The 288,238-nt window shown below is 37.1% G+C and overlaps 6 protein-coding genes across 15 annotated transcripts; 3 read left to right on the forward strand and 3 right to left on the reverse strand.

Annotated features, from left to right (window-relative positions):
- Positions 1 to 15,830: 15,830 nt before the first annotated feature.
- On the forward strand, positions 15,831 to 17,914 carry LOC134755426 (uncharacterized). 2 transcript variants are annotated; one of them, XM_063691979.1, is made up of 3 exons: positions 15,831 to 16,027; positions 16,361 to 16,635; positions 17,192 to 17,376. In XM_063691979.1, the coding sequence occupies exons 1-3, from the start codon at positions 16,006 to 16,008 to the stop codon at positions 17,195 to 17,197; spliced, it is 303 nt and encodes a 100-aa protein (XP_063548049.1). In that variant the 5' UTR covers positions 15,831 to 16,005; the 3' UTR covers positions 17,198 to 17,376. The 2 variants fall into 2 exon arrangements, with proteins under 2 accessions (XP_063548049.1, XP_063548048.1); XM_063691978.1 differs by having other exon boundaries at positions 15,841 to 16,027; positions 16,361 to 17,914.
- Positions 17,915 to 50,875: 32,961 nt separating this feature from the next.
- Positions 50,876 to 159,042, forward strand: LOC134751016 (sex determination protein fruitless-like). 9 transcript variants are annotated; one of them, XM_063686340.1, is made up of 10 exons: positions 50,876 to 50,994; positions 119,215 to 119,243; positions 119,822 to 119,922; positions 136,322 to 136,470; positions 145,205 to 145,342; positions 145,702 to 145,803; positions 146,075 to 146,284; positions 147,205 to 147,402; positions 149,212 to 149,332; positions 152,199 to 155,721. In XM_063686340.1, exons 3-10 carry the CDS (start codon positions 119,904 to 119,906, stop codon positions 152,516 to 152,518), a joined length of 1,257 nt encoding a protein of 418 aa, XP_063542410.1. In that variant the 5' UTR covers positions 50,876 to 50,994; positions 119,215 to 119,243; positions 119,822 to 119,903; the 3' UTR covers positions 152,519 to 155,721. The 9 variants fall into 9 exon arrangements, with proteins under 9 accessions (XP_063542410.1, XP_063542436.1, XP_063542474.1 ...); XM_063686366.1 differs by having other exon boundaries at positions 147,217 to 147,402; XM_063686404.1 differs by lacking the exon at positions 152,199 to 155,721 and adding an exon at positions 156,622 to 159,042 and having other exon boundaries at positions 50,877 to 50,994.
- On the forward strand, positions 147,853 to 149,195 carry LOC134751305 (uncharacterized). Its single transcript, XM_063686694.1, has one exon. It carries the CDS (start codon positions 147,959 to 147,961, stop codon positions 148,556 to 148,558), a length of 600 nt encoding a protein of 199 aa, XP_063542764.1. The 5' UTR covers positions 147,853 to 147,958; the 3' UTR covers positions 148,559 to 149,195.
- A 3,768-nt stretch (positions 159,043 to 162,810) lies between the features above and the next one.
- On the reverse strand, positions 162,811 to 205,004 carry LOC134750784 (uncharacterized). The gene is made up of 5 exons (XM_063686031.1): positions 204,837 to 205,004; positions 170,309 to 171,805; positions 167,028 to 167,212; positions 164,246 to 164,460; positions 162,811 to 163,597 (listed from the first exon to the last, which is right to left on the reverse strand). The coding sequence occupies exons 1-5, from the start codon at positions 204,862 to 204,864 to the stop codon at positions 163,363 to 163,365; spliced, it is 2,160 nt and encodes a 719-aa protein (XP_063542101.1). The 5' UTR covers positions 204,865 to 205,004; the 3' UTR covers positions 162,811 to 163,362.
- Positions 205,005 to 214,968: 9,964 nt separating this feature from the next.
- Positions 214,969 to 237,650, reverse strand: LOC134751315 (uncharacterized). Its single transcript, XM_063686705.1, has 4 exons — positions 237,189 to 237,650; positions 233,895 to 234,068; positions 216,949 to 217,059; positions 214,969 to 215,218 (listed from the first exon to the last, which is right to left on the reverse strand). Exons 1-4 carry the CDS (start codon positions 237,250 to 237,252, stop codon positions 214,986 to 214,988), a joined length of 582 nt encoding a protein of 193 aa, XP_063542775.1. The 5' UTR covers positions 237,253 to 237,650; the 3' UTR covers positions 214,969 to 214,985.
- Positions 237,651 to 238,247: 597 nt separating this feature from the next.
- On the reverse strand, positions 238,248 to 269,224 carry LOC134750639 (RING finger protein 17-like). Its single transcript, XM_063685862.1, has 22 exons — positions 268,987 to 269,224; positions 267,684 to 267,925; positions 267,496 to 267,577; positions 267,277 to 267,408; positions 266,582 to 266,736; positions 266,037 to 266,117; positions 263,514 to 263,786; positions 263,177 to 263,268; positions 262,900 to 263,063; positions 262,298 to 262,477; positions 261,524 to 261,601; positions 261,161 to 261,313; positions 260,364 to 260,508; positions 259,018 to 259,152; positions 258,217 to 258,370; positions 246,698 to 246,826; positions 246,511 to 246,607; positions 243,139 to 243,353; positions 242,712 to 242,932; positions 241,060 to 241,834; positions 240,482 to 240,753; positions 238,248 to 239,973 (listed from the first exon to the last, which is right to left on the reverse strand). The coding sequence occupies exons 1-22, from the start codon at positions 269,042 to 269,044 to the stop codon at positions 238,617 to 238,619; spliced, it is 5,190 nt and encodes a 1,729-aa protein (XP_063541932.1). The 5' UTR covers positions 269,045 to 269,224; the 3' UTR covers positions 238,248 to 238,616.
- Between the last annotated feature and the right edge of the window lie 19,014 nt (positions 269,225 to 288,238).

The following is a 288,238-nucleotide window of genomic DNA, read 5'->3' on the forward strand; positions in this document are numbered from 1 at the left end:
TACGTTTATATATATAGAAGATTCAAACATCAAACATCAAACATTTATTCAGCAAATAGGCCACAGGGGCACTTTTACATGTCAATTTTTACAAACAATAAAATTAACCCAAAAATACAAAAAGAAAAAAAAAACCAATTACATAAATATATAAAAGTCAAATTACACAAAAAAAGCTAATAAAAAATATACAAACAACAGAAGTACTAAAATTGTTTAGAGATGTAAAAGTCTCTAGGTGTCAGAGATAAAATGTATATAATAATAAAAAAGATCATCAAATTATCCAGAGATGTAAAGGGTCTCCAAGACTTGAATTGTTATATAATTAATAAAAACAAACAATTACAAACATAAAGATTAAAACGAGGTAATAATAATAACCCTCTCGCACATGAGAGGAGGCGTGTGCCCACCAGTGGGACGTACCTATTCTATATAGGCTGAGTATTTATCATAACTGGAGATCTTAGTAGCTTAGTACAGTCGATAAGATAAATATAGTTATTCTAGGATTTGTCTGTATAAATACCGGTGAGCTAGAAGCTTTTAAAAATATATTTTCTATTAATATTTAACGCTACTACCATAGTAACATTGTAACGGTTTTTAAACGCTTTATTTCAAATTCTCAGGTCCGAATGTAAATTTACTACTTATTTTATGAGTCCAGAAACCTTTTAATATAAAATCGTAAACATTCAATTGAAATGAACGGCTTCATCGTAATTAATTTAATTAAGTGGCCATGTTATTTTCATATATCCGACAAATTTCGAAAGTGTTGTGGGCTTTGAGGTTACGAGAAAGTCTGCATCAATTGCACTGTCATTAGCCGGTATTTAGCCTTTTCCCGATTCTGACTGCGGTTTTCAGTCAATTTGCCGAGTGCATTTCCATCGGCTCACTCAACATCGGAATATGGCCCATCAATTATTTATGAAATTAATTCCATTGGTAGAACAGCATGCGGCAGAGGTACGGGATGATAGCGGACGGCGGTCGCCCCCTAGGTGGCTCAAACCTGAAAAAAGTATAAACGGTCTACCTTTTAATTACAAGTTTTATGATTCCACCATTATAAATATCATAATACAGACAAATAGGTTTAGGTACATACAATCATTCACTAGAATATAACTTATTTATTAAAAAGAGGATAAAAATATACATTTATAATAATATACGTGGCGTATTGTAATAAAAACTTAAAGATACAGGTCTCTTATCGGGATTTAATTGAAATTAAAATAAATACCTATCCCACTTTAATCAAGTTTCACCAAGCCAAGCATTCGTCATAAGGTGTAATAAAGAAACGCATGCGAGAAAAATTCTTCATATTTTACGTGCGGAGCTATTAAACTAGATTTCATTGAAGCGGAGCTCTTCGGACCAACCTATTCTCCAGGTTTAGGCTAGGTATCTATTTGAGCAGCCTCGATATAGGCGACCAAGCACAAGCAATTGAAAAAAAATAGTATCATAGAGCCGTTGCTAGTAATGACAATTTAAAACTAAGCAAGTAAGTTATACTTGGTTACAAAATACAATACAAAATCGAAAACTATAAGAGATACGAAAATTTGTTTTTGAGCGCCACGAGACCGATTTTAGAAAAATAGAAACTGCATTAAGGGGATCCCATGCCCCAATGACCTTCGATTTGAATCCCTTAGTTTTCTAATGTTTTTTGTAGCTTATCATATTAACAGCAACGGATTTTAGCTATATAGTAAATATATAGTATATAGTATATAAATAAGTATTAATTTTTTTCACAATCCGGTAGACAAAAATGGAGATAAAAGATTGAAGAACCGATAGCCGCTTGTCTTATAATTCTATATGTCAAAAGTAGGAGATACGATTCAAAACTTGTCAAAAATCGATGAAAACCTCAGGTAGCCCCTTAAAAGATTTTTGATAAAGCCTTGGACACGGCCGGGCATCGAGATCTGAATTGGTTTTATTTTATCGCTATTATCGCTATTATATATCATTTTTATTTCTTATTAAAATTGGCCTCATTACAACGATAAACGTTACAGAAATTTGTTCCTGGGAAGGAACAAATTTCTGTAACGTTTTTCGTTTTAGATTTTCCCCGACAGTCCTTTTTGGAATAAACTGTACCGAATTTGATAGATGTTTGAAAACCATACTAGCGAGTCATTTTATTAAGTTTGCTGGCAATGCAAGTATTAGAAGAGGTCCAAGAAAGAAAATGATCAAACTAGGATTGTTCCAATTAGGACACACCTTTAGTGTCAGCACCATGTCAGTCACATTCGAATATTACAATCAGTATCCTTAAGCCTTATCATTTCAAAACCTTATAATATGATACTAACTATTACATTTATATTATAAATGGCCTCAGCCTAGTCGGTAGTGACCCTACCAACTAAGCAGGAAGTCCCGGGTTCAAATCCCGGTATTTATTTGTGTGTTTATTACAGATATTTGTTCCTGAGTTATGGACGTTTCCTATCACCGTCTAGTAACCACAACATAAGACCTTATTGAGCTTACTGTGGGACTAGGTCGATTTGTGTAAGATTGTCCCATATATTATATTCCATAATATATCAATACCCACACGTCGCCAAATCACTTTAATACCCCAGCCAGCAACCCTGCGTGTGCTACGCCGTAGCGCCGTAGCCCTTAGTAGAAAATGACTTTATTTTACTACAAAGGTTAAAGTAAAGATGAGTCAGAGAAACCTTGAATTCCATTTGAACTTTATAATCTTGTTGTAAAACGGTTACGGTTATCTGACAAATTCCGTAATATTATTATTAATTAAGTCACACGTTTGCTTTAGTAAAGAAATAATTTATTTTGGTAACAGTTCAATTGCCTTTCGGCGCGATTCGGGAAATGAATTAGAGATTCACTAGATATGAAATAGTAAAGATATATGACGCTTACGGTTGGCGCTTACGCTATTTTTAACGCCGCTCCAATTAATATTGGATGGCGCTTACGTCGCATAGCACCGCAATAATTTGTGACGCTATGCGACGTAAGCGCCAGCCGCCATAAGGTACCTTTTGCCGTGGAATGTCACATATCTTTACTATTTCATATCTAGTGAATCTCTAATTCATTTCCCGAATCGCGCCGTATTTCTGTTTATACATAATTACATATTATGAAAGCGACTGTCTTTTGACCTTCTAACACAGACCAGAACCCTCCCCCTTCCCTAACAATGCTTAATTTTGCAAAATGTTACATCCTACCATTCCGAGCAGCGCAGCATTGGTACTATCGGGGTCCAGACTCACGAAAGTCGTTTTGGAAGTCGCTCACCTCACTTTTTCCTTATAGGTACACATAAACCCGTTGTAACCCGATTGTTGCCTTAATTTTTTTTTATTTCGCTCCTTGTTTAATAACCCATAGGTAATTAGGATTTTCAAGTTTGACAAATCACGAAGATGTGTCACGATTCAGTACAATTGGGTTATTAATGAACTGAATAATGGTATTTTATTTGATAAATAGTTTAATTTAATTTTGGCTGATTTGATTTAATATAATTTGAATGTCATTAAATGTATGTAATTTGATTTGATATAATTTAATTTATTTTTATTAAATTTAGTCTAGCTAAATACAATCAAACTTAATTGAATTTAATCTATCTAATTTAATTTGATTTAATTTAATTTGATTTAATTTAATTTGTGATTATTTACTTTAACTTTTTTTTAGGGTTCCGCACCCAAAGGGTAAAAACGGGACCCTATTACTAAGACCGCTGTCTGTCTGTCTGTCTATTCGTCTGTCACCAGGCTGTATCTCATGAACCGTGATAGGTAGACAGTTGTAATTATAACAACAAATACTAAAAACAGAATAAAATAAATATTTAAGTCGGGCTCCCGTACAACAAACGTGACTTTTTTTGCTGTTTTTTGCGTAATGGTGCGGAACCCTTCGTGCGCGAGTCCGACTCGCACTTGGCCGGCTTTATTTAATTTGCACGTTTCCTGTTATTAGTAACAAAGTGTTAATTAGAGGAGCGGGATTTCCTGACACTAGTATTTCATGTACTTACTAGGAAATGCCAACCTTGATCCTTATTTTGTAAACTATAAGAACGAAATAAATAATTTTTATTTTCATTTTCATTATGTCTTACTCCTATGTACACAATTTGAGCCATGCACCAGTTATGATTATGATTAGTCAGTGGTTACTGATAGTCTGTAAGTACTGTGGGCAGGTTCGTCACATATGCATATCATGAGATATCCTGACGGGTTTTATTACGCCGCAGACGGACGCGGCCAAGTTAGGGAACGTTTCGCACGACTCCAACTACTTTTAATACCCGGCTACCTTTATAGCGTGGTGTGAGCAGTTAATTTCGCATTTACTGAGGAAATTAAAATACGTATACTAACCGTTCTCATTTTATAAAACTTTTGTAGACGGGAATGACGTTTTTAGAGTTCCGGTGGGGCGTAATAAAATCTTACACCAATGAGCACCTAAGACTATAAATAACCGCCAAGATATTATATACGCAGCGTCTTATGTAAGCGAACAACTCGCGAACGCGAACCTAAGCGGCGCGCCGCGGCGCGGAAACCCACGGCGTTCGCGTTCGCAACGAGATCGCCTACGTAGGGCACTTCTATAGGCAGGCAGGCATCTCTGAGAACATTCACTACAATTTTTATCTCTTCTTTTAATTATACGAGTATGATATGCTAAGTTCACACGTGCTATGCTGATGTCATTTAACAACGCACAGACATATATTTGGTTCTAAACGAAAGCTCTTGCTCTATTGTATACAGAACTTAGGAGTTCTCGGTTCTAAAAAGCGAGGAAGCCACAAAAAACGTCTCATAAACTTCAAATTAAAAAAAATACACGTGCAATATACAAAAATATTTTTAAAAGTTGTAGGCGTGATTTTCATTTCATAAAATTGATCAAATAGTTAGGTACGTTGTTTTTGTAATTTTAGATAAAAAAATCCGTTCTTTCCATTAATTCCTTTATCACATAACTTAGTGAAATAAAAAACAGAACATCTCTATTTTGACCAGTGTGAGGCATAGTACTTGTATACGGGTATTGTCGAGTATAAATTATGCACCGAGCGCAAGCGAGTCTAACTGCTGTCAAACATAATAAATGCCTCTTCAATTACACATAATGGTTGGTTACACCTACGTTGGATACCCAGCGTCCGTGCCTGTCCTCGGCGGGCAACGAGAATATATGGCTACAAGGGATAACATAACTGGTCGCGATTCACTCCACAATATAGATTATTCATTAGTTCTTGATGCGACGAGTCACACGATGGAGTGAAGCTCTACTGGTCGACCAAGATTGTTTTGTTCGACGTCGCATTTTAGTTCATAATTTTGTCTTATTAATTTATACGAGTATGTAGCTTACTGAGAACATGTCACACAATATGTTTAGTAGCCAAAAAATGAAAAATGCGTTGACAATTTTTTTTAACAGGCGTGTGTTTCCGTTTGTGATGTGTGTGTGTGTTCCGTGTGTGTGTGTGTGTGTGTGAATGATTCCTGTTTTTTTTTGTCAACGTATTTTTCACCCAACCTATAATATACTATAGTCGACATTTTTAAACTTACAACAACGCTACGAGACATACAAATTATCAGTTGAAATTAAACCTGTTAATATTTAGTTCATTAGGTCAAGCCTTAGTTAAAAGGTCTCATCCGGATTGACTTCAAGTTTGGTAAGCTTGTTAAACTTAATTGCTGGCTACTGTAGGGTGCTTGTAATATCCGGATCCGACTGACAGGTTGTGTAATTAGGTAATCTGTAGTTTATATTCTCCCTAGCTTCAAGTTGTTAACGGAAAAACAAAAAAAATACTATTCTATCTGGAATTCAAACTTAAATCCATCTGTCAATTGGAACCTAAACGATTGCAAAATCAAATATTATATTTGATTTTAATATACAGTGGAACCTCGATAGCACGAATCTGAAGAGGAAAACCAAAAAATTCGTGTTCAGTAATGAGTTTTCGTCTTATACAGGGTATGGACTTAGAGAACTTCTTACAGGTTTTTATTCGTATACATATTACATAGTATGCAAAAATGCATTAGTTAATAGAATTAGAAATAAATACTTCATTTTAAAATTACTATAAATGTGACTTTAAAAATGATTATATTGCCATAAATGTTTTTTTTTACTTATACACATTTATTTCTACGACAGAACCCAAAAACTACCCTCAGCACTTGCAGTCGACTACCTAAATGCAATTTGTTGATATGTCGGCAGAAAAAAAGTGTGAATGCCCGCTGTTTTGCTCAGTGAAATTAGCTGCCAATAGCAAAGCCCGCACTATTATAAGTTAGTTCATTGTTACAGTGTTTTTAGAACTCGCGCAGAAAACATTAAAGCCTGTAGGTATTTATGATTAACTAGGCAAAAGTACGTGTTCGTATATTTTCTGAAAAGTGGCATAGATTGTTAGTGTACCTGCTTGCAATTGCTCGGTAATCGGTAACTATGGAAAGATCTTAATAAAAATATATTTTGAGACAGGGAATAACATTATACCAGTTTTTGAAAATGTAGTTTATTAAACGCATTAAATGTTATTTTTCTGGATTTTTTGTGAGCGGAGTTGTAGAGCATCTAAGTAGATGTGTTTGGTACGAATGAGCACCCTAGTAATCTACCATTGACCATAAGACCATATTAAGACATTAACACTGAAAAAATATATATTTGTTTATATTCTTAGTATATAAAGATGATTAGATTAGATTAGATGATTTATTTCATGAAAGACAATTTACATAATAAGTTTGCATTAATGTCAAAAATATAAGAATTTCTATCATGATCGTCAAAATAAAAATAAAAATGAAAATAATAACAATACTGATGAAAATAAAATTATAGCTCCAATAAGGATTGTCAACACAATTACAATAAGAGTAAGTAGGTAAATACTTACAAATCCAAAATATAAGTTGATTTACAATGTCAAAACTTACACTAAACAATAAAAACACAACACACAAGAACAATAAAAGTAGAAACAATAAATAAAAAGTCAATTTATCCCAAATGGGAACAGTGGTTCAGTGTCATATTAATGGAGTAGGTATAAAATAATACAAATAATATCTCCCAATAACAATCGTCAACATCTCCCAATAAGGATCGTCTTTATGATAAAGAATACAATGTCAATATAGAAAACAATAATAATTAAACAATTTCTGAATCAAAATGTCATTTCCATGAACTCATTTACTGAGTACAGAGGGTTTTCCAACAAAAGATTTCTCAATTTACGCCTGAATATTTCGTCGCATTGCTCGTTTCTTATCTCGGCAGGTAGGTGCTCGAAATAAGTAGGTCCGATGATTCGTGGGTTCCTTTTTGAAAGCACCAAGCGACGAGGAACTGTTCTAAGACGACCTGTCTTACGCAGTTGTTTTCCCGGACAATCTACACGAGAAAATTGAGCAATATTGTTTCTCACGTATATTATTAAGTCAAACAGCCTAAATAAAAACCTAATAATAACAAACTAGTCCCCGTCAAAAAATACCTTTTAAGTCCCGGACTGCTCCCTACCTTGCCCAAATGTTCCAAATATGCCAGCTGCGTTGCCACGCTGAATGGCTAAGCATATTTGTTGGACCAGGTAAGATCCAGGCCTATTTGAATAAAGAATATATTGACTTTGACTTTGACTAGCCTCCCCCCGCGGGTTGCTCACCTTGTCGTGATGGAGGCGCTTAGTAACTGTGGCTTGGTCACCCACGGTGAAGCGAAGAGGCAACCAGGGCCGGCCTGTTTGAGGCGCGGGCTGGCCCGAGGAGGACGGTCAAGTGGGCTTGCTTACTAAAGGTGGACCGTCGGGGAAGAGGAGTATCGGTATTGCGGTAAGCCGTTCTCCCTATCCTCGGCGGCCGAGGTGGGATCGCAGGGGAAGAGTGATGGTATTTCGATGCGCCACTCTCCCTATCCCCTGCGAACTTGGCGGGGCCGTTCCGCTGTAGCGGCGTTGGTGGGGCTGCAGAGGAAGAGGAGTGTCGGTGTTACGATGTGCCGTTCTCCCTGTCCTCTGTAGCCGAGTTGTGGTTTTGCGGCAGAACCACAGACCTGATCTGTCGCCGGGCGCCGGGGAAATTTCTGGCGCCCGTGGCTTGCTTGTGGCGGGCTCGGGGGGGTCCGCTACAATGCAGAACGGAAGCCGAGGAGGAAGGCGCGTCGTACCATCTGGCGCGCCTAGCGTGAAGGGCATTCGGGCATTCGCGAAGGAGCCGCTCATGGGCGGCTGCCGCCGGTGGGGTCGCGGATGAGTACGTAAGCGTTCCCGTAACCCCACCAATAGGGCGGCGAGGCGGCATATGGGTTTTTTTTAGTGGGTACACCGTGGGCCTCATTAGCCTAGACGGGAGTCCCACATAACCACTCGGGACACCCCCCGCACCCGGGTGGTATGCGTAATGCATTTTTCCCTCCTAACAAAAAAAAAAGGTAAGATCCGGCCTGGGGGTCACAGCCTCTGTCCCTCAACCGGCGCCCGATCTCCCTGACCAGCTTAAATGTTTAAGTAAAAATATATATATTCAAGAAAAAATATGACTTTATAATATAATACCTAACGATATGACTTTTAGGAGCTGAAAATTTAGTTAGTTGAAGTGATCATTTTTATATTGCGTGCACTGTTTGGATGGACGGAATACTAAAACATATCACCGATGACCTATTTCTCATGAAAACAGATAAAATCGTTATGTATTCTAGTGTTTAAACAGTGCAGCCGAAATGACAACAAACGCAGTGCGATCTGATCTCAGGGCAGCGTGCAGCGGCGCGGCGAGATCCCGTGCGCCCCGGCCCCGACACGCACGGCTCCGCGCGGTTTGCTCAGGGTTTACCCGCTATACTAATATGTTTGTCATGTCCCACCACCCCTGACAATACACGAAGGATGATGACGCTTGTTTATATAGTTCTGCGTGCATGCGAAGTGATTTCATTGTAAATTTTATTGTCTCTAGGGCACGTATAAGAATGTACCTATGGTGCAATCGTCACGTATTTTGGTATTGGGAAAATGAAATATTCCACGCACTACAAACGAAGGTAGACCTATGTGGCTATTCAGTACGAAGCTTGGCAAATTTGTTTCTTTGTTAAAGAATGACGTTTAGTTATTTTTTGTTAAATTCTTAAATTTTCAAATTTTATTGTTTATTATTTTATTACTTTTCAAATTTTGTTGCAGACGCATGATGTTGTATTGATGTACTCTTATTTTTCTTTTTTTCTTTTTCTCTGTTTCCTAGAACGATTGAAATGTTATGTTATAATGTATTTTTACTCTAGTTCCCTTTGAGCATTTATGTTTTATTCCATTAGTGGAAACTGTTTTGGCTCATGTATTAGTCATAATATCTATATCCTGTATTATTGTAAGCTGTTTGTTTCCCAATAAAAAAAAAACTGTTATTACAAACAATTATATTGTATTGTATCATGACCCGACAAAATACGTCCGCCGCTACATGTCGAAAGACCGCTAAAACCCATTAAAAATACCTATTGCTCCTTGAATAGAAATATGAATAAAATAAAAAAGTAGATTAGGAGAGAATTTTACTGCTTTTATGTAGCTAAATGATTTTGGATCATGGTTGTTCTTAAAAAGTGCAGGATTATGGAGTTATGCAGATAATACACAATTTTTAAACTTTTTATTTATTGGCGTCATTTATGGCTATAATACCAGCTAGTCCATACCTATCTATATGCGTACGCCACTCTTCCTTCCTTTTCAGCCAAGAAAATAAATATTCTAGCAATTACACTAAAGATTTAAAACGAACCAGATGCTTATTGCAATGCACATCGCGCGTCCTATAATCGTGGTAACTGCGCACGGGCATAAAAATGCACGTGTTTACGGATGCCGCAGGCCAATATCCACCAGACTGATTGCTTCTTTACTGTTACACGATAAAATTTTACTACACACCCATAAAATGTACCCGACGACCCGCGGGACCTAGTAGCTAATATATTTAAAACTGCACTGTAAACTGTAACTAACCTTTATAAAACATTGAACGTTAAACTAAATCGTATAAAATATGGCTGCATTTTGTAGAATCCACTTTTAAATTAGGAATTTGCTCTTTTTATTTATACCACATTGGCAAACAAGCATACGACGCGTCGACGTTTTGGACGCCTCGCCTGCAACTCTAGACGTTGACGGAATACACGTTGCCAACCGTGTAAAACCTGCACTGTATGTATCTTAGTTACAGGGTTCTTCAAAAAAGGAGTTATTTTAAGGATCCCATAATTAATTGTAGTTCCTCGAAAAGACCTCGGTAGGGACACATCTAGAAAAAAATACATTACTAAAGAATTTAAATCAATTTTTACTTAGGAAGTGGTATCGCATGTACCTACATACTCGTATGTGGGAAAGAAAATTTAATTTTTAATCATCACTCCAACTACCTAACATAGAGCATGGTAAAGTAATGTTAGTTATTGTATACTTTTTTATGATCTAGATGAAATTTAATACAATAAGTTAGTCAATTCCGTAAAATGGTGGTTCCACAAAGTGGTGTTTGATTGTACGAGAGCGAGCTGTAGGCTGTAGGTAGGTACTCGTAACTCCTAACACAATAGGATGTATGCATTTCGTCGTTGCGGCCAAACTATGAGATTCCACTTCATTCGTGCTTGGTTTAAGCTGTGACCTCTTAATCCGAGCACATGAGTTTATTAAAAAACTATGTTGAAATTCGCATGACGAACCAGATACGTAACGTAATGTAATATGTAACTTGTATTTTTGCCTAGTTCGTACTTACTTGTTAAAGCTCCACAGCAAAAAATATTAGTACATACATATACAATATAGGCCGATTCGGATCTAGTTTAGTAGTAGTTTTTCAAAGGTCTGCCTCAGTTCAAACATACTATCATACTATCTTTGTCTTACACTAGTACTAGGACCCAAAAGAAAAGATTGAGTATAGTTTTTTTGTTCTTATTTACAGACAATTTGGTGTGTCCAACTATATTTTACAATTCGTTAAAGTTTCGATCTTGTTATGATCAGAATCAGTAGGACTGAATGACCATTTGACCAAGTAAAAAAAGTGACTAGGCTTAACTTTTGTGCTGCTGATCTGACTGAGTAACAGACGTAGATATAATTTTTACTCAAAAGTACAGAGATTGAAAGTCTACGCTGTATTTTGTCCTAGAAGTTATGATAACTAACAGATTTTATAAAATTTATACAAACGGCACAAAAAGTCAGCGGCTGTTGCACAGCCCGGCGAACCGTTCAAATCGTTTAGTAAACCCCGAATAGGTTGTGTACAAGTGAGGTACAACCATTTTAATCAAATGGAAATGGAACAAAGTGAAAATGTACACCTCAATTATTCCAACGTGCGCGTAGACAAATAACCACGTGTCAACGTGACCCTCGCGAATATTCTGTGGACGGTTAACACTGTTAACAAACATTTTCCATTCAATGCGCTGGCGGATACTAACAAATAACTAGAACGAGTAATGAATAGGATGGTGAAGTATCTATACAAGACACCCTAAATATATTTCAAGCATTCGTAACCACACAATATATGGCAATCGATATACGTAAATTGTGCTTTATAGATTATATAAGTATCAAACAGAAAATGTAGACGGCAAAACGTGATGCAAAGCTAAACAGACTTGATAAAGAACGTAATTAGTTGGTCCTATAATTAGAGACGTCTAGTATGACTTACAACTTACAAGTTTCTCTCGTCATATCACCATTTCCATATCCATATCCATAGCCATATCGTCGTCGTCGTCTCGTCGTATTATATGATTAATACTTTCGACTCGCAAACCAATTTTGGCAGTACAAAAAGGCGGCAAATAAAAAAAAAAACCGTCAAGTGCGATTCGGACTCGCTTTTTAGGGTCCGACTCGCACTTGCACTCGCATTGCGGCTGTGTCCCTAAAACAGCCTAACATTTTTGTTCTTAAGTCCGACTCACGCTTGACTGTATCTTCTTAATAGGTATTCCTGACATCTTTAGGTAAGTAAAGAACTATTTTGTGTATTTTTTTTTTCAAAATTTTAGACCCAGTAGTTTCGGGGATAAACGGGGGGAATGGTCAATTTATGCATATTTTCTTAAATAACTTCTAAACTGTTTATCTGTTATGTAAATATTTGAGATTCTCACAATAAGCCCTTTCATTTGAGCTATGATACGATATAGTGATATAGTTTGCAAAATATTGTTTTTTAATTTTCTCATTAAAAGTGGTCCCTAGGTTTCAAATTTATTTGTAGACGTTACATGTCCGTCTTTGGGTCACAGACTCGTATGTGTGCCAAATTTTAATTTAATTGGTCCAGTAGTTTCGGAGCAAAGAGGCTGTGACAGACGGACTGTGTGTTCCGTTTTTTTTTCCTTTTGAGGTACGGAACCCTAAAAAATACGGTAAGTTTTAATTAAAAGTTTTATAAAGCTTTACTTTCATCAAAGATAGATATAACTCCGTAATAGATAAATACAGTCTGAGGAAAAAACGTGCCTCGAAAATCACGAAAATTTGATTCTCGATCAGATGGCGCCACTACCTTTGGCCTACTCTCATATAGAGGGCGTTGACGGTTTTGTTTGTTATTTAACAATTTTAACGCATATCAGTGAAAGAGCATGGATCAAAATCATAAAAATAATTAATGCAAATAAAACAAATCATTTATCCATATTTAAATACATTTTATCGTATTTTTATAAATCTTCATTTTTAGTTTTAAAGTGTGTCGATAGATGGCAGTGAATTTACTGTGGTTACAAAATTTACTATGACAGTACCGCTCTATCTTATTATATCCTCTTTGCTTTCATGATTTTTTCATATTTTTGTACTCATGGTTCAGAGGTAACACGGAAGGTGACACTATTTTCCTTGCATTGCTATTATTTCCGAAAATATTTACGAAATCAAAAATGGTTTTTGAAGTCGTCCATTCGTTTGGAACAGTTCCCCTACACCATAAATGTTAAAGCGACAGACAGACAGACATACGGATAAGGCGAAAATATAAGGGTTTCTATTTAATTTACTATAGAACCATAAAAACGTCTAAAATGTTCAAATTAAACACTATATTCTATTAATAGCTCACTCTATTGACGAGTCCATAAAGCGAGTCAATAAAACAAAGGTTTCGTCCGTGGTTCCGGCTGCGCTGCACGCTCCGACTATCTCCAATAAAACACAAATACCTCAGCGATTGAAATGCGGCAGGAGCGAGCTGTTTACTTGATGCCGCCGCCGCAGCAGCCAACTTAACGGCACCCAAGATTGCTTTTTTCAATGTCCACTCACTTGTAAATTGCTATTGCGTAAATTAAAAATGTTATTGGGTTTCAATGTTGAATGCAGCTGGTAAAACTTAAGGTTTATTATATCTTTTATCAGTCGTTACAAACCAAAGTATAGATTTACTGCTAAGATTTAAAGTCGCGGTATCGTTAACTAACAAACTTTAAATATCTATTCTGAACTTAGCGTTACCCTAATAATAATTGCTTGTGTAAATAATAAATATAGGTAGGTATGGGTATAATGAAACGTAATAAGGTATTTAAGGTAAAGTCACTGTCCCAGTAGATATCAAGTTTACTTTATCAATAGAGGTGATAGCAGGGAGTCATATATTGTTGATTGACGTTTACCTTAAGTAGGTAATTAAATTAGGTAATTAACTTAAAACCATTTTATTATGAGACATCGGATTATGAGGGGTGCCTTTTAAGTTGTGTCGTTTGTAAAATCTAATAGGACCTGGTTTTTTTTTTACTTCATGTAAGATTTTTAAATCGTTGTCCCTGAAATGCCTATAGAAGCTTCTACCTCACGGTATACCACATGGCGGTCTTCGACGATCAGCTGTACAGCCTCAATGTTTTCCTGGGTTTTCCTGGGTTCCTAGTCTGTCACTGAGACTAGAGCAATCGCGTTAAAATTCCAAATACCAGCGTTACAGTCAGAAGGCACGATGCTTTGTCAATGAAAGTAGTCAGCTCTTTAAAGCACTGAAGTCACGTTAAACCTCATTTAAAGTTATAGAAAATTATCGCACGAAAATTTTCCTCAGAAATTTCCATTTTCACAACTGACTTGTCAACTTTGAATCTACGCTGTAGGTCATTTCTCAGAGGTGGCATTTTTACGTGTACGGGGGCATAAACACGTGAATTTATTGCTTAAGAAATCTGAATTAAATCACACATATCCATCAGCATCTGATACACCTGGACAACTAGTAAAACATTCCATGTAGTACATATATATTGGAACATACTCGCGAACGTCTATATGGAGGCCTTCACCACCAATTTTTTTTTTAAATTTTAAGCCTAATTGTTAATTTTAACATCATATGTCTATGTATAATCTTATAAAGTTAAGAAAAAATTTAAATTTTAAGCCTAATTGTTAATTTTAACATCATATGTCTATGTATAATCTATGTATAATCTTATAAAGTTAAGAAAAAAAAATCGGCACCGAACGTCACCTCTGAGAAATGCCCTGTAGTAAAACAGTTCGGTCAATTATAATTCGTTTATTTGATTTTGAATTCTTAAACTTATAACCGCCATAGAATTTTTCGTCGAGCATGCTCGTGTCGCCGAAGTTAAACGAATTTTCGTCTTATTTATCAGACCGCGGCGAAATGAGCCCTATTTTGTTTGTCTTATATATCAGTCTACGGCTGTTAAAAGGTTTACTTGAAATAGTTTGATACGATGGTAGTTTTTTTTTAATAATTGTGAGAAATTTGCAAACGACAAGCCTTAAAAGGCGGCCCTCGTAGACTCTTATTTGGACCAGATTAACAAACACAAATAGTACCGGTATGTGTGAATTGGAGAAGGATTGGTATTCACCAATACGAATCATATGTATGACCGTGGATAGCTATAGGCTTGATTTTGACTTGTGATTACAAACAATTAGTAGGTACAGTTAAAATGTGCCTACTTTACTACTGGGTAATTGTGCTCCAAGTTTTTATGTATGAAAACTATATCACGACCTCATTTAAGTGTTACAACATGATAGTAGTGATGGTCTATAGCTACTTAAAATATCACCATACTACATAATATTAAAATAAAAATTAATACTATTAATTTATTAAATAATGTTATGTAAATACCTAGTCATGACGTCATAATATAAATTCATGTAGATTAGTCTAGCATAATTTATAATGTAATTTCATATTATGAGAATAAATATCTAATCTAATCTACTTCAAAATTAAATTAAATTTCGACTTTTGGAGCAAAGTACCTAGGTACATTTTACGGTACTTTTTTTAATGAATTTTTCTAGAGAAAACTCGTACCTATTTAATTTTAGACCTTAACCATCATACACAGTAAAAGGCAGGTATGTATTATGTGTAAGTAGGGAAAAGGCAGCAAAATGAAGATAATAATTGGGATACGTTGCTCCTATTAGGAGCGAATCGCTCAGGAAAACCTTTCTCTAATTGCTTAAAAAACATACATATATGTCTTATTATATTGTGACAGATAATTTTAAACGCGACCGTAAAGATATATCCCTATTTTGAAGAAGTATTCCAGGGTGACAGATATTCTTAGTGCATTGTTTCAGCGGCTACTATTGATACTGACTGTGCCTAGTTTATTTGTTTTAATATTTGTCACATTGCAATCGCACCATAATAGCTAATATAAAATACGTAATCACTCTGTAAACGGTAAAATAGCAATTAGTTCTGTCAGGCGCATTAGTAGTGTTTATAGCAAATGAAAGTTAATGAAGTTGGAATTAAAGCGATAACACAAATTAATCAGGAGCCGAGAATAATTGAGGCAATATAAAGTGCGATTCGCGCGAGCCACCCGAAATCGATGGCCATGGAGCCAACTGTGTGTAAGTAGCTTGAATCAGTATACTTTATTTTATTTGATAATCCGTACGTATACTATATACTGCATACTGTAGTTATTTGTTTTCTTTTATTGATTATTTTATAAGTACATTCCCACGCTATCCCTGTGTTAGTATAATATTTCCCACATAATAACCAAAAGCTTACCTTTATATTTCTAGGGCTAGGGATATAAATTAGGCGCTATACTCTCAGATAATACATTTAACAAATAAATAGGCTGACGTGCTCTAAGATTTCGTTGCCGAAATAGCAAAAATGGAACCCTTAATCGTCGGGTTATGAATAACTATATGTTTTACTGTAACTTTCAGTTGTCATCGCGCTGATCGTGATTGCAAACATAAAAAATTGCGTGTCTGTGGAGAATAACACCGTACGAGGGAAAAATCCTATAGAAAATATCAATGAAATGATAGAACAACTAATTGCAAGAACTGAGGGAAATGATTCACCAGCTCCAACCAGAGAAACAACCAAGAAACAAAATCAGAAACCAAAACATGAACAAGAACCATCAACTGATAAACAAATGTGGCAGGTATTAACCACAAGAGCAGTTCAAAATGCGGACAGTGCAGGTGCAAGTGTAAATTCACCTGAAAATTATTTAAATAATAAAAGTTCTAAAATCGTTTACGTAAGCAATTTTCCTTTGAATAAGTCTTTAGAACATGCCAAAGATGGCAATATAGATGGTGGAAATAAAACGCCACTTCCTTCTTTTGGCCATGACGACAATAATATACTTGAGTATTTACCTGATAGTAATTTAAAACCAAGTTTTAACAATAACGGAAATATGTATGAAAGAACTGAGCCACAATATAATTTGGCATCATTAGAAGATAGTAATAAACTACCATGGTTTAATTATAAAGAAAGATTTGAAGATCTACCACCTAAACGCAGTTTAAGTGAAAATGTACCAATACCTCCTACTATACATAACCCGACGGATCATAGTTTAGGAGTTGTTCTTAAGGAGGAAATAGTTTTTGAAATTGAAGACGAAAAACCACCTGAATCTCCAAATCCTCCAGTAACGATTCGTTTGCACACTACAACGCCAAAACCAAAGCCATCATATAAGCCCAAAATGAAAGGAAAAAATATGACTATTACATATCTTCCATTTTTTTCAGGTTTAAGAAATGTCTCGGGTAATATCACAGACATATCAAAAATTAACGGATTCACTCATATGAAAACACAGGCATCTAAAGGCAGGCCTCCAATTGCAGGTGCAATTCTAAACAAAAATCAATTTAATATTCCACCACAACTGCTAAGGCATGCCGAGGATAATTTAAAACTGCAGACAGAATTTGGCAAATTGTATGAAAAAATTAATAAATTTCAAGAGATACTGAATAAAACTCTCGATAAGAAGGATGAATCTCTTAATTTACGAGTATCAAATAAAGACCCCAAATTGCCTGAGCTGCATGACAAACCGCACATTGAGGCTGATGTGTTAAGAGCTGGTGGTTCTGATGTAGGCCAACCAAATTTTGAAAAAACCTTGACAAATCAAAGTGCCGTATCAGTAAGTCACAGTACTACACCACTTTTTTTAAATTCAAGACGAGGAAATGTGGAAAACGAAATATTGAGGAAAAACATCATACCGCCTTTACCACCGCTTTTACTGAATGAAGCTTCGTTAATAGAACCAAAGATGTTGCAAAGGCGTTTGCTGCTACTTAAATTGGCAAATATTGCAAAATTGAATCGAGATGTGCATTTGTTAAGCAGAATGAGAAAAAAATCCAAATATATCTTTCCTGTGCCTGTCTATCGTCGGCGAGTAATCCTAAAACCGCTTGCGAGAATTCTGTAAAAGACAGCCCTATGTCTTGGAATTCGTGAACACCCCATATATTTCATACCTACATTTTGGCCTCCTGGCACCCGATGATGTCATCTTTATCCTGGCTAATCACAAGGCTGCCGGGATGCCACGAGATTAAACCACTTGACCAAGAGTATCACCTCATTTTGTTGCCTTCTGCTCGTTAAATAAAAAGAAACAATAACCATAGAAAAAGCCCGGAGTTTTAATCTACCCCACATACTTAATTTCAATAAAAGTATTTACCTAAATACACCTAAACCTAATCATATTGAAGCTAACACCGTGGTACCAGAAAGTAGCCACGTGACAAACAATTTCTTGTATCTATCACCATCCTAACTCTTTTTATAATATGAGTGGCTCATGGCTATCAAAATTTCATTATTTACACAGGTACATGTCGCTCAGATGCATAGTTACCGAGATATAATCGAAAAACCGAAAAATTGAACCTTCAAACCCCTCTCTCCCCCCCAGCACCAGGGTTACGGTCGGGGACTTTTGATATGTTCATCTCCTACCTAGTCCAAACAAAGCTACGAAGTCAAAAATTGTGTTCCTCTTCCTAGCATTTCCCTCTATACCTTCTTATTGCTTGGCCTAAGGCTGTTTAATCAAAATTGAGTTAAGTAAATTTGAAAGGAAGATAAAAGTACACAAAGGGTGAAATTTACAATAACAAAACATTGATAGATAAAATAAATTGTTTACCTAAATACTTAATTATTTAAAATTTAAAGATTTTGCTGATTCTCTGATTGCTTACCAGAATTTGTTGGTTTTGCATATATTTATTTGGCATTTGTTGGGCTATAGCTATAAGAAAATGTGTCTTGATTGGTACAGTCAGCATCAAATAGCGGATCAGACTACAGATCTAGTTGTATTGAACCTTTAAGTCTAAGGAGAGACTTCGCCTCCTTATGCGTGTTCTACCGCTTGTACAATGGGCTGTGCTCGTTTGACATGATGCCAACGGCCGCTTTCTATCACCGCACCGCTCGCCATCGGCAGGGTGTTCATCCTCACACCCTAGCACCTAAATGGTCGCGTACTGTGCGGTTTAAGAGGAATTTCCTCCCGCGTACGCTTCGGCTGTGGAATGAGCTCCCTGCCGAGGTTTTCCCGAGGGGCTACAGTATGGGGTTCTTTAAAAAAGGAGTGTACAGGTTTTTAAAGGGTCGGCAACGCGCGTGTAATATATCTGGTGTTGCAGGCGTCCATAGGCTACGGTAACTGCTTACCATCAGGCGGGCCGTATGCTTGATTGCCACCGACGTGGTATAAAAAAAAAGACTATGAGTCAAATGTATCTACCATTCTCTTAAACCTAGGTACTAAGTAGAACAATTAGATTGTGACAGATATTTTTGACCGCAAACTGTAGGGATACATATAAGTATATCTATTTGGAAAGGTATTTTCGGGTGGTAAATACTTTTGGCGCGTTGTTTCATCCACTACTATCGATGCTGACTGTATTCCTGGAAGTTAATTATATATGTATCTAAGAGATATACTATCAAGCACTTTTACAACTACAGTCACTAAAATGAACCTATTAATAAAGTTAGTCATAATTAGAGCATGTTATTCGGAACCCTGAAGTTGTTAATCAGTCACCGGCAGCTAGTTAGTAAAGTTTCGAATTGAAATACAAAGAAGCTATCCGTTATTCGCAGTCTAACTAGTGAGCAGCGAGCAAACACGATCAAACCGAAGTCCTAAATGCGCTCAAAGATCTAGTTAACTGCGGATTCCGTAGCCTGCTGGTGGCGTTGTTTGTGCGGCGGCGCCCGTCAATAGCTCGTCCCGCAAGAAAACAATGCGTCCCGGTGTGTAATTCTCTAAACAGCTAACATTAACAGATAAATTAATTAAGCAAGCGCTTGGCTTGCTGGCGTAGACTACATGTCGAAACATCTAGGATGGGGTAAGTGTGCTAGTGAACGACCCGTATCTACTAGTGAATCACACCTTTTCTCTAACTAAAGGAAGGTTTTCAATGTTTTTGCCAGGGCTGTATTTTATTTATTTAGCAACATTTATGTTTAGGTAAAGTAAATAAGGTAGAGCAAATAAAGTGTAAAGTGGACTTGCTAAAGATGTGATATAATTGTATGGACCGGTAATAGCTAAGAAGACAAGCAAGCCACTCTGAGATTAATGTACCAATGTACTTACTTGTTTCGTACATCTTAAACCATGGTGTATAGTTTTTATAAGCCACAAGAAATGTATACATTTACTAATAGGTCATAATTAAATATCATTTGCTAATAAATAGTTATTTTAATATTAGTATAACTTAAATCCTCTGATGCAAGTGAATGAACCGTCGTAATTCACTAATTATATAATTAGACCTACAATATCACACGACACCTCTAGGTGTCCACACACCACCACATACATATTTTGTTATATCAAATTTCGTGATAGTCGTATTAAAGTATAACGTAGCATTTTTTTTTGTATAACTACATATGTATGTTTTGACTTGTAGGTATCCTCCCAAAATATGGATTCGAACATAATGTTGGTTTATTCAGTTATCAATTCGTCCGGTTCCAGTAAATTTTGCTGATATTCTTTGAAATTTGGTCTACCTAGTTACAAAGAAGGCATTGACAGTTTAAAAAAAATATAATTAGATTAGATTAGATTAGATATATTTATTTCACAACATATGATTACAGTACAAATTACATTAATGTCAATTTATAAGAATCTACACTGTGATCGTCAGAAATAAATTTAAATAATAGCAAAAACAATCCAATATTAATTTCATTAATTATACATTATATGAAAAATTTCCCCTGAGAAGGATCATCAAATAGTAATAATAATAAACAAGGAAAATGTCAAAAATGGTATGCGATTATAAATTATACAGTTATGTCAAAAAATTCACTTATTGAATATAATGGGTTGTCTAGTAGAAAGTTTCTCAATCGACGCTTGAATGTTGTATCGGATGCTTCCGTCCTTATTTCTGCAGGTAATCGCTCATAATAAGTCGGACCGATGACACGCGGGTTCTTTGCTGCAAGTGCCATGCGACTATATCTCTATATTGTATTGATTATATCTCTATATTGTTTTTTTTATAGAACAAAAATGAATTCTAAACAACTTTTGGAATTTAATTGTCTTTGCATGTATTTTTTGTTGAAATGTCCATATCATCAAGTATATATAAAAATTGAAGTGGGTGCAAATTTGTACGGGATCCTTGGTTCGCGAGTTAGACTCGCACTTGAACAGTAGTTTTTTTTATAAAAATATTTTTTAATGGTTTATTCACTAGTACACTTACTCTAGTATCAGGTTGCTGACTGTGAGTCTATTTTTACAGTAGATGAGATTTACCGACTGGTTTTGTTTTGATACAGCAGTAGAAATATAAGTAGATAGCCCATAAGTGCCATAAGGGAACGAGGAGTTAAAAAGGGTACGATCTTATTCGCTTAACATTCTGAACAAATTTTTATAAAATCATTATTTCTTAATAAAATGACGTTAGTGCCGGGATATTTAATTTTTTTAGTTTTATATAATTTACAAAGCCCTGAAGACATTATGCGTGGTCTGACACGCACTTCGCCGCTGGTTTTTTTTATTTGTTAAGCTAGTAAGTCATATTAAATACCTAGATGTACAACTAAATATGTATCGCGGAACAACAAGATAACTTTGTACTCTGCACCGGCACCCAATCCTTTAACGGGCATTAATACGCGGCTCTTATATTAGAGATGGGAGTATATGTAGGCGAGTTTGGTCTAACGTCTGAAACTTTTCCTCTGTTAATGCGTGCTGTTTATACAGCACCGTTTTAAGATAGATTAGCCCCTTTGATTGTTTATTTGTGTTTTAATATATTATTATTACAACTTTGTCAGTAAAAAATACCGAATTCTTGAAATATTTAAGACTACTTGTCTGCTGCAAAACAGTTCTAAAACTATTCACTTGTAACATTATGGCCGTGAATGTATGTAATAAGGCTGCATTTTCAAATTTCTATGAACCGAAGCAATACAAATAGTGAACGAAATATTTATGACAGTTCGCTGCTGATATTCTACAAAAGGTAGTTATAAAATCGAAAACTGTTCTTAAACCATTATATACTTGAATTGTTTGTTTGTCGCTTTACATCACTTTTAGAAAACGCGTTCGCGTGCAAAATTTTAGCTCGTTACATCCGTTACGAGACCGGCTGACCATCGCCGTATGTAAATAAAATAATATAGTAATAATAATAGTCAGCCTATATACGTCCCACTGCTGGGCACAGGCCTCCTCTCATGCGCGAGAGGGATTGGGCTAAGTAAATAAAAACATAAGTAAAAACTCCTTTTATCTGGGGTGACTTTAATGAGAGTGTCTTATAGAACCACTTCCACCAATGAAGTGTTGATTCCCTTCAATACCTTATTTAAAGTCGGACTTTTAAGATGAAAAGGTTCTCCATACAAACGTAGCGTAGTCCTTATTTTCCTCTCTGGATATGGACATTATGGAAAATATTTTTATAAAATTAGATCAATTTTTTAACATGCAGATACGTCTGCGAGCGATACTTCAAATATTATATTAAAGGAAAAAATGGAAAAAGTTACACTTCCGGCAGGATTTGAACCCGCAACCTCCGCAATCCGTTTCCGCAATCCTGCCGGAAGTGTAACTTTTTCCATTTTTTCCTTTAATATAAAAATAAAATTAGATGTTTATTAACTATAGCTTCGTAATTATTTTTTGGTGAAGAGCGAAAGACATACTACGTACATTTTTTTTTACTCCACTATAATGTCAACACCCAGGGAGGAAATTAGGGCCTACGTATGTATGGAGCAGCGGTCATCCACTACCTATCGTCTTAACGGTTGAAATGTATGAAGGAATGGGTTTAAGCGTAAGTAGTTAACAAAGCCATGAATTTGAAATAAAGCAAGTACCATTTAGATCCAGACAATTTAAAACAATAATGAAGTTCTTATAATCGCCGTGCAACTCAAAATAAATATTTCCTTATGTTGCTCTAAGAAAGTTATACAAATCCAATTTATTTCCCATTTCCTCACTTCATGAAAACTTAAATATGCTCGCTAGGTAAACCACTTTGAAAGCAATCCTTTGATCGCGGTTATCTCTTTATATGCAAAAATATATCAAATACTTTAGGGTACTTTAAACAAAACTCTGTTGGTTGGTATTACTGAATTAATTGTGCATAATATAAAAGATGCACTAGGCGAAATAGAAAGACGGCATTCTGATTGCAAAACTCCATTAATTATCATGAAATAATACTATGAAAAAGGAGTATGTCGCGTATATTGAATTTATAATACATCCCGACGTTTCGAACCCTTTACAGCGTTCGTGGTCAACGGGTGACTGAGGAAAAACTACAAAGTGCAAAAATACCCACATACAAAAAATAATGAACCATAAACTACAAACTTTAAGGCTGGTTGTACATGCAAAATCGGTTCATAAGGCTAGTGATGCAATACAACTATTTTCAAGTAAAGATATATATATATATATATATATATATATATATATATATATATACATATATATATTAAAGCTACGCCGGCTCCAACCTTACACCTCGGACCCGAGAAGATTTAATTCCCTCCTTAATTGTAGGAGGGTATCCCAATATGGGACCGGCAACAAACTCGGCGGGACACATATTTTCAAAACATATTATACTCAGAATGTCTAACATCATCCAACACAAAGGTCTCACAGTCTATGTCTCGCTTGCTCCTTTATCAGATGGACTACCGGATTCCAAGCTGGTGGTAGAGAAAAGCTATCTTCCCTATTAAAGTTTGGATATTTCTTAATCTCTGGCCTCGCGCAGCATTCTGGGTATGTATCGCTTCTTCTTGGCAAGAACCAGAGGCTTATCAAACTTTATTGAGTGATTGGCTTTATCCATGACATGCTCTTAGACTGCAGACCTAGGTCGACGGTGCCTGACATCAGCTATGTGTTCCTTCACCCGAGTGGAAATGCTCCGTTTCGTCTGCCCGACATATGATAGGCCACACTCACAGTCCAGCCTGTACACTCCTGCAATCTGCAAAGGGGTATTGCGTTTTACAGGCCTCAGGAATTGTGACATCTTCTTCATTGACTTGAAATAAGTTTTTATAGAAGCACTCTTCAAGATGTGGTGATCCTGTCCGCGTGACCCCCCTGACAAAAGGCAGAATGGCAGGCCTGTGCTCAACTGTGGGGATCTTAATGTGGGACCTCTGGTTGACCCGCGGTATCCTGAGCTCGTTCGCCTGGAGCGCGCGTCTGGCATGCTGGAGCTCCGCGGCCAGATGCTGGTCATCACATATCCTCTGGGCTCTCTGAAACAAAGATTTGCCTACTGTAGCAAGTTGACTGGGATGGTGATGCGATTTGCCGTTCAAGTACCTATCAGTATGAGTAGGTTTCCTATACACAGTGCGAACTAGGGTGTTATCAGATTTCTTTTTACCAATACGTCTAAGAAGGGGAGAGGACAGTCTTTTTCCAACTCCATGGTAAATTTTATTATGCTATGGATGGAATTTAGGTGATCTAAGAAAGTTGAAATACTACTTTTTGGAAGTATAGTAAAAGTGTCATCTACGTATTTTTTAAATATCTTCGGCTGCACAGGAGCCAATGAGAGTGCCCTCTCCTCGAAGTCCTCCATAAAGATGGAGATCCTACTGGAGACACCGGAGACCACATGGCCATGCCGTCAACTTTAAGGTAGAATTAACCATTCCATAGCAAGTAGCCAGATGTAAGGCGATGTATATACGCAATATAATCCCTTTTCATAGTTTTATTTCATGAGTAACTATCGCGGTAACCGAAGACAATATTATCCATTAATTATCATTTTTATACCTACCTATGCTGTATACCTATAGTATGCTGCAACGGAAAAACAAATAAGTTAATGAATTCCTGGTAAGTAGGTACCTAATGAAGTTTCCGTTACTTATAATGTTCTACAGATTAATTGTTATTTAAGGCAATAATTTTTTTTTTACTGTTTTCACAGTAACACACTGTCAAAATTCAACTATTTATTTATTTAAACTTTATTGCACATCAAATTAAAAGTACAAGTGGCGGACTTAATGCCATAAGGCATTCTCTACCAGTCAACCACAGGGCTAAAAAGAGATGGTTGTTAGGTGCAGGATTAATACTTGAAAAATTAAAACGATAATCACTACCTACTATTTACAAAATAAGTACTAATAAACACTATGAAATCATAAACTTATACATATACTTTATATGATATACTTATATTTATACATACATTATACATGTACATTATACATGTACCTACCTACTCTGAAACATTATTTATATTTCGCAGATAAACGCTTACGCAGCATGCGCTTAAAGGTAAATTTACTCTGAGCTTTCCGGATGTTCAGTGGAAGGTCGCCTATCGCCTGAACAGTGAAAGAGTTGGTCAGGAAACCGGAACGATGAGGGGGGAATAGAAAGCTTAAGGCTACGGGCGGTACGGAGAACACAACCAGGGCGAGCAGTAACAAATTTAAATTTGGATCTGAGATATTCAGGTGTAGGGTAGGGTGGTCTAAGACTGCGCACTTAAGGTTTGAGACGTGATAAAATAAAAACAAACGGTATAATTGAAGTCAACTTTTGTTATTTTCTTCCCGAATAACAAGACAACATAATTTTAAACTCTATTAGTAAATGAGATCAACCAATCTTGATATATTAGAGCATAATTGGAAAACGAAAAATGCGCATTCTTACACTACCCACGTTGTAAGAATGCGCAGCAGGATGTGTAAGATTGCGCGGGTGGTGTAAGAATGCGCGATACCTAAGGAAACGCGGTAGCATATCCAGCCAAGTTTAATTATTTACATAAGTCACAAGCAAAGGTGGCAGCACCCGTGTGCGCTGTGTATTGATCATGCCACCATTCATTACAAGCGATACACGTGATCCAGTCTTCAGTAATTGGATCTTTATAGATTTCGCCACATCACGGGCATGCCCAAGAGGGTCAACATCATTTACAACAACATAGCTTGTATAAATTGTAGATTGCTCTTTGGCTTCAGCAAAATTAGCCTCGTGTTTTCTCGTTCGGTTACAGAACTAGCCAAGAAATCAGCTTCAGTGAATACCTCAGGATTACAAGGTGATATTCCTAAAGGTTTAAAACTTTCAGCAGCGCATGCGGGGTTTGCAGCTTTGGGATAAGCTGGAGTGAAGATTTTAAACATTTGGAATATTTATAGTTTTTCCTGGGTTATTTCTGAGCCATTTTTCACATTCATGTGGAAATGGATGTGTAAGACTGCGCGCGCATTTTTACACATTCGTACCATGCGCATTCTTACACATTCCTCCATTTTCACTAAAACATACTGGTAACGCCACCTATGCAAAATGACGTGAACTAGCGACGGCCGTTCAAACGCGCCATCGCATACGCGATCCAAATTCAAGATCTCATATTTTAATTTACCTAGGTCTTATTAGTGACAATACATTTACGTTGAAGAAAAATACGATCAAAATGTGATAAAAACTTCAAACTTAACCTAGAGTATCTTATTTTCACAGTAAACTAAATTGATTCCGGGAGCAGTAACAGGTGCTATTACACTTCAAAACAGCACTGAAGTTAGCCACGAACTTCACTTTGTATTTAAGTTATGACGTATGCGCATTCTTATCGACCGCGCAGTCTTAGACCACCCTACCCTAGTAGGGTCAAAAAGAAGTTGCTTAGGATGAGCTGATATGTGATCGTACTTCCGAAGGCCAAATATGAACCAAATACCGTAGTTGAGCAGTCTAGCCAGTTTGTTAAGGGAGGCTTGAACGACATTGAAGTAGCACACATCAGCATAATCGATCACGGGAAGGACAAGAGCTTGAACGAGGAAGATCTTTATGCTTATTGGCAAGAAGTTTTTAAACCTGTAAAGCGCTCTCAGCGTGTTCGTCACTCTGCGACATACATCAGACACCTGGGGTTCCCACGTTCTATATTATAGACTCTATAACCAGACCTAGATTCTGCTACTACCTATCTAATGCTATCTGAACTATGTATCTAATGCTTCATGAGATACATCCCGCTGACAGACAGATGGTCAACCATCGGAGGCTAAATTATAGAGGGATCCATTTGTCATCCTTCGGATACAGAAAATGAAAAAATATAAATAACGATTTTACACCAATTAGCTACCTTTTACATATCTTTACAATATTTTCATAGGCCAATTTTACATTTCTTAAACTCAACGTCAACAATGAAAAAATTTAGTTCTAATAATAGGATCCTTCCTTATCAGTCATCCAATTTTCTAAACCCGTAAAGCGCTCTCGCTACATATTTTCAGAAAAAACTCCCGGTTTTAAATTTAAATTATTTTTATTGCAAAACCTGGTATTGATTAATATTCACCATTAGAAAAAAAATGTCAAATTGCTTTGAAGAAGTTCTAATCACAGACAAAATGTAACGTCGTTGTGTGATAAATTCAGTTTTTTAAAGACAAGATTGTGATGCCACGCAAAATTGCAAATACTTTGATATTCACAAAGCAGGTTGCATTACAGCAAATTTCAAAGTTTATTTTCTTTGCACAAACAAGGTCTTATCTTAAACATGGATCGAATTGTTTCTTATCAATTCCATAAGGAAATCAGGTTCGCTACGGAGACCAATGCGAACTTACAATTTGATGTCAAAATTATGTCATTTTGTTATCAATTTATCATTCTCCCGTACGTCTCGCTCGTGCCAATACATATACGAACAAGTACGAGCGAAAAGCACGTAAGAATTATATTAAAATGAAATCATTTAGATATCAAAATGTAAGTTCGAATTGGCCTCCCTGTTAATAAGAATTCAATCGTTACAGGCGTTCCTAATCCCGATAGCGACTGAGAAGGCTAGTCGTTGCCTGCACTATCGGATCGACGAGACAAAAAGCATCTATACTCTTGCTCTGGAACTACTTATCGACATATTGCTAAAATATTCAGTTTAAAAAACAAGAAGCTCTACATATCAATGCTTATATACTGGGTGGGCCCGAATAAACCGATAGAAACACCCAGCTGCAAAATTGCATGGCCACTATTAATGAATGAATTCTTTCCATGTTTGTCGTTTTGTGTTGATAAATGTTGTTTTTTAGAGAAAGAGCTCAGTCACCTAAGTAATAATTACCTTATCAATCACGAGACGCATTCAGAAACTTAAATGTGATATCAATTTAGCAAATCGCTTGGATTGGTATCTTATTTCACGTTTCTGAATACAACACCAGATGCTCAACCTGCATACGTGTTTCTGACGTTATTTGTGCACATCAAATATTACTTTAAAACCAAGAAAGTTTCCTGAAAAGTTAGAAACTCAGATAGTTAACAAATCTGAGCGAAGACAACGTTTTTTATTCACGACAAGCGTTATGCCTCGCGAGGCACCACTCGGAACTTTATGGATTGCGCGAGACAGAAATTAAGTTAGAAAGCAGTTCGACACTCCGTCATACACACGCGTAGCAAAATCACAAAGAGCTAAACATTAACACGAGCTAGTTACTTATCTGAAAAGCTATAGCGAAGTTTTGCGCAGTTTTGTATGCAAGCAATTTCTCAACTTCATTTTCAGAAGCTGACTCGGAATCAACAGCACTACTTATATTTTTTCGCTTTGTGAAACTGTAAATTGAATTTAACTCATTGTGTGCGTTGGATTAGTAATTACATTTTCGAATTAAAATATCTAGGCACCAACTACTGTAACCAAACAAATGTAAAACTTAAATATAGACTTGATTTTATTTTCAATACATTATAGAATAATTCCAGAAAAGTGTATTTTAACTTAAACACTGTATGTTTATTATTTATTAGTGAATAATTGTCGAAATTGTCGTTGTGTTGTTAAAAAAATGGCTCTACTTAATCTGAACGGCAATATAAATCTCAATCGCGGTAATAATTGATTTGAATAAAAAAAAAACCGCAACATTGCGGCCTAACTTAATTGCAATGTGAAGATCAAATGTATGTAAGTACCTACATAACATCATGTTTATAATGAAAAAAAGCTATAAAGCATTCTCACTTAATAGGCTTGATGACAAATTTTTATTAATGGTATAAATCGATCAGGTTTAATCTTGGCATCAAATGTCTATATGGGACCCATTGCATTAAAACAATACAAAGGTCAGAAATGATAGTCAAAGTCCGATCAGCAGCAGCAGCCAAACAGCCAGCAGCGAATTTTTTCGACCATTTACGGGGACATTCCCGGTCAAGGCACATCACTAATCCTGCCTCTATTTACAAATTATGCGATTGCGACTCATTAACTTCTACCTTTGCAGCATCTTTTCATAAACCAAGTTTTTCAAATTAGAGCAATCTGTTTACATACATACGGATGTTACAGAAGCGTTGAGGCGACGCATCTATCCGCTGTAAAGTTTTAATTGCTCGGGCGCGGGGCGGCGCGTCTGCAAGTGCTACGGAGGCGTAGGTAGCTACGCTGATGCATGCACTCGTAGAGGTTTACGCAGTCCTACGCACTCGTAGCTAAGTCCATTTATGAATCAAAGAATGTCAGTACCATTATATAAACGCCTCTTGATACAATTTTGAAGTAAATATAAATATGTTAACAAAAAAATAACAATGTTATTTTAACACATATTAAATCACATTTACAATCGGGTCTATCGCGAATTTATTTTGTTACCTTTATTTACCGACGTTTCGACACAGGTTTCACTGGTCGTGGTCGCGGCTAACTGACGTCCCAGCAAAATGTCAAAACAGAGATTTGTGTGACTACCCGACGAAAAGTGTATGAAAAAGTTTGGGGTAGACGTCACATTTTCAAACCACCCACTACACATAAATGTTAATTATTGTCAATAGCGATTGTGATGCGATTATGATGCGATTGTAAATGTGATTTAATATGTGTTCAAAACGCGAAATTTTTAAATGTTATAGTGTTATTTTAAGTCAGAACTAAAATTTAAAACATTTTCGTTACTGAAACTTTAATATTATTTGATATATTAGATGCATGAATATGTTCCATTTGCATGCAAAAACCGCGGATTGTTATGGATATACTTCCATTCCATAGTGCGTTTACTTTGAGTCTTCTACACAATCAGTGGTACCTATAGCTTGAAATTACGCCAGTTTGAATAAAATCGCATTTCCATGCAAGCTATTAAATAATAACAAGAGATAACCCTTATGTTCCGTACCATGAATAGTAAGCAATAAAAATTACCGGCTTGAGTTAAACCAGTGTTTAAAATGTCGGTCAAATCTAATCAAGTCAAATTAGAATCCGATGTAGCCCGCCTTTGTTCTGCGGCGCACTTCAGCCGAATTAGTCCGGGGCGTGTATAATTTGTCAGAATTCACCAAAACTTCATAAGTTTATTAGAAACGACAATGCTGACTATACTAGACAGCATGGTCAGCATTTCTAATCACCTTGTGAAGTGTAGTCTACGTAATTTTGATCATTTAATAGTGATATGTTTTTGTACTTAAGTGCATAACTTTTGTTGGTTGCCTTTTAAATAAGTACCCGTGATGTTGGTGGATTACACTAGATAAAAACATGCACGTGTAACCCTAAGCGTTATCAAAATATAGATTGCATATCCTTTCGAGAATACTATCTAAATTATATCTCTCAAATAAATTAGTGCGAGTACACGTAAGTACAAAAACACAACAATTTTGTATACCTTAGTAAATTTGTCATCTACTGTGTCAAAAAAATGTATTTTGAGTTCATTTGGGGGCCTAAAATCAATTTCAAAAAAAGGTGTACCAAGCTGCCCCGCTTCCCCCTTTACGTAAGTAAAATAATATAATGCAAAAAACTTTTAGTATAATTCTATAGCTACACTTATTCAATTGTGGTCTCTGTCGCTAGCATAAAATACATGACATATTTTGGCAAAACAACAAGGAGAGATTGAACAAGAGGGATAACAATGAGTGCTGCACTTTGTTATGTGCAGGTTTGAGTAAACGGTAACGTTCCGTGCGTTGTTTCTATTTTAAATACAAATTAATCGGCTTATTCATGCCAACACTCTGAGAGGGTTGTTTTCTAACTATGAAATGTTTTGCCAGGGGTAGTTTCAAATTCGAGTAAGTTCTCATGATGCACAGCTTTATTTCTAGAAACGTAAAAGCAAAGTTCTCTGTCCCAATATTAAAATGATGAGTTAGTTTTTCTTATATTAATTAAGGGATTCGAACGAAACTTTAATACGCGTGAACCGTTTTACAGTACTTTAGAAGAAGGAGTGAAAGCTAGAATAGTCTCTAAACTCTGCTGTAAAGAATGCATATGGTTTATGTGTTCAGGTCAAATTTTGCCCCGTCAGAAATAATTAAAAGTCTTTACGATGGAAGAAAACGACGCTGTAGTGGCGGGAAAATTAAAAAGAACGTAAGGTCAATACCTTATTTCAATGGAATAAGGTGGATGGTTGTTTATATATTTATGATTTTGATGGACGAGTCAGTCGATTACGTACGCGGAGCGCGCGTGCTCTACTCCTCGATTACGGGGATACAAGACGTATCTACTCTGGGCTTTTATCCTTGACTGAATTTAATATGATACCGAAAATGTAAAATTGTGTAACTACATTTCTTTACGTTAAGAGCATTCTTTACGCACGTGTGAGAGCACGACTCATGAATATATTACTTATTAAATTAAATCATAAAACGACAAAACGTTTTGTTTTTTTTGAAGAAAAAATAAATAAATTATAGAATTGTTTATTTTTATTTTTTTGTACAAGTGCGGTTGCTGATCCGAACCGTCAAGCGATAATCAGACCGCATGAGCTTTTTAACTATAATTTATTATCAATTTATTAATGAGCTAAGTAATAACACACGGCAATAATACCACTTTCCTATTCTTTTTAGAATTTAATTAAAGAAATGGTTAAAAAAAAAAACTATGTTACTTTAATACATTTTGCTAATGAATTATCAGGGGGCTACCACGATTTTATTATTTGCGTAACCAACCTAAGGCGCCTCATTTGGACTCGTACTTAGCTTATTTTTGTATATCTTGGTCACCTATTTACATCTGAACTTTATATTTACTAATAACATAACTCTATACAACTAATTGCACTAATTTACTATTTCGCGCTCGAACCCGAGAATCTACTTAATATTGGTGCATGTACTTGTTTATTTCCATTTATCGCTATAACCCTGTCTCTTCGCAAATTTAATGCGCTATTAGCGTCGTTTGAATGTTTAAGCGACACTGCCGATGCCGGCTTTTGCAAAAACTGACACGAAATTGATATCAACTCATGTCCGCACATGAAAAGCAAATTACTCTGCCTATTAATGACACTGATAGTGTGACAGCCAAGTTTAGAAATATAAGCAGGAAAGCCTAATTATTTTGAAGTTGTATCTTGTGGAATATTGTATTGGTGTGCAAGTAATATTTCGTAGAGTAACTGAATCAGAGCCCATTTTATTCACTATCGACAACGAATCAATTGAAAGCTAATACAATTTTTATGGCTTTATTAGAGCGAGATATTCTTTTGAGTTTATGATAGCGTTATCTTATATGTTTGTCCGTATTTAATGCGTCCGGATACTTGCCACTAATGCTTTATGATGGTATCGTATTGAAGTAACTCATAACGTTTTTACGCATTTGAAAGTCACAGGAAAACTCAATCTTGAAAGCGGCATCGACGCCTAAATCCCATTCTTAATTTTGCTTACGCATGTCGTCATGTGATCATTGACATTAAGTTCTAGTAAACTTGGCTTCGTTTTTGCCTTCATTTGCAGAAGTGCTTTACGCAACCTATGAAACATTCAGGGATTCATATTTGCATACAGGATTCTCTTGCATTTTTATGTCACAGCGCTATCAGAATTTTCATTAAATCGCGTCTGATAAAAGAAGTTTTTAAATCAGAATGGCTCAAAATTTAAAAAAAAACACCACGTGGACATAAAAATGATTAGTGTTTTAAAATTAATATTGGATAAACTCACCTACACACCGAATTGTAATCCTTCTGGCATCGCTGATGGAGCAACCAAATCGACAAGAAGAAAAACCCAGACAGGCACTATATTTCACAGATTTTATTTAGTGACAATAACAACAGAACTCTAAAGCTTGACCACGCTAAGTTTTCATGGCAAGTGCTACGTCAGTCGTCAAGTATGGAGTTTAAAGGGATATGTATGCGTTCTTACTTGTAAGTTTCTGCAAAGTTAGCGTGGTCAGAGTTTAATTTTGGTGTTCTATTTTATTGAGGGGTAAATATATTGTTTGTTTCTGTTTTTTTTTATAATTATAAAATGTAGGTATTTAAAAATATTGATACTTTTTATAATAGTTTTTTTTTTAATCAATAAACCGTTAATATAAGTTAGGTTTATTATATTTGACATGTACAATGGGATGTACAAATAACGACTGTTTAAAAAACATCGAATAAAAATTCAAAATGATATTTTCCATATTTTCTATATTCATTTTCAAAGGATGTGACGCCTCGTATTTACAGGGATCGTTTACACGCCTTACACGGCTTAACGAGTTCGTCGTTAAACTTTTAGTAATTATTTTCGGTAGAAAACTTCTGGACCGCAGACATAAACATGGAGGGCTGTTCGAACTTTACAAATCTCTACTTGACTCGTTATTGGTATGGATACGACCCAGACACTTCTCACAGTGCATCTCGCACGGACCCATAATAAATTTGTATTATATTAATAACAAATCAAGGACTAATTTTTTTTATATGAATGCTGCTCGTGCATGTTCTTTTTACCCTCTTGAAGGCGGTGCAAGACGTAAGTGCCTTATTTAAAAACGTTGTAAAGCGGGCTTAATGCGCGCTCCGTTACGCTGCCAAGCGTGTTTGTGCTGCTGAGAAAAACCATTTGTTTTCACACACCCTCATTTTATTTTTGTCTCGTTTTCTTTATTATAACAAAATAAAAAATAACCTGAATTTTTTTATCATTATTTTTTATAAGGTCCCAGTTCACAAAAGCCGTGAATAAATTTATTTCAGCGGTAAGGTCAGTCAGACCCTGAAGGGAAGCGATTAAAAGTGCGTTATATGTTTTCTTGGGAATAGAACACATTTACGTGCAATTATTCCCACGTTGCGGATTCCCAGACATAGATACTCCGCTGTCATGTCTACACACAATCAACTTTGAAATATTTTATTCATGACCGAGTAACGATTTTAATTCAGGTGCATGGATGGCATAACATTTACAATAAAATTACGGACAATAAATAAGCACCGCTACTTATTAATTTTTATGTCGAACAAGATGTTATCGTTAGTACACTAAGGAAATAATTTATAAAAACGCTCTAGTGCCTTTAGAAAAGAGGTCATATTACCTCCATGCCACAAGAAAACAAATCTAAAGGAATTTCTAATGTCACCTAGGTATTCAGTGCTTTAGTCCTTGTTCTGAGGTATTCAGTCACTTTTCAAGTTTGTAAGTTCATATCATAAGTATTATTTCTGCCAACCTTTTAAAATAACCGGCTCGTTTTAGATTTTGTCACTTAGCATACTTTCGCCACAACATACTCTGTAGAGTAGCATCTACTGGTTATCCCTAATAGTAAATACGATGGCTTAAAATTACAAAGCCAACGTTTAAAGTGAGCTCTGTACTTAGGTAAAAAGTAATGTCCGATAATGATGTATGCCTGCTAGAACAAGCACAGATTGGTAAGTGCACTCAATCGGTATCATTACAGATACATGCAGTTACGTGGTGATTTGGCGAACTCTTAAGCAGGTACTAGCAAAGATATATGTAACTCTGTATAAGATAAATCCCATCAAAAACATTACATATAAAAAGATGCAAGTCTCGCAACGTAGTTAGTTCTTCTAATAAAAAAAAGTTGTGAGATGTGATGTGAAACCAAGTCGGTTATTTTAGTCAGTGCCAGGGGGTGTTAAAACCGTAACAATATTATAAGATACCTTTATTTTTTTAATACATATAATGACTTGGTAATCGCACGGCTACATAGTGACATATAATTATAAGCCTAGTGATAAGGATAATTCGTCAACTACTTAAAATAATTCTAATTGAGCGCTAGCCCTTATGATAGGTATCACATTACATCTCAAAACTTTCTTTTAGTAGAAGAACTGCGTTGAGAGACTTGCATCTTTTTACATGTAATGTTTTTGATGGGATCTCATCTCTGTTTGTAGGCAGCCCTTCTTTTCGTGCACTTATACCCAAACCATACTCATACGATGTCTACAAATATCATAATTATACACATCTTCATTCATCCTCACATCGTACAATGTAGTGTACCTATACTTAACCTACTAATTGTACGAACTGCAAACGTAACTTTGTTATCACATATATTTATATAGGATTACAAACTTACTTGCAGTTAATAAATCTTTAAAACGTTATTGATATTGCAGTATTTTTAAGTTTTTATTGGCTTAATACGCTGAAAACTAATTACGTTTCAAATTTGTAGCTTGTAGGTTTGCTAGAAGTACCTTAGATTTTGACATGCAATAATTCCTAAACTACATGTTCAAATTACATGTTATTGAGAATGTATCTAAATCATGTTATGCTCTATACGTCACTGAAAATTCAGGGCTCTAGCTTTAGCTATCACAGTTACAGTACGTTGAAAATGGCCTGAGTGGCTTCGAGAAAAGGATGGTACGGCCATGCCTCTTTGTTTTGCTCGACTTGGCGGGGGCACTGCCGTGCCCCCAGATAAAGTAGGATAGAATATTAAAATTATCAAGAAAAAGTTAATAAGTTAGAAGAATAGCTGGCGTTGAAAGAAAAAGTCAGTGAAAGAACATGGGTGAAAGTCATATAGCGTTTTAAAAAAAAACATTTATCCATATATTATATATATATTTTGATATTTTTATACATTCTCATTTTTAGTTTTAATCGTGTGTCAATAGATGGCAGTAAATTTACTGTGACTACAAAATTTACTATGACTATAACCCTCTATACTATCTATTCTCTTTGGTACCAGGCTGGTTAAAAATAGTAATATTTTATATTGTTTTATTAACTAGACCCAAGCGATAGTCCATTTAATAGGTACCTAAGGCATCATAACAAATAAAAACAAAAATTTCGATAACATTTTATTTAAAAAAAAAAAATTACGTTAAAAGTAGGCAATATAAATTAACAACAAATTAATTATATAATAATCTGGATTATTGGTAAAATGCGTACAATCTAAGACAATTTTCTTAGTTTTATTCCCATTGTCGGCTCGACTAGTGTCTTAGCAATTCTCTTCAGTTTATGAAACATGTTAACCGGTTGCAGTTTTTTCACATTCAAATCTGGATCCAAACTCTTTGTTTGAATTAGAACACTTTCCTCAATGTATTTGTTCAAGGGTTTTTGTATATCTTCCCCTTGGTCTTCTACGTTGTCCAACAACCCGCGGCATGTCCTCAGGGTTCTCGACAGATCAGCTGATGAAGAGAAGTTACTGCAGTCACTGGTGTTCATTAAAGAAATAGATCCTCCTAAGTCAGTCATTGACGGTATTCTGTGTACGGAAATATTAGTTAATGAATCGTCACTATAACGGGGCCGCTTCTTCCAATAGGGCTTGGCTCGGTCTCTTCTCTGTCTCTTCATGGTCCGCAGATATTCCTCAGATGAAAATGTTGTAGTCGAGTGGTCAAGGAAAGCCGGAACACCAGTTGAGTAATCTTCTTCTATATCCAAGTCCACGGGCTTCCCCCACTTTTGATCCAGGGACCGGAACGCAAAACTTAAATGTAAGTGTAAGTCCATATTCGCTGGAGGTTCAGAATGAAATGAATAATTTAAATAAATTACTAGCTTTATATATGTTGTTCCTCCAGCTAAATTTGGGTTAAGTAATTAGATAGGTAGACAAATTGCATCCTTCAGCTGATTAATTAATGATTGCTAATAATGTATCAAATTGGTAATTACTTGCAATTACTAGAGCATCAATCGAATAAGAAAAGGATTAACTCATTAATTACTAAATGCTTAAGTGTTTTCAATTAACTTTCAATACAGGATATAATAAGGTAATTATGAAATTTAATACTTTAATGATAAATGATTACTACATAATATATTAAAGTTTACTCACTCGAACCTAATAGGTACGTAGGCATGCGAATACAGTTTCCACCCAATAAATGTACATGTATAATATTTTTTCATAGGTTAGGTTTCTTCGACCTAATTTAACAGAAATATTAATTTAACTCTGAAATTATAACGATCTGTCAATCGCAGATAGACAGACCAATAACTGAACTTTAATCTTATGAAACTGCACCCTGCAAGTTTTAGTAAATGCAAAATTCGAAACTTGTAAGCAAAATTCGACACTGATAAAAAATTGTTTAACTATCTAATATATGTTCTTGGATACGGCGTGTTTTATAAACCGCCACCTTCGAATATAAATAAGACTTAGAGGCCAATTAGAATTTAGAAAATAATGGCAATTTGATCTCATTTTGACATCACATTATGCCAAAAGGTTACTTATTTATTGTTGCTTGTAAGTAAGGCGCTATTTCCATATAGCTTGAATTAGAAATCAACCTTATCAACAAGCGATAATGTGGTACCTTTTGATTGAAAACGTCACATATCTGGATGGAGAAAAAACTAGCGAGATACGTTACGAGTGTATATCAATAACAAATAAACAAGTGATTTCTATAGTTCGAAAGCCGCTTCTAGTTATGTAGGTAAACTAGAGATACTATAAAATAAATTGTCTATGGTATACCAAGGAGTCCAAGGAATATACCTACTGTTTTTATATTTTAAAATACATTAACCTTGTAAATACTTTAGTTATATAGATTAAATTTCACAAGCCTTACGATGAGTAGCTAATGAAAGGTACTAAACACGCGGTATTTTTAACGTATTAAAGTTTTTTTCGTCTGAAAATTCTATTACTGGATTTTCATACGAACACCATTTCAATATTATTATAGTTTTTAATCCCGGAATCCAGGCGATCAGTCTCTTAATTGAGATAATTATGAATGTCTGAGTAGATATGCATTTTCGGGAATAACTTAATTAAAAATCTAGCAGTCTATTATTTTTTTTCATTAAGATTACATTTCGGTGCAAGTAAATGCAATAGTTAAAGGTATACTGGGTGTTTTTAAGCGGGTTGAGTGGAAATTCGTAACTTCAGAACATACAATAGACATTTATGTGCGAAGTAACCCGATTGGATTGCTTGAGTGTAGATAAATTGCAAAAATGGTTTAGCAGGACTTTTAGGTGTTTGTACAATATCGCCGTCTGTCCGCTGACAGCACGATTATGAAAATGCTGAATAATGAAAACTTAATTTAAATAAGGAGTCAGATTATGTGACTTTAACATGTAACTTTTTATACAATTTTGCGGACATGATAGTTTGTCTCCATACAGTCGTCTATACATTTTACCTTACACTGAAGTAATCCAACGCAATCACCGCGCCGGCCATGCATTTTACATGCCGCTGTGCAATCGATGGAATCGCCGACGGCTCCACGATTTGGGGATTTCAGGACAGTCACCATCGAGACAGGATTAATGCTTTTCAATTAGTGATCTGTTGTTCTCTCGATATCATAAAGCGGTAAATCGGCGCTCTAAAGATATGTGGCGCTCTAAAACAACTATATGAAATGTATAGGCACCATTAGCTAAAGGACTTTTCTTATACTCTTATAAACAAACCAAATTCACTGCTTATTATTTTATTGAAAATCTATATTAATCATACACATTTTATAGCAAACTCGTTCGCGTCTTTCCTGTAGACATCGCAAAGTTAAGGGAATCTAAAGCTAATTTTTACGCAGCACCTTTACAGGCAATATTAATTTTTTCAGTACTTGAAACTCGAATAAGAAAAACCGGCCAAGTGCGAGTTGGACTCGCGCACGAAGGGTTCCGTAACATTACGGAAAAAACAGCAAAAAAATCACGTTTGGGAGCCCCATTAAAATATTTATATTATTCTGTTTTTAGTATTTGTCGTTATAGCGGCAACAGAAATACATCATCTGTGAAAATTTCAACTGTCTAGCTATCACGGTTCATGAGATACAGCCTGGTGACAGACGGACAGACGGACAGCGGAGTCTTAGTAATAGGGTCCCGTTTTTACCCTAAAAACGGGACATCTATGTACCAGAGTCGTTCTTTTATTGTACTGTCCACAGAAGTGACCTTTTTCGACAAGGTGTTCGGACTTTTTCTACAAGGTGTTCGGACTTTTTCACGTCTTTCCTGTAGACTTCGCAAATTTAAGGGAATCTAAAGCTAATTTTTACGCGGCACCTTTACAGACGGAATACATTGTTTTTCAGTACTTGAGACTCAAATAAGAAAAACGAGATATTTATGTACCAGTCGTTATTTTTTATTGTATTGTCTACAGAAGTGACCTTTTTCTAAAATGTGTTTGACCCATCTAGTGTATGAAACTGAATGTAATGAGTATAGAGTTTACGAGTACACTTCAAAAATTGCACGTTGGACACGTAAATAGCAGTGAAACATATTCAAAAGCGTCAAAATGGTTTTTTTCTCTTCTATTTGTTGATTATTAGTAATGAAATAGCTGGTTAAGAACAAAAATGTGTTGTCTTTGACAATATCTAAGTACAAAATAACGAAATGGTAGTTCTACTACATTGTACGACTAGCCCCGTTGAATCAATTCAAGATTCCAAAAACCAATCAATTTCTCCTAAAATTGCCTATTCAAATTTGGAACAAGCCCTGTCGTCCATTTGACGGGCGACCGCCGCAGCACGAAATTAGCAATCGATCAGCGTGTTACCTCTAAGCCGCTTTGTCATAAGCAGCAATAATGAATGTTGATGTGGTCACTATTTACTCAAAACATCGCCTGCTCAGCGGCTGCGGCGCGTACACATTGGAGTTGCGAGTGTTGTGCATCAGCCTTAATTTACCTATAAACAAGGAGAAGTAAGTACTTAAGCTTAGAGTGCTAACTACATACGTGGATTTCGTTACTTAAGAAATAATAAGTTGAATGGGAGGATTGGGAGGTATGGTTAAATTTGCTTAATAAGCTTGAATCTTATTATAAATAAGTTCCCGCTAAACTTATATAAAACTTATTATAAAAGGGTTTTTATCTATGTATGAAGTGAACACTAAGCTTACTTATTTCTCTATGCTCTAAATAAGGCGTCTTCGTCTCGAACATAAGTACTTACATTTGATGTGTTACAATACTTGGTTCCGTGCGCTTGTACGCTTGTGACCCATTTGATGTGTTACAATACTTGGTTCCGTGCGCTTGTAAGTACGCTTGTGACCCATTTGATGTGTTACAATACTTAGTTCCGTGCGCTTGTACGCTTGTGACCCATTTGATGTGTTATAATACTTGGTTCCGTGCGCTTGTACGCTTGTGACCCATTTGATGTGTTACAATACTTGGTTCCGTGCGCTTGTACGCTTGTGACCCATTTGATGTGTTATAATACTTAGTTCCGTGCGCTTGTACGCTTGTGACCCATTTGATGTGTTACGATACTTGGTTCCTTGCGCTTGTACGCTTGTGACCCATTTGATGTGTTACAATACTTCGTTCCGTGCGCTTGTACGCTTGTGACCCATTTGATGTGTTACAATACTTGGTTCCGTGCCCTTGTACGCTTGTGACCCATTTGATGTGTTACAATACTTGGTTCCGTGCGCTTGTACGCTTGTGACCCATTTGATGTGTTATAATACTTGGTTCCGTGCGCTTGTACGCTTGTGACCCATTTGATGTGTTACGATACTTGGTTCCTTGCGCTTGTACGCTTGTGACCCATTTGATGTGTTACAATACTTCTTTCCGTGCGCTTGTACGCTTGTGACCCATTTGATGTGTTACAATACTTGGTTCCGTGCCCTTGTACGCTTGTGACCCATTTGATGTGTTACAATACTTGATTCCGTGCGCTTGTACGCTTGTGACTCATTTGATGTGTTACAATACTTGGTTCCGTGCGCTTGTACGCTTGTGACCCATTTGATGTGTTACAATACTTCGTTCCGTGCGCTTGTACGCTTGTGACCCATTTGATGTGTTACAATACTTGGTTCCGTGCCCTTGTACGCTTGTGACCCATTTGATGTGTTACAATACTTGGTTCCGTGCGCTTGTACGCTTGTGACCCATTTGATGTGTTATAATACTTGGTTCCGTGCGCTTGTACGCTTGTGACCCATTTGATGTGTTACGATACTTGGTTCCTTGCGCTTGTACGCTTGTGACCCATTTGATGTGTTACAATACTTCGTTCCGTGCGCTTGTACGCTTGTGACCCATTTGATGTGTTACAATACTTGGTTCCGTGCCCTTGTACGCTTGTGACCCATTTGATGTGTTACAATACTTGGTTCCGTGCGCTTGTACGCTTGTGACCCATTTGATGTGTTACGATACTTGGTTCCGTGCGCTTGTACGCTTGTGACCCATTTGATGTGTTACAATACTTGGTTCCGTGCGCTTGTACGCTTATGACCCATTAGATGTGTTACAATACTTGGTTCCGTGCGCTTATACGCTTGTGACCCATTTTATTGCCCTTGAACGTACAACATTACGAGCTTTGCTTTTGAAATAACGATAAATAAGATTAAAGGCATTAATTACGCAAATATTTCATACAATTCACTTAGTTTTTTTATACTACGTCGGTGGCTACGGGCCGCCTGATGTTAAGCAGTCTCCGTTGCCTAAATATGTACGCCTGCAACTCCAGAAGAGCTACATGCGCGTGATTACTTGTTTAAAATAGAATGTTATAAAAATATCAACCCAAACAATTCTTATCTGTCATATAAGTCATATTATACAATTACAATTCCACATATGAAGGTATTTTAGTTAAGAAAAAAGAATAACGCGAATAATGCTACAACGACTGACTACAATTACTCCGAAGGGACTTGGAGACGCAAGCTTTAATAACCAACAATATGCAATGCTCGTAATTGCCGTACAGTCGGTATTTATCTAATAGCAGCGTTTTAAAGTATTTTTTATTGTTTTGTAATTAAATAATTGTTAACATGTGCATTAGCTGTTTGTGTGTGTTAAAAATTGATTAAAAGGTAAAATGTCGAAGTGAACGCCGCTCTAGGCTGGAGACGCCCGCGGCCCGACGCCGCCTAATTTGGACGGGTAATAGCCGCGCGGCGCGGCATCGAATCTTTGTGGGAACGCGTGCGTTGCCGCGGAGGGGTGGCTTCGATGCAATGAAATATTTCAATCAATCTATTTTCGAACACTGTCAGTTCACCCGTCATGGTTCTTAAGGTGTGAATAATAACTGAACATCACTTACAATGAGATATTTGTCTAATAGTAAGTACCTACCTATTACTGATTTCTGAACGTTTGACCTACTGTCATAACTAGTTTATTTATACTGTATCGTTATATATCGCAAATTATTGCGGCGCTATGCGACGTAAGCGCCATCTAATAGTAATTAGAGCGGCGTTAATAATAGCGTAAGCGCCAACCGCCATAAGGTACCTTTAACCGTGGGACGTCACGTATCTTTACTATTTCATATCTAGTAAATATCTAATTCATTTCCCGAATCGCACCGTAGGTAAAGTACATTTCAGTAAGTATTTTAGTTATACCTATAGTTTTCTTGAAGATTAAACTAAAGTAAAGGATTAATTAAAGGGTTACAAAACGCAGGTTTTTATTAATTACCGTTCATTAATTAGCTTAATGAACTCTATAAATAAATGACGTAAATGAAAACAGATAAATAATACCTACACAATGAGACTTCTACTGAATTTAAGATTTTTTAATATCTAATATATCTATACTATACCACGTAAGTGGCAAACAAGCATACAGCCCGCCTGGTGGTAAGAGGTTAAGTACCTATGGACACTAGAAACTCCAACCTTTAAAAAACCTGCACACTTTTTTTTAAGGCACTAATGTCTTATACTATTATGTACTCTATTTCATAAATTGCGTTGATTCAAAGTAAAAGGCAAATTTCTTCAGGATGAACCACATTGTTCAAAATAACTGCACATGAAAAAGGAACCTGACCGGTCAAGTCAAACACGTGATAATTACTAGATACGAGAACAATACGAGATCTAATAGATACGTTGTAGTATAGTTCTCAACTAGTTATCTTTATACAGTGGTACTACGTAAACGAAATTAATAACTAGCTTAAATCTAAAATGGCCTATTTTAGATTTAAGCTAGGCATTGTACCAAGGATGCTGGCGGCATTTCCCCGCTGTATCGCAATGCTGATACGTTGTGCGAGAAAGCCGCCAGCTCTTCGGTCACCAGTTACGTCAACCAGACGCTTCGCGATTTCTGCAAACAACTTATGCGCGCTGGGACCCCATGGACCTAGAGTTTCAACTCCAAATGGAATGAAATGATACTCTCTACCGAGGCTCTTATATTTATTACGTTTTAAAATTTCGGCGCTTTCCGCCGCTCCGCCCGCTTTTACATTAGTCCGTTGGAGGTGGGACGGTGCCAGTGTGTCTACGCAGTAGCATCCCACACCAACATCCGTCCCAAGCTCCAAGGAACCAAGGACATCCCATCGGGCCTCTTGCCATCATCTCTGATAATGCCAGTCGGCTCAAGAAGAGCGGGTACTTACATTGATGGTGGCAAGAGACCGACGGATTATGTCATTAAGCAACGCATGTCTTGAAAAACGGCCGGCACTTTTTTGACAAGATAATCCATGGTGTCCCAGTCGGTCCACGTCCGTGCCACAAGAGCATATGTGTGGCGTACACACCGAAACCCCGAGTCGCAAACCAGTCGCCAGTCTAAGGGAGGCCGGATCCAAGAAAGTACAGTAATCTTTTGCAGTTCGATTCGAGAAACCAATTGTCATTTCACGCTACAATTATTGCGACGTTTTGGGATATCTATTAGATATCCATTGGATGTGTAAGCAAATCTTAAAGAGATCGTTCAACAGGACATTCGACAAATTTGACATGACTTTCTTAAATATCTCGTTATCGTTTCTGTTTCATATCTAGTGGATATCTAGTTGATATCTAGATCATTGTTCGAATTGGCCCGTAACACACATTCCAAAATTCAGGACTGTTCTTGAAATTTTCAACTACGTCCTACCTCGATTGTATTGAATGGAAAACTTACAAAATCACACTTGTCATATATAAACTTTCTTAAGCTAAAACTAGCCATAAAGAGATGGAATAAAGTTACTTTTTAACATGTGACATAAACAATCGTTGTGATAGCGAGGTAGAACTGAAAAGAAACTTTCCAAACACCGTTACGGGCAACCATACTCTAGCCGAAGGAATGAATAGTTATGGCATTAGAACTCTTATAGTTTTCTCAACCTTGAAAGTTGAAGTTTTTATTAGATTTTGCGCGTACTTGCTGTGGTATTGAAAGATATGCTGGAATGCGATCTTGGAGTTATTATGGACTCAAAACTAACGTTTATACCTCATTTAGAATCGGTTATAAAAAGGGCGTACAAACAACTAGGTTTCATTTTACGGGTGGGAAAGCCATTTAAAAATAGTGTCACTTACAAAATCCTTTTTAACAGTTTTGTTCGCAGCCACCTAGAATTTGCCTGCGCAGTATGGAAACCCTATCATAATGTTCATATTGAAAGAGTGGAGCGAATACAAAAAAAGTTTGTTAGAACCCTCGATTTTAGAACTGGTCATACTCACCTTAACTATAACGAGTCGCTGATACATCATAAGCTCCAAACTCTTGCTAGTCGACGAGACTGTGTAGATTCTGTCCTACTTTTCAAAATTATGAACAATGTATTAGATGTCCCCTCACTACTACATCAAATACGTTTGAGAGTTCCTCGTAGACGTCAGCGCCACTGTCAGAAGAGAAAAATGTTTTCCATTCCCTATAGTAGAACATGCTATGCACGAAATGTATTTATAAGACGTGTTTGTAAACTTTTTAACGAAAATGAAAAACTTAATAATTTGGATTTGTTTAACTGTTCCATTAATTCATTAAAATGTGTTTTTCGGTAGTTAATTAATTATGTAAATTTTTCTTATGTATACTTATGTCACTTTCCGGAAATCATGTCATTACTTATTAATTCCTACATTACTTATTAACTTTATTACCTGTACCTACTCATGGGTCGATTCACGAGAATCGGCGAGGATTTTCTTTTAGATATAATTTACAGTTTCAGTACAAATCTTCCGCCGGCTCTCGTGAGTTTTACCTATACCTACCTTCAAACTATTACTACCTAGTACCTACCTACTTTATGTTTTTGTTGTTTTATAGACTGCAATTTATATACAATAATGAAACTCCAGGTCTTAATTTAAGAAATATTTGTAAACTTGTTTGTAAACGACTGTTTGTTTCTTAAATAAAATAAATTAAATTAAAAAATAATTGTAAAGTGAGAACTGAGATTTTGTTGTATTGTTGCATATTTTTATGTATAGGTAATTTGTTTATTTTTTATTTTATTGCTATTCAGGATAATAACAGTCGTAAACATAACTAAGACATATTAATGCTTACATAAAATTGTGTAATAGTTAATTGCATGATGTTAGATATTTTAACTAGGGAACAAATCAAATTATTTTTATGAAATATTTAGATTTGTATTTTTTAAGCAATCACACTACTATATAAAAATAATAAACTGATATAAATATCATACACTAAAGAAAAAGTAACTAAGTCTACCGGTGGCCGAGGCGGGAATCGAAGCTTACGCAGCTAACGTCCTGACCACTAGACCACCCGGCCACGGCGGTATCCCGTCCCAAATGCCACCTCCCACCACATGCCATGCGGCCACCGGTGGACTTGGTCACTTTTTCTTTAGTGTATGATATCTATTTCAATTTAGATATTTTAATTAATATTTTTACTTAGCTAGGAACTGTAACAAATTATGAACTAATAGTATTCTATAATTATTACACATTACATTATGTCTATGTCATTAAATTACAGTTGTTAAGATGCACAAATAAAGATAAAAGAAATGAATTAACACAGTAGGCACATTATTACTAATTGTCACTGATGACTAGAGTCACAGCGCCATAAGACACGCGCGTTATCATCACGTATCTTAAGGTATGTTACGTACCTATTACAATATGTAAATAAACTAGATTTGATGTATCTAATGTCATGCTTTTAGTGCGTAGGTAGTTATCGCGATTTCACATTTGCTATATTATTATATAGCCTTTACGAAATAAAATATCGAAGAAGTGATTAGAAAATATAATACCTAGGAAAGTTAGGAAACGCTTGACAATGGCAACCTAAAACTCCGTCGTGACTCAAGTTTTACTATTATCTTTCATGAAGAGTCATAAGCATGCTAAATTAATCTTTGTTTTAATTTTAATTTAGTTTTCCTTTACAATAATTATGTACTTCATAGAGTTTCAACTTATAATACAATTTAAGGGGCCGTAAAATTGATAGATTTAGTCGTTGAAATTATACACGTTTTGTTACGTAATATCTAAATAACAAGTATTGGTTTCTATTAGCACGTCTTCTCATCTTGCCTTTTAATAATGAGGTCGCGAGCGTGCGTCACCGGTAATATATGAAAACATTAATATTTTTAAAATTCATCAAAAATGTATGGTGGTAAATTATACAAATTGATGTATAAGAATAGTTTCAGCAAATGTTGTAGATTGTTTAAGTATCAAAATTACGTTGAAATTAAGTCGATTTTCAGAGAAATTGTCGCTTGTTTTGAAGTAATTTCTGGAGAAAATTGATTTCGTCTAACTTTCATTTACACTACTTCAAAGTCATAATAATAAAAATGTAGTCTGATAAACGTCAGGTACAGGATATGTGTAATACAAAATTACCATGTTTAGCCGTCCAAACTTTACGAAATTTACAAATAAGAGCGACAAAATCAGTACTTTACGCGCGTTTACCTAAACGTCCACCAGAAAAGCAAACATTACTAATTCAGTGAGTCTGTTTTCAAAAAATTTATCTGATAAAAGGTAAGATAAGAAGACGTGCTAATAGAAACCAGTACTTGTTATTTCAATTAGGTAACAAAAGGTGTACAATTTCACCGACTAAATCTATTAATTTTACATTTTTGCGACTAAAATCGACACCGGCCTCTTAAGGGGAGTGGCACTGTTTATCCTAACCTCAGGTACGTCGGAAACAGAACTTCTTATAAATTTTAAAGGAACAATTTGTATAACTGTGTTCATGATATAAATCATTATCTTAATAGAAGATTTAATTGGAATCCCTTTATTAACGAAAAACAGGGTCTCTTTTCATACTGAATATGGGGGCAATTAGACCATGATAAGTCTGCAACGATTTTGATAGGTGCTGAAATTCTTTTCATCACACTTGCTCTATTTCATGCGGGTGTACTATAGGACTAAGGTCTATTGTTCACGCGGGGGTAATGGATTGTGAAAAAAAAGTTATCTCCCTAGGGAGTTTTAGCTTTTTTTTATATGTCACTTATTCATACGAACCACGTAGGTATAAATAAATGAGTTTTTCTTTTCAAATTCTGACTGTTAGAATTTAATATTCTTGTTTATTTTTAAAAATATTTAATTTGATTAATGTAATAGCCGTTTCAAATATTTTTACACAATTTTCAGTCGTGGCTAAATGCCGGATGGGTCTATGCCTTCGATGCCTAACATGTCAAAAAATGACTATATGGCGGACGAATGTTTGAAATGTCACCGTATTTAAAGAATAAGAATTATTTCGATTACCTAAATATTTAGTTTTTCTCGCAAGTGTGATGTTAAACATTGTGTGTAACTCCGGGGGTGAGACTATTGCAAACTCGGGTCTTTAGTTCACTCCAGCCTGCGGCTCTCGCCAATAGGGTATTTGATTGTATTTAAAATAAATAATTTTACACCATGCATCAAATAAAGCACCAGAAGAATAATAGAGAAATGTAGACAGCAGTTATTTTTAGACACAATTTCTATTTTAAAACCCGTATATAACTATTAAGAGTAGGTAATTTGATTGTGACGTCACATGCTAGTGTTTCATATAAATTTCAGAGTAACAAAATTGTTTTGACAGTTCGAAAAAAGAAACGGATTTGACTAGTAGTGAAATTCCCTATTATGTATTATTACAATAAGATGTATTATACTAGGTTAGGTTTCTTATTTCACACCTAATAAACAATATCTATCTATTTGAGTGACATCTGAACAAAAAGTTTTTGTTTTTTATTTTATGGCCATTAATTTAGATCACATCAATATGGAACCTTTGTAATTAAAATTCAAACACCGTATGTTTTAGTTAATGCAGCTGCCATATTCCGAAGCATGTCACCAGCTCACCGTGTCATCAGATTCAGCGAGTGATTTATTTTGGTCGCATATGAAACTAGGTTAAATGAATACCTATATTGACTATAAAGGGAACTTCTATGATGTTGTATTGGTAGCTTAAAATTATTCTTTTTTTTATTCACTTTTTTCGATTATTTAATTTTAACACTAGTATCTGCTTTTAAAAAGAAATTGTTTTTATTAGAATTACTTAATATTATATTTAATTTAATTGTGCGAATAATGTTGTAATTTTGGAAGTATTGTGTGAAGAAAACTATGTACATCATTTTCTGCAACAAAATGCTTTTTTGTCAGATTGTCCCGTATTTTTTTCCTAACATTCTTAATTTAATTTTTAAGTTAATAAATACTAGTCAATTAACTTTATATAATATTAGTTAGATACTACCCATTCTTTCTTTTTATTATTTAATTTAACCATGCACACATTCACTGCACTGCTAGCCACCTGCTGCACTAGACGGATGTCTGTTCGTAGGAGCTTTTCGCTGCAAGACGGAAAATACGTCTTATCGGCTACACTCGTAGCGCGTAGCTCTCGCTGGCAGTGAATGAGTTAAAAGCTTAAAAGTAATTCTTAAAATGTAATTTCGTTAAGTAAATGGTAAGTACCTACTCCGTTACCCTGTTGGTTACATAAGTCTAGAATGTTTTATAAAAACTTACAAACTTTCTCCGAAACATGTAAAGTTCTTGCCGTTTTATAGCAAGATTACATCAATGATGATTAGTGAGCGTCGCAGCGTCGCGTCCGACGGCCGGCGGTCACCCAGGAGACGTGCGTAGGCAGACCCGCCCCAGTCAGTGTAACTCACAAACTTCACCGGGCGTATAACTGCGACAGAACCAGTATAAGAAGAATTTTCGATTAATCAAAGCTGGTACGGATACCTAGGTCACGTTATACTCGTAGCTAGGGGAGAGCTGAAAGTCGGAATTATGTTTTGTTGATTTGGTAGCTGTAGGGCTTCCACTTTACGATACATTCTTATAAAATATGTCACTCTGCCGCAATTTTAAACTACACACATTGAAAAAAGAGAAAAACAGTAAAAGCGAAAAAGAAAAAAGAAGAAGAACTTTAAGCTCCTATATTTATATGTAGGTACTTAACAAAAACAATGTTTAAATATATATATAAGTAAATAAATCACTTTTAATACCTCAGATACAGAATTTGAAGATAATGGAGGCCTATTCAAACTTTATAAATTAATCTTATTTTAGCATGTCGTATGTGCTGGCACGCTGGCAGTACTTATACTTATTCTTATTACACTTACTGGCAGTAGCGTACTTTTCGTGCCAGTGACATGAAATTTATGTCATGCTATGTAGTGATACGAATTAGTCTTACATAAGTCAATCATTCAATTAATTATTTGATAATGTTGTTTTTCAGGTATGCGGCACGTTATTATTGGATGAAGAAAAGTCTTGAATGTCCAAATAGATTAAAGTCAAAGTTCCCAATAACTTTGTGTTATGATTTATAATTTTCTCTAGTCCTTTTTCTAATGCTCATTATAAGTCATATCCTGTCATAACTTTGTAACATTAGATACTGTAAGGCCCACTTGCACCATCCGACTAACCCGGGGTTAAGCGGTTAAACCATTAACCCAGTGTCAAATTCTACTGGTAACCATGGTACATAACTCCAGGTTTAACTGGTTAACCCCTGGTTAGTAGAATGGTGCAAGTGGGCCTAAGTAGTCTCTGTTATCTGGTACAAAAATACAATTCAAGTGCTCGCCAACTGTTTATGAAAATAACACTAACCTAACCTAAACCTAAAATCTTCCTTCTTCTGCAAATGTAAATAAACTAAAAAACTTAAGTACAGTATATTTAAAACAATATTAAAAAATACATAATGAAATAATTGACAGTTACAATTACATAGGTGTTACACTGTTTAGATATAGGATTATGTTTCATGAAAAATGTGACAACCCTTCTGTCGTTTTTGTCCCAACCTACACTAAATCATCATCATCATCTCTTAAGTAAAAGATTTTTCTCAGTCAAACTTTAACCTCCCAGACGCACTCACGTTTTAATTTGTTGCTGAATTCCAAAACTGTACATATTAAATTATACGAACGGGTCTACCGCGATTTAATTTCATTGTTTTTAAATTAAATATTATTTAAAAATATAAACTGTGTAAAGTAATCGAGATCAGGATAAGGTTATGCATCGACACCACCAGCCTCACGTTTGTTTTAATGAACTGTCGTGACATTTTTAATAAGAACACTAGGGCGGGAAAGTGAGGCACGAGGCGAATGGGCGGGCGTTGCAGTCTCGCTTGCACAAAATGCACCACCCCCTGTGAGCAAGATACGATTGCAGTTGCCGTCGCTGAACCGACGCGACCGCTCGCTCGCTGCGCCCTCGGCCCACCGCGACGTTACGCGACCTGTAACGAGCTACCAGGCGAGCAGCAAGAGCCAGGAGGTAAGCCCTTACAATATAACCTAGCTCGCTCCCGCCGACAGCGTTAGCCGCGCTCCGTCCTGCCCTCGAGCAGAAACCGTTTTCCCTTTTATTGCCGGAATGTGGGAAAGCGGGTATGTATCCCAACTCTCTCTTTCAATTTGTAACGACTTGCACTTGTGTTGTTTATTTAGTTTTTGGTATCAATACTTAGGCAAGCAAGTATCGGAAGTTTTCTGATAGAACTTCGCGTTTTTCACTAAAAAAAAGCTCATTAGATTAACTTAAAAGCTGTAAATCAATATCACTAAATCAAACTTTCTATCAAAGCCAAACCTTGAAGCAAGGGTTGGATTTTTCTTGTTTTCCATAGTTTTTTTTTATCGTGAAAGCTTTTATATCCAGGGTTTGTAGGTTCTTATTTGCTAATAGTTGTTTAAATCCCGGCATTTAGTGAAAAAATGTTTAATTATTTAGAAGTCGTAAGTCAAAGCAGTGCCATATTCAACTTTATTATATAATATCCTGATGAACGAATGCAGCTCTAACGTGTTAAGAGATAATTTACTGAAAAGTATACTTTACTGAAGGACACTTGGACAAAATATTATACATACTCGTACATGGCTTAAATAATCTGTCTTTCTGTGCTTAAAAAAAGTCTATCTGTCTGTATGTTACCTCTTCACGTTTAAACCCCTGAACCGATTTAGATGAAATTTGATATGGATATACATATGTAGTTAGTTTGAGTCCCGGGATAGGCTAGCTTTTATCTCGGAAATCATCCCTTGAGAGGCTAAAAAGGGAGAGGAATTTACTACGGAAGTGGGATATGGAAGTACTTATTCTACACATACGAAGTCGTAGGCCAGAAGCTAGTAGTTCAATATGGTTTTTAATTGAATTCAAGTCTCAAAAGAATTATCGATTATTGTATTATTGTATGTGGATATGAATATGGTGCGTCGTATTACTTAGTCATGGTTATTAACTTATGAAACTATTGTCAGTTAGTACCGATGGATGTGAGGGTACTTTAATTAAATCAATGGCAATTGGCAACTGTTACCGGCAAAGTACACCGAGAAAAATATATTTAGATATTGCAATTTTCCCCCAATTGCTCAATATATTAAAAAAACTAAGTTTTCCTTCGGATATTATATTAATCTAAAATATTATATTCATTAGAGCTTATACTCTAATGAATATAATATTTCAGATGCACTTTATTAAAATCTCTTCATTCAACCAACCCACTGAATATCTATTACAAGTACAAATAAAAGCCCCGGCAAAGAACTTGTTGCCAAACAATAGCCGACGGCAAGTTGGCCGATGTCTGCGATCCGGCAACTTGTCGTCGGATGCCTCCCTGAAGTCAATGCCAACTAGTACCAGGATCACAGGGGTTGCGAGAAGGGCCCTGTTACTTGCTCCCAGCCCATTCCACTCTCAATCCCAAACACCATTTTCTAAAAAGGGCTTAAACACCTCGCGTTGTTACTTGAAGTTTGTCTTTTGAACGCGACAGCTCTGTAACCACAAACACCGCTGACCTCCAATCAGGAAAAGAATTTCTCACGACAGTCAATAGTTTGAAATTAAATGTTTTCCGTTGCGGTTCGCACTTAATTTGTATGACGGACGATGCCAGCAGTTAAATCCATTATAGATCTGTTATTAGTTATTTATTCGGTGTCATAATTTTTAACGTGAGCTAATGAGTAAAATTGGCTTTAACAGAATGTTACAAATAACATAAAAAACTCTTAGTTTGTCGTAAGCAGCTATCACCAGAACCTCAAGCAAGCAAGCAAACTTAAAGTAGTCGGTAAAAAATCAGCAACAAAGTGCGAATAATGGACATTGGTCCATTATTCGCACTTTGTTGCTGATTTTACATTCTTTAGTACACACAATCTTTTCTTTAGTACATTCTGTGAAAACATCGCTTTTTAGGATGAGATGAGTAAAAGTTCGATTGAAAATAATGAGCTCTAGACTTAAATTGAAATAATTGACCACAATTATTATATTTTTATTGGATTTTCATGATTAATATACTATTACTAAAAAAATTGAGCGTTTACATTACAAAATGTTTGTAAATAGGTATTTGGTCTACGTAAATACATACGATCACATTTCTAACTTTCGCTCCCAGCTCGGGTGGTGGTTAGCGATCCGCCGACGCAGAGATGTACATGTCCAATCGTTACGTTTCAACATACTATTCAGCCGCTTTCTTTCTAGTCCTTCTTTCTTTGAAGTTTTACATGTATGTAAAATGTATAATTATTGGTGCAATAAAGAATATATATACCTGTAAGTGAACATTACATACTCTTCAACCCTTGTTCCCCATCTTACCTGACCGAGAGATTTAACTATCTGGCCGATGGCAGTGATCACCGCTTACGTTCAAGTTCTAATCTCTCGCTTAATTGCTTTTCCTCCAAATAAGACGCAAACGTATGCTACTTTTTTCACGTGTGCGCTGTGAACTTGTGGAAACAGTCCCAGTCTGTAGCGTCACTCAAGGCTAATAATCTGAAGAAGTTTTTGGCTCTCTCGGGTAGTAGGTACCTTCCTTTTTAGGGTTCCGTACCCAAAGGGTAAAAACGGGACCCTATTACTAAGACTCCGCTGTCCGTCTGTCTGTCTCTCACCAGGCTGTATCTCATGAACCGTGATAGCTAGACAGTTGAAATTTTCACAGATTATGTATTTCTGTTGCCGCTATAACAAGAAATACTAAAAAGTACGGAACCCTCGGTGCGCGAGTCTGATTCGCACTTAGCCGGTTTTTTGTAAGTTAAGATGTGATGTGATATTTTTTGATAATGCTAACTTTTTATTTTGTGCCCCATTCAATAGATTTGAGAAAAAGTGTTGAAATCAGGTCCTGTTGTTATCTTTCCGGGAAGAAACCTTAATAGTATTCCACTGTAGGTAATATTTCCTACATATTTTCAAATCTGCTCCTTCTAAACTTTGAAGTCTGTTCAAACTTTTTAAGTGAACTCACTACCACATTTACTATTCTAATTTTTTAAATCCTTCTCGAACCTGTGACAGAACTGAACTTTTGATATTACTATAGGTGTGTACATGACAGCAATGTAAGGTAAAAACATGCACTTCGTTTGATCAAAAAACGTGTTACATCTGTTCATCCGTTGTGGGGCAACGATGTTACCGACATAGGAGCTATTAAATTAATGACACCTCTGCTGCTTGAGTTACGTCAACTTAATCCATACATATTATTTACTGTAAACAAATACAATAATGGTACGCCCGTGTGTAGGCCTATTTAATGTAACATTAAACCATCTTAAACTTTCAAAAGTATTGTAAAACAAAGACTCATTTGTAGTTTGATTTACAAAAAATGTATTTAACTTTAACAATCTTGGAAGTAAAATTGGCTTTGTATCGGCTTTTAAGAGCGCAATATAAGAACTATTATTTACAGGAGTTTTACATTACACTAAAGTTTTGCGTCCGTTATTTCCACCAAAATATCTAACCATAAACACGAAGATGATTGTTTGTCAGACTTGTTTGTCCATACTCTTGTACGGTGCTGAGAATTGGACGTCGTATGCCAAACAGGAACGGAGGTTGAACAGCTTCCATATGCGCTGCCTTCGACGCATATTAAATATCTCGTGGAAAGATCGAGTCACAAACGAGAAGGTACTTAGCATCTCTTTACCCAGTATCACAGCAGTCTTAAAACAGAGACGTTTACGGTGGTTGGGGCACGTGCACAGGATGGAGCCCACTCGTTTGCCACGTAAGACTTTCCTGAGCGAAATAGCTCACGCGAAACGACCGGTTGGGCGACCAATGCTTCGTTTTAAGGATTGCGCAAAGCGAGATATGTTGTCCTTCCGGATCGATCCCACCGACTGGGAAAGTGAGGCTGATGACCGCGACCACTAGAGGAAAACCGTGGGCAAGGGAGCAGCTGCACACGATGAATGGCTTGACCTCCTTCACACTAGGCGAGAACTAAGACGCCAGCGCGCTAATTTACCACCTTCATCACCGGGCATAACATTCTCCTGCCCGCTATGCGGTCGCGGCTGCCGCTCTCGCATTGGACTTACTACCTATAGTTAGTCATTTACGTAAGTGCCGCAATGTTAGGGACGCTGTTTAAACCATCATTTAATAGATGTTGAAGGCCAATGATGATGATCTCAGCAAAATATTATATAATCTATTGCTTAGTGGTAGGGCATTACCTACATACTTTATTATTATAAATAAAAATTATAATAGTACTAGTAGTAGTAGGAGGGAGTGTAGTAGAATTGTAGTGGTAATTGTAGTAGTTGAAGATGTAGTGACAAAAATTGAGAAAGGTATGTTGAGATGGTTTGGACACGTGGAAAGAATGAGTGAAAGAAGGCTAACAAAGAGAGTGTATAAGGGAGAGGCAGAAACGGGAGTTGGAAGGGGCAGACCTCGGCGGACTTTCTCTGACCAGATCGGGGAAATCCTGAAGAAAGGCCAGGTCAAGAGCACCCTAAACCGGCGAGCGTGTATAAGGAATGTTATGAAAGTGAAGGAAGCGAAAGAGGTATGTCAGGATCGTAGCAAGTGGAAATCCGTGGTCTCTGCCTACCCCTCCGGGAAATAGGCGTGATTATATGTATGTATATGTATATGTATGTAAAATTATAGTCAAACAAATACAGTTCTGTGCAAAATAATAGCAGTCAATAGGAAAATTATATTGTATCTTTATTTGTAATTATTCTGCATTACTAGACATTGTTTCAAAATTAACTGTAACCTTTACTTAAATAATATTGGAAGTATTAAAAAAAGTTTAAAGTATTAAAAAATGAAAATCGTCTTTTTTACTACCTCGTGGAAATTCTTATAAAAACGTAATAACCTAGGAAAAAAATACAATCGTGTACTATGATTGTAATTTAGTATAGCTTTACATCTAATCCCATATCATCCAGAAAAAAGTATTTTTTTCTATAAGACGATCTTAGTCTCGTAGTGTACTAGTAGTCCATCATTCAGACTATTTTGTTGATTTTTGACCAAATACTACCTGTTGGATAGATGGCAGCACCATGCAGCACCATCTCTCTTGCTATACCGTAATCCAGTAAAAGATTCGTGTAGGAGGTGCAAGTACGTACAGCGGGGCTAAGATGTACGGCTGTCTATCATTTGTCACAATACCTGTCACGCTCTAACAATTAAGTACGAAAGTGCGAAAGTGACGCAAGATATGACAAGTGACAAAAACGCGACCATGATACTGTAAAGGGGTTACGCCTATTGGAAGGATGTGTAATGGAAAGACTGTATTATAGCACTGCTGTTATGGATATCTTCTTTTATTTTTCTTTAAAGATTCGCTAATTTACAACTCCGTATTACTAGCCGAGACGGCTGCCTCCCAAGGAATGTCGAACACGCGCCCTCGTTCCATTTGACAGGGCGATACGATTCTAAATTCAAAACGTGGCTGTTGCCAGTTACTAATAAAAAGGCTGTAAAGGTTACAAACCTTTACAATACCGATGCTGTTCGCCCTCAGAGTTGGTCAAAGGCGCCTAGCCTTTCAAAGATAGCATACAACAGAGAATTTGGGACGGGTACCGCCGTGGCTGGGTGGTCTAGTGGTCAGGACGTTAGCCGCGTAAGCTGAAGACGCAGGTTTGATTCCCGACTCGGCCACCGGTGGACTTGGTCACTTTTTCTTTAGTGTATGATATCTATTTCACTTTATATTTTTATATATGTATAGTAGTGTGACTACCTAAAAAAACACAAATCAAAATATTTCATAAAAATACTTTGATTTGTTCCCTAGTTGTACATACATAGGTATTATTAATATCGCACAAGAAAAATCCTCAAAAAACGCTAGAGTTGTATAATTGAGGTCATATCTGAGGACCTATATTACAACTCTAGCCTTTTATGACGACAGGCAACACGACGGCGTTTATATTACATTTTTCAGTTCCAAAATAGCATTTTATACAATCGTGATATAATAGAGAGCTTTTCAGTCGAGTACCGTGTTTAAGCAACGAAGCTTGCTGAGTTGCTTAAATAAGGTACGAGATTGAAAAAATTCTTATGCTTGAGTTGGAGGTGGCATAGACTATCCAACGTTGAAAAGAGTAAGGTTGTAGTGTTGCATATGAAGTTAGAATACACAGATTATAGTCGACGAGTAGAAAAAGTACTTAATAGTTTGAATAGCTCTTGAATGTAGGACACCTCACCGACAGAACCGATTTACTTTGCTTTACCTATTCCCTCTAATAAAGTCAAAGCCACATGAAGCGTGTAAAATATATGCTGTGCGATATTATGATGATCACGTCAAGCACGTTGCCAGTGTTGCCACGTGTGGCGGGCGACTTGTCTCATTGGAGCGTTTACCCGCCTGACTGAGCACTTACGGTTTTATTCATAAAAATCATATCAGAAGATATGGCGATTTATTTATGTATAAATATTGACTTAACTTTGCGCGTTAGATTAGAGCCTTGTAATCTTCGGTTATTTATGAGCTAGTTTGACAAATTCGATTTATTATGTTAGTTATGTTTTAATTCAAAACAAAACTTACATTTTAATGGCATTATTCATAAACATCTGTCAAATCTAAAATGCTGTGCATAATCGTGTGTCCGTATCTGTAAATTTGATATACAAGTATGTTTGTTTTGTCTCTCTTTTCTGCAATAGAGAGATAAAATTTAACAGGGATTTGCTAAAATCGGAATGATAAAATTCAACATTCTAAAATTCGGCATAAAATATTTCGGAATTATGTAGTGTACCCACCGTCGTCACTATAATTTTTTGTTAGTTAATTTTTTTTAAATTAGGTAACAATTTTACTTTATTGTTAAAATATCTGTATTGTTTCACTTTAAAGTTATTGGATAGATGCGCCTACGGATAGGAAAATAATAAACCAACTGACTTGGTTATATTCGTACCGTACCTACATGAGGTAACACAACACTGTGGGCCTACAAGACTTGCATTGTTTACGTGTAGCATTTTGTATGGGATTGTTATATTATAAATTGATAGATAAGGAATAGAAATCACGTAAACTTCTGACAAAACTCAAAACCTTGGTTCGCTAATTGGGTCATTTCTAATTTTGTTGTCATTGTTTCATTGTTCTCAGATTTTGATAGAGTTCCTTATTCTGTACAGCATAAGCGAAATATCACTGTATGTCCTACAAAATCTTCCAGTGAGTTACGAAAACGTATTGAATTTTCCGTAACTCAACGGGAATTTTCATACCTTTTTTGTCCCAAATTTGGATTTCATGTTTATTCCGACCAGAATAAGGAGCTTTTCAAACCTACACATTTTTATCAAAATCTGACAAAAAAAACCGGCCAAGTGCGAGTCGGACTCGCGTTCCAAGGGTACATTACACAGTTTAAACAATGTATTTTTTAAGTGAAAGTTCTTTAAAAAACCCGTAGGGGTCGGATCAAAAACTAAGTAATTAAGTCCGACTCACGCTTGACTGCACATTTCTAATAGGTTTTCCGGTGATTTATAGGTAAAGATCTATTTTGTGTATTTTTTTTTCAAAAATTTTGACCCAGTAGTTTCGGAGATAAAGGGGGGGGATAATAAATTTTTGCCTATTTTCTTGAATAACTTCTAAACTATTTACTTTAAAATTATAAAAAAAATATATTTGAAATTCTCACAATGAGCTCTTTCATTTGGTATGTAACACGATATAGTTTGACAAACATAATTTTTTAATTTTCTCATTTACCCCCCAAAAGTGGCCCCCGTGTTTAAAATTAATTTGTTTACGTTACATACCCATCTTTGGGTCACAAACTTACAAATGTGTACCAAATTTCAACTTAATTGGTCCAGTAGTTTCGGAGAAAATAGGCTGTGACAGACGGACAAACAGAAAGACAGACGGACAGACAGACAGACAGACAGACGCACAAGTGATCCTATAAGGGTTCCGTTTTTTCCTTTTGAGGTACGGAACCCTTAAAACGACAAAAAGAAATAAAAAATGGCCCAATTACCAATCTCCAAAATTTGGATTGGTCGCTTAGCGGCATATTTGTAGGACGTCATTTAGGCAAAAGGATCCATCCTCTAAAATTTGCCATTTAAATCAATGACTTAATTGAAATAAAAATATGGTAAATGCTATCATTTGGTAAATGTAGGCTTACTATAAAAAGCAATAACTTGTAAGTAAATGCCCATTTTTTATGCCAAAACACACAGGCATCATCCGTCATTCACGTAAAAGGCTTAAGAATATTGTGTGGTACAGTTTGTACCCTAACAATAGTGCGAAATACTCCACAACTGTAAGTCCGTGTGTAAGCCGCTTTATTCGCACTCGAGATGACTCAGTCAGGCTCGTTGTTTTTGTATTTAAGTGGAAATGTGAGCTGTCCTTTTGTACAAATAAAAAAAAAACTATTTTTAGTAATCCTAGTTCAATTATGTTTATAATAATAAATTCAGCACAGGTATGTGTCTTTAATATAGAACTAAGGTTATTTGGTTGTTAAATATAATTGTTAAAAAGAACACAGACATTACAGAAAATAATTATATTAAAAATATACTATATTGTATATAGTTATTAAACTAGATTACAATGTAGGCGTTGCATTGAAACTCGTATTATTCTTACAATTGGTCTAAAGCTATTAAAGTTAAATAATGTCGCTGTACCTGCTAGAACAATTATTTAAAACAAATAAGTTTCCCAAAGACATCACCTTAATATAAAAATACCTATGGTTGACATTTAGAACTAAATATCTGGGAGACCGAGCTTCGCTCGGAAAACATATAAAAACACAAAATGCGCGTTTTTCCAGAGATAAGACCTAGCTAGATAGATTTTTCGCTCCCGAAAACCCCCATATAGCAAATTTCATCGAAATCGTTAGAGCCTTTTCCGAAATCCCCGAAATATATAAATATATATGTGGTATTTTCTATAAAAAGCGACCTTATTGTCGATGGCGCTTACGCTATTATTAACGATACTCCGATATAAATACAATGCCGTGCGACGCTATACCGGCGTAAGCGCCATCGACAATAAGGTCCCTTTTCATAGAAAACGCCCCATATAAAAGAATTGCTCGTAAAGGTATAATTTCAACCTTATTAGGCGCTGTTCGATTTATGCTCTTGCACGTCCTACGGTCTTAGACATTTTCATCTAGAAGAACATTGCTACTCGCATCGTATTTCGGAAAATCAAGCCAGCATTTCTTTAGTTTTTCCTTTGTTCCTACCTGAAGCATGTAAGTAAGAAGTATAGCCAGACTTTCGTTAGTCACGAAACTTTTTTTTATATTTAAACTTTGAAACTCGATTTTCGCAAAACATGAGGTCCGTGCCAATGAAAGTGGCCGTGTTGTTGTTTATTTGTTATGTTTAAAATAAATATAAACATTAATTTGCCGAGAATCTTAGTTTCTAATGCGATCCATGCATTGTGTATTAAGGTTAGTAAAGCGGATATAAAATAAAAGTGTTTGGCTCAAGCTTTAATCACTGACTGTACTTTTTTTCCACAGGCAACTAATATTCATCGAGACAATTGTAACAACCCCAAACACAATTAGTTTGCGTTGTTTTATCACAGAGTTCCCATGGCCACCTTCTGTCTTTATCATCAGATCAGCTCCATGTCATCATAATATTGCATGTCATCCGATTAACATCGGAAGTGGGTCAATTTTAGCTTCCACGATTCGACCCACACTAACTAACACACTAACATATACGAGTAGGTATTATCAATATATAACTTACACGTGCTTTTAAGGTTCTCATAACTCGCTGACGTAAAAAATATAATAGAAAAAAATGTTGAGTCAACTAGGGTCAAGCTGGGTGTACCAGCTAGGTCCTAGTTGGCGTACCTCAAGATCTCTCGCAAGAATTTTGTTAATCAAATTGAGCTATCTGTCTCTCGCTAAGAAATTCTAGGTTAATAGTAGGTACCTAAGTATACATATGTAAATATGAAAAAGCATTTTCCAACTTTATTGAACGAGGCACGAGTGATATGGCGAGTGATATGGTTTTGACGCAATGGAGGACGCATTCTCTTCACTTGATAACATTCATGATATGTATTCACCCAATAATTCCTTCTGGTACAAACCCCAGCGGACCGATTGGTGGAATTATATCCCATTAGCAATTTTTAGGGTTCCGTACCCAAAGGGTAAAAACGGGACCCTATTACTAAGACTCCTCTGTCCGTCTGTCTGTCACCAGGCTGTATCTCATCAGCCGTGATAGCTAGACATTACTGTTGCTGTTCTAACAACAAATACTAAAAAGTACGGAACCCTCGGTGGACGAGTCCAACTCGCACTTGTCCGGTTTTTTGATTAAATAAAAAAAAATGATTAGTTCCCAATTCGCCGGATTCTTGTTTCGTCGGATTCTCGTATATTCGGATTGTGACGTACTAAAGTAAATCCGGCGAAACAAGAATCCGGCGAATCATCAGGAACCAAACCACTTTTTTACCCTTTAGATTTACATTTGTACCATCTATTAAAATAACATTCGGATGGCAATTGCAGCATTACAGCAGCCGCTGTACCTGTCAATTTCCTTCATAAAATGAGAGACATTCTGTCTCGATTCGAACTTTTAATCCGTCACTCATTGTATCGTGACAATTGAGAGTGACAGGGCCCGCGTCAAGGCAGCAGCAGTAATGTCGCAATATTAACGCAGCTGCAGTTGCGATCCTAACGTCACCCTTAAGCTAATCCATATAAAAAAACTGAATTAGACTGATCATAAAACTTGAAGAAGAGAAGGGGTGGAAGAGATTGGACGTAGGAAGGAGATAGGCAGGGCATTGCCGAGATAGACTTGGCTAATTTTTGTAAGCCCACTAATGCCCGCAAATTTATAAAATTCGAATGCTGGAGTATACCTAACAATATGCTTATTTCTAAATTGTAAATTTAACTAACAAGGAGCCACAGTACTTCGAAAGCGAACTATTTTGCATGATGGCCGTGATGACCGTGATTGTGTGACGTCATGAATTGTAACCTAATAATTAATTTTAATGTAAACAAATAGGTTCACTCTACTTACCAGCTTGACGAATAAACCAGTTCGTATTTGACCGCCCAAAAGCTCTCATATTTCGTTTATGTATAAATACCTAAGTGCCTTTATAGTTAAATATGTACTTAAATCATACAAATACAAAATAATATATTTATTAAAAAGAACATTTCATACAAATAATCTCTCCCCTTCTGTCATCATCATCCCTATATTATACCTATTAGAAAATCAGTTCTAACTTAGAATTCATTGCATGAGAATACGGTTGTTATGCATGGTGGAGCAGATTTGTTCACATAACGATCGAATGCCGCCCTTGCGGCTTATTAAAAATGAACCTCTATTAATTTGTTAATATGTAAGTAGTTATATCATGATTATATTTCAGATAAGCCCACCGTAGGCAATAGTTAATCATAAATGTCTTAGGATACATTTCAGAATCGCATCGTGTGTGTTTTACTGCATGTTTAATTAGATATCAAACGTGGGTATGGGTATATTATTATTTAAAAAAAACTTTAGGCGGAAACAGTTGTAAAGCAAGTTAGTGCTACGGCGTAGCTCGTAGCGCCGTAGCTGCGCCGTTTGTATGCATTCAAGTCTAAAAATATTAAATTGTTTGTTTCATTACTATTAGACACATCGTGCAAATATCGTGTTCGCACGCTTTAATATTTAAAGGTTTCTCTAATTCTGTGTAATTAAGTAGGTAATCTAAATCTAAAATAACGTAATGTCAGTATTTACTCTGTTTTTTGATAATTCAGAAAGAGCACCCGAAAAAATATGATCGTGGTCATAAAAAAAAATGGAAAATAATATAGTTCTCATTGCGTAGTTTTTAAGTGCATCTTTAATTTGAGTGGTTGGAAACAACATGCTGGGAAATCAAGTTTTTGAGATAGTTTATAAAAGCTGCCTCACTACCAAGCGAGCAGAAATGGCGCAGCGGTGAGTTAGGAGCGGGTGGCCCTGATTTTACACGTGCCGCCTATCCGATATACACGCTGCATAGTTACATTGCATTGCACCGACGAAGGCTGCGCGTTACACGGACGTACTTGCATGTGTGCGGCCTTTATGGTTTAGAATTCAGAAGCTCTAACTTTATTAGCAGCTCAATTGAATCGAGGACCTACAACTTCAGTTTCTGTAAGCGGGATATTTCGATTTGCCGATTTTTAATGCGGTAAAAAGGAGTGTTTGACGGTTGGATTATTTGTCGAATTTTAGTCAAACGAACGTCTAAAAATTAAAAACACGGGAACATGTTTTTTTGATAATTTAAAATTTATTTTAGGGTCATTACTGGAACGTTTTTATTCGATCAGACATTCAGACCCCACTTTAAGAGGTGATAGATCTCATTTAACACTTGTCAGTAATATCCTTAGCTTTAATTCCAAAATTTAATGGATTTTATTTATAACTAAAAATACTCCGTTTTCCGTTTATTGATTTTTGTTATACTGTTGCCTAGTTTACTATCTTAACGGTGAAAACATGCAAAACTATGTGTATTTGAGGCTGTTCAAGAATTTTTAAGCCTATCGACAATATAATATTGAATCTTCGCCACATTGACCTTAGCTACAAAGAACTGAAAAAAATCTTAGTTTAATCCAGGAAAGCCTAAAAATCCTAGCATTTGTCTATTTTAAGTTATATAGAGAAACGAGATTGTGTAAGAATGGTTGGAAAATTGTAATTATTGGTGGTTAGCGAGCGGCGCGCGGCGCCACGCCGGGAGAAACTCACTTTGCTGCATTTACTATAACTTTATAAACTCCAGGTAACTTTGCTCTCGTCTCCACTAACGTTTATATCAATTTTGCTCACTTAAATTCAATAAATGTTTCACGCTTGTTAACAGGCGATACAAATTAGTCTTCTTCTTTATTTAATTATGTAATGTATATTATACAATATTACATTCACATAATAAGGAATTTTTATATGCAGTCATGCTTAAAATTAAACATTTTATGCGTAGTGTTGAGGCGAGTGGATTAAAACAGAATACAATCTGTCGATGAAACCTATACAAAGTTACACTTTTTAGATTAAAATTATGATATATATATGTACATATAATATCATAGCAAAAAAAGGAAAAAACGTCACAAATATTCTTCTTATCCAAAAAAGGTAAAATCAGAATACTAATTTATTTTTGTTAAATCTAAATCGTCTTTTGTAATCATTGTTAATATAGGTTGAGATCACAATGGTCATATTAAACAAAAAATTTTTTTTTATTGTGTGTGTTATTAACGGAGCTAATTGTGTGGCACTGGATATTACTTTTCTCAAAAATGGACGGCAAAGTCGTCGTTGCCGGTTAAAAAGTAGTTCGCGAAGTGCGTAGTTTATGGTCAGTCAAAAAATTAAAAAGTTAAAAACATTGCAGTCTCAATTTCGGGACTGCAATGTTGCATACAAATTCCATTATTTGTCGAGTTCCAAACTTTTTGAAAGTTGAAGTGGCCATATCAAATGAAGGCATAGGTCCATTAAACAGCCAAACAGATGATCAGTACTTATTATTATAATGTTGGTACCGCGACTATTTAGGTGTCTCAAATAGGTTGGCGTATTTTCAACAGAAAAATACACTTCCATTTTTAATTAAAAAAATTAAACGGCGGCAAAGCAAATCTTTTTACTTTTTTCTGTGAAAATATATTCATAAGAACGTTGCTTCTGTAAAATATTTCTATTATATTTGCATTTATTGCCCAATTTTTGAGAAAAGCACTATATATGACTCGGCTGGAAGGCTACTTGCTGGCTTCGGATTCAATTAAACGGACTCCCAAGGTCGTCCGTTTAAAACGAATCCTCAGCCAGCAAGTAGCTACTTCCGAGCCTCGACAATAATGTACTATTGGGCGAGAAGACTTACTTCTTTAATCGTTTCTTTATCTGTCATTTTTACTTATGTATTTGTAAGAAAGGGATGAAACATAATTTAACTAAATTAGGCCCGTAAAGTTTTATGAATAAGAGGGTTAACCTGTACAGCTACCATACCAGTTTGGCACTGAGATAAACGCTACCGTGAACGTTCACGCTAAATAAGTACTCGTACCACAACACAAGTCACTGACAGTGTCAACATGTAGACATATTTAAAGTTTGAATCGCCCGTGCAGTAAACAGTTATATGCGCGTTACAGTCATTAAAGTTCAATGAAGTAAATAATCACAAGGCATTAGCTATCTACAGGGGAAAAATGGAAATGTCTATTCCAACAGCATAATTGAGGTCGAGTGGACTGATGTATATGGGCTAGATGATGACAGAATGTCGTTTTTCATATTAAGTCGTATTTATTTGAAGAAGCCTTATGACAGGGCTCTTGTTGGTTATTACGTATAGGAAATATGTCATTAGTTTTCTACCTATAAGACCCATTTGGTTTAGATACCTATGCTAGTTAATAGTATTCTAGATAAACAATCATTACATGATTAGGGCTCGTAGCATTTACTCAATTAACGTTTAGGCATGCTGATGTGAATGTTTTGACTGTTGATACAATTTAAGGGCCTCGATATCCTCTGTGTCTTGGAGCCTCCAGGGCTTTGCCGCGCCGATGGTAAAATGCCGGACGGCTTGACTTTGGTGCCGTGGCAGAGGGGAAAGTGCCTGCTATGGGACGCCACGTGCGTCAGTACTTTCGCAGCCTCGTACATCGGCCGAACTGTGCGGACGGCTGGTGTCGCTGAGAAATTTTGCCGCGGTCAAAAAGCGAGATAAATATGCGGGATAAATATTTTGTACCCCTTGCGTTTAAGACTACTGGGTGCTGGGGGTTGGAGGCTATTATTAGGGAAGTTGGCCGTAGGGAGAGGGGGTCTGACGCCCGCGCGGGTTCGTACCTGGTGCAAAGGTTGTCCATCGCCATTCAACGTGGTAACGCGGCCAGTGGCCAATGTGATACCTTTGCGACGGGGACACTCGAGGGGGACTTTTTGACTAGGCTTAAGATAATTGTATTGTTACTTTGTTGTATTAGGTACTTATTATTTTTTGTATTAACGTGATTAATAATAATAAATGATTGATGGTAAAAAAATAAGGGCTAGTTAATTAAATTACATAGGGTAAACAATACACTTTTATGAGTGCTTTAGATAATAGATTCAATGGTCAATGACATATGATTTAGGTGTCAAGCCACCACCCGCCGCGCCGTAACAAGTTATAATCTCATTCCAAATCTGCACAGACGGTATGGATCACGAAGTAAACACTTAAGGCGTATTACGCCTTATGCAGTAAGGAATTAGGAATTATTATAAATACCATCATGATGTAGGGATGTTTTACGCAAAGGAAGGTATATAATCTCAGTATGTCTCACTCGCACCAATACAATATATTAATGTATTTTTTTTACTATATATAAACCATTTATTTAAAAATCAAAATAATAATATTTAAAACTACAAATAAACTTAAAAGTAAGGCTTTATAAATAAAAAACGTCCCCCAAGTCACTGCCAATGGGCAGTGTGCCCAGAAGACTGGCCGCATTGCCACGTTGAATGGCAATGCTTATCCTTTGGGCAAAATACTGGCCAGCCCTCTGGTCACCTTTACTATTAATAAAAAAAAATCGTAAATATTGGATTATGCCTCGCCCGCACACTGCACGCAGTAATGCAGTACTTGCAAGCAGATAAAGATTCTACTAGTTAGTTAAAAACAATCTGTCTAAGTTTTAGTTTTTTGTAACCCTGTAAAGTATTGATTAAAATGAATTTCGAATACTATGGGCACCTCCTATACATACGTATTTTAAGTACATTGGGCAACTATCCAATAGAGGGTTGCCAGCGATTACACTTAGTTCGTGTTCAAAGTACGATTATATTAATTAATACTATACGAATTTTAAACGGTTCTTCTGACCTATCTTTTACTTCCGGAAATCGCATAAATGTGCTATTTAACCGTAAACTGAAATAGATATGATATTCTAAAGAAAAAGTTTCCAACCCCTGAAAGTGGCACCACTGGAGGGCGGGGATGGACGTCGGGAACACATTTTTTACACAATATATGATATTTAATCTGTCTAAATTAATAATTTAAATTAATTTTGTAAGCTCCACATATGAGCGACTCTAAAAATGTTATCCGTTACAAAAAGGCCTTAAATTACATCATGTTGCCAAGAAATTGTGGAAATCGTAAGAAATACTCGGCGCGATTCGGGAAATGAATTAGAGAATTACTAGATATGAATTAATAGTAAAAATATGTAACGTCCCACGGGTAAAGGTACCTTATGGCGGTTGGTGCTTACGCTATTATTAACGCCGCTCCAATTAATATTGGATGGCCAGCCCCCATAAGGTACCTTTTGCCGTAGAACGTCACATATCTTTACTATTTCATATCTAGTGAATCTCTAATTCATTTCCCGAATCGCGCCGTAAGTCTTAGTTTATAATTCGTGATGAAGCAAGTTTTTATAAAGTACTATATGATGATGATGATGGTATCCTGTTGTCCCTCATCAGGGACATAGGGCTCTCAGAAGGGATTTCCATTTTGCACGGTCCAGCGCGGCCTCCTCCAGCTCCGCCCAGTCGAGGGCACCGAGGCCAACTGATGCAGCCTCCTTTTCTACTGTGCGCCTGCAGGTGATACATGGGCGACCTTGCCCCCTTTTTCCGGGAATTTTCTAAGTCAGACTTGCTTGGACAGGTGGTTGTTTTTGGCTTTCGTAAAACATGTCCTATCCAGCGCCATTTCTGCGGAAGTATCTATAAGGTCCGGTCAATTCCAATAATTTGATATTGGAGATGGTCCATGGCCAGTAGGGACTCCTACGATTCGCCGCAAACACTTGTTTACAAACTCCTGGAGTCTACTGGTTGTCTTGTTTGACGGACCATGTTTTGCACGCATACAGGAGGACCGACTTGACGTTCGAGTTGAAAACCCATAGCTTGGTGCGGCGAGTGATGACTGTAGAAGTCCATACGGGTTTCAACTGCACATATGCGAGCTTCAAAATCCGCTTCTGCACCGCCCAGGGGTTCCATGACACTTCCCAGATATGTAAAGTTTGTTACTTGCTCAACCGGCTCCCCGTTTACTAAAATTGACGTTGCATTTTCAGGGCGTGCAGGCGCATAGCTTTTGTTTTAGCACAGTTGATATGCAATCCTTCTCTTGCTGCGGCAACGGCCAGGTCATCAGTCTTCGACTGCAGATGGTCCTGTGTCGTGGCGAGTAAGCACAGGTCATCAGCGAAGTCAATATCTTCAAGGGTTTTGCCATTGACTCAGGGCAGCCCCCTTTCTCCTTGACTGGTAACTCTACTCATCACATCGTCCAAGACAATCAGGAACAGCAATGGCGACAGCAAGCAGCCCTGTTTAAGAGCAGTGACGGGTATCGGATCTGAAAATTGGCCCCTGTGCATTATTCGGCAAGTGGATCCCTCATAAAAGCACTTATATTATATATTATTTATATGACCTTGACTGGTATTCCCCTTTGCTTCAGTATTCGCCATATGCTTCTCCACTTCACCCTATCAAAAGCTTTATTTTTCAAAGTCCACGAACAGGACACGGAGCTCGCTTTTCATCTTATGACATAGTACCATATACGAACCCAAATATTCCAGGCTAACATATCAGTTTTCGAGTGACTAAAATTACAAGTACGGTCATGTTTGAAAATATCGAAATAGACAAAGTGCCAAAAATATGTATACACTACTAATATGTATATATTGGCAAACATTTCTTATGTACCTACATATTTTTGGCACTTTGTCCATAAATATTGGTATTTTTAGACGTGACTGTTGAAATAGCTAATGTTTTGCTTTTTTACTGCGATTTAATCGCCGAAGCGTTTAAATGTTACTGGAGTACCTGCGATTTGTTATTTAGTTATTAACGTTCACTAAATATATGCCATATTAGGAACGATTAGTGTATTTCATATCATATTGCATGAGGTCATTAGTACCAACTTGGTAATTAAGCGGTCTGACTGACACCTCTCTCATAGGCATTTTTATCGCATCTACGCTAAGCAAACGCATCTCTCAGTAATGTGATGAATGAGAATCAAGCTTTACTAAAGCCCAGTTTGAATGTTTGGTGCTCGTTATGCACCTCATAGAAACAACTAATTCTATTAGATTGCATTTCGGTTCCAGAATTATAACTTTTTGCATAATAGGCGAGCGCTCTTTGGTGTATCAGTCTACGTAACGAGTACAATTGTGACAAACAACCGACCGCAATAAATTAACAAGTTAACTTACAGTTAACGAGGCAGCCGTCTGTGTAAACTCCTAACTAACCGGGCGATACGTCGCTCTGCTGCTGCGAGCAGAATTTACTTTACACACCATCGTTTTTAAACTTACATGTCTGACCTGAATATGAAATTTGGTTAGCTCTACCTGTATTCGCTTTATAAAATGCAGGAATTAACCTTTTTTAATTACGCTGTAGTACCCTCTTCAAATGCGGTAAGCTGCAATAGTTTTTCAAAGCTGCGAAATAGGTAAAACACATAACTGCTGCTTTTTAAGAGCCCGGTAACGATTTTAGAGCAAAAATGTAAAATTGATAGATTTAGTCGTTGAAATTGTATACCTTTTGTTACGTAATATCTAAATAACAAGTATTGGTTTCTATTAGCACGTCTTCTCATCTTGCCTTTTAATAATGAGGTCGCGAGCGTGCGTCACCGGTAATATATGACGAGAAGGCCAAGTTTTTAAAAATTCATCAAAAGATGATGGTCCTAAATTATACAAAATGATGATGATGTGAAGTGTGAAAAAGAACAATTTCAGCTAATGTTGTAGATTGTTTAAGTATCAAAATTACGTTGAATTTAAGTCGATTTTCAGAGAAATTGTCACTTGTTTTGAAGTAATTTCTGGAGAATATTGTTTTCGTCTAACTTTCATTTACACTACTTCAAAGTCATAATAACAAAAACGTAGTCTATTAAAGATGGAGTACAGGATATGTGTAATACAAAATTACCATTTTTTGCAGTCCAAACTTTACGAAATTTTCAAATAAGACCGACAAATTCAGTGCTTTACGCGCGTTCATCTAATCGTCCATCAGAAAAAAAAAACATTTCTAATTTAGTGAGCCTGTTTTCAAAAAAATGATCTATTAACTAAACGGCAAGATGAGAAGACGTGCTAATAGAAACCAGTACTTGTTTTTTCTATTACGTACAAAAGGTATACAATTTCACCGACTAAATCTATCAATTTTTCATTTTTGCGGCTAAAATCAATGATTTTAAATGTTTCGCGGGCCTCTGACTCATTTGCGATCATGGTTTATTTAAAAAAACGAAATGTTTCTGCCAAACGAGTTTTCAGCATATACACAGTTATTAAATATCCTTACGCAGCGAATGGCTTTGTACCTATTTAAAGAACCGCGTTGTATTTACAGAGGCTAGTTGGTGCGGACGTGATAATGTCGACCGACTCGCGCGCACACAATTAACCTCCCACTCTAACGAGCACGTACCGACGGGGAAAACAATTCTACAAACACGGAAGGTTTTTGAAGTCCACGAACAAAGGCAATATGTGTACAATACTATCGGGATTTCCACTGTTTCTGACTAGTAAGCATAAGGTCAATTAGACATTTTACAGTAGGTACGTATGTAAAAGATAACAACGTAGAGTAGGGCGGGGCTAGTTGAGCACAGGTGTTAGTTGGGCAATTAAAACATCTAGAAAAATAAGTATTATACAACAAAGGGGTTTCAGAGGAGAAGGCGTTGCCTGACTAATTATTACCAGACAGTTTGCGAATAAAATTGGCAGAAAAACTCTTGATATTCACTTGAATTTTTGTGAACTTTGGCTTTGAATAACATCCGACGCACACTGCATCCGCATCCGATTTTCTGTGACTTTTAAAACGCCATAATGAAGGTGTATACGGCTTTCCAGTTTATTATCTCTCATACCGAGGTTTTAGGATTAAGATGACTGAGCTAGTAAGTACATACTTTTACAATTATAAACCTTTTGAAACACGATTTTTTTCTAACATTTTTAAGTCCACAAAAAACCGTTTGTGAAGAACAGACAACTGAATGAACATAGTTACTACAGAGTTACACACGGCAAAAACAATGCAACAATGAAGTTTGTAAAATCAGGAAACGGTTCAGGAGTTCTCAATGAAAGTAGTTACAATCATTTATTTAGGACTTGGCCAGACTTCGCAACAATCGCAACCCGTTAGCACCTAAACACTCAAAGCAAGTATAAATACTACCTATATACAGTTGTCACATGCGTGCGCCCGTGATACATCCTGACAACATACAACTAAAAATGACAATCCATCGAAATAATTATGGAAGATTGTTAATAAATTAAGGAAATAGGCTAAAAATCGAACTCTCAAACAGTTTGTTTAAAAAACAACAAGATTAATGCATTGCGTATCTCATGAAACAGTCCAAAATGCATTTAATTCCTACTTTCCGAACATGGCACCAAAATTCACGTTTCCTGTGCTTATTCCGTGAGCTTTTAGATTAAACTATAAAGTCTATGTTAAGATCTGTACCACTGTAGATAATGATAAGGTTTGATAAGTGGAATCTTGAGCGTGGATAAAATGCATCTTTCTCATCAGTTTTAGAAGGATAAAGAGAGCCTTGAAAAAACTTGTACTCTGGTTTTTTTATTTTACCAATTTCAGGCTAATAATTATGATATCAGAATGACAACTAACTGATGTCATTCAGTTATCATGCATTTCACTCGTACTTGTCCGTACATGTATTGGCGCGAGCGAGACGCACGATAACTAAATAATAGGATTCAGTGTCATGTCAGTGTAAGTGTACGTTCGAATTGGCCTCTTTGTCGACGTGATTGATTTGTACCCATGATAAATTGCAGCTTTCTAGCACTAACGATCAATTAGCAAAGCCGCGTATGGACAGACGGACAGACAGAAAGACATACAGGCATGTTCGGCGAAATTATAAGGGCTCCTAGTTGACTGCGAAACTCTGAAAACATACATTCGTGACACACCTGTAAGCGTAAAAACTATGATTTAGTAAATTGAAATAATATTTGCATTAAATAGATTAAGTCTGTTAACTCTCAGAATGACATTCGTTTTTCGGGTAAAATTGGACGTAATCGCGTAATAGAAAATGACAGTGTCTTACTGATTTAGTTGCAATCGAACACCCAAAGAGTGCAGTCGTCTTTTCAGCCTTAAACTTTATAGAGTAGTTAATACCACCATAACTAGTAGGTAAATAGTAGGGTTCAATTGAAAGAAATGAAAGATAATTTGTTATTTCTAATCTTTTTTAAATAACTATCACGGTATTCAATGGGATCAACTTAAGGGGCCCACTGACTATCAGTCCGCCGGACGATATCGGCCTGTCGGTTAGAACAAACATTTGACAATTCCGAACAACTGACAGGCCGATATCGTCCGGCGGACTGATAGTCAGTGGGCCCCTTAAAGTTCGCAAATAATTTTTCACAATTTATCTGCGTCTGAAGATCTTGATCAAAGAAGGGATGCAAAAAAAATTGTATCTTCTTTGTTGTGATTACTGATCGGAACCCACCCGAAGTGACGTCACGGACGGCCCGACTGCGTCCGAAATTCAACGATCGGCAATCGTCGGAGGCCTATATAACCTCCGCCGACAGCAGCCAACGGCAATCTTCAAAACTACATTGAGCGATAAAGTAGTACTGTAATTCAATCCTAAGTTATAAAATAAATCTTTGTACATAATTTAAATTAACAAGTTTTCATTGAGGATCCACTAGGCAACCCTGCAGTACTTAGAAAGGAGCCTAGGCCTCAACAATTACCTTATACATATAGCTTAATCAAACGTGTTTTAATGCAACAACAAGATATGATGATAAGGAAATTTAGTAGAAATACATAATTGTGTTTCATAAAAAAGTCAAAAGCTTCAATTATAACAATAATAAAATCACCTCCCTTTTACACAATTCAAATATTATTAAGTCGTAAAGTCGGTTTACGGACGATAATTTGCGTGATAATGATAACATCATAAGAAAACATTGATGAAAAATTGCATACTTTTATTTATGAATTGAATTGAATTATCATTATTTTGTATAATACAAAGAAGTAGTTAATTGTCCACAACGTTACCATGGAGATCTGTCCACAACGTTAACATGGAGATCTGTCCACAACGTGACACCTTTTCGTGCATGCACTAAAACTTTTGCGTGATATACAGATACTTATCACCAATACTAACACAATACTAGTACTGCCAAATCCGTCCATTATGGTTCTTTATCTCATTTTTCTCATTTAGGTATTCACAGGACTCCGACAGGTATTTGGGCGCCATTCGAACTTAAAGAAATCTGTTATTGAGTTAACACGTTTTATTTTCGAATTTTGACGAATTTGGAATAATATAAACTGTTTTGTTAGGGTTCCGTACCTCAAAAGGAAAAAACGGAACCCTTATAGGATCACTCGTGCGTCTGTCTGTCTGTCCGTCTGTCACAGCCTATTTTCTCCGAAACTACTGGACCAATTAAGTTTAAATTTGGTACACGTATGTAAGTTTGTGGCCCAAAGACGGACATGTAACGTAAACAAATGAATTTTAAACATGGGGGCCACTTTTGGGGGGTAAATGAGAAAATTAAAAAATAAGATTTTTTTAAACTATATCGTGTTATATATCAAATGAAAGAGCTCATTGTGAGAATCTTAAATATATATTTTTATAATTTTAGGATAAACAATTTAAAAGTTATTCAAGAAAATAGGCAAAAAATTACCACCCCCCCCCCCCCCTTTATCTCCGAAACTACTGGGTCTAAAATTTTGAAAAAAGTACACAAAATAGATCTTTACCTATAGAATACAGGCAAACCTATTAGAAATTGCAGTCAAGCGTGAGTCGGACTTAATAACTTAGTTTTTGATCCGACCCCTACGGGTTTTTTAAACACATTTCACTCAGGTTTCACATAAAAAACACATTGTTTAAATTGTGTAATGTACGGAACCCTTGGAACGCGCGAGTCCGACTCGCACTTGGCTGTTTTTTTTTATGAAGTACATTAATTTATTAAAACATTATTTGTTGTATCTTTCCCCTCCCCTTTCAACTCTTGTGACTCCAGTTTGGACGGCTGGCAATGGCAAGGCAGAGGCAGGAGCTCTCTGGTACGTGGAGTCGCTAACCGACAGCTCGCCACTTAAACGCGTAAAGTTATCACGTCCCTAATGCTATCATTATTGATGTCTTTCCCATCACGGAACAATGGTGTTGCGGACCTTTGGGAGGCGTGCGCGGAGCCGAAGCCGACACGTAGAGTCCCTTTTGACACTTTAATGAAATGTAAGGGGTACACCGAGCGTATGCTGTCCTTGCCCGTGTCATGGGACGCGCGCAAAGGCAGCACACGTCTGGGTGTAAGGACTATTGAGAGTTGATGGAATCTAAAATTAACTAGGTTATTAGGTGAAAGCGATGGACTAAGTATAAGTACTGAGCTATGGGATACTTGTGTTAATAGAACACCGCTCTTCCACATGTTGTAACTTGAAGTAAACGTTATATAATACTAGCTTTTGCCCGCGACTTCGTCTGCGTGGATTTAGTAACAGCAGCTAAAGTAAGTATAGCGCCTGGAAAAAATCTCATAGCAATTCAATTTGAGCATATTATGCACACAAGTTAGCAGGCACTTCATTAATTATCTCAATTTCACCCCGCTTTTTACTTTCTTAAGGGATGATTTTCGGGATAAAAACTATCCTATGACCTTCTCAGGGATTCAACCTATCTCTATGTCAAATTTCATCTAAATCGATTCAGCGGTTTAAGCGTGAAGAGGGAACACACAGACAGACAGACAGACAGACAGAAAGACATACTTTCGCATTTATAATATTAATTAGTATGGATGATAATTATGAGTATGGAAATGAAATCAAATTGTTATGAATTCGTACCTAAGTTCGAATATACGTTCTGGATCTGAGTATTGTGTAAGAGATTATTTTTTTAGGGACTAGATTCGACATTTAGCAGGCTCTCGGATTACGTAGGTATTTTAACGTTTTTAGGGTTCCGTACCTCAAAAGGAAAAAACGGAACCCTTATAGGATCACTCGTGCGTCTGTCTGTCTGTCCGTCTGTCACAGCCAACTTTCTCCGAAACTACTGGACCAATTAACTTGAAATTTGGTATATATATGTATGTTTGTGACCCAAAGATGTACATGTAACGTAAACAAACGAATTCTAAACATGGGGGCCATTTTTGGGGGGTAAATGTGAAAATTAAAAAATAAAGTTTTTCAAACTATATCGTGAAACATATCAAATGAAAGAGCTCATTGTGAGAATCTCAAATATATTTTTTTTATAATTTTAGGATAAACAATTCAGAAATTATTCAAGAAAATAGGCAATAAATGACCATTCCCCCTTTATCTCCGAAACTACTGGTTCTAAAATTTTAAAAAAAATACACAAAATAGATCTTTACCTATAGATTACGGGAAAACCTATTAGAAATGTGCAGTCAAGCGTGAGTCGGGCTTAATTACTTAGTTTTTGATCCAACCCCTACGGGTTTTTAGAGACATTTCACTCACGTTTCACATAAAATACTTATTTGTTATACAAGGGTGAAAAGTTGTATTTTACCCGCGAGTGTGGAATTGAAACACGAGCCAGCGAAAGGATCCTATAGTTGAACCACGAGCGAAGCGAGTGGTTATAAAATAGAATCCTGAGCGTAGCGAGTGTTTCAACACACGAGGAGTAAAATACATTTGCACCCGTGTGTAACACAAAACTTTTCCCCTCACTATAGCGAGGAAAGTGCAACATCCACAGGCGTTAGATCATCTTCATCACTGGAATCACTTATTTTTTTACGATATTATAACAGAAAACACTAGAAATTCTGATTTTTACGTGAGTCGGTGAGAAGTGTTTTTAAGTAAAAAATTTGTTGACAATGTTGACATTTCTGTTCTGACGTATGAAATGTCAACGACGCGTTTTGATATTGCATCGACTCAAGTTGTGCGTTCAGAATTATATTTATATAAATAAAAAATATAACGTTTCTTATGGAAATTTAAGGTTTATGACTTAACATTATTAAATAAAGCTAAATTTGGTCTTTTTTATTAGATTCTCAAACCATTTATTTAATGATAATTAATATCGAACGAACCATTATTATGAGCGTTTTACGTTTTGTTATCTGTCAAGCCACTTAAACACGCTCCATCCAAGGTCAAATTACTTTTCCCACTAGTGGATAAAATGCGTTTTTCCACGCTTGTTTTAAAGGATAAAAGACGGCTTTCCGAGCTAGTGAGGGGAAATAGTTATTTGTTATACAAGGGTGCAAAGTTGTATTTTACCCGCGAGTGTGGAATTGAAACACGAGCAAGCGAAAGGATTCTATAGTGGAACCACGAGCGAAGCGAGTGGTTCTAAAATAGAATCCCGAGCGTAGCGAGTGTTTTAACACACGAGAAGTAAAATACATTTGCACCCGTGTGTAACACAAAACTTTTCCCCTCACTATAGCGAGGAAAGTGCAACATCCATAGGCGTTAGATCATCTTCATCACTGGAATCACTCATTTTTTTACGATATTATAACAAAAAACTCTGGAAATTCTGTACTTTTACGTGAGAAGTTTTTAAGTAAAATTTTTGTTGACAATGTTGACATTTCTGACGTATGAAATGTCAATGATGCGTTTTGAAATTGCATCGACTTAACTTGTGCGTTCAGAATTATATTTAACATAATTATTAAAAAACAAACGTTTATTAAGGAAATTTAAGGTTTATGACTTAAAATCATTAAATAAAGCTAAATCTGGTATTTTTTATTAGATTCTCAAACCATTTATTTAATGATAATTAATATCAAACGAACCATTATTATGAGCGTTTTACGTTTTGTTATCTGTCAAGCTACTTAAACACGCTCCATCCAAGGTCAAATTACTTTCCCCACTAGTGGATAAAATGCGTTTTTCCCCGCTTGTTTTAAAGGATAAAAGACGGCTTTCCGAGCTAGTGAGGGGAAAAATACATTGTTTAAATTGTGTAATGTACGGAACCCTTGGAACGCGAGTCCGACTCGCACTTGGCCGGTTTTTTGTTTACACTCTTCTGTTTTTCTGGCTTTTACGCTACGAGTATCAGGAAGGGAGTACTTTGAGTTGCTATGTTAGTAGCTGTCTTTTACCGTTTACGTCGTGAAATTGTGGAAAAAAATGTGTACCTACTTATTTGGGACCTTGTTCATTATGGAAGGTAAGCATTGTATTATTATAGGTATAGTATCGTGTAAATATGACACTTAACGCCTTAATGAGCGGCCAGAAAGTGTCGCAAAAAGCACAGCTAGACGTGCATAGAGGTGTCTTGGTGCCTACACTTATGTGTATCGTAGGTAGTGACAGTTTGGTATGGCAGAAGAGACATCAAACCCATATGAACGCAATATGAACGCTATGGAAATAAGCGCTCCCATTTAAATTATTGAGGTGTGAAAATGAGAATAGTGTAATAGTTAAGAGAAAGTGTCCAGTGGACGAAGACATATTTAGGGTCTAAATTTAAGAGAGGTATGTTAAGATGGTTTGGGCATGTTAAGAGGATAAACGAAAGTAAGAGTGTGAGGGTAAAATGGATGCGGCAGTTGGCAGGGGCAGTTCTTGACAAACTTTTCTCACATCAAATAGGGGAAGTCCTAAAGAAAGTGCACGAAGCAAAAAAAGCTACGCCAGGATAACAAGGAAATAGGAGCGATTTACATCCATGTAGGTATATCGAGCCCCGATGCAAATTAGTTCGTCTAGTTCCACACACCAATTTTGTTTATTCTAATAAATTTTACACATGAAGATAAAATGACCCAGTAATAGGAACCGTAATAGTAATATTTAAACTAGTTTATTTTGATCGTATAAGAAAATTGCATGAGAATCTTATTGTGAAAAAAAAATTACTTTTCAAAAACGTTCTCCAAATCATATTGTCCTCTCATAATTGACCGAAGCGTAGCGAAGGTCTACGGTTTGACTCGCGCATTTTGCTTTTGTATGTCCGGATGTTCTCCTCTACAGGTCGCAATTCTCAACCGATTCTCGTGAAATTTTGTGACCAAATTCTGTGACTAAATAGAATTTTTTTGTCGATCCGGTTTTTGGAAATTTTTCAAAATGGCGGAGTCGTGATAGGTCGCGCCTAAACAAATAGTCGTATCGATATCATAACAGTATTTTCTTTTTAAGATATGTTTACAGATTAAATGTCGTAAAATGCAGAAAGTTTGTATTGCTGGCTTTGGCGGTATTTAGATATTTAGTTTTTACTCGAGAATGAGTAGCTGAATTTCGTCAGCTTAGTTAAGCACTATCATGGCGTGTTTTGCAAACATTCACTTTTTTCGTTTGCACCGGGTGGTCCCTGGTTCGATCCCCAGTAGTTGTATGCTGCTACATAACTTTTTGTATTTTGTGTTTTACGCTTAAAGTTAAATTTCGTATTGTTTTTTTATTTGTTTTTTATTTTTCTATTTGATATTAATTAATCAAGCGCGGGCTTAGCGTATTCGTTTTATTTTTACAAGCTTTTATTTAACTAGCCCTAAAAAATATGTTTTATTTTTGTTATTTTACTATTTCTAAAGTGTTTTGAACGGCGGAGGCTTTTAGTTAGCTTTAAGTGGTCCTCTCCTTTTTCCGAATTACATACAATTTTAATTACAGTTTTTCTTTTAAAATACGTAGATTTCTTGCACCATAAACTGAGGTTTATGTAGTATAGATTCGTTTGTCTGAGCGGGTGTATGGAGCCAATTATTCAATAATATTATTGAAAAATTTAATAAAAAATTGAGAAAATATTACTCAACGCTTGTTTGTGTAAGTGACCAGTGAGTTTGTGTTTACACTATACATGTCAAACAAGTTGTTTAATAATAACTTACAAAGATGTCACTTTAACACAGGTGACCTAACTAAGTAGTACCTAATTTGTTCGACAGGTGGTGACATCGTCAGGTCGAAACGGGCCGATTTTTAGGGTTCCGTACCCAAGGGTAAAAACGAGACCCTATCACTAAGACTCCTCTGTCCGTCTGTCTGTCACCAGGCTGTATCTAATAAACCGAAATTTTCACAAATGATGTATTTCTGTCGTACGGAACCCTCGGTAGGCGAGTCCGACCCGCACTTGTGCGGTTTTTAAAGTTTCGTGCGCTTGATTTCGTGTGGCTCCCTTTGACATATCTCCACTACTAAGCATTTCAATACTTTTAGAAATTCAAAAATCACCCAGGTATACAGGTTGGTTTGGGACTGGGTCAGTGAGGGCAGATACCAGATCCCGTGCTGCTAAGCGAAAATGGTATTAGAAAACCTTCCCTCTCAAATTAATGCATTTTGGGGTTTACAGATTTTGGAAAAAAACATAGGTACCTACAGGATGCGAGAAAAAGGTCATTTTTAAGAAACTTTTTTTTGCGTGAAACGTAAGGTGCACGTCTTTAAAAACCCGTAGAGGGGCTCGGATGGAAAACCGATATTAACGAAAAAGTGTTATGGCGCGGTGGCGGTATATTATGAATGGTTTTGATATCAGTGTATCAACGAAAGTACTGTAGCCATTACTCGGAACTGCATGTGCTGCTGACATATATGGCGCTGATTCTGCGCTAGAATCGACGCATTCGGAGCTAAAATGACCCCTATTTGCAGTGATTATTTAATAATTACTCATCAGTCCGTTAACCGATTTCGATACAATTGAGTTCATTTGATAGATCTTTTTGAAATATTATAAAAATAAAATACGCGGTATTATAAAAAGCTGGAAAAGAGTTAAAATGTGGCATTTTTACAGGAATATCACGACTGCGTTTGTTTGAGGCCACCGTGTGCGAAAATTAAGGCATAAAAAGCTCAAATGCGCTCTTACCTACAGGCTTTTCAATATAGGGTCGGGTAAAGCCTGATATTCATGCGCGTGAAGCGCGCTTTTTATACATGGCTCCTGGGCGCCTTTTATATTGTAAAGATAACATACAGGGCGCCTGTGGCGCCCTTTACACTGTAAGGTCGGGATAACCCGACATTCAAGCGTGCGAAGCGCGCTCTTTCACACAGGCTTCACACTGTAGGGTGGGACGAAGTCCGACATTCAAGCGCGCGAAGCGTGCTTTTACACACAGGCTTTACACTGTAGGGTCGAGCGAAGCCCGACAATCAAAAGCGCGCCTTACGTAAAGGGCGCCTGCGGCGTCTTTTGTACTGTAAAGATTACGTACAGGGCGCCTGCGGCGCCTTTTTCCCTTACCTACAACTTTTTCACTGTAGGTTAGGTAAAACCCAAGACTGTTTAGATTAGCTACCCAAAATTTTTGTTCCCCAATAGCTTTTGTTCCATTCGCGTTTTTCTCCATTCTGCTTTTTAACCATTCGTTAATTTTTTCAGTAGTTAATTTAATCACACGCGTATGTCCCAGTCGCTTTTTTCCCTAAAGAGTAATGTTTTCACGATAGTCACATTACGTCGATAGATAGGTAGGTTAGGTTCGTTAGGTAGCTTCAGATGCCCGAAGGGCAAACCGCCCAGAAATAGGAGCCCCGCGTAGCGGGGCTCCGTCGGCTCAGGGTAAGAAGGGCTTGTTCTCGGAAATATTTCTCTTTGTGGAAAAAAGCGACTGGGACATACGCGTGTGATTAAATTAACTACTGAAAAAATTAACGCCTGGTTAAAAAACAGAATGGGGAAAAACGCGAATGGAACAAAAGCTATTGGGGAACAAAAATTTTTGGGTAATTAGTCTATACAGTTCTACACATCCATCTTATGCTCGCGAGGTCTACAGCTCACAGAGCCACTAGTATAGCACTGCTGCATGCATGGACTCGAAACAAAATTTTCAGTACATTGGTAGAGCCGTGTTGCTTTCCCTAGTAATAGCCCTTTTAACATCTGTTATATTCCTACCCGTCAAATAAAAAATCGTTTTTTTTTTTTTCTTTCAGTACAAACGGTGTTTCTTGTATTTGGATTTAGTTATTGGAGAATATTACCATATAAAATTAAACTACATTAACATTAGCATTAAATGTAAGTGATTTTTAAACTTAAACATTATTTTTGTACAAACGCGAGAACCTCAAAAAATGTTCTAAATAGACGAAAACATATGCATCGGGGCTCGTATGTAAATTAGGAGTATGTATTGATAGCGCTGAAATGAGTTTTGAATTATGAGTCCAAAAATATGCAAAAAATCGTGAAAGTAGAGCTTAGTAAAGACTTTCATGGAAAACTATGGCGAATCTGATTTTTGAGTTTTTGCAAAAAGTATATTTTGACGGATGGGTAACTACGGAACTCTACACTGAGCATGGCCCGACATGATCTTGGCCGGTTGTTTTTATAATTGATCAGCAGGTGACTAAGCTTGCTTATTCTAAACTAAAAATTTGAGTTATGATGAGCAACTACGAAAAAACGTCATTTTCTTAAATCGTCTTTTTTATCTGTTTGTTAATTTAAACATCCTGTAGCTCGTAAAGTATTGATCGTAGAGTAAAAATGAATGTGCCCTAATTTGTAAAAAAATTTACGTAGAATCTTTTGTCCGAAGTAATTATAATGCTATTCGTACAGATATTCGAGATATGAGCAAAAATCTCAAAACAGGTACCTTCAAACCCCCCCCCCCTTACACCCTCAGCACAACCCCCACCCCCGAGGACTCTTAGCATGTTCATCTGTACACCACAAGGTATAACTTTCAAACCTACACGAATTATTTCCGCAGATCGCCCATTTTCGGCTTAATTTGACGTAGCTACACGGCGGCATAAGCGAGAGTATGCAGAAGTTGACGTGTGCAAAGTATGAAGCCCGAATGGCAGGATCGACTACCCCAAGCGACGCCAGGCCCGCGCCGGCCGCAACTTTGGATATTTGTATCACTAGACGAGACGTGACAACACTTCGAATCCCAACAATTCTCACTTCTGGATTCCTCATGACGCGCGCTTATGGGCCATGTTTGTAAACTACCTTCCCGTCTTATAGCTTACTTGAACAACTCAATATTGTGTTTATTGAGCAAATTAAACATTATCAGTACATCTACGGCTGGTATTTCAGTAAAGTTATTTGGTTACTTTTGCTTTTAGGTGTAGGTAACGAAATTATTAATGTCGCTATTTTATATTATGAGTAGGTATGACGCAAGATACCATCCGACAAATACGTATTCAATTATAATATCTTAAATTGAAGGTCGCTCCAGATATTCGTGGTCTAATTGTACAATCGCATTAGTTTAGGTACAATTTGTACCTATAGAGTAAACTCGCATTATTTGGTGATACGCCTAATTCGGTGATACAAGTTTTGAAGCATGACACCCAGGAAAGCTAGTGAATTAGGGCCTTTTAAATGGGACCTCACGGCTTCACGCTTTCAGCGGCTTTGCCATGAGGTCCCATTTAAAAGGCCCTAATTCACTACTTTCCTGGGTGTCATGCTGTAAAACTTGTATCACCAAAATAATGCGACTTTACCCTACTGATGCGAATGCATTGTGCAAAATAACATATATAAGAATACATCAGTGCGATCTACATATACGTAGGGGGTTTCTATTTCAATAAGGATGCACTATTAGTATACAATTTTACTTAGAATAAAATTGCTCAATTGTAACGATTTTGTAATTAATCATTTAATATCGTTTTGGGGTTATTGAAATACTATTTAACTCGAACGTACTAAAAGTAATAAAAATTATATATTTGTATCATCTACAATGTTGACGATTCTCTCGGCGTTGTAGCCTCCATAAAACCGGCCAAGTGCGAGTCGGACTCGCGTTCCAAGGGTTCCGTATATTACACAATTTAAACAATGTATTTTTTATGTGAAACGTGAATGTGAAATGTCTTTAAAAAACCGGTCAAGTGCGAGTCGGACTCGCGCACGAAGGGTTCCGTGCCATTTCGGAAAAAAAACAGCAAAAAGATCACGTTTGTTGTATGGGAGCCCCATTTAAATATTTATATTATCCTGTTTTTAGTATTTGTTGTTATAGCGGCAACAGAAATACATCATCTGTGAAAATTTCAACTGTCTAGCTATCACGGTTCATGAGATACAGCCTGGTGACAGACAGACAGACAGACAGACAGACAGACAGACAGACAGACGAACAGACGGACAGCGGAGTCTTAGTAATAGGGTCCCGTTTTTACCCTTTGGGTACGGAACCCTAAAAACCCGTAGGGTATCAAAAACTAAGTAATTAAGTCTGACTCGCGCTTGACTGCAATTTCTAATAGGTTTTCCTGTAATTTATAGGTAAAGATCTATTTTGTTTATTTTTTCCAAATATTTATTTCAGTAGTTTCGTCATTTTTTGCCTATTTTCTTGAATAACTTCTACTGTTTATCCTAAAATCATAAAAAAAAAATTGAAATTCTCACAGTGAGCTCTTTCATTTGATATAGTTTGAAACACTTTATTTTTTAATTTTCTCATTTACCCCCCAAAAGTGGCCCCCATGTTTAAAATTCATTTGTTTGCGTTACATGTCCGTTTTTGGGTCACAAACGTACATATTTATACCAAATTTTAACTTAATTGGTCCAGTAGTTTCGGAGAAAATAGGCTGTGACAGACGGACAGACAGACAGACGCCCATCGATCCTATAAGGGTTCCGTTTTTTTCTTTTGAGGTACGGAACCCTAAAAATCCATTACTGTCTTTAGACTACAGGAGTGCATGAACGAAAATAAGCTAGTAAATATCCAACAATTTAGAGAATAATGAAATATTTTTTTGTTTCGGTTCCACTTTAGGTGCGATTTTTATGAAATTCTATGTTATATGTGAAATGTAAATAGATTACATTTGTTTAATCCTGTACATTATTTTTGTATTATTAAGTATTATTACCATAACTTCAAACTAGAACTAGCACAAACTTAAATTTAAAAGTGGAAAAAATTACTGTCTTGGGTGAAACTATTGGCTTCGTCTTGGTAGCTGAGCACTGGGCTAGTGATTCAGTGGTCGTGAGTTCAAGTCCCACCCAAGACAGGATGTTTTTCCGCTTTTATATTTATTCTAAGCTTAATAGCATCGTTCACAGACGTTTCTGCTTGATACAAAATTAATTTAGCACAAACTTTAAAGTGAAATGTCTTCAAAAAAAATCATTTTACATTTAAATTTTCAAAAAAAACTTTTACTACTTAACTTAGGTTTGATTATTTTTGCATCTAAAAGAAAATATTTTGTACCTACTATATGCCGATATCAATAACTCTATACAGGCAATAAGTTACCGTTAATTGAAAATGACACTTACACCACGATCAAAAACTGACAGATCTTGCAGCAAAGTTATTTATTATCCCTTAAATTTGAGCATATTAATTTTTACAAATATTTAAGTACTAAGAAAATTGTTTTAAATTTTTGCATAGTGAACATTATAAAAAATGCATCTTTTAATTTGTTTATCAATGATTTTATTAAAAAGTATTATTATCTTACAGCTTAAGTGAAGTTATTCCAACTACTCTTACAGCAGATACAGCAATATCCTCCCAGTCTCAATTAGACGTGAACAACTTCACTAATACCTACACAAATCATTTCCCTGACATCTTTTCAGTTCGGAGCTCGAAAGAAAATTAAAATTCATTACAGCAAAATGGAGTGGATCAAGGAGAAACGAGATCTTGAGGAGACGGGGTACAGATTAATCGTTCGCTCGTCGGCGTTCGTTCGCGTAATATTACGCGGGAGTTCTCACAAATAGGGTAAACTACTCAATGATTGGCCATATAAATTAGTCATTGGTCTCCATTTTTTATGAAAGTCCCTAAAGCTATCTTGAAATAAGGCCAATCGAAATTAGTAGGTATAGTTAAATATTTAAAGTTTTGTTTTTACAAGTAGTCACACTACTATTTTTATTATTTTACATTTGTGTTTGTTAGAAAAACAAAATTTTGCAGAATTTTATTGATGCGGTTTATTTATTACTTATGTCCGCTAAATGAGTTATAAATGTTCAATCTTTTCGATAGGTACCTTTATTTTCTCAGTAGGGTAAACTCGCATTATTTGGTGACACGCCTAATTCGGTGATACAAGTTTTGAAGCATGACACCCAGTAAAGCTACTGAATTAGGGCCTTTTAAATGGGCCTCACGGCAAAGCCGCCGAAGCCGTGAAGCCGTGAGGTCCCATTTAAAAGGTCTTAATTCACTAGCTTTCCTGGGTGGCATGCTTCAAAACTTGTATCACCGAATTAGGCGTGTCATCAAATAATGCGAGTTTACCCTATATTCCCCTATTTCCGTCAGCCAGGGTTTAAATGAATGACTTTAAAATGTCACAATCAGTTAATCGAACGAGCGAGCGAAACGAAGTGAAGTTCTTATATTCAACTTGGAACACACGGCCGGCTAGGGGCACGTCCCGGCGTCCATAAGCTGAACTATCAGAGAATAGTTTGATGGACTATAACTTCAGTAAATTTGTTCTAATTTATATGAAATTGGGTAAACGTGTAGATGAAGGCATTATATTTTAGTCATTAAATTATGAGCAGGCTCGATCAAGGGGTTATAGAGCTTGAAGAGCGTTTAAATTACGATATTAAAATAATTGGCAAGATTTATAAAACACTAAATAAAATAAACAAAATATAGGTACCTAGGGATTTGACATTTGACAAGAAAGATTACGGGTTACTTCAGATACAGTTTATTTTAATCTCTAGGGGTCTTAAATCTATCAGTTAAGGGCTCCACAGACCTTGCACAATAAATCGCACGCGGTTTTCGATCCTTTGCCGACTGGGTACTTAGGTGCATTCAATTGATCTAACTTTTTGGCGACCCGCGAGTTCTCAGTTCGGGGCGAACTACTAGTATAATTAAGGTAATGTATTTTTAAAACGTTCTCCATAATGTTCCATCCGTATTTCATACGTATATATGTACGAATAAGTAAGTATCTCAACAATAAAACCCTATTTTCGGTAAGTGCATCGCGCGTGGCACAGCACATGAGCCATATATATACCTAGTCTATGATTTTTTTTTATTTATTATGAAATAGGAGGCAAACGAGCAGACGGATGGTAAGCGATTACCGCCGCCCATGGACACCCGCAACACCAGAGGGGTTGTAAGTGTGTTGCCGGCCTTTAAGATGGGAATACGCTCTTTTCTTGAAGGTTTGAAGGTCATATCGGTCCGGAAATACCGCAGGCGACAGTTCATTCCACAGTTTAGCTGTGCGAGGCAGGAAGTTTCTAGAGAAACGCACAGTTGAGGACTGCCAACCATCTAAGTGGTGAGGATGGTAATGTTGTCGCGTAGGGCGATGGCGCAAAGAAGCTGCAGGGATTAATCCGAACAATTCCTCGGAGCACTCCCCGTTATACACGCGATAGAAAATGCAGAGCGAGGCCACATCTCTACGCAGCGCCAAGGAGTAGAATTCAGCACTTTCCAATTGAGGGCAATAAAAATTACACATTTCATGAGTGGTGACCTACTATGTAATAGGTATGTACGATACTTATTGATTTAATCACCCAGCCACGTTCCTCTAAAATCACTATAATTTAAAATATTAACAGTATCCTGAAACGTTCTGATTTTGATTTTCATTACTATTTGTTACCTTGTTATTCGTAAACATTATAGTATTTTTCATATAGCTTGGGTACAGTGGCAACTGTGATTTCTATACAATTTATAACCATAAAACGCAAAATATGTATTGAGATAACAGCTGTCACCGTACCCAAGATATTTAAAAAATACTATAAATTAAGTACCTTACTAAGAACAGCTAAGCTTCCTTTGATGATAGCGTCACTAGCGTCAGTTTAAAGCGTAAAGCTTACTTTAAATGATAACGTCAACGTTGGTATACTATTACATGTAATGGCGCAGAAGTTACAAGTGTGCCAAATAAGTGCAGCAGTGGCCCACTGCCAGTAGGGCGCGGGCGCGCGCCCCGCGGTATAGCGAAACAGCAAGGGCACAAATTATATAATAGGGGCCCTCACCCCTATTATATAATTTGTGCCCTTGCTGTTTCCCAATTAGAAGGATATACCTACAAGTGCTGGCTTACAATATCGAAAACAGGAATGAAAATCAATTTCGTCGCCTGCAAGCAGAGCAGCAACAGAACGAGAAAAAACAAGTTGGAGAGGGAACCAACCAAGATCAGTTTGGCTCAGAGCAAAAACGGCGGTTTGTTCCAACAAAGAAAGATTAGGAGTGAAATACCGAATACAGAACTTAATCGAAATTCGATTTGTAACTTTTACTTCCGTTTCGGCTCATTGTATTAAAAGGTTTTCAAAATTATAATAACCGATAAATAAATAATTAAAATAAAAAATTACTAAAATAATTAAAATTGTGTAAAGTGCTTAACTTATTTTTCATTTCGTTTAATACTAGCTGCATCAGCTTTTATAGAAAAATGCAGGCCTTCGATTTCGTCATATTTTTAAATGCTTATAAACCGGAAACGGAGACGAATAAAAAAAATTACAAAATTTCGGACATCGAGTAGTGTAACTTATCCAATACATATCAACATATTATATAACCTTAAATCAGTTTTGCTGCCCGCTTGTGAAAATGCCCCTACTGCCAACGAATATAGAGTAACAGACTTTCATGGCCAAGTTTCTCTCGGGCAAAAAACGTTTCAGAGCTCCATCATGAAGCCTTGTGGACGTCAGTGACAGCTTTGTGGAGGCCACCACTCCCCAAACCACGCACGGCACCAAATATGACGTTTTATTTATGACACAACTGTCCGGAGCAACCTACGACACGCTCGAGCAAGGACATAGCTCGTAGACCAATAGGATGTGTATCCTGAATTAAAAATATTAATTTTTAATCACAGAAGTGCTTTTTTATCACCTTACAATAAAGTTTTTCAAAACGTATCACTAACGTGTCATGCCAGCTATTATTTAAGTAATCTTCATGTATTGATCAGGTCTATCTTTTCCAACTAAATGCGTTTTCCAGTCTACCAAGTCTGTAATTGTGAAACGGTGGAACTAAGCCTGGGTAGATGTAGATATATCGCGAGTTCTGGAAAATAAAATGATTAAAGCCAGTATGCTGAAGTCGGGACTTAAGTTCTTTCGTGTGTCGGATGTCGCGGCGGCGCGCAAGTGTGGGTGTTCCACGTGTAACGCGGGCTTCTGTCACCCGCTGCACTCCTGGTACCTCGCGCCCGTCGCTGTAAACGATCTAGTGTGCGGGAACTTTGAAGCGGAACATTTATCTGGCACAGTCACTGAAGTTAACGCAAATACACACAATTATCTCGTAGAAAGTTATGCTTCAACAAAGATAAGTCAACGAGATGCTTACACAACATTATTTGTTCAAGTCGCAGAATATCAAAAATTCTCAAATACCTGGAAAGCTTAACTCAGTTTTATTAAAAAGTAGTTTTTGTATAGATAAAATAATACTGACATTATTTTGATACAAATTTGTGTAGCTGTTCATTCATTCATTCTTTTAAAATTATGGCTTCAGTCCAGTGTCCTATTTCGCCAGTATCAAGTCTTAGGAGCTGAGACGAGAACAGTAATTTATTAGCTCTTGTAAATCGATAGTTGGACTTTACAAGAAGCACGTGGACTACCGGCCGGTAACTCCAAAATGTTGGTTAAACGCGCTTCAAGATTAATTCTCCATTCACTGCACACTACCACATTAGTTTACTGTATAATAAGCTATCGATATTACACTAAACAATATTAATGCGCAAAAAAACAAAGTAATTAATCACGAGGCTAACTAACAAGATGGCGCTCGAACCGGAAGTCTGTGTAGGTGTTTTAAGATTATGTTCACACGGTACGAACTGACATTATTGATTGTCAAGAACTGTCAACTATAAATGTACAACTGTCAAACCGGTGGCCTTGAGTTCGAATTCTGACTGGCGTCATTTAGAAAATGGTACGGAACATATTAAGATACAAAAACACGCCTAACCCTTGAAAGTTTGAAACGCCTAGTTTCAAGGCCCACTAGAATAGTTTTCTTTAAAACTAGTGTTAGTTAGTACCAAATATTTGAATTCGGATTCCTTTATCTAGCGACCAAAACACACACTATACAATACAATATGCAGTGCACGTATCTGTGTTTAATAGATAGCTACATCATGGTGACCGCAAATTTCATATCAGTGCCATGCAAGTTCACGAACACCGCCATCTTCCTCGCCATGAATACGAGTACTAGTACTACCAGGACTGCACAATCAATCGGAGTAGGTCAAACTATCAGCCCGCGCAAAATTTCACGAAACCTCATTCAAGTGTAACTAACCAGTTTACATTGAATAACAAAATACAAACTATCATGGGTAAGGAAAATCCGATAGATAAGAAGTAACTGTCAAAAGAACTGAAAACTTTAACCTTGAAAACTTTTGACGCGCACACGAGATTTTCTAAGGCAATTATTAAACGACATAATGAAGGTGTATGGGATGTGTATCTAGACGTGGACGAAGAGGGGCCCTCAAAGCCAATCCATGGGTGATGGGAATACATATTAAAAGAAAGGGCCCGGAGATGCAACTTAGCCCACGGCTAGATTAGTTTACCTACGCTGCGCCACAGGCTGTATGTATGTCTGTATGTATACGAAATTCCAGCTTATTATATTTCATTCCGGGCTGACCCCATTTTTATTTAAGAGCTTATTACACTATCCTAATTTAGTGACTAACAAGAGGGACGCCGCTATACGTGAGAAACGATAGGATGTATCTCTTATCGCGTCTCACGTATAGCGGTGTCCCTCTTGTTAGTCACTAAATTAGGATAGTACTACAGTTTCGTAGTTTGGCGTCAAACGCAGTCCTATCATTCAGTATACATTTTATATTTCGACTGCTGGCTAGTTCCCAGTATAATTTGATCGCAATAAATCGTATTGGTCAGATATTGTGACTGTTTTGCCAGTAGCCTGTTTGGCCCCAGCACGCGTGACAACCCTAGGTTCCATTGGCAAACTGGTTCAATAATAAACCGTATTTTCTCGCAATAAAGTACACTTTATACTGGTATTTCGTTTATGCGTGGCGAGGCAGTGTTTTCTGTAAGCGCTGTGAATAGACACTGTGGTGCGGGAACGAGTATTGATGTCACATCGGACGCAACGTGCACTTACAGCGTCGCTCCGCGCCGCCAACTCTAATTTTAATCGCTTGCCTATTACTTCAATAGCGATCCAGCATAAGTGTGATCTCTGGTTAAGCGTATTTGCTAAAGCTCTATAGGTTGAGGTATATTAGTCCGCTTGAGTCTCGATGAGCGCTTATTATAACACCGCCAGTCAACAGTCTAGCCGCAGCCCCTGTATATTTTATCACTGACGACCCGCCGCTCGACGCGTGCCTCGATGTAATTAATGTCCACATTAAGCTTATGATATTTGCTTTTAAACGTATATTTTTAGAAAGATATTTTAATGATTTATAGAATATTTTCACTTTCAGATCAACTAGATTTACTTAAGCATAATACAATTATTATGAAAGGGGATTTACAATAGGCCGCGGGCCAGGCGACAATTTCGTCAGTCATCGCCTCCCGGTTGATACTTCGGCACGTATTTTTTAGATGTTTGTGCGACCAGCTGGCGGTCTTTCCACCGCCATACAACCGGCTGACGTTTTTTTTTATTCACAATAGCATAAATAAACTTTCATCTGACAAAGTATCAAACGGAAGGCGATGATAATTTTTTTTACGTGTTTCGGTGGCTGCGATTCCTTAACCCACCAACAAAGCGGCAGCTGACGTTTACAAGGGCCAGGCGACAATTTCGTCAGTCATCGCCTCCCGGTTGATACTTCGGCACGTATTTTTTAGATGTTTGTGCGACCAGCTGGCGGTCTTTCCACCGCCATACAACCGGCTGACGATTTTTTTTATTCACAATAGCATAAATAAACTTTCATCTGACAAAGTATCAAACGGAAGGCGATGATAATTTTTTTTACGTGTTTCGGTGGCTGCGATTCCTTAACCCACCAACAAAGCGGCAGCTGACGTTTACAAGGGCCAGGCGACAATTTCGTCAGTCATCGCCTCCCGGTTGATACTTCGGCACGTATTTTTTAGATGTTTGTGCGACCAGCTGGCGGTCTTTCCACCGCCATACAACCGGCTGACGTTTTTTTTTATTCACAATAGCATAAATAAACTTTCATCTGACAAAGTATCAAACGGAAGGCGATGATAATTTTTTTTACGTGTTTCGGTGGCTGCGATTCCTTAACCCACCAACAAAGCGGCAGCTGACGTTTACAAGGGCCAGGCGACAATTTCGTCAGTCATCGCCTCCCGGTTGATACTTCGGCACGTATTTTTTAGATGTTTGTGCGACCAGCTGGCGGTCTTTCCACCGCCATACAACCGGCTGACGATTTTTTTTATTCACAATAGCATAAATAAACTTTCATCTGACAAAGTATCAAACGGGAGGCGATGATAAATTTTTTTACGTGTTTCGGTTGCTGCCATTTCTTAACCCACCAACAAAGCGGCAGCTGACGTCTACGAGGGTTCATCATATATAGCCACTATACGAGTTATCGCCCGGGAGACGATTGGTCATGGAAATCTGTTCCTGTCTCGCGGTACAAATTCGGATCTAATAAGAATGATTAGGTACGCATGTGATAGACTGATTGTGTATCAGTACCTAATGTGGAACAGGTATCAAACTAGGTACCAGGTTCGTTTTTACAGTATAACTTGGAATCTATTACAAAGAGTGCATATTAATTTATGTTACACTTTAGAAAATCCACTAAGGAGCTAAATACATTTTTAAATAAAATTAGCACAAGGACATCATAGGCTCTTTGAGCGCGATTTGCTGTAGCTAACGCAGTTAAAGCAACTGCTCCATCGTAAGTCCGTAATTGCCCTCTCGCCCAGCAATGTCGCTAATTGCCTCCATATTAGAAACCGAGGGAGCGACAACAATGTTGTTGATTAATGATGTAACTTCTATCGAAGACGAGGCGATAAGCAGCAGATGTTATCCTAAAAATATTAAAGTTTTGAAAGTATGTATACATACCTATATAATTTGAATGTTTGTAATTTATTCACACGATAATAATATGCACTACATATAAGTCGGTTCTTAATCTGGATACATATAGAGGGGTTGCAAGTGCGTTGCCGGCCTTTAAGATGGGAGTACGCTTTACGCTTGGGGATGCTTTAAGTAGAATGGGATGGGGGGTGGGGTTATTCAGGGAATCATAAAATATATTGGCTGCTAACATAAATGCGTCACATTTAATTTTAGGAAAATTAAACAATATCCGTGAAGTCCGGTTTCAAGAATAGTAGCGGTATTGTGTTAAGGCCGTTTCATCGGTTTGCCGCTGTCACTATCACATTTCGCAAGAAAGAACGGGGAAGATCATGCGCGCCAAGTGTCAATTTTGATCGATTTTGTCGATTTTTATTTATTTTAAAAACCTTACCTCACAATATCGAAATTCGAAAGCTATGAAATTACTATTTTAGTGAAGATTGTTTTTTCTTCTTTTTTAGTGTTCCGTACAAAACTTTGTTTTGCCAAACGGAACACTTATGGGATCACTTCGGTCTTGCAAATCAGTTAAATGCGTTTTTCTCAGAGACCGTTTGACATAGATACCTAAAATTCGAAACAGTAATTGCAATTACCACCACTAATATTGTAAATAAGTCAAACCCGCTTATTTCTCATTTTAGAGGGTAATTTAGGGGGTTGAGAGGGGTAACCCGTTTTTTATTTTATTTGTAAGAATCGAGTGGGGTACCATTAGAAAGCTTGCAAAAAATTGAGTCGATGGACTGATTTTGACTTCATTTTAGACTGCAGTAGTTTCGATAAAAAATGCATTTAAAGTTGCAAGTATTCATACAAAAAGATTCTCCTCTGTAAAAAAACTAAAGCTATAGCTAATAAAATAATAAATAATAAAAATAATAAAAACTATAGCTAACAGGCAGCTAACCAGCCAGTAACCAACTAAATCGAAGATGGAGACGGCGGGAAAATTATCAGGTTAACCTTATCTTTATTAGTTTTCCAGCTTCTTAGACTGGTAATATCATATTAGGAAGTCGTTTTAGCGTTGGCATTGAAATTAATGACTTATGTGTGTGACACAAAGTTTAATTCAACTTGCTTATTTTTGTAGGTTATTTAATTTTTTTGTAATAGTCTACTAAACGCATGAGAGAGAAAAAGATCTACAAAATACAACCTTGTTACAATGCAAATAAGCTTAAATTGCGAACGGGCTTTCCAACCAATCTCTACTACTACGGACTATCTCAATGTGCTCAGTAAGAACAAAGAGGATATAATAAGATAGAGCGGTACTGTCATAGTAAATTTTGTAGCCACTGTAAATTCACTGCCATCTATCGACATAGTTTAAAACTAAAAATGAAGATTTATAAAAATACGTTCAAATGTATTTAAATACGTAAAATTTAAATATATGATTTTTTTATTTGCATTAAAAAAAAATATGGTTTTGACCCATGTTCTTCAACGGATATGCGTTAAAATTATATATAACAAACGAAACCGTCAACGCCCTCTATACGAGAGCAGACCAAAACTAGTGGCGCCATCTGATCGAGAATCAAATTTTCTTGATTTTTCGAGGCACGTTTTTTCCTTAGACTGTATCCATCTATTACGGAGTTATATCTATCTTTGGTAAGAATCATATTTATTGTTGGAGTAAACTTTAAATTTTTAAATAAAGAATTCGGTTCTTCTCTGTCGTTTTGTTTTTTTACACAATAAAGCACATAGAGTTAGTAAGACGTATAGAGATAACAAAGTCATTTAATATTTATTAAGAGTATCTAATTCGTTGAAACAATATACACAATATCCCTTTGCATTAAGTACGATGACAGTTCACTATCTGATTAGTCAAATTACTGTCAAGTAAACCTGGATAAGGGTTATGTGATGGACAGATAGGACTAGTACCTTATACATATTACAAATGAATGGTCATTTATAGGTACAATATGGTACAACACAGTTTCATGGCAATAATGTATGTGCTACTATAAAAGGCGTTTTACCTAGTTAAAACGAATTGTATGTAACACCCCAGGGAAAACCCATTTTCACGAGTAAAACTAGTTTTCCAAACCGCATTTTCACTAGTTGTAACTCGGATTTTTCAAAACTAGTTGTCGCAAAAGTACATGGTGAAACCTAGTTTAGACTTTTCGGAAAAACGCATTTTCACTAGGGGAAACTAGTTCTCACGGTAGGTATTCTGCCAGAGATCTGAACGTCACATTACGTTCGCGGCTACAGGTAAACTCAAATTATATACGCTCCTAAATGTCTCAAGTTTTACCTCCTAGATAATAGTTATTTGTTATACAAGGGTGCAAAGTTGTATTTTACCCGCGAGTGTAGAATTGAAACACAAGCAAGCGAAAGGATTCTATAGGTGAACCACGAGCGAAGCGAGTGGTTCTAAAATAGAATCCTGAGCGTAGCGAGTGTTTCAACACACGAGAAGTAAAATACATTTGCGCCCGTGTATAACACAAAACTTTTCACCTCACTATAGCGAGGAAAATGCAACATCCACAGGCGTGAGATCATCTTCATCACTGGAATCACTCATTTCTTTACGATATTATAACAGACAACTCTGGAAGTTGTGTATTTTTACGCGAGTCGGTGAGAAAAGTTTTTTAGTATAAAAATTGTTGACAATGTTGACATTTCTGACGTATGAAATGTCAACGATGCGTTTTGAAATTGCATCGACTCCACTTGTGCGTTCAGAATTATATTTATCATCATTATAAAAAAACAAACGTTTCTTATGGAATTTTAAGGTTTATGACTTAAAATCATTAAATAAAGCTAAATTTGGTATTTTTAATTAGATTCTCATACCATTTATTTAATGATAATTAATATAGAACGAATCATTATCATAAACGATTTACGTTTTGTTATCTGTCAAGCTACTTAAACACGCTCTATCCAAGGTCAAATTACTTTCCCCACTAGTGGATAAAAAGCGTTTTTCCCCGCTTGTATTGAAGGATAAAAGACAACTTTCCGAGCTAGTGAGGGGAAAATGTATTTTTTCTTATTGCTACTTTCATATACCTCTTATTAAAAAATTCGGTAAAGGGGTATTTGTAAGAAACGAACCAGTGACGAAAACTGACTTTCCATTTTGAGCCGCGTCCAGTCTACAAGTTTCAAATACTATGTTAATAATATATCATAACATGAGGTTTTATACCTACTTACTGTTTTTGACGTATTTAGTTTTTAGGGTTCCGTACCTCAAAAGGAAAAAACGGAACCCTTATAGGATCACTCGTGCGTCTGTCTGTCTGTCCGTCTGTCACAGCCTATTTTCTCCGAAACTACTAGACCAATTAAGTTGAAATTTGGTGTACATATGTAAGTTTGTGACCCAAAGACGGACATGTAACGTAAACAAATAAATTTTAAACATGGGGGCCACTTTTGGGGGGTAAATGAGAAACTTAAAAAACAAAGTTTTTCAAACTATATCGTGTTATTACATATCAAATGAAAGAGCTCATTGTTAGAATTTCAAATATATTTTTTTAATAATTTTAGAATAAAAAGTTTAGAAGTTATTTAAGAAAATAGGCAAAAAATGACCATTCCCCCCCCCCCCCCCCTTTATCTCCGAAACTACTGGGTCTAAAATTTTGATAAAAATACACAATATAGATCTTTACCTATATTACAGGAAAACCTAGTAGAAATGTGCGGTCAAGCGTGAGTCGGACTTAATTACTTACTTTCTGATCCGACCCCTACGGGTTTTTAAAGACATTTCACTCACGTTTCACATAAAAAATACATTGTGTAAATTGTGTAATGTACGGAACCCTTGGAACGCGAGTCCGACTCGCACTTGGCCGGTTTTTCACATACGAAGTTGTTATTTGTCATGTTTATTGTCAACCTTGACGTTTATTACATTGTTGTCATTTTGGTGTTTGGTAAATAAAGATGTAAAAAATGGACCGTTAATAACAAGATTTTTATAAATATGAGTTGGTGGTGTTAATGAGGGTTAAGAATCACAGGCAAGTGGCAACCAGTCTACAAAACCCAAAGCAAAGCAACACTGGATAACAATCCAAGGTAACTAAGGGGCTATAGCGACCCGCCCCGCCTTGCACGGGTTACACTAAAGCTTAACAAATTATGCACGTAAACCTTCCTCAAGAATCACTCTATTGATCGGTGAAAACCGCATGAAAATCCGTTCAGTAGTGTTTGAGTTTATCGCGAACATTCTTATATACACACAAACAGACAGACGCGGGGGGACTTTGTTTTATAAGGTGTAGTGATTATAAAAGTAGCAGCAGTGGCAGTGGGCAGTGGGAAGTCATAATCATAGGTGTCTAGAATAATGCGGTCACTGTACTGGTATCGCTTGATTAGAAGATTTTTTTGTACCTTAATAGCTCTATTAAACCCAATACGTCGTAATTACCCAGTCGTCCACTGTCGTCTTAAAACCTGTTCGAAATACCTTTCAGCAATGATTAAAGCTTCATAGCTAATAAGGCCCTGCATTTCATAGTGTTTGAGATATGCCTAAAATTTAATCCGTCATAACGATGCGTACGATATTAGATGGATAGCGCTATGCATCCAGCTTTATCATACGAACGGCTAAGGAGTGGAATTCACTTCCTGCAAATATATTCCCAGTCCACTATAACTTGGACCTTTTTAAATCAAGAGTGAATAGACATCTTTTAGGTAAGCATGATCCATCCTAGACTGCATCGGCACTTACCATCAGGTGAGATTGCGGTCAAGTGCTTGCCTTTTTGTAATAATAATAAAAAAAAAAAAAAAAAAAAATTACCTACGCACGGAACACTTGCTACCGCAGTTATGGCTGCGGGCTTGGGCAATTTATTTGTTTATAGTATCACATAATTAATAACCGAGTAAAATTTGATTAAAAGTCCGAGTTAGAGGTTACTTTGGGAATTAATTGTATCGAGCGAAGTGTCATAATTCGCGAATCGGAAGCTATGTTATTAAAGATAATATAGTCATGAACTACATATATTTTTTCCACGTCTACGAATATCATCGCCTCTTAAAAAACATGATAATATAAGGAGATTTTTCGCCTTATGGCTCAGGGAACCGCCTTAAGCAGTATCTATATAAAGTAAGTAAGTAGGTACCCATTAACAACATCCAATGGGTCCAAGCTGGACCCATTGGATGCTGGACCGTCCAGCAGCATTTAAGCGGCCCTAACATGACAATTTGAGAGGGCGCGAGACTTGTTTACATATAATATAGATACTATTTTTAGCTTTAGATTTCGAGTACATAAAGAATAAAAATAATAATAATTAGTCTACGCTACGCCTTCAAAAACCCCGGATCAAGGCCGATTAAGTTATAGGTATAAATGGTATAATCGGTTACTTAAACATAATATCACAACATAAGCACCAAAGCACCAATATTTAAGACAAGAATGAGAAACTATGCCATGGTATCAAAGTAAGTCTTCGACGTAATGTAATTTAATAAGATTCAATTATTTTACATTGGTAAACAGTCGGTATATTTATTTCCCTAAACAAAAAAGGCAGCGGACTCCGGCTGATTTCTTGACTCTGCGCCAACTGACTTGCAGCCAAACTGTGTTACTTTACAACATATATTTTGAATGAAACCATGGTTTTACATGGGAATGTTCCGAAATATAAGTTCGATCCAACAATGAAGAAAGTTGGATTCTATAAAGACCGCAAGGAGCCATTCTAAACGAAAAATATGAAAGAATTAATAACAAAAAGTTTATTCATCTCCCATCCACACAATATAAAGATAGAAACACATCAAAAGTAGATTTTCGTTGAACTAAACGATAAATACATAAATCGAAAACCTGATAACATAAACTATGGAATTATGGATATAACGACCCCATCCCGTACTGGTTTTCATCAGTACAATCAGTCAAAGCAGGACAGCTTGTGACGAGGCGATCGGCAGAAGCATCTCAACTTACCTGAGTGCTATTGGGAGAGACCTGTCGTCCGTTGTGTGGGTAAGATACTTAGAACATTCTAGCTACCTTTGACTTGCTTTAGTCAATCGTCGTCGGTAGATGGTATAAAACATAGTTAACCCGTGGAGCGCCCTACTGACGTCTGACACTAATACACGTGTGTGTGTAGTTAGTATAGGAGTTCCATACTACTGTGAAACTGGGGCTCTCCAGGGGTTAAGGGGCGAGTTGACTATAGGTACCTAGTAGTAGTTCCACTAATATCTAAAGTTTCACCTCGTGGGGGTTCATTTTGTCCATACTTATATGAATGAATTCCATTCATAAAGTAGGTACCTATACACTTTTGCAGCTAACAGAGGACGAGCCACTATAATTATTTACTTCATCGTTTTTACCCAAAAGGTATATTTCAGATTCCATTCAATCTCAATAGGCCTTGCACCCAGGCAGGTCGGACGGGGCGGCATCAACTCGGTGCAAAATGGCCTACGTTTTTTTAGCTCCGCACACGCCCAAATAACCGCCACAAGTTCCGGCTACGGAAGATCAAGGATAGTAATATAATCAAACTATGTTACGGAATGACGTAGGTTAATCATAGCAAGTGGCAGTAAGTACTAAATATCTAATATGTTATACCAGTTTATACATACATAATGAAACACTACAAGTGAGTTTGTCCATATGCAACACTCCTTTTGCAGTCACAAACAGTTTCTCATGTTGCCGGAACCCAAGCATCAGTGAGGCTGTAATGCTAGAGACTATTGTTCCTGCTCTACGATTACACAAGAACACTTTCAAGTGCAATCGGAGGCTCCCAATAATCACCTCAGGTCGTGTTGTGATGCGTCACCTACACGAGTGCGGGCGAGTTGGATTCTCCAACATACTATTGTATCCTGACCTCTAAACCCGTAATAACTATATGTAACAAGGGCGCTCGTGATCTAGTTTGTCTTTGCCTTGCAATGACACTCCAGGGTGGTCACTTCTATCGCCACCAGTATAAGTTGCCTACAGTTCTGTAAGACTGCAGAATTATAGAGAGGACAGTTATACTGGTGCACCGGAGTCAAACGCTTGCTATTTATGTGCTTTGAATCGCTGGTCCTGGTATGGATGGATACGGCACTTACCTGTAACATGCGGTTAGTGTCCAATAGTGGAATAAACACAGTTGGAACAATCACCGGTCTGTGTGAAAACGTATTTTTATTATCGAGTCAATTTAGTATAACATTTGGACCTATTAGATTTAAATTGAGTTAGATTTGATTGAAAAGGTAAAGATAGTTTATTTTTCAAGTAGACATATTAAAATGCGCTTATGAACGTCAAATATAGCTAAACGATTAGTTCGCACGCAACCTGTTGCACTATTTATCTTAATACTTAATAAAAAAGTGTGTAAGAACTCTACGCGCTAAAATGGGCGTGGCGCGCTAAACTTAGTGTGGGCGTAATTCACAGATATCAAAAAGCACATCAATTTAAATAGATGATGATATTTTTGCAACTCGGAAGCCTGCTGCTTCTAGTTTTTCCCTGTTGGAAGTCCATTTTACTTCGCTGCAAACCCTAAAGGATGATTCACGTTAGACCAAGCCATGACCAGGCCGGAGCTTCCGGAGCTTCGTTTTCTATGAAAAGCATCACGTAATGACCTGTCATGTCATAGAAAAGTAAGCGCCGGAAGCTCCGGCCCCGTCACGGCCCGGTCTAACGTGAGTCATCCTTAAGTCCGCTACATTTTGTCTTGCACGAATCATAAATTTTCAGAAAGTTTTAACTCGGCCGTCTGTCGTCAACTCAAGACATAAATCTACCAAGTTATTGTGGTATCCAAAGTCTGCGCCAGCTACGCGTGTTTTTGAAGTGGTTTAAATCAGCTTCAAATTAAGAAAAATCGAATTTAATCCATGTTCAATTTAATTATTGGGGGCCTTATTCTCGAATGTGAATTTAATGGCACAAAATGATATGAAAATTATATAAGTGGCCCGTTCTACCACACCACCATACCATTCCACACCATCATACCAACACCAACACACAACATCATACCACACCATCCTACTACTTACCACACCATTATACCTCTACACCACACTACACCACTACACCTCTACACCACACTACACCACACCACCACACTACACCACACCACACCACTATTCTACAACACACCACACCACAACCACACCACCTAACGTGTGCTTGGACCACATGTTTGCAAGCGCAAGTAGTAAGAGTATGTATATTGTTTTTTATGTGTCCAAATAATCCGAACATAATATTATGATCTCATTTTTATTACTAGCTTGATGTTAAAGGGATACACTTAAATTAAAAGCAAATCAATGTCAAATTAATATGAAAATATTTACCTAGGTAAGAATGTACCTATATATGCGCCTCACAGCCTGACCAACTTTACACGACTTTGCTACACCCTTTTTTAATTGTTCGCTACGCCGCGCCGTAGCGGCTAACAATTCTGCGATAAATAGTTCGTAGCGAATGAAAAAAGTAGGAAAGGAAAATTAGCAATATAGGTATAATTTTTAGAGTATTGCTCCAATCAGACGCGTTCGAACAACAATGGTCTTAATAGCTAGACGCGGCTTTTATATAAGCTAAAACTATTATGATCCTTTACCGCCCGTTGTAGTGATGCGGATTCATGATTGTACCATTGTTTCAAACGCGATGCGTTCCAACAATTGCATCCATTGTTACAAATCATGTAGTACTCCAAGTACCAACTACGGGAAGGGTTGTGATTTTTGCCGTATATATACTCGTAGATAGAGAAAGCGTTTATTTGATTGCTGCAAATACATACAATTTAGAAATACCTATATAGGCAAACAGAAGAATATAAGTACAATTAACAAAATACACAATAGATTAAAACGAAATACAAAATCTTATAAATAATAGACATAACACCAACAGGAATAGTAGAATGACTTGCACTGTGTGCATTGCAGCAACAGCAAAAGGGTGCCGACTCAGCTATACCCTTCACTCTTTTGAGCAAGGCACTGATATTCTGCCGGAACCCAGATCACGTGATGCGTGTGATGTAAAAGTGTGAATGATGTGGTAATATAATAATATGATGCAGATGTTGAGTGACATTTTTTTCTAAATAATATAAAAAAAGAAATAATACATAACGAGAAATAAACAAGTGACCAAAAAGAAAAAATTATATCTAAAAGTGTGTAGGTTCGGTGTAATATCTCCTAGAAATCCTCCGAAGTACCAATATAGGTAATAACCTATATTCTGAAATCCGCAACCAAATAGCCGTATAGTATCCCCGATTTTTGTTTTGAAAGTAATACCCTATACATGTCATGTATGTGTATGTGGATATGTTCATCTCGTTTGTTCCACCCTAGCGTCGAATTGAATAAGACGATTTTAATAAATAAGTTGCCAAACAATTAGTTTTTTTTTTAAATTAAGTCCACATTTTCAATTATAAAAACGAGAAGCTTGTACGTATAAACTAGGCAATTAAAAAGAAAAACTCACTTACTTTCGACACTTTTTATTTTAAATATGACATTTATTACAGTTTATAATTTATATATAGTAGTGACCACTTAAAAAACACAAATCAAAATATAATAAAATAATTTGATTTGTTCCCAAAGTTGTTTTAAAATAAAAAAATAATAACACTATACCTATAGTGTTTTTAAATTTTTCTGTCTAATTTAGCAATATCATAATATCTGTCTGGTATATCGAATGTTAACAGCCCATAATCTGCATGTATGCCATTATTTTGTATCCTGTTTTTATTGAAGCCTTCGAATACGCCCACCATATAAAATGTAACGTTGTATTGGTTGTAAACAGGTAGAAAATTACATATCACGAGACAGCCGGAGTCGGTGACAGTTATCAATAACTGGTCATTCGGGGGCTACGAGTATTTAATACGTAGTAATTTCTATTTAAGCCCCATTTTAGTGTTGTGACAGACATGATATTTGTTTCACATTTTTTCTAATTCATATAAAAAAATGTTTTAATGGTGACCACCATATTTAGCAAATTAAGATAATATAGGATAAGAGATAGGTACGTATAAGGGCTGAATAGTTCATTACGATACAAGTGCGAAAAATAGAAAAGTCGAAACGAGTGGCGATAAATTTAAACACGACCAAAGCGAGTGTTTTAAATCGACACGGGTTGCGAATTACCTATTCGCACATGTATCGTACAACGTTTTACAGTACATATGGCCCTTAAAATTTTCGACATAGTCACGTAGTGCGGTAAAGTACCACCATATGTACTGCGTAAGATAACTTTAGCCATGAATAACTAGGAAAAACATTGTATGATGATCAGTAATCAGTACTATGACATTCTAACACAATACCCGCGTTGCCAATTGAAATAAGATTCTGTCAAGTTCCAATCTAAGTGAGAAGTGAGTCAATTATGTAAATTGTTATTAATGACACACTTTAATATTTGCATTTTAACTACTTAAACAGTAGCATTTTAAGAAAACAAATCAATATTAATTCCTCGTTAGAAATTATAATTATTTTAAGCGATGATATCAATGATTGTGTTATAAACATGTTTTCTAATCAGAAGATTCAGGGTCAGACTTCATTTCACTCACAAATATGGCATGGCATACATCATTTAAATCCTCATTGAAGCATTAAACATGTGGCCACATATTAGATCAAATAAATTGTATGGAATGTAAATGTTACTTTTGTACCTACGGCTTTGTTACTTTTGTACCTGACCGCATTTTTCTAAAAACATAAAAGATCTTTGAAATGGAACGTCCTAGAGAAAAACAAATGAAAACCTTTTTCAATCAGTCTAATCAATAATCAATATGTGAATATTCAGGTAAATGTACGTCTTTTAATACAACGTAAACATTAAATAACTAAAAGCCAAACAACGTACTTTTGATTCGAAAAATTACGTTGCGTCCTCTCACACAACCTGATAGAGTGAGACCAAGAAAAATCTGCAACGATTTTGATAGCACACGCAGTACAAGTGTTATCTATACGTCATAATTTCATAGAAGTTTGTCGTTTAAAATAACACTTGCACTGCGTTTGCTATCAAAATTGTTGCAGACTTTTCTTGGTCTCACTCTAGTACGTGGCGCCCGTTTCGACTGAATGCAAGTGAAGGCTATCACCTAATAGCAGCGGAGTGGTGTTTTGACTATTAGATAAACCTACAGAGCAAAAGTTACTTTCCACCCGCCGTGCCGAAATGGCAAAAAACGGAACCCTTATAGATTCGTCATGTCTGTCTGTCTGTCCGTCCGTATGTCACAGCCACTTTTCTCTGAAACTATAAAAACTATACTGTTGAAACTTGGTCAGTCTCAAACTATTCATAAATAACTCAAAAAAAATTTTTCATTAAACCCATACGTGTATAATGGATAGGTCTTCAAAAATGATATTGAAGATTCTAATATCATTTTTTTCTAAACTGAATATAGGTAGTTTGCGCGAGAGACACTTCCAAAGTGGTAAAATGTGTGTGTGTGTGTGTGTCGTCCCCCCCCCCCCCCACCCCTGTAACTTCTAAAATAAGAGAATGATAAAACTGAAAAAAATATATGATGTACCTGCATTACCATGCAAACTTCCACCGAAAATTAGTTTGAACGAGATCTGGTAAGTAGTTTTTTTTAATACGTCATAAATCGTAAACCGCAATTTACCTTTCACTCACGTTTCGCATAAAAAATACATTGTTAAAATTATCTAATATACGGAACCCTCGGTGCGCGAGTCCGACTCGCACTTGGCCGGTTTTTTATTTATCTGTTGGTCAACTGGTTGTATCTCATAAACAGTTAAGTACCGTAAAATGGAGTGAGTAGGAGCAAAACTGACATTCAAAGCTCGATAACATTTCATTTTTACATATGCAAACTGTAAAAATATAATAAGTGTTCCGGACGTTTGGATTTAGTTTTTATTTTATTTTGGGTAGTTCCATTTCATAACTTCGACGATAAACAGGAAATCCCACCTCACCCCGTAGTCCCTCGTAATTGGGGTGAGATGGGTTAGTCATATCATTTATTGCATACATGTGTTTACATTAGGTCTTATTTATATCTTAGGTTACAACATGCACCCGTTAGGGTTTTCATACAAACGTGATTTTGGAAGATTGTTGGATCGTTTTTTTTTATTATGAGTATTACAGCTCCATTTTAAATTAGAATACATTATTTTTGTAGCAGTAGCCTTAAAATCCCATCTCACCCCCCCTTTCATCCCTTCTCTCCCCATTCATAACCCAACTCTCCCCGCGAACCCTACTCACCCCATTTTACGGTGCCTACTTATTACTTGAACGGTTGAAATTTGCATACATCACCAAATTTAATGTATATTTGTACTGCTGATATACCCAGTAATAATAAAAATATAAGATTTAGATAGGGGATGGCATACAAGTATAACTAATTTATTTATGTAATTATTTAACTGATATACATATAAAAATATAGTTACTGCATGTCAAAAAAACTATAAAACCGGTAAAAAGTGAGTTGGTCTTAGGGAAAAAAAAACCATTGAAATTTGAAATTTTAATTTGATGTTATCGTACCTACCCTACCACACTACTAATACTTTTTTTTTAGATAGCCGAACCCTGCTCTCTAAGTTCTAACTATAATCACACTGTAAATGATTAAAACCTCTAATTTGTACTACACTATTAATCGAGGTAATGGACTCTTAAATAGTTAATCCAATAATCGCCAGTTTAACGGCCATTATCAAAACAAATAATGAGATTAACCCGTTAGGCATATAGCTGTATCTTGACATAAAGCGAATATGTGGTGTCCATTGTATGTCTTTGTGAGGTATGCTAATACTGGCATATGTCTATCGGTTGAAGAGCTCTGTCGCACCGCTGAAGGCTATATCCGAGTTACCTGTAACCCGCTACAAGCTAACTGCCCAATTATACGCCTAACCCCATCATGCTTGTACGATCCCGATCTAAATACAATCTACACTTGCACAGATTCTGACTGAATTGTATTGTTTATGAAAATAATAAATCTTTATATTTTTGAAGTATATGCCATTTGTATTTCAGGATTGCTGGCAATTTGAAAATTGTATGTTGAGCGTTATACCAATTTTGACCCAAGATTTTTTTCGTGTTACAATTTTATACGATTTTAAATGTGGGATCAGCCAATTACAGTTACAATAGGCTTCAGTAACATTTTTATTATAAGTATTTGTTTTACGACGTTTACACTTAGAATTTCGAATTCAATCGCTCTTTTAGTTCTATAACGGATTATTTCAGAGGAAGAAGTCATTCAACAGCGTCGTCAAAAGTTTAAATTGCAGTTGATAAAGATAGTTTATTATTCAAGTAGGCATAAATATTACAATATTTACAATGCGCTTATGAACAACTTCAAATAAAGAAGAAAAGAATGTCTGAAGTATTGTGAGACGATCGATGATAGGCCTTCCACAGTCGGTGTATAATACTATGTTATGTGATGTGTTATTTCTGTTTCTTCCTGTGTATTTTGTATCTTGTACCTACTTTTGTATTATATTTTTCTGGAAATGAAATTTTCTGTTAGGTTAAGTTTCTCGGCGCATTGGTGTTTGCTGTAATGCCGTTTAACCAGAATTGTATTAAATAAATAAATGGGGTCTGACTTGCGATTTATAGAGCAGCAGTCTTTGCCCCGGAGTAAAACATCGCCTCGCTTTATTGAGCACACCGAGTTTTTTGGATGCCAGTGCAGCCTTCCCTTCCAGGTGGCTACGGAATTGGACGTCACTAAAGATGTCGACACCGAGGATCCCAATACTCCCTGACATGGTAAGGGCTGTGCCTTCGAACTGTGGGACCACAGTAAATGGGGTTTTCTTAGCGGTAAACGCGCAAACTTGTGTCTTAGTTGGGTTGAATCGGACTAAATTGTCCCGGCCCCACACCGAAACTCTGGATAGAGTGCTCTCAACATCCGACACAAGCTTTTCACGACTCTCCAGCACCATGGAACGAGGGATATTGGCACGGCCTGCGTAATTGGAATCCCCAGTACTGTCGTCTGCATAGCAATGAATGTCGTCGATAGACAACATGTCATTGATGTGCAGCAAAAACAGCGTTGGGGATAGCACAGAACCTTGCGGAACGCCAGCGTTAATGTCCATGCTATTGGAGCAGCTTCCGTCTACTACGGCTCGTAGGCGTCTGCCAGACAAAAAGCTAGCGATCCATTTGCATAGTCCCTCCGGCAGTCCATAAGATGGTAACTTCGACAGAAGACCCCGATGCCAGACCCGATCGAACGCCTTCGCTATATCTAGGCTAACTGCCAATGCCTCACCTTGACTCTCAATGGCCGAGGCCCAGCGGTGAGTGAGATACACTAGAAGATCACCAGTCGAGCGACCGTGGCGAAAACCATACTGGCGGTCGCTGATCAGGTCGTGTTCTTCTAGGTATCTCAGGAGCTTTGCGTTGATTATACGCTCCATGACCTTAGAGAGAAGGGAGGTAATAGCGATAGGCCTCAATTCATTCAAACATTCAATTCTTGCATGTTTGAATGAATCTTCAATTCATTCCAATTCATTCAAACTCAATTCATGCTAGCAGGTCAGGGTGCCTAGCCAAGATGCCAATCGTTTGCGCTATGACAACGAAACGCTGTCTCTCTATCGCACTAATATGTAAAAGTAATAGAGAGACAGAAAGCGTTTCGTTGTCGTAGAGCATCTTGGCTAGGCCCCCTGAGGTAGTTACTTTAATAAACTCAAGTCTTAAGTTTATGTGGCCTAATTTTCCTAAATACTTGTTCACCAATGCATCACATTTCGTACCTGTAATTAAAGATGACATTACGAGTAGGTATGTGACATTAGTATATTACGATACAAGTGCGAAAAGTAGGAAATTCGCAACGAGTGGCAGTTAATAAAAGAGACTGACAAAAAAGTTGTGTATCAGCAGATTTTGATATCCCTTAGTATTCCTATGACGCCATTTAAAAAAACTTGCATGAATAAAAAATTGCGTAAAAAATCTTTAATCTTGATGTGTAAAGGCATGAATTAATGTGGCCTAAATTTCCTAAATACTTGTTCACCACTGCATCACATTTCGTTACCTGTAATTAAAGATGGCATTACGAGTAGGTATGTGATATTAGTACGTTACGATTAAATCGACACGAGTTGCGAATTGCCTTTTCGCACGTGTATTGTACAACGTTTTACAGTACATACTTATGGCATACCTAAATTTTCGACATACGCACTAGGGCGGTAAATTAGCACTATATGTACTGTAATAGCTATTTATGCAACAAGTGCGGAAATCATCTTTACGCACGTGTATCATACAATGTTTTACTATGCATTGTGCGAGTAAATAAAAAAAACATAATGGCAAATAAGTTTAATTCTTAAAAAATTGAAAACAAAAAGCACTAGTGCGGAAAAGTGCTCTTTTCCGCACTAGTGCGAGAAAGTAGCACCATATGTACTGTAAAAAAAATTGAAAACAAAAAGCACTAGTGCGGAAATGTAGTACTTTCCGCATGATATGGCTCCGTAGGAAACGCACTTTTCGAGCACATGCATTGTAAAATGATAATACATATTAAAATGTTACTGACTGGGTATTATTAATTTTGGTATTAACCGTCAATAACATTAAAGGTTACATTACATTCGAACTATCGGTTCTTGCGGTTGGCCGCAGCGATATTTGTTTGTATGGTTTTGTATGAAATACGTTCCATTCGCATTAGCAGTTTAAATAAATGTGCGAGTGTACCTACACTAAAAACTGGCTTATTCTAATCTAATTGTAAAAAAAGGTTAATATGAATTAGATCTGGATGTATTATGGGTATGATCTGTCAGCTGTAATGTAATAGCGGTACAATGTAAAATTAATTAATGAAGTCGTAAATTAAATTATACATCATATCGCTACAATTAAGTAAATACCTACTTAATTATAGCACACGTGGTAGTCGTTCCATATGACATCCCATAACAAATAGCTAATAATTGTCTTACATTTGTTTAAAACAATTTGCGAAACGCATAATTTGAAACCTTTAATTATACATATAAGTGCCTTATTAAAATACTGACCGATTTCATGACTACTGTTTGTTATAAGATAAGATATATTTATTTGCAAAAATGTAGTGGTAAACATAGTTGGACAGTGGGTCATTTTAAGTGCGTACATTTTACTTAAAGAAGCATGCAAACATTCCTTATTAATTAGGTACTATAACTAAGTATATAGTTGTAGGTAGGTATGTAGTTATAACGATTCTTGTTAATTGTAAAATAAGAATTTAGAGCTCAAGTGGACAAGGACGGGGGTAAAACCACTACGAGTACCTAATAAGAAAGTCGTAAATTTCAACTTTCCAATTTTACTTTTTATTTTATCTCTAAAAGCTACTATACATGTGTGCCAAGTTCAATATGCGTTCTGTCGTAAGGGACATATTTGAAGCAACGAAGCTGTACTTTAACATCTCCGGTTTGAAAGTAGCACGTAACGCTTGAATGAAACTGCGGTAGGTATTCCATTGTAACAAGTAAGTATACATATTATGTATACACGACCAGCAGCAGGTGCAGCAGCATGGGTGTGTGTACAGTTGAACTGTACATACCGGTAAAACTGCGCATTCGTACCCTAGAGTGTATGGCCAGCTTTATTTTAAATGTCATCTCTGAAGTTCCCTTCCCACTCGTGCGCGAATCGCGGCGCGAAGCCGCGAACGCGAGTGTGCAGTCTAGTTCGCTAATCAGCGAAATCGACTCCACACTCGCGTTCGCGGCTTCGCGCCGCGTAGTCTGGAGCGAGCTTGCCAAATAAGTGAACTACAGACATGTTTTTTTAATTACATTTTTCTTATCCTCCCACAGAAGTGTCTCAGATTATAGTATTTAAAACATTCAAAATCGGTAGATACCGTAGGTAGAAGTCAAAAATACTTGTTAAATTTACAATTTTATTTCAAAGTGCTTGGTCGTAGAAAAAGTATTGTATGCAACGTTGTTTAACCGAGTCAAAAAATACTCGTGGCGTCTTTATTAACAATTTTCGCCTTCGCCTCAAATTGTTACTCACGCCACTCGCCTTTTTTGACCTCTCTTAAACAACGGTTGCATAAAATACTATATCCGATGCATAGAATCTAACAGGTCGTCGCTAAAATTCGATTTTGCATCGAAATTTGGTATTTGTAAATATTTATAGCTAATTTCAAACAGTGCCAAATCTGATGTAGTTTAATGAGCACAAAGGGATACTCTGTTTTAATCCTACAAAAGACTTTTACACTTTGATAAAAATGAGCATAAAACATGTTGGAAATTTTATTGGCACTTAAGTAAATGCCCGGTGGAGGATTTCAAAAAATGTCGTGATAAAAATTCTTATTTGACTGGCCCAATTTTTTTTACTATTTAACATCAAATGTTTGACAATAAAGAATACGAAGCGATGTTCTCCATAACACTTTTTTTTGGCCATACAAAGTAAAATAAGTTAAGCGGTAAGTAACTAATATTAATTTTGCGTTTAGACTCTATTCCAAACTAGTTACTCGCATTGTCTCTACTTAAGTAAAACAAAGGCTTTTAGGCTAATATACGTAGTATACATACGTACATTGATTTCGATTGATTTGTTTATCAGAATTTCAGTCAGACACGTATTAATAATCGGCCGTGGGCCACGTGCAAGCAAATTAATTTATCCAGGTGTCACTCCAGTGCACAATGCAGTCCTCACATGCATAACGATATTTGCCTCGGGTCCGTATCCCGGTGTGTCCTGTGACATGCAAATCTTGGTGATAGTATTAAATCCGATAGCGGTGTGAGTACCCCGTAGCTGGTCAATCGGTGTAACCATCCCGCGGCTTGTGCGTGCCTGTTTGGTAATCGAATAGTCGATTCTTTTATTGCTTATCACTGATTGGAACCAGCGGACCAAAATCAGCGGGTCAATTCTCGTTTGTACCTTTTCCCTGTCGAATTTCATTTCGCATTTTTTGTTTTGCAGATATGATAATTAATATGGCAGATTAAAAAGTTGTCTAGAATACTCTAATATAAAGAAGGTCGCCTTTTGACTCATATTACCATTGACTCATGACCTTATGACCATGGCGTGTACCTAAAACATAAAAAAACCGGCGAAGAGCATGTCGGGCCATGCTCAGTGTAGGGTTTCATAGTTACCCTTCCGTCACGATAGGCTAAGCTGGAGCTATTAGTACCTATAGAAGAAGAAGAAGATTGTTAACAAAGGGATGAAATGATTCTTGGTGCCTTTCACCCGAGTTAAACAATGTACTTTTCATGAAACCATTGTACTTTTCATTCAGGAAACCAAAAAGACACAGCAAAGCATAATCAGTACTTAATTAAAGTAATAGACGTATAGCCGTGATTTTTTCCTTAACTTTCAATCGGAGTCTTTACATGTATGGTCATAATAATCCATAGGGAAAATACATTAAATTGCAATATTTATGAAAAAACACATATTTTAGGAAACTGCAGTAATTAATTAAGAGGAAAATGCAATAACTGCAGACTATTGGCAGCTAAACTGCCAATAGTCAACGGCATTACTCATTCAGCCAATGAAACTGTTTTAGAGAAATTAAATATTAAATAACAATTAAATGATTAAAATAAGCAATTTTTTTATGTTACATTTTACTTTATTTACATGAATATTGCCAAATAACTTTAAAACCCATTTAATGTCGTAATACCATACTGTAACTGTGGCTGTACGTTTTTTTACTATGAAGGGGAGACTTTGTGCGATAACTCAAAAACTGCTAAACATTTAATGTCTTTCTTAAGCTCTATATCTACGATTTTTTTTTATGATACAAATTGCAGCTTTGTAGCACTAACGATCACAGAGCAAAGCCTCGGACAGACTGACAGACGGACATGGCGAAACTATAAGGGTTCCTAGTTGACTACGGAACCCTATAAAGGATTAAGGAAGGAATGGAATGATTCTCACGCCTCTGGTAAGCCTCCGTAGCAGTTGGTAGTAGCGATCGGACCGGTGTTCCGAAAGTTCGCAAGTTCGAGTCTTGCCGCAGGCGGGGAATTTTTCCAATTGTAGTATCGCTCGCACTTTTCTGCCTGATAAAAATTAGGTTAGTTTGGGTTAGCACATTGTTAATGGTGAGTTCTCAATATGACTTGGGACTCCGTTCACTTGACCGGGCGCTTGTTTCTGCTTGATAAAAATTAGTTTAATTTAATTTCTCATTAAATTGTCAAATTGATTGTCCCGTGTGGACTGGCCTATCACTTTTTGAAACGTTGCCTCTGAATAGATAATCTGCTGATAAGAGTATCGTTTGCCGGCAAATTATTAGACCGGTATACCAATCCTAAAAGGAAAAGTCTAAAATACTATCTATACCAATTCTACAAGGAAGTCTAATATATATTCGTACCGATTACTTGCGATTACTTACCGCATTACTAACCTTAAACGAATAAAATCAATTGATTGAATTGGGACTAGATTAGGACTGATTTCGGGCAATCCCAATGGCGGGGAAACCATTAAACAGCGAGCGCTTTACAATCCGCTTAACGCTATAATAAATAATATTTTGATTAAAAAAATCTTGACTTTTTAAAGTGGAAGCAGGTATTAAATCCAATAGTGGTGTGAGTACCCCGAAGGAAGTTGATATAACTGTTTTGGTTGATTGTAGTGGGGGTTGGTGGATGTTTGTTTGATGATTGTATTATAGATAACTAGCTGTTGCCCGCGACTTCGTACGCGTGGATTTGTATGTTGGTGGTTATGTCTTTTATTGCTAAATGCCGAAATTAGTTATCTTATTCTCTTTTCATTAAATATCTTTTTACGAAGTTTCAAGTACCTAGCTTAAAATAAAATTGGGACCCCTACAAACTTTCAACCCCTTTTTAACCACTTTAGGGAATGAATTTTTAAAAACGCTGAAATTAGTTTTCTTCTCTTTTAATGAAATACTTTTTTCTGAAGTTTCAAATTCCTAGCTTAAATAAAATTGGAACCCTATACAAACTTTCAACCCCTTTTTAATCCTGGTAGGGGATGAATTTAAATAAACGCTGAAATTGCTTTTCCTGTACTCTAATAATATGCCCTTATACAAAGTTTCAAGTCCCGCACTTAAAAAAAATTTTGATCTCCATAGAAACTTTCAAACCCTTCTTCACCACCTTAGGGGATGAATTTTCAAAATCGCTGAAATTACTTTTCTTGTATTCTACTAATATGCCTTTATACAAAGATTCAAGTTCCGCACTCACAAAAATATTTGATCTCCATACAAACTTTCAACCACTTTTTCACCACCTTGGGGGATGAATTTTTAAAAACGCTGAAATTAGTTTTCTTATCTTTTTAATTCAATACCTTTTTGCAAAGTTTCAGGTTCCTAGCTTAAAATAAAATTTGAACCGCAAGACAAACTTTCATCCCTTTTTTAACCCCCTTAGGAGTTGGGTTACCAAAAAAGCCCAAATCCTTTTTATTTGTAATCGGCTATTATGCCTTTCCAAGAAGTTTCAAAGCATTTGTAATGGATTCAAACTTTTAAAAAACGCTGAAGTCACTTATCTTGTATTCTACTAATATGCCCTTATACAAAGATTCAAGTCCCGCACTCACAAAAATATTTTATCTCCAAAAAAAATTTCAAACCCTTTTTCACCACCTTAGGGGATGAATTTTTCTTTTATTTTAATAATATATCTTTTCCCGATGTTTCAAATTCCTAGCTTAAAATAAAATGAACCCCATACAAACTTTCATCCCCTTTTAACCCCCTTAGAGGTTAAATTTCTCAAAATTCCTTCTTATCTCTTGTACACATTATAAATGTAACCTGGTACGCAAATTTCAACTTTCTAGCTTTTGTGGTTTCGCCTCTGCGTTGATGAGTCAGTCAGTCAATAAGTCAGTCAGGACACGTGCATTTATATAATATAGTTTTTATGGTTAGGCTGTTTGTAAACTGCATTGCCGTTTGCCGCAGCAGACTGATTATGATTAAGAAATTCACCCCGAACTGAGAAATCGCGGTTCGCCAAAAACTATATAGTGTGAGTTCCTAGACATCTATGTATTTAATTTTTGACACGATTGAATAAAAAATGTAGAAATTTAAGATCGCTGCAGTTTTTTTATAATTACGACTACGAACTTATGTTATAGGGCCTTTCAGGTTCTCATCAATTTTTATTATGATCGGGACAAGATGGCGGCCCTTTTTTTACTATTTTGACTACGAATTCATATTAAGAGACCTTTCGAATCCCCAGATATCAATTTTATTCTTTATTAGAGCAGAAATGTAGAAATTCAAGACGGCGGCCGTTTGTTCCAATTTTGACTACAGATTCATATTAAACGGCTTTTCAAATCCTCAGTTTATTAATTTTGTCATAATCAAACCAATGAATTCAAAAAAGAACAAAATCAAAGTGGGCGAACTTGGTCCATTATTGACCCTCGTTTTGTATTAGGTACGTCCTTCCGCAAACCCACAGGTTTTTATTTTCAACTCAATCAAACCAGTGATACCTACTAATATATTTTATACTTATGCCTCCTAAAACGCCCAGTTTCCTGAGTACCCACCACAATCGACCAGACAACAGCCCACCTACCATACCTATCTACCAACAGTCCTAGTATAGCATGACCCCTCACAAATAGCTTTTGGGCCTGCTATTAGGCCTTGGGTTCTCACCAGGATTCGAACCCTCGTTGGGACCTCCTGCTTCGTAGGCTCTGGATCACTACCGACTATAAGTTAGGAGGTCGTCAAATTCCATACAAATTTTGAAAGCTGCTATCTTTTATAATAAAAAAAACCTAACCCTACGTTATATAATATACATCAAATTGTGTAATAATATTAAACGTACATTATGATACAAGTGTGCTACGTTGGCCATTATACTCTAGCGCGCGCGCAATAAAAAAGCCGATGTGTGTAATGACCAAGCACACGTGTTTCTTGCGACGTTTTTGAAGACACTTATGAGAAAAGCAACAAAACAATATTAATCAAATTCTAATTATTAAAACAGTAAAAGCGCAATTAAAAAAAAGTGTCAACATACATTACCGCACTAGTTCGATAAATATAACATTACCCCCCAAGTTCGATAATAATTATAATGAAAAAAAAACACGCAGGTTTGATATCTAAGAATATGAGCCCAAAAGCGGTTCTATAAGTTCCACATTAAGAACAACGAATGTGGAACATATTGCAGCAAGTTTTCTAACATGTTAAAATCCGGAGAGAAAAATGGGAAACGTTTGTATGGAGAAGCGGTCGTCCCCTTTCCTCTTAATACCTGACATAACAGTAACAGTTATTTTGCCCATCAGAGTGTGTCATATATTTTCCCGCACTTCATTGTGTAAGGTACCTACTTCAAAACATTGGCGTTGGAGTAAAAGTTTTCTATTTATATATAATCCTTTGTCCCATTGTTAAAAGTGTCATCCTTGTCTTGTCTACTTACTTACTTAGTAGCTTTTGTAACATTAGGTACTTATTTGAAGACCCTATACACTGGCAAAAAATAACATTTTATATTGTGACATATATGATAATGATAACTAGTACTCTTATTCTAGTAGGTATATTATTTAATAATGATAAAAGTGCACCATAATCAGTCTTTAACGGGCAAAAAATGGAGAAGGTTATCAATTCGAGCATTTGAATGTTTGAATGCTACGTCAGAACCGATGTCTCCGTTATTTCTGAACCGATTTGGAAAATTATTTCTAGCACAATCGGATTAGGACTAATCTCGAAATTTCTGGGACAGTCCTGAAATTTGGTATGTATGTTAATAAAAGGTCTCTTTTTCATGTCCACACTATTTGACATTTGGGTACCTCGAGTAACCGCCTCTATCTTGGAAAATGTGTACCATCTTGGAGAAATTTGCATTTTAGTCGGAATCTAAGTTCTCTATGACAATATGAGGTAAGGCAACATTAAAGCCGATTAAATTCTACACGAAAAAGTCTTCGGCACTTTTGCGGAAAAAATACATGTTCTTAGAGAAAATACTTGCTGAATCCGGAATTAGTGCTTATACTTTTCCAGGGGATATTCTCTTAATAGGAAACTGAGCCTTTTTTGTTGCAGGGTAAGTATACTTATGATACGAAACATCCGATGCCAGTTGGCTGACGATACGCTAGATGAACCGTGTTATCTCAGGAGTTATTTTCAAAATAACCCGTAATTTTCTAATATCGCCTTTGGCTACCGCGATAATAGCTCATGATATAAAACTATGTAAATGGATTATATCGCGTAACTATTCATATTCATTTATTTCGTTTTATACACATACATTACACATCAAAACATTTTGAAGATAAGATTGACACTTATATACATTTTCAATCATTAATAATAAGGAAAAATACATTCAATTCATACAATGTCCGATTATTAAAAATAATAATAAATTTAAAAAATTAAATTAAAGTAAATTAAAATCAAATTAAATTCACAAAGACACAGATGTCATGAAATGCATTATTAATTAGGCATTCCTTTAATTTTCTATTAAATGAGTTATTATTTTCTACGTTTTATATGTCAAATGACATAGAATTTGAATTTGAATTTGAATGAAATTTGAATGAATTTGAATTTGAATGATATATCCCTATTACAAGAAGTTCATCGTCTAGCAAATAAACGGCGCACACGTCGAACAATTGTTCGTGGGACAACTCGCAGTAATCAGGTCTATTCACTTCCTTAATGTTATGTCTGGCATAAATTCAATTAGCATTGTAGACTAGATACTTAATTTAATATGAAATATTTAAAAGAGGGTTCCAAATAATAATAAAAACTGGGACTTGGGAGTATATATTTTTCCTCAGTTTCCCGTTGACCTCGAGCGCTACGTAAAGATTTCGAAACGTTTAATGTATTTTAAATTTATTGTACACGATTTAATCCGTAGTAATAGTTTTATTTCGTAATTTTCTTTTTAAATTAATGATTCAGTACATGTTATATTATTATGCATTTCTGTGGACTCGACTGAAACTCTTTCGGCTCTACAAGACAAACACCCGTCCGCCCCAGCAACACCATACTTCCTAGATCCGCCCACAGAACCCTACGTGTGCCTTCAAGTTCAGGATAAAGACACAATAAATGCAATTCTTTCGTTCAAAACGGGTTCTGCAGCGGGCCTCGACGGGTTATCCCCACAACACCTGAAAGATTTAACCTCACAATGCGTCGGCGATACAGGCAAACGCCTCATTATCGCACTCACCAAACTTGTCAACCTCATGCTTTCTGGAAAAGTCAACCCCCTCTTTGAACCCATTATTTATGGTGCAAATCTTATAGCTCTCACAAAAAAAGATGGGGGAATCAGGCCCATTGCTGTTGGTTCAACATTTCGGCGTTTAACTTCCAAAATTTCCGTCCGACACGTACTTTCTAAATTGCAAAAACAATTTGAACCGGTACAACTTGGTTTTGGTACTAAAGGAGGGTGCGAAGCCGCCGTCCATGCCCTCCGCACCTGCCTGATCAATGACCAGTGTGAGGTTCTTCTAAAAATTGACGTCAAAAATGCCTTCAACTCTCTCAATAGGGACGCCCTGCTTGCAGAAGTCAACAACCACGCTCCGGAACTTTATAACTATTTATTAAATTGCTATGCAAATCCTTCAAAATTACTGTACAAAAATCACGAAATTTCCTCCGAAGTTGGCTGCCAGCAAGGCGACTCTCTCGGACCAGCCATCTTCAGTTTAGCTATCAATCCAGTTGTTCAAAACTTGAATTCAAAATTTAACGTTTGGTACTTGGATGATGGTACCCTAGGAGGTGATGTAAATACAGTACTTGCTGACCTTTCGGAAATAATAAATAAATTTAAGCTAATAGGATTGGAATTGAATTGTGAAAAGTGCGAATTATATTTAAACCGTTATAATCCCGACATCGTACAAAAATTTCAAGCCATCACTCCCAATATAAAAGTAGTCAGCAAGGACTCACTAAACCTCCTAGGGTCACCAATTTTCGAAGAAGCCATTCCCAGCATTACTACAAACGCGATTACTAAATTCAAAAACTGCGCCGATCGCTTGCTCGAAATCGATTCCCATTCCGCTCTGACTATTCTAAAATTTTGCCTTTTTGTAGCAAAATTTACTTACTTGCTACGCTGCTGTCCATTTTGGAAACACCAAAACTCCTTATTATCGATTGACAACCTTATTATATCTTCCTTAGAATCCGTTCTAAATATACAGCTTAGCGAGCATTCTTGGAACCAGGCGTCCCTGCCCATCAGATTCGGCGGGCTGGGTACGCGCAAAATTTCCAGTGTTGCTTTGCCGGCTTTTCTATCTTCCGTCCATGGCACTTCCTCCCTCGTAGGAAAAATACTAAAGGCCTGTCCTTTAAACTACGAGATGGCGTGCTTGACGGAGGCTAGAAACGCCTGGCTGACGGCTTGTCCGGGTCAAAATTTACCCTCAAAATTAAACGTTCAACGTTGCTGGGACGACACTTTGTGCAAAATTAAGTATGAGGAACTACTTTCCAGCTCTGACGGCCCTGCGCGCGCACGGCTTCTCGCAGTTGCAGAACAAGAATCCGGCCAGTGGCTGCATGCCTATCCCTCCCCCCCCACTGGTACATATCTAGAGCCGGATACTTTACGTTTAGCCGTAAGTCTTAGATTAGGGGTAAAGGTCTGCGCCCCCCACAGATGCCCCTGCGGCGCAACCGTCGATGTGCTTGGACACCACGGCCTTTCTTGTCAATTAAGCGCTGGTCGCCTCTCCAGGCACGCTGCCCTGAACGATATCATCCGCCGTTCTCTTGCCACCGTCAACGCGCCGGCTATCCTTGAACCAAACGGCGTTTTGAGGGACGACGGCAAGAGACCGGACGGTATGACCCTGGTCCCGTGGAAGATGGGACGGGTGCTGGTCTGGGACGCCACATGCGTCGATACACTAGCTCCGTCCCATCTACCAAGAACTTCGTTCAGGGCTGGGGCGGCTGCCGAGGCGGCTGAAGGCAAAAAGTTCGCTAAGTACCGAGGTCTCGGCCCACAATACCACTTTGTGGCATTTGGTGTCGAGACACTGGGGCCGTGGGGTCCAAGCGCAAAAGTTCTTTTTAAAGAACTTAGCAAAAAGCTCGTCGACGCAACCGGTGACCAGAGAGCTGGCGGCTTTCTCTCGCAGCGCATAAGTATTGCCATTCAGCGAGGGAATGCTGCCAGCATCTTTGGCACAATGCCGCGGGGGCCTTATTTAGATGTTTTTTAATTAAGTAGTTTTTTTTTTATTTTATATATAAGTTGTTATTCTTAGTTACTTTTAGTTTTACTTTTAATTGAATAATAATAATTATGCATTTTAATTTATTATTTCGTTTCTAGAACAATACTTTACTCAGTTTTAATAGAATATTAAAAATAATTCGTAGATTTGCAAGATCTCGCAAAAAACATTTAAAAAATTTCATTCTTTGGTTTTTTTTAAACATTTTATAGGAACTGATTTCGCTGACCTATTTAAGAAATCATTTGAAGTCTAATGATATATTTAACATATTTATTCCTTTTTTTTCAGATTGTCCACAAGAGATCATCGCAACAAATGTAAGAACAAACTCCCACTCATATTTCTACACTGATTAAACCTGAAACATCACATATTGCAAAATTACCATACAGAATAATCAATATGATATTTAGAAGTAAATATGCCTGAAATGTCTGAATCGTAAAATACTTTTTATTAAGTAATGTCAGTTTACTTTTCTCGTTCTGAATATCACTGTAGGTACACCTACACTCTACACTACCTACATAAAACCAGGCACAGACTGTTCATAAACTTATAAATACCCACAAACACTTCAGTTTCAAACGTACGTTAAACTGATATTTAACTCACACAGAAACACTTACACACAAATACACTTCACTTACGTTGTGGAACAGCAAACGTGCACTTACACTTACACCTCTGACATCAAAGTTCTGCTCCACACAAGCTAAATTGCAACTGTGGTGTAGTTACCTTGTGAAGTATGCTCTCCTGGTACTGATTGTAACGAAGCGGTCGCTCCACAGCGCCGAGTAGCTCTCGTACACGTTAGATGTAGATATGCATATGTATAGGTAATAGCCTAATTCATGACACTTGATTGAGTAGATACTTCGGAAATTCGCAGGATAATTAGCCGGCATACCGACCATTATTAATAAGCCTGCATAAATCGGCGCTGATTGGTTGCAAGCGCTGAAGAGGTCCGGATGAATTTAACCACTAAGGGTAAGTTAAACAAGATACACTTCTCTGGACCAAGCGAAATGTTAGTTTACTGAAAGGAAACACTCAATTTATGATTCATATGTCCGTATTTCTTATTTTAGTAAATTCACAGATTTTTTTATAAAAATATACTTTTAACGTAAAACTGAGGTTTAATAACGGTTACCAATAACAAGAGCCTCCGCCTCTTAAAATTTAATATTACCATAGAGTAAATTATACTAGAGCGGTACTGTCAAAGTAAATTTTGTAACCCCAGTAAATTCACTGCCATCTGTCGACACACTTTAAAACTAAAAATGAAGATTTATAAAAATACGATAGAATGTATTTAAATATAGATAAATGATTTTTTATTTGCATTAATTATTTTTATGATTTTGACCCATGTTCTTTCACTGATATGCGTTAAAATTGTTAAATAACAAACGAAACCGTCAACGCCATCTATACGACTGTAGGCCAAAACTAGTAGCGCCCTCTGAACGAGAATCAAATTTTCTTGATTTTCGAGGCACGTTTTTTCCTTAGACTGTATCCATCTATTACGGAGTTATATCTATCTTTGATATTACCTATGTCATGTACCTATCTATTCCGTTAACTCTCAGAATGACATTCGTTTTTCGGTTAAAATCGGACGTAATCGCGTAATAGAAAATGACAGCGTCTCACTGATTTAGTTGCAATCCAACACCTAAAGACTGCAGTCGTTTTCAGGCTTAAACTATATAGAGTAGTTAATACCACCATAACTAGTAGGTAAATATTTAATTTCATATTTTTCGGCAATTAATTGAATGGGGATGGGGATCTCAAAAAGGGTATTTCTATAAATGGTCAATCAGGAGAAATCATATATATATATAAATATTTTTGAAAAGAAGCGGAAACTTTTAAGAAACGTGATAATTTGAATTTTTTTTAATAAAAGTCAAGACCGGGTCATAGAAGTAACAGAAATTTGAAAAAATAAATTATTAAGAAAAATATTAAGATTCAAAGATCTCCCGAATTTGAAAAATTGTATAATTCTACCATATGAATTGAAATATGTGACTGGTATTAAGAGGCCGTAGTCGATTTTGGAGCAAAAATGTAAAATTGATAGATTTAGTCGTTGAAATTATACACGTTTTGTTACGTAATATCTAAATAACAAGTATTGATTTCTATTAGCACGTCTTCATCTTGCCTTTTAATAATGAGGTCGCGAGCGTGCGTCACCGGTAATGCGAACATAGCTTCCACTTCAGAACTCCCACCGCCGCCCATCCAAGCACCCCAAGCACAACCAAAACATCAGCAACCAGTGCAGCCAGAACAGATGGCAAACAAGGAAAACAGCACGGAGCCCCTTGCGCAACAGCTACATACAATCATGAAACAAGTATTACTCCAGTTACAACTACAACACGACATTCTCATAAAAATTCTCAATAAGTAATCGCAGAAATCAATATCATAAGCTGCGTATAATGCACCTAAATGCGCAAGGCCTCAAAGGTAAATTCCTCGAGTTAAAATCTCTAGCCGATCGTCACAAACCACATATAATCATAGTCAACGAATGTCGCGTGGATTTTTCCAGAACCCGCATGAATCTCCCGAACTATGACAAGCTCACTCACTCGATTGCACCGCATCTAACCACAGCCCTATACGTGATGCGAGGTATACGCTGGAGTCAGACCGACGTCACTCCAGGTACTGAAGTAGGAGACCGTCTCATCGAAGGCGTCGCTATCAACCTTACCTACGATCACGTAACTGGAGATTACCTAAAAATTAAAGGAATATACGTACCGCACAGGTCAGAACACATTGACGCCGCAGCACTTAAGGACGAGTTAGAAGATATTGTTACCGAAGCCCCGAACATCACCATAGGGGACCTCAATCTTAAAATGACCACACTAAACCAAACGCGAGACGAAGGGGCGGGAATACTCATCCGCGACCTCTGTAACTCTAACGTCTGCACCATACACCACACAGGCCTACCTTCACGTCCAAATAGTGCGGGGTATGGCATCCTTGATGCAGCCATCATCTCGTATGAAATGGAAGCCTTCGACACCGTAACATGCCGACAAACAACATCGGTTGGCTCAGACCACATGCCATGGCTACTAGATATAAATATAGTGGTGGACAGAGCGAAAAATATGATAAGAAACACCCGTGCTATCGCAAGTAACGAAGATACCAGACAGCAATTTCAGCAAACTCTATGGAACAAAACCACTCAGCTACCAAAGAAAATTACATCTGATTCAGAATGCGAGGAATACATACTACAACTAGAAAAAGCTATTACCGAATCTCTGGATGAGTATGCGCCACTGCATGAGTACAATAAAAGAGATCAACTTCCAGATGAGATTAATAAATTAATAGACGAAAGAAACAAAGCAAAAAGTAAAGCGTGGCGACTACGCTTTAACCAGGATAGAATAACGGAACAAAGAACGACCTACAATCATCTGAAACGGCTGGTCCAACAGGCGCTCTTGGAGTATAACGATCAGAAATGGGTGAGAATAGTAAATGACCCACGAAACAATAGAGCCCAGATGTGGCGAATCCAACGCAGTCTGAAGGCACCAGTACAGAGACTCCCCCACATCCAGGGATGCAACAGTGAGAAAGAAACCATCGACACTTTAGTCCACACAGCGATTGTAGCAGAAGCCGAGATAGATAACAAGGACAAGAGCACAGAGAAGACCACGCCCTTTCAACCTCTTGACGCTACATCTATAGAGGAGATTAAGATCGCTCTAAGACGTTTTAAAAATAAGAAGGCCCCAGGCCCGGACAAAATCAAAGCAGATGCTCTCAAACTCGGAGGCAACCCCTTTCTCATCCGGTACAAAGTTATAGCCGACTACCTATTACTGACAGGCTACTATCCCAATAGGTGGAAAATCGGAGAATGCATCTTCTTATATAAAGCAGGGAAGAATCACCGCGACGCCAAATCGTATCGACCCATTACCCTTCTAAACATCATGGGTAAATTACACGAGCGCTTGCTTCTTTCGCGCCTGCGACAGACGACCGACAGACTCCAACCGCCATTCCAGCATGGCTTTACTAAGAATAGAGGAACAGGCACGCAAATACTTCGTACCGGAAAGTTCATAACGGATGCCTTAGAAGCAAAGGAGAGCGTGGCCTTAGTATCGACTGATCTTTCGAAAGCCTTCGACTCCATAAATCACGAGGGTCTGGCAAAGAAACTTCAAACAGCCGACGTTCCAAATAACATTATCAAAATAATAGAAAATTACCTGAGCGGTCGAAAAACCTATGGACGTTTCAGAACCACCAACGGGGAAGAGAAAGCGGTGCCACACGGAGTCCCACAGGGTTCTATCCTGGGCCCAATCATCTTCAACATGTATGTACATGACGTTTGGGACCAACGGAACCGGATCCGCGGACTAAAGCTTTCTCAGTACGCCGATGACTTGTGCATACTCAACAGATCTCCCGAACCGAACAGCGCGACGAGCCGTGCGGGCTGGGCCGCCGAAACTGTCATCGATTACTACCATCGCTGGGGACTGAAGTGCAACGTAGAGAAAACCGAGTGCGCTATGTTCACTCACAAGAGAAAGTACCGCAGAACCATTCGCATCAAAAACGAGGTAATTGAATATAAAAACAGCATAAAATATTTGGGTGTACACCTAGACAAGACCATGACCATGGGTAAACAGACGGACTACGTAGTGCAGAAAGTACGAAGGGCGCGCGGTGCTTTAGCCCCCATTATAGGCTGGCACGCTAAGACGGATCTGACGGTGAAACTGGCTGTCATTCAGGCCTGTCTACTTCCAATATTGGATTATGGCGTGGTACAATTACTCTCACGTTACAGTAAGAGCAACCTACTCAGAATTGAACGTCAATATCGAATGGCTCTCAAGACTAGTGGACAGTTCCCAAAACACCTAGAAACTTCACTACTCTGGGAGATGCTCGACTGGGATCCATGGCACCTCCGCGCACAAGACTTAAATGAAGACATGCTGCGCCGATTCAGGGAAATGCACATTGCGGACCTAGATACCCCTGGTAACGCCTACATCGGACACAGGCAGCACAATCCACTTCTAACTAACACTAGATTAGGAGAAATTGACTATGTACCAAAAAAAGACAGGAGTCGGCAGCTCAGCAAGCGAGCAACCGCTCCACGTCCCCATAGATTATAGGATATTAGTTGTAAGAATAGTTATAAGATAGGACAATATGAAACAACTTTTAAATTTATATAAATTTATTCTGTACGCACACACTAACAAGCACACAGCACAAACAACATGACACCTATACAGATCTTTTAGACACACATAGGTAGATTGTAAGTAGCTGACACACCCACAGGCCGAACACACCACCGACCTGATGGACATAATGTAACATATAAACTAGAGAAATAAACACCTTTCTATTCTATTCTATTCACCGGTAATGCATGAAGAGAAGGGGCTGTTTTTGAAAATTCATCAAAAAATCATGGTGGTAAATAATACAAATTTATGTATAAGAATAGTTTCAGCAAATGTTGTAGATTGTTTAAGTATCAAAATTACGTTGAAATTAAGTCGATTTTCAAAGAAATTGTCACTTGTTTTGAAGTAATTTCTGGAGAAAATAGATTTCGTCTAACTTTCATTTACACTACTTCAAAGTCATAATAATAAAAATGTAGTCTGATAAACGTCAAGTACAGGTTATGTGTAATACAAAATTACTATGTTTAGCAGTCCAAACTTTACGAAATTTACAAATAAGAGCGACAAAATCAGTGCTTTATGCGCGTTTACCTAAACGTCCATCAGAAAAGCAAACTACCTATATACTAATTTAGTGAGTCTGTTTTCAAAAAATTGATCTGATAAAAGGTAAGATAAGAAGACGTGCTAATAGAAACCAGTACTTGTTATTTCAATTAGGTAACAAAAGGTGTAAAATTTCACGGACTAAATCTATTAATTTTACATTTTTGCGACTAAAATCGACACCGGCCTCTTAACAACTCTATATAATTTCCGCCAGAAGTCTTTGCTTCGTGATCGTTAGAAAGCTGAAATTTGGCATGGATATACTCGTACGAGTATTTAAATCAGGTATCCCAACAAAGTCGTACAAAAAATACTACTTGTTTTTAGGGTTGCTTCAACCCTATAGTGTTAGTGTTAGGGGGGTGTAATTGGATAGGTCTTTCAAAACGAAAAGGGGTCTTGAAGAACGGGTTCCGTACCTAAAGGGAAAAAACGGGGCCCTATTACTAAAAGGCTCCGTTGGCCGTCTGTCCGTCTGTCTGTCACCAGGCTGTATCTCATGAACCGTGATAGCTATTAGCTAGACAGTTGAAATTTTCACAGATGATGTACTTCTGTTGCCGCTATAACAACAAATACTAATAAAAACAGGATAAAATAAATATTTAAGTGGGGCTCCCATACAACAAACGTGATTATTTTGCCGTTTTTTGCGTAATGCTACGGAACCCTTCGCGCGCGACTCGCACTTGGCCGGTTTTTTTTATAAACATCATATTTTCGGAAATAATCACTCCGAAAGACAAAAAAAATGTCATATGGCAAAATCCTTTAAAACAAATTTTTGTTACATTGTTTTTTTTTTAAGTTGTCCGAACTCCGAATGTTCCTAAACACATCTTCCTACATTTCAGACCCTTTAAAAATCTAAGCTTTGGCTTCTCGGTCTTCTTGCATTAGGTATAGATATTGTTCATTGATTACGCCCGCCCCGAAACACAAAGAAGTAAAGTCAATTCCAATGTTCGACACATATTGCTTCTTGTTTCCCGATTGTTTTTGTCACGTGACAAACATGAGGCGAACATTTATGACGAAATAATCATGCATTCGCGAGAAGTCCGTCCGTTCGCACCTCGCGCACTAAATGTAGAGCGGCTATTATGAATCATAAATACTAATTAACCATGTCTTTTTGTTTCCAGGATGCCCTTGCGAATGTTGAAGATGCTGAGCTGTTCATTTAACACACACGAACACACTACTAAGTATATCACTATTAACATACACATCGATTACTAACATTCGGGGATGTTCCAAACATTTAGATTCATTTTACTGTATAGTTATAGATCACATCAGTTCCTAACATGCGGGGTAGTTTTACCCCCGTGGGGGTAAAAACTGATATTTTACGGGGGTGATAAGCTAATCAAAGATAACAAAGACCTATTAAGAAAGAATATTAATGATTATGGAGGACTGGTAAAATCAAGTTCTCCAGTTAGTCAAAGGGTTGACAGGACTGAAAAGGTTAGGAACCACTGATATGGAGAATATGGATGTTGACTGTATTTAATAGTAGGTACATTACAATACAAGTGCAAAAAAAGGAAACTCGAAACGAGGCGCGATATATTAAAACACGACCGAATAAGGGAGTGTTTTAAATCGACACGAGTTGCGAATGACCTATTCGCACATGTATCGTACAACGTTTTACAGTACATATGGCCCGTTAAATTTTCGACATAGTTGCGTAATGTGCTAATTTATCGCACTAGTGTAAAATAAATTATTAAATTACCATGCATGAAATAAAGCACCAGAACATTAATTAGAGCATGCTCCAATGAGATGTTCGTTTGCAAAAATAGCGGACCGCAGTTTGACTTCTGATCCTTGTAGTGGGGTTCCTAGGCTCCTAGAAACCCGATGTTACCAGGCTGAAAAGTGGTGCCGTTACCCCCACCAGCCCTTTGAATTTGTACCTTACAAATTCTCATACATTCGCTATCAAAAAATACCACCTTTTGCACAAATCGGACTAATTTGAATCTAGCTCTTAGCATAATTGAACTACCTAATTAATATTAGTATAAATTTAAAGAACGTTTATTTACCTTTACATTAACGTATTTTGTGGTTACAAAAAATACTTTGTATTCTTATGAGTTTAAGATGTTTGAAAAAAAAATGAAAATAATTGTTTGACGGTCGCGCGTTTTCATTATCGTAAGAACGGTTTGAAAACGGTCAGATAATACTTATCCACTTACCAGATCAGGGTTCCTTAACAACAATGTCTGTCCGTCTGTCCGTCTGTCCGTCTGTCTGTCTGTCTGTCACCAGGCTGTATCTCATGAACCGTGATAGCTAGACAGTTGAAATTTTCACAGATGATGTATTTCTGATGTCGCTATAACAACAAATACTAAAAACAGAATAATATAAATATTTAAATGGGGCTCCCATACAACAAACGTGATTTTTTTGCTGTTTTTTTCCGTAATGGCACGGAACCCTTCGTGCGCGAGTCCGACTCGCACTTAGCCGGTTTTTTTTCTTTTCGTTTGGCTTTTGTCGACGTACGATTGTCACATTCGATTACGCCATACACTACACTTACACTCACAACAGTAACACATGCTAAGCGAATGATCATTTTAACCATAGTTTGAGGGGATTCGAGCAACCTGTGGTGTGTTTTCACCTCAAGATAACAATGAAGGAGCGTGGAGTTGGCCTATGCGAATTGTACTTTACTTCAGTGAAATGGTAAGCATAATTATATATTACGTACCCGAATTAAAGTATGACTCATGTTACACTATGTCGGGCTCACGAGTTTGGGCGCTCAATAAATTTCTAGTAACAAGGAAGGTAAACGTCCGGGCTTGATATACTTAGCCCAGATGGATGACACGGCCCTGCGTGCCCGGGATATCATTGTTATTGAATTGTTATTTTTAGTTATGTCCAAAAAAAGTCGATGAATTCGATCAGAGATAACACGTTTTAGACCTAAGTAGGTATGTTCGTGATTTTTTTTATCGAGCAATATATATAGTTGTTTAATCAGGGTCGTGTTGCATAATAAAGTACAACTAATATTATCCTTTTCTAATTCCACTTTTTAAAAAAGGAGTTCCGCTTGTAATATTAGTTGTAGTTTATTATGCAACACGGCTCAGGTTTCGAATCAATGAAGTTACTAGAGAAAGGCCTCAAGATTGCTATTCATATTTTTGGCAACCGTATTATCAGAATCAGAATCAGATCTTATCAGATTATGATCTTAAAAACCCTTCGATTTTTTTAAACTGCTGGCTGAACCCACTGCAGCGTAAGTTTAATGACTTGCACTGTGACGTGACAGTGACGAGAACGTCTATCTAAAGGAGCCCACTGACTATGAGTCCGCTGGACGATATCGGCCTGTCAGTTATTCAGAACTGTCAAATTTTTATTCTAACTGACAGGCCGATATCGTCCGGCGGACTGATACTCGTAGTCAGTGGGCCCCTTGTTGAATTATACGTTAATGTTGAGTACTACTTACTTTACTTTTACGGAGTCGAACTAACGTACGGTGTAACAAGCGTCATCCTTTATTTTCCGTGATTATCCACATATGTAATTAGTTTTGCTTTAATAACACTGCTCTTTTAATAAATAGGTAAATACCAACTTCTGAAAATGCTGTAGATAGCCGATTTTGTCTGGTATTGTATGGCTTGGCTCTTGACTTAAAAATGTAGATAACAGTGTCAAGTCACTCATTCATGGGCTTCTTAGCATTAGGTATGCGACACATTGCTGGAGTGCTAATCGTTGATTATATAATAGAAATTTAAAAATTTGAGTGCATTTTTCCAATTCGTATAAGACCACATACCTATGTATAATCCGATTCATCTCTGTGACGCATTATTTCTTAGCCTACCTAGTTTCCAGAATCCAGATATTATTCATGATAATATTAAATTGGTAACATGTTGACACCGTTCTTAATAATAATTTTTGTGATAATTTAAAGATCGTAACCTACCACCTATCAGTTACTATGGTATTGCTATGGTATAAGCGGGATAGCAAACCACGTACCTATTAGTAGGTAGGTATTCTACTCAACAGTACGGACACGGTCACGTAACTACTTTTTAGGGTTTTGTACCCAAAGGGTAAAAACGGGACCCTATTACTAAGACTCCACTGTCCGTCTGTCTGTCTGTCTGTCCGTCTGTCTGTCACCAGGCTGTATCTACGAACCGTGATAGCTAGACAGTTGAAACTTTCACATATGATGTATTTTTGTTGCCGCTATAACAACAAATACTAAAAACAGAATAAAATAAATATTTAAGTGGGGCTCCCATACAACAAGTGGTTTTTTTTTGCCGTTTTTTGCGTAATGTTACGGAACCCTTCGTGCACGATGTGATTCGTTCTGCCAAAAAAAGCTCGTCATTCTCTGTAATAAACAGGCACCCAGTAATGGCTAAGAGACGTCTCCGAATTTTAAAATCAGTCAACGGCCTCTCGAATATCGATCTTAATTACTTACTCAGCCAGACACAACTAGAATTGTTTGTTGTCATAATGTCCTATTACGTTTCATTAGGTGTAACGTAAAAAATGGGCCGCATCAAGTGGCAGTCGCGTCTAGCGTGCACTTCGAACGCCAAATTTAATCAAAACTCTTAGTAGCGTAGCAACGTGGCAGTAGCACCCTCAAACATGGTCAGGGGCTGACGTCCCTGACTGCCCTGACGGGTGTGCTAGTAAAATGGTCCAGTACACAGCAGAGATCTGAAACTATCTCTTTCAGATTCAGATATCTGCTGCGTACTGACGGTCTATTTTATTAGCCTACCTATTTACCTAAAAACAAGTGATAAAACATACCGTTAATGCCCTTAAATTTTAACACTAAAGCCTCTATAGCTACAATACTATGTACTGTGTATATATCTTTGTGGAAGTTATTAGAGGAAGAAACAGCGACATAGTTTAGGAGATCGTTTTTCGCCTTATTAGGCACTGACGTACCTGTCACGTGCCCACAGCTGAAGAACGCAAGGCGCTATTTCATGGACAATTTACATACAGATGGATTAACGTCCCAAGGGTCGTGCATCTGTTGAATTTCTATTGTTAGATTGGAAAATGTAGCGCCACCGCGCTCGACTTTCCTTCCATGATAATGATTAGTTTGCAACAGCGTCACCACCTCACCACGTAACGTATTCACTATTCGTACCTGACGGAACTCGACATGAGATTTTACCAACAGTACTTACTTTTATTCTAACGCTTTCGTCGTCCGCAATAAGACTCAATCAAATTTATATGCGAGTAGGTATGGTAACGGTACCTGCTTACGATTTATATTGTGCACATGCTCCTTATCTTTGTTATTTATTTCCAAACCTGTAAGTTTGCCACGACGGTGCCGCTTTAATATGGCAAGTGCTAAAGTAACCGAATGTGAAATGCTGTAACTGTTACACGATATTTATGTCAGCAATGATGCGAATCAAATAATTATGATTATTATTTTTTTAACAGGCAGGCAGTATAAATATTGTATAATGGGGTGTCTGTAACAACTCTCTTAACGCTAACATTAAATAATTTCACGGTTTAGACTCACTTGTTTTAGTCACTGTTTCGGATGTTTCGGAGAGCCTAGGTCTCCTTTCTCAAGCACTAATAGTGCGAGCAGCGTTTACGACGACCGTGTATTGCGTACTGCCGCGCGCCGAGAAAACGCTGAAGGCTGAAGTGAACGCTGCTCGCACTATTAGTGTTTGAGAAAGGAGACCTAGGCTCTCCGAAACATGTCGCGCGAGAGACTAAAACAAGTGAGTCTAAACCGTGAAATTATTTAGTATTAGAGTTTTGAATGATTCACGGTTAGTTTCACTAGACTTATATTGACCGGGATATAGACCGTGATAATACAAAAGGTAATCACAGTCTATATCCCGGTCAATATAAGTCTAGTAATATTAGTATGTCTCACAACAGTTTGCAGTTTGCACAAGTTGCAGTCGGGTTGCAGTCCGTCTGTACCGGCCCTTACATGTGCAATTTCTGTTTGTAGGTATAGGTATGAATGGATCAAGTTTAGGATTTTCCTGCGTCTAGACGTAGCAAACGTGGAGGGCTTTTTTAAATACATACCTTAGGTAGTAGGGTTAGTAAGCGCGTTGATTATGGTCGAGAGCTGGTAGAAAATTGGAGTAGGTCCTTGAGGCAAGCTGAAAATTTGCCTGATGCTTCTCCTATCTTACCCTACCTTAGCACTACAAGTCTGGCTGCAGGGTAGCGGGTACCAACCTATAAATTTTTTAAGATTTTTTTTTGGTGCCCAAAAAAGGTTCTTGAGGCAATCTGTAATTTCTACAAGTGATAATTGAATATCTAAATAGTCATAAAAAAATTATGCCAGACGATTTGGCAGGGTCTTTAACCTTGCCAGACGCGTGCAAAATATTTTTTTCAAAAAATTCAAAAAAGGTTCTAGAGGCAATCTGTAATTTTTAGAGGTTAGTTAACGTCGGGGCTTTCTACCTGTCAGACGATCTAGAAAGTTACGTATGGCACTTAATCGCACGCAAAATTAAGTTTGTTATCCTGTATAAATGTACGCTAATACAAAGTTATTAAAGGTAAAAAAAAAATTACGATGTACGATGTGATTATGATTATGAATATGTGTATATTTATGATAATTATGTACAGTATGAGTATTAGTAGGGATATAGTTAACGTAATATGACCTAATTTATAATAATGTATTGTAATTTTAATAAATACATGTATATGTAAAATAATACAATTTATATACAGAATAGTAATGTGTTGTAATTATTATAATGTGTTATTATTTGTTACATTATCAATAAATGATTGAATAATACAAATATTAATGAAATAATAATACAAATATGATTATGATGATGATTGTTTCACGTCCTAATGTGATAGGTTTTTTTTTGTTAATTTTTTTTATTTATTCCTAAAGCTTTCCCAAAGGGGAGCAAAATTTTGATTATTTTTGCGCTACGACGCACGGTTTAGCAGATACAGCCCTATAAAGTTTTGTTTTTTTTTTTTTTTAATATAAATTAAGGATCATCTAGAGGGGAACGAAATTTTTATTATTTTTGACGACGCATGGTTTAGGAGATACAACCCTATAAAGTTTTTTTTGTTTTTTTTTGTTTCTTTTATTAAGGGTCACCTAGAGGGAAACGACAATTTTATTATTTTTGCGCTATGACGTATGGTTTAGGAGATACAGCCGTATAAAAAAAAACCTTTTTTTCATTGTGTTCTTTGTATATTACTTTGGATTTTATAAAGGGGAAAGAAAATTTTATTATTTTTGCGCTACGACGCATGGTTTAGGAGATACAGCCCAATAAAGATTTTTTGTTTTGTTTTTTGTTTTTTTTTTTTTTTTTCAAATAAGGCTTACCTAGAGGGGAACGAACATGTTATTATTTTTGCGCTACGACGCATGGTCTAGGAGATACAGCTCTATAAAGATTTTACTTTTTTTTTTCTTTCTTGATTTTCATTGTGTTCTTTGTATATTACTTTGAGGTTTTATAAATGGGAACGAAAATTTTATTATTTTTGCGCTACGACGCATGGTTTAGGAGATACAGCCCTATAAAGATTTTGTTGTTTTTGCGTTTTTTTTTTTTAAATATAAATTAAGGGTTGCTTACGGGGGAAAGAAAATTTGATTATTTTTGCGCTACGACTGAAAAAAAAATCAGCTGTTTAGCCTGTTCGCATGAACACATAGTTTACATTAAAATTTAAAAAAAAAAACTTCCCGGCCTAGGCCTTTAATTTCGTATGAAATTTCTTTACAGTTCTCTTGAGTTGCTCCGCCCGAAACGTGATACTTTGAAGCCTGTTTTGACGCACATAAGGACAATATTTCATTGCATGTTTAAGAAAAGAAAATTAAACGATTAAAAATGAATATCGTTCCAAAAACTTGTAATTTAACTGTACAGCGAACAAAATAATTTAAATAAGTTATAGTGACGTCACAAAGTTTGTGACTCCCCCTTCCCCTTGTCACACATGTCACATTTTTTGACCCCCTCCCCCCCTAAACGTGTGATGTTATTAATTTCATTTCATTTATTCATTTATTTCAATCAACTTAGGATCATAATATATTACATTATACCATTACATAAAATTATTATATTACAGTTAAGATTAAAATTAGACTAAAGTTATATTAAACCCCTAAAATAATTAATTAAGTATTTAATAAATTATTTATTATTTAATTATATTATATGACCCCGAAAGATGAAAAAAAAAGCTTTTTAGCCTGTTCATGAACTCAGCCATGCACGCCATGTTTACATTAAAATAAAATAAAAATACTTCCCGGCCTAGGCCTTCGTCATAAGTAATGAACTACCCATGGATCTACAATAGAGATACAACCGGACATATTGTCTCTAATTTCATATGTAATATGCCCACGCCCTATTCATACCCATAATTCTATACACATAATATCTTAAATATACACATCTTCATACTCACAATCACATAGTACGTCTAAATTTGTACCTTTCTATCTTTAATTTTCTGCACTACAAAAATAACTATGTATTAGCATACATTTTTACAGGAATACAAACTTAATTTTGCGTGCAAGTAAGTGCCATACGTAACTTTCTAGATCGTCTGGCAGGTAGAACTGGTAGAAGGCCCCGACCAAATCGTCTGGCTTATTTTTTAATGACTATTTAGATACTTAACTTTAACCTGTAAAAATTACAGATTGCCTTAAGAACCTTTTTAGAATTCTTTGAAAAAATATTTTGCACGCGTCTGGCAACGTTAAAGACCCGGCCAAATCGTGTGGCATAATTTTTTTATGACTATACCTATTCAATTTTCACTTGTAGGAATTACAGATTGCCTCAAGAACCTTTTTTGGGCACCAAAAAAAATCTTTTAAAATTTATAGGTTGATTTAGACCCGCTACCCTGCAGCCAGACTTGTAGTGCTGAGGTAGCGTAAGATCGGAGAAGCATCAGGCAAATTTTCAGCTTGCCTCAAGGACCTACTCCAAATTTAGCTAGGTCAAACAAAGCTGATTTAGCCCGGTAGCCACGACATCGTACCGTGCATACCCCCCCACCCCCAAAGGGGGGGTGAAAGGGTCGGCTCCCCAGGTCCAATCTATGCTATATTTCTTCCTGTTCTTATCAATCAATCAATTAGGGACGAGGAATTCAACTTTGAAATAATTATTATAGGTACCTTTCCATACAAAAAAAAATGTTTTTGTACATAAAACAGAACTGACTAAATATACAATCAAACTTAGTTAAACGAAAAGTTACTACCTATAAAAAAAGGCATGTATCAGTGCATCAAGACAATCCTTTAATTAAGGTATTAACTATACGGGGCGTTGCTTAAGGAATTTACTAAATAAATCGAACTTGGATTGCCGTTTAAGAGCGAACCGATTTCCTAAATGGCGCCGAGTCCGGTCGGCAGATTGACTCATTTGCACTGCATTACATTACCAACAGACACGGACAGCCACTCTCATCTCGCGGTAATGAACAGATTGTTGCCCACAGGACTTTACCGTTATACAGTAGATATACAGTATAGGTACGTACCTAGTATATACCTATCTCTATACCGTTAGAGCACCCGTCTAATAGGTATCTAACACCTAAGCCTACAGATACTTATATTATTACTTGCGAATTGCGAACATATAAATAGGTTCATCATAATGGTATTAGGTAGATAACAAACAAAATCTACTAGAACCACAATAAATAATAGAACTACGCTATAGAACGTTTAAAAAAAAGATCGACAAAAAATATTAATGTAAGTAGTAACTAATACATGTTCTGCATAGGCAGATTTAAAAATCAATAAATATGTACATCCAAACAAGCAGTGGTCATCTTGACCACTAATAAAAGCAAAATGTTTATCAGATACCGCAATGTAATGAAAATTGCGTGCAAGTTCTTGCTAGTCTTAAACCTCATTTTAGAAATAAATATTTCAGGTATCAAGCAGATTTAGGACAAGACACACGACGCCATCTGTGTCCATATTAGCAATATACGAAGGACGGTTGCCTGTTATATACGTCTGAAAATTTGTATAGATGGCGCTAGATGTACGCGCAATGCACGGATGTGCAAATTTGCGATGAACTGAGAGAATGTCAAGGCCAATGCTAATAAGTGATAACCATGGAATCACAGTGATACACAATAAAAAGAAATGTTTTAATCGCTAGAAAATTCATTTTAAGCATTAAGTTTATCTTAAGTTTGTTTTAAAAACGTAAATTTCGTACTTCTTTCTCAATGTTGTTGATCGCGTTATAACCTCAATTCTGTATCTATGGGCGTGGGAATTTCCAAAATATGAACTTATTAATCCGTGAAAATGTATTTTCACGGCATGAAATTGTTAATTGGTGAGCCTGAGTGATAAAACTTTAACAATATCGGAATAAATGCAAAATAGACGTATGTAAACATGAAATATTGCCTGACAATTTAAATTTAGCGCTACACTTGTAAGGCATGAAGTTCGCATTGCGAAATACGAATACTGGCCGATTGATGTGAAAGATATTCCGAAGGCCGTGAACATTGCGGAAATCGAGATGTGTGTGTGGTCAAAAAGACAGTGCAAGGTAGGGGTCGGGTGGCGTTTGTGATGGCAAAAATTTTGCAAATGGTGAGTTAGGAGTTATTGTGCGTCCCGAAATCAATTTTGGTTTGTGATTGTGAATTAGTCTGGTGTTAGAAAAAAAAATAGTGCTGATTGATAGTTTTTACCCAGATTCTAAGATAGGGATTGGCAAATGGCGCTACGATTTGCCAAACTTGACACAACTACGCGTTTAGAAATCCCGTACGTCCTCAGGTCACCTAGTTTTAGAGGCGCGGGATGGTCTGTGTAAAGAAACAAATAGTGGTGCATCCTCGAATTCCTGAAATCACGCGTTTGGTGTTAGCAACTGGGACATCCAGCTTGGCGATTATAACGGTGTCAGCATGTTGCGATTTTTTTGGCCAGCGGTACTACTTTTTAAACTCGTTTATAGAAGCGGCTAGAGGCTTCCGCGTCCCGTAGGGTCGCTGGCCCCGCCGTCTGCCTTCTGGAGTTAAATTACATAATGTATGGTTCTTGTTTGGAGCGTGCAACAAGTAGACATGTGTCGGCGGCTAACTGTCAATGTGGTGTACAGTAAGCCCGCGGCCCCCATTAATTCGAGCCGCTGATGTCACTTATCTCTGCGTTCTCCTATCTAGGCCCTATGGCCGCCAATTTTTTACACATACTTAATGTAAATTTGATAACCTGCGCACGTCTCTAATTACCGGCTGTTTAAATAATGTAACGCAAATTTAGGGTTGTTGTGAATGAATAACTGTATATAAATTTTTATGTTCATTTTAATTTTTGCAATGAACTGGTATAGTATTTTAAATTGAAAGCTTGTGTCTGAACCGTGTAGAATGAGTGGAATGATGTTAACTGTTATTTGCAGCACGGTCACTGACACTAGCAGCAATGGACCAGCAATTCTGCTTGCGCTGGAACAACCACCCAACCAACCTGACTGACGTGCTCGCCAGCCTGCTGCAGAGGGAAGCCCTTTGTGATGTCACACTTGCCTGCGATGGAGAAACAGTTAAGGTAACCAATATCTAACTAATAATTATTTAGTAATTTTTATATATTATAACAGGTTTGCTAACTACAATAGGTAGACATTATATTGAGTAAATCAAAAATTTAATTGTAATTTGCCACTTATTTCAGGTTTATTTACAAAACAAACTGAACTCATCAATTGACACCAATTGAGTTGCTACTTGCAATATTGTTTGGCTTAGTATTTTAGGTCAAAATACTCAAATGTACATAACAAAGCAGCTAATAGCATTGTATAAAAAAACTATTGAATTAACTGATTCAGTTTGTAGTACAATCAGGTTGCAAAGTCCTATTTAAATTTCTACACATTCCTTATAATGGTTGATAGTTTAATTTAAAATTTGTCAGTTTATAATTTTAATGAAGCCCAATCTTCAATTATAAGAAATATATATTGTGTTATATTTCAGATTACACATCAAATCATAATATTGACATGTTAGTGTTGTGACAATTGTTTACCATTGCATCTGCCGAGTGTAAACAGTAGTAGGTATTAAATGCTTGCATAATGCTTTGTTATACTTAAATACACATATATTACAAATTGGCTGTGAAAATTATACAATGTGCAAGTACTTCTTTTGATATAACTTTTGATATAGTTAGCATAAATATTAATGTTACATTGATATGAAAAAAATTAAATACTAACTATGCAGTACCTATAAAATAATTGTAGGCAAAATGTAAATGTAGTATTTTTTGTCTTTTTTTTTTACTTGACATTATTTCAATTTGATGATTGTGCAGTAAGGGTTCCATACCCAAAAGAAGCCAAACCCTTCAACTAAGCCTCAACTGTCCCTTTGTCTGTTTGTTTATCTGTCAGCTCAACTGCCAGGAATCATATTCACAGTTTTAAATTTTTACTGAGTTTGCCATTTTATTGAGGCTATAATCAATGAAAATTTAGAGTTTTGAATGATTCATGGTTAGTTTCACTAAACTTATATTGAGCCACCCTCAGTCAGTGTATCTTCAGTCACCCGTGAACAGGATGCATGTAACTGCGCCGAAATATCGGGAGCTCATAAATAATACAAAAGGTAATCACGGTCTATATCCCGGTCAATATAAGTGTAATAAAAATTTAATTAATTTAAAGCGCTAAAAAGGACAAACAGTATTATTAGAATATTTTAACTTGTCGGAATTGCAAGAAAGCTCTTAAATAACATGGAGACCTTAAATAATTACAACTACAGGAATTATAGTGTTTAAGGATTTATTGGTCAGAGGTCTGTATCAGGCATAGGCATAGACATATTTGTGATGACGACATTTGATAATTTTTCGAAGTGTGTACGGATGGTTGCTTCGACAACATATGAATAAAAAAAATATTAAAGAGTTAAACAAATGTATTTTTTTATACTAAAAATACTACATTTTTTATACTACAACACACATTAATAAATAGTTACTAAACATATGATACCTATATTGAATAACAAGAAAATTATAAAACATGAATCCTGCATGAGTTAATGGAGAAAATTAAAAATTTGAAAACATAGTGATTGTACCAAAGAGCCCTTGCAGCGTGGATACGACTCACAATTGGCCGGTTTTTAACTTGACAGAATATGATATTCATACCCAATGCCTTAATAAAACATTGTTATTACAATTTTAATAAATGTGTCGTTTTCAAGCAAAAAGGTACCACATTGTCGCTCGCCATAAGGACGCTCTGACAGGTTTTTCGCATAAAGATACAAGCAATTTTCGTCCTTATGGTAAGCGACAATGTGGTACCATTTGATTGAAAACGTCACAAATATACCTAACTTTTAAAAATATATTGTTAATGCAAATACATAAAAAGTTAAGTCTCACATGCCCTAGCTTCGCCTTTATTGCCCAGCTTTATCTACTCAAAAAATATTGATTACCTATTGAAATTACCCTCCCATAATTTATTTAAATCCTACATGTACAACAAACACAAGTGATTCAATATGTAGAAGTAAGTATTTTGCATGTATTTTGACTAATTACGAGGGCGGTTTGATAAGTACCCGTTTTCAGTTTACCTAGGTATTTTTTTAAGGTAGTAAATAAAAAATTAAAAAATATCTTTATTTCAGAACATTCGAGATTCCATACAATATTGTTAGTACCATCGTTATAGCTATGTGTTAGTAAATACATTAAAAATAAAAACAAAACTTTCAACAATAAAATCAAAATCCAATAAATTAAAATAAATACACTATGTATTTTCTACTCCATCATTTTTTAGCTCTATATATTTTTGCCAACGGTATTCCGGTTTCAGCAAGCCGCCCAAAAAATAGGACTTCTGAAAGTCCTGAAAATTGACCTCTGTAGCAGCAATGACCTCTACCACAGAATAAATAATCCTCTACGTTAAACGCATACTTTTTCCGCCATGCCACCTTTTCAAATTTGGATGTTTAAAATAATAAGTAGAATATAATGTGTGCGGCATCAATTCGTAACATAATTATTTCAATTTTGCTGTTACAAGTCGAGAGCAATGAGCTGGTTTAGCTGTTCCTAGGGAGTAAACGCGGCAGCCGTCTTGCCGATACTTTTTTCATACCTTATTTTTGTTCTAAAATGTTTTGTACCTCCTTTTATTTCGCAGTCTGCTAGTACAATATTTTGTTTTTTTTTAGCGATTTCCTCTGAAGTCACCCCAATAAGCCGAAAAGGTTGGTCCTCATCAAAAACAGATGTACTGCCACGCTTAAATTCGTTAAGCATCATATTCTGAGGGTTGTTATGGAAGAAGAACAGTCGTTATGAACAATCCGCAAACTTACTCTTATATCGTCAAACGTTTTTCTTTCTAAAAACAAGAACCGAACTACGGACTGATACTGTTGTATTTGTTAGAATGAGATGACGATATTCATATCTCATTCTGTAGTATAGCTGTGGCCTTATGATAATACTATTACTTATTCTGTGCTGGTGTGCCAGACAGTTCTCAACAGCTGGCTACTCGTAGGCGTGTAGATATCTCGGACCCACCAGTGTAACGTGACCGTAAGCTCCGTAACAAAATGCGTAATCGGAGAGCTTACTTATACCGGTTTCTTTAGCCCTTCACTCGCGTATGATACCTATATAAGTAGCGATTTTAATATTTTTTTGATAGTTTATTACGGCGCCATCCAGTGTTGAATAGCTGTATTAGATTAGTGTTAGGCGGATTATGTTTCATAACTTTGGCTTTGGCATTATATTTTAGACCGTGGTATATGTTACCTACAGTTGATATTCATTCTAAAAATGTCAACCGATAAAACCCTATTGGAATGGAAATTTGCTATGCCGTATGCCGTGTTGTACTTAAGGCCGTTCCATCGGTTTGCCGCTATCACTGTCACATTTCGCAAGAAAGAACGGGAAAGACCATGCGCGCCAAGTGTCAATTTTGATCTTTTGTCGACTTTTATTTATTTATAAAAGTTCCTTTACAATATTGAAATTCGAAAGCGGTAAAATTACTATTTAAGTTAAGATTGTTTTTTCTTCTGTTTTTGTTTATAGTGTCACATAATAAATAACCGAGTAAAGTTATTTTTAGTTGGAATTAATTGTACCGAGCGAAGTGTCACAATTCGTGTATCGGAACTAATCGAAAGCTTATCAATTAAAGATAATATAATCAAGAACTACATATATTTTTTCCACGTCTACGAATATCAACGTCTATTAGCAAAATAGTCACATAATTTACGACGGCCAATAGCAATTAAGCAGAGCGTTAAGAGCGCCGATAGCGGCCGTCTCCATACAAAATACTACTACTTACATCCATATTTAAAGACCGTATCGTTAATTATGGGCACAACTTTACTTAGCCGTTTTTTTTTAAATAGTTTAATTTTAATTAGTGCTTTTATCACATTTCTTCTTGGGAGCTCAACGTATAGAATATGCTTTGGACAAAATGTACCCAATCCTCCCGAGTAACAATAACGATTGTGGACAAATGCTACAAGAAAATTTACGGTTTACGAACAAGACGATATTACATTAAAAAAAATCGTACTATGTAAACAGCAATTACACATGATTCGTAAAGCGAAACATCTGGGCATAGTGTAATCATTTCTTTTAGTAAAAAAAAAGTTTTTGATCTGTGTATGTCGGCCTTTTAGAGAATATGGCATGTTTATATTATACATATAGTTACGACAACTCCGGCTTTGATATCCAATATAACTATCATGGAGCGTCTCTATCGACCTGCTCTTGCCATGGTTCAACGCTATGAATGTCCGTGTTTTGGTTTTTGTTAGATTATTATAGCTGTCTCCCTCATTCCGCTTGCATCAGAAATTGACGGGAATCCAAAATGTTGCGTAAAAAGTATTTTTTTTTTTTGTAATAATAAAAATTGACCAAATTTATTCTGTGGATGCTCAATTAAGCAATCATGAAGAGGACACTTAGATAACATGTTTTGGCAGCATATTAACCTTTTGTTTCTTTAAATCGTACCAAGGAGTCGGTGAAATAGTCTCAAATTTAGTTCGATAGGCTTGTACAAATTATATTTGCTAGATATTGAAAGCATCATAAAGTTCCTTAAAATTAAATGTAAAACCTTCTTATATCAGATATGGCGTAAAAATACCCTCAGACCATACCCTAAGAACATAGTAATACAAAATAATACACATTATTTAATAAAATCCAGCCTCTAATCAGTGTCAGGTATTCTAACAATTTCTTGTTATAATATTGTCTTCGCGTGGCGAAACAGTCACCTGATACCGTTCTACAAGGGCAAAGGAGACTGTAGTAACTAAAGAGCTATAAAATTGATGCCACACACCTTAAAAATCTGGGAGCGGGTAATTAATAACAGACTGCAACACCTCATAAGTCTTACGTCAAACCAATGTGGCTTCGTGCCCGGAAGAGGCACATCAGATGCAATTCAAACTGTACGTATTCTGCTAGAAAAAGCAAAAGCAAACAAGCGAAACATGCATATGATATTCATAGACTTGGAAAAAGCGTTTGATCATGTCCCCCGAGATCTCATATGGGAATCACTCAGGCAGCAAAAAGTACCAGAGTACTACATTTACCTGATACAGGACATGTACGATGCGATCACCACCCAAGTTGTTAGCCCAGCAGGCAAAGGCGACAGGTTTGAAATAGAAGTAGGAGTTCATCAAGGTTCTACACTGAGCCCAATACTCTTCAATACTACTATGGATTACTTGACGAAACACTGTCAAAAACCGCTACCGTGGAACTTACTTTATGCAGATGATGTGGTTTTAATCTCGGACAACGTCGACCACCTACAACAAGACAAACACCTGTGTAAAAGCGCTTGAAACCAACGGTTTGAAGATAAGTAGGAAGAAAACCGAACATATGTCCTGTATCTTTGAAGGTTTAACAGACCCTAAAACTATCAACATCTCTATAGGAGACACGCCAATACCCAGTGTCAGAATTTAAATATTTAGGTTCGATAGTGTCCAGTGACGGTAAAATTGATAGCGATGTTACTCACCGGACCACTACGGGCTGGATGAAGTGGAGACTACAGGAGTCATGTGCGATAAGAAAATGCCGCTCAAGACCAAAGGAATACTGTACAAAGCAGCAATAAGACCCGCGGTTTTGTATGGATCGGAGTGCTGGGCTACAAACAAATGCCACCTTAACAAGTTACACACTACCGAAATGCGTATGCTACGATGGTCAGCTGGCGTCACACTTGGACAAGATCCGGAATGAGTACATTAGGGGAAGTTTTAGAGTCGCACCAATAATCGACAAAGCCAAAGAAAAACGCCTTAGATGGTACGGCCACGTCCAAAGACGCGAAGAAGACCATCCGGTAAAACTGGCCTTGAACCTGCCTATAACCCAGCCACGCGGCCATGGAAGACCACCCTCCACTTGGCTGACGACGGTCGAAAGAGACCTTAAAGAAGCTCAAATTGATAAAAACGCCGCACGCAATCGTGCTCAGTGGAGGATGCGGACGAGGAGGGCCGACCCCAAGTAAATGGGACTACCGGTCTAGGGGAAAGAAGAAGATAATATTGTCTTCGGTTACCGCGATAGTTACTCATGAAATAAAACTATGAAAACGGATTATATCGCGTATATTGAATTTATAATACATCCCGACGTTTCGAACCCTTTACAGCGTTCGTGGTCAACGGGTGACTTGTACATGCAGAATCGGTTCATAAGGCTAGTTATACACTACAATTATTTTTCAAAGATATATATATATATATATATATATCTTTACTTGAATATATACATATATATATATATACGCGATAAAAACTACGCCGGCTCCAACCCTACACCACGGACCCGAGAAGATTTAATTCCCTCCTAAATTGTAGGAGGGTATCCCAATATGGGACCGGCAACAAACTCGGCGGGACACATCTTTTCAAAACATATTATACTCAGAATGTCCAACATCATCCAACACTAAGGTCTCACAGTGTATGTCTCGCTTGCTCCTTTATCAGATGGACTACAGGATCCCAAGCTGGTGGTAGAGAAAAGCCATCTTCCCTATTAAAGTTTGGATATTTCTTAATCTCAATGGCCTCGCGCAGCATTCTGGGTATGTAACGCTTCTCCTTGGCAAGAACCAGAGGCTTATCAAACTTGATTGAGTGATTGGCTTTATCCATGACATGCTCACAGACTGCAGACCTAGGTCGACGGTGCTTGACATCAGCTATGTGTTCCTTCACCCGAGTGGAAATGCTCCGTTTCGTTTGCCCGACATATAATAGGCCACACTCACAGTCCAGCCTGTACACTCCTGCAATCTGTAGAGGGTTTTTTTATGTATTATAAATTCAATATACGCGATATAATCCGTTTTCATAGTTTTATTTTAATTTCTTGTTATATTATGTTCCCTCAGCTACAGTAAGTCAGCTTGATTGTTAGACTTGATAGACAATTTTGTAGCACAGATCTACTCGTACTAACAATAATCCCTTTAGTAACGTTTGGTAACCAAAATGTCGTAACTAGCTACAAATCAGGAATGTAAGTCCCATTTTGTAACCAGTTACAACCCGGGATTATTTTTTCCCGTTTCGAAGCCGTTTACCAAACGTGGTTACAAATCGGTAATGAAAAAGTCCCAATTTGAAGCCAAGTTACGAATTGGTATTTCTTTCCCGTTTCGATGCTGGTTACCAATTTTTAGTTACCAAACGGTACTAAAGGCAATAAACTGCTTATGAGCAAACCCCGTTATCAATGTTGCAATTCATTGAATATCTGGGTTGGCAAAAGTATTTGCCGTAGGGAACCCTAACATCACCGTTGATGCACAACTTCGCCTAAATAAAATATTAAAATATATTTACCAAAAAATACATATCGATTGAATTCACAAAATAAACAACTGCGTAAAGATAGTTTAAGTGAAAAAAAAACTTAAAAATAACCTATCTATGCCGCCTTAACGCCTTAGGTAACTTCGCTTTATAATTTGTTTATTCATTATGAAAATCCTAAATGTTGAATACGGTTACCTACTTTAAAGCGGAATTGTCATAATTGTAGTTAAGGCGGAGTAATGTACTAAAGGCGAATTTACGGTGCGTATTTTTGCCAACCCTTATTTTCAATGAACTGCAATATTCATCGCCTTAGGTATTAACTTCGCCTCATCATTTTTTTTACTCTGAAAATCCTAAATGTTGAATGTTGAATACGTTACAAGCGGAATTATGACGTAGTGCGACTTGCACCATTTCACTAACCCGGGGTTAACCGGTTAAACCGTTAACCCAGTGGCAAATTGAACTGGTAACCATTTAACTCCGGGGTTAACCCTGAGTTAGTGAGTGGTGCAAGTGGCCCTTAATGTTACTAAAGGCGAATTTAGGGTACGTATTTTTGCCAATGCCAACCCTTACTTTCAACGAATTGCAACATTCATAACGGGGTTTCCTTATGACTACCGTTAAAAAAGCCTGTCTGGCGAATTAAAATCCTATATAACCATAGTTTTAGGGTAGTGAATGACAAGTTGTTCTTATTTATTTTATACATATACATTTACGCATACAAAATACGTTAATTTTAATGCATATTATCTACAATAATATGCAGGCTTTCAATACCGCATTCAATTATAAAGGTGTCGCGTTAAATCACTATTGTAACTTACAACCTTTATAACCAGTTAGTATCAAAAATGAAAATTAACATATCGTCTGTACCTTACTCGTTAGTTTTTATACTTTTCGCAAAGATTTTATATATATATTAGAGAAGATAGATTCAACTAATAACAGTTTAGATGCCATTAAAATGCATTATTTTTAGGTCAAAAGCGAACAGTCTGCAGAAGGCATCCATTTTAACTTTCTAATTTAGACTTCATAATAGTTACCAGACCAGTTTCTAGGGTTTAAACAAATAAAACATTAGGTATACTAAATAACTTGACAATTCGATTTTAAAGCATTCTTTTATTCGCAAATATTGTTCTTTACGACTAGAAACCTAGCTCACTGAAGACAAACTACTACCTAATTAAAATAAGAATAGCTATGCCAAAATGGTAATATTCGCTTTTCAATACAGGATTGCGAAGACCTTCACATAGCCTGGCTTGCCTTTTGTGTTACCTTCTATTGCACACATGGTACCTGAAACTCGGCAATGTGCGAGGTGGCAATGAAATTGTTTTGTATTGTTTTAGGCACATCAGACGATACTCTCTGCGTGCTCGCCGTATTTTGAGACTATATTCCTACAGAACACACATCCACATCCGATAATATTTCTCAAAGATGTGCGGTATTCAGAGATGAAGTCATTACTGGACTTCATGTATAAGGTAATTACAGTTTTCTTGTTCGTGTGTATGATGTTAATTTGAAATGTAGACTAGTTTAATAATTCGGCCGCGACTACTGGCCGAGCCGCGCGGGCGCACCAACTTGCTCGGTCTGGCGCCGTTGACGCGCGCTGTGCGGACCCTCAACATAACGGCGGAAAATATTGACATATTCTCATGTTCTCTGAATGAATTCACAAAATCAGCATTGTATATATTATGTTATAGACGTGATGCCATACTCTAGATATTTGTTATTAATAGTTACACTATTGTCTTAGGTTTACCTGTAAAAATAGTTGTAAGTGTGGAAAAAAAAAGTAAAAAAAAAAAAAAACTAATAATACTTTGTGTTTCAGGGAGAAGTAAACGTAGGGCAAAATATGCTACCGATGTTCCTAAAAACAGCTGAAAGCTTACAAGTCAGAGGTCTGACAGAAAACAATACATTAAATCCTAAGGTAAATATGTTTGATACACATTTGATTAACTATAAGTGAAACTTGACAACATCTCAACTCAACTATTAAAAGAGGTCAAGGTTTTTCAAATCTTTGATCGTCAAACATGCATCGACATCGACTATGTCAGTCTGCTCTAGAAGAAGAAGCGACCATTGTTATTTTGCAGGTATCATGTCATGTCATAATTGTTACAAGAGGTTTAGCTGAAAATGAAATGTATGATATCGAAAGTGGTAGTATATCGCGTAACGAGATTATTGGTTTGCAGAGCGAAGGGCGGTCGACGCCATTAGTGAGCGCAGAGAACCTGTCGTCGCGCGGAGAGTTCGCGACGCCGCCCGCGGCGCACGCGCCCGCGCCCGTCACGCCGCTGCCGCCCGCGCCGCCGCTCGCCGCGCACGCGCCGCCCGAGAAAAGACGCCGGAAGAACTCCAACATAAACAGAGACGAAGTCGACCTATCTTATAGGCATTATGAGGTAATACTGCCTTTATTTTGTGAATTAGGTACTTAATTTGAAATAATGAAAGTGAGGTCATTGTCTCAGCGGTGGGGCATTGACGCCTCTTTTTTTTGATAACCCATTTTAGTGCCACTGCTGGTCAGATGCATCCCTTTCTTTTGTCATTCGGTCCTGTCAGTTGTCTTTTCTCACCATTCAGTGTTTAATGCGTCCAAGTCGCTAGGTATAACCGCGAAAATCGAAGTTTGCAAATTCCGGGCATCTTTCTCTTTCACTCTAATTACGCCTTCATTGGAGTAAAAGAGGAAGATCACCGCAATTTGCGAATTTTTGTTTTCGCGTTCGCTAGGTATAACCGCGAAAATCGAAGTTTGCAAATTCCGGGCATCTTTCTCTTTCACTCTAATTACGCCTTCATTGGAGTAAAAGAGGAAGATCACCGCAATTTGCGAATTTTTGTTTTCGCGTTAGCCCCTCCGATCTCCTTTTTGGTCTACCTTTGCCCGGGTGGCCATCTGTGGTATTTCTGTGTTCCACTAATTATATAGCCATTTCGGCCCACCTTTCCGAATACATGCGACAGATATGCCTATTCTAGTCGTACTGAAGCTAAACGGTCTACACACCCACATCTACAATAATAAATAAATAATACACAAATATGTAGTTGATAACACTGGATGCGCTTTGTATACTCGAACGTGGCCTGGTTTAGGGTCGGCTGCACCAACTGTTAGTAATCGTTAAAGAGTTCGCTAAATTTTATTGTATGGATAGTTTCATAGTAAACCGCCGCGGCGCGCCCGGTGACGTTGATCAGTCTGTCAAGTGCGGATGGTGCAACTGGCACTTAGTCTGTGCTTCAAATTATTACTTTTAAAAATGGCCCCATGCCTCGACAGTGTGCAAATGAAAAGGGCCTTCGTATTACACAGAGCCACCTGAAGGGGTCGAAAGGCGGTTCGACGGGGTCGGGGTCGGAGCCGTCGACGCCGCCGCCGGCGCACACACCGGTGCGCGCGCTGCGCTCGCCCGCGCCTGCGCCCGCGCCGCTCGTCAAGCAGGAGCCCGACTCGCCCTACCCGCACCCGCGCGACATGCCGCCGCCACACTACGACCAGACACATCTGTCGGTAAGTACTCACTACACGAGTTCGTCATCTTTGATTCTTTCCCGACCGAACTTTAACTCCGCGCTTAGGTATATCCGAAACGCCGACCTGTTGTTAACCACGCACGGCCTAAAAGGCTGTGGGTGCGCCCATATTTGGCACACAATTCGCGGCATACTATCTGCCGTATGACAACGCTCTATTCCCAATAATACTGGTACCGAAAAATCTACCCATAAACTGTAACTAAAATTTTGCTTCGATTTTAAGCTTGAAAAAGACAATACTCTTCTGATTTTTGGCTAAATACCAAAATGTGCACTGCTACTCGATTCTTGAATTTTAATTATCATGTGACCTTGGTAATTTAAAAACACTAAGGTTAGAACAACTTTTTTAACACACTTTCAACGTAAGTATAAAAAAATTACTTATTAATTCACATAAAAGCAGTACTTGCTCTTGGAAACATGTTTACTCGGCTCGAAGTTGCTTCGCACGGTTACCGTTACTAGGAAGATCTTTTTCTTCTGCTTTTATAACGAATCTAATAACTTGCTTGTACTATGAATTATGAATGTTTATTTTTGTAAATATTAATAATTTGTCATATTCGTCAACAGAAAGGAAGGGATCAGCCTCATTTTCGAAAATTACAATTGGCATAAATCACAAAATTGTTAGAGTAAAGCAGGGCAATCCTTTCCTTGTCTGTTGGCAGAGGCCGGAGCGGCGCTCGACCGCGGGGCCGCGCTCGGCCGGCAAGCCCGCTCCCGTGGACCTCCGCACGGCCGCGCCTCACGCTAGCTCCGCGTTGCTCGCGTCCGTCCTCGCCGTCCCGCCCCCGCCTCGCCCTATAACCGCGCCCGCGCCCGCGCCCGCGCCGCCCGAACACAAACCGAACCTCGCGCCCGCCCGGAAAGGAGGACGGTTCCGCTCCAACTGGCTCTCGCTCTACCCTTGGCTACAATATGACGAAATGCAAAACATCATGTACTGTAACGTTTGCCGGAAATGGGCGCACGAACTTACCGTCACTAGGACTTCGTTCATTGAGGGAAACGCGAACTTCAGATTGGAAATAGTGAACCATCACGACAAGTGTAAAGCGCATAAATTTTGTCAAGAACGTGAACATACACAAAGTCTGCCACATAGGAACGATGCCGTTAGTTAGTGCATCTAGGTTTATATAACCGGTGACCGTGAGAAATATATTAGGGACTATAATTAGAACATTTAGAACGCTGTGATGTTTCTGCCTTGATGTGAACAATATAAACCCCCATCTTCCTTGCGTTGTCCCGGCATTTTGCCACGGCTCATGGGAGCCTGGGGTCCGCTTGGCAACTAATCCCAAGAATTGGCGTAGGCACTAGTTTTTACGAAAGCGACTGCCATCTGACCTTCCAACCCAGAGGGGAAACTAGGCCTTGTTGGGATTAGTCCGGTTTCCTCACGATGTTTTCCTTCACCGAAAAGCGACTGGTAAATATCAAATGATATTTCGTACATAAGTTCCGAAAAACTCATTGGTACGAGCCAGGGTTTGAACCTGCGACCTTCGGATTGCAAGCATTGATGTGAACAATATAAACATTACTTTGGAAAGTGCCATTAGCAACAAACGGAAAGCATTTAAGTAATTATAATTAACAATCAATGAAAACTTCGATATAATATTATAATAGTGATTATGTCTATGATCTCGACTATTGTTTTGTTGTTAAAAAAAGTGTGGTTTATTATCAAATAGGTGGGTATTTCATGTATCAGTACAAAGCAGTGAATATTTCATATTTATACATTGCACCACGTTTTTTTTTTCAGGGTATGGGTGTCCCGCCAGAAATGGCAGCCATGCTATCACAGCAGCACCCGCTCAACAACGAGGCCGGCGACAGCGAGCCGCTGCTGCCGCCGCACCCTGACCAGACCGACACCATCGACGGTGAGTCCGCCACTTCACCAAGTCTGCAAACCATGCGACCAACAAATGTACTCTCATCACATACAATACATACGAGTTACGACGAATATAAACGTAATATATTCTGTTTTTCATGATTATTCGGAATCCGCATAGTTTGTGGTCGTTTTCATAATGTTGCATGGACGTTCAAAACGAAATCATAGCCATAATTTTCATGTTCTTACTCTTATTGTCAAAAAAATACTTGAATAACAAATATTCTTAAGGACTGAAAATATAGGCTACGATTTCAATGCTCGCTATAGTTGGTTAAGCAAATCTTGTCAGTAGAAAAAGGCAGCAAATTAAAAAAATGTAGGCGCGAAGAGATATCGTCCCATAGAAAATTTGAATTTCGCGCCTTTTTCTACTGACAAGATTTGCTTGACCAACTATAATAACATTTTAACGCTTCCACTTTCCAGGGATAGTCAAAAATATCTAGGTGTCCCAAGTATTAGTTCTCGTATACAAAAATCCATAGTGATTACATTTTAAGGACAATAAAAGTATTATGTACTTAAAATCCTAGATATTATTGAATGTATGCTGGCGACGCATGTACCCTCGCATGGTTCACATGAACGCTTATCAATTCACTTTAATTTGCACCAACCATATAGTTAGCTTTTGGGTATCTTTTCTTTATTTATTTTTAGATTTACTAATACTATGATGAAGAAATCGGTGTGGTAAAATATTTCTAATGGTGATTTGACGCCCCTGCCGTGGGCTTAGGGACTTGTTTTCGCAATAGGCCTTCGAAATAAATTATTGGTTACTTACTTTTAAGTATAGATCTCGACCTATCAACCTTATAAATCGCGATACATACATTAACAATGGCAGATCAGAATTGCATGGTCAGGAAATTGAAAAAAAAAAATGCAAAGGTTATGTTTTGTACAATGTGTGGTAAATGCATATTTGACGTAGAACAATTTGAAACGAGTTCGGTGTGATGTGATCTAGCATGCCCAACGACTGACCTACAGTGAAGATATGCCATAATCTTACAGGTGACAACCACGGCGTTGACGAAAATAGTATGCCTCCAGAGTCTCAGCGAAATGTCGATTACATAGATATGTCTATTAAATCAGCACTCAATTACAGACCTTACTCTGTTCCTGTGCCGTGTTCTGTGTGTGGTAAACTCGTTACGAATATAAAGAAACATATGAAGTCGCATAATCCCGCTCAACACAAATGTCCGTTGTGTCCCATAGTGCTGACGCGCGCCGATAATCTTAAAAGGCATCTGCGCATGAAACACTGCTCGGTATTAGGGCCTAATAATTGGGCCAATATGCAAACCAAATGTGAACTTCCCTAGAACCCAGTTTTTATAGTTTTCGTTTAATTAAAACGAGTGTTATAATAACTGATTTGATTTAGTTGTATATGGATATTGTTAGGCTGTGACTTTATGTGGCGAAAATTTTTCGCGTAGATGTTATTTATTACTCGGACTTTATAACGTCTGAAAGCTTTATACTAAACCTAGATCTGTCGAAATCTCTAACTAGAATTTCCGGTTCATTTAAAGTGCATTTACTCATTGGTTCTAACAATTTGTAACTTAGTCTTAAGGTGTGGTGTTTTAATTCGATTCTTCTAATAACACTTAAATCATATAAAAGCGAAAATCTGGCAAATATTTATAACGTGAGCAGGACCGAAAATATTTTTGTATAATTATAAAATAACATTTCATTTAATTTGTGCGACCCAACGCTTTGAAGGATTCAATAAAGTCCGATTTTCGCTTCGCAAAAGTACTGGTTTGCTATTTACCTGACTTGTAATAGAATACTTTCGTGTTATCAAAATGTTTTCGACTGATCACTTGTATTAATTATGTCTAGTGTCTATAATATACCTATGTACATAATAATGTTACGTACCAGCGTACGCTGCCATTTAAACTAAAGATCTTGTACAAAACGAACATTATGATCTCTTATCCTCGTGAAAGAAGCCGTCTGACCTACTCAACTCACTGGTCAGTTGGCGACGAAGACTGATTTTATTATGTAATACCTCTTAATTTTAATTTATTTCGCCTTTAAACAATAATGAACTGACTCCAAATGACTTAGTTTATTGTAAGTCTGTCGTTACCGTGTATGTTTGTTACAAATATATTCCTTTATTTATACCATTTCTTTTCTTTTCACTCCCACTCCATGCTTTTTATCTATGCATTCTGGCTAACCAATCTTCCTTCCTGTCTGGAATCTTCTGCGGAACATTGGGATCTCGTCAGCAATTAACATCTCACGCAGCTGAATACATATTTAACTGACTCTAACAAACACCGTTTCTTCAGTATCATTGATTCATTTATGCATGAATCTCCATTGGATAATACGATTAATTTGTTAAAAAATATGTAAATGACACTTTGATTTCAATAATTCTTTTTAGTCTTTTGTATCCGTTATTAATGCTTTTTAAATAGTACTAGGAGAAGCATAGTACAGCGTTAACAGTCAATAACCAAGCTTGAATAGTGCTAAACTACTATAAATATTGTTTCAGTCGACCCTTGTTTGCGTTGTTTTAAAGTTGCTATTTTACTGTTCTAATATATGAAGTATATTTCTCTGAAATTCATTCGCATTACACGCCTAATGCTGCAGCACCAACGTAATGTTATTAGATTCCGTTCTATATGCGAGAACAGCAGCATTCGAGACTAGAGATCGGCGGTCACGTCGAAAAGTTTAGACGGGCAGTTGGCACTGTGGCATGTCGCGGTGTGGTGCGAAGGACGAGACGAGAGGGGAGGGGCGGCCTCGGGACCGTGTCTCGGGCTGGAGTGACGGCTCGCTGGTTGCAGGCTCGAAGGGCTGGCACATGCGGCTGACGTTCGAGCGCGTGGCGGGCGCGCTCAACCTGCACCGCTGCAAGCTGTGCGGCAAGGTGGTGACGCACATCCGCAACCACTACCACGTGCACTTCCCGGGCCGCTTCGAGTGCCCGCTGTGCCGCGCCACGTACACGCGCTCCGACAACCTGCGCACGCACTGCAAGTTCAAGCACCCGGCGTACAACCCCGACACGCGCAAGTTCGAGCCGCCGACTGCGCCGCTGCCGCCGGGGCTGCCTGCGCCGCCGCCGCCGCTGTTCGCTAATCACCTGGACGCGGGCTTCGACTGATTGTCCATGTACTGGCTCGGCCTCGACGCTCTGTGAGCGCGAGCCCGCCGCCAGTCTCCAGACTTTACCGCTGTTGATGTGTCAAAAATTTAACGGACCGTCTCGAGTCGAAACTATTTCCTATTTAGGATTAAGCTGAAGTGCTATTACTTAAGCGGGCCTTAATGTTGAGTTCTTATTGTAGCTCGTTCGTGGCGAGCGATTCGTTTAGTATTGTCTCGGTTGTGCATTTGACTTGCCCCAGTGCGACCTTACGCGTTCCGCGTGAGGAGCGTACCTATCGGTCTATATAACTGAGAGTGGATCACTCGAAGTGTAGGTATATAAGTAGGTAAGCTAATATTTCTATACCAATTGCTATACGGGAACGGGCAAAAGCAATAATAATATGATGTTAATTTTATTACCATATTATTTTTTATATTGTATCGATAGGAATCTTAAGCTATTATATCGGGTAGCGGTGCGACCGCGAGTGATGCTGGCCGTGAGCCGTAACGGGACCCCTCGGGCCGCTCTTCTTGTTATATTTATTCGTTAGATGGGGCTCCCAGCCCTGTAGCTAATTGTATTTGTGTTATACATCCTACGCGCGGAGTGAACGACAACTAAACGGGATGCGAGGACTGGCAAGAGATTGTGATCCGTCGTTGGTCAACGACATATAAATAATGACTGAATCTCAGTGTAGATGCATTTGTAACTCTATGAGGCCTTTGCAAGATGGATATTATTAAGGATTTGTGATGTATTAACGGATAGCGCCTAAGGAAACATACGAAAAGATTTTTATACTAGACTATAGTTGATCTATTTACGGAGATTGTTTTTATACTTAGATATATTATCGTATTGTCTGATTTAATATACTTTTTATATTTACATTTATATACCATATATATATATTTTATTTTGATTTATTGGTGTTGTTTGTTTTTATTGATTGAACATGTAACAAGATGGATTTCGTTTAAGTATATTGACTTGACGGACGCACGTAGAGACGTAGTGTAATGAATTGATGATGTTAACGTATTGATTATTTTATCGTCGGTAGGAGTTACAGTTTAGTTGATGTAACGGGCGGGCCGCGGCCCGCTCACGTGTGATCGCCTGATCGGTGCTTGGGGTCAAAGACCTCTTTCAATTACTTTAAGATAGGAACGTTTCGAGGTTGCGCATTTAGTAACTAATATTGGCATTCTACGATTGGGACTAACCTAGTATGTATGTATGTACTTTCAATTAAGATTTAAGATTGTTACATTTTTAGCTAAACACTTAGAGTGGTACGGTAACTGAAATGTGATAAAATGGAATGGTGCTAGAACCAAGAGTGTTAACACGCTACGATTCGACTCCTATTATAGAACCTATGATTAACGTTTTAATGATTAGTTATTTTGCATTAACGTAAAGTAAGGCATCTAGCATCCGGTAGAGGTGGCATCCGTCAGCAGACGGGCAGGGCGCGCGCGCCGGCCCTAGAGATTACAGTATCACTCGTCATTTTCACCCAAGTTTTCAGATATCTTAAAATGTACTAATATAAAATTAGAATGATAAGACACCGGTTTTAAAAATTCTGATTATAAGTGTCATCAAAATTTCAAACGGTGTATGTAATATCCACATCCAAATGAAATCCGTGATCGTATCCCATAACTATGAGGTGGCGACGCTGTTAAGTAGCTGTGAACATGCAATTTCACTTGTGCAATTTTTTAAAATAGTCATAATTCATAGCTAGATATACAATTGTCTATTGAATATAAGGGGCCCACTTGAATTATAAGTACTAAGCTCCCCAACTTCCATGATGACATTACTCATAGTAAGTTACTCACCAAATATTTCTTCCTCAAAGATTTATTTCTCATTTTAAGAGTTTGTTGTTTAAAGTTTATTATATTTTTAATATTTTACCTCTCATTATATTTTATACCGTGGGCGCTTATTATTTGATAGCATTTCATACTCAGTGCAATATTACTAGTTATTTAATTACGTAACCAAACTAAAGGATATTTTAAAATGTAATTAATGTCTTCGAAAGAGAGTTACTACCTATTTGTATATTTACATAAGTGAACTCCTAATTTCCATTTCTACCTGACGAAACAGTTTGGGTTACGGTGATGTACAGGTTTTATAGCTGGTAATATTAAGGATTAGCTTGTTTACCTCTGCCAATCGTAATAGTTACGTACTGTTAATAATTTATTCGCGCAAGTTAGTGTATTGTTGGTTGGTTGAACAGATCATAGCTATCCGGCGAGGTCCATCGCGTCCATGCGTGTTTGATCTCCCTTTTCATTCGACTCGGCGATCGCTGCAATACTCGCGAATGCCTTTTATATAAATATATAATTACTATCGAGACCAATTTTATAAACGACCTTGCTGTAGCAAACGGTCGAGTGGTAACGTAGATATTTTAGATGAATTAGGTTAGGATACTATGATAGTGTCTGGCCCGAACATTTCGGAGTATCACATCGTTTGGCTCAGAAAATATCTACCTTTGATCTCTTTTCAGCTTTCAGAAAGTGTGCAACTTAAATACTACTTATGGAGACCACGTAATCGGACTTAATGAAAGCTAAATTATGCCATATGGAATTTATACATAAGGTTAACGAATTACTAAAATTAGTCTTATGAAAATGAAGGTCTTGTGGACCTAGTCACTTATTTGGCCAATTGAATATTCCAATTTATTGTATATTAAAATAAAAATTTAAACATTATTTGACAAGGATGTGATCTTATCATTTAAAATTCAATGGAGTGCAGGATGAGCTATACGGTTATTGTCAGGATAGCAATGGTCTAGTTATGTTTATTTTGTTCTTTATAACATTAGCAAATTTGTTATAGTGTCGTATATCACAATAGTGTAATTCGAATAGGCCGGGGGCGTCAAATCGTGTCCTAACAGCTGATTCGTCAGACTTGTTATATTTTTACATGAGATTTTATGAACGATATGTTGTTTATGAATATTTTTTTTCATGTCTTGGTTTGATGCCTCCATTTACAGTTTAATTTAAATTATTTTGTTTTATGCAAGCAGTTAATGCAAATTATTATTTTTCACATTGTTTTGATGTTATGTAATGCAATTGTAACATGTTGCAAACTCCTGCATTTATCTGTTGTATTTATTACTAATTTTTACATTAAATTGTGGTATGTTACAATCCGTGTAGTTTCAGTATGTTGACACATTCCCCCCACTGGTCAGTTCGTACCGCCATGCCATGTGATCCACAGCCTGTTTCTAATTTTATTCACTACTCGATTAAACTGGTTCGCTGCGATGAAGGGTCGCCAAAGCTTGGTCTCCATTTGACACCGTATGCTGACGTCGCATTGTATTAAAAGACAGCAACATTACTTGACGCGGTACGCAGCGTTTGGCGTCAACCGAAGACCAAGGCCCAAAAGTTATAACCCGACAATCGCTTGCCGTGCACGGTGCATTAGCCACCACAGACAATAGGTACATTTGAAAAGTGTCTCATGAAAATTAACAATTTTAATAACAACATTTGACATGATAAAATGTTCTAATTAAAAACACCTGTTAGTTAATCTTTAGAAGAGTTTTCGGATTGTAAAAATATGATGGGAACTTTATTCTGATCTCATTTGCTTCCTATCTTTTTTGTCTTATCATTTAAAATATTATGAAAGGCGCAAGATGACGCCCTTATCACCGACATACCTATTATAATATTAATAAACAGAAAAATAGTATGAGGTTGCAAACCATTGCGCCTAGAAAGCCAATCAACATTTGGCAGCATAAAGATAAGAAGCAACTCAGTCTTTTACTTGATACGCCGTTTAAAATATTAATTAACCCGAAACTACACATTTCGATGACGCCGTGTGTACTACCTGGAAACCTGGCATGTCGCTTAGGGCCGGTTGTTTCATTTTAACGTAAAAAAAATTGAGCTACTGGTGTCACATTTTTTATCGTTGTAAATGCAACCCGTCCCTAGGATTTACTTAGGCTTAAAAATGTAAGTTAAAAAGTTGGCGTCGTACTAAAACGCCAGGTATGGTAGTGAGATGGAGGCGGGTTGTTGCAGAGCGGCTGCACGCTGCGGTGTCGGCGCCGGCGCCGCAGTACTCTTACCACAGCATGTTCGTGGCAGCGGCCGAGAGCGCCGCGCTCTGGCGCTGCAAGTCCTGCGGCAAGGAGGTCTCAAACCGCTGGCACCACTTCCACTCGCACACCGCGCAGCGCTCGCTGTGCCCCTACTGCCCGGCCACCTACAGCCGCATCGATACGCTGCGCTCTCATCTTCGTCTCAAGCATGCCGCCTTGCTGCTCAAACATTAAATCTATAAGTCGACCGAAGTGGACCGTCACCTACACGAACGCGACCCGACCCCTGCTTTGCTCTGTACGTGACCACGAATTTAAGGCGTATACCATCGATGTTGATGTGATGGCTCGTTTTATCGTTATACTTTCGTAGATAGTATTGATGTTGAACATGCATTTTGCATTGTAACGTAAGTAGGTAATACATTATATACCGCACGTATTGTGCGTTTTATTGCTCTATATACCTACTAGTTAAGGTTTCGTTTTAATATGCTTTTATAAACAGGGTAAATTATACATAACGTGGGTTGTCCTGATGAAACATTAGATTGTAAAATTAAGTTGCACTAGTTAGTAATTATAATTATCTATCATGGGACATATAGTAGGTAGGTTTCGTGCTAACCAACCAATCTGAAGTATTGTATTCAGATTGTAACTTTCATGATGCGATACACGTTAAACCCAGTCTGCACTGGATATTAGGATTCAAATCGAACGTACGTTTATTTGTATGTTATCTTCAATTATTTGTGAGATGTAAACTTCATGATTTCATCGCAGCATAATTTAACAAACCTATCGTCATTTAGAGAAATTTTCTCAGATGGAGCGCCATGCATTTTATTTACTGACCCGGCGCGGCGTAGCTGAGTGCAACAAGATCAGGTTCTATGTGCTAATGAATAATGAATCACTAGAACGATGGTGTTTTTACGAATATAATTAGGCACAGTAGGTAATAGAAATTTTAAAATTTCTGCATATTACATGTTGTAGTAAAATTAAATAAAATCATTGTCAAACAATTGGGTAATGAATGATGAACAGTATCTAGGAGATACAATAGATGTAAGGGAAAGTGAGGCTTAACACCTTAAGACTGAAATGGAAACAACTTGTGATTGAAGTAAATGTTATGAAACGTTATCTGACTGTATAAATAAATATACAAAAAATGTACTTTCCGTAGGTACAAAAGGATTTAGGTATTTAGATAGAAAATATTCAGGAAAGCGCGTCTAAATTCGAAAGTACCTAAATCGGCCGAGGGCCGCTTGTTTCGAAAATTAAATGTCTTAAGAATTTTCGTCCCAAAAGATATTTTTGTATAAGCATTGTGAGCAAGTGACGCAATGTATTTAAAGTAAATGTTTACACTAGCTGTAATGGTTATAGTATTGGTCATTGCATGACAAACGTGTCCAACACCAGTTTTCGTGTATATTAAACACATGCATTTATATCTATGTAATTCTCATTTAATTACTTATCAGTCATCGTAATTTACAGTATCGAATAGTTAATAAGTAAATGTTTAAATTAAGAATGTAATATTAACTACGCAGAATTCATATGCAGACCAGAGATAAGTAAGAATGTCATTAATGATAGGTAGGTATAGGTGGTATGACATTATTAAAATTATTTTAAAACTTGTCACTCACGTATTATTAAGTCTACAAGCTCGACAAGTTTCGATCCAATTTACGAGGTAGGTACATATATATTCCTCCATTCCATTCCAATTTTCATATTGTTTTATTCCAATCCAGAGCCAATCACTACATTGTCAATAGTAATGCCATTCTTACTGTAAGTACCTAATCTGTTCAGGGTGCCTAGTCAAGATGCCAATCGTTTGCGCCGTAGCGCAGCATTTTCAAGGTATGGGTCGCGAGCGAATATTGAGGGGGCCCTGAAACTACTAGAGAATATGAGGTTTACCGATTATATATTATGCCCTTTTTAAGACGGCCAAGAGGTGGGTCCCGAATTTGGCAGTTTTTGTTAGGTTGGTCGGAGCCCAGTCAACTTTGGGAACTCTGTCGCACTAATTTGGAACAGTGATAGAGTAAGATTACCGTTTCGTTCGCTACGGCGTAAACGATTGGCATCTTGCAAAAGGCCCTCTGAGATTATTACCGCCGTATTAGACGTTACCCGCCAACGGCGACAGGAGTTGCTGTGCACTGATTGTGGTGGGAAGAAATTAACGTTTTATCTGTGGTATGTTTAATTTTGTTGTCAAATAGGTAATTAAAATAGCTGTGTCGAATTTCCTTTACATAAATTTTGACTCGGAATGTGATGTTATGCTCGTTTTATCTTCGCATAATAAATAGCGCAAGAATTTGGTACATACGTGTAAATAAATTCATCTTTCATTCATTACGTACGTTGTTGTTTCAATTTGTGTACCTGAGTAAATTTAGCAGTAACTATTAACTACACTACCTACCTACTTATTTTTTTTATTTATGCCTTATCAAAATTTAGCTTAAATACTACAAGGTACCGACTAACTTTAACCACGTCTCGAGGTACATACATATTACTTAATAGTACATTGTGCAACGTGGGGGGTAAGTGAAATATCGTACGAGTCTAATATATTCACGACAGCCGCAGGCTGGAGTGAATTAAAGACTCGAGTAACAATATTCTTACCCTGGAGTTACACACAATGTTTTTCATCACACTTGCGAAGAAAAAACTAAATTTTAAACGAAATCATTCTTAAACTCGATGACATTTGAAACATTCGTCCGCCATTTTGAATTTTTTTGGCAGTTTAGGCATCGGAGGCACAGACCCATCGGCATTCAGCCACAATTTAAAAATGTGTAAAAATATTTTAAACTGCTATTAAATTAATAAAATTAAATATTTTAAAGCATAAACAAAAAAAAATCGTAAACGTCAGTATTTTCAAAGTAAACCTCATATACCTTCGTATGAATTAGTGACATAATTTTTAAAAAAGCTAACTCACGAGTGAGATAGCTTTTTTTTTTCAGAATCCATAACTCACGCGGGAATAATATAGGCCTTTGTCCTTCAGTACACCTGCATGAGATAAGATTTTTTCCAGCAAGTGTGATGAAAAAGTAATAACTTCATTAGGTATGTATCAACAGGTATGTAGGCATAACTATTTATTAATCTGTGATGTAGGTTATAGATTATAACATCAAAGAGGATATAATAAGATAGAGCGGTACTGTCATAGTAAATTTTGTAACCACTGTAAATTCACTGCCATCTATCGACATACTTTAAAACTAAAAATGAAGATTTATAAAAATACGTTAAAATGTATTTAAATATGGATAAATGATTTTTTTTTTGCATTAATTATTTTTATACGATTTTGACCCATGTTCTTTAACGGATATGCGTTGAAACTATAAATAACAAACGACACCGTCAACGCCCTCAATACGAGAGTAGGCCAAAACTAGTGGCGCCATCTGATCGAGAATCAAATTTTCGTGATTTTCGAGGCACGTTTTTTCCTTAGACTATATCCATCTATTACGGTACGGAGTTATATCTATCTTTGATAACATACACAAAAGAAAAAGTGACCAAGTCCACCGGTGGCCGAGGCGGGAATCCACCACCACCGGTGCACTTGGGCACTTTTTCTTTAGTGTATGTTAACTATATTATCTATTTCAGTTTATAATTTATGTATAGTAGTGTGACTACTTAAAAAACACATCAAAAATATTTCATATAATAATTTGATTTGTTCCCTAGTTGGATAAGTAGTTTTTTTTTTCTGAAACAAAATATTCAAAATAATATATTGATAGCATTTACATGTACCTAGTAGTTTGCGTTACAAATAACGCCAAAACCACAGCAAAGAATGTGACGTTTTCAATCAAAAGGTACCACATTGTCTCTTACCATAAGGAAGAAAATTGCTTGTATCGTTATACGAAAACCTGTCAGAGCGTCCTTATGGCAAGCGACAATGTGGTACCTTTTGCTTGAAAACGACACAAATAAAGTTGTGCGGGTTATTTTGGCCCAACCTGTAAGTATTATTGAAGTTTTTTTTACGACGCCTAGGTAAATAGTAGGGGTGTGTCATTTTACAAAAATTTGGAAATTTTAAGTGTAATAACTCGCAAGTTGCCCAATTAAGTATAACTACAATCTGTATTCAAAATACTAGGTACTTTAGATGTCACTTTTAACTCGCTCAACCAACGGCCTTGAAGTTTTGACAACTTCTTACAAACCTAAATTTTCAAGTGTGTTTTGCTTAATCTGATATTTTATATCATCAAACTATGCAATTCATAAAATATCATTGCTAAATAAATCCTAAATTACTATATTTTAACCCGATATTTTTATACCTATTAAACAGCACGCCATAGGGAAAAATTACGAAAAAAAATGGGAACACCCAAATATTCCGAAATATGTTTTTATAACCACGATTTTCATAATCCCGATTTTTTATACGTCCGAAATATCAAAATTACGATTTTTAAAAACACGATGGAAGAAAATCCAGACTGCTATTTCCGAATACTTAAAATCCGATTGTCATTTGAACGAAAGTTGTATTCTTAAATTCCGAAAAATCATTGAACGATCGGAAATAAAGTAATTCGGTATTTTAGTGCGGCGGTTTTTGGTCTAGAAGTCTTCTGGAAATTTTCGCTGATGTCGTCGCAGACATGGACATATTTGGTATCAGTGCATTCAGTGTGATGTCCTGAACACAAATATATGAGATGACAAGCGCGAAAGTAGTGAGGGTAGTTGACTAGTTGCTGTGACGTCAAAAAGTCGGCAGTACAAAGTTTTTTACTTTTTTTCTTTAATCATTGCATGTGGGGTATCAAATGAAAGGGCTTTGTGAGTAGATCACAAATATATAACATACTGTAACGTTTTACTACTTCGTCTAACAAATTATTAGAAAACGTTCAAAAATTTCACCATCCACAGTTGACTTTGAACTGCTCTAAATTGAAAATGACTGAATGGATCATTCCAAAATACATACAAAGTGACTGTAAATATCCTCATAAACGTTAAAAAATAATTAACCAGATATAACCAAAAATAAGAAGGTCGCGCTTCAAGAAAACGAACTGTCGCCAGAAAAGTGGTTAGGTTAGGTTAAAATAGGAATCACGTCAAATCGGAATATAAAATTTCGGAATAATGGCAATAATTCCGAATTCGTGATTTCAAAAATCGTAAATGTTAAATTTGGTGGTAGTCATGCACTATCCGAGTTGTTATATTCGTAATTATGTGGTTCGGAATTTAAAATTTCGGAATTCGGAATTTGTGATTTCAAAAATCGTAAATGTTAAATTCTGTGTTTTTCACCTGACACCTGACGTGTTTGTATGAACTTGGCTATTTTTGACCTCGTTTGAGCAAGTTAAAAGTACCTATATAAAAACCGTACTTTTTTTAAACATATTTCGGTATTTTATATCTAAACCTAACTTTTGGTAACTATTAAAAGTTGAAAAAATAATATTTTTTTTCCTTCATATTAAAGTGACCCTGGTAAATAGGTACCTACTTATCGAACGAGCGAGCGAAACGAAGTTCTAACATTCAACTAGGAGCACACGGCTGGTTAGGGGCACGTCCCGGCGTTTCGATGTTTTCAAACTGAACTAGTTATCAGAGTATAGTTTGTTACGCGATAATTTATTTTAAATGAGCACGCTATATTTTCTATCTCGCTCCAACTATCGCCCGCGGGCGCCTTAGTTGACTCCGGCCATCGATGCATATGCCATAGGACTTTAAACACAAAACGGGACAAAGTTCGGCCACATTGATTTTCTCCTTATTTTACTACAGAAATGAAATTCCACATTTTTTATTTAATCGCGTCGAAAGTTAAATCGATATCTATGATTTCTATGAATCTATAATAGAGTTCTTGGGGAACCGCAAGTTCTCAGTTCGGGGTGAACTAGTTTATATAGGTAATAAAATGTATTTATTTATATATATAATTATATATATATTGCTAATTACCAATGGTAAGGTTAGGTTAGGTTAGAAGAGGTATGAAAAAGGCATAACATTTAATAACACAATTTATTGCACAAAATATAAAGTAAAATAGCTCAGGAGTTCTCTGCCTCTCTTGGCATTAAGTGTAAATACCTTAACACAATTATTAAGATTTCTTTTTACTTATTAACAAGGGCAGGTGTAATATAGAGCGCTAGTTATAATCCGTAACTAAATAAAATACAATTAAATATTTACCTAGCTATACAAAAATTACCACATTTATAATATAACTCGTCATTCACATACACTCACAACACAGTACAACACATACTTACACAGTCAATTTCCTAATGACATTTAGCTCTGAATATCCGAATTAAACATGGCAAAATATGGCAAGTTTAATTCCTTAAATTATTGTCACCGCAGCAAACTTATTCAAATATAAATATTAACTTAGTCAAATGGCAAATCATAATGTCTAATTATTGACCTTCAAGCATATATGACTACAATGCTAAAATGATTTACGCAATACATGTATAGATATTAGTAAACTGATGAGTCTAGCTCTATCACAGTCTATGACGCCTAGCCTACCCTTCGCGTCTATTAATATTCGGAGCAAGGTCAGTGTTCTGACGGACCTTGGAAAAATGCTGCAAAATTTAGTGAGTCGGGTACTGTTTTATAGGTAGTACTATTCCTCTAGTCTCTGGATATTGCCGCTGCTGCCCGGCGAGGCCACGATGACGCTTGGCTCGCTAACGCTAACTTCACTCTTGTATGTTTGCTCCTCGCTCTCGCCTGAACTTTTCTCACTCGATTCCTCGGTGGACACGTTCTCGTCGGAATCGATTTTCTCGGATGCTGTACTCTTGTTCTTGTTTTTCTTGAACTGCTCTTCCATTTCTTTAAACTTCAGTGTAAGGTATCTGAAATAAGGACAACAACCCGTTATAAGTCTAATTTTCAAATCTGCCAATCGGGTATAAATATAGTGTCATAGGCAAAATGTAGGTAGGTATAATGCAATAGATATTAGTCCATGAACATTCAATTATGTTTTTTAAAGTCAAAAAGACTTTAAAGAGTAAAGGCGCAATTCTGTTTTTGGCAAAGTTACAGGTGAATTATCAAATTGAGTATACACTATACAGTCAAAGTATTTAATTTCAATACCAATATTTCGTACTCTGTCAGAGTGACAATCAATATAAAAGTCGCTAGGGACTCATACTATTGACAAGGTACCAAGGTACGAAATGGTACCTACCGAAATTAAATTCCTTGATCGTAGGTAGGTACCTAATTAAATTTCAAAGATTGAAAATAATAATAAGTTATTTGTTAATTATTCAAAAGTTAAAGTCGCGGTTAGGTTAGACACTGTAAGTAGGTACCTACTGTATTAGGTACTATATTATGCGATGACATCGCAACAAGACTTATTGCAAAATCTTGTCGACTGGTCTGCTGTTAGTTTTCAGAGATCTTGGGTGAGTGCGGCAGGTGTACTTGTCTCTGCACGGCCGGCACGTGAGCGAGACTTTAGAAGCACCGTCTACGGTGTGACATCTTACTTGTCGACTAGAGGCCCGCTGTAGTCCTCGGGGAACTTGGGCGAGTGCGGCAGGATGTACTTGTAGAGGCTCTCGTTGAGCACGTAGAGCTGCGCCGTGGACGCGCAGCGCACGTTGAACCACCAGTCGCACGTGAGCGCGGCTTGAGAGAAGATCGTGCCGTTGGGGCACAGGAACGACGCCTGCCCGCCGTTCAGGTCGCAATAGTGCCACACCTGGAAATATTTAAGTAAAAAAAAAAACAAAACATTAAATCCAACATAGTCGAGCACATAGGTACTACCTATTAGGTAAATACCTAAATTACTCAAGTAATATGGTATCTGGACCGAGTCTGGCACGAGGTTATTTAACGAGCTTGATTTACCGATGTTTCAAAAAAAATCACTGCCTCGGTCGAGACTCGAACTCGCGACTGCATGATCAACCCGCCAGCAGGTCCAGTTGCGATTAGGTAGTGATTAAATTACGAATGTTTGCGGAAATAAAAACGACTCGTAGTATAAATACTCGTAATATAATTTTTTGTTGGAACTTGTGTAGGTACCTACGGAATATAATTTGATATTCCGTAGAAAAATATAACTTCGACAAATAATGCACGTTTAGAAAACGTATAGCACGGTATAGAAAATGTATAGCGATGTATTCAATTAAAAAAACACCTTGTTCTCCCACAGATAATTTTAAGTAAATACATTCATTTTGTAGCTCATTAAAGAGGCTAGCTTTGGTGAAAAACTTAGAGCGGTCTCAGACCTGAAAGTACTTAAAAAAATTGAAATTGTATTTGTATTTTTTTTTGTACAGCAATATATCCAATAATTGATGTCATATAATTGTCATTACTATACGCACAACATACAGTTGTGTGCAATAAAATAGCAGTCAATAGAAAAATGAAATTTAGGGAAAAAACTATAACTTTAGATCAATTATATTGGATCTTTTTCTGTAATTCTTCTGCATTGCTTAACATTATTTCAAAATTAACTGTAACCTTTACTTAAATAATATTGGAAGTATAAACAAAAATATCATGAAAATGTGCTTTTTTAGTAAAAAGCAAATTTTCATGATATTTTGATTACGCAAGCAGATTAAGGTGAAGATTCACGATTTTTACTCATTATTATTTACAACGACGGGACTTAATCGCGTAAAATAAGTATTAAACCCACCTCCGACGTTTCGAGGACGGCGTTGTCCCCGTGGTACTCGGAGAAGACTTCTTCTTGAGTCTTCTCCGAGACCACGGGGACAACGCCGTCCTCGAAACGTCGGAGGTGGGTTTAATACTTATTTTACGCGATTATGTCCCGTCGTTGTAAATAATAATAAGGTGAAGATTGTCTTATAGAAAAAAATATTTTATGACATAGTTTAGATGTAAAGCTTTGATTGGAAATAATAGGCAAGATACTAAATTACAATTAAAATACACAATTGTATTTTTTTTTCCTAGGTTGTTACGTGTTTATAAGAATTTCCGCAAGGTAGTAAAAAAAGACGATTTTCATGATATTTTTTCAAATACTTCCAATACTATTTAAGTAAAGGTTACAGTTAATTTTGAAACAATGTCAAGTAATGCAGAAGAATTACAAGAAAAGATCCAATATAATTGATCTTAAGTTATAGTTTTCCTCTAATTTTCATTTTCATATTGACTGCTATTATATTGCACACAGCTGTACCTAAGTGATGCACGTAAAAATCGGCTGGCTGGAAAAAAATATCGAAGAAAAATCGTACGTTTTTTTTACAAAAAACTATAAAGTTTTGGGGTCTGAAATTTTGCATACTTGTTACTAATAGAACGCCACATCATCAAAAAAAATACAAGCCAAAACTCGATGGGAGCAGATTCACTTAGCTAATCCTGGCCTTTGCGAAGTATTTAAGTTTAAAAAAATTACATTTCTTTTAAGACGAAATGGCGGAAAATTTGGAATAGTTGATGATTTTTAGTATGTAATTTAGGCGGTTTTTTCGGGGTTTTCAATTATTTATATTTAAATTTTTTATTATAGGTATATTACACATAGTATAAATTTCTAATGGTAGTAAGATTTTTTTATATATTTTACCAATAATTGTATAAATTTACATAAATTATGATTTACCCTATGTAAATTCTAACACTGGTTTAGTAGTGAAAAACAATGTTTTAATTTTTTTAATTATTTTTCTCAGAATCAGTTAACAATAATGTAAAACATATATTAAATTAATTTCAGGCAAAAATTAAAAATCATGCATTTAAGGGTAAAACAGATTTACCTTCACCTTAGTGATTTTAATTTTCAACACTGACAATCTACTTTTATGGCCAATTTTCCGGTGATATAAGCCAAATAAATTCCAGCTGTTTGAAGTAATAGCGATAGTATAGTAGTAGCGATTTCAATTTTCATGCGTTACGATATGATATCGGATTTGAATCTTGCGGTGTTGTATCAAATGCGCAACAGATAACCTAGCGAGCATGTCGAATGTATTTTATTTTAGGACTTCTGACCTGGCTACAAAACTCCAGGTCCTCAAAGAAGCTAAGGCCCATCACGTCCATGAAAACGCGTGCCGAATAAAAGTCTATTACGGAACACTGAATTTAAACTTCGTTGGTCTTTGGGTCCGGAAGAAGCCTTTGTGGATCAGCATTTCGCAATCGTAGACGTTGCCGGGGATAGCGGTGTGCTCGGAGTAGGGCACAACAATGGGGTCCAGTATTTTTAGCCATCTCTCAACTGACTACAGGTAAACAAAAGTTCCAACTTACCTGGCAACGAGTTTCCGGGTCCGCGAAGAAACCCTTGTAGCGCTGCGTCTTGCAGTTGAAGGCGGTGGCGGGGATGACGGTAAGCACGGGGTAGTCCACTCCCGGCCGGCCTGGCGTACCGCCCTCGTCCTCCGAATGCGGTCGTAGAGGGAACGACTGGGAACTCGTCACCTCTCCCCGATAATCTGAAAATATAGCAACGATATTATTTGTGATTTCTAGGTATCTGTAGGTCTCTACAATAATAATTCCAACAAATTAGAACGATTACTTAGAAGTTTTGCATACCTGCCTATAAAACTTCTACTCGCTCTATTTTCTTTGTTTAACAATTTTTTGCAACCAAATCTAGTACCAGACCTAGATATACGAGGGTTGATTGAAAAGTTCGCGGCTTGGCCAGTATTTTTTTTTTTAAACATTTGTCTCATGCTATTTTCAACTGTCATTATTTAGCTGTCATCCTGCGAATTTTTTGTTGGCGTCATTGTTAAAAAAAAATACGGCCGATCTGAAGTTACGTGTAGACAGATTCTTGATAATGGAGAAATTGGAACAACTTGCTGTAATTAAATCTAAACCAGTATGAAGCAGATCCTCAATACTTTTTGACAAGATTTGTAACTGTGGAACGAGACATGATTCTAGTACTTCACGCCAATCACGCCAGGACAAACAGTAATCGAAGGAGTGGGTTCATGCTGTATCTCCGCCTTTAAAAAGGCATGGCGATTTTGTCGGCCAATAATATCAGGGCGTCAATTTTTGGGATGCAAAAGCAGTAAGAGTGGTTGACTATCCTAAGAAGGACGTCATTATAAACCTAATATATTATTGCACTCTTACGCCGTTTACGCGAGGATTGAAGGTAAAAAGCCCTGGAGTATTGACAAAGGAAGTTTTCTTTCACTAGGATTATGCACGTGTCCAGACGTCACAAAAATCTATGGCGAATATTCACAATTCTGTGGGTTGTAAATATCAGTAATCAGTAATTTATTGCTTTCATAGGTACAATAAGGTCTTACATTAAAATGGTGATCCAGCTATGAACCCTGTAAGGGCACTGCAAATTGAGCACGTAACTTAATACTAAAATATTACATAACATATCCCATATATATAAATTTAACATCATGAGAGGGGAGAGGCCTTTGCCCAGCATTGGGACCCAAGAGGCTCACACATGAACACAACATACACGTAACATTCATCACCCACCCCATTCACCCGACTTAGCACCATCGGACTTCCACATGTTAAAAAAACCAGTCAAGTGCGAGTTCGTTTAACCGAGGGTTCCGTACAAACTTTCAATTTTCTCATGTAAATAGAATCACGAAAGACTTGACCAGAAGTATGTTAAACGTAATTGTGTACAGCGCCATCTATCGGCAAATTGGGTAGCTAATTTGCGCGACCTGTAATATGTATGTTGGTTTTTCAAGGATACTTAATTCTTTATCATGTGAACATTTATTTGAAAGAAGGTATTTTTAGTGTAATCTCATAATAATCTCATAGACATTTCAAGTATAACAAACCTATGCCCTATATTTAAAAATAAAGGTGACATCGCGGACTGCAATAATAAGAAAAATTTCAAAAAATTTCGTCGGTAAACTTCGGAGATAATGGTATTTTTTTCACATTTTCCTTCATGTCAATTTTTTTTTTCACTGAAAAAAAAAAAAAAAAAAATTGTAATGTTCAATTCGAGCTCTTTCAAATGATATCCCACTCAACCTAGTAACTAGACTTTGACTTTTTGTCCCCTCTTTATATTGAGCATTTTTTCATAATTAATAAAAATAAAATTAAAAAAATATACTTCCAATGTGAGAAGGTAAGGTTAGCGCTGTTCATAACTATTCCAAATTTCAAATCGATAGCTTCAGTAGTTCTCGAGATATTTAGCAATGTGACAGACAGACAGACGGACAGAGTCGCACCATAAGGGTTCCTTTTGTGCCTTTTTGGTACGGAACCCTAAAAACGTATGAGTAGTGAGAAATTTTTACATGACGCCGAGGTCCAGGTTGAGGTGGAAGGTTTGGCCATGTATTTTAAAGGCTTGGAGGAAAACATCTTCAAAAATGGTGTAATAGCCTTAGAACTCAGATGTAACTATTTTCTGTTTTTACAAGCTTTTTATTAACTTGCAATGTACCTATGTAACTATGTATGTAATATGTTTGTAAGGGTCAAATCTTGCAATTTAAATTTGACCCACTTCCCGGTTTCCGTTAAAGCTGAAAATTTGCATACATATGTAAATCGTGTGACAATGCAATATTATGGTACCATCGAGCTGATCTGATGATGGAGACAGGAGGTGGCCATAGGAACTCTGTGATAAAACAATGCAACCTAATTGTGTTTGGGGTTTTTAGAATTGTCTCAATGAGTATTACTTGTTCGTGGAAAGAAAATTACAGTCAGCGATAAAAGCTTGTACCAAAAATGAAATTTTTGCCAAAAACTTATTTTATTCCGTAGACTAAAAAAACAGACCTTAGTGCATTAAGCTCGGCGAAGACTACATATAGGTAGAGTAATAAAAAATATTTAAAAAATCTGAATTTGTTTTCATACTTAGAGCGTTTTCACATTGTCCGATTCGATATCGGATGTAGGATCCGATATCCGCGTAGTCAGACCGCGGGGGCGCGCCCGGGCGCCGTCTTTAGCGACCACGCACACTACAACAACAACATTATGCCTAAACATACGCACACAAACAAATATTCAATGAATCAATCTATAATAATTTATTTCGAACAAAAGTCAATATTATCGGTCCGACAGCTGCCGGGGGTTCCGATATGGCTAAATTTATCGGAAGCGCCTTTCCGATATCGGATGTCGGAAGGCGCCTATGACAAAAACAGTTGCAGGAGAGTTCGATTGGCATTAAGTTCGCCTTTTTTGCGTTATTTATTGATTTTTAGTAATGATGATTTATTAAATGCATAAATAAATACAGAGAAACACATATATCTTACATTTTACTTCCTTTCGATATCAGATCGGCCAATGTAAAAACACTCTTAGACTTTACAATCAGCCCTCGTATGTTACGTAAATGTTTATGCCAAGCTTCATATAATTTTACATGTTGTTTTAAATTGAGAGCGTAACTTCGATATACGCGAGCGGTTTTTTGGCAACGGGTTCGTGTGAGTCTTAACTTCTTAATTCAAGTTATGCTACACTTACGCGTATCTATAAGTAAACAAATAATTGTTTTGTAAAATGTTTATATAGAAGTAGATATTTACCGTCACTATCGATATGTTGCGAGGGCTGGTTAACAGGCGCTAGATATTGCTCTTCATGGAGGTCCTCTACACTTGCCACGGGAGCTGGAGTAACTTTTATCACTGGTTTCACAGTCCCTTCAACTGCCGCAGGTGCAACGAATGGCTTCGGCGTACTTAATACGGGCACTTCTACTTCATTCTGCTGTGGCATCGCTTTTAATGTGTTCAGCACTTGCAGTAACGTCCTTATTGAAAATGCGACATTTTCTCTCGTTATAGGTTTGGGAATTGATTTATTCAATTGCAATGAGTTCAACAAATCTCCTATCGTCATTGTGCTTGCTGGAATAGCAGGGCTAACATGCACAGGTTTGTAAGTGGGTTGTTCAACAATATACTCGTAGTAGTTCGGCCTGTAATCGTTAACTTCAGGAACGGATGTCGTTTCAATTACTTGAACTGGATGCTGTTTCTGACTTTCAAAATGGGGCAGTGGTTGCTCAGGCAAAGTTGTATAAGCTGGAGCTTCCGTAGTCTGAGTGTAACTGACAATAGGTTTAAACCCGCCGAGGACATCAGGCTTTGATATATCGATGCTAGGTCGCTTTTCGTAATAATTCTCCGAGACTATCGATGGCTGCTTCCTCGCGATTTGCTGCTGGACTTCTACATCTTCATACACATATTGTGGTCTCGGCCTAGGCTTTATGTAAACTGGTTCCTTGGTTACAATCACAGGCACTGCAATTGGTCTTTTAGGATCGTCATAAACCTGATCATTGTGAGGTAATACTTTTACTGGAGGAGTTTGGTCGTAAGGCACTAATTTGTACTTAGGCGCGTGGTCCTTTTCCGAAAAATAATACTGTATGTTAACGGGATTGTCACTTTGCTGTAGATTTAAATACGGTTTGTGAGTAGTAGCTACCACAGGAATATTTATTGGTTTGAAGTTGAATTTCTGAGTTAACCTTCTAAAGTCCTGATTTTCTAAATGACTATGCTCAGATATAAATGGATTGTAATTTGATACTTTCGGTGCCTGGTTGTAAGTTACTTCGTTGTAAATTTTAGTCGGATTTGCTGACGCTATATTGTAATGGGTGAGCCTGTTGCCTTGGTATCTAGGTATGTTTCTATAGGTTGAATAAAGTATTTTCTTAGGCTGACGATCCGGCAATTGACCAACGGTACTGCCCTCAATTATCTGCGCTTTTTCGACTTCAAAGTTTTTGGATGTTTCTGGAGTAGGTGTGACTAAATCATTAGCATAGTAGAATGTCATGTAAGGTATCAATCTCCTGTACCTCTCGTTTATAGAAAGCTTTGTAGAATTAATTTGATTGATTTTTCTACTTTTAGCGTAATTAATGGTTGCCGCTGGGGTCATTTCTGAGCGAGGTGTCATTGGTACAAAGCCTTTTTGCACGTCGACCATCATTCCGCCAAACATTTTGACATCCGGACTGTTTCCATTTGATGACACCGTAATTGATGTAACTATAGATGGTATTACTGAAACAAAAGATAAATTAATTTATTTCAGGATACTTTAAGTTTATACATGTCAGTTATCTTAAAAACTGTATTAGAATTTAAATCTCTCATATGCCGGGACCAGAGTTTAAGTCGGTTTCGAAATTGTATGCAATATCTGGATAAGATCCGTCGGATCCGGTTAACTACGACAATTAGGATCCGAATTGCAAATCCTAGCTGGAACGCGTATACGTGCTGTATTCTATTAATTTAAATTGGGGTTCAATATCCATTACATTTGCGAAAGTAACTGTATCTGTTACCTGTTACTCCTGTTAGAGACTAATAAACTTCGAAATCCACCGAAGGAGGATAAATGATACAAAATTAATAATATGTAGTTGGTGCACACAGCGCAGCACAATATGTAGGCAATAATCTCTAATTATCTGAATATACCTAGTCATAATTTGATAAAAACAATTAAAGAACCCATATTTTTTTAAGGATGACCTTTACAAAGTTAACGATACGGCTCCAGCATGCGGTTGCCTTGGACTTCACAATAAACGAGTGCTCAAGTACTTAGAATGTACATATCTGTTCTGTTTTCATCACGAATCAATCCTAATATGTAATTAACAATCACTTAACCTACTTATAAATATATGTCAGAAAACTGACAATGCCAAAAATATCTTGGGACAACTGCAGTCCCCTGTAAAGTTGAGGAAACAAAAGCTCAGACGTACTTACCAAACATTAATATTCTCAAGAATAGGTATCATACATAGTAGGTACATAGGAAGGTAATAGGTATGCACTTCATTATTGCGTAATGCTCGCGCAATACGATATTATATATCAATGCATACCACTGACATAATTATAATTACAATGCAGCATCATATTATTAAACATGTCACTCGTTTATGACTGGGGTAACACCTGTTTCGTTCTTCTTTAGTTGCTCTCGGTGAATGCCCGTCTGACATCGGTTTCATAATCATATAATAGGTACTTAGTTAATAAAATCAAACTATCAGAACATCAATCATTATCTTCGGTATTCTACTTAACCGTCGAGGCCCCAGTTAAGTAATAAATTTAATCGCAACACATTTTACTTTCATGATCTAAATTCCATCTCTTAATTCGTGGGTGAAGACGCGAGATAAATCTTAAATGTTCGTTAAACACAGTTATGAAATTGAATGGTACTTGAATCAGCTACGCTCGGACCATAAATACAATTCTAGTTCTTAATATATGAGTGATTCGTTAACTTCACAACTTTCACTCTAAAAGTGTCACAACCACGGACAGTGTCTCCGTTATAAATAGATTGCAGGAGCACTGCGTTTGATAGTATTATTGTATGATGCAAAATGTTTGTAAGGAGTAGGTAGTTTATCGATTCGGAGCCTGATGATAAAAGGTCAATAGACAAATGATCTTAGTCAAAAAAGATCTTTATAAATCAAATGTAATTTTGTGATAGGTTAAATTTTAGCTTAGAGAATAAAGCAGCTTGCATAAAATGTATGTCTTGCTTAGATTCTGATAGCTGAACATTTATCTATAATCTTAACCTATTCATAAATTACTTTCTGTATTAATATTTTAAATAGGTACTAGCTTCTGCCTGTGACTTCATGTGCATAAAATTAGTACTTCCATTCCATATCCCACTGCCATAACAAATCCATCCTCTTTCCAATCTCTTAAGGATTGATTTCCGTGATAATAAACTATTCTTTGTACCTTCCCGGGACTAGACAGAGTTACTTTCGCATTTACAATATTAGTAGAAAATATGTACCTATTTTAAGGAAAATTACTTTAACTTCCATAACGCGTCAAGAAAATAATTAAATTAAATCATGGTCATGAATCATGAAAGGCAAATGTTGTCGTTACAACAAGCAGCTACAAAAATAAATAACTACCTAATGAGTAGGTATTTAGAAAGGCAGGATCGTGTGTCGTACGCGGGTAGGTAAAGCCTTGGAGAAGTGACTGGCTCAGCGAGATCCGCATCCTGGCTACATTGGTTCATATCGGTAACGATTAATCGCAAACCGTTCAATGTAATATTGAATGCGAATAATCTATTTAATTGTTGAAAGCACGACAGTATTCCGGAAGCAAATAAATAATAAAAACGTCCCTAATAAATAATCCCTACGTCGGTGTGTTTCGACAAGAAGCCTCTATAGGATGTCGCGGCATATTAGTAAGAGGAAAATAAAAAACCGGTCAAGTGCGAGTCTGTTTAACTCACGCACCGAGGGTTCCGTACAAACTTTCAATTATAGCATGTAAAAATTAACACGGCTTAAAGGTTTTTGACCAGAAGTATACTAAGCATATTTGTTGAACAGCGCCATCTATCGGTAAATTGGCTAACAAATTTGCGCGACCTGTGTATATGTTTTGTTTTTTGGGAAAATTCTTTATAGAATTATTAGGTATATATTGTTGGTCAAGCAAATCTTGTCAGTAGAAAAGGCGGCAAATTAAAAAATGCAGACGGGAAGGGATACAACCATAGAAAATTTTAATTTCGCGCCTTTTTCTACTGACAAGATTTGCTTGACCAACTATATGTAAACCGATATCAATTTATTTAATTTAATTTGAAAACTAAGGTGTTTTTAATGTAATCTCAAGTATAATAGACACCGCAAAGGTTAAATTAATTTTAAAAAAAGTTATTAAGAAGAGTGTGATTATATTTTTCCTGTAGGTAATATATTTTATGATAATGTTAATCTTATGTGAAAATTAGATAATTTTTTCGTTGTTAAATTCGGATATCAGGGGGGGGTGGTATGTTTTTCACATTCTCCTTCAAAAATTGTTTTATAATGTTTATTTTTAGGTCTTTCAAAGGGTACCCCACTTGACCTAGTAACTACACTAAGTGTTCCCCTTATTTATATTGGGCATAATAAATTAAATTCCGTACTTAATAAAATTGAAATAAAAAAAAATAGCACTCAATGTGTCTGGGTTAGCGTTGTTTATAATTATTCCAAATTTTAAATCGATAGCTTAAGTAATTCTCGAGATAATTAGCAATGTGACAGACAGACGGACGGACAGAGTCGCACTATATTTTATTTGTTTATTTTATTATTTAAATTAGTTAGTTACACAGCATTACTACTAAGGCACTGCGAACTACAAAGCAAATAAAAATACAAAGATACGAGAAAACACAAATAATAATAAAAACAATTTAAGTAGATTTGGGCGACGACGTAACAGCGTGACTCCGTTGCGTCGTCTGACTTGGTGAAGGATTCGGCAAGTTGCCCCGGAACCGCCGAAACACCACACCCTTTGGCCAGAAGTCCGCGCTAGCGATAGTGATGTATCTCATTTCATAAAACTAAATACCTCTACATTCGCTTTATTGTGGTTAAGTGATAAGAACAATGTGCCCTTTACAATAAGGTTATTCACGTACCTGCCCATGTTATACTTATAACCAATAACTTGAGTCCTTTCGTGCTCCAACGTCATGACAGCCGTTAACTGCCCCTGCCACACGATTTCAAAGTTCAATTGCTTACTGCCCTCCAAAAGATAATTTGTAGACCGCCAAAGGCCGCAGCCCTCGATTTTATTTGTGTTGCGGTTTAAGATTTGATTGTTAATGCATGATCGTACATATAATAAAACAAAACAAAGGATGCAAAGCTTGCAAATAATTTTATTTTCTTTTATTTTCTTTATTGGGGAAAAAAACAGATACAGGCCAGTCAGTGACAATACACAGATAAGATTATAAAATGATAGGTTTAGCATGCATCCTAACACAACTCCCACTAATAGGAGTTCAGGCATTAATTTTAAGACAGCGTTGTAATCGGAACTTAAACAGATATCCCTACTAAAACTAAGACTACACAACTAAAACTAAACAATAACGAAAATTACTCGTAACACAACTTAAGCAGCTAAACTTACATAAACACAAAAATAATTATTACACAAATTACAGTAAATAAATAGTACACAAGAAATGAAGCTACAATATGGGTAATTAAAATTGTAGGAGCAAGCTGACTTTGCGCTTGAAGTTAGATTATTGGGTTACTTTATTGTAGCTTTATATCAGTACCCACAGCAAACCAGTTAAATAAAATGAAAGTCTACTGATTTAAACTAACACGATTTTCACTCATAATTTTAAAACTAACACGGGACTTAATCGCGTACAAACTTATGTTTATTTATGGCCTGACGTTTCGAACGTGACGTTACGTTCGTGGTCACAAGCAGACTGGCGAGGAATTGTATCAACATCTTCTTGTTGCGCGGGTTTTGCGAACTACCCGCACTTGATCTTGATTACTAACTTGTACGCTAGGGTTGTCACTTTGCCTACACACAACACTCACGACATCACGGTATGTGGTGGAATGTTTTTTCCCCAACAGAACATCCCTAAAACTTTTTAACGAAGCTTTTCTACGATGTGAATATTTCTTTTTTCAAAATGCTTTTTGTAAAATCGCGATTTTATCTAAATTAAATATTTGTAGTTAACAATTCAATAGTAATCAATGAATATAAAAATATTAAACAATCAACGTAGGTTAACTGCAATGCCAGTCACAGTCAACCTTGGGACTGTGAGAGCCTATATTTAATTACAACTGCTTTATTAACCGCCAAAACATGACGGTAGTTAGTGTTATGTCGGCTGTACCACTCGTCGAGATCGAGAGCCTTTCGCCGAGTAGTGCTAGCGGCACGCCAAAAAACGCTGCAATTTGTGTTAAAAGCATGAAAATCGGTACGATTGATCTTTAGGCCATTTGAATCAATTTGACCCGTAGAACCAAAAAAAAGGAGAGGAGATGTCATTTTTTTTGTAGGGGCAAAATTTTTTGATTAGAAACATCGTGTGGGAAAGGGCTTTTTCAGCCGATTTAAGATCGATTTTAGTATATTTTTTTTTATAATTTTCAAAACATACCAAGTTTAGGCTTCTCCAAATACGATTACCCTTCAATTTTTTTTTAGTAAAATAACTCAATTTATAACTTATATCCTCATATGTAACCTTAAGTAAGAACGCAATTTTGATAATACTTACATTTCGTTTTTTTACACACATACCCATCTTCTATCTATACATATAATAAAGCGGAAGAGGGTCGAAAGTCTGTACATGGAAGATATTCGAAAAAAAATTGGCTGGGGATACTTAGAATCGATAACAGAACACGTTCCAACAGTTTTCAGAATTTTTGTCTGTTTATCTGTTTGTCTGTTTATTTGACCGCGCATAACATGAAAACGGCTGAACAGATTTTGATGCAAACTTTACTAATCTGTCGAAAAAATCCACGGCCAGGTTATAGGCTATAAAAATTTGAGAAATTTCACCCCTGAGGGGGTTAAAAAGGGGATGAAAGTTTGTATGGGGTTCAAGATTTATTTTAAGCTAGCAATTTGAAACTTCGTAAAAAGATATATTATTGAATTACAAGAAAACTAATTTCAAAGTTTTTGAAAATTCATCCCCTAAGGAGGTGAAATTGAGGTTAAAAGTTTGTATGGAGATCAAATTTTTTTCGAGTGCTTTACTTGAAACTTTGTATATGGGCATATTATTATAATACAGAAAAAGTGATTACTGCGTTTTCAAAAATTCGTCCCATAACGGGGTTAAACGGGGGTTGAAAGTTTGAGTTTGTATTGTATTGGACAAATGCTTTGAAACTTCTTAGGAAGGCATAATAGACGATTACAAAAAAAGTAAAATCAACGTTTTTGGAAATTTAACCCCTCAGGGGGTTGAAAAGGGGATGTAAGTTTGTCTTGGGGTGCAAATTTTATTTTAAGCTAGGAACTTGAAACTTTGCTAAAAGGTATTATATTAAAAATCAAGAAAACCACTTTCAGCGCTTTTAAAAATTCATCCCTTAAGGTGGTAAAAATGGGGTTGAAAGTTTGTATGGTGGTCAAACATTTTTTGAGTGCGGAACTTGAATCTTTATATAAAGGCACAACGACGACTGGTCACCACAAAAGTACCCAATACCCTACTCAGAAGCCGAAGGGTTTCTTGCTGCAGAGGAAATAATGGGGCCGCCTCAACAGAATCCGCACAGGTCATGGCAGGTGCAATTATATGCAAATGGGGATGGAAAGAGAGCCCGTTGTATGACTGCGGCCTTGAAGACTGTCGCGTACCACTCCAGCAGGGCGTCCGCGGGGTGAGGTGCGAGCGGGGGGGCAGCCAAGTGACCGATGACTTGCCAACTAGCCACCGCGGCCATAACTCGGCTCCGTTGCATTTGTAGATATTTTTATATCATTAAACTCATAGTATAATTATTATGGAGTTCATATTTAGCATCCAAACACCAGGATAGCCCCTCAACATTGGTCCTTCGAACCTACAAATCAAGAACCAGCGAGTAACTACGAATTAACTGTCCAGCCAACGTGTCCGTGCACCGCCATTGTCACAGCGCAGTTAACCATTCGAAATTACAAGCTGTTACGTCGAGTTCGCCGCAAGAAACAAGCTAAGTCCACTAAAAATACTTCAACAAGGGATCTACAAGCCTATATGGACGGATTTAAGGAACCAGAAGCCCAGGATTACTAGAAACTACCCAGCACATTGTTGAACGATGCCAAAATAGACATTTTCAAGGCAACCCGGAGGACCTCTATACCTACCAATTGGACACCTGACCAAACAATATAATACTCACTAGAAGAACGATAACTCCATTCAAAAAAATGTCCCTTTCAAAAGTTATTTTATACGGGAACACCCAAATATTCCGAAATACGTTTTTCCGATTTTTATAACCACGATGGTATAAAATCACGGATGTGCTATTTCCGAAAACTTAAAATCCGATTGTCATTTTGACCGACAGCTTAAAGTTCCGCTTATACACTTTCCGAATATATTTTTTTCCGAATTCTTAAATTCCTAAAAAAAAAAAATCATTGTCCGATCGGAAGTAAAATAATTCGGTATTCAGAAATTCGGTCTTTTGTAAGGTCGGAAAAATGAAATTAGTGATATTCAAATAAAGACTCACGTTTTAGTAATTCGGTATTCAGAAATTCGGTTTTTTGTAAGGTCGAAAAAATTCAATTCGTGATATTCAAATGAAAACTCACGTTTTAGTAATTATTACTGGTGCCTGTCGTGCCGCATCATGTTAAATTCGGCATAAAATATTTTTGGCATTAAAATTCGGCATCAATAAATTAGGCAGAACTGCGACCCCGCGAACCCGAACTGTTGCCAGAAGTGGGTTAGGTTAGGTTAGAACTGCGACCCCCAAGAGAACGAACTGTTGCCAGAAGTGGGTTAGGTTAGGTTAGAAATGCGAAAAAACTTGGGAGGGCCCAAGGCCTCGTGCCGCCGTTTATACACGGGAGTTGTGCGCTCCATAGCCCTTTATGGCGCACCCGTGTGGGCTGATGCCATTGGCAGACAGTGCACAGCTCATCTGCGGAGATCGCAGAGGGCGATGGCGCTGCGAACGGTGCGTGGGTACCGCACTGTATCCACTGATGCTGCGTGCGTTTTGGCCGGATCCCTACCCTGGGACTTGGAAGCCAAAGTTCTGGCGGAACTTTACTTCTGGCGAGTGGCGGCTTGGGAGCGAGATCATTGGCCTACTCCCTCTGAGATTGAGGCTCGACGCGCTGATTTTCTCAATGACGCGATGGGAACCTGGGAGTGCCGTCTAGAGCGGCCAATAGCTGGCTCCCGTACGATAGAAGCCATCCGCCCGGTCCTAAAAGATTGGGTGGAAAGGCGGCATGGGGTCCTGACCTTCCGTCTGACCCAGATCCTGTCGGGGCACGGCTGCTTTGGTCGGTTCCTGTGGAAAATTGTGGGTCGTGAACCAACCCCTGAATGCCACGAATGCGGAGCGGAACAAGATACGGCCCAGCACACGCTGGAAGTGTGTCCAGCATGGGGCTCGCAGCGATCCGTACTCATTCCTGTAGTAGGGTCGGACTTGTCCTTGCCGGCAGTGATTGCTGCCATGGTGAGGCAAGACACGGCGTGGCAGGCGATGCTCTCCTTCTGCGAGGAAGTGGTGGCGCAGAAAGAGAAAAATGAGCGCGAAAGGGAGATTGCGGCGGAAGCAGACTCCACTCGCCGTCGAAGAGTAGGGAGGAGGCGCGCTGCGCACGACCGAAATCTCCCACTCTAAATAAGGGTAGCGGGCGGCGGAGATGGAGGGTTTCCGTCGCTCCAAGCTGATCCCCTCGAGCGGGAAGCGCGTGGAAGCTCGGCAAAGCGCGTTTCTGCTAGGTCAGCGGGGGGGGGAAGTGTGATTTCTCCCCCCTTTATTGTTCTAGTCATTACTAGTCAGCTGCTGGTGGGTCCGCGGAGAATACGCAAGTGGACCCGTGTTCCCACCTAAAGCCAGCGAAGCGGCCAACGTCAGTTTTTAGCAGGTATTACGGGCAACTTACACCCGTCGAGTCCTGCATAACCCGGGCTCCCTCTACAAGCCCGGGTATGCGTAAAAGCATTTTCTGACGGAAAAAAAAAAAAAAAAAAAAAAGAGAACTGCGACCCCCAAGAAAACGAACCGTTGCCAGAAAAGTGGATTAGGTTAGGTTAGAACTGCGACCCTCAAGAAAACGAACTAACAATATATTCGGAATATCGTTATAGGAACCACGTCAATTCGGAATAAGGGCAATTCAGAATTTGTGATTTTGAAAATCGTAAATGTTAAATTCGGCGTTTGTCACTGTCGGAATTGTTATAATCGGGATATGTGGTTCGGAATTTAAAATTTCGGAATAATGGCAATTCGGAATTCGTGATTTCAAAAATCGTAATCGTAATCGTACCTAATGCCGAATTAATTTATGATATCAAAATGATACCATTCCGAAATAAAATATGAAAAAAAATATTAAGTTCCGCCTCCAGGGGAGAGGGAGAGAAATTAGGGGTAAATTAGCCGCTTACTGACACAGACCGAATTCCACGCGGGTGGAGCCGCGGGCACAGCTAGTAATTTATATGCCAATGCATGCAAGTGTATCGTTAGAGGAATTTTTAGTTTTAAATTATGTTGTCTAGGCACTGATTATTATATGTACTTCTACTAGGTACTTATTGAATTGCCTACTAAAACTTCGTCTTGTGAATGGCGGAATTGAGAGCATTTACTTCTCGCTGATTTGGTTCGGACAAGGTCAATATTACATTCTTTTTATAAAACAAAAATATTCGAGCCAGCCAGTTATTACCACACCTACTTTACGTTTCTTATTTTAGCAACATGTACTACCTAAGTTCTTACTTCCGTATTGGTCTGGTGGAGTGTCGACCAACCAAGAGTAAAGTTTTTAATCAGTATTAATCCCATACACATACACAATGTAGTTTTAACATTTAATTGTAGATCCTAAGTTTCGTATGTTCCACCATGTGTTCTCAAGACTGCCAAGCGTTTCGATTTTTGTTAGCATTCAACCCACTCGCAAAGAAGTGTTTACTGGGCGTTTTCTAAAATAAATATTGAAAACCTGATTTTCACAGATCCTGGTGTTTTTGGGTTCTTTCAGGATTTTCTACACAGCACAGAACTTCCAGAAGAGATATTTTTATCTGCTTTTGCATAGGCTATGCACTGCAGTCGTAAAGTAAATGTTGATGATTGTGATTTTTCTAGTTAGGACCGCGTTATTTCAAAAGGAATTAAAATAAAACGTCAAAGGTTTTGACAAAACCATAAGGTAAAATTAACATTTTATTTCAAGCCATTTAGTTAAATATTACGCACCAACCATTGCTTCATTGCATTCCAGATACCGGTTTCGGTACTATGATATAACAAAAAAGTGTATGCAATTAACCCAGAACTGGGTCATTTGAACAATGCGAGAATGTCATCTCGAGATAAGAACAGTAGGTAATTTTATTCGCAGCGTCATCCAAATAAACGCATCGTTTCCCGGCAACTAGTGTAAGAGTGATCTGAAGATTCGAAAGATTCATGCGTAGTCAGTGATCAGACTTGGAGTGGTTTGCTAGAAAAGCGCTCGGGCAGTGATGGGAATCTAAGAAGTAGATTTCGCGCAGGTTCCGCTGCGCGGGCGTCGCACGCGCACGCTCGGCGGACCGTGCACAATGCTCACGCCTCACAACTTATGGGGTCTGCGCGCACGCGCTGCTTTGATCCCATCAATTCGTGACCTGGGACTGGGAGTTAATGTCTCCATTGCAATGACTATTTAGTAGGAATCACTACCTACCCGTAAATAGTATTCCATAATGTGAGGCGCAAATAGAAACATTTAATATAATTGAAACCATTTTTCTCAGAAAGGCACATCGTGTACCTATTGCATTGCATAAACCTACTATCAAGAGCAATGTAATTCGATAACTTTATAAGGCAATTTCCGTATAAAGTACCTAGTAAACCCTAAGATTAGATCTGTAATTCATATCATTAAATCTTATGTTTTAACATCACTGTTAGAAATGTATTTTTATTGGGGAACTAAGTACTTAGTAAAAATACATTTTTAAGCCAAGAAGTACAAATACAATATTTAATCCATTTATATATCTAAATTATGTAGTCAAATAGGTACCTACCGACTGATATACCTAATAGCGAGTTATGTTGTGTATGTGATAATAATTTATTTTCTGATGTTGACATGTAATATTTTAAGAATATTATGAATAAATGAGTATGAGTATGTAATATGTTTTATAGTTATAATAAAATATAGGTATTTGGTGATTGATTACTACTGATTAGTGATTACATATTTCAAACGGATGTTCGATATCCGGTCATCAGTCGCCAAAGTACCTAAGCGTGTAACTGGGAAATTAACAATAACGTGCGGTTCTGTAAAACTACGTTACTGAACCTACCGCATTCTTAAACGAGTCTCCTTATTCCTACAAAGTACAACGTATTAACTATACATTTTTGGTACAAATATATATACCTATTGACCCACTTGAATGAGACTGCTCATGCTACCATGTCTAATAATGGTATGAAGTGGATGACTTAGAATAAAATACACAAATTTCATTTTAATGATTTCTAATCTAACTATATACAATGTTCTAATGCTATGAATATACTCGTAGGTATCAACTTGTTTTACAACCAAACTCACTATTATTAATATACCTAACCTAGTTGGTGAAAGTCTTCTGACGCCGGTAGCTCTGACGATAGCTCTTGACCGCTAGTAACATATACAAATACTACAAATAAATGTTGATTATCACATCACAAAGCAGGTTATCGAAACACATGTGCGGAAATATATTCATCAGACTACAATACCTGGTCTACAAACCAGACATTATAATTTTATAAATCAACAAATTATTCATATCCACCTAGAAATTCTACACCACGTACCCGCCTGCTTTGGTAACTGAGCAATCCTTTTGAACATTATATAGGTAAATAAGTACTTAGCATCATTCTACAAGTTCGAACACCCAAACTGAGACATGCCTATGCATGGCTTTGCTACATGGCCTACAGTGAAAGCGAAACGCGACTAAGTGCTGGAGTCCGAGCGACGCCAAAACTTATTACATCAACCACCGCATTTACCGATTAGATGATATTACGCGCTGTTTGACGGTGAGAAGTCACCGACCAACGCAACTTGCATACTTACATCGGTACTACTTCACAATTCGGATGGCACGTTGATATTATTGCGTAGGTTATTTGTAGACAGTTGTAACTATTGTACACTATTTTATATTCACACCTTTCTACATTTCTTAATGACTAGGGATGTATAGGTAGAGTAAGTATACCTACTGTGGAATAAAAAAAAATTGAATACGGAAATTCGGCCTTTCTTCAGATTAATCTGTTTGATATATAAGTACGGTAGAGTTCATTTTGATCTACCTATATTAATATCAAATAATCATGTTTTACCTATGCCAGTTCCTGTCCTGGTAGAGCTCACCTATTAAGGTAGCGCTTTTATGGTGTCATTGTGGCCATCGCGTTTAACAAGCATTCAAGCGCGAAAGTGGCTCATAAATAAATATTTGGAGACAATCTAACACAGATCGACCTAGCCCCAAACTAAGCAAAGCTTGTCCAATGGTTACTAGGCGACGATATACATACGTATATAGATTAATACATACTTAAAATTATGACTGACATGACTCAGGAACAAATATCTGTGTTCATCACACAAATAAATGCCCTTACCGGGATTCGAACCCGGGACCATCGGCTTCATAGGCAGGGTCACTACCCACTAGGCCAAACCGGTCGTTAACGATAAATGCCCACTTTATACATTATATTATATCCGATGTAATCGCACCTAGGTTAATACCTAACGTTAAGTCTACCCAAACATAGCTATAGTCTGACAAAAAAGAGTAGAAATTAAAAAGTGGCAATACTGTAGTGTCGTCCCTTTCAAATTAATCTAGGTATCTATATAAGAAAACGGGACGACACTACAGTGTTGCCGCTTTTTAATTTCTACTGTTTTTGTCAGACTATTCTTGCGCCTGACCACGCATCAAGAACTTTTATAGACTGAAATTTAAGTGATCGTTAGCCTGCCTTGCGTTTTGTTCTTACATACCTATACATCTAAGATACATCGAATAAAAACGGCATTTGATTAGCTCATAAAATTCAAAATCAATAGTAAATACTCAGATTGCTTGGCATTCCGCTGACTAGCTTGTGATACAATTTGCCGTGACTGAAATTTTACTTAACGTTACGAAACCCAAGAATAAATATGTACTTATCTACACTATTTTTATTCTTATTACATTTTTACTTATTTAAGTACCTAACTAACTAACTACTTAAATAAGTATGCGACTCGAATCTTGTTTGCCATACGATTAAATAAATAAGTACCTAACTAACATAATATTCTGTCTCTTAAACACCTAAACTTAGGTAGTACCAGATCTGAATCATCTGAACACACGTACCTATCTACTAAATAAATAGATTAGAGCACCAAAGACGCCGAACATACACAGTAACTGCCGGCCTAGCCAAGGTGACAATCGCTCTGGCTTCAACAACGAAACGCTTTGTGTCTCTCTATCACTCTTCCATATTAGTGCAACAGTGACAGTTGCGTTTCGATCGCTACGGAGCGTTAGCGATTGGCGTGTTGGCTACGGGGCCTGATACCTTTTATACTCGTACTGTACAGTAAAGTCTGTAGTTCTGGCCGCGTAGCCAAGATGCAAATCGCTAACGCTCCGTAGCGATCGAAACGCAACTGTCACTGTCGCACCAATATGGAAGAGTGATAGAGAGACACAAAGGGTTTCGTTGTCGAAGCGCAAGCGACCGTCACCTTGGCTAGGCCGCCTGTATCTATACTGAACTAAGTAGGTAGTCCCTAGGTTTGAATTTCAACTAAGCCTAGTCTACGTCCCTTTTTAGGAATTTTTTTCCCCTCACTAGCTCGGAAAGCCGACTTTTATCCTTTAAAACAAGCGGGGAAAAACGCATTTTATCCACTAGTGGGGAAAGTAATTTGACCTTGGATGGAGCGTGTTTAAGTAGCTTTTGACAGATAACAAAACTTAAAACGCTCATAATAATGGTTCGTTCGATATTAATTATCATTAATTAAATGGTTTGAGAATTTAATAAAAAAATACCAATTTTAGCTTTATTTAATGATTTTAAGTCATAAACCACAACATTTCCATAAGAAACATTAGTTTTTTTTTAAATGATGTTGAATGTAATTCTAAACGCACAAGTTGAGTCGATGCAATTTCAAAATTCATCATTAGAAATGTCAATGTCAACATTGTCAACAAAAAAATTCTCACCGACTCCGGCACGTAAAAATACACAACTTCCAGAGTTTTCTGTTATAATATCGTATTATCGTAAAAAAAAAAGAGTGATTCCAGTGATGAAGATGATCTAAGGCTGTGAATGTTGCACTTTCCTCGCTATAGTGAGGGGAAAAGTTTAGTGTTACACACGGGTGCAAATGTATTTTACTTCTCGTGTGTTAAAACACTCGCTACGCTCAGGATTCTATTTTAGAACCACTCGCTTTGCTCGTGGTTCAACTATAGAATCCTTTCGCTTGCTCGTGTTTCAATTCCACACTCGCGGGTAAAATACAACTTTGCACCCTTGTATAACAAATAACTATATCAATTTCGATTTCATAATTTACCTAGCCGTGAATAGCTATGCGCATGTTTATTAAGTATAAGTAGGTATGCAACTAAAGAAGTAGGTACAATACGAAAATAAAGTACATACCACAATTGGATCTACCCATTATTCGGCAGTAAGTAGTTAATTATAGGGTGTCGCAATATCTGGCACCTGTTATACTCGTAATTAATGTTTCTTGCTACTCACATTTCTATCAATACATTGCAATCGTCGGTACATTATTTGCATTCTCATGTGATCGAACGTTTACGTTATTGCAACGTAATGATATGGTCCGAATGAACCAGGCCAAGGCGATAAACATTACCATCTTCAATGAATGAACTCAATTTTATTGGGGAATTCCAGGGCATTTCCCTTAACATTTTTTGCGATTTACTCTTAAACGGATTTTTTAACTGAGCAAATGTTATTAACTTTAAAATATCATAATTAAACACTTTTTTCTTACTTTTAATCAAGTTTTGAGATATGGTAAAGTCACCCCTTACTAGGGGGCAGTCCCCGAGTGGCGAACGCCTTTTCAAGAAAATAAAACGTATTTGATAAAATATATTTTTTATTTATGAATTACTGTAGTCAACAAACTTTAGAATCAAAGAAAATAACACAAATGCAACTTCTAATAAACTGATTCAAAAACTAAAAGTAGTGAAAAAAAACTCATTCTTTGCTAGAGGCCGGACGGACTACATTTCGACCCCTAGAACCGGACGGTTTAAAAACATTTGACACCGATCACAAATATAATCTTCTGAACTTTCTGGAATGTCAAGCACAGGCTTCCTGCGCCCACCCATGGCTACAGTCTTCTTCATGGTCTAACATGCTACGGGCTGCATCAACCAATGCCTGCTGTATTCCCCATTTTTTAACTTCGCTCTTCACATGTTTATTTAGTTTCCCCTCAGCTTCACCTTTTTCTTTACTTTTTTTGAATTTAACTAACATAGCGGTTTCACTCCCGTGTTTTTAGTCACTCGCGCGACATGTTTCGGAGAGCCTAGGTCTCCATTTTCAAGCACTAACAGTGCCTGAGTGAGTAGCGGTCACGACGGATGGACGTCACGTACTGCGGCGCCCCGAGTCGCGCGCTCAGCGCGCGATGATATAACCGGTTGAGGGGAGTCTTGCTCTGTTGTTGTAGGCGGGCGCGATGGCGGGTTTGGGTCACCCAACACTTGTAGCGATGAACAACACGAACTCACTATGTCCACTGACTGACTGTGGTTTTTTTTTTATTGTTAGCTTGCTTTCCTTATATATCAAATTTTCACTTCTTTCACACCTTCTTTTCCGAACTTTTTTCTTCTCTTTCATTTTTTCCATCTTCTATCTGAAACATTGTAGGTACAAAATACAAGCAATAAAAATATTCACTGTCCGGCATTACGGGACTATTACTGTGTCCGGTACTGCGGGATATGAAAGAAACACAATATTAATACCAAATAACACTCTTTATTGTACCATAATAACCTACAACTAAACAGGGTGGAATAAAGTACTATATTTAATCAGTAATTGATTCTCTTATTAAGTGCAACATATAAGCAACCTCAACTTATTATAACATACACAGTTACTTTATTATTAATAATTGATATGCAAAGCGAAAAGGCGACATTAGCTAATTAATACCTATAATCAGGATAGTCAATACTTAATCTGAATCTGACACTTCTTTACAACTCGACGGCTGGTTGGCGAAAATAAAGATAGATATAACTCCGTATTAGATGGATACAGTCTAAGGAAAAAACGTGCCTCGAAAATCAAGAAAATTTGATTCTCGTTCAGAGGGCGCTACTAGCTTTGGCCAACTGTCGTATAGATGACGTTGACGGTTTCGTTTGTTATTTAACAATTTTAACGCATATCAGTGAAAGAACATGGATCAAAATCATAAAAATAATTAATGCAAATTAAAAAAATCATTTATCCATATCTAAATACATTTTATCGTATTTTTAAAAATATTTATTTTTAGTTTTAAAGTGTGTCGACAGATGGCAGTGAATTTACTAGGGTTACAAAATTTACTATGACAGTACCGCTCTAGTATAAGTTATTCTATGGCGAAAGGGAGCTCCGTTAACTGCGTCAGGGTATTTATTGACGATGATGTGACGTCACCGGAACTGGTCTTGACGCCGAGCGCTCGAACTGGCTGTGTTGCAGCTTGAATAAAACTCGGCGACTACGGATAGTAAATCATTTCAATTATTTATTGTGTACCTCAACTATTTCAATCATGTGAAAGTGGAACTGCTGATGATGATCAGAATGGAACTCTTCAATGACACATTCACGTTTGGCGATTTGCTCTCTTCTTTATGGACCCAGACCCAAACTTGGACCCGGACTCGGACCCGGACCCGGGCCTGGACATGGACCCCAACTCTGACCCGGACCCGGACCGAACTCTGACCCAAACTTGGACCGGGACAGCCGGACACGGACCCGGACCCGGAAATGCTACTAGAAAAGTGGGTTAGGTGGTTGGGTGGGCTTTGAACTGCGATTCTCACAGAACAGAGCTGCTATCAGAAAAGAAGGTTAGGTTAGGTTAGAGCTGTGACCCTTACAGAAACAAAATGCTATCAGAAAAGTAGGTTAGGTTAGGTTAGAACTGCGACCCTTACAAAAACGAAATGCTACTAGAAAAGTGGGTGGTTTTACCTCCTTTTCTACATAATTAGGCAAAAGATGCTGTCTTTTTTATTTCATTGTCTGGAATCTAAGAGTGCACCATCAACAATTAGTGAACTTTTAGCGGCATCCTCCATTCAGGTCGGTTTCTTGTTTCTTAAAAATTATTTTAGTTAGTTTTTTAACAGTTATATAATCTTTAAACATGAAAACATATGCTTCAAGTATGTCTTTTATTTACTACATCAAAAACCATTTTGTAACCAAATCGACCACAAAAAACCTCCCTCGTCCTATTAAATATTAATTTTAACCGGTTATATGCTAAAAATATGACGATTCTCTTTAGTGTTTTGTAAACTAGAATATATTTACTAATAGAATTACATGAAAAAGTACCAAATAATCCAAATTATACTTTCAATTCGTCAAGTGAGTCATGGTACCTACAACTTTAAATAGAAATGCCCTCCATGAGACAGCAGTAGGTACAATGATATGTATATTGCATATCTCACATCAGTAGGTACAATGATATGTATAATGCATAAATAGGCTGTGGTATTTAAGACAGTATCTTACATTATTAAAATAGATAAAGCTGCCTGTGGTAAGGTAAGGGCAGCCTTATCAGATCTTTGCACACTCTAGTCGGCTCCTTTTTGAGACGCTGACCAAACCCACCTATTAATTTATACACGAAAGCGACCTTATGCGAGGCTTTTAATTGTAAAAATGGAGGTCCGGCTCCGGCACAATGAACAAGATCCCCCGTTTCCACATTATTCATCTAGGTTGCCATTGTTGTGAACGCGTGATGAAACCTCCATTATTTGAACATACGTCTGTAAGATAACTTACGGCGTCCATTAATAGCTATTAATAAGTAAGTATGCGATATTTAGTTAGCATTCAACTCGCATTATTTACACAGCACAATAGTCCATTGGGGTTCAACCTGCTGACACATATTAACTACAATCACAGATCATGCAGGTACAACAAACTACAATCCAGAAAGATTTGTTTCGATGGCACCGAAGCGTGAAATAATCAATTGAGTGAAAGATTCATCATTGTTAATAAGACATGCGGCGCCGCTGAACCGCAAATGCTTTGTTAGAATAAGCAGATATTTATGTAGGTAGGTAACTGTTACATTTGCTTTACATAAACTACGAGTATCTGACTGCAAGGTGCAACTACGAGACGTTACATATAAACAAGCATCAATTCGTTACGGCATGCTAAAAAATGATGAAGTAAAATGTAATGTGCCATAACTGGAAACTTTGACGTCGCCTTGAATAAAATTTACTCAAGTAGTTTAACATTACGCTAAAGGTAGGTACCATACCAATTTTAATAGGGACCTTACGTGAGAATCTTTTATATTTTCAGGATGATGTTTTGAGGTTATGACTTATGAAACCTAGGCAAACTACGCACAAAATTCATAGCGAGCCTAAAACTAAAACGGTATTTCTAAAATACGGGAAACAGCCGCGATCTGTCGCCGGCCGTGGGTGCTGCTGTTGTTGCAATTATCTACTGGCACGATGTGGGCCAACACGACTTGCCGTTACGGTTTCAGAATTGCCTGCTGTCCGTTTATCCCAGAATCTACATGTTTCGAGCGTTCATGTCTGCAGTTTCTTTATTCTAGTTGTAAAACGTTATTTTAAACGCACGTTTTATTATGTTTATATTTCTCTTAGTATAGGATAAAAATAATCTCCCATGTTTTCGTTTGTTCAGTGTAATTAGATATAGTATAGTAGAATAGATACTTACTCAAAAGATGACAGTTCCAGCTGGTATTGAAATACGTATTGTACGTACTTAAGTAAATGGAGACGTTAGTCATCGATTAAACCTCAACGTTACAGCTACACACGCGCAGAATTAGATATCTATTCGCAGATTTCGCAGAATCATTGCTTTAAAAGGCAAATGGCGGCGCCGACGTCGAGAAAATCGTATTGAATTAAAGATTCTAGAATCATTCATCCGGCGCCTTGTAAAGGATAGTCTCTATCTAACTTGTAGGCCCAACCGCGATTTCCTTATACGTCTCTGCTAGACAACTTTTTCTTGAACCATCATTTCGTAACAACATTTCACACTACCTTCTTAAGGATCGGTGAAATAAACTAAGCAAGGAAGTAATAAGCGAGTTAATTAGTTACAACTCACAAGGAGATCGAGTCGGTTTCGATTCATTAATTAATTAGCTATCTTCTTCGTTATCTAAGCACCGTCACTCAAATTGAAGCTTGAGTACTCGAGTAAGCGCTAATTTAAGTACTCGTACTACATTTATGTCATTAAGGGTAAATTTGCTTAAGTAGCCCATCAGCTATTCTATAAGCCCTTTAAGTCATGGCGTTGGTTTTAGGGACAACCTATATATTGTGCTCTAATAACCCAGTAAACCTTTCAAAGTTCTCTTACGAAATGCTTTTACAATACATCGATATACCTACTTAGGTAATGGTGATGGCTACCGAATCCGTTCATAACTATTTAATTATACACCTATTAGTTTGATTGATTGGAATCGGAAAGTCCTTGAATCCCGCTGGCCGTAGACCCATAGTACAATAGTCGTAATGTGAATTCCGCAGTTACTACGATACCTTACTGTTGACATTTGACCGCTAACAGCGTGGGAATAATGATCTCAATGGCGTGCTATTGTTATTACATATTTCACGCTATTTTTCTTCCAGTACATATTTACTCACATTATGATATTTAGCATCATAACTAAGTGGTATGAATTAATTAAGAAGCTTTGTGTGTCACATGTCGCTGTGGTTCAAGGTGGATATTTTGCTTGCGTAACTTGCAATGATAAGTGTTGGTTACGTAAAAGTAAATCTTCGTCCAATAAAAATTTAATCTTTTTTGTGTAACTTGACGAAACAGGACCAAAACGGTTATTTTCGAGGTCGTGCTTAAATTAAAACAAAAATAACAAATTATTATTATTATTATTACAGCTTTATTTTCCACTTAACAATGTATTTTTCAATGTATACTTTATCTATATCTAATATATCTATGTCTTTGTTATGTGGCCCCTCTGAGGGTAAAAGCCTCCATTATTTTCCACCTTTCCCTGTCCTTTGCCGTATACATCCAGCTTTTTCCTGCTGTGTTTATTATGTCATCGGCCCATCTTTTCTTTGGTCTTCCCCACTTTCTTTTGCCTTTTGGGCCTAGCCATATAGTTGTTTGACGCGTCCATCTCCTATCTTCATATCTTGCCAAGTGCCCTGCCCAATTCCACTTCTGTTTTAAACTAAAATGAAGAGCATCTGTTAATTTAGTTTTTATGCGGATGTCTGCGTTTCTCGTTTTTTGTATCTTCCTGCGTTTCAGTATACTTCGTTCCATCGCATGTTGACAAGATAGTATTTTGTTTTTTACTTTTTCAGTGTAGACCCATGTCTGGCTAGCGTATGTTAAGCTGGGAAGAATGGAAGAATCCATTATGGTCTTTTTTATACTAAGGCTATAGTTCCCTTTTAGGATTTCTTTTTGGGCCCAGTATTTCTTCCAAGCTATACTTATTCGTCTGTCTATTTCATTTTCGTTGCTATTTGCTTCAAAGGACACTAATTTACCTAGGTATACATATTCTTCTGCGTATTCTATCGGTTTTCCCTCTACATTTACTGTTTTCTTTTGGCTATTTGTCATGATTTTAGTTTTGGATGGATTCATGTGTAGGCCTATTTTTTTGCTCTCATAGTTTAGGCTTTGTAGCATTGATTCTAGGTCCGTCGCTGATTCACTAAAAAGAACAATGTCATCTGCAAACCTTAGGTGTGTAAGTTTATTATTTAGTATCCATAAGCCTTTATTTTTTACATATGTTTTGTTTACTTTGTTATTTCTTAGTGCAGTCCATATGGATGGGTGTACTATGCTATCGAATGATTTGGAATAGTCCACAAAGGCCAGGTACAGTGGTTTATTAAATTCCTTATACTTCTCCATTATTTGCTCTATTGTGTGAATGTAGTCTATTGTTGAATACTGCGGCCGGAAGCCAGCTTGTTCAATCGGCTGGTTCCTATCAATATTAGGAGCAATTCTTCTTAGCATGATTGATGAGAACAGTTTATATGTTGTTGATAGTAAGCTAATGGGCCTGTAGTTGCTGATGTCAAGCGGGTTCCCTTTTTTATACAGTAGTACTATGTTTGATTTACTCCATTGCAATGGTACTTCTTCGTTTTCCAATACTAAGTAGAAGAGTTCCGCTAGATATGCAGCCAGGATTGGCGCTCCAATTTTTAGGGCTTTGTTTGTGATGTTATCATCGCCTGGGCTTTTCTCGGGCTTTAGTTGTTTAATTTGGTTAATTATTTCTCTTTCTGTTACTGGATCTACTGATGTTTCAGTCCTATCTTTTCTGGTTTTATTATTGTCATCTTCTTCATCACCTTGTGTCATGTCGTGGTTTTTCATAAAGAGAAGTATAGAAAGCCGTGGCACATTCTAGTATACCTACTCTATCTTTGTTTTCGCCCTTTTCACCATTTAAACTTTGTATCCAGTTTTTGTGCGTGGATAGTTCTTTATAGGCTCTTTTTGAACTCTGTAAGTGGACATATTTTTTTTCTATAATTTGTCTTCTGTGGTTAGCATAGTCCCTCTTGATTGATTTATTTGTTTGTTTAAACAATTTCTTTAGTTCCTCTCTCATTTCTTTGGTCTTGTTCTTTGTGAACATAAGTTCTGTTCTTTTACATATTAATTTTTCTGAGTGTTCGCTGATGATCTTTTTGTTATGTTCCGTGTTTTCGTTTTTGTCCATCTTGAGGCTTTTTGTGATAGCTTCTTCCAGTTTGTCACTAAAGGATTGTACAGTCTTATTTTATGGTAGGTTCTTTTTCAGGTTTTGTATGTATTCGTTTTTCCCGTGCGTGGTCTTCAGTTTGTTGGGCATAGTTTTGAATGATCCTCGGCTAATCTTAGGTTTTTGGATTTGTATGGAGCATCTCAGATTCCTGTGGTCAGATGGAAAGTTTGTTTTGTTCAAAACTTCTACATTTGTTACAGATTTTGGGTTGGTGTTGCTTTTGTTTTATGATCTGGTGATAGCCATGTCCATTTTCTGGAACTTTTCTTCTTGAAGTATGTGTTCAACACTGCCAGCTTGTTCTCGTGCGCATATTGTATTAGGCGTTCTCCTCTGCCATTCCGTTTGCCGTAGCCATATTTGCCCATTATCAAATTTTCATGGGGTTTAGGTTGTCCAATTTTAGCATTGAAGTCACCGATAACTAGCCTGTTTTTGTCAGACAATTCTTGTGCTTTTGTTAAGTCGTTGTAGAATTTTGTGAGTGAAATAACAAATTAACAAATACTAAATAAATCTAAAATTCTTAAGATGCGTAAACGTCTCTGTGTCAGAACTCAAAACTAAAAAAAAAACTTGTTTATCAAATTATCCTTAGAGATGTCCTATAACATAACTAACTTCAGATTTCAGATAGATAAATAAAAACCATTTTTTGCATCGATTGCTTATATTGGTTGTTGTGCTATATGACATAATACATGCATTATATGCCTTTTATGTAGTTTATGTAACAGGATCCCTCTGGTGTTGCGGGTGTCCATGGGCGGCGATAATCGCTTACCTATCTAAAGACCTATCTAGCTATAACTCACTCCATAGAAATAAAGCTAAAAAAACCCTCTACGTGTAGAGGTAGTACCCAATTATTATTTTTACCACGGCGTAATTATACACCTAAACCTTCCTCAAGAATCACTATTGATAGGCGTAAACCGCATGAAAATCCGTTCAGTAGTTTTTTAAGGTATCGTGCCTATGCGGGGGGACTTTGTTTTATAAGATGTACTTAGTATGAACCCATAGGTATAAAATTGCAGCTTTCTAGCACTAACGGTCAGTGAGCACAGACGGACTGTCAAATGACAAATGTTTCGGCATTATCCTAAAACATTCAATTGGGCAAAGTAGGTAAAACTATAAATCTTTATTGAAAATGAGTGTTTAGTTCCATCTTCTGACATGATTTATCTAAGAAGACCAGTCATGTAGAAACTAGTGTTGCTTTAGCTTTAGATCAACCGCGCTCGTATCAAAACTGGTTGTGAAAACAAAGAGCCTGCGACTGCGACGAGCATCAGGAGGCCGATTCTGATTTATCGTTTCATTGCGGTTTGGATCTTGATTTGATACGACCTTGACGATCGCTCACGCTGATTGGCATGTGAAATGAAATGAAAGTCGACGCACCAATTGCCAAGACCATCGTAGGTCGTATCGAAACAAGATCAATAATGTAACAAATTGATCAATAATGTAACAAAATCAGAATCACCTTCAGCTTGTGCAATTTACTAGGAATTCCAAAGCCTAAAAGCCAATATACTTATTTACTTTTCCCTCATATTTAGTTGTAACCTGCTGCTTTAATGTTAGAAAATATGCGAAAGGAGGAAACAGTGACACCAGAAAGATGCAAAAATCTAAAAGCGGAATAATTGTAACGTAACTTAATGCCTCCCATGACTGATTAATTCCAATTGGAGCATTCATGAGTGACGCAAGACGTAATATCTCACTTTAATTACCTTCGGTGAAGAAAATATAATCAACTTTAAATAACTACGAGTGGCTAATATAGTAGATTGGTACTAGTGCGCCATAGCACAGCACACGACAGCAAAACATTTAAACCAGCTTAAGTTAGTCTACACCATTTAAATATGATTACTTAATTTCGCTATGATTGAATTTATGCTTACGCTATGATTAATGTGGTAATTTAATTCATTGTTTAAAGCGTTTATTGGTTGTATTACCATTTATTTACGCCATTGCATCTTGTGCCTCTACCAATCTCTACATACCTAGACTTTTATTACCAACTTGTAATTTAATGCAGCCTACTTCCATAATAAATGCAATGTACCTGCCCTTACAAGTATGTCTACAGCGAGTGCAGAAGCCGCATTTTAACTTAAAAAATCTGATCTTGATGTAACATTTCTGCAAATTTTTTGTAAACCTGTGTTGTGTACAATAAAGTGATTAGAGTAGTACCTAACTTCTACTACTAATATTTATTTATTTATTTTTATTTATTTAAACTTTATTGCACATAAAATTATAAGTACAAATGGCGGACTTAATGCCATAAGGCATTCTCTACCAGTCAACCACTGGGCTAAAAAGAGATGGTTGTTAGGTGCAGGATTAATACTCGAAAAATTAAAACGATAATCGCTACCTACTATTTACAAAATAAGTATTTACAAAATAAATACTAATTTATATACTATGAATTCATAAACTTAAACATATACTTTATATAATAATATTATTCTCTACTACTGTCTAGCTCACACTTACTATATCGGTGATAACGAGATGCACTGAGAGTAATATCAGACTTTAATGTTAAAATGTTTAGTGTTCGAATGCCTTCAAGTAGAAGACATTTAAGATTTTGATCTAAAGGCACTCTATTTCAAGGTACTAGGCACTGTTTGCTCTGCAAACACTAAAGGCTATGTCTTTTCCTGCGGCTCTTCGCAAGGTGAGAAAATTACTATAATCATCGGATCACCGGTTTTTATGTAGAACAGTGCAGCAGTGTAGGTCAAAATGGGCATGATTCGTGGCGTGTCAAGCAACTTACGAAATATCTGTTGATCTTTTGATCAGACTTTAAGTCGTTAAGGCAGAACAAAACATCGTCATAAAGAAGTCAACAATAATCTTTAATATAAAAAACCGACTTCTCAAAACAGTTTGAAATACCATATAAATCATTGGCTGGTTTTTAATTGATCACCAGTACCATAAGTAGTATAATTAATCCATTTCGTCACGTTTTTGTAGTAGCATTTCGTTTCTATAAGGATCGTAGTTCGAACCTAACCTAACCCACTTCTCTGATAGCAGTTCGGTTCTGTGAGGACCGCAGTTCAAACCTAACCTAACCCACTTATCTAGTAGCGTATCGTTTCTGTAACGGTCGCAGTTTTAACTCTCCGGGTCCGAGTCCGGGTCCCAGTCCAAGTACTCCAAGTCGAAATTGAAATCGCCAAATGTGTACAATGCGTCCTTGAAGAGTTCCGTTCTGATCATTATGAGCAGTTCCACTTAATCATGCCTTTAAGATTTGAGGAGTTCCGTCGATTCCTCATGGATCCCATCATCAGAACTCGAGCTTGACAAAAATGTGGTTGTTTAGCAAACATAATGAAGAGGACACATCGCCAAACGTGAACTATGCGTCGTTGAAGAGTTCCATTCTGATCATCATCAGCAGTTCCACTTCATTAAATGTCACTTTTTTAAATCTAAATGCTTGATTTGTTGATGAAAATACTAAAATCACTATATGTATGCCTTTAACATTTTAGGAGTTCCCTCGATTCCTTATGGATCTCATCATCAGAACTGCGTTTTGACAAAAGCGGGACCAATCTGTAAGTATATCTTACAATCAAAAAAAGAATTTTCAAAATCGGTCCAGAAATGACGGAGATATGGAGTAACAAACATAAAAAAACATGCAACCGAATTGATAACCTTCTTTGAGATTTGGAAGTCGGTTAAAAAAGCCCCTCACTATCAGCCCGTATTGTTGACGCTAACTAAACAGGGCGTTTTTGCTTGGTCTTTATTTGTAATAGGTATAAGTTAGGTAAAGTAATATTGCTATGCCCTTGCAGGGCTCATGTTTGAAACTACTCATTTGTTATTTAATACCCATATGTACCTACAACATAATTGCAAATAAAGAACTTGAAACTTGACTAATACTTACCTAATAGTGAAAAGTTAAGATCCTAAAGGTACCTAGGACATAATCATAATTGAACTACTTATTACAAAACACTATTAACCCGTGGAAAACGCGGAAGTCATTTAAAGCATGCAAAATAATATCAATTTTCGATTGTATCTAATAGAATCGATTGGCTCAAATTGCATTTGAAAGTTGATACGTTCCGTTTTAGTGAGTAATAATGCATATTATCGTAAATTACACATACCTACATTCAAACGTTCATGTGATGTATAATATACATAGACTCTTAATTAACTCTAACGGATACTTGCGCTTAAATCTGTAGGTCAATCAAACAAATATATGTAAGTAAATAGACTAAGCAGGTTAGGTACTTAGATACGTGTGTTATATAATAATAATAATTAAAGCATAGCAGAAACTTAATTGAGTGTCGTAACTTAAATCGGCGTTTAGTACTCAGTTTGTATATAATATGTATAGTGGGATACCTACTTTATCACATTAATCATCTAAAAGAAACTGTCATTACCTATATTGTGTTGCCGTTGCCACGGCTATGCGCGGTCACCTCAGGTCGCGGCGAACCATACGAGTAAACGGTGAAAGCGCCGCATCCGTAACTAACCGAGGTCCACTCCGTCATTTCACATCTAATTTACGCCCGGTGACATAAGGACACCGGACGATACCAAAAGCAACGCGGAACAGGGTTCGTAGCCAACGTGCAATCGTTAACGCTCTGTAGCGAACGAAACGCAACTGTCACTGTCGCACTAATAGGGAAGAGTGATAGAGAGAGATGACTACGATACGCTACGGAGCGTTTACGATTGGCACGTTGGCTACGCGCCCAGTTCTCAACTTCTCACTAACCCAACTGAGTAATTGAAAACCACATAACTATCAGGGCAAGAGAAAATTTTAAGATGGTTGGGAGTTGGGAGTACTATAACACTTTCTCGGCAAGTGCAACGCAACATATTCTTGTGATTTATAGTTAAATGCTTCTATAGGTATATAGTTACTGCATGCCTTATTTAGTCAGGTGCTGTGCTGTTATAGATCTGACCGGGTATTATAAAGTAGGTAGGGGAAACTGTTGTACCTTGGACCTAGTTTTACCTCAGACAGATGGCAATATTTCCACGGTTATTGAAATATTTCATTTATGTTATTTGAAATGTTATTATTAAGTATAAAAAACAAGAAACCTGAGAGCGGCCGGTAACTCAATATTAAAATATAAATTGTGTTATGAAAAGTCAAACTTAAGGTTTCATATTTGCCGTATTTCTAATTATTAGTTATCTATCTGCGTTGTAAGTTACCAAGTAATCGATCTTAGAAAGGATTCCTAAAATGTTTTAGGCTAAAATAAAAAACCAGCCAAGTGCGAGTCGTACTCGCGCACGAAAGGTTCCGTACCATTACGCAAAAAACGGCAAAAAAAAGATATTTATCAGTACGGTTTTTACTCACTATTATTTTTAGTCGCTTTTGGCGACATGACCGTACTGATAAATATTTTGAAATGTCTCACGATAGTTTAAGTGCGAAAAACAAGATGTTTATTGTATTGGAGCCTCACTTAAATATTTATTTTATTCTGTTAGTTTAGTATTTGTTGTTATAGCGGCAACAGAAATACATCATCTGTGAAAATTTCAACTGTCTAGCTAGCACGGTTCATGAGAACAGCCTGGTGACAGACGGACAACGGAGTTAGTAATAGGGTCCTGTTTTTACCCTTTGGGTACAAAACCCTAAAAATTACCGTTGCTAAATATAATATTTTTCTAAGGTAATTGTACTAGAAAAATCTATTGAATGGCGTAAAATTTAGTAATTAAAATTATCATGTGGTACAACGGGAAATGATGGATCATGGTACCTTGAACGCTTTTGCCTTTTTTTTCGTCAACGTATCACATCAAAATAAATAACCCAATCTTTAAATTTTATATCCTATTAGATAGGTAGTTTATTAATGTACCTATCTTATGATATTCAGATAAACAATAAATCTGCAGGCTTTAGTTTTTTTTTTCTAAAAATCATAAAAGAAAACCTGTCCGAGATAGGCGGTAGCATGGTTGCATTTTTATTGCCTGTCACTATGCCTGTCATTTTCGCACTTACAAACTTGTTTGTTCCCCTACCTATTTATTATGGTATTAATCATGTCTTATTATCGTTGTAGGTTAGTTGGAAATATTTATGTATACCACTCATAACTATTTAAATTGGTGACATGAAAATTGACAAATATAGATAAATATCATGCCTTAATAATAACCTACCTAATACCAATTTCCTATTGATAGGTAATCCACAATGCAATCATACTATCGATTTTTAGTTTGACTATTAATGAAGAAGATCGCTAATGTTTTCCGGATGTAAGTACCTAAGTATACAAGTTTGGTATGCAACTATGAATAGGTAATAATAATAACTATGGTGTGTTGCTGGTGTTACATCGCGTCGCGTCGCTCGTACACTCATTGCAACACGCGCAATGACCGATTATAGCATTAAAATACGATTCATAACTGGGAAATCAAGATGACTTCTTACGAATACGTAAGCAGTACGAGTACGTAAAATATGGCAATCATGATACAATTACACTCGGCGAATTAGTACGAAATGTCTATCCGCATTTATCGTTGTTTACATTGATGCTCAAGAATGTTCGTGGTAAAATTAACAGTAATGTTGCTTTTTGCGTTTTGATAAGAAATCAACGATTTTGTTCTAATGCTGAAAATCCGAATGATGCAAGTCCTATTTAGAGTGAATGCATAAGTTATTGGTAAAACAAAAGAATGCGACCGCTCTACGTTGCCGCCGCAACGACAGATGTATTTTAATTGCGGAAACGGCATCAGAACGCGGAGAGAGAAAGCCCCGTACGTATCAATGGTCGAAGCAAAAAGATTTCCTTATTTTAGAACTGTCCATCAAGCTCTAATCCGCCTGCATCTATTTTATTCTCAGGACAATGCCGATGCCGGGCTGGCCAGACACGCACCGCTCCATGACTCGCATCTCGCATTCTCGCATTACCGGTTAGTCCAAAATTTCTCTTAAATAAAACGAAGGTTCACGACCTCTGACGAGCCGTAGGTTGGCAAAAGCTGAATTTATTAAAAATTTCGTAACACACTCATTGAAAAATATAGTATTGACTTCAACGAATATCTGCGTCATAAATTCTCTTAATGAATATTGTATATCCTAATTAATTTCGTACCAATCCACATTAAAATGTAAACTTTCAATTTACTTTCAATATATTATGAATAGTTATTAACCACAATATAAATGACTACTCTAGGCAGATCGTTGCGGTTTAGTTGCTTCATTATAACGACGCGCGTTGTTTGATTTATAATGTTCTAAATATTTGAGTGTTACGAAACCTTGAAGTAATTTTAAGCAACTTTTAAATCTTGGTTTACCACTACGTTCACAAATGATTTCTAATGTTTGGGAGCAACTACCTACACGGATTCATATGGAAAATGTACCTATCATTGTAGCGTAATGCATGACGTGACGAGCAAATTTACGTTGGGTTATCGTTTATCGTAACTTGAACGTAATGGTTCACTTCATCCAAACCGTAGATGGTTTGTTTAAATATAAGTACCTAAATACCATACTACAGTGGACACCAAGAATTATTTTCATAACCGCAATATTTTAATAATGGGGCAATTAACTATATAATTATTAGTAAAAAAAAATTCTCATGATCTTAATTTTAGCATTGTTTAGCATTGTATCGTTTGCAGCTGGCTGTTACTATGAGCTGACCAAGTTGTTTACAGGTATTTCAAGTTAGGTAGCCCGTTTTGGTCCATTAGAATAACATTTATTTGTTATACATACATAGGTACGTAAATAAATATTACCTAACACTTCATGTATGTATGTATATATATACTTTATTGTACATAAAAAATAACAACACGAAAAACACAGTCACAGAAAAAATGAAACACAACAAGGCGAACTTATCCCTGTATGGGATCTCTTCCAGTTAACCTTTGAGGAAATGAGTTTAACCAAAAGTAACGACGAATAACAAACAAAAACATTACTTCATTAGTGGGTTATTAAGCTAACTTCGTAAATTGTGTTGATTCGTTAGAATATACCTACTAACTAAAACTACGAAGTTTTGTTCATTCATATATGATTGTCATTATTCTTGACAGCCAAATAGGTGTATGTACAGAATGTAGGCTGATACACAATTGGATACAAAATATCAAGTCAAAGATTCGATGTTGTCAAATAAACAATATTATCAATTATCATCACTATGTATTAATAGCCAATTTCACTACCCCTGCCCTGACGGATGATTGTTGCAATGCAAGTTTGGGTAATTCATTGTCGCTGACGCAGCTACGCCTACATTGTTTAAACGTATTACGATATTTCTTATTGCAATTACCGAATAGGTATATTTATATTGTCAAGTCTGTAAATAGTTCCGAAAGAGGGGCTCCATCAACGGTGTGATGGGTTCTATTTTGGGTTTCATATTATAATTAAAAGAACTTATTAAGTCGACATCCAGGCCACGCAGCCAACTGATCGCTTCAGGCAAAGATAGATATAACTCCGTAATAGATGGATACAGTCTAAGGAAAAAACGTGCCTCGAAAATCAAGAAAATTTGATTCTCGTTCAGAGGGCGCTACTAGTTTTGGCCAACTGTCGTATACATGGCGTTGACGGTTTCGTTTGTTATTTAACAATTTTAACGCATATCAGTGACAGAACATGGGTCAAAATCATACAAATAATTAATGCAAATAAAAAAATCATTTATCTATATTTAAATACATTTTATCGTATTTTTATAAATCTTCATTTTTAGTTTTAAAGTGTGTCGACAGATGGCAGTGAATTAACTGGGGTTACAAAATTTACTATGACAGTACCGCTCTAGTATAAGTTACTCTATGCTTCAGGTGTCAGATTTATAGAGATCCTCCGGGTTGCCTTACCTATAATCTTGTTTTGATTTAATTTTTCCAGGCACACTTCGTTGTCTTTCTTTTTATTATTCCAGCGATTCATATGCAATTGCAATTCAATAACAATGAGGGAAAAAATCTTTACAACCGATGCTCCGGAGTTTGTAATGTATATTATAAAATATAACTATAAGTAATTATCTTTGTTTTTTCTTACAGCAATACTCCGCAGCCTATTTAGCATAAAAGCCTGGTATATTTTGTCTTATAAATAATGGGTAATGATATCAAAGATATATAACTCCGTATAAGATAAGTAGATAGTCTAAGGAAAAAAACGTGCCTCGGAAAATCAAGAAAAAATTATGCTCGAGTAGATGGCGCCATACCTTTGGCCTATACTCGTGTAGATGGCGTCACCGTTTGATATTTAACAATTTTAACACATATCACTTCGTATCAGTGAAAGAACATGGGTTAAAGTCATATGGAGTTCTAAAAACGATAAATAAATAAACATTTATCCGTATATAATTATGCTTTTGATATTTTTATACATTTTAATTTTTAGTTTTAATCCTGAGTCGATAGATAGCAGTAAATTTACTGTGACTACAAAATATTCTATGACAATAACCCAGACAACCCTCTATATATACACTCTATTCTCTTTGATAATACATAGTAAGTGGGCAACCACTAATAATAATTAAGCGTTTATTCGAATATCGTCAGTCCGAGTTCTAGTTTTGCAGAGTAGCGCACTTACACTAGTACCTACCTATAAAATATCTACGTACCAGGTATAAAAAGACAAAGGTCTGGGCATTGTCCCTCGTGTCCCCGTCGCAATTGTACCACCACGGGTAGCGTAGCAATTCCACTACAATTATGCTGCTGCCGGTTTTTCTTGCGAGACATTGGCATTGAGTTCAACCTCGTTTACTAAGCACCTTTTTCGACGCTATTTTATACTGTTTTATTGTACAAACGCTGCATTAATGAACTACATTACTTATTTTGTAATGTAATCTTAATGCTGAAGAGAGGGACACTGTAGCCTAAACGGTTTCAGTGTCCGAGTCGTGTTGATATTTAAGTTCATATGTCATATGTTCCTATGTCCTAACTCCTATGTCGATGTAGATTGTGTTTAAGGGATAGTAAAGTAGAATCCTTGCTCGCGCTCGCTCGCTTCGAGACATAGCCTAATGTTTTCGAGCACTAATCATCTGATGAATTTGAATTTTTAGAGTTAGTTGTAAGTTGTTGCTGAATTCATCCTATCTGTCGCATTAAAAAAATATCATTGGTTTTCGTTGTTTCTTCTCGTTTTTATATAAGGTACTTTTTACATTCTCATGTTCGTAATTATACATTAAAGTTGTGATGACGCGTTTGACTTGCGTGGCTAGGGACACAGTTTTTAATTAATTAATATGGCCTTTGAAAAATCAGCTCCTAGGCAAATACTGGAGAGATAATAAGGCGAGTAATTAACCGCTGCAATTGCTACCACCTCGCGCGTATCTCCGGATCTCGATGGCATCACCACAGCACAGGCACATTCCATTTTATCGCAGTGTTTAAATTAAAGGACATGCTTTAATTACTTTTACATTGTGGTTGCTGAGCTATTTGTGTGAAGGTTGATCTTGATCGTATATGCAATTATGCATGTAAATAAATACAATACCGGCCAATAATATATCACCTCCATGTTGTTACGGTATAACTTCTTTTTATATGTATTTGTGAGTGACTTCCACCTCACTGCGTTAGGTAGTCTAGTAGTATTCCTTTGTACGGGCGATGAGAAAAATTGTTTTTTTTTTTTAATGTATTGTTAACTTAATTTTTTTACTAGAGGTTTTTTAGTAATATGCTGAGTATCCTTATTCACAGTATTTCATTGCAATATTCATCATACATTTGTATAAAATGACTAGTAAAATATGCAATCTACAAACTAACCTATATTGTTTACTCTATACAAGCTCATACAAAAACACTCAAAGGTGATATATTATTGGCCGGTACTGATATCCCCACAAATTATTTCAGTCAATGTTACTCAGATATCTATACCTACATAATTATAACGACGGCATAAGGGACTGAATCATTGTTTCGTCCCTGAAAGCATTTCCGGTTGATACTGATATTTATCTTTATGACACCTTTAGACAGAATTTAAATTAATACCTAAACAATTAGTAATATTTACGGCTATCATGGTTTATGACTAAGTAGTTTTATTTAATAAGCATACCTACTACTATATTATCATGTCAATAATATTATATAAATAAAAGTAAGAAACAAATAGTTCGCTTTTATATGCCAAAAGTTAGAGCAGATAGCTTACCGCATAAGACAAGCATTAAAGTCCCCATAGTGTCGAATTGTCATCAAAATATCCAATACTGCAAAGTCCTAAAATCGCACGTAAACACTGGTCGAATTTTCCCGCGGTTTCACACGCATGCGCCGTAGCCGAACTCGCGCGTGCGTTTGGCGCGCTTCGCGAAACAAATGAAGGCTCGGGAGCGTGCTTACAACCAGATTTGGTCAGGAAAAGCCCAACGCGTTTCCGAGCTACGCCGTGCGCTAACAATCCACCATACGTGAAAAACACAATCAGAATAGCTAGTTAACGTTTCTCACGGCTGGCACACTTAGCACAGTGGGCAATTCATTTCGACGACCCTTGCTTAAATGCTTATGAATCGTCATTGTTGGAACAACAAAGGACGTTGCCCCTGAATTCTAAGAAAATTGCATTGGTAGGTATATAATATACCTACTAGCAGCAGGCCCTTTTTTTTTTTTATAGAGGGGAAAATGCTTTTCGCATACCACCCAGGCGCGGGGACGGGCCTGGGATGGTTATGTGGGACTCCCGTATAGGCTCATGGGACCCACGGTTTACCCACTAAAAACCCCTCTTGACCGCCTCAGGGCTATAAGGCGAGGCCACAGGAACACTGGAGCACTCTTCCGCAGCACTAGCAGCAGGCCCTACCTTTTTATAAGCTTTTAAATAATTAATTTACAATTACCTATACAATACACCTGATAGTTTGACTATATACCTACCATAGAGTAACTTATTTTCTTGATTTTCGAGGCACGTTTTTTCCTTAGACTGTATCCATCTATTACGGAGTTATATCTATCTTTGATACCTACTTAATGCCAGATCTTTCAAAAAATGTTTTAATACTTTTAATCAACCATCTGAGAGCTGTGAGGACTCCAGTGATGGAGTGATGTAAACGTTAGAGTAAATATGCTTTCTAAAATACATAAACGAGACAAACTATTAAATTATCATAAAGGTGATTTTCCGCAATTAGTCTTGATGATCGGAATATATTAACAACTCACAAGCGATAACATCTTAACGGCTTTAGTTATTGTCTTAATGAATTATTTACACAATTTCACGTCAAATTGGCATGAAATTTTACTTATCTTCCTCGCGTTGTCCTAGCATTTTGCCACGACTCATGGGAGCCTGGGGTCCGCTTGGCAACGAATGGCATGAAATTTTAACTTTTTTTTAACTTCATTAATTTATTAAATCATTTTACGGTTTAGACTCACCGTGCTACCGTGTGTACGCAACACACGGTCGTCGTGAACGCTGCTCGCACTATTAGTGCTTGAGAAAGGAGACCTAGGCTCTCCGAAACATGTCGCGTGAGTGCCTAAAACAAGTGAGTCTAAACCGTAAAATGATTTAATATTAGTATGTCTCACAACAGTTTAAATTTGGTTCATTAATTTATTATTTTTGATCGTAAGGTGATAAAACAGACCACAATTTTCTACAACAAATTGGCATCGGAAATTGTACGGGTTATGTTCACCTTTCTAAATAATTGAGAGGTAACCATGTTCTGGACAGTAAAGTTGTAAGCAAACAGTACCTGAATATTCCTCTATGCATCTACTGAGTAGATTCTACTCACTAATGAAATGGTTGTTTTGCACCTATTTAATTTTTACCACTATCGCATGCAATTATGTCTAGGCAATAGGTGCTAGGTTTGCTTCAGGCCTTCTAAAAAAATATTTAAAATAGGTTACACAAATAAGGAAAATGGCGAAAACTTTGTTTTTTATGAGTATGAATACTACTACTAGTACCTACTTCTCTACAGTTTGCAGTATGATAGCAGAGCAGAAAATGCTTGATAAACGCTATCGTCAATATCATCATGTTAAAAGCGTTGCACTATACATTAACTTGTTCCACTAGCAGGTATTACCCAAGTTTTAAGGCAAAACTTATAATATGCAGAATTTAAATTAGGGAAGGCCTTGACGTAAGTATTTTTTTGCATAGGTTGATGAAATAAAGTATATATGTATCTATTAAATAAATTTTAATATTAAGGCACCACCACCGGTCGCATGGTCGCGATCATCACTACATACATAGTATAAAACAAAGTCGGTTTCCGCTGTCTGTCCGTCCGTCTGTCCCTATGTATGCTTAGATCTTTAAAACTACGCAACGGATTTTGATGCGGTTTTTTTAAATAGATATAGTGATTCAAGAGGAAGGTTTATATGTATAATTTGTAAAGGTTTTGTGTAAATTAGTTAAACTACCCGTGCGAAGCCGGGGCGGGTGGCTATTAGTTTTCGATATAAATATGCAGAATTCGGCCTTCTCGGATTTACATACCTACTTTCTACTCTTTCTAGTAAACTACGAATATTAATGTATTAAATAAATAAGGCAGCCGTCTGACGGATGAACAATATTTTTCGGATTTCATGTGTTTTACCTAATATCGTGTCTTTTTACGAATTTCAAGTCCCCTACTCAAAAAAAGCATGTTAATTGATTATATTTAAGTATTTCAGCATTTTTGAAAATTCATCCACTAAAGGGGGTTAAAAAGGGGTTGAAAATTTGTATCGAGTACAAACAGGTACTTTAACATGTCTTGAAAAAACATAACATTAATACAAGAAGTTATTTTACGGGTTTTTGAATATTCATCCCCTGAGAGGGTGAAAAGGGGCTTGAAAGTTTGCAGCGGGATGAACAATTTTGATGAAGTGGATAACTTGAAATTTCGTACACGTGTGCAATATTAGGAAACAAGATAAGTGGTTTCAGCGTTTTTAAAAATTCATCCCCTAAGATGGTAAAAAGGGGGTAGAAAGTTTGTATCGGGTCGAACATTTTTTGAGTCGTAGTGAAGGTTTACTTATGTCATAGAGTAACTTATACTAGAGCGGTACTGTCATAGTAAATTTTGTAACCCCAGTAAATTCACTGCCATCTGTTGACACACTTTAAAACTAAAAATTAAGATTTATAAAAATACGATAGAATGTATTTAAATATATATAAAGGATTTTTTTTATTTGCATTAATTATTTTTATGATTTTGACCCATGTTCTTTCACTGATATGCGTTAAAATTGTTAAATAACAAACGAAACCGTCAACGCCATCTATTCGACTGTAGGCCAAAACTAGTAGCGCCCTCTGAACGAGAATCAAATTTTCTTGATTTTCGAGGCACGTTTTTTCCTTAGACTGTATCCATCTATTACGGAGTTACATCTATCTTTGCTTATGTCTAGGAAGTAGTTAGGAGATATCAATAAAAAACATTAGATATGTATCACATTTTATTCCACCCCACCATCGTTATTGTTATAGCCCTTATCCATATAATTACTTACTAGATTTCCTTTCCGACTAAAAGGTAAGCACCACAATCTTTGTAAGTACCTACCTACCTACTCGTATTTACATCATACGCTAATTAGGAATGTTATAGTGAAAATACGGTTTTGAGCTGTTCTGTTCGTATAAGGATGTCCTTCTCGGTTTACTTAACTAGTAAAATACATTGTAATATAACATTTAAAATATTTCGCGTTTTGAACACATAAACACATATTAAATCACATTTACAATCGGGTCATTTGGGGGGGGGGGTTTGTCGAGGGAGCAAAAATCTAGTTGGAAGACCTGGCGTGATGCTACGCGCAGTTTTTTTTATCTTTAGTTTAGGCCACTCCTCTAGGTATAATTATATATACATCCTCAATAGATCTCCGATCTATATTGTACCTACAGTGTTTCAAACTATTCGCTGTGTTAAATCGTTCCGTAGTCTCATAATGTCTGGTCCCAGAATATCAAGTAAGTAATAAATACAATCAAAGCTTAGCTTAGGTATAAAAACAATGATTTGGTATATTTAAGTATTACAGTTGGCAACAAAAATATTTTTAATACAGTTGCTCAAAAAGTGCTACTTTTCGTGGCTAAACAGCCACGGAAAGTTGGCTTTCGCGAACTAGTGCTTTTTACTTTTCCAATTTTTTTTAAATTTTTACTTGTTCCAATTCATGACTACTTATTGATGAGTGTTAATATTAGTTTCCTTTAAACGTCGTAATAAACATAAAAACCTACTGTTAATGTAAGAATACGAAAAATATTAATATTTCATATTTTATTACTTACCTCTTCATCATTATAAGTATTATAACACGTTTATTTTTTAATGTTGAAAAACCGTTCTTAATAACTTGTCTGAATGGAACGGAACGCCTGTCAAAGAAGAGGCGTATTTTCTTACTGCAAGAATGTTTTAAGTTACCAAAGGCAACATTCGATATTGTTTTTATAAATATACGATACACAAATAATCGTAAACAACGATATTTAGGTAATAATAGTACAATGTTTTAATATTTACAATTGTTTCTGTCTTATAGTCTAAATGCATGTTATTTGAAAAAAAAAACTTCCATTGAAGTGGGTTCAATGATAGTAACAAAATCTATTCTAGTCGAATAAAAGCTAGAAAAACACCTCTTCATAATGTCAATGTCAATGATGTCACAGAATTAATAATATAAAAGTTTCGAATTCCATTCCTTACTTGCTGCTTTGCTTATTTTTTCGCAACTGTATTAAAAAACGTCGTTCGATACACGTGCGGATATGTCATTCTGTAATGACATACTTTCCGCACTAGCATCGAAATGTACTATTACAGTACGTAATGGTGCTACTTTCCCGCACTAGTGCGGTAATAAGCACTTTCCATGCCTATGTCGGGCCATATGTACTGAAAAATTTTGTACGATATACGTGCGAATAGTTAATTAACTCACAACTCGTTGCGAATTTTCTACTTTCCGCACTTGTATCGTAAATAACTGTTTTATATCTTGCCGTTTGTCCTCTAAGCGCCACTTGCTGGTGCAAGGTGCTGGTGGTGGGATGGTTCCCACTTACTCGGGGTTAACCGGTTAAACCGTTAACCCAGTGTCAAATTGTATTGGTAACCTGGTAATTCTAGGGTTAACCGATTAACCCCGGGTTAGTGGAATGGCGAAAGTGGGCCTAAGGGGATCATGAGTAAGATCATCATATTTCATCATTTAGCGGTAAATGAATACAAAGTGAATTTAATGTTTAAATGACAAACACAAATAAACAAACAAACGACGATCAAGCATGGTTACCTACCATATCAAACCGACTTATATATACTAGTACTTAGCGTACTATAAACTTTAAGGCTGGTTGTACATGCAAAATCGGTTCATAAGGCTAGTTATACACTACAATTATTTTCAAGTAAAGATATATATATATTATTAATTGTAATTGTATGTATGTGTATTGTAATAATATATATATCTTTACTTGAAAATAATTGTAGTGTATAACTAGCCTTATGAACCGATTTTGCATGTACAACCAGCCTTAAAGTTCATAGTCTATGATTGTTCATTATTTTAGTATGTGGGTATTTTTGCACTTTGTAATTTTTCCTCAGTCACCCGTTGACCACGAACGCTGTAAAGGCTTCGAAACGTCGGGATGTATTATAAATTCAATATACGCGATATAATCCGTTTTCATAGTTTTATTTCATGAGTAACTATCGCGGTAACCGAAGACAATATAACAAATGGCAGTGTTTTATCCCTTTCGGTCGCCATCGCAACTGTGTTTCACAACCAGTTGTCTACGAGGATTTTTAAGTCTTTCATGGCAACTGTGAATCTTGTGATAGAAGAACGATTACTATTCCTGTTAAGCAACAAGTTGCTAACAAGGAAAAATCTCAAAAGACCTAGTTGCTATATAAGTTCACTTTCTTTTTTGACAACCATAGTAGGGGTTTATGTTACACTAGCTGTTGCCCGCGATTTCGTACGCGTGGATTTGTATGTTAGTGGTTATATACATATACTAAATGAGCATAGAACATTATGCAGCAAAAGGGATGGTTAACCATTTTTTAATAAAACGCATGAGATTTGTCTGTCACAACCTACGAAGTTTCTCGATATAATCCGTCTCAACTCCCTTAGAAGATTTTCAAGTCCACTATTTAAAAGAAAGTTCACTCCCGATGCAAACTTTCAACCCCATTTTCACAACTTAGGGAATCAATTTTCAAAAACGTTGAAATCAGTTTTCGTCTATTTTCATATAAATTAAGTAATATCCGTTTACCAAGTTTCAAGTTCCTGGCTTAAAAGAAAACTTGTACCATATATAAACAACCCGGTTAAATTCCCGCGGCCGGGGGGACGGTGCGTAAATGCATTTCCCACTCCGAAAAAAAAACAAAAACAAGGGGTTGAATTTTCAAGACCGTCGAAATTACTTTTTTTAGGGTTCCGTCCGTACCTCAAAAGGGAAAAACCGGACCCTTATAGCCTTATAGTATCACTCGTGCGTCTGTCTGTCTGTCTGTCTGTCTGTCCGTCTGTCACAGCCTATTTTCTCCGAAACTACTGGACCAATTCAGTTGAAATTTGGTATACATATGTAAGTTTGTAACCCAAAGACGGACATGTAACGTAAACAAATAAATTTTAAACACGGGGGCCACTTGGGGGGGGTAAATGTGAAAATTAAAAAATAAAGTTTTTCAAACTATAACGTGTTACATATCAAATGAAAGAGCTCATTGTGAGAATCTCAAATATATCTTTTTTATAATTTTAGGAGAAACAGTTTAGAAGTTATTCAAGAAAATAGGCAAAAAATGACCATTCCCCCCCTTTATCTCTGAAACTACTGGGTCTAAAATTTTGAAAAAAAATACACAAAATAGATCTTTACCTATAGATCACAGGAAAACTTATTAGAAATGTACAGTCAAGCGTGAGTCAGACTTAATTACTTAGTTTTTGATCCGACCTCTACGGGTTTTTTAAAAACATTTCACTCACGTTTCACATAAAAAATACATTTGTTTAAATTGTGTAATGTACGGAACCCTTGGAACGCGAGTCCGACTCGCACTTGGCCGGTTTTTGTAATCGGCTTTTATGCCTTTCTAAGAAGTTTAAAAGTATTTGTAATGGATTTAAACTTTCAACCCCTTTTTAACACTTTTAGGGGATGGATTTTTAAAAACGCAGTCAGTTTGTATTTTAATAAAATATCTTTTTACGAAGTTTGAAATTCCTAGCTTAAAATAAAATTTGAGCCCCATACAAACTTTCATCCCCTTTTTAACCCCCTTAGGGATTGAATTTCTCGAAATCACTTCTTATCACTATAAATGCAAACTGGTTACCATGAAAGAGCAAAAAAACTTCCTAGACAACTGGTTGTGAAACACAGTTGCGATGGCGGCCGAAAGGGTTTTATCTTACATTTTAATTATAAGCTTAGTACATATTATCTAGGGTAAGTGTAACCCAACACCAGCTTTCTTTTTATTAAAGCCTTAGGCTTACGAAGTAGCCAGAGGATAAAAAGTTATACAACCGAACCGAAAAGAAAATTCTCCTAAAAAAAAATTTTTTTTAGGATGCCTGTGTCACTTTTTAATATTTTAAATATTGTATTATTATATGAAATAGATTAATTATTAAAAAATGGCTATAAATTAAAGAGATAAATAAAATAATTGCACAATGTTACGAGATTATTTGTCATCATCATCATCATCATCATCATTTAGCCTTCAGTCGCCCACTGCTAAACATAGGCCTCTCTTCGTGTACGCCACTTATCCCGGTCCTGGGCTAGTCTCATCCAAAAGTGCCCCGCGATTTTTCGAACGTCATCCACCCAACGAGCTAACGGACGCCAGGCGCTTCTTTCATCCGAAAGCGGCCACCAATCCGTCAACATTTTGGTCAACCTGCCATTATTATATGTAAGTTTTTTTTAATGATGAATAGGCAGGCGTTTGACCACGATCCCACCTGATGCTAAGTGATGATGCGGTCTACGGTGCAGCACGCTTACCTATGAGATACCTATTAACTCTTGCCTTGAAGAGCCCCAGATTGTACTCATGCGGAAACACAGTCTCGGGCAGGGCGTTCCACTCCTTGGCAGTTCGCATAAGAAATGTGGAAGCAAAACGCTTCGTGCGTATTTCTGGAGTTCCTACCATGAAGCGATGCCGGAGTGCCGTTTGTTTTGTAGTCCGATGGTAAAAATGGGACGGAGGAATAAGGTTGTGCAGTTAATCAGCACACTCTCCGAAATGTATCCTATAAAAGATCGTCAGGCTGGCAACCTTGCGACGAATGCTCGACTCCACTCTCTGCTTTGGAGTCGAGCATTCGTCAGATTGCTGTCATTGATGATTCTCTTGGCTTTCCTCTCAACTGACTCGATCGCCTCAAGCTGGTACTTTGCAGAGCCATCCCACAGATGAGAGCAGTATTCTACACACGATCGGACTTGTGCTTGGTAAAGGTCGAGCAGCTGCCTAGGTGTAAAATACTGCCTCACCTTGTTGAGGATGCCTAGCTTTTTTGCCGCTAACTGTGCTTTCGACTCGATATGCGGGCCGAAGTTGAGTTTTGAGGTCAGCGAGATTCCGAGCACATCAAGATGGTCGGTTAACGGAAGGGATACATCTCGGAAAGTAGGAGTGAGATGGAATGGCCTCCGTTTAGCGGAGATAAGACACGCACGTTCATGCGTTCGACCATTGCCTCCCTGAGCGCCTGAATTTGGGCTCCACTAGCTCGTGAATTGGGTATGTAGCTTTCAACAACCGTAGTGTCATCTGCATATCCGAACATACCTGGCTGCAGCAGGTCGTTTATGTAGAGCAGGAAAAGGGTCGCTGAACGCACGGACCCTTGAGGGACTCCGGCATTGATTGCCATTTGATCGGACGAGCAGCCATTAATGACAACCAGAATCGATCGATCCTTCAAAATGTCTGATACCCAGTCACAAAGAGTATTTGTCTGTTGTATTTGTCCCTTTTCAAATCAAAATTATACGATCTTTACACATTATTAAATAACTAATAACTTAAATGTGACTTAATTGCGTATCGAATAAATTTGAAATTACCTCCGATATTTGGAGCGGGACGTTGCATTCTCGGTCCCAGGTCCCGGGTCCCGGGCAACAGCCCTAACTACAGTTTTTATGACCTGTCGGTGAGCGGGCTTCACCTCATGGTGGATAATTGAATAGCATTTTATTGCCGTTATGATAACAACTGTATTTTTTTTAAGTGTAGAGGGCTCCTATACAAAAAACGTATGTTTTCTAGTTATTGTTGTATTGTATCTCTATAATAACGTTTATACATAGACACAAACCTCAAGCTCGGTGTGATAATAAAGAAAAATATACTACATAACAAAAAATAAATAAAAAAAATGGTAGATCGGGGCGCGATTTGATGAAACGAGTAAACATTTTTTCACATTTATGATGTAAATTATTTAATGCTGAACCGCGTCAAGTAGGTACCTACATTATATGATTTTTATTTCCCGAATTGGAATTTTAACAAATTAAAATCTCCTAGAACAGACAAGTGCCACTTTGATCCCTCCTATCAGGGAATAAAAAGCCCTTTACCGAATAGGTGATGTCAATGATTTGAAAAGTCCTTTTATTTATACATTAACGTTCTTTTGACCAATAATCATTTATTAAATGAATTATTACGTAATAATGAAAAGGCACTTTTCTACATTTAACTTATTTGAGGTCGTATTTGACATCCGATATCGGAAAGGACAATGTGAAAACGCTCTAAGTAGTGGTAAGCCAAAACTAGCTAATCGTGTTAAAAACTTTTCATTAACTAGTTCTATCACCGCTAAGTTTATACCGGGTGGATAATAGGAAAAAATATTTAAACGGACGGAAACGAACTCCTTAGTCCTTAGACTATTTCCAGTTACCCTTTTAATTTTATGCTTCCAATGATGAACCACTTCCACTAGCGGGACTAAGATCGTCGCGCTTTTATCGGCTGTCATCGTGTGGCCCTTACATTCTAACAATTACAATTGTAGACGATAAAAGCGCAAGCGTCTTATCCCTTAGGCCTGGATTACACTCGTAAGTTTTACTTACGTAAGTAGGGACAAAGCTATTTGCTAGAATGAGATAACGATATTCATATCTCATTCTGTAGTATAGCTGTGTCCCTACTTACGTAAGTAAAACTTACGAGTGTAATCCTGGCCTTAAAGTTATTACAGGAAGAAGTTGTTAAATTATTTACAGAAAGATCTCATCAAGCAACTGCTTGTCTATGACTCGGTGCGGTTCGGGCCTCGCCTGCTTCCGCGACTTCCGCCGGTAGAGGCGCGCGTTGAGCGGGTAGAGCGCGGGCGAGAGCGCGCACCGCACGTTGAACCACCAGTCGCAGGACGCCACGCCCTGCGAGAAAACCGTGCCGTTGGGGCACAGGAACGACGCCTGCCGCCCGTCGATGTCGCAGTAGTGCCAGGCTGAAACCAGAGAGTTTTTTTCACTTTATTGTTCAAAAGAAAAACTGTTGCCGATAAGAAAAAATATCAACTCCAGCAAGGCTTTGGCATTTCAGTTGGTTATGGGCGGAGGCAAGAAATACCTAAAATAAAGATTTGATTACCAAGTCGAGCCTCTGATAAGCATTGTTATAAGGAATCGTTTTTTTTTTAGTTTTACTTATCCAGCTGTTATACATAAACCCCTAACTTATGACACTTTTATCTGTCTTTATACTTAACGATACAGTCTTTAAAACCATGCAACTTCCAATTCCTGTAATTGTACACTACTATCAACTACTATGTATAGAAGTCTCATAACCGTTTCGACTATCACGCTTTCGGTGCTGATATAACGTTAGCAAGATTTATCACCTTCTGTGCACATGTTTCATGGTAGTCCGATAAGTAAGCCTCCGTACGCCAATGTAGATGCTATTAAATATAATGACCATATTATGGTCTATATCTGAACGAAAATAAATTAAAATTCGAGTCAGTTTTTTCCGGATCTCACGATTTTGACCTACCAATTGACGCGGTCGCCTTCCGGGTATAGGTTTTTGTTATAATTAGCTGACCTCAGACTATGTGAACCATAAGGTCACGGCTTATGTTTATATTACTCGTCTCCACGCAAGGCTGTTACGAGTAGAAACTCTTTGCAGTATTAGACGGTTTTTAACAAACTAAAATTAATTTTATACATACAAATTTACCCATGGAATAGAATAGAATATATTTTATTTGTAGTAATTGTACATCGTCATATTCAAAAATTATTTACAATTAAAAACCTACCTATACCTATAAAAACAAATTTACAAACATTTGGAGAATATCAAAAAACACCGGGAGTTCCATAGTCCCTTTTAAAGTTTTTGTAATTAGCCATAATTAATATAATAGATAATTACCTAAGTATGTGAAATAGAATTGGCATTTAATTAACAGCTGATTATCGTGGGAGAATATTGTCGTTTTAGTGGCATGAGCTTAGGACATTACTGTTGGTATCATATATTATATGCACTTGAGAAATTTGAAGAGGGTTACATAATAGTTCCCATAAGTACTTTATGAAGTTTATAATGCACCCATTGTTTTATATACACGTGATATCGATTAGGTATTAAGAACTGTTCTAAGTAGGTATAAGCAACTTTGTCATTGGTCCGTTAAATAAAGAACAAACGTTTCATTAAGCTCATGGTCCAATTTTTTAGATAAATGTTGTTCACGTAAAAAACTACGGATTTTTTTTTGAAAAATGTTAGCATTTGACCACAATCTCACCTAATGATAAGTGCCGATGCAGTTTAGGATGGAACATGCTGCTTACCTAAAAGACATCTATTCACTCTCGTCAAATGTTATATTTTCAAGATCGCCTATCGTTTACGAGAGCCGGCGCCAATCTTAGGATTGCCCATGATTCATCTTGATTAGCTAGGTTGGGCCAGAAACTAGGGAAGGGCTGGTCGCAGGCGAAGATAGTGCTAATGGTTGTAATTAGGCTCAAGTCGTTATTCACTTTGGCGGCGTCTCCAGGTCTGCCAAGAAACCGGGATAGAGTTAAAATGTCGCAGTAGGCACTAGGCAGCGCGTATGTTATACCTACAGTACAGTATATCAACGCAGTAGAGGACCGGCTGATCTGGGCCGCGTTTATCTGGAAGTGCCTGTAACTAGGCTTAATCGGTTGTTACCTTGGCATCGTGTCTCCATGTCAGCGAAGAAGCCGGGGTAGGGCTGGTCGTCGCAGTAGAAGTTGGTGTACGGCACCGCGCCCAGCACCGGGTAGTCCGTGCCGGGTTTACCTGAAAATCATGCGATTGCAAACTTTATTATGGGATAAATACTAACTTAATACTTGTATTATATATTCCATGTATTACATAACAAACAAGTACTTAAATAAATGGATACATAAAGCGTCAGGTAATGGCTGTGCTAATACTTTTTTTAAGTTATTGTTTTCTGTCCTATAAGTAAGTATATACATACATAGTTAATGTCTTTTTCGGAGTTAGTGCACAACTGGTCATTTTACCTGATTCGCCATTTTCGTTGATTCGTCAGTTTCCCTAATATCAAAGAGGATATAATATTATATAGCGGTACTGTCATAGTAAATTTTGTAACCACAGTGAATTCACTGCCATCTATCGACACACTTTAGAACTAAAAATGAAGACTTATAAAAATACGATAAAATGTATTTAAATATGGATAGTTAAATGATTTTTTTTATTTGCATTAATTATTTTTATTATTTTGACCCATGTTCTTTCACTGATATGCGTTAAAATTGTTAAATAACAAACGAAACCGTCAACGCCCTCTATTCGAGAGTAGGCCAAAGGTAGTAGCGACATCTGATCGAGAATCAAATTTTCGTGATTTTCGAGGCACGTTTTTTCCTTAGACTGTATCCATCTATTACGGAGTTATATCTATCTTTGTTAATACGTTAACCTTTTCGACGCCGTGTCAAACACAAAAGCAGTCATCCAGACGCCACGTAACCGTTTCAAAACTGAAATTTAACTTTATGCATATGCATGTAGGTCTATGTTGCTCTGTGGTCTATGACCGATTAATCGGTCTTTGGCGTTGAACCTATATACGGTGCGTAATTGCGTATATATCGGTCATTGGCGTCCAAATGGTTAATGCCAGCAAAATCTTTGATTCGTCGATAGGTAGATATTTTAACGAAATTTTTAACCGACTTCAATTTCATAGAAGGAGGAGGTTCTGTATTCGGTTGTGGCTATTTTTTTTATGTATGTTTACCGATTACTCCGAGACCCGTGGTCCGATTTGAGGAATTCTTTTTTTGTTCGAAAGGAGCTACTTCCAAGTTGGTCCCATATTAATCTGATTCTTATCCGATAATGGGATCCCTGAGGAATTGAGGGAACTCCTCAATTTTTAAAGGCACATGTATGGTGATTTCAGTAGCGATGAAAATCACAGACCTAAAATTTATGCTTACGCATGGCGAAAGATTCATGTTGTTTCTTTCGAAAGTTTGTATCTTTCCTATAAAATACATGTAACTTTCGAAAAAAACAAAGCTGACGTTTGTCTGAAAAATACAATCATACACCTCTGTTTTATACTGTGTATTTTATATGTTTATTTATATAGGTAATAAGCCCGCACTTGTCAATCTTGTCATGCCTTTCACGCAAAATTGAATTCACGTTCACGTCACATAGAATGACATAGAGCATAGATTAACGATTCCAATTTATAAGTATTTCGTCAATGGTTGAAATCAAATTGAAATTATCAATTATGACGAATCGTCATAATTGATAATTTCAACCTCTTTAGTTAACTGATATCGAGATATAGCAAAGATATAGTCTGAGCGAAATGAAAAGTCACCTACTGTTTGTATGAGAGCCAATACATTCAGAGTCACTATTCATAAACTAATATAATAATACGAAATTTACAATGTATAGTATAGGTACAGTCGGATTAAGTCTAACCTCGAAATCCTTCCAAAGTTATGAAATTTGGTATGTATGTTAATTAAAGGTCTCTTTTTCATGTCCACACTATTTCACATTTGGGGACCTCGAGGAATCGGAGCCATCTTGGAAAACCGGCAAAAAATGTCCAAGTGTCAGAAAGGCTAACGTCCATGGTCAATTAGTCCGAATGTTATACTCGTACAAGCCCTGATGTCGGAAGCTGTGGTTGATTAAATGATTATATACCATCGCCCACACTGTTAACTGTCCATACGTGGACCTTATGGGTGCCTTTTGTAATAAGGTCCACCAATGTACAGTTAGGAGTGTTGATGTTTGTAAAGGGATTTTATTTTATTTGTTATTGTATTTTATTTTATAATTTATGTGTGTGTTTTGTGAACTGTAATTGTATGTCACTAATCTTAATTAATTTTAAGTTTTGTTGTACTTACTAACACTATATTGATCGAAATGAACCGAAATAAATAATTGAATTGAATTGAAAGGATGTCCCAAAAAGGACGCAAGATTTGAAATTGATGAAAAAACATTTTTTTTTCGTTATAATATATTTGTATATAAAATCTTGAAATACATAAAATAGGGCTATTTGTGGAATAATACGGCAAATGTCTTCCTAGGCTTTGCTGGCACATACGCACTCTTTTGTAAAAAAAATCTATGACCATTTTGCATAGATGCGGCTGAATTTCTCTGATGCAGCGTTGAATTTCCTCTTTTAAAGCATGAGTGGTTGTGGGCTTATTGGCATAGACTTTAGACTTTAAATAACCCCATAAAAAGAAGTCTAAAGGCGTTAAATCGCAAGATCTAGGGGGCCAATTCTGATCACCGAATCCAGAGATCACACGACTACGGAATTTTTGAACCGTACCCGCCAATCTTTCATTACTTTTGAAATATTGTTCAATAATAAAAACGCGTTGATCTTTCGTATAACCCGCCATTTTTACAAACCCTAAACATTCAGCTGTCAAATAGTTTTTTTTTTAGGGTTTTCAGCACTAAAATACAAAAATGGCGGCAAATTGAAATCTTGCGTCCTTTTTGGGACACCCTTTACATCAAAATTGTGTCAATAGTTATTTGTGCAACAAGAGAGGAAAGTTGGTTTTTCTTGCGAGTGTTTATTTTGAGTCCCGAGAAAGTGAAAGATTCTATAATTGAATCACGAGCGAAGCGAGTGATTCTAAGGTAGAATCTTGAGCGTAGCGAGGGACTCAAAAACACGAGATGTAAAATAACTTTGCTCTCGTGTTGCACACATAATTTTTCACCTCAGTAGTGAGAACATATTAAAGGTTAAAATGTATTTCAAATTACACAGAATAAACAGAAAAAAAATGTATTATAATATGTACGATACGATAAGATACGATACGATACGAGACGAGACGAGACGGGACCGGACCGGACCGGACCGTACCGTACCGTACCGTAGTATGAAGTTCATGGCCTTCACTAAATTAAAAAGCTACATTGTTTCACTCCCTGGAGTGAGGAAAGTCGCACTTTCCTCACTCCAGGGAGTGACGAAAGTAGGCTTGTTCGAGCTGCTGAGGTGAAAAATATATTTTTCCCCTCACTAGCTCGGAAAGCAGTCTATTATCCTTTAAAACAAGCGGGGAAAAACGCATTTTATCCACTAGTGGGGAAAGTAATTTGACCTTGGATGGAGCGTGTTTAAGTAGCTTGACAGATAACAAAACGTAAAACGGTCATAATAATGGTTCGTTCGATATTAATTATCATTAAATAAATGGTTTGAGAATTTATTAAAAAATACCAAATTTAGCTTTATTTAATAATTTTAAGTCATAAACCTTAAAATTCCATAAGAAACGTTAGACTTTTTATAATTATGTTAAATATAATTCTGAACGCACAAGTTGAGTCGATGCAATTTCAAAACGCATCGTTGACATTTCATACGTCAGAACAGAAATGTCAACATTGTCAACAACATTTTTACTGTTCTTCTCACCGACTCACGTAAAAATCAGAATTTCTAGTGTTTTTTGTTATAATATCGTAAAAAAATTTGTGATTCCAGTGATGAAGATGATCTAACGCCTGTGGATGTTGCACTTTCCTCGCTATAGTGAGGAGAAAAGTTTTGTGTTACACACGGGTGCAAATGTATTTTACTTCTCGTGTGTTGAAACACTCGCTACGCTCAGGATTCTATTTTTGAACCACGAGCGAATTGCTTGCTCATGTTTCAATTCCACACTCGCGGGTAAAATACAACTTTGCACCCTTGTATAACAAATAACTATTATATAACTAATGAAGATGAGGACTACGTTTGTATGAAAACATGATATCGCGCGGTCGTCCACTTTAGTCTTAAACTTAAAACCACACTTAAAATATATGTATAAGCACAGGTATAAGTAAAAACCTAAGTAACATTTATAAAAATACGCACATGACTATACCGACAATGACAGATGACGAGTCAAAGAAAATGACCAATTAGGGAATTTGACGAATCAAAGATTTTGATGGCATTTACGAATTAACGAAAATGGCGAATCAGGGGAAATGAAATGTCCCCGAATTCCTTTTTCCAACGTCTTTTACATTGCGCCAAACCTCAAATATCATGAAAGAATAATAGTTGCTTCTTTATTTATTTTCCAGAGCTCTGTAATCAGCCTAAATGTAGGTAGGTACAACCGACATTTCCACAGATATTTACGAGTTCCTTTGAAATACATCTATAACAAAAAAAAACCGGCCAAGTGCGAGTCGGACTCGCGTTTCAAGTGTTCCGTACATTACACAATTTTTAACAATGTATTTTTTTGTGTGAAACGTGAGTGAAATGTCTTTAAAAACCCGTAGGGGTCGGATCAAAAGCTTAGTGATTAAGTCCGACTCATGCTTGACTGCACATTTCTAATAGGTTTTCCTGTCATCTATAGGTAAAGAACTATTTTGTGTATTCTTTTCAAAATTTTAGACCCACTGGTTTCGGAGATAAAGGGGGAATGGCCATTTTTAGCGATTTTCTTAAATAACTTCGAAACCATATATTTTAAAATTAAAAAAAATATATATTTGAGATTCTCACAATGAACTCTTTCATTTGATATGTAACACGATATAGTATGTTTAAAATTCATTTGTTTACGTTACATATGTCCGTCTTTGGGTCACAAACTTACATATGTGTACCAAATTTCAACTTAATTGGTCCAGTAGTTTCCGAGAAAATAGGCTGTGACAGACAGACGCACGAGTGATCCTATAAGGGTTCCGTTTTTTCCTTCTGAAGTTCGGAACCCTAAAAATTCACCATGTTACTGATTTATTGTTGTATTATTTCACGAACTACTTACTTATTTTCTCGTAATTACTGTCTCACTTACCTACTCATTGCATAAGTGACGACTAAGGTAGGAATCTTCTGACATAATCACAAGGCTATTTAATATTTTGAAAACTTCTGAAAGAAAGTATTTTATAGTTTACAAGAATTTCTACAATATACAAGTAGTACTACTGATATAATTGTTCTTGATTAGTATAACTATCTTGTACATGACTATAATTATCTTCCCAATGCGATTGTAAATGGAACGGGTCACAGTTAACCTTTGCAAAGTTACCTAATTTCCCGGCGGTCTCGAAGCCCATTCATTAAATCGTTAAGTCAAAAATTTAACTGCTATCAGCACGATCTAGGCACAATAGGTCTACTACCGGTATTTAAAGATAACGAAAGTTCGCCTGCATTGCAATAGGCGCTTTCCCTCACTCGCACCGCCGCGCGGCTACCACCGATTGTCGATCGTTATAAAGCCATCAGAATCCGTCTGGTGGTTAAGGTGCAGTGGGTTCAGCCAGCAGTTTTTGAAAAATCGTTGCTCTTTTTTTCTCAGTGCCGTTTTCCGCAAATCTCTCTTGGTAGACCATGTCTGTCTCGAATCGGTCTATTCAGCCACCAAAATCGGTATCTCTCCGGTGTTACACCATAAATCGTCTGCAATAGACGCAAAGGCCAATGAATAAAAGGTCTGAAACGCACCATTATTATTTTTTTACTATTTTTGCACAAAAGCTATGAACATGAAAATTGCTTCTAATAATGCGTAATTTTATTTTTGATTGAACTCGTCGATTACTCTTTTTTTGTTAAAACTAACTATAGATGACACGGCTGTCCGCTCAGTGCTCAGCGAGCGAGCTGCGTTCGAAGAAGGCGCCTCTAGCTAAGAATTGAACATTTGTATTTAAGTATTATCTAGTGTTCATTCGAGTAACTATGGTAGTTGATACCGAAGCGGCGGTAAGCCGGTCAGTTGCTGTTGCTGCTGGCAATGCAGTCACCTTTCGCCCCTTTTGAATCATAATGCAACGGCTGCTGCACCCATTGTAAATGAAATATAATTCGTTGAAATTGATCCGATAGGTACTAGATTTGCTATTCCTATGCTTTGCAATAATCGAGAACAATTTGATCGAGAAAATCTAAAGAACAAATCACAGCACACTTAATATGTCGGACCAAAGCTATACGCTTTTCATTCGCCTTGTAACGAGATTTTTCCTTATTTTAAACTCTAGGAACAGGAGTGGCATAGGATACCTACAATTGAATCCGTTTATGGGTAATATTTTGCGGTGCAAATAACTGGTTATCAACTAATTGATTGTGTGATCCAACTTTTACGTAATGCGAGCTTCCATAGGCATCTTGCATAATGTTGCAATTAGCTGAGTACTCACAGGCGTTTAGAGAGTGTTAACCATTAATCTCTAATTGAATCCAGTGTGATAAGCGCCTTGAGACAAAAGTGGAAGACCCGCGCGAAATCGCCTTTTCATACAAACGTAGTCCCCATTTTCCTCTCTGGGTATTAACATTATTAAAAATACTTTGACACAATTTTTGTATATCTACCACAGCTATGCCCAAACGTTTGATTTTTTTCAATTTTTTTTTTATGAAAACTGTTTTTTGCTCCTAATAATCAAAAAATATAAAAATGCCAAACGTAGGGGCATAGCTATGGTTAATATACATCAAATTATGTAAGAATATTTTCCATGATGTCAATATCCAGAGAGGAAAATGAGGACTACGTTTAAATGGAGAAACGGCCGTCCCCTTTCCTCTTAATATGCTTGTCAAAACACTTACCACTGCATTTTATAGTAAAAAATAACGTGTGCTAATTAATTAATTATAAGCTTTAACTTTGCACCTCAGTTATGTAAATTTAGGTACCTCTACCATCGACTCAACGTTATTAGCAGCCTACTTACGTACCTACCTACTTACATTAAATTAAAATCATATTTTATCTCGCTTACTGAATCAAAAGTAGGTTTTATTTACATATTAGGTATAAGACAGGTACGTTACTATTTATTCATGAGATGCACCTTTAACTTATAAACCTTATTTGATTATTGTAGAATATATGTATTGTATACTCGTAAACGTACACAATTAGACTACTAAGTCAAATATATATATAAATTTTGTATGGGGTTTCACAATCTTATGGGACTTCTCTTACCAAAAAGACCATCAACTGTTTGGAGGTAAGGTAAACGTCCAAGTACCTATATAACATCCTAAATTGAAGGTGGCAACGATTGGGGCAGCACTTTATAGCTTTGGGAGACTTCCGTTCGGGTAAATACCTAATCACGAATAAAGTCAACAAAGGGTTTCTCCTGTCACAAGTATTGCAATACTTACTAGGAGGTCCCAACCCTTTCTCAAATTGTAACACAATGATTGTGACCAATAAACGATTTTTCATTTTTTCATTTTTCATTTTCAAAGGGTTGTTTTTTTGTTATAAACACAGATTACCAATTAAGAACAACTACAACGTTCACAAGTGCATCATTATTTATTTAATTTAGAACATTTCTTCTTTCTCAATAGGACTAAGCTTACGTTATCGTTTTTCAAATGGTCTCTGTACTGCATCTTAAATAAGTATTTATAAATACCTACACACACGTCTGCCAGAAAAAACTGCGCAGAGGCTATCTAACATCACCAAGAGAACATATATAACCGTTATTTATTGGTACGAGTTCCTATACTTATCGCCATGCAATAAACCTTTTAGGTAGTTGAAACACTATATATGTATTATGAATTATGAAGTCGTCGCTTATAATTAGTTTCCAATAAGGCCTAGTTTTCTACTTTCTACGATGGGTTGACAGGTCAGATGGCAGTCACATTCTTGAAATTAGTTGTCAAGCTAACTCAGACCCCATGAGCCGTGGGGCCCGTGGGTGCCGTGACAAAAAGCCGGGTCAACGCTAGGAAGTTGAGGATAAGTTTGTTATTAGATTGAAATATTCCTTGATATTACTAGAATGATCGACTAAGTTACTCGAACCGCTATAATAGTTTCCTAAATAAACATAAGGTCAGGGAGGACACCGAGGCGAGGTCAAATTCGTGTTCTTATTATGTAATACGACAGGATGTGTTAAAAACTGGTACTACAATACCAGACCAATATTTTTAACATTGACAGTGATATAGATATTGAATCATAGTTAGGTAATATTTATTAGCGTAGCATAAAACGTTTTAGAGGTTTTCATACAAAAAGGATGTCCCTTCGAGTCTAAGCGTTTTGGATTAACCTCCGATTTTTAAAATGGAGATACACTACACCTAGTTATGTTTAACGCCTTATAGATAAATACAGTAAATAAATCAAAGAGTAGTATAAATAAATACAGTAAGTAAGTCTTCATAAGAAAGATACAACTGAAAATAACCAGCAACCATATATTTACGTCTTTCACGCCGTTATTTATTCAATTAAGTCATGGTTAATCACCTGGTACCTACCTAATTGTTATTATATCGAAATAAAAATATTTAAATGCGTTAATTAATCGACTCGATTCAAAGGAGACTATAATATAAAGACCAATACTATACCTACCATTAAAAAACAAAACATACCTCTGAGCATAGACCTACATGCCTACAATTATAATTTTACTTAGTCGGTAAAATATATGGTGCTGCGTCTGCTCATTTACTTTTAGCTTCCTAAAACATCGGTGTGATAACAACTAGCTCATCACAGTTTAATGTGTATTGACATCTTCAATCGGAAACCGGCTCGACTGGATTCGTCTGCCTTTCAATGTGGCACCAACGATATCCAATACATTATACATATTGATTTGACGATAATTATGTAATAGTGTATCTATTATATCCCTCTATCATAATGCCGGTTTTAATGATGTTTAGTGAAACTTCATTCATTATTCAATGTTTCAGAGGTTATTTGAAGACTGAGCTTCGTAACTTTGCACATAAGGCAACTTAAAAGGTGTAAGTGAAGCTTGTTTTGACGTTATCTTTATCATGCACAATACCTACAGGACCGGGTGGCGCAACCGATGGCGCAAGCGCGCCGCGACACCGCACCCGACACGTCATATGCAATAATAACCGATTTTAGACTGTATCTCCATAAACGTAGGACCTAGAACCACTTTAGCCCTAATTCTTATATTACCAGTGCCACTCGAGTGTTCCGCCATTCAACACGTATTATTAATGACCACGTGACTAATAGCGCATCATATGATTTCAATATTTCATAAGTGCATATGTAGAGCGAGCAACAAGATATTTAGCGTTAGCATTAGAAAATTCGCAAGTAGTGTTCCATATGGCTAAAACATGAGTAGGTCAAGGATATTACGTTTGTAACAGTTAAGAAGATACGTTAATTTTACCCTATGCACATAATTAATGTTACTAACGGGTCTAACGCGATTAAATTTAACATTTTTACGCGATTTTTTTTTAGGCCGGGTATTTAGTTTTAAACTGTTGAAGGATGTCAATGTTAAATGTTGTTAACCTATTGCAAACAACACGCCCCGTTTATTTTTTCTGAGGAAACTTTCTTCAAATAAAGATATTTTGAAAGATAATATTTTATATACCTACATATATGTATGTATATGTATATGTGGCTGGGGACACGCATTGTAGGTAACAGCACAGGGCAAAGGTATTTGTGGCCGGCCACTTCTTGCATGCGCCGGCAATTATCCACCAATACCATTGTTTTGTTGTCAAAAGTTACGTGATCGCAGGAAACAATTATCATTGTCGCGCTAAATGTCACCAGCGGAGCCTGCAGCCTTGCCCGGGGACCACGTAACTACACATTTCGCAACGCCATGCTTAGAGCCAAACAAAACAGTGCTTATTGTCAGTTAACACCACGCCCAGCATGCGTTGATAATTCGTGTTAATAAATCCTGCATACTATATATTATATGCACGAACCGAACTCAACGGTAACTGGTGTCGAACTGAACACATTTAAGTTTTTAAAGCATAATTACTTAGCTCCAGATATGCTAGTCTAACTATTTATATAGTAATAAAGGGATTAACAAGAACATTCTTAAATAAAAATACAATTGCTAAGTAATGCTTGGTCATTGTGTTTATGTTGCATCACGTAATTAGGTTCTTTCAAATACGTTGAAAACAAATTGATAATTCGGCGCGAAGTGCGCTAAGTAAATGAATTCAACGCGCAATGCTACGCGTTGTAGGACTTGAAGGCTTGGGGCTATTCATTTTTTAAACGAGATATAATTCCAATGCCCATTGTGTAGCGAGATTGAACAGATGACTGCTAGAAACCTTCAAACATACCTCGCGTGTGTATTTTTAATAGATATAACTATTTATAAATTGACGACCGGTCTGGCCTAGTGGGTAGTGACCATGCCTGTGAAGCCGATGGTCCTGGGTTCGAATCCCGGTAAGGGCATTTATTTGTGTGATGAGCACAGATATTTGCTCCTGAGTCATGGGTGTTTTCTATGTATTTAAGTATTTATATATTATATATATCGTTGTCTGAGTACCCATAACACAAGCCTCCTTGGGCTTACCGTGGGACTTAATCAATCTGTGTAAGAATGTCCTATAATTTATTTATTATTTATTATAAATGATTTAGCTTTATTGCTTGGTAATTAAAATCGTTTTTCATGTAAATGACATAACGATTTAAAATGAGAAATTATGATCGCGTAGCAAAGCATGCTTTTGATAAGGCTTATTATTTAGACATAAATTAATTTCACTGATTAAAAATTTTAGAGTAGGTAAGCTGCTTGGCTCGTGACGGCTCGTGTCGTGAAGTAGGTAGGCGCTCATTTAAACCACTTATGGCGACGACCTATACATCTCGTAAACGCATCCTCCGCGCGTTATTCCCACATCGGGCTTGCTAGACCAGCAGCCAAACCAGTTTGCCAGCTAGTTTTGTTACAGGATTTTTTATTAAACTGCCTCCAGAGGACCGAATAAAAGCAACATTTGCATGATTTATTATCGAGTCTGTCTGCTCCTTCGACACTGAGACAATATATCATATCTATATATATATAATCAATTACAAACATTTTTTTCTACCCAACCGTTTGGTTCAGCAAATAGTAGGTTACTGGAGAAGTACACTGCAATGGATTGACATGTTTTTATACGTCCACCCTGTGAAGTGAAATGCAAATTTGCATAAATATTGCAAAGCGATTACGTATTATTATGTAAATTGTTGTTAAACCGCATCCACAAAAATGCAAAAGCTTAATTGAACGCTTCTAAGTGAGCCTAGGGCAAGCGACCGACCTTGGCACTTTCCACCGTAGTATCCGCTACCATGACCTAAAAACTTAAGCTAAGAATGAATTTATGAGTTATGAACTTATGACTGAGTTGTCTATTATGTCTCTACCGCAGAGGTCAGAGTGCATTATTTCCGACAACGCGCAGTAAAAGCATGATACGTGTGCAGTTAGATCGCACATTACACCAGTCACATTGACCCGCGTGGGCGATAGGCGTGACATGTGCCGATATAAAGGGTCTAGCTACGGTAGTCGAGATCATTAATGCCCACACATGACTGCCTTCGTGGCGACCTTAGGCCCCGTATGTAATGTCACGGAGTCGCATGTACTAACAGTTAACACTATGTCACATTTATCAATTACAAATTACTTATGAACTGGCCAATATGAATGAAAATATGTACAGAAACTAACAATGACCTTCAAATATAGTTTTTCTACCTTTTTGTTTTTAATTTTGTTGGGATTGATCAGTAAGTAGATAAGTAAATACTAACGCTAGTTATTACTTAAAGTAAATTAACAAATCAAATAGATTTATGAATATCTAGAAATAGTACATTTCGATGCTAGTGCGGAAAGTATGTCATTACATTAATGTAAGAATACGAAAAATATGCAAATTTCACATTTTATTACTTACCTCTTGATCATTATAAGTATTATAACACGTTTATTTTTTAATGTTGAAAAAACCGTTCTTAATAAGTTGTCTGAATGGAACGGAACGCCTGTCAAAGAAGAGGCGTATTTTCTTACTGCAAGAATGATTTAAGTTTCCAAAGGCAACATTCGATATTATTTTTTATAAATATACGATACACAAATAATCATAAATAACGATATTTAGGTAATAATAGTACAATGTTTTAACATTTACAATTGTTTCTGTCTTATAGAACATGCATTTGAAAAAAAAAACTCATTGAAGTGGGTTCAATAATAATAACAAAATCTATTCTAGTCGAATAAAAGCTAGAAAAACACTTCTTCATAATGTCAATGTCAATGATGTCACAGAATTAATAATATAAAAGTTTCGAATTCCGTTCCTTACTTGTTGTTTTCTTATTTTTACGCAACTGTATTAAAAAACGTCGTTCGATACACGTGCGGAAATGTCATTCTTCACTCGTCCCAAGTCTCGGTACTCGTGAAGTAATGACATACTTTCCGCACTTGCATCGAAATGTACTATATTTTTCTCGGAGCAAGAAAAACAGTATGAGGAAAATAATTGTACGTTGGTAAGTATTTATAAATTAATCTTATTTTTAGTATTATCATTTAATTTAGTTTTTGGTATCTTTAAGTACATACTTAATTCATTATTATTTTTATCATTATTAATAGCGGATTATCGAATTATCGATAACAATTATATTAATAATGATAAAAATATTTTCATCCTTAAAAGAATAAGAAGCCTATATCGGTAGCACGGATTGCGCAAGCAATTCTTTGAACAACGGATGCCTGAAGCGACGCACAGCACACGACTCCGACCTTGTTCATAATGCGTGATTGTTAGCTCAATTAAGATCTAAAGCAAATCCCTTGCTGATCTAAAGCTAAGACAACGGATTTGCGATCGCAAGGCTACGCTCGGCACGGCACCATGGGCTCACCTTGAAACATTAGGGCGGACCAGCCCACGTTTACATCTGCATTCATAAGACAATGACTTTCTTTCAATCACAAATTACATACGTGTCACTGTTTGCATAAATACATGGTATTACGGTAACAACATTGCAATTATAGTAGAACAATTCCAATATATATGTTGATGCAGTTAACACGTCGGGTCGTGTCGTAACGTAAGTACGAGTATAGTAACAGTGGTTGGCATGATACATTGCGCGTTGCTGGCAGATATGGAACGATATTCAATTTTATGCGCACGTTCATTATTTCATGGTAATCGAAGTTGCGAAGTTTATAGAAGAAATTGAAGATTTATGTAATCAAATGTAATTTTATAACATTATTTTTTAGGGTTCTAAAAAGTACGGAACCCTCGGTGGGCGAGTCCGACTCGCACTTGGCCGGTTTTTTTTATGATATAAGAGGCAAACGAGCAGTCGAATCGCCTGATGGTAAGCGATTACCGTCGCCCATAGACTCCCGCAAAATCAGAGGGGTTGTAAGTGCGTTGCCGGCCTTTAAGATGGGAGTAAGCTCTTTTCTTGAAGGTTTCAAGGTCGTATCGGTCCGGAAATACCGCAAACAAGTATTATGTAAGTAGTTAATTTACGCCTACCTAGTCTACCTACCTACTTAAAAATGCATTTCCCACTAAATTGGATTTATTTATCATTTATTTATTGAAATGTTACTTTTCACATAAAATATTTATGAAGGCCTTACGGAACCTGAAAATGACAATGTATTAAAGATTAAAATCTATCTGCATTTTTTACTAATGTTCAAATTTATTAGGTATCGTATAATCTGGGGGCACGGTAGTGCCCCCGCCAAGACGAGCCAAGCAAAGCGCAAAGGCAGAAAGGCACTACCTACGTTTTCTAGAAGCGCTTCGTCGTTTTTTTGAACCCTCATAACTTGGGTTTGGATTATACCAGATAGACTAAATTCTCGGGATATGATGTCGATAGTAGACTAATTAAACATAAAAAGTTTCGATTGCATAGCTCGTATTCTTTAGATTCTATTGATATCTTAAAAACCCCGATTTCGTCATTTACTTACTGATGATCATCAAAATTCTAGGGTACTTCCTGAAGTCCTAGAAAGCTGAAATTTGATATGTAAGCAGTAATTAGTACACAAACAAAACAAAACATTCTAAAACTTGGAACTTGTACCCCCCAACCCCTTAAACTAGGGGATGAAAGTTTGTATGAGACTTCCGCAAATGTTGATGCTAGAGGTCTGAAAATAGATATTAAGTAAATCACCCTTTAAATTAGGGGATGAAAGATTGCCATAAGCAACTTACAAAAAGAACTGAAATCCCACCAAAAACATATGTAAAATGTTGCCAAGACGAAACCTGCTTGCACTGTAAAAAAGTTATCAGATCTCATGTAGAGCCAAGCTTCTAACTCTACAAGCCCTAACTTCACAAAATCTAAACCTTAATCAAAATTATTTATATGGCATGGCCGTTTGGCCATCGTCACATGCTCCCATAAGGTGAAAAATGTATTCACTGTTCATCACTTTTTTGTTATAAATAGGTACAATAGTTCTTGTAGTAACGAAACGGCCAAGCCATATATTTTGACTGAGGTGTAAACTTTATAAAGTTTGGGCTTGTAGAGTTAGAAGCTTGGCTCTACATGAAATCTGATAACTTTTTTACAGTGCGAGCGTTATGGTTTCGTCTTGGCAACATTTTACATGAAAATGTTTTTGGTGGGATGCAATCTTTCCAATTACTAAATGTCACGGTCGATAGTTAGGTAAATACGTAGCCGGCAAACAAACAATCTATTCAATATAAAATACATTATGGGGCTCGAACCGGAACTTCCATCAAACAATAGAGAAAAGATTAACTTTAGACTCATTCAACTTCATAATTAAGACAATTGATGACTAATTTGATCTGTAAACGCAAAAAGCGTGTCTGAAATAAAAACGAGCATGGAAGAAGAGGAAACAACAAAACACATTCTCCTAGACTACAAGCAGGTAGAAGTATACAGGAGCAAATACCTAGGGACTCCGTGCACATTAAAAGAGGCAGTTAGCAACCTGAAAACATTGCTAGGCTCCATGGAGGAGCTGGGGCGGTTAGAGTAGCGCTACCTCGTTTCACGCAAAAAAGGCACAATAGTTATAGAGTTGCGGAAAAAATGCCCAGAAGCACTAACTAACTAACGGGTCTCGGAGTAATCGGTGAACATACATAAAAAAAAAACAAACCGAATACAGAACCTCCTCCTTCTATGAAATTGCAGTCGGTTAAAAATAGAACTAACACATAAATGAGTGTGGAGAATTTATTACCGGCCATTTTTTTTATTCTATTACGTAAATTATTAGATAATAGTTCTTATAGACTCTACAATAGCACACTTAATACTTGATTAGGTACTCGAAATTTCAACCCTAATTATTTTAAATCGTTTAGTTTAAAGGAAATAATTGGGGTCGATTTTAATACATCTGTCAATATTCAACACCCGATGTCTCACTACTGTTTCTAGAAATAGACTTATCTATCTAGGTAATTTAAATAACCCATTACGTCAGTGGTATGACCCACAATATGCGGAACATCATTGATGTCACCTTCGTAACATCACATAAGTACCTACGCAAGCTTCGATGATTTGCTTTACAAAAAGCTTTGACAAATGGGGAGCCTGCTATGTCGCCCACGCGATATCAAACAAAACACGATTCTTTTAAACTTATGTTGACGTCATATCATATGTTGACTTGATTGATGTTCAGCAGCCAATTGAACAAAGGATTGCTTACTTCCTTGATAGAAGCGTCGTGTAAACCTACAACCTTTGTTGCCTTTGTCGTAGGATGATTATATCAAAGTAAGAGTTTGATAAGAGCGGTCGTTAATGGAATTAATACAAGGCCTATGCATAGTTGAGGTTTAGAAATAGGCATATAATAATGATCAGACGCACATACACAGAAGTTAAAACTTTTAAAGGTATAATCCGGCACCTTCAGAATCTTCAGATACCCCATATCCTATTGATGTGATATGTAAACAGTGATTCTGATTTGTTACATGTCACTCAAAAATAAAAATAAAATGTTTACTTCGAAATAAAATTTTCGAAATAATCATTTTCCTTCAGTTAGCTGCAAAAGTAGCCAAGTAAGTGAATGCTGAAAAAAATAATGCTTAGAGCAAGTGTGTGAAAGATCATAAAAAAAAAGTATCGACTAATAAGGAACGGAGGCGGTATCTGTGGTTATTGCGAGAGGTTGTTTAGATCTATGCGTTTGTGCTTTTAGTTCACACAATGAATTTAATTATCTCAGAAATAGATCGACAGAATAAGTATACATACTGCCACAGCTACAGTTACAAGATTATGTAAAGAATTTGGTATAATGAAATGAAATGAAATGAAAATGAAAATCTTTACTTTCAGGCAACTTTGACCCATAGATAAATACCTTAAAACTAGCATACATATTATTATAACATATCTTAAAACTAAAAACACACAATTATGGCAGTTCGCAATCCCGCAGTGTCATGGAGTAGGTAGTATCTACAGTAACGAACAGCGATTGTTGTGCCATTTAGGGTTTTAGCGAAATTTGACATTTCATAGCGTAAGTGTTGAACAACCAATTTAGCTAGGACTCTAAATGGCTCAACAATCCCGGTTCGTGATGGCACATCAGCGGTGGTCCGTAGATGGTGTTTTTGTTTTGTCCCGGTTTATATTTTTGGTTACGAATGCCTTATTCGGTATTAACTACATACTATTGAACTTTTTACATAAACTCACCGGGTATCGCCATGCCGAGCTCCAGATACTCCTTGACGGAGGGGCTGAGGAAGGCGACTGGTGCGGGCGCCGCCGCGTCGGGCTCGGGCACGTCCAGCGCCTGCGCCGGGTCGCGCGCCACCGGCGCCCTGTCGGCGCGGATGCGCTTCACGCGCTGCCCTGTCTCCGAACTCTCTGAAATCGTTTGAGGAGTAGACAGTCATTTCTTGAAGCATAATTTCTATTGGTCAAGACAATGATCAGACAGACAGACACTAGACTAGATATAATTACAATACTTAATGGATTTTTAAATAACATACTTGAATCTATGTACTATTAAATTTTATGAGACTTGTTATTTAAAAAAATATGTGACGCATGTTATATTAATCATTTTAATAAATTTGTATTTCAATATTAATTTTGAAATTGTAATAAAAATTCTTATTATTTTGCATGTGATACTAAATCAATTAATTTATAACATCTGTATGTAATTACCATGTTTAAGCAAATAAATATTTCATTTCATTTCAAAAAAATCGAGTGATAATCTTTCTGGTGCGTATCAATTGTCAACACGTAGGTACCTGAATTTAACTAAATAAGACTTCCGAAGTCTAGGAAATCCATGAATTTCTCTTATCTCTATCTTAGACTTGCTATTGTGATAATAACTAAGGATATAGATATAGGTATGTACGTACATACGTACGTTCCATCAGATCTATCTGCGTATCTGGTAAAAAAATTATGTGGAAAAATATGTCAATGTAAGGCGGGAATTAGGCACATTTAGGCTGGTAGGTAATGTAGCTCATTCATGCACGAGTAACAAGGGAAAAATTATGTCTAGGTAAGTACCTGATATTTGCCCGCACTCGCAGACACATCATTGCTCTTTGTTCTGATAGTTTTGTAAGCCAGACCAGAGATCTGACGGACAACTTTACTCTCAACGTACGAGTATATCCCTAGTTAATTCTAGTTGGGTATTTACAATCCGCACCTTATTTTTTTTTCTCGCAACCAGTCGTGTCACACAACACAACGTTCGCGTAGCTTTAGGTCATATAGGTATAATAGAGTTAGACCAAGATAAGTCTGCAACGATTTTAATAGCACACGCAGTGCAAGTGTTATTTTAAACGTCAAACTTCTATAAAAAGTACAAGTAGTAAAGGCATATATGGTAAATGTAACACCGAATGGTAAGGGGGACTAAAATTTAAAAGAAAATAAAGATATAATGTTTACAAGCACCGTCAGGAAAGAAGTCGCTAAGCGGGCCAGTACTTAATCCAAAATCAATCGTCCACTCTTAAATCCAAAATGATTATCATTGTTTATTGTTTATTATTACATACATGTACAGTACAGTGAGTGCATCAGAATACATGGTGTTAAATATAATCTTAGGAATAGTACATGCTACCCTGTGAGGGCATTACAATGACATTTCTATATTTATGTTATGTTTGTACATCTTATGTCATTAATACTAAAGTTTGGTGAATTATATGGTATTATACAATTTAATTTTATAAATTTAAATTTATTCTCATTAATTATAATAGTACATATTTGTCACATCTAATTGAATGTCTAGTCAATTTAAATCTCTGTCATTAAGGAATTCGTCTATACTATAATAGCATTTTTTTGTCAGTAGGTTTACGAGGTTTTTGCTTGAATACGCTGTCTTTAATCTCAGTCGTTATACTGTGAGGTAATTTATTATATATTTTAATAGATCTTACGTGGGGGCTGTTTTTATATATTACCAATTTGCACGTTGGGATAGCTAATACATTTTTACATCTCGTGTTGCCGGCAACTAGATCTTTGCGCATTTCATATAGGTGTAAGTGATTTCTTACAAACATGCATGTTTCCAGTATGTATATACATGGTAAGGTAAGTATAGGTAATTTGAATTTTGAAAAGAATGGGCGGGAGCTTTCTGGTACGCGTATGTTAGCAAGGATGCGAATACACTTTTTTTGCATTTTGAAGAGGTCATCGGCATCTACGCTGGCTCCCCATAGTGGCACACCGTATTTCAGCCACGAGTAGGCATATGCATAATAAACAGAAAGGGCGCAGTTCAAGTCCGTAGTTCGTTTTATTACACACAATGCATAAATAAATTTCGAGAGTTTTGTTTTAACGTTGCTTATGTGTTCTTTCCAGTTTATATGCGTATCTATTGTTAAACCGAGGAGAGTAAAGTCATTGATAGGATTATTATTTATGGATAAGTCAATATTAAGAGGTTTTTTTTGGAAAGGTTTCAATTGGATGACCTTTGTTTTTTTGTAATTAATTTCAAGGTTATGATCACTTAGCCAATTTGAAACTGACTAGTATAGTTTTTAGGCGAGTTAGGAATTCCTGGTCGTTGGTAGTGTCAAAAAGTATGGATATATCGTCCGCAAAGAGTATGCATCTATCGTTTATGGCCTTTGGTAGATCGGTTATATATGCAATAAATAGTACACATCCCAAAACGCTTCCCTGTGGTATGGAGCACGTGGCACGTCGCTTTTGGGATCTTACTTCTTCAACTTTCCCTGTTGCGTGGTTGAAGTATTCTATTTGCACGCATTGTTCGCGGTTTTCTAGGTAAGATTTAAGCCAGTTGTGTGCTTTTCCACGTATCCCCATATTATATAATTTTTAAAGCAGTATTTTATGGGACACCCTATTGTATGCTTTTGTCATGTCTAGTAGTAGGCTTACCCCGTATTTCTTTTGATTTATAAATCATGTTATCATATTCAAAAAAAGTAATTAAGTAGGTACCTATGTGTTCAGATTATTTTGAATATACTCCCCGATTAGCTACTTCCGCTGCTAACTCTGCTTGGTAATTAAATATTCAGAAAAAAATTGTAATAGGTGTCATATATTAAAGAAAAAGTGACGAAGCCCTCCAGTGGTGAAGGCCGGATTCGAACCGGCGTCTTTAGCTATCGCGGCTAACGCCATGAACCCCTAGGGGCCTAGGCCACCCCGCCACGGCGGTGCCCGTCCGAATTTCTCGACTATATGCCATCTTAGTAAGACTAGACTAGACGTCTTTGACCAGCTCTAAGGGTAAGCAGTGCGCGCTTGCACCTCCTAAACGAACTCCTTACGGATATACGTTGTAGTTGTAGCGAGAGAGACTAAATAAAATAAAAAATTAAAATATATAATAAAATAAAATAAATAAAAATGAAACTTTAATATTTAATAAAATAATTTGATTTGTTCCCAAACTTGTTCTTAAATATTCAGAAATTAAAAATAATTGAAAAAAAAACTTACCCGAATTCGCCGCTATGCAGACCAACACCACGAGTAATGTGAAGAAAACTTTTATCCTAATCATTTTAGCAAGCCATAAACTGCCTACTAATAATTAAAACAAATCATCATTGGGACATGCCCGTGTACATGTTTGATTTAACCGTGTCACGATCAAAAACAGTTTCAGACAGCATTGAAGTCAACTGAAGGTCTCGTAAAGGATTGATGAATTTCGTAACGCAGCCTGGAATTATGTTGTGGTTGATAAGTTACGCGAGGCACGGACCGGACGAGGCCTCTTCGATTGCGTAACGAAGCGCGCGTGTGCTTTCGGGGACCGCCGAGCGCGCAATGCCCGCGGAGCCGGCTTCTACCCAACTATTCGCTACTAGAACCTTTGAAGAAGCGCTATTAGGTGAATCTAAATGACAATTATCAAATTGATGTTTTTCTAGCAACGTCTTCAGAATTTAGATATCCCGCCCATATAAAAGGTCCCATAGTTTTATTGGATTCGGATGTCAGACCATACATAGAATATACTTTAGACTTTAGAATGTTACTAGGCCGGGCTAGCACATGATTGGCGCGATAGTATCCCGTCCCGCTTTAATTATTACAGTTAAAAAAGACAGGTAGTCTCTCGCGGGGAGATACGTCGCGCCTCTCCTGTGCCTAGGCCTACAGCAGTAACCACTGGGATATTTTTCTCACCTATCCCTACTCCCCAGTGGTAACAACTGAGAAAAAAAAACCCTGTAGTAACTTACTGGTGGCAACTAGTGGGATTTTTTTCTGTTCTGCCCAGTGCTAAAGTATGAAAAAATAGACCCTGATGTTACCAGTGGTAACAACTTGGCGTTAATAGGTGGGAACTTCGGAATAACCCGAAATCAGCTTGTGGTTACAAAAATAAATCCTCTTAAGACAATTGGGTCACAGACATGGTCTAATCTTTGCCGAAAGGTAGTCTTTTTTTTTCGAACAATTTACAAGTCTCCTGTCTTCTCGACTCCTTTTCCAGACAACGGGAAACAACTAAGTTTGAAACAGTAATAACAACACATTATTATAGATTGACTTTTAATCGTTCATAACAAAACAATAGGTAGATAACATCTTTATAGATTACTAACTTAATCATAAGTAATTAATAGCAATATCTAGTAACTAACAGATAATGCTTAGGGGCACTTATAGTTTTGTGAACACTTAATAAAATTTAAAAAAAGACCAACAGAACTAACTGAACATCACTGTTTTTTTTATCATTGTAACTTATTCTATATTAATCAACTTTAGTCAAACCAGTCACATAATGGCTTTGGAATTCTTGCAGGACCTCTTAGCTTTCCTAATCAGATTTTAAAAAAAGCATTGCTCGTCAGGGATTAAGGAACACAATCATATGAGAAAAGCGTTGACTTGTTTAAATGATTAAAAGAACTAAAATTTGTCATTGATACACAAATCGTTCTCAATCAAATATCCGCTGCTTATGAGCTGGCTGTAAACAAGTTTACCATCTTCGTTTCTTAGTTCTACTTGGGGTTTAGAATTTTCATACGTTATGATTTTAGTCTGGAATGGCCCCTTGTCCAGGAATGTTTCTATAAATTTAGTCGACACAATATTCACGTCTACGTGGGGATTCACTTTGACTTCGTATAAATTAGCCTGTAGGCTGGCAGGTGGCAATTTCAACCATTTTTCATTCATTTCTTTCACATTCGATGTAGAAACGACGTCAGTGTTGCCATAATCAACATAGCGTACTTTAACGAGTCCTTTTGATTTGCTGTATCGTTGTATAGATGCTCTGTACCACCCTGGTTGGCCAGTTTCGTCGTTAAACAGACCAATACATGGTTTATCTTCATATATTCCATTAAGCAGCGGCAAATTGGCGGCTTCACGTTGCAAACATTCGAACATCTCATCATATAACAAATTATCTTCGTCGTTATGAACAAAAGCTAATTCCAGAGTATCTAAATCGTTAATAAGTATAATATTAGATAGGAATTCTTCTTTATCATGTTTTGTATAAGCCAGCATTTTTTCGTGTTTTGACTGGCCTTCTTGTTCCATGAGCAAATTCCAATCTGCAGCCTCGAAAGACTTTGCGTCGAAGGAACAATCGTGTGACGACAGGAGCTCCGCGCTATCGGCATCTTCATCGACGATATAATCTGGCCCCGAGTCAGATTTCAGGTCTTCGTTTTCTTGTGACTTTATATTTGTGTTTGGCGCGAATTTCTTAACAACGGTTTTAGATCCGTCAGTATACTCTGCCATTTCGAAGTCGGCTAGGTGGTCGTTTATCCACAATTTGTCATATTTCAGCTCTATTGGCAAGAGATCGCCGACATGTTCTCCAGATAATTTGACCAAACAGTGTTTCTCTACGACTGATTTGTGTATATAATCCAACGTTGTTCTATCCCACTGATTGCCTATTGGGCGAATTCGAGCCAGAATGCACTTGTGGGCCTGTATGGGTATCTGATGAAGGGCAATGCTCTTCCTCATGTTGACAAACGAGCAGATTTCTTCATTGCCGTAATCGACGTACTGGACTAAACAGGAGGACGTGTCTTTGTTGACTTCCAACACTCGCCCCCTGTAGAAGCGGTTGTCCAGGAAGTACATCGCGACGCACGGCTCGCCCACGGTCCACTTCGCGTACTTGGCCTTAGGGTCGGGCTTCTTGAAGCGGACCTCGAGCGCCTTGCGGATAAGCTCCAGCGTTTCTTCCTGCGCCAGCTGATGTAGAAAGACTACACCATCATTGTCGATGTACCTGAAACATAACATTTAATTTAACAAACTACATATGTAGCTGTAACATAAGAATGTAGAAGCATACTGCGGCGCACGTTACACCAGCGAAGTTATTGAGTTTCAGGAGCAAAGTGTAGTATCTATAACATTCAGCCTCTGAAGACACGTATTTTACTTTTTGAGAGCAAACTGGACATTACCACTTATGAGCTGAAATTCAGATTCAGATTTTTTTATTTATAAACATACATTAATACAGTTTACACGTCAATGTCTTATAAGTTGATATAATTTATAACTAAGTGTTGCATATTATTTATTTATATGTTCACAATTGCAGAACCAACAGCAACAGTAAGTAGGGCTTTATATTATTATGTAGGGCGGAACCCGTCAAGGGCTGAAACGAGAGAAAGAATTTAAATTCGCGCCTCATTCACAAATATATAAGATAATATCCATAGGATGTATTTGTGCCTAGCTTACGCCGCAGTGGGCCGCAGTGGTTATTACTGATATGCACTTACGTCGGCACCCCTGTGAACTCGTTGGTCGGCAAAGGCTCGGCAGGCAGCCAATCAGATATGAACTCAGTATTTGAGGAGCCGGCCTGGACCTGGTCGATGTGAGCGTTGACGTCGTCGACCTCGGGGGTGGAGGCGCCGGTGACGTCCGACTGGACCAGCGGTTTGGTCGGCAGCGGCTCCAGCTGCAGCCACTCGCGCACGGAACCCGTCAAGTTCCCGAACGACAGCATTTCCTCGTCGTCGCTCTTAACGTTTGATTCCTCTGCGGCAGTCTAAAAATAAAATATTTCAAAATAAATATTTTTATGCTGTAAAACCTTAAAGGTAAACCCATCACACATAACTGACATCAAAAATAGGCCAAATATGATCACATGATTTCTGGACGACCCCTAACCCCTACACCTTGGTTTAAAAACTGTGGCTTGACCGTTTCATGGCTGAGTGAGACGATGACAATAGGTTTTTTTAATAATAAATAAATAAATAAATAAATAAAATAGGAAAGAGTGCCTCGTCTTTTTTTCGTCTTGGCGGGGCCGTGCCCCCAGATGTGAATATTGTAACAATATATTTACCTCAGATTTGTCTGGTATTGCTAGACCCTGTTCAATGATTTTCAGATTTAGACAGCGCCACTCCGACATGTCGGGCTCCAGAGCACCGCCCTGGGTGGTGTGGTACACCCATAACTCCACAGGCATACTCCTGTCCTTGAAGTTGCCTATTTTGGTTATAAACACCCTTTTGTAAACTTCCAGTAGTTCTTTGAGATACTCTTTAGTGAGTGAAGGCCATTCGGTGCCGACTGCCGGCATCACTCCGGACAAATGGCATTTGATTGCGGCGTCTCCCAAGGATTCGAAGTCTGGGATCAACACTCTTAAATTATCCAGAGGAACTGCCTCAACTAGTGCGAAATCAGAATAGAACAACTTTGCTTTGTTGTCTACTAATTCTACGATGACAGCTCGTCGCCACGTTTTGGATTCCTCACAGAATGCGCAACATCTGTCCCCTTCCTTCCAATCCTTTTTGTCATTTTCAGAATTTGCCTTTGAGTATTCTGTTTGTATTTTCTCAAATAAGAGATTGAAAGTGTTCTGCTGGTGAACTAGCGACACGTAGAGTAGAGAAGGTGACTGGTACTGCAGCAACTTGGCTTCGAGCCTGAGTGGACCTTTATCCTTAGCTTCCAAATTCTTTTCATCTACTTTGGTGTCATCATCATCGTGGCTTAGTATTTTAATTTTTTTAGCATTACGCTTAGCTTCTGATTTCTTTGTTTCGTCTTGCGGAGCCTTGTGTGTTGCACCTTGACTTTCGCTGTCGCTCAAGTTGAATCTAAACAGACTGAAAACAAATACAATAGTCAATTATTAAATCAAATAAATATCTGTAATCTGATATAAATGTTTAATTTGTCTAAAATATTATATTTCAGTGGTGGTGACCGACTGGATATAACGTCCGACTTACAATCCTGCCTCGTACTATAATGAATCTTTCGGAACTTATGTACGAAATATTTACCACTAGCTTTTCGGTGAAGGAAAACCTCGTGAGGAAACCTGAATACATCTGCAAAGGAATTCAAAGGTGTATGTGAAGTTCCCATTCCGCATTAGGCTAGCGTGGGGACTATAGCCTAGCCCAAGCCAGTGAAAGGACATGGGTCAAATCATATAAAAATAATTAATACAAATAAAAAAATCATTTATCCACATTTAAATACATTTTATCGCATTTTTATAAATCTTCATTTTTAGTTTTAAAGTGTATCGATAGATGGCAGTGAATTATTTGTGGTTACTAAATTAAGTACCGCTCTATCTTAATATATCCCTCTTAGGTATAAGTATAGGTGCAGTTAGCTGCAGCATAATTAAAATGCATAAACAAACATTATTACTAATTTTACATCCGAGCGTATTCCTTTTTTTGCTATCTTTAGCGGGTGGTGCCACAAAAATAGAATGTTGATAGGTACCGATGTTTACATATTTCACTTAAAATTTTATTTTTTCTTCGCAAGTGTAAACTCAAGTCCGCTTATTGCGTTTATGTTGACTCTCGTTAATACATTTTCTTATTGTACAATGTAGTATTCTCCATTTGTTATAGAATGTCTTTCAACGGGCTGCTGTTGCGGTCGTCCTCTTCGCGATGCTGGAGGATCATTGGAAGCTAGCTGGACTATATTTCTTGTCGAAGTTCAATTCATACTTACCCAAAGGTGATGGCGAACTTGTATTTGATCATCTCGTTGTTGACGCAGACGACGTCCTCCTCGGTCTTGTCGTAGAGCGTGACGCCGAGCGAGCCGCGGTTGCGGTTGTCCTCCACGTGCAGCTCCAACATGCGCTCCTCGAACCGTTGCAGGAGCGCCACGGAGGCCGCGCTCCATTTCTTGTTCAAGGGTGTCACTCCGGCGAGGTGACATTCCGTCGCCTAGTCAACATTTAAACAAGGGCAATTAAAACAGGCGAAGTCCGAATTCGTGCTCAGGGTCAAATACAACAATAATCAAAAACTAACGGCGGCGCGATGCACAATGAGGTGCAGACTCAAAAGCGCCTCCAGCGTATGATCCTACCCATTAATGAGATATGGAGGTAAGCTAGTGATGGGACATGACGTGAGGCAGTGTTACGCACCAGCGCGCGCAGCTGCGTGAAGTGCGGGCGCACGGGGCGCAGCGCGCGCCAGTGCACGAGCTCCACGGCGCCCGAGTCCACCAGCAGCACGCGCACGCGCGAGCGCCCCGGCAGCTCCAGCACCAGCGCCCGCGCCCACGCCGCCGCGTCCGCCGCCTCCGCCGCCTCCGCCTGTCCGCGCCGTCCCAACTCCGTGTTCACCACGTATACCACGCCTGCACCGAGAACGACCGTCGTATTTTAACGTGCTAAAGGACACTATAGTACATTTCAACGCAAGTGTGGAAAGTGTGTTATTATTTACGAGTCCCGGGATTGAGCCGTAGGCGAATAAAAGACTACATAACAAGACAAACAAACACAACAAACAAATAGAAGACAAGAAAATAATAACACTTTCACGCGTACATTGAACGTTTTTAAAAACATTTGCAAAAAAAAAAAAAAAATTGGTTACAGTTACGAGTTTTCCTTTGAACTTGAATGATATTGTATATTTAATATTTTATCTACACACATATCATAAAAACTCTATGATGCCTTCAAAATCCGTAAATAATGGCTAACATTAAGATAAACGTGTTTTGTTACAGCAAATTTTTTATCTGGGAAAATGTTATTATCGCTAAATAATAACATCGATTTCGATAATATTATTTTTAATACAGTTGCTCAAAAAGTGCTACTTTTCGTGGCTGTTTAGCGTGCGGAAAGTTGGTTTTCGCGAACTAGTGCTTTTTACTTTTCCAATTTTTTTTAAATTTTTACTTGTTCTAATTCATGACTACTTATTGATGAGTGTTAATATTAGTTTCCTTTAAACGTCGTAATCAACTTAAAAACCTACTGTTAATGTAAGAAAAAAAAACGAAAAATATGCATATTTTCATATTTTATTACTTACCTCTTCATCATTATAAGTATTATAACACGTTTATTTTTTAATGTTGAAAAACCGTTCTTAATAAGTTGTCTAAATGGAACGGAACGTCTGTCAAAGAAGAGGCGTATTTTCTTACTGCAAGAATGTTTTAAGTTTCCAAAGGCAACATTCAATATTGTTTTTATAAATATACGATACACAAATAATCGTAAATAACGATATTTAGGTAATAATAGTACAATGTTTTAATATTTACAATTGTTTCTGTCTTATAGAACATGCATTTGAAAAAAAAACATTCATTGAAGTGGGTTCAATAATAATAACAAAATCTATTCTAGTCGAATAAAAGCTAGAAAAACACCTCTTCAGCATGTCAATGTCAATGATGTCAGTGTCACAGAATTAATAATATAAAAGTTTCGAATTCCATTCCTTACTTGTTGCTTTTCTTATTTTTTCGCAACTGTAATAAAAACGTCGTTCGATACACGTGCGGATATGTCATTCTTTCTTGTCTTCATTCTTCACTTGTAATGACATACTTTCCGCACTAGCATCGAAATGTACTATTTATTCAAATTTCGAACATCTTTGAAAAATAAAGAAATTTGATTTTACCTCTGTTCTAATATCAGTCGAGATGACGTTTTAGTCGAAATGAAATGTCAATTTAATACAATTTTGACAAATCTCGCTTGTTAGTTGGTATCGAACGATATTGCAATCACCCCCACTCTACTTTGTCTCTGAATTAAAAAAAAACTACGGATGCGTGACATGCGTGAAAAAAGTTTTCTTTGCCGCCATTTGACGTGCAGTTTATGTTTTAATTAGTTTGTAAGTAAAAAAATAATTTATTTTGTTGTTTTTAAAGTAACTCTAGCAAAAGTTTCGTGTAAAATGTGCGATAAAGATATTTCGGAGACGCCACCTCATATCCGTGAATTCCGCCAGAGAGCAACTATGCCCCAATGTCGGCTGTAATATGAGGTTAGTGAATATATCATAAAAAGTTTATAATATGTGTGTAGATAAAGCAGTGTATGTAACTGTACATAATAAGCCATTAAAACACTCGTGTGATTCTATTATGAAACTCACTTCGTTTCTTTTCATAAACCCACACTCCAGTTTTAATGCCTTTCATTATGTTGCGGTCACATAAACTAGTAATATATTATTCAGCAATATAAACTAAGTTAAAATTAATTACAAAAACTAAAGTTGCAATAGGGATGTTGACATGAATCGCGAATAGGTTTTACCATCAGGGAATATTAGAATGCTGAAAATCATATTTTATGAGTGTAAATATGCGTAACAAATTAATTAAAAAATATTTAAAATTATGCCCAGTTCCACGTGACTGCAAGCGCCAATCGGAGCGCGTTACGTCACGTGGCAATGATAGTTCCATTCGGCTAAATAATAAATACATTTTTTTGTGAAATATCGTATTATATGATGCTTTATTTATATAATAACAAATAAATATTTAACAACAACAATACATCGTGTAACAATACCTTTTGTAAGTACGTAATAAATGGCAAAATAAAAATATATAAAGTTTTAAACATCCAACTCTTTGGTGTGGACGTATCGATTACGGTCAGAATTAAATTTTAAAAGCTGGAAAAGTAAAAAGCACTAGTTCGCAAAAAAAAAACTTTGCGAACGCTAAACACTTTTTGAGCAACTGTATTAAAAAATATCATGCGATTGAACGCTGATCTCGATAGAAATATTTTCTTGTTTGTTTTATTTGCGAAAGTCAACTCTTCAAAGTTTATGAAACAATAAAATTTCTTTAATAACATAATTATAAATTTGTTATTAAATCACGTTTAAACAAAAACTATGGCCGGCTACCCCGGACTTTTACCCTAACGGACTTAAATTTTAAGACAGTAGGTTTCAGGAAAGAGGTTCCGTATTCGATTGTAGATATTTTTTAAGGTTCCGTACCCAACGGGTAAAAACGGGACCCTATTACTAAGACTCCACTGTCCGTCTGTCCGTATGTATGTCTGTCACCAGGCTGTATCTCATGAACCGTGATAGCTAGACAGTTGAAATTTTCACAGATGATGTATTTTTTCTGTTGCCGCTATAACAAGAAATACTAAAAACAGAATAAAATAAATATTTAAGTGGGGCTCCCATACAACAAACGTGATTTTTTGCCGTTTTTTGCGTAATGGTACGGAACCATTCGTGCGCGAGTCCGACTCGCACTTGGCCGGTTTTTTTCATGTACAATATGTTCATCAAATAATTTCACGGTTTAGACTCACTTGTTTAATGTTAGTATGTCTCACAACAGTTTAAATTCGAATATGTTCATCGATTATTTCGAGCCTCGTTGTCCGATTTGAGTAATTAATACTTTTTATTTATATTTACTTTATAGTACAAACTTTAGCTACACTATAGGTACCCTTTAGTTGAGATTATATCACGTGCGTTATAGAATTAGATCTTACCGATTTCCGGGAGATGCACGCTCTCAGTATTAACAGCCAAACTGTACTCTTGCTCCAAATCCTCGTTCAGTTTTTCGAAAGCGCTTTGCAAGTGGCGCTAGAACCAAAATCATTTATTATATATGATATGGCTTGTTTAATGAAAACTTACATTAAAATATTAAGCTTGTACTAAAACTCAACATACCTCTCGCACATAAAACTTGTCGGGGCTATAGATGTGCGTTATGTAAACTTCTTCTTTTGATTTCAGCTTTAAATTATTGTTCACCATGAACAATTTTGGTTTTTCTTTCAATCCGGATATTTTTGGGTACTGAAAAAAGTTCATATCATGATTATGATGAAATACTACTAAATATGAAAGTCATGTGACGAGAAAGGTATTAAGAATGAATGTGGAGGGAGGTACGAGGAGAGGAAAACCGGGGAAAGGTGGATGGACTGTGTGAAAGATGATATGAAACTAACGCAAGTGAATGATGAGATGACGGGTGACAGAGAGGTATGGGAGAAAAAGACATGCTGCGCCGACCCCAAGTGAATGGGACGAGGGCAAGCGAATGATGACTGTAAATAGTAATTACTGTAACAACTTTAATGATATTTCGCTTCTACTGATATATGACGCGGTTGGCAAAGCTATGTTGTAAAGGCAAAATTGTTAAATTTGACGGTAAATAGCATTTAGCTGTATCTGTAACAGATACACTTTATTTTTAATCTTTGTTTTTTATAGCTAATCATATTAATGGCAACACCTGTCCTATCTAACTTCAGTCACGCGTGAGCCGGCTATATGGGTGAGGATGTGTTTTTTGGTGGGCCAAAGAAGACCTAAAAGCTTCGGTGATATATCGGTTTAAGAAAGTCCTACGGGGATCTAATTTTGACTGTAACTTATATGCAGTTTAAAAACGATATAGACGAAATTTTAACACCTTATTTGTAAAACTTTGGTAATTATGTTAGTGGGCAATATCATTAACATATTTGGGTACCACTTTTACAACTTTGCCGAGCACAATTCTACCCTTAGGGTTGACACTCGTATGTTACAATTAACTTGAGGGGAGGCATTTTCCATACAACGTTACTTAAACGTTATTTAAAGTTATCTTGCTTATTATTATTATTATTTATTAATATAACGTTGTATGGAAAATGCCTCCCCTCAAGTTAATTGTAACATACGAGTGTCAACCCTAAGGGTAGAATTGTGCTCGGCAAAGTGTATTACTTATTAAAAAAATAATTTGTGCCATATTTATTTCGTTATATTCAGTCGCAGACATATTGACAACCGTACCATACGAGGGCGGGATGATAAGTAACTAGCCTAATAAGAAAAACTTAAGTTAGCGTGATAAAATTGATTTTATTTTTCGACATAGTCTCCGTGTATTTTTAAGCATTTATTGCATCTTCGTTCTAAAGCAGTAATGCCCTCCATAAAATGACTCGTTTCAAGGCCTTCAAATTACTCTTCTACGGCGGCTATGACATCATCATTTGTGGCAAATTTCTGTCCACCCAAAAAAGTTTTCAATTTAGGGAACAGGTGGAAGTCTGATGGTGCCAGATCAGGCGAATAAGGGGGGTATGGCAGCAAACCGTAATTCAATTCGTTGATTTTTGCCATAGCTTTAACACAGGTATGAACCCTAGCGTTGTCTTGATGGAAGATGATTTTTTTTTTTGCTAAACCTGATCGCTTTTTCTGAATACATTGATGAAGCTTATCTAAAAGATTAGCGTAGTATTCTCCATTTATAGTCTGGCCTTTTGGGAGGCAATCTGTCATTAAGACGATAGTCGCTGATGTGTCCTTGAGCGTCTCAGCCTCTCTGTACCCGCACCCCGCTCACTGCGATCGTACGTGACTTTACCACAACGAGGTTCAAAGAATAAGCTACAGCCCAGAGGCGCGCGGTTGGCGCTATACTCGTATTTGTGTATCTTTTGCAGATATTTTGTCGTTTGAGTATGAGTAGATCATGCGTATAGTGGAGGTCGTAAATTATAATAAAAATATATTCCCTTATGCATTATACTTCGCAAGCCTCAATTAGTTAATTTGTGTTTTATCTGTTTCTTACAAATAAATACCTAAGTCAATTCGACTGATTAAAATTTATAGCTAGAGCTTGGTATGTACTAAATTGAGGCGCAGTGTGTTTACTTTATAGTCATTTCTTTATCCGTAATAAATAAATATAAATAATGCCATTAATAGTTAATTTATAAAATTAACCTACCTACCTACCTACCTACCTACCTACCTACCTACCTACCTACCTACCTACCTACCTACCTACCTACTACCTAGTCTACCTACATATAACATTTTGGGAACTAGTGTTAAACTAGTATTATTTTTCGAAGTTCGAAGTTTTCTCAAACATTACGTGGGAATATCATTCGTGGGAAATTTATATTACAAGCGCGCCACAGCCCACAACCAAATCAGCGCTCTGCAGTTTTTTATTTTTTGGCCACAATAACTCCGATATAGTGGTTAACGGCTATGTATGATGAACCCCCGTGGACGTCAGCTGCCGCTCCGTTGGTGGGTTGAGGAATGGCAGCCAGCGAAACAAGCAAAAAAAATTGTCATCGCCTCCCGCATGATACTTTGTTAGATGATAGTTTAGATGCTAATGTGAATAAAAAAATCGTCAGCCGGTTGTATCTCGGTGGAAGGTCAGCTGGTCACATGAACATGTAAAAAAAAATCTTTTCCCCTCACTAGCTCGGAAAGCCGTCTTTTATCCTTTAAAACAAGCGGGGAAAAACGCATTTTATCCACTAGTGGGGAAAGTAATTTGACCTTGAATGGAGCATGTTTAAGTAGCTTGACAGATAACAAAACGTAAAACGCTCATAATAATGGTTCGTTCGATATTAATTATCATTAAATAAATGGTTTGAGAATCTAATAAAAAATATCAAATTTAGCTTTATTTAATAATTTTAAGTCATAAACCTTAAAATTCCATAAGAAACGTTTGTTTTTTTATAATGATGTTAAATATACCTAGTCGGCTCATAAGTTCTGTCACTGGCCTTTAAAATTTAAATTTGGAACTCCTAAAACAAAAACCGTTCTGCATTTGAATTTCGAATCTTTATTAAATATTTGAGTAGTATAATTTTGCAATTTTCTGTTTTCTTCAACATGGAGTGGACGCTTAAAGATAGCCGTACCGCAATAATTGCACTATATCGTTGTGGTCACTCGCCGACTAAATTTTTTAAGCTACTTGAAAATTTAAAATTCTCTCTAAGATTTGTGTATCGTACCATAGAAAGATACAGTGAGGTCTCTAGTTTAAATGACAAGAAAAGAAGCGGTCGTCCGCGTACAGCTAGGACTCCAGCGGTTGTACAAGCAATTAGGGCACGCATTGCCAGAAATCCCGCTAGGAAACAAAACGTTATGGCCCTCCAGATGGGTTTGAGCAAAAACACGGTGAAAAGAGTGCTTAATCAAGACCTGAGACTTCGTGCTTATAAACGAAAAACTGGCCATCTTCTCAATGGTCGGCTTAAAGCTTTAAGGCTTAAAAGATCTAAAGCTTTATTGAAGAAGTACGCTAAAAATAAGCACCGTTGTATACTGTTTTCGGACGAGAAAATTTTTGACATAGAAGAAAACTGTAATAAACAAAATGATAGAGTGTACGCTCGCAATAGTAAAGAAGCGTCTAATAGCATTCCCCGTATTCAAAGAGGTCATCACCCTTCATCTGTGATGGTTTGGCTGGGAGTTTCTTATGCGGGCGTCACTAGTATGCATTTTTGTGAGAAAGGAGTAAAAACTAGTGCCAAAGTGTACCAAGACACGGTGTTGACTAATATTGTGAAACCACTATCCCATACGATGTTTCTAAACCAGCATTGGGTTTTCCAGCAGGACTCTGCTCCAGCCCATAAGGCAAAGTCTACACAAGCCTGGCTCGCCTCCAATAAAATCGACTTTATACGGCATGAAGATTGGCCCTCCTCTAGCCCAGATCTTAATCCTTTAGACTATAAAATATGGCAGTATTTAGAGGAAAAGGTGTGCTCAAAACCTCATGCAAATCTAGACTCGCTGAAAAAATCTCTTGCTACGGCAGTGGCCAATATCGACATGAAAGTGGTGCGTGAATCCATTGACGACTGGCCACGAAGACTTCAAGCCTGTGTAGATAATTATGGCGGTCATTTTGAATAAATGTTATACATTTAGATTCTCTAGTTTATAAGCTTTCAAACGCTGTACAAATTATACGGAATAAACTTAAACTTTTGATTTTATTTGATACTATGTATATGACAGAACTTATGAGCCGACTAGGTAATTCTGAACGCACAAGTTGAGTCGATGCAATTTCAAAACGCATCGTTGACATTTCATACGTCAGAACAGAAATGTCAACATTGTCAACAAAATTTTTACTTAAAAACACTTCTCACCGACTCACGTAAAAATCAGAATTTCCATTGTTTTCTGTTATAATATCGTACAAAAATAAGTGATTCCAGTGATGAAGATGATCTAACGCCTGTGGATGTTGCACTTTCCTCGCTATAGCGAGGGGAAAAGTTTTGTGTTACACACGGGTGCAAATGTATTTTACTTCTTGTGTGTTGAAACACTCGCGGGTAAAATACAACTTTGCACCCTTGTATAACAAATAACTATTTCAGTCATCGCATCCCATTTCATTATACTTTGTCAGATCGTAGTTTAGAATTTAGATGATATTGTTAATAAAACAAATCGTCGGCCGGTTCTATCGCGGTGGAAAGACCGTCAGCTCTTAAAACATTATTGTTAGTTTAAAAATAATTTTAATTGATTTAGCCGTTAAGTAGAAATAACCAAAGTTAGCCGCAAAATGGCCCGTTGTATTATTTTTATTACGGTGAAACTATAAATTACAAGAAAAATATTAAATGTTACAATTGTTGAACAATAAATAAAGATTCATACCTATAATTTATTTGTTTACCCATTTAGAAGAAATACGCTCTAGACCGTAACAGTAAGTAAGTATAAAGTTTCTGAATTAAAGAGGTATTATTTACCATTATAATAATTTACCACCTCCACGAAATGCAAGGTCTATTCGTATCTGAACAAGAAAACATTTGTAAAATACGAATTAACTATTACATTATAGCATAGATACTCGTATTATCGTTGCGGTGGTAAGTAGTACGTTTGATTTTTTCCTTTCGCCTTAATTTATAGTTTAGCCAAAAAAAAATACGACAGGCCGTTTTGGTCTTTTTACTAAACGGCTTAATCAATTGTAAGGGTCATGCATGATTTATAAATCCATACTAATATTATAAATGCGAAAGTCTGTCTGTCTGTCTCTCTGTGTGTTACCTCTTCACGCTTAAACCGCTGAACCGATTTAGTTGACATTTGGTATACAGATAGTTTGAGTCCCGGGGAGGGACATAGGATACTTTTTATCCCAGAACTCACCCCTCAAGGGGGTGAAAAAGGGGGTGGAAATTTGTATGGGGAATCAATAACCGCTGAACCGATTTAGATGAAACTTGGTATGGGGATAGTTTGAGCTGTGGGAAATGATATAGAATAACTTTTATCCCCGAAATCATCCCTTAAGGGTGTAATAAATGGGGTGGAAATATATAGTGTGGACCAATTTGGGGGTGAAAAATGATGGATTAAAAAGCAGATTTGTTTAAGAATTAAGGTACCCAAATTACTAATTCCACGCAGACGAAGTCGCGGGCAAAAGCTAGTACTTAATATGATAAATGCGAAAGTCTGTCTGTCTGTCTGTCTGTGTGTTACCTCTTCACACTTAAACCGCTAAACCGATTTAGTTGAAATTTAGCATAGAGATAGTTTGAGTTCCGGGGAAGGACATAGGATAGTTTTTATCCCGAAAATTATCCTTTAAGAGGGTGAAAGGAGGGGTGGAATCATGGTGGAATAATTTGTGTGCATATTATGCTCAAATTGAATGCTACAAGACTTTCCTTTTTTTATAGTTTTCCACTCATCTACTCGAAGGTTAGCTGGAAGAGTTCCCTTATAGGGATAAGTTCGCCTTTGTACTTCCATTACTATAATTTATTTTTGTAAACCTGTGTTGTGTACAATAAAGTGATTACTACTACTACTACTACTTTCTCCAGGCGCTAAACTTACTCTAGCTGCTGTTACTGATTCCACGCAGACGAAGTCGCGGGCAAAAACTAGTAATATTATAAATTCGAAAGTCTGTCTGTCGGTGTGTTACTCTTTACGCTTAAACCGCTGAACCGATTTAGTTGAAATTTGGTATAGAGATAGTTTGAGTCCCGGGGAAGGAAATAGGGTAGTTTTTATGGGAATCGATAAAATGCAGATTTGATAAAAAAATTACTAACTCCACGCAGACGAAGTCGCGGGCAAAAGCTAGTAGTTTATATTTGGGTTATGCCTACTTTCATTTATGATTAGCTTATAAAAGAATAGCAATTGACTCTTACTTGTCACTGTTCGTTTTCATCATCAACCACCACCAATCAATTGGAGATTACCCAATCTCCCAACACAATTAAAAAAAATTAAACTTAAAAAATTAATAAATAAATATCTATATACAACGTAAATTGATAGCCTATATTAATCAATTAATTATTGTTTTGTTAGGAATCGAACTTTATTCAAAAATGGCAATATGTCCGCGCATGTTAGAAAACTTTTATTTTTATATTTCAAATAAAGCTTTCTCAAACATAAGTGGAAATATTGTCATTATTTTCGTAATAATATTAGGCTGCGAAACACCGTGTTAAGCGCGCTAAAGCGCGTCAGAACCAAATCAACTTTCTGCAGTTATTTAATCATTGGCCACAATAACTCCAATTTTATTGCACTTGGGCTCAGCACAAGCATACAGAGTACAAGGAAGGCACGGAGCGACGAGCGACACAGCCTCCTCGTCTCAAAGCTAGCACACGACTGCCGGCCACGCTTTTTTCGAGCTACATACGCACGAAATGTTGAATTATATTCGATTTCTTTAAAAAAATATTATTTTTTTACATTATGAAACGTTGCATTTGTAGTGCCTGTTAAAACATTTATTTTAGGTTAAAAATAACTTTAATCGAATAAACCGTTTAGGAGATATAAGCAAAGTTAGTCGAAAAACGACCTGTCGTAATGTTCCTTTTATGGAGAAACTATAAGTCACAGGGAAGAAGTCAAACGTTAGGAATGTTGTACATAAAATGGAGATTAATATATATTTTTTTCATAATTTTTTGTTGAACCGTTAAGCAGATATATACTCTAGAAAGTAAGAGTTTACGGCCAAAAATAGCGACTAGCACCTTTTGCATCCCAAAATACGGAAGGCATTACCTTTCCGGCTACTTTACTGCCATGGCTTTTTTTGGAGCCGGACATCCAGATTCAGTCCACTGTTTTGATTGAATTTTTCATTCAGGTGTGTAGTGGTGAACCAATGTTTCATCTGTTGTTACAAATCGACGCAAAAAATCAGCTTTATTTTTATGAAAACGCTCCAAACATTCCTTTGAGTTTTGCACGCGAATCCTCTTTTGGTCCTGCGTAAGCAATCGCGGCACCCAGCGAGCCGATAGATAACTTTTTCATATTTAATTCTTCACTAAGGATATTATGTACCCGTTCTTTTGAGATGCCTATAGTGTCAGCTATTTCAGATAGCTTCAATCGCCGATCTGCCATAACCATTGAATGTACTTTGGTCACAATTTCCGGAGTAGTGACGCTTTTTGGACGTCCGGGTCGGGCTTCATCTTGGACGCTTGTACGGCCACTTTTAAATTCAGCCACCCAGTTTTTTATTGTGGCGTAGGAAAGAGCACAATCACCTAACACATTCTTCAATTCCTCATGGATATCAATACTCTTCATACCTTTCATGTAGAGGAACTTTATTACCGCTCTTTGTTCGATTTTCTCCATTTTGCAAAGAATTGACACAGCCAATTTTCAAATGATAGCAAATGAATAAAATATTCATGCCACCAAATTCAAATTAAGAACACAGAGTGCCAGAGACACAAATTTAAAAATAGGGCCGTTTTTTTTTCAGTGGAACTTTTTAAATAGCAAAGGCTTTTTTTCATTGGAACTTTTTAAATAGCAAAGGCTTCCCGCCCTCGTATTTAGGATTTTGTTTTAAGGATTCACATTTTTTTAACGACTTTGCCCACGTAACTTTGAAGGGGAAATCTTACACTTAAAGGACTTATAAAACGATACATTTTTGTCATGCCTATTCTAGATATAGTCTTTAAGAGTCATGGCCATAAAGTTGATAAACCTAAAGTTAAGGAAATCTATGCACTATAAGAACAGATTAAATTACTTTAAGAACAAAACAAATTACTTTCTATGAAAATATTTTAATTTGTGTTTTCAAGTAGACACACTACTCTCTATTATTTCGGTTTAAAATCTATGCAATCTCAAATTTTTTAAATTTTTTTGGCCTAGGATCTAGATTCTAGATTACTGAAACTTAGTTTTACTGTAGTTTTCTCACTCACACAAAGCAAAGTATGTCAACGTGTGAGTGCCACTCGAAAAAAAGATCGCAAAAAGCGGGCAAATGTTGCAGTTTTACGGTAATTTACTCTACTAACGTTTAAGGGCCACTTGCACCATTCACTTACCCGGGATTAGTGATGGGCAGCGGTAACATTCCCGCTACCAGTAAGTTTCCATTTGGGAATGTTACTAGTAAGTTACCAATGTTACCAGTAACATTCCCAAAAGCCGATAACATACGAAACTGATGATAGTGATGACTTATATGAGATCAAATAAGGTTCAAAACTATTTTTTTTAGTACAACTTACTCAAAAATATGTCCCATAGTTCTTAATTCGCTGACATAAGAGCTATGGGATCAATTTTATAAATTTGGTATACAGATAGTGAGTACCGGGGAAGGACATAGGATACTTTTTATCCCAGAACACTCCTTAAGGGGAAGTTAGGGGAGTTGACATTTGTATGGGGAATCAATAACCGCTGAACCGATTTAGATGAAGTTTGGTATGGAGATAATTTGAGTCCTGGGGAAGGACATCGGATAGATATTCGCGAGCTTGGTTTCCGCAACTCGACGTCTTACTATTGCGCCTATTTTGCGTGAGGAACATAGGATAGGTTTTACCCTAGAAATCAACCCTAAAGGGGGTGAAAAGGGGAGTGGAAATTTGTATGGAACCCAATAAAACCGATTTAGATGAAATTTGATATGGAGATAGTCTTAATTGTTGGGGAGGGTGTAGAGTAGTTTTTATTCCCGAAGACATCCTGTTCTCTTCTCCACTCTTCTAACACTCACTCAAAGTGCCGCTGGTAATGTATGATGGAGGCAGCTCAAGACCTGGAACACCTGAAGTGCTCCTGGGTGCAACGGGTCAGGGGTAACAATCGCTCAACGTGCTGCTGGTACTATACGATGGATAAAGCTCAAGACAATGTGGAGTGCTACTGGGCGCAAAGGGTCAGGGGTAACACTCGCTCAACGTGACGATGGTTGTATATGATGAGGAAAGCTCAAGACCTGGAACACCTGGAATGCTGCTGGGTGCAACGGATCAGGGGTAACACTCGCACAACGTACCGCTAGTAGTGTATTATGGGAGAAGCTCAAGATCTGGAACACCTGGAGTGCTGCTGGGTACAAAAGGTTAGGGGTAACACTCGCTCAACGTGCTGCTGGTACTATACGATGGATAAAGCTCAAGACAATGTGGAGTGCTACTGGGCGCAAAGGGTCAGGGGTAACACTCGCTCAACGTGACGATGGTTGTATATGATGAGGAAAGCTCAAGACCTGGAACACCTGGAGTGCTGCTGGGTGCAACGGATCAGGGGTAACACTCGCACAACGTACCGCTAGTAGTGTATTATGGGAAAAGCTCAAAATCTGGAATACCTGGAGTGCTGCTGGGTACAAAAGGTTAGGGGTAACACTCGCTCAACGTGTCGTTGGTAGTGTATGATGGAGATAGCTCAAGACCTGAAACACCTGGAGTGCTGCTGGATGTACCTGATGAGGGTAAAATTCCTTAAGTTCTCCAAGACCTGGAACACCTGGAGGTCTGCCAGATGAAGCAGGCGTCTGACCAGAGCTACCACACGCTTAACGTGCAGTAGATACTGTTTGCAGACGAAGTCGCGGGCAAAAGCTAGTATTTTATATGAAACTGTGATCATTATCTATTATCCCTTTACTACTACTACTCTAATTTCAAATTCGATTAATTAATATAAAATCGAAATGTTTCCACTTGAAACGTTATACAAAACTAGGTTTTGCCCGCGGCTTCGCCTGCGTGATTTATAAGTCTATGTCGTTTTGTCTGATGTACAGGGTGCAGGGGAGGCAGGGGAAGGAGAAAATATGGTTTTATAACGACTTACAAAAGATGGTTTATATGGTTCGTAGGTAGAATACATATATATGTACTTACGATGTTTTTTGCATTTTACTTAGAATGGAAACCGAAACTTATAAGAAGCAAAATCCGTAATGAGTACATTCAAGGTGCTACCTTCTTGTAGCACCTTGAATATACTCATTACGGATGCAGGAAGTTTCCCGATGACTTACTCCTCCCGCCCCGTCCATCCCGCCGCGCCGCCCGCACTCGCCTAGGTACCGATTGACGACGATCGAGATGGCACCAAATACATATTTAAAAATCTATTAGGATAACGCGGGTCTCCATACCTCAAAACTATTGCACCCCAACAGGGGAGATGGTTTTTTCACGTCCGTCACGTTGGATTTTAAAATCGTTCTTGTTTTCCTAATTAGCGACCCGATAAACCATAGAAACAATACCCATGTTGATTTTCAGACTTTGTTACCATATTTCCCCCTGTTAGGGGGGAATTTGCATAAAAACCTGTAACACGTGTTTATTCATTTATCGTTAGGAATACTCCTGTGAAGTTTCGAATATAATAGTTTATAACTAATCTTGTTTCCCCATACAAACTTTGAACCCCCATTTAACCCCCTTGGGGGGTGAATTTTGAAAAATCATTTCTCAGTGCACCCCTAGAGCTTATAAGAAACCTACGTGCCAAATTTGGAATCTCTAGAACCAGCGGTTTGGGTTGTGTGTTGATATGTCAGTCAGGCAGTCAGTCAGTCAGTCAGTCAGTTTCTTCTTTTATATATTTAGATGTTGATTGGTTTATTCTAATAATTAAACTGATTTATACACATATTTTCTTTTACTTTATACAGTTAAGCATTATTTTAATCATTATTTCCAGATAGTAATGTTCCCAGTAACTTTGGAAAAATACCTGGTAATATTGGGAATGTTACCGGTAACATTGGGAATTTACTCTCTCAGAGATTCCTTGACTGTTTTATGACTGTAAATAATAGCATTATTATTTACTTAAGTATTTAACACGAAAAAAGCATATACAATTCTAATAATTTTTTCAAAGTTACTCTATGTTACCGATCTGGGTAATGTTACTGGTAGCATTACCGGGAATATTCCCACTTTAGAGTAAGTTACTGGTAACGACCCATCACTACCCGGGATTAACCGGTTAAACCTGGAGTTACCATGGTTTACAGTACAATTTGACACTAGGTTAACGGTTAGTGGGATGGTGCAAGTGGCGCTAAGAGTATGATCAAAAGAACTTACGTGTAACCTGGGGTTGATGAGTTTGGCGCGCTCGTGGAAGGCGAGCGCGTGCGCCAGATTCACGCCTTCCTCGAACGTGGTCACGTCGCACAGCAGCCGCATGGTAAAGTTCGACGTCGACTGCATGTTGCGTATGTATATCACCGCTTGTTTGCTACAAACGATTAGGGGTTAAATTTGCTCTATAGAATTTCGCCACGCAGAATTGAATCCGCATTTTTTTATTGAACTTAACCCTTTAACAATCTACGTGCATTCCGCCAAGGTTCGCGATGACACGCCGGCGCCGCACACGATAGGCGTAGCGTTCAACGGGTTAGGTAAGGGTTTCTCGTCAGGTTTAGGGTCAATTGCATCAAACTTTTTGTTGTCTACCGCTAAAACTTTCGCTTAGTTTTATTATAAGGGTCTCATAGTTCTTGCTAACTAACTGATCTGTCCGTTGGTACAACTGGCCTACAGTGATTTATCTGCTACAATAGTGTAATTTTAACCATCTTACAGCTATCTACTATATGTGTGACAGCATAAAAGTACAAAATATTAGATACGCTGGAACGACAAACCTGATTTAACCTTCTCGGCGCCGTGTCAAACACAAAAGCTGTCCATCGGACGCCACGCCACCGAAGAGTCAAAACTGAAATTGAACTTTATGCGAATGCACGTAGGTCTATGTTGCTCTGTGGTCTGTGACGGATTAATCGGTCTTTGGCGTTGGACCTACGCTGCCGATATATCCGTCATTGGCGTCCAAAAGGTTAAGCAGAGTTTAATATTCCTTTTAACTGTAAAACTTACTTATTTATAATATTCTGAATGAGGTAAGAGTCTTCACTGGTCCAAGTGCCACACTTGGGCTCACAGTTAGCCAAGCAGCAATTGATGGCTAACGGTGGCGGTGTCTGGACTCTGCCTGGTTGCAGCAGACGAAGCCTGAGTCCAATAAAAAGAAAACTTAGATGCTTGCACTGCATGCTAATTTGAGCGAAGCCCGTTTAGGGAAAAGAATCTAATTAGCCTCTTGCATGAAGTTTATATTTGAAAGAAATATTTTTTATTCGGATGTTTGTTACCGTTATATCATGTTACAAATGCATTTCCGTTATTAAATTATCATTTAATTTCTTTAAATAATTAAGAAGAAGTACAAAAATTTCCCCGCGAAAAGCTAGTGAGCGAAACGCGCGAAACGTCACGTGACGTCATGCGTTCGACAGATTAGTTAACATAAGTGTCATTAGTAGCAAACGTCAGTTAGAACTTCCAACGTGTGACGTCATCACGCTCTGTCGAATTTGCGCCAAAAATAATGAGCGTTTCGTAGTGAGCGTTAAATTTTTCAACATTTTAAATATTTTGTGTGAAGGTATACAAAAGTACTTTCATTTTTTCCGGTGTTCAAACAATATAAATTATGATTACAAAATTATAAACTGAAATATATGTCATATATTTAAAAAAAAAAGTGACTATCCAGTGGTGAAGGCCGGATTCGAATTATATAGTAAGTTCGAATTTATTATACACTGTGACTACTTAATAAAATAAAATAATAAAATAATTTGATTTGTTCCCAAAAGTTGTGTATGATTACAAAAATTAAAAAAAAAACATGCATTGAGCTAATTGTCAAACCTCGCGTTTAAAGTCTTGAGCTACATCTGGCTAACCAAGGCACCAGGACAATGGTATTTCACTCAATTGATTGTGTGATGCTATACAGCAGGGATGTTGCGAATATTCTCATCCGCATCCGCAACCGCGGAACTTCCGCATTATTTTCATAAAATCGATGCGGAGCGGACGTGGAACAGGTACAGGAACGTCTTAGCGGCGACTAAGTGCTAGGTAATTTCATCATTAGCCAATAGGAATCTCGTTTCGTTTTTGTGATTCGTCGATCGAGCACTTTAGCCTATGACGGACAGCGACAAGAAGTGAAAAGTTTGTTTTATTTGGACTTTTGTATAGTAATGCGATAGTGGGGCACCTATATTCTTGTTCAAATCAACCTTGCCAAAAAACTTGTCACTTGTTAAAACGGGGTTTAAAAGGTTTTTATTCCAATGCAATAACGTCGTAATTTCCATGAATGGTGTTTTGTACATTTATGTTTTATTACGTCCATGAGATAAGGAGCTTACTTATGGGCAGGAACAACTTCGGTGCTTCCAAAGTCGATACAGAACACAGTACATATCGGCTTGTCCGGATTCTTGCGGTCGATGCTGACGATGCGGCAACGCTGCCACATGTTGTCGGTTTCGTTGAACGCCAGGCAAAACTTTCCTGAACAATGTTTTGAAACATACTTAATGTTAATCTGATGGGCAGATGACATTGTACAGGCTGCGGGAAAAAAATGGATGGATGTTGCCACCGACAAAGAGAGGTGGAGACAGATGGAGGAGGCTTATACCCTTGGGGACCACTAATGTGGGATAAAGCTAAATAAAAAAAAAAAAAAAAAATGTTAATCTTAGAGTGAACATTACATTAACCACATTAAAGTGAAGAACCAAAAGAATTCACAACTAGAAAATAATAAATTATAATCTCAGTAAGAAACAATATTCAAGGCGTAATTCTTCTAAAATCCAAACCTTAACCTAAACCTTTTAACAAACACATATTTTGCGAGGTGAATACCTGACCTATATGGTCATTTTAAGAAAGATTTACCAGCCGGGCTAGCACATGATTGGCGCGAGAGTATCTCGCCGCGACATAAAACTACCCGTCCCTCTTTAATTCATACAGTTAGTAAAAGACGGGTAGTCTATCTCGCAGCGAGATACTGTCGCGCCAATCATGTGCTCGGCCTACTGCAAGGAAATCTCCGAAACAAAGGGTTGTAAATACAATTGCTCTCTCATATAGATGCAATGGTCCGGTTGTTTCACTATAAGTAAATTTTAGATAGTCATAGATGAATACTTGCCTTCTTTAATATGCGCTATGGATGGTTTAGGCGAGGAAACAGAATTTTTGAACTCTCGCAGCATTTCTTTGACCACGGTTTGGTGGCAAGCTCGTTGGACATAAAAATTATGAGGATCCACAATATGTGTGATGTAAATCATCTCCTGAGAACCTGTAAATTAAATATATTATTCAAAAACACAGCTCTTACGCAAAAAGTAGCCAGTAATCAATTACAAATAGACTAAGGCAAAAATATTAGTTATGTTGAATGCAAGAATGAGGGAAAACTGTAAGGGAAAATAAAATATTTCCTAGTTTTACACAATTTTCCTTACTAAAGTTTTATTAAAGGTTGATAAATAAGTAATTAAAACAGTACCTTCGTGGAGTTGTTTTGGAACTCTGCTTTCTGTAAACGGGGACACTGGTTGTACCACAGGCCTACTCAAAGCTTCACCTGTAACAAAACGTGCAGCAATATTGATTGTGGAAGAGATGTAGTCTAAGAAAAAAATCGTAATCCTTAGTTTGATAGCTGAATGGTTGTGTACTGGTTTTCAAACGCCAACTTTAGGCAACCAGTGTTACCGCATAATTTATGGAGCCGTATAGAGCCATCTGTATAGCTGTCAAATTCGATGCACCAATTTGTCTTAAATTTCACACATTTTACACAATCGATGAATCTCTGATCAAAAGACACTAAATTATATGACATTGAAGGCACAGTTAAGAAACGGGCCGTCTTTAACCTCCTGAGACCTCCTTTAAGCATTTGTTTTGTTTTTGAATTTGGAACCCTTAGTTACTCAACAAAAGTACAAAATAGATTTTGGAATATGTACAAAAAATTGTACGCGGGGTCTTAGGAGGTTATTGTTTTACACTTACATTAGGTAGGTACCTAGACCCCGTACGCGTCACTGCCAACAACAATGCTAGGTGTGTTCATTTTGTATTGGAAATGGGGCGCTTGGCACTGAAAGAGTTAAGAGAGATGTGTTTTACGCACCGTCTGTAACTAGTAGCTCCGCTAACGTGTTAAGAAACGCTCCCGGCCGGTCGGCCGTCTCGACGGAATTAATCGATAACGTCGACCCGCACTACCATGTCAACATCGGGGTTTGTTGGTAGAACGTCAATCAACACTTACTGAATCTAGTCGCGCCGCTGACGTGTGATGAGTCGCTCCCTGCCGTCCCAACGGAGTTGATCGACGACGTCGAGCCGCCCTTGATACGGAACATTGAGGATGAGTCATAGAAAGGCATCGGCTTTGGTGGCGGATTAACCTTTTCCGGTTTCTGCTTAGGGGCTTTCTTTTGACGCACGTCTGAAAAAAAGTAAGTAAGTCTAGTTTGAGCGGATTCAGATTCTCAAATGGTGTGACCGTTTTCGTTAATATAGAGGTAGAAACCTTGACGGTTTTATTGAGCTCTTTAAGTTCAGAGCTCTTAACACAGGACTGGATCCGGTCCTCGAATTCCCTACTGTTGACCCACAGAAAGGAAGCGGGAAAGCAAACGTTCAGACAATTCGCTCTGCAAAGAGGAAGGTCTCTATGTGGCATTCAGGTAAAAAGTTTCGAGATACCTGTCTGAACTGATCAAAGCACAGTGTAGAGCACTGTAAATGTTGTCAATGTAAAATCATTATTGTATCTTAGGAATATTATATTATTTCATCCAAAATCAGAAAGCTGCAGTAACATTCTTACAAGCCAAGCTTGGCCTCTTGTAAAATCAAGGAGCAAACCTTTAGGGAGTTCAGGCGGATATACCGGAGCGACCGGTGCTGGGGGTATCTCAGTTCCCTCTTCAAATTCCGCTGTTGAGATCAAACTGTAGCCCGATTTAACGTTCCCTTCCAAATGTATGTAATCGCTAATTAGGTTACAAACATCGTCATTGACAGCCACACTGGAAAACAGACAAAACATCACTAAACAGAACAACAAACCTACATGTAGAATAATCATACTCACTAACAGCACATATTGATACTTGATAATAAATGCAAAAGTATTTCTTACTTCAAACTTTCATTCTTGAGGTTGCTTTTGTTCAAATACCATGGTGATTCAGCTATCTGCTTGGCATCTTCGAGTAAAACGCACAGATTCAACTTAAAAAAAAAAAAGGGTTATGTTACTCGTGTTTCGTGTTACTCAAGTGGAAACTGTAGAATTTAAAGTGTGACGAAATGTGTGTCTCTTACATTCGCGTCAGTCGCGCGTTGTCAGAAAATATGGTGTTCTGATCGTAATTATCGTACACCATGCTAGAAAACACATTTTTATGTGTTTGTGCTTAAATCATTGAATAACAAATAAATAAATGTATGTAGGTTAGGTACGTTTTCGCCTTTACCTGTTTCATTTTCTTTTTATCCAGTGAGAGAGTCATGGTATTAATCACTTCTTTAGCTTTTTTGATTGTTTTTGTGATATCTTCCTTTACCTTATACAGAGATTCTTTTTCAGCACATTTCAACTTAGTAATAATTTCAGTAACTTCAGTCTTATGTTTTTGTACTATGGAATTAAGTTTTGAAAAGTGTTGCTCAACCGTGGCAATCATTTGTGTCAGTTCTGAAGCCGATCCAGTCTCATTCTCTATGTTATGTAACAGGTGCCCTACATCCTGAAATCAAAGATAGATTATAACTCCGTAATAGATGGATACAGTCTAAGGAAAAAACGTGCCTCGAAAATCAAGAAAATTTGATTTTCATTTAGAGGGCGGTACTAGCTTTGGCCTACTGTCGTATAGATGGCGTTGACGGTTTCGTTTGTTATTTATAATTTTAACCCATATCAGTGAAAGAACATGGGTCAAAATCATATAAAAATAATTAATGCATATAAAAAATTATTTATCTATATTTAAATACATTTTAACGTATTTTTATAAATCTTCATTTTTAGTTTTAAAGTATGTCGATAGATGGCAGTAAATTTACAGTGGTTACAAAATTTACTATGACAGTACCGCTCTATCTTATTATATCCTCTTTGCCGGTATGTATAAGTTTTGGTATGTACCTAGTCGGCTCATAAGTTCTGTCACTGGCCTTTAAAATTTAAATTTGGAACTCCTAAAACAAAAACCGTTCTGCATTTGAATTTCGAATCTTTATTAAATATTTGAGAAGTAAAATTTTGCAATTTTCTGTTTTCTTCAACATGGAGTGGACGCTTAAAGATAGCCGTACCGCAATAATTGCACTATATCGTTGTGGTCACTGGCCGACTAAAATTTTTAAGCTACTTGAAAATTTAAAATTCTCTCTAAGATTTGTGTATCGTACCATAGAAAGATACAGTGAGGTCTCTAGTTTAAATGACAAGAAAAGAAGCGGTCGTCCGCGTACAGCTAGGACTCCAGCGGTTGTACAAGCAATTAGGGCACGCATTGCCAGAAATCCCGCTAGGAAACAAAAAGTTAGGGCCCTCCAGATGGGTTTGAGCAAAAACACGGTGAAAAGAGTGCTTAATCAAGACCTGAGACTTCGTGCTTATAAACGAAAAACTGGCCATCTTCTCAATGGTCGGCTTAAAGCTTTAAGGCTTAAAAGATCTAAAGCTTTATTGAAGAAGTACGCTAAAAATAAGCACCGTTGTATACTGTTTTCGGACGAGAAAATTTTTGACATAGAAGAAAACTGTAATAAACAAAATGATAGAGTGTACGCTCGCAATAGTAAAGAAGCGTCTAATAGCATTCCCCGTATTCAAAGAGGTCATCACCCTTCATCTGTGATGGTTTGGCTGGGAGTTTCTTATGCGGGCGTCACTAGTATGCATTTTTGTGAGAAAGGAGTAAAAACTAGTGCCAAAGTGTACCAAGACACGGTGTTGACTAATATTGTGAAACCACTATCCCATACGATGTTTCTAAACCAGCATTGGGTTTTCCAGCAGGACTCTGCTCCAGCCCATAAGGCAAAGTCTACACAAGCCTGGCTCGCCTCCAATAAAATCGACTTTATACGGCATGAAGATTGGCCCTCCTCTAGCCCAGATCTTAATCCTTTAGACTATAAAATATGGCAGTATTTAGAAGAAAAGGTGTGCTCAAAACCTCATGCAAATCTAGACTCGCTGAAAAAATCTCTTGCTACGGCAGTGGCCAATATCGACATGAAAGTGGTGCGTGAATCCATTGACGACTGGCCACGAAGACTTCAAGCCTGTGTAGATAATTATGGCGGTCATTTTGAATAAATGGTTTACATTTAGATTCTCTAGTTTATAAGCTTTCAAACGCTGTACAAATTATACGGAATAAACTTAAACTTTTGATTTTATTTGATACTATGTATATGACAGAACTTATGAGCCGACTAGGTAATGTTTACAGTATGTATAAATTACTCTATGGTTTACTATAAAGGCTAGTGCTGCACTCTGGTGGCAGAACTTTGCAGTAATATCCCCTATTATAAACCGTAACAGACTACCGCACCGCACCGCGAACTTAGTGCCAGGTGGTGCTAGGTGCTAGGCTAGAACATGGGTCAAAATAATTAATGCAAATAAAAAAAATCATTTATCCATATTTAAATACATTTTATCGTATTATTATAAATCTTCATTTTTAGTTTTAAAGTGTGTCGACAGATGGCAGTGAATTTACTGGGGTTACAAAATTTACTATGACAGTACTGCTCTAGTATAAGTTACTCTATGCTGAAATGTTAAAATAGGTATTAGTATTTGAGAACACTTAATATTAGTTTTAATTTTGCGAATAAATGCCTGTATCACTACAATATAAATAACCGGAATAGTAGCCAGCATCTCATTCTTGCAACTTGGGCAAAACTTACAAGTATGTAAAACATTTATTTATTTTGACATTACTTAATTAGCTGTAACTTTAGGAACTTACCACTGCTGTTTTGGTAAGTCTCCTAAAGGTTTCGTCTACTTTTGGAAATACCCCATTTAGGTCTTCCAGAAGCCTTTCATTCTGAAAGTAAAAAAAAAACATTTGTCAGTAAGTCATTCTTATAACCAATGATAGATACATCCGTAATAGATGGATACATTCTAAGGAAAAAACGTGCCTCGAAAATCAAGAAAATTTGACTCGATCAGAGGGCGCTACTAGCTTTGGCCTACTGTCGTATAGATGGCGTTGACGGTTTCGTTTGTTATTTAACAATTTTTACGCATATCAGTGAAAGAACATGGGTCAAAATCATAAAAATAATTAATGCAAATAAAAAAAAATCATTTATCCATATTTAAATACATTTTATCGTATTTTTATAAATCTTCATTTTTAGTTTTAAAGTGTGTCGATAGATGGCAGTGAATTTACTGTGGTTACAAAATTTACTATGACAGTACCGCTCTAGTATAAGTTACTCTATGATATAACTAAGCCAAGAATAATGAGAATAGACTGTAATAATTAAAATGATAACTCACCACTTCTTGCATGGATGCTACATTGTGATTCTTACAAGACTTTTCACCTCCCACCATGAGGCAGTCCATACAAATAGACTTCTGACAGTCCTTACAGTAATAGTCAAGTGTCTTGTCACTGTGAATTTTGCACTGGTTGGCACGGATGAAGGGTTCTAAAAAAAAAGGTGTTATAACATATGTTAAATAAACAACATACAACACAAATAGCAACACGTGTAACTGCTGATGTGCCGTCAGAATCTTTTTTTTTATAGAAATCAAAATTTTCAATTTCAAAATTTTCAATTTCCTTTGTTTCCTGTGAAATTTCCAAAAACATTTCCAATTTTTTGGAAACTTTCCGCAACTTGCATATCTCTACATGTAACAGAACATTGATCAGACCTTAGGTATCTCATTGCAATGGCCAGTTATGTTAATTTACATGTCCAGGTACATTTTAAACTACATGTACAGTAACAATAAACAAAAATCAGTATCTTAAAACAACATCAGGAAGAAAAAAACTTAATTGGAATGATATAAGGTTTATTTTGCTTTACCTATGAGAACAGTTTATTGACTATATGTATATGCATACAAAAATATTAGAATAGAATATTTTTATTCGTAAACACACAGACAATAGACGTACATTAAAAGAACATAGTGAAAAATTAATGCAGTTGCTTCATTATTTCTAATATACTTGCCTATATTTTGAAGAACATGTGTTTTGAAGACTACAAAATTTTTGTGTGTCTTGTTGAAGCAGTTTTCACATAATATTGTTTGGCACTGTTGGCACATTTTAGTGGTAAATTGGTGGCACTCAATGCATTTTCCTGAAACATGTAAACTAGGTTGAAAACAATGTTTTATAATTATAACTCGAACATCAAAGACTGTACTCAAAATATTTCAAAAAATACCTGTTGTGTAGTCAGTATTCTGTATAATATCCTTGAGATCCACAAAATAATTTTCACTGAGATCATTTTTACAATCGGCTTCCTGCAAAGTAAATAATCTTTCAATAAATGCTTCTTTTCCATATTAGGTATTCAAAACTTATTCCAAATGTTTAAATAAATAGAGAAGAATTAACATGATTTCTTACCATCATGAGTTCCATGGCGATTTCTCCAAACATGGCCATGTTGACAGGAAACATTTTGTAAAAGTCCCTTTTGTTTTTGACCAGTTTGACTGGGTCACTTATCTTCATGTCTGAGGTTTGGCGGCACACCTTGCACTCAATAGGTTCGGCAAATTTTATGATGCTTTGAATGCATGTCTCACACATGGTATGGCCGCATGTCAAGAACAAGGGAATGTTCCCTTTTAGATGTGACCCAATACCTGTAAATGATTCATAGTAATACTAGTAATTCAGAATAACAGAGCAATATCCAGCATCAATTTCTTTGCCATACAATTAAATAAATTAATGTTCATAGTAATTTCTGATTACTTATTATTTTTGTACCATTATTATAGCATATACCTATTTGAACACAATCTGCATTTTTGTGACTTTATACCTACCTATGCATTTTCTAAAAATCTAATTAGGGTAATCTGTGATTGATGTTAATGAATCAGCTAACAGCTTTTTTCATCTTTCATCTGGGTACCTTTGGCTTCTATGAGTAGTATTGGCTGGAACTTTTATTTGTTGTGAAATTTATGTATTGCATACAAGAGATTGAGATTTGTTTACCTAATCTGGGTATCAAAAATCTCAGTGCTGATAAAAAGTAGGCTTGTGTAGTACATGTACTAAAATCAAAAAGACACGATTTCCTCCACTGTACTAGACCGAACTATTCCCTAATGATTCTGCTCTTAGTACGTTTTAGTGGTTTACTAATGTATTGCCAAAAATCGTTTCCCAAAGTATTACTTCCCAAACTATTTTACGCAAATTATCATTTCGCAAATTTTCATAATCCAACCTAACCTAACCCAACCTAGTACGTCATTTTCATTTCGCAATATGGGGTTGGGAAATGTAATGGTTGCGAAGTAAAAAACTTGCTAAAATTTCATTTGGGAAATGAAACTGATGCCATAAGTTTGTTGGGAAGTGAAATTTGGCGAAAAATATTTTGGCTAAACGGCGGTATCCCCGTTTTAGTACACTACACGCGTTAAAAAACATAAATGTATGTAATAAAGATTATAGTTCCTTAAAGTACACAATTTGAAACCACCAACTTACTAGGATCAAAACATCGATTATGATAGTATTTAACTCATTCTTTCTCTAAATAAAATTAGAAGGATATCTGGTAAGTGCCGGCTAACGTTATTCGACTATACTGATTTTAGAAGGATACTATTTTAGTATAGATCTAATGAAAAATACTGAAATCTAAACAAAACAAAACTCAATATCTAAATACAAACAAAATACTTACATGTTACATTATAAAGTTGACTGCAGTTCGGACAAGACTTTTTAATATTTACGTCCATGATGTAAAATTTTCGATAGTATCAGTTTACTTTTATTATTAACATTATACTATTTAATCATTACTAATTGCCAAGAAATAAGTTTTCTTAGATAATAACGCTAGTCGCTATCATAAACCGAATATATTATATTACTTTTCTGCAGAATCCTAATTTTCGTCGGACCGCACACGCCGTTTTCGTAAACAACGAGAAAAGAAAAGAAAATATTGTACACAGCAGTGTAGCCAACTCGGAATTTGAAAAAATGCTACTTATGTCTAAATTATGCCATAATTATGCTAAATTATTTTGGAATGTGCTAAACAAAAATGCTAAACAATATATTGGTACGTAACTAAAAAATGAGGATCTTCCACATAAATCAAACGATGCTGTTTCTGAAAATTTTACACAGTCAAACCAAGCTAACTTTGCCCCGACTTGGTTAGCTAATGCCAAATTTCTTTAGCCTCCTCCACACTCGTGCGCGAATCGCGGCTTCGTGCCGCGTTTCGCGCACGAGTGTGGAGTGAGAAATTGAAATGTGACGTTTGTAGTGACTCTCCACACTGTAGCTGTCGATCCATTACCATACCATAGATAACACAAAACAGATTATTGAGTGTCTAGACGAGACAATTTTACGCACAATTTGATTAGATTGACAATTTAATTGGTAACGCGTATGAAAAACAGAAACGCAAGGACATTGTCTTGCCGGTTTCACTATGTAATTGTGTATTATAATTTAATTTCTTATCAAAGTGACAATTGTATTTTCTCGTTGAAAACTACAACTACAACATAATAACAATATTTCACCGTTTTACGCAAATTTCTGACTGTGTCACTATTAAGGTCCACGTACACAAAAATACAAAAGCCAGGTGGTTAAGGTCTGTCAGTCTGCACCGACGTACCGACCTTACAACAAATGTCATGTGATTTTAAATAACTGCTGGCTATCACCTAGCACCACCTGGCACTAAGGTCGCGGTGCGGTGCGGTAGTCTGTTACGGTTTATAATAGGGGATATTACTGCAAAGTTCTGCCACCAGAGTGCAGCACTAGCCTTTATAGTAAACCATAGAGTAATTTATACATACTGTAAACATTACATACCAAAACTTATACATACCGGCAAAGAGGATATAATAAGATAGAGCGGTACTGTCATAGTAAATTTTGTAACCACAGTAAATTCACTGCCATCTATCGACATATTTTAAAACTAAAAATGAAGATTTATAAAAATACGTTAAAATGTATTTAAATATAGATAAATGATTTTTTATTTGCATTAATTATTTTTATATGATTTTGACCCATGTTATACACACTGATATGGGTTAAAATTATAAATAACAAACGAAACCGTCAATGCCCTCTATACGAGAATGTGCCAAAACTAGTGGCGCCATCTGATCGAGAATCAAATTTTCGTGATTTTCGAGGCACGTTTTTTCCTTAGACTGTATCCATCTATTACGGAGTTATAGTTGGTCAAACCAAATTGGCAGTAAATAAGAACAAAAAAACTATACTCATCCGTTTCTTTTGGGTGCTAGTACTAGTGTAAGACAAAGACAGTCAGATTCTCTCTGTCTATGTTCTTCTTCTTCTCGTGTCGATGGTTTCAGACTGTGCGGGACCAGAAGGTAGCGACATTTATCGCCCTGTCTGTCGCATCACGGAGATCCCGCTCACAGAGCAGGCCTGCGGGCATGCTGGACAGGATATCATGTGCTCCATCGTTTGTCGAGCCGTCCCACATTGGCATTGGGTGTCTGAGCCGCTTAGGGCGCCCCACTTCAGCATGTTCTCCTTGCTACGGCCGACCCGGGAGCGCAATCGGTTCAAGGCTTTCCAGATCGGCCACGGCTGTTTATGCCCAGCGGGAAGCGTTTCAGCGGGGCGGACGTAGTCGTCAGGAGGGGCGCGGGCTAGTCGCTTCTGGGACGGCGGAATCCGGATGGCTGCAGTGCACCGCATAAAGCTCCTACGGCTCTTCAAACGAGACGGTGGTAGCTTGTGGCCGTGGAGAGGATGCCTTGGATCTTGTTCCTGCTTCAATTTTTCGACGCTACACGCCACTTCTCTGCGGGTTTCCGGGGGCGCAATTCCTGCCAGAGGGTATAGCTTATTAAGCGGAGTTGGTTTGAGGCATCCGGTAATTATGCGGCAGGTGTCATTGAGTGCCGAGGTAACTTGTCCTGCGTGGGCAGAGCGGTGCCACACCGGGCACGCGTATTCGCCGGCCGAATAGCAAAGTGCCAGACCAGTATTGCGAAGGGTGTGCGCGGAAGCGCCCCAGTGGGTTGAAGTGAGTTTCCGCAGCAGACAGTTTCGCGAACTAACCTTCTGACGTGTTTTTACACAGTGGCTCTTAAAGGACAGCGTTCTGTCTAGGGTTATTCCGAGGTACTTTGGGCACGGGCAGTGCTCAATAGCGACTCCATTCCAGGCAACATTGAGCTGCCTGTTTGCTTCCCGGTTTCGTAGGTGGAATACGCACGACTGAGTTTTTAGGGGGTTTGCTTTCAGGCAGTTCATCTCATAGTACCTCGTTAGACCCTTTAAGGCCGCGGACAGTAATTTTTCGGTACCCTCGAAACTGTCACTTTGAGCCGCTAGTGCTAGGTCATCTGCGTATGCGAATCGCTGGGTTTTCTGCTGGACTGGCTGATCATTGGTGTATATGTTAAACAGCATCAGGGCAAGCACACTGCCACCAACCACTGCCATTTTTTTGCGAGCGCCAGCGGTTTTTTTCAGATTGCAGGTGTACTTGAAATCGGCGGTTGTGGAGCAGTTAGCGAAGAACGTTTGTGAATCCAGCATCACCCGTCATATCCTTAACTTTTAAGAGCAGCCTTTGTATATTCACCGTGTCATATGCGGCTGTTAGATCCACAAAGACCAATCCTGTAACCAAGCCAAGCTCGAACCCGTCCTCTATATGTTGTGCCAGCTTTAACGTTTGACTCGAGCATGACTTTCCTGGGCGAAATCCCGCTTGTTCTGGGATTAGTTGCGGTTCAATAATCGGGACGAGGCGGTTTATGAGTAATCGTTCTAGCAACTTATAAGTGTGGCACAACAGAGATATGGGACGGTAACTTTTCGCATCCGAGGGGTCCTTTCCTGGCTTGAGGAGTGCGATCACTTTCGATTTGCGCCATGCTTTTGGTATTTTAAGTGACGAGATACAGCTATTATACAGTTCCAGGAGCCAGTTCCTGGCTTTCAGCCCAAGGTGTTTTATCTGCTCCACGGTCAGGTCGTCAATGCCGGCAGCTTTACCATTTTTTAGCGATTTCATGGCAGTCTCAAGTTCGTGGTGGGTGAAGGGCTTGATGAGATTGGTGCAAGTCTGATGGTTAACGGGTACTGGTGTCGGTTTGGTCAAGCGGCCAGTGGGTTTGCCGTTAAGCAGAAGTTGAGTAGCTACCTGGTTAGCCGAGACTTGACCTGGGTTCGTTGGTGGAGGTGGTTCACCGGTGAGTTTGCGCAAGTTTGACCACGCTTTCTTGCTATTATGTCTATGTTTGAAATGAGACAGTCCTTTGACAAACTATATATCTATCTTTGATACCGGGAATCATGAATCGAAAATTTCGCTATCAACCTTTTTATCGTTCAAATATGCAAGAGTGACAGAGATGTTAGATAACGAAATTTCGATTTTCTTATTTCGCGATAGACCCTCATATTGTGGTACTGGCGCCACCTACGCAGAGTTTCGCGTAATATTCCCTATTTCTCGTATGTATATAATTTCCTTTAGCTCCTATCCACACTCGTGTGTGGAGCGGCTTTTGACGGTTGTGCCATGGAATATCTATCATTGCCAAGTAGATTTCAAACTTGGCTTAGGGACATAATTCACTTCATTCACTAAATTGTGCTAAAAATTATGCCAGATGCCAAATGGAAAATTTCGATGCCAAAGGGTGTGAAATTATGCCAGGGGGGGGACAGTCCCTTAGAGAGCCATTTATTCGAAAAAATAGCGTCATCTTTATTACTTAACTCGGAACTGGTTTTTTTATGTGGCATCCCCGCACCCATGTTGGCAACACTGTATCTGTTATTGACTTAAAAGTAAAACAATTTTGTTTCGTGCTCCTCTTTTTATATTTCAGCCATTTAAAATATTTTATTTCTATTATATTTGGGTCAATTTTTGAGTGGGCATTTTTTGCAAATTGAATGTGGGATAACACAATTGCTTATCAGCGTCCTTATGCTTGGCTAAGTTTACAATGCCGCATTGTTGTGCATTTGGATGTTCGAAGAAAGGTAAATTATTTTGTCTAGAATTACTACTACTAGACATTTTCTGTTGTTGAAATGTTGATATACTGCGATTCGAGATGTTAAAATGGTCACGCAGATGTTACACCAATTGAATTTATTTAAAAAAATAACTTATTTCAGGTGCGGTGCTGCACGTTTTTCCAAATCCAAACAAACACCCTGATCGATTTAAAGTTTGGGTTCAGCTTATTGGGGGCAAGTTGGGCACCCCATCAGCTTATGAATTTTATAAAAAAAAGAGGATTTGCGATCTTCATTTTACCGAAGAACATAGGAATCGCTTTAAGCGATTAAATGCTATAGCAGTACCGACCCTATGTCTACTTGGTAAGTTTCTATTATGTATAACGTAAAAACACAATAATAACATTTTATAACCGCCACAGTATGCCTGACTGACTGTTTTCAAGCCTAAATCACTATACTGATTGTGCTAAAGTTGTACCAAAAAATAGCAGTTAAATTTAATAAATCTAATAATAATAAATAAATAATATAGGACATTATTAAGCGAGGTTTAGACTAGCAAGAACTTTCATGCAATTTACGTTACATTGCTGCCTACTAAGGTAAACTTCATTCAAAATGTTTATCAGATACCGCAATGTATTGAAAATTGCATGCAAGTTCTTGCTAGTCTAAACCTCACTTTACACAAATAATCCAAGTCCCGCAGTAAGCTCTATAAGGCTTGCGTTGTGGGCACTAGACGACGATATATATAACATATAAACTTTTATATAAATACTTAAATACATATAAAACACCCATGACTCAGCAACAAATGTCCCAGCTCATCACACGAAAGAATGCCGTTACCTACCGGTTTAGAACCCGGGACGGGACCATCGGCTTCATAGGTAGGGTCACTACCTACTAGGCCAGACAGGTCGTCAAAAGTGAATGCGAATGACATTAAAATTTAGAACTGAACTTATGCAACAATTTTGCATATTATATGCCTTGTGTAAAGTCAGCAATGCCATTGCAGGGGGGGGGTCACTTTTTTCTGCAGATGACTCTACCAGCGCGAGCTACGCGCTACGAGCATAGCCAACAACATGAGAATCCACCACAACATCCACCTTTCAAGATGTTGCTCCTGTAACTGACATTCAGCCCACCTTTCATTCTGCTGCTTCTGCGCCAGGTAATTCACGATCCTTCCGCCATAGGTATCCTTTTTTTAGGGTTCCGTACCCAAAGGGTATTACTAAGACTCCGCTGTCCGTCTGTCCGTCCGTCTGTCCGTCTGTCTGTCTATCACCAGGCTGTATCTCATGAACCGTGATAGCTAGACAGTTGAAATTTTCACAGATGATGTATTTCTGTTGCCGCTATAACAACAAATACTAAAAACAGAATAATATAAATATTTAAATGGGGCTCCCATACAACAAACGTGATTTTTTTGCTGTTTTTTTCCGTAATGGTATGGAACCCTTCGTGCGCGAGTCCGACTCGCACTTGGCCGGTTTTATTTACGTGAACTTAGAAGTTTGATTTTGTCCCAGCTTCAAGGGACTGTAGACCTGAGTTATACTTAGGTATATAGTTTTGATTTCTACTCTATACCTCCACGACCTCTTGAGATAAAGGATCTTTAGCGACGTGACAGCGGACGTACAGAGTCGCACCCTAAAAGGCACAATATTTATCAAATTAGCCCCCAAATATGTGGGTAGTGACTGTTTATGTCATTGCGATTACCTATATAAATAAGTTTTTGCGAAAAAATAGTTTGGTATGTACAACTTTTTATTGCTGACTGTAGGTAGGTACTTTTCTTTACACGTGCCGTGCAAATATACTCTTCGAGACAATGCTAACAATCCGAAACACAATTAGTTTGCGTTGGTTTATCACAGAGTTCTCAAGACCAAGTCCTGTCTCCGTCATCAGATCAGCTCCACGTCATCATAATATTGGATTGTCATCCGATTTACATGTGTATGCAAAATTTCAGCTCAATCGGAAGTCGAGTAAAGTTCAAAGTGTTTTTATTTAATAGTAGTAGTGTTTGGTAGTAGTGTTTTTATGTAATAGTAGTGGGTCAAATTTGCTTTAACATCCAAGATTTGACCCACGCTAACTAACATTCAGTTCATACCTACCTCCTAACAGTCAAGTTAAATAAAAGCTTGTAAAAAGTGCAAAACGAATGTATCTAATTATCAAAGCTGCTCAAAAATGTCATGAGAATCGATTGAGAAATGACAAACGGCGTACATACGAAAGCATATTTACCTACCTAAGCTGAAAAGGAGATGTTTCGCTTGCTTTCGCTCACTCAGTCATCACTTCACCAGTGTCTGGGCTTATTATTATAATTATTAATTATAGCAATATAGGTATACTGTTAACGGTACTTTCGAATCGTAATTTCGGTTAGCTCGGGATTTGGTACCTGCGTCCCAAACCTACCTACGTACCTATTTTTCCACCCGTTAAATATACTTTTAATTTTTTTTTTAATACGTCGGTGGCAAACAAGCGTGCGGCCCGCCTGATTGTAAGCAGTCACCGTAGCCTATGGATGCCTGCAACTCCAGAGGTGTTACTGTTATAGTTATACGTGCACGTTGCCGACCCTAAAACTACGCACCCTCGTTGAACTCTAAATAAATGATATAAATATATTTAACATAAATTTTGTATGTAAACATATGTTTAATACGCTTTTTCAGACACATCATGCGCCCAACATAAGTACTTCTCTTGGGATTCACAATCAACCTACCTTTCATTTCGCTACTTCTGCCCCAGGGTGGCCCCAGGTAAATAACAATCCTTGCACTCACATACTAACTGTGCGTCACGTAATTACGTACATGTGTGTGTGTGTGTGTGTGTTTTTTTTATTTTATTTAATCGACAGATGTCCAACACCTAGCACTACCTAGCTCGCGCTATACGCTCAAATTTGATATAATAATACATAATGTATTAATACGAAATGATACAAATAGGTAAAGCATGGCTTGGCCCAACTTATTTTTAGGACTTTACTAAGACTCCTCTGTCCGTCTGTTCGTCTGTCTGTCACCAGGCTATATCTCATGAACCGTGAGTGCTTAGACATTAGAAATTTTCACAAATGATATATTTCTGTTGCCGCTTTATCATCAAATACTAAAAACAGAATAAAATAAATATTTAAGTGGGGCTCCTATTCAACAAACGCGATTTTTTTGCCGTTTTTTTGCATAATGGTACGGAACCCTTCGTGCGCGAGCCCGACTTGCACTTGGCCAGTTTTTTTATGTATGTTCGCCGATAACTCCGACACCCGTGATCCGATTTGACTGATTTGAGTAATTATTTTTTAGTTTGAAAGGAGGTCCTCAATTTTTAGGATTACGTACCCAAAGGGTAAAAACGGGACCCTATTACTAAGACTCTGTCTGCTGTCTATCTGTCTGTCTGTCTGTCTATCTGTCTGTCTGTCTGTCCGTCTGTCACCAGGCTGTATCTCACGAACCGTGATAGCTAGACAGTTGAAATTTTCACAGATGATGTATTTCTGTTGCCGCTATAATAACAAATACTCCGCCGTGATTCGCGCATGAGTGTGGAGGGCCCACTCGAAACAGAATAAAATAAATATTTAAGTGGGGCTCCCATACAACAAACGTGATTTTTTTGCGTAATGGTACGGAACTCTTCGTGCGCGAGCCCGACTCGCACTTGGCCGATTTTTAAAGGTACATTACATGTATAGTGAGTTGGGTGTTTTCTTAAGCAACTCGAACATTTTCTCTCGAAAACCATCAATTTGATGAAGTGAATCTGATGATGATGATTTTTTGATAATAATGTTATTTTATAATATGCAGTATATTCAGCGATTACTCCGACACCTTCCTGTGCACTGTGGTTCGATTTGAACAATTTTTTTTTTTTAATTTGAAAGACGTTACCTCCATAGTGGTCGCATAATATATTTTTCCCCTCACTAGCTCGGAAAGCCGCCTTTTATCCTTTAAAACAAGCGGGGAAAAACGCATTTTATCCACTAGTGGGGAAAGTAATTTGACCTTGGATGGAGCGTGTTTAAGTAGCTTTTGACAGATAACAAAACGTAAAACGATCATAATAATGGTTCGTTCGATATTAATTATCATTAAATAAATGGTTTGAGAATTTAATATACAATACCAAATTTTGCTTTATTTCATGATTTTAAGTCATAAACCTTAAATTCCATAAGAAACATTTGGTTTTTTTTAAATGATGTTGAATGTTGTGATGTTTACTTTAGTTTAGTTTAGAATAGTAAAATTTAATATAGATTAGAATGTATAAATTAGATTAATATAATAATTATTCTTAATGTAATGGGTTGATACCTAAATAAATAACATTTTTTTTTATGTAATTCTGAACGCACAAGTTGAGTCGATGCAATTTCAAAACGCATCGTCAGAAATGTCAACATTGTCAACAAAAATTTTCTCACCGACTCCGACACGTAAAATTACATAACTTCCAGTTTTCTGTTATAATATCGTATTATCGTAAAAAAAATGAGTGATTCGAGTGAGGAAGATGATCTAACCTGTGGATGTTGCACTTTCCTCGCTATAGTGAGGGGAAAAGTTTTGTGTTACACACGGGTGCAAATTTATTTTACTTCTCGTGTTGAAACACTCGCTACACTCAGAATTCTATTTTAGAACCACTCGCTTCGCTCGTGGTTCAACTATGGAATCCTTTCGCTTGCTCGTGTTTCAATTCGACACTCGCGGGTAAAATACAACTTTGCACCCTTGTATAACAAATAACTATTTTGGATCTGATGATAGTAATGTTGGAATACATATATGTTATCCATGAGGAATTGAGGGAACTCCTTGATTTTTAGGGTTCCGTACCAAAAGGGTAAAAACGGGACCCTATTACTAAGACTCCGCTGTCCGTCTGTCTGTCACCAGGCTGTATCTCATCAACCGTGATAGCTAGACAGTTGAAATTTTCACAGATGATAGATGATGTTCGCTATAACAACCAATACTAATAAGTACGGAACCCTCGGTGGGCGAGTCCGACTTGCACTTGTCCAGTTTTTTTAAGGCACGTATATGGTGATTTCGGTGTCTTATAAAGTAACTCAAGCATTTAATCCGGAAAACTACTAATGTTAGGGGGTGGACCTGGTGATGTAGACCACGGACTATATAGTGGAACTTTTCTATTATTGTGTATATTATGATTGAGTGTATTATGATTTACAATGTAGGTAGTACTGGAAATGACTAAAGAAACTAAGAGGTGAGGGGTAGGTGTGAGAAGTGAAGACTGAAGACGGTAGAGGGTGTTTTGAGGTTGGGGCTTGACGATTCATGATCCGAGAGGCTAGGCAGTTGAGAGGTGGCTTATAAACGTGAAAATATTTCTGTCTGACTCTTTATCATTTTCACGGCTAAACAACTGAACCGATTCAACTGATTTAGGTGAAATTCTGCATGAAGCTAAAAAGTTTAAGCCCTGCAGGTAGTCCTTGATTTGTTTTATATTTTTAATTTATCTGGTAGAGGGACGGCAATATAATTTAGTCTCAATCCTACGCTTGCGTGCTATGGACAGTTAAAAATAATATACGCAGGCAATACATAAACGCATTGGATTTATACTGACGTACTGTGTTAGTTACTAGGTACCTACAGAAAGCAGGTTCATTGCATGATTATGATTTCTAATTGTTATATATTTGCTGTGACTTATTTTTCAAGAGTGTTTTTAATAAAAAGACACTTCAAAATCGCTTACCTTCTTTCTAAATTTTCTAATGTAAAAAATACGAAGTAGGTACATATAGTTTAGAATTATGAATGACACCTCTAAGTCTACTGAAAAGTTTGACCCTTTATGTCATAAGTCGTAGCATTACGTTGGAGTTTTCTTTTTTATAAATATAAGCTTTATAATACTTTCAGGCACCAGGCACTGCCAGCGCCCAACATTTGCTCCTAGAATTGACTATCAGCACATCTTTCATTCTGCTGCTTCTATGCCAGGTATTTGATGGTTTCTATTATGTCAAATGAAGTGATATATGATTGAAGAGCATGAGTAGTAGTAGTCAACTACATACAGAGGAAGCTTTTATTTTGTAGTTTCGCCATGTCCGTCTACATGCCTGTCTGTTTGTCTGTCCGTCCGTAGCTTTGTTACATGATCGAAAGGCATCCGATTCGCACATCGCTCCGGTATTTTAGCGATAAAACGCTATGCGCGTATTATAGCGACATTCCGCTTGCACGTCGGAATCGGACGCAGTGTGCCATGTGCCTTAGTACTAGAAAGCTGCAATTTGATATGGATATATAAAAAACAATGATGCCGACAAATGGTAGAATAAAGACTAGAAATAGTTATTTGTACCGTACCGTACCGTACCGTACCGTAGTATGAAGTTCATGGCCTTCACTAAATTAAAAAGCTACATTGTTTCACTCCCTGGAGTGAGGAAAGTCGCACTTTCCTCACTCCAGGGAGTAAAGAAAGTAGGCTTGTTCGAGCTGCTGAGGTGAAAAAATATTTTACAGTACATATGGTGCTACTTTCTCGCACTAGTGCGTAAAGAGCACTTTTCGTCCATATGTCCAAAGTTCAAAGGGCCATATGTACTGTAAAACGTTGTACGATACACGTGCGAAAAGGTAATTCGCAACTCGTGTCGATTTAAAACACTCCCTGCGGTCGTGTTTTAATTTATCGCCACTCGTTTCGAATTTTCTCTTTTCCGCACTTGTATCGTAAATAACTATTTTAGCGTACCTCCCCCACACGTATTTTTTTCGCTTCAACCCTATGTTAACCTGTACAACATCCAACGTGTTATTGGACTTATTGGATAGGTCTTCTCTTGGACAGAATGGTAACTACGGAGCCCTACACTGAGCATGGCTCAACCTGCTCTTGACCGGTTTTTATTACAAGCTTTTATTTTTCTAGCAATATTTGTATGTACGTATATATTGTACGCATGTTCGGGTCAAATCTTACAAGCCTAGACCAACTTCTCATTATTAGGTTGAGCTAAAAGTTCACTTACTTATAATGTAAGTCGGGTGACAATACAGTACATATTATGGTTCCATCGAGCTTATCTGATGATGGACATAGGAAGTGGCCATAAGAACTCTGCGATAAAACAACACAACCTAATTGAGTCTCGGTGAGTTTCGTAAATCGCCAGTGTGATATAGGGCTCTTAGCGATAAAAAGCTGTATTGTCTTTTCTGTATTTTGATTCTGGATCAAAAAGGGAATCAATTACCATTAATTATTTTTTTTATTAAAATACATGTGAGAAACATGAATACTAAATATTTTTCTAAGGTCTCGATAGTTATGAAATAGTGGTGAAATTGTTAGGTCTCCTATTTTCGGAAGTACTTACCTAAACAATGATTATGTAGATTTATTTGTATTGTTTTCTTCTAGTTACGCCCGCTATACAACAGTCTGAGGTGCCTACCATCATCAACAACATATGTACTGCAGATTCTTCTGTATTTGCAGAACATAATTATAGTGTGATGAGTCGTTCGAAAAGAAAGACATTAGATGAAGGTAAATATTTATAACGTCACCAATTATTATAACAAGATATAAATAACATTTAGTTATATTTAGTTACATTTAGTTTTGACATTTAGTTATATTTTGTTTTACAAAAAGGTGTGGATTAGTATTCCTGGTGTGTGATTATAATGCCACCACCTCTGCATTGTGCGCTGCTGCGCCAAATTCCTTTTCGGCATAACCTCTTTTTGACCGAAGCGTAGCGAAGGTCTACGGTTTGACTCGCACATTTTGCTTTTGTATGTCCGGATGTTCTCCTCTACAGGTCGCAATTCTCAACCGATTCTCGTGAAATTTTGTGACCAAATTCTATGACTAAATAGAATTTTTTTGTCGATCCGGTTTTTGGAAATTTTTCAAAATGGCGGAGTCGTGATAGCTCCCGCCTACACAAACAGTCGTATCGATATCATAACAGTATCTTCTTTTTGAGATATGCTTACAGATTAAATGTCGAATAATGCAGAAAGTTTGTATGGCTGGTTTGGGGGGTATTTAGATATTTAGTTTTTACTCGAGAAAGAGTAGCTGAATTTCGTCAACTTAGGTAAGCACTATCATGGCGTGTTTTGCAAACATTCGCTTTTTTCGTTTGCACCGGGTGGTCCCTGGTTCGATCCCCAGTAAATTGTATGCTGCTATATACCTAGTCGGCTCATAAGTTCTGTCACTGGCCTTTAAAATTTAAATTTGGAACTCCTAAAACAAAAACCGTTCTGCATTTGAATTTCGAATCTTTATTAAATATTTGAGTAGTATAATTTTGCAATTTTCTGTTTTCTTCAACATGGAGTGGACGCTTAAAGATAGCCGTACCGCAATAATTGCACTATATCGTTGTGGTCACTCGCCGACTAAAATTTTTAAGCTACTTGAAAATTTAAAATTCTCACTAAGATTTGTGTATCGTACCATAGAAAGATACAGTGAGGTCTCTAGTTTAAATGACAAGAAAAGAAGCGGTCGTCCGCGTACAGCTAGGACTCCAGCGGTTGTACAAGCAATTAGGGCACGCATTGCCAGAAATCCCGCTAGGAAACAAAAAGTTATGGCCCTCCAGATGGGTTTGAGCAAAAACACGGTGAAAAGAGTGCTTAATCAAGACCTGAGACTTCGTGCTTATAAACGAAAAACTGGCCATCTTCTCAATGGTCGGCTTAAAGCTTTAAGGCTTAAAAGATCTAAAGCTTTATTGAAGAAGTACGCTAAAAATAAGCACCGTTGTATACTGTTTTCGGACGAGAAAATTTTTGACATAGAAGAAAACTGTAATAAACAAAATGATAGAGTGTACGCTCGCAATAGTAAAGAAGCGTCTAATAGCATTCCCCGTATTCAAAGAGGTCATCACCCTTCATCTGTGATGGTTTGGCTGGGAGTTTCTTATGCGGGCGTCACTAGTATGCATTTTTGTGAGAAAGGAGTAAAAACTAGTGCCAAAGTGTACCAAGACACGGTGTTGACTAATATTGTGAAACCACTATCCCATACGATGTTTCTAAACCAGCATTGGGTTTTCCAGCAGGACTCTGCTCCAGCCCATAAGGCAAAGTCTACACAAGCCTGGCTCGCCTCCAATAAAATCGACTTTATACGGCATGAAGATTGGCCCTCCTCTAGGCCAGATCTTAATCCTTTAGACTATAAAATATGGCAGTATTTAGAGGAAAAGGTGTGCCCAAAACCTCATGCAAATCTAGACTCGCTGAAAAAATCTCTTGCTACGGCAGTGGCCAATATCGACATGAAAGTGGTGCGTGAATCCATTGACGACTGGCCACGAAGACTTCAAGCCTGTGTAGATAATTATGGCGGTCATTTTGAATAAATGTTATACATTTAGATTCTCTAGTTTATAAGCTTTCAAACGCTGTACAAATTATACGAAATAAACTTAAACTTTTGATTTTATTTGATACTATGTATATGACAGAACTTATGAGCCGACTAGGTAGTTTTTTGTATTTTGTTTTTTACACTTAAATTTCATATCGTTTTTTTTTAATTTGTTTTTTATTTTTCTATTTTGAAACTGATCAAGCGCGGGCTAAGCGTATTCGTTTAATTTTTACAAGCTTGTATTTAACTATTTTAACTAGCCGTAAATAATATGTTTTATTTTTGTTATTTTAATTTTCTACAGTATTCTGAACGGCAGAGCCATACATTAAGTTAGCTTTAAGGGGTTCTCCTTATACCGAATTTCATACAATTTTATTTACTGTTTTTCTTTTAAAATACGTAGATTTCTTGCACCATAAACTTTGAGGTTTACGTTGTATAGATTCGTTTGTCTTAGCGGGTTTATGGAGCCAATTATTCAATAATATTATTCAAAAATTCAATAAAAAATTGAGAAAATTTGACTCAACGCCTGTCTGTGTGAGTGACCTTTACACTATCCATGTCAAACAAGATGGTGAAGTTATTTAATAATAACTAACAAAGATGTCATTTTAACACAGGTGACCTAACTAAGTAGTACCTAATTTGCTCGATAGGTGGTGACATCGTGAGGTCGAAATGGGCCGATTTTTAGGGTTCCGTATCCAAAGGGTAAAAACGGGACCCTATTAATAAGACTCCTCTGTCCGTCTGTCTATCACCAGGCTGTATCTAATGAACCGTGATAGCTAGACAGTTGAAATTTTCACAAATGATGTATTTCTGTTGCCGCTATAACAACAAATACTAAAACGTACGGAACCCTCGGTGGGCGAGTCCGACCCGCACTTCGACCGACACGACCTTCAACATATCTCCATCTATATATATATCTAAGCATTTCAATACTTTTAGAAATTCAAAAATCAGACAGGTATACAGGTTGGTTTGGGTCAGTGAGGGCAGCAACCAGATCCCGTGCTGCTACGCGAAAATGGTCTTAGAAAACCTTCCCTCAATTTCAAGTTAACAAATTAATGAAGATTGGGGTTTACCGATTTTAGAAAAAACATAGGTACCTACAGGATGCGAGAAAAAGGTCATTTTTGACAAACTTTTCTTTGACGTGAAACGTACGAGTAAAGGATGACTCACGTTAGACCGGGGCGTGACCGGGCCGGAGCTTCCGGCGCGTTGTTTTCTATGGAAAGCATTACGTCATGACCGGGGCTCGGGAGTGCGACGGTGCGGGCACGGCACGGGCCCGGGCCGGTCATGTTATGTGCAAAAGCCTGACATCCCGGGGCCTCCTGACAAGCCATTGCTCTTGGGGTGGTATTCCACTTGTTGAAGATCTGTGTCCAATGTGCATTGCGTCTCACTCTCTCATTAAGCAAAATGTGAAACGCAAATACACGTTGGACCAAGATTGGACAGATGGAATACCACCCTTCGCAATATGCATGCCCGGGTGTGTCGGAATATATTTGCCAAAATAAGAAGGTTGCAAAACGTCATAAATTTGTTTCTTAAATATGATGGTTTAGCTAATTCGTTACTTGGTCGGTTTATGTTCATGACATCCCGGGGCCTCCTGACAAGCCAGAGACTCAATTCTTCTCTTGGGGTGGTATTCCACTGTTCAAGATCAGTGTCCAATGTGCATTGCGTCTCACTCTCTCATTAAACAGAATGTGAAACGCAAATACACGTTGGACCAAGATTGGACAGATGGAATACCACCCTTCGCAATATGCATGCCCGGGTGTGTCGGAATATATTTGCCAAAATAAGAAGGTTACAAAACGTCATAAATTTGTTTCTTAAATATGATGGTTTAGCTAATTCGTTACTTGGTCGGTTTATGTTACTTGGCGCAAAGAGAAGTTAATCAACAATGACTGTCAATCTCTTTAAAAAAGCACATTACCATAAATAAAGCTATTACACAATGCTATATATTGCCGGTTTTATGGAAAGCAATTAAAGATTAGTACATCTATTTTAGTCACACTGGCTCTACATTTTACTTCAGATAGTTGATAGCGCCAGACAGCCAGTTGCCTAAGAATTTTTTTTCCAATTTTAATAGTTCCGTTCATTTTTTGACTTAATTGCATTGAAATAAAAAATGATCCCAAGAAGCAGAGTTTTAAGAAGTAAAGACTGCCGTTTCAAACATATACCTAGTTGGAATATCATATTACAGACAATGAAATAAATTATATAATAAGTATACATGTCGTTACGTAAGATTTATTACAAGCGATTTAGCTAAGTATTAATTTGACTCTTACGTAATAAATATTTAAAATAAGGGAAAATTCCTATTTAAAATACCTTACATTTACAACGAAAACTAATTCATTAATAATATATTACCTATAAATATTTTCCAAACAACGCTGTCATCCGTTAAGATTCATGCAGTCTTTTTTATTTACTTTTCCATGTTAGGTGTTGCTACATGAAAGCTAAGTCGCAACACCGGCGACTCGGATGTATACGTCAAAATTATATAGGTTAGATAATGTCTTGATTTATTTTGTGAAATATGGAGGTGTTGCTGAAATGTAATTTAGTCGGATTATATTAAATGAGATGCCTATTGATGTTACTGCTTGTAAAAATAATTCAATAATGAGCATGTAGGTTAATAGGGAATATTACACAAAACTTTGCGTAGCGAGCGTCACTAGCACAATAAAAAAATCGGTTTCTGCCTCTCTATCACTCTTGCCTATTCAATCGATAGAGAGGCAGATAAAGAAATATAGATTTTCGCGGTTCGCGGTAGGCCACTTGTAAACAGACCTGAGAAACAAACCGCCTTGATCATAGACATAGTATAATATACAAGTAGTTATAAACGAGCTACCGAGCGACCGGGGGTAAAAGAAAGAATATTCATATAAAATTTGGCAGCATAGGATTTTTTCTCTTTCACTCTTATAAATTCGGTATTTCGCCATCGCCTCCTATATATGATGCTACCCAGTCGGTGATAGGGACAAAGCCTGGCACTATTTTCTCTTTCCTCTTATAGGAATCGCAATAGGACTATCTTTCTCTATCATAGAGTGTCAGGCCCTTGGCCTTGATGTATAATGTCAGTGAAAACTTGTCAAAGGCCTAGTATGTATGTTACTTTAAGAGTTAGTATTGTGCACCAGTGCTGCACTCTGGCGGCAGAACATTGCAGTAATACTTCCTATTAAAATGCCTGCCTGCAAAGAGTACAAACAACATATTATTTCATTGTATTACTCATAAAGGGATATTTATTGCTAACTGCGTGTATTGTACACCATAGCGTGTAAGTAACTTATACATACTATGCCTTAAACCGTTTTTGACAAGGTAATTTGTTAACAGATGGCCTACCGCGAAACGCAGTAATCGAAATTTTGTTATCTGCCTCTCTGTCGATCGAATATGCAAGAATGATATACAGGCAGACCGAAATTTAGATTGTCGTGTTACGCCGGTTACGCGGTAGGCCCTGTGATAGTGCTAGTTACGCCCTCTACCTATGCAGAGTTTTGCCTATTTTCTGTCTAAAATTACCCAAAGGCACTAACTACTGAAATAATACAATAGTACTCTTCGTATATTTTATTGTTCTTATTTAATATTAATGACTAAGACGTGGAACGCGTAATTTCCTTAGGGGAGCCGCCAGACATCCAAAATAAAAATTTCATCTATGTGCCTCTCCTCCGCACAAATATATATAAGATCGATAGAGAGGCAAATAGATGAACAAATGAAGTGGTTCGCGGTTATAGCCCTGACTGTGAAGTATGAAACCAGGCATACTGCGTGTGTAACAATATTAAACTACAATTCTGCCAGGGAGTATGCTCTACAGCTGAAACATAAGAAAGTGTACAACGAAACTAGTGATAAATATAGATATTTTTTAAACTAGTCTAGAATTGTAAAGAGTCTGTGCGGAAAGAGAAGAGTCGTGGAATGTATAGGTCCCAATACATTCCACAACTCTTCTCTTTCCGAACAGACTAGACATTATATAGATATTTCCCATATATTCATTAAAGCTAAGGTGGTTCTGCTGTGGAGCATGAGTAGCATGACAGCATGACACGAATCCCCTAGCCTGATCCTCTAGGGATCCTGGTGAATTTGGGGCCTGAACCCTCAAGCCGTAAAGCTGCAGCGTTTACATTCCGGCAAACATATATAATTGTTAAAAGTTTTCTTGTTGTTCAAACCGCGAGTTCTCAGTCCGGTCCGGGGCGAACTACTAGTTATATATCAAACAACAAAAAATAAACATTTATTGAATATATCCTGCTTAGACGTGGCTGCTACGGTCTTCAGGATTTGATTTGCCATGTGATCATCGCTTTCCGGTTGCAACTTGATGCCATCGAGGAATGTCCATGGTACATATATGAAAAAAAAAAAATGTTTATTATACCATTCATTGTACCTATCACAATACCTAATACTACTAGACGGCACCTGTAACATTATTTTGGCTATCTGGTTGTCTATATCAGCCATTTTCAAATATATCCTGCTTAATCGGTTCAGTAGTTTCGGAGAAAATAGGCTGTGACAGACGGATAGACAGACAGACAGACAGACGCACGAGTGATCCTATAAGGGTTCCGTTTTTTCCTTTTGAGGGAACGGAACCCTAAAAAATAACTTCTACTTAACATAGCGCTGTTTCTTTGTACATAATAATATTTAATGTATCTACCAATCCTATGATACAACCTCTGTTCATGGGCTCTGCTCGTTTGCTATATTAAAAAAACCGGCCAGGTGCGATCGGACTCGCGCACGAAGGGTTCTGTAACAAAAAACGGCAAAAAAATCAGGTTTGTTGTATGGGAGCCCCACTTAAATATTTATTTTATTCTGTTTTTAGTATATGTTGTTATAGCGGCAACAGAAATACATCATCTGTAAAAATTTCAACTGCCTAGCTATCACGGTTCATGAGATACAGCCTGGTGACAGACAAACGCACAGTGGAGTCTTAGTAATAGGGTCCCGTGTTTACCCCTTGGGTACAGAACCCCTTATAACTTCTACTTAACATAGCGCTGTTTCTTTGTACATAATAATATTTAATGTATCTACCAATCCTATGATACTGAACTGCCTAGCTATCACGGTTCATGAGATACAGCCTGGTGACAGACAGACGAACAGACGGACAGCGGAGTCTTAGTAATAGGGTTCCGTTTTTACCCTTTGGGTATGGAACCCTAAAAAGGGGCTAATGCGAGTGGGACTCGCCCACCAAGGGTTCCATACAAAAGTATTTTTTTTTACGTTAACTTAGAAGTTTGATTTTTTCACAGCTTCAAGGGGCTGTATAGACCTGAGCAGGTATATGATTTTAATTTCCAGTCTATTCCTCCACGCGTTCACCAGAT

The sequence above is a fragment of the Cydia strobilella genome, chromosome 2 (assembly GCF_947568885.1).
Source record: "Cydia strobilella chromosome 2, ilCydStro3.1, whole genome shotgun sequence".
Classification (NCBI taxonomy): Eukaryota; Metazoa; Arthropoda; class Insecta; order Lepidoptera; family Tortricidae; genus Cydia; species Cydia strobilella.

Coding starts and splice junctions, on each gene's coding strand:
- LOC134755426 (XM_063691978.1), top strand. CDS start 16,006: ATGGCCATGGAGCCAACTGTGT. Junction 16,028..16,360: donor GGCCATGGAGCCAACTGTGT/GTAAGTAGCTTG, acceptor TGTAACTTTCAG/TTGTCATCGCGCTGATCGTG.
- LOC134751016 (XM_063686340.1), top strand. Junction 145,804..146,074: donor ACAATACATTAAATCCTAAG/GTAAATATGTTT, acceptor ATTGGTTTGCAG/AGCGAAGGGCGGTCGACGCC. Junction 146,285..147,204: donor TATCTTATAGGCATTATGAG/GTAATACTGCCT, acceptor CGTATTACACAG/AGCCACCTGAAGGGGTCGAA.
- LOC134751305 (XM_063686694.1), top strand. CDS start 147,959: ATGTTTATTTTTGTAAATATTAATAATTTGTCATATTCGTCAACAGAA.
- LOC134750784 (XM_063686031.1), bottom strand. CDS start 204,864: ATGGGGACTTTAATGCTTGTCTTATGCG. Junction 167,213..170,308: donor GCAACATATCGATAGTGACG/GTAAATATCTAC, acceptor CTATATTTTCAG/ATTATCGGGGAGAGGTGACG. Junction 164,461..167,027: donor ACCCGGAAACTCGTTGCCAG/GTAAGTTGGAAC, acceptor AAATATTTCCAG/GTGTGGCACTATTGCGACCT.
- LOC134751315 (XM_063686705.1), bottom strand. CDS start 237,252: ATGATTAGGATAAAAGTTTTCTTCACATTACTCGTGGTGTTGGTCTGC. Junction 234,069..237,188: donor CTGCATAGCGGCGAATTCGG/GTAAGTTTTTTT, acceptor AAACGATTTCAG/AGAGTTCGGAGACAGGGCAG. Junction 217,060..233,894: donor GCTCGGCATGGCGATACCCG/GTGAGTTTATGT, acceptor CATGATTTTCAG/GTAAACCCGGCACGGACTAC.
- LOC134750639 (XM_063685862.1), bottom strand. CDS start 269,044: ATGGACGTAAATATTAAAAAGTCTTGTCCGAACTGCAGTCAACTTTAT. Junction 263,064..263,176: donor CTCAAGAATGAAAGTTTGAA/GTAAGAAATACT, acceptor TCTGTTTTCCAG/TGTGGCTGTCAATGACGATG. Junction 239,974..240,481: donor GAGTTCACAGGGGTGCCGAC/GTAAGTGCATAT, acceptor GTTATGTTTCAG/GTACATCGACAATGATGGTG.